This window comes from Mustela lutreola, chromosome X (genome assembly GCF_030435805.1).
Source record: "Mustela lutreola isolate mMusLut2 chromosome X, mMusLut2.pri, whole genome shotgun sequence".
NCBI lineage: Eukaryota > Metazoa > Chordata > Mammalia > Carnivora > Mustelidae > Mustela > Mustela lutreola.
In genome coordinates, this window is record NC_081308.1 from 9491489 (window position 1) to 9736906 (window position 245418).

A 245418-nucleotide genomic window follows, 5' to 3' on the forward strand; every position below is an offset into this window, starting at 1 on the left:
TCTGCAGGTTTGCCTCCATGAGAGGAAGATGTCTTTTACTAGGATTTGACCTAGAAATTCTGCAGAATCCAGGGGCCATTGATGGGTTCCTAAACAAGGGACCAAGTGTCAAGAGATTGTAGGTATATGGATAATTTTGGTGTTCCTCACCACAGCGGGAACCATGGGTTCTTTACAGGTGTGCAATTAGGAAATAATGGTCTTACCTAAAAATGTTGACCTTGGAATATTGCTAGGATTCAGGCAGAGTTAATATGTCCCATAATGATGGAAATCAACAAGGTTATTTACAGGTATCCTTTGACACCTACTTCATAATATGCATTCCAGGTTCCTGTCAAGACCTCACAGTGACCCTAACAAGGATCATTAGTGGGAACATTGCTGATGTCCAGGGAAGTGATGAAAGTGGGCCTAAACCACAGCATAGACCAGCTGACCTTTAGAAAGGTAGGTAAGTTGGGATGGCTGGGTGGCTCAGTCGGTTAAGTGTCCGCCTTCGGCTCATGTCATGATCCTGGGGTCCTGGAATTGAGTACCACATCAGGCTCTTTGCTCACCAGAGAGCCTGCTTCTCCCTTTGCCTGCTGCTTCCCCTGCTTGTTCTATTGTGAGCTTGTGCTCTCTGATTGATAAATAAATAAATAAAATCTTAAAATAAAAGAAATGTAGGTAAGTGATGATTCATTAATATTTATGGTATTTTGGTTGCATGCAATTCTGGTATGAAAATGTAGAGTCCTTACATTCTAGAAACTATGAGTTTTCACTTCTTTAAAAAAAAAGTTTATTCATTTTGAGAGAGACAGAGAGCGAGCGAGTGTGCACAAGCAGGGGGCGAGGTAGTGGGAGAGGAAGAAACAGACTCCCTGCTGAGCTGGAAGCCCAACACAGGGCTCCATCCCAGGACCTGGAGATCATGACCTGAGCCAAAGGCAGATGCTTAACCATCTGAGCCACCCAGTGCCCCAAGTTTTCACTTTTGATATTTGAGAGAAAATGTCTATTTAACCCTGAGAGTGAGGTAACAATCATGGTGTTCCACAACACAGGTAACTGTGGGAATCCTGCAGGTATAAAGTCACCAGATGGTGGTCTTAATCTGACAATGGTTATTAATCTGGGAGGACTGTAAGTGTCTAGAGATAGTTGACGTGTCCCATAATGGCAGAAGTGGTCAAGGTTATTTGCAGGTGTCCTGGTAGAAGTAGTTGTGTCGTTAAACACATTAACAGAACATTGCTCTTAACCAGGTGAGTGAGGTTGTGGGTGAGCACAGGACAGACCACCTGACCTCCGAATATCAAGGTAAGCGGGGACCTGTTCATAACCCTTGTGTTACCATGTTTTTTGCAAGTATCTCTTTAAGGTCTTTGCTAGTGTACAACTATTATGTGACATTAACTCAGGAGAGACCTTTATTTCAGGCATCTAGACAATTAGTGATGTTGTAGAAACACTTACATTAAGTTCTCTTTCAGCATGTACACTATTAAGAAATTTGTTCATAACAATACTAGTAAGCATGAGATTTTACAGCATTCTCTTTAGAACTAATGTGTACTTAACATTTGTAAGGAGATAGGCAGGCTTTCCGTAATTTATCATATTCTCCATCAAACCTTAATAACCATGGACTTCTGCAGGCATCTCTCCACAAGTGGAGGATGTTTTTTTCTAAAGTTTAACCTTGGACTTCTGCAGGTATCCAGGTAACCTTGATGGGTCCCAAAATCATACAAATGACCAAGGGAATTTGTAGGCGTAGAGGTAGAATGATTCATGCACCAAACACGTTTTTCACAATGTGTTTTTCAGATTCATATCAAGACCCCCTGGTGAGCTTATCAGTGATAAGTTCACAGGGGATATTGCTGTTATCAAGGTGAGTGATTATGTGAGCCTAAACCACAGCATAGATGATCTGATCTTCACATGTGTAGGTAAGAAGTAATGTTGGTACCTCTAATACTTCTTGTTAACATAATTCTTACAAGTATTCAATTAATAACGGATAGATTCCAAACCAATGCTTGTAATTACAGGTTTTTACATTTTATATTTAAGAGAAAATTATATTCAACTCTGTGAGCATTGAGGGATTTTGTGGATCCAGGTAAATGTCATGGGGTCTGCCTCCAATTAGTAAATATGGGATTTTTACAGTTTTTATGTTATGAAATGATGGTGTTATTGGACAGTGGTGTTGACCCTGAATTAATCCAAGTATCCAGGTAGACTTGATGTGCTCTGAAGAACATCCATGGTTATTTGCAGATGTTCTGGTTAAAAAAGAAAACTTATATCCCTTAATAAATACTTTATAAAGTGTTTTTCAGGTTCTTATCCAGATACCATGATGAAGTCTTAAGTCAGTAACAGCGGGATATCTCTGGTATGCAGGTAAGGGATGATATACACATCACAGACCATCTGATCTTTATATATCTGGCTGAACAATGTTGGATTGCCCAGACCTGCTTTAATTATGTGAGCTCTTAGCAAGGATTCAGGTAAGCGAGCAATGATGTTTTGCCAATGCTAAAAACCAAATTATCCTGCTGTCATATTGTATAGAAAAAGTATGTGTAATCATGTGAATAATGAGTAATTTGCATTTTTCCAGGTCACTACCCTGAAATTCTGCCTCACAATTATAACCATGGTATTTTATAGATAAGTAATCAGGAGATGATGGTGTCTCAGTATAGCTAGACCTTGAATATTGCAAAAATCCAGCTAGGTTGATGAATCCTGCCCATGATGGAAATGAAGGTGGTTATTTACAGACGTCCGTATGAAAGGTGTGTGTCCTCAGGCAAACATTTGTCACAATGTACTTTTCAAGTTCCAGTCAAGAGTTCATAGTGAACCTGATCCTCATCATTAACAGAGACTCTGCATGTATCTCAGTAAGTACTGATATGGGCCTTCAGCCCCTTGAAGATCAGGTGATCTTCAGATATTGAGGTCAGTGAGGATGATGTCCCTAACATTTGTGCTACCCTTTCTTTATTTTTTTTTGGGGGGGGGTAGGTATTCAGGTAAGAAATGATATTGTACCAGCTGATGCTAGTAAGCATTAGCTTTTAGTATTTTAGAGTTTAGATGTAATGTATGTTTATATATATAGAAGGGACTGAGGGATAAAGAGGTATTCAGGTTATCCTACTAGACTGCCTACTACTACTGCCAAACACTACTGACCAGGAGATTTCTACAAGCACTTGGTAAAAATATGATAGCATCTCTAACAATGTCAGCTTTGAAGTTCTGCCAAGATGGAGGTAGTGTTGAAACTTCCTTGATAATGAAGGTAGCCAAGATTATTTGTAGGAGTCATGGTAGATCAAGTCGTATTTTTTTTCTTGGTGGGGGGCAGCGTGAAGCCCAACACGGGGCTCGAACTCACCACCTTGAGATCAAGTCCTAAGCTGGGGTCAAGAGTCAGATGTTTGACGGGCTGACCCACCCAGTCACCCCAAACAAGTTTGTGTTTATGTGTGTGTTTTAAGATATTTATCTTGAGAGAGAGAGAGAGAGAGAGAGAGAAGGAGTGGAAGGGCAAAGGGAGAGAAAGAAACTCAAGCAGATTCCACACCGAGTGCAGAGCCTGATATGGGGCCGGATCCCACAACCCAGAGATCGTGACCTGAGCGAAATCAGGAGTCAGACACCCAACCGACTGAGCCACCAAGGCGCCCCACTAGTTGTGTTCTTAAACATAACCACTGCATGTGTTTTTCAGGTTCGAGTTAAGGAATCACAGTGAATCTATCAATGGTCATTATTCAGCAGCACTAGTAACCAGGTAAGTGATAAAGTGGTTCTTACTACAGTGCAGACTGTGCGATCTTCAGTATCTAGCTAAGGAATGTGTCCTTAACACATGTGTTGTGTTTTTTGCAGGTATCCTATTAAGGTCTTTGCTGATAGAGGTAGGATGTGACGGGACATACACTCATTAGAGACTTTTGGTTATTTTCAGACATCTAGGTAATTAACGTTCCCAAGACTCTTCTAAAACCTTGTTTGGGGGCATCTTTACAGTTAGGAGTTTTATTTGCCCTGAACAATACTAGCAAGCATGAGTCTTAACTATCTTCTTGTTTAGAGATAATGTGTTTTTTATACAGAGTGGTGACAGATAGGCAAGTAACCACGGAATTTTTGCAGCTATAGCTTCAAGAAAGGAAGGTATCTCATATGAGGGTTTAACCTCAGAGTTCTTCAGTAATTCAGGTGACCTTGATGAGTTATAAAATGATACAACGGGCCAAGGGAATTCTGTGTGTGTCTAGGTAGAATAAGATGTATACTGAACACTTTCCTCAGCTTGTTTTTCAGGTTCCTATTAATACAATGACTGTGAGTAGTGAAGGAGACACGTAGCACATAGTGAGGTAAGAGATGTGGGACAAAACCACAAACAGACCATCTGATCTTCACACACTTAGGTAAGTGATGGTGGGGTCCTTAACACTTTTCATTACCATGATTTTGTTGCAGGTATTCAGGTAAGAAATGATAGAGTCCTTACCAATTCTAATAACCATGAGTTTATACTTTGCACATTATAGAGAAAATCTGTGTTTAATCGTGTACATATTGAGGCGTTGATCTCATCTGGACCCACAGGGTTTTTCCAGGTATCCAGTCAAGTCATGTTAGTCTCTGCTGACAGTGCTGTTGACCTTGAATTGGTGCGAATATGCTGGTGGAGCTGATGTGTTCCATAATAATGGACATGAACAAGGATGGGTGCAGGTGTCTTGGTAGAGCTAATTGTATCTTAAACTCATTTGTATGTGTTTCTTCAGGTTCCCGTTAAGAAAACAAGGTGAGCTTAAAATGGTTTTTTAACACAGCCTTGCTGGCAACCAGGTAAGTGTTAAAGTGAATCCTACTACAATAAAGACCATCTGAACTTGAGTATCTAGGTAAGTGAGGATGATGTCCTTAACGTTTGTGTTAATGTGTATTATTTTTAAAATTTTTATGGGTATCAGGTTAAGATTTTTACTAATATGTAGGTATGAGATGATGTGATATTGACTAATTAAAGACCTTCTATTTCTTTAGATTATTTGGTTTAGAAAGAGATTATGAATGGGGGGGAGGGGTAGAGGGAGAGGGAGAATCTCAAACACAGGGCCTGAGGGGTTCAGAGCCAGACTCGGTGCTCAATCCCATGACCCCAAGATCATGACCTGAGCTGAAATCAACTGACATTTAACCAACTGAGCCACCAAGGTGACCCAGACCTTTATTTCTTTATTATTTATTGGAAGATTTTTAAAAATATACTTTATTTATTTGAGAGAGAGAGGATGTGTGCATGAGCAGGGGGGAGGGGCAGAGGGAGGGGGAGAAAAAGATTCCTTGCTGAGCAGGGAACTGACATGGAACTTGATCCCAGGACCCCAGGATCATGACCCAAGCCAAAGGCAGCTGCTTAAAACTGAGCTACCTAGGTGGCCCCTTTTTAAAAGATTTTATTTTTAAGTAATCTCTGCACCCAACATGGGGTTCAAACTTACAACCCCGAGATCGAGAGTCATGCTCCACCAACTGAGTGAGCTAGGCACCTCTAAAGACTTTTCCATATTCAGATATCTACAAATTTATCATTTCAAGTCTCTTGAATTTACTTTGCTTTTGGTATGTATTTCTTTCAGAGTTTAATTTGTCCCTTATAATATTGATAGGAATAAGATTTTTTTTGGTATTCTTGTTTAGAGATAATGTATACCTAACATAGTGGTGATAGACGGATTTGCAGATATCCAGGAAATTGATCATATTGTCCTTCACTACTTCATTGACTATGAAATTATCACAGGTATACCATGAAAAGAGGAAGGTGTCTCTTCAAGGGACCAAGGGAATTTACAGGTATAGCGGTAGAATAAGATAGGCACCAAAAATATTTTCTATAGTGTTTTTTTTTTTTTTTCAGTCTCCTATCAGTACATCACAGTGAGCCCATCAATGGCAGTTACCATAGGACATTGCTGATGTCACAGTAAGTGATGATGTGGGCCTAAGTCACAGTACAGACCATCTGATCTTCAGATAGCTTGGTAAGTCATGATGGTATCCCTAACTCTTGCTACTTGCTATTACCATGACTTCTTTGCAAGTATTCAGGTAAGAAATGGTGGATTCCTAACTAATTCTTGAAACCATGAGTTTTCAGCTTTTAGAAAAAACTCTTGTTTAACTCTGAGTGATGAGGGATTATACATATCAGGTTTTGGTCATTATATCTCAACCACAGTACTTACCATGGAAATTTTGTAGGTGTCCTATAAAAGCTGTATTACCTGACAATGCTCTTGACCTTGGAGAGCTACAGATATTCAGGCAGGGTTGATGCTTTCGTAATGATGGGAATGACCAAGCTTATTCATAAGTGTTGTGTTAGAGTGAGCTGTGTCCTTTTTACACATATATCATAATGTGTTTTTTAGGTTCCTGTCAAGATATGATGATGAACCTAACACTAGTCATTCTCTGTGGACATTTCTGTTGCCCACGTAAGGGATGATGTTCACCTTCACCATTTCAAATCATCTGATCTTCACGTACCTAGGTAAGTGTTATTGATCGACTAAACTTGTTTGCCATGTTTTTTTCAGATGATCAGGTAAGAAATGATAGTGATTTTACCAGTTGTAGAAACCATGCTATTGTGTTTCTATTTCAGAGAAAATGTATGTTTAGTCATGTGAGTATTGGGCAAATTAGGCCATGAATACCCATAATCACGGAGTGGTGTGATACGGTCATAATGTTGGTGTTTTCACAGGTGAGCAGGGAAGAGATGATAGCATATCTGTTTGGCATGGACCTTGAAGTGTTGCAACAATCCAGAAAGATCTGACGGGTCCTGCAGTAATGGCAATGAACACTGCAAATAGTATTTCTAGTCGCAAAGGAAGGTCTCTAGACATGGTTTTCACAGAGTGTTGTTTAAATTACCATCGAGAGGTCATGGTAAATTTCAAAGTGATCATTGCTGGGACTTTGCTTATGTTCAGGTAAGTGATGATATGGGCCTTCTGCTCCCTACAAATTGATTTTCAGATATTTAGGTAAGTGTAGGTGGTGTTTCTAACTGTTCTGTCACAATGTTTCCATTGCAGGTTTCCAGTTAAGAAATGATACTGTCCCAACCAATGCTAGTAAGTATATGCCTTTTTTTTTTTTTAACTTAGATACAGTGTGTATTTAATGTTAGTAGTGATAAAGGTCTATGCAGGTCTAGGTAACTTCTACTGCTGTCACACATCAAACATTGGCCATGACACTTCTACAAGTTAGTGCATCTAACAATGGTGTTAACCTTAAAGTTATGCCAAAATACATGTCCTTTTATGCTTCCCCTAATGATGGAAGTGACCAAGATTATTTGCAAGTGTACTATTTCTGCGGCTAGACAAGTTGTATCCTGTAACAAATTTGCCGAGAGTGTTTCTCAAGGTTCTGTGCAGTCATGACATCACAGTGAAGCAGATAGTGGTTGTCAGGGGGAGCTTGCTGGTAACCAGACACGTGATGAAGTGGGTCTTCTCTCAGTATGGAAATCTGATTTTCAGCTATCCGGGTGGGTGAGAATGGTGTCTCTAACAGTGTACCATACTTTTTTGGGTAAGTTTCCTGTTAAGCTCTTCGCTAGTTTACAGATACGAGATGATATGACATTAACTCATTAGATACATTCACTTTTTATCTTAGAAAAAAGTTTGTCTGGCCCTCTGAGTGTCTAAGGATAGCACATATCCAGCTGTTTATCACACTGTTTTCCATCATAGTACTACACATGGGTTTTCTGTCGGTGTCCAGTGAAGTAAGGCTGATTTTATCTGACATCAGTGTTGATCTTTGTTTACTGAAAATACCCAGGTAGAGCTGGTGTGTCCCATAATGATGGAGCGAGCAGCTTATTTGCAGATACCTTGCTAGAAAAAAGTTGTTTCCTTTAACATAGATCTCATCATGTCTGGACAGCAGCCTGAAAAAGACATCACTGTGCACCTAGCACTGATGGCAATGGCAGACATTGCTGGTAAGTTTCCCGGTAAGTGAGGCTGTGGCCCTAAATCACAGCACAGGCCATCTGATCTCCAGATAGGTAAGTGATGACGGTGTCCCTAAGAGTTGTTACCATGATTTCTTTGCAGATGTTCAGGTAGGAATTGATAGTCCTTACTAATTATAGAAACCATGAGTTTTACTTTTTACATTTTAGGAAAGATTTTTGTTTAACCTTGTGAGTGATGAGGGATTGCCATATCGAGGTAATTAACATTGTGTCCTCAACCACAGCAACAACCAACAATTTTGGAGGTGTCCCATGGAGAAATATTGTCTTATCTGGTGATGATTTTGACCTTGGAAATACTATAAGTGTTTAGGTATAGTTGATATGTCTCAGAATGATAAAGTGACCAAGGTTATTTACAGGTGTCCTGATAGAACAAGTTGTGTCCCTTTACACGTAGATCATGTGTTTTTCAGGTTCCTGTCAAAAGACTTCAGTGAATCTGATGATGGTCAGTAAAGGGGGTACGTTTCTGGTATCCAGATATCTGATGAGGTGTACTTTCACTACATCAGACCCTCTGATCTTCATGAGTCTTTTTCCATTAAATTTTGTTGATTACTTGAATTTGTTTTACCATGTGGGTTTTTTTTTTTAAGGCATTCAGGCAGAAATGATAGCATTTTTACCAATTCTAGCAAACCTATTATCCAAGTTTTTTGTGTTTTAGAGGAAATTTGCATAAAACCATGTAAATATTCAGCAATTCATGGGTATTCATGGAATAAATGGTTGCAGATCTCACAAGTTACCATGGTGTTTTTGTAGGTAATCAAAACATGCTGGCAATGGCATAGACCATGGAGTACTGAAAGATCCCATATAGAGTTGATGGATCCTACAATGATGTAAGTGCACAAGATTATTTCCATGACCTGGTAGAGAGGGTATCCTATAGACCCATTTGTCATTGTATGTTATTCAAATTCCTGTCAAGAAATCCTGGTGAACCCCATAATGATCAATAATAGGACTTTGCTTTCATCCAGGTAAGTGATGATGTGGGCCTCAAGCTCCCTAGAAACAATCTAACCATCTGATAGGTGGGTAAGTGTGGATGGATTTCCCAGCTTCTTTATGACTATGTTTTTGTTTTTGTTTTTATAGGTATTCAGGTAAGAAATTATAGAGTAGGCTAGTAACCATGCTAGTAATTATTTAAAGTTTAGATGGTGACTGAGGGATATGCAGGTGTCCAGGTAAGTTATCCTCCTGTTCCACACCACAGTGTTGAGAGAGAAATTTTTTACAGGGACTCAGGAGATGATGCCTTCTCTAACAATGGAGTTGACCTTGAAGTTCTAGTTATGCCAAGAACCAAGTAGTGTTGATAGGTTTTCTAATGATGGAAATAACCAGTGTTAATTATATGTATTCTTTTTTCCCCCAGGTGAAAAACTTTTTCTTTTTTTTAGGTGTATAAACTATTAACAGATAGGCCTACAGATTTATTTCTTCCACAGTGTGGCCATGGCAGCCTGTGGTGTTGGTGCACTGGCCTTGGACGCGAAGTCCCCAGAAGTGACACAGCCCTCGGGGGGCCTGAATCTTCTTCAGTCACTCCAGGTCTTCACAAAGTTTGTTGTCCAGACCATTGGCCAGGACCTGGTTATATTTTCCATCCTTCATGTCCTTTCATCTGTCTGAAGCCAGCCTGGGGTCTTACATTGGCATAGATGCTGCGTAACGGTGATCGCACATTCCTCCTCATCCTCGGGGAGCTCTCCTGTCCTCTTGGGGAGATCGATGTCTGCTTTCCTCAACACCATGTGAGCATATCTTCACCCCACACCCTTAATTGCAGTGATGGCAAAGGCTCTTTTCTGTCTCCCATCGATATCGATGTTGAATACTCACAGAATGTTCTGGAACTTCTCAGGGATCACTAGAGATGTAGCAGCAGCCCCGGTGGGGGCATGTAGGCCTCCTGTGGAAGAGCAAAACAACTTTTGTCTTAAACGTACTTGTCAATTTTGTTTTTTCAGGTTATGGTAGTTAGTCCTGTTACAGTCCCATTAATGGGACCCTGCTCGTAACCTGGTATGTGATATTGTGGATGTTACACCATACTTGAGATCACCTATTCTTCAGATGTCTTAGGTAAGTGAGGATGGTGTCCTGAAAACAGTTAGCATGTTTTTTCTGTACGTATCATGCTAAAGCTTCTGCTGTTGTACAGGTATGAGATGACAGTGCATTAACCCATTAGACCTTCGTATTTTTCAGATACATATGTAATTAATGATGACTTAAGTAGTCTTATATTACCCGTATTTCTGGCTTGTATGTAGTAAGATTAATTTGTCCCTAACAATATGAATAAGCACAATATTTTACTGTATTCCTGTTCAGAGGTTGTGTTTTGTACACATCTACTGATAGACTATCTGGATACCTGCCTATCCTTTTATCATATTGTCCATCTTCACAATATTAAACATGGAATTTTTACACGTATCTCTTTAAGAGGGGAAGGTCTCTCTTAACCAGGGTTTAGTCTTGGACTGCTAAAAGTATTCACATGGTGGTGATGAGCCTCAAAGAGATGTCCTTGACCAATGGAAACTGCAGTAGACCAGACCAGGTAGAACAAAGCATGTACTGAACACATTTTCCACACTGTGTTTTTCAGGCTTATGTGAAGACCTCATGATTAATAGGCTTCCCTCTCACATTTAATGAGGCATATAGGGATATTGAGGAAAGGGCTAATGTGGGCCTAAAGCACAGCGCACTCTTTCTGATCCTACTATGTAGGTAAGTGATTGTGTCCCTGACACTTCCTGTTACTATGATTTTGTTGCTGGTATTCAGGTAAGAAATGGTAGAGTCCTTACCAACTCTAGTGGCCTTGACTTTATACTTTTTATATTTTAGAGATAACATGTTTAACTCTGTGAGTGCTGACATTTGATTGTATCTATGATTGTTAAGAAGTTCCCGTGCCAGCAGTAACCACAGTATTTTTGCAGGAGTCCAGTTAAAACATTGTAGTCTCTTCTGACAAAGGTGTTGACCTGAATTAATACAAGTATCAAAGTAGAGTTAACATGCTCCATGATAATGCAAATGAAAAGGATTATTAGCAGGAGTTCTGGTAGAACAAGTTGTGTAAACACATTTTTCCTGTGTGTTTCTTCAGGCTCTTGTCAAGAAAACCCAGTGAACCTAACAATATTCATTAATGGAACCTTGCTCTTAACCTGGTAAGTGATGACGTGGGTTCTACCACTATCCAGACCCTCTGCTCTCCAAAAGGAAAGTAGGAGAGGGTGGTGTCGCTAACGTTGGTGTTACTGAGTTTGTTTGCAGATATCCTGTTATGGTCTCTGTTAGTATACAGGTATGAGATGATATGACATCTTATTAGAGACATTCTTATTTCCAGGCATCTATATAATTAATGTTTGAGACTCTTACATTTATGTTATTTTGGGACGTATTCTGTTAAGAAATTAATGTGCCCCTAGTAACACTAGTAAGAATGTGATTTTCTGTATTCTTGTTTAGAGATACTATGTTTTTAACAGTTGGAGTGACAGAAGGATCCAGGTATTCTGTCCCATAATCTATCATAGCATTATTGACACTGGAATTTTTGTAGGTATCCATCAAGAGAGAAAGGTATGTCCTCAGATTTACCTGAGAGTTCCTTCCACAAGTAACCAAGAGAAATTGCAGGTGTAGCGGAAGAAGGATTTATTCTCCACGATATGGTTTTCAGGCTCATGTCAGAACATGATAAGCCCATTATTGGTATATAACATGGGACATTGCTGGTGTCAAGGTCAGTGATGAAGTGGACCTAAACCACAGCACAGGCCATCTGACTTTCATATACCGAGAAGTAAGTAATATTCACTTGCCTAAACTTTTGGTTGCCATATTTTTCTCACTTGCCGTTCGTTTGTTTAGGTATTTAAGTTTAGAGATGATAGTATCCTTGTCAATACCAGTAACCATGTACCTTTCTTTATTTCAGAGAAAATATGTTTAGCCCTGGAAGTTTTGAGTGATTTATGGGTATCCATATAATGGTTACAAACTTCTGTGTCACGGTAGCAACGGTGTGTTACTTGACAGCAGTTAGGAGGTGACGGTATTTTTAACAGTGGTGCAGAACTTGGATCATGGCAGAACTTCAGGTATATACTGCAGGTATCCCGGCAGAGAGGAGGGTATTTGCAGGTGTCCTGGTGGGAAATATGTGTTTGTAGACACACTTGTCACAATGTGGTTTTCAGGTTCCTGTCAACAGATCATGATGACCTTCATAATGATTTTTATCAGCGACAGTGCTCGTGTTGCGGTAAGTGACGATATGCCCCAAGCATCCCCACAGACCTTCTGATCTGGAGATTTCCAGGTAAGTTTGATAGCATCACTAACATTAGTGTACCCGTGGTTTCGTTTTGGGTTTTTTTGAGTAGGTATTCAGGTAAAAAATCATCTCAAACAATGCTAGTAAGCATTAGCTCTTACAGGATTAAAGTTCCGTCGGTGGAGCACGTGACTCTTGATCTCGGGTTGTAAGTTCAAGCCCTGCACTGGCTTAGAGCTTCCTTTAAAAAAAGATTATTTAACACCCCCACTGAGTTTATATATATAATGTGTGTCTAACATCAGTAGTGACTGAGACCCGAGTGCAGGTTACTCATCTAGGTTCCACACCACAGTTATTACCATAAGATTTTTCCAGGTGGCCAGTCAAGAGGTGATGATGTCTCCCATATCCATGTTGACCTTGAAGTTCTGCCATGATCCAGGTGACGTTGATGGTTCCCATAGTGAAAGAATGGACCAAAATTACCTATAGATACCCTGCCAGGATGAGTTGTTGCCTTATACACATTCGCCCTCCCTCTTTTTTAGGATCCTGTCGAGCAGTCACTCCAAACAGAAGAATGGTTATTAGCAAAATCTTGTCAGGAACCAGTTAAGTGCTAAAGAGAGTTTTACCTATGGGTAAGAGCATCTCATCCTCAGATGATCAAGGCAAGTGAGAATGATGTCTCTCACATTTGTATTACCATCTTTCTGCAGATAAACTATTAAGGTTCTCCTAGTAACCAGGTCTCAGATGCTATGACATTAACTCCAGGAGACATTACTTTCAGAAATCTGTGTGATGAATGATATTGTTCAGGCCCTAACAGTAACCTGGTGAGAGGCCTGTATGCAGTTAAGCAATTAAGTTGTCCCTAACAATTAGTATGCCTGAGAATGTATGGCTGTTATTTATGACGGTTTCGGACTGATCGGGGAACTTTCACATTCCCAGGTCCTTTATCGTATTGTCTATCACTGTGTTACCAACCACAGGATTTCTGCAGGCACTCCTTCAGGAGAGGAAGATTGCTCTTCCTTGGGGCTGATCTTGGAGTTTCGCAAGTATATTCAGGCCTCATTGATGGGTCCTGAGGTAACACAAAGGGCCAGGAGAGTTCGCAGCTGTCTGTAAGAATGAACTCGTACCAAACGCATTTGCCACAGTGTGTTTTTCAGCTTCCTGTCAAGACATCACGATGAACCCAGCCATAGACATTAGTGGGGAGCTTTATGGCAGGACACAGATAGGAGAGGCTGGGGTCCTAAAGCACAGGACAGGTCATCTCATCTCCACATAGCTAGGTAAGTGATGATACAATTTCTTGTCACCATTCTGTTTTTGCAGGTGTTGAAGTAAGAGATGATGTCGCCCTTACCAGTAATAAAAACAGTGAATTTTCACTTTTATATTTAGAGATAATGTAGAACCCTGTTAGCATTAAGGGATTACACTCGTACAGGTGATCGTCATGGAGCTCACACCTGGGTGTAACCACAGAATCTGGCAGGTATCCAGTCAAGAATGATGGCATCTCCTGACAATGGTGTTGCCCTGAGTAATGGAAGTTGCTAGGTAGAGTTGATGTGTTCCATGGTAATGGGAGTGGAAAGGTTATGTTTAGGTTTCCCCGTGGAATAATTTGCATCTCACATCGTTGCTTGTGCGTTTTCAGGTTCTTGTCAGGAGAACACAGTGAACCTCACCGTGGTTGGTAACAGATCCTTACTAGTAACCAGGTAAGTGCTACCGTGGGTCTTACCATACAGACTGATCTAATCTTCAATGTCTAGGTAAATGAGAATGGCATCCCTAACACTTGTGTTACTGTGTTTATTCGCAGATATCCTCTTAAGATCTTTCCTAGTACACAGGTATACGATAATGCGACGTTAGCTTACTAGAGACATTCTAATTTTTAGATCCCTATGCATTAATATGTTGATGATTCTAATATTGACATTGTTTGGGCATGTATTCTGTTAAGAAATTAATGTATTTCTCTAATACTGGTAAGAATGAGAGTTGTGTCCTTGTTTGCAGCTACTGTGTTTTCAAAACCAGTGGTGATGGAAGGATGTGCCGATACCCAGTAATGTATCCTGTTGTCCATCACAGCATTATTGACCCTGGCTTTTTTGTAGGGATCCCTTCCAAGAGGAACCAGTCTCTTTCTAGCTTCAATCTTGGAGCTCTGCAAGTACCCAGGTAGTGTGGATGGATCCCAAAACAATACAAATGGCCAGGGAATTTGTGGGTGTATGGTTTAAATGAGATGTACACAGGAAAATTTTGCGTAGTGTGTTTTCTCGATACATTTCAGGATGTCATGGTGAGTCTTTCCATGGTAGTTGATGGAGGACATTGGTGGTGCGAAGTAAGTGATGATGTGGGCCTGCGCCCCAGCATGGACCATCAGATTTTCACACACACGGGTAAGTGATTGTGTGTCCTCACACTTCCTGTTACCATGATTTTTTTGGCACGTGTTTAGTAAAGAAATGATGGTTTTCCCAACTCTAGAAAACATGAGCTTTCACTTTTTTATTCCAGGGAAGTCTATGTTGAACACTGTGAATGTTGAGGGATTGCATATATGTAAGTATTTCTGCTCTATTTCCCTCCATAGTACTATCTATATGATATCGAGAAGTGTCCAAACACTGGTGGTTTTCTGACATTGGTGCTAATTTTTAATGTCAAATACCCAGCTAGAGTTACTTTGTTCCATAATGATGAAGTGAACAATGTTATTTGCAGGTATTATGGCAGAAAAAGTTGCTTCCATTAACACAAATTTCATGATGTGTTTTCCAGGTTCCAGTCAGGACCTCACAGTGAACTTAGCATTGGTCATTCATGGGGGCAGGGACTTTGCTGGTGTGCAGGTAAGGGAGGCTGTGGCCCTACACCACGGCACAAGCCATCTGATCTCCAAATAGGTAAGTGATTATGGTGTCTCTAAGAGTCATCATGATTTCTTTGTAAGTATTCAGATTGGAATTGATAGTCCTTACCAATTCTGGAAATGTTGAGGTTTTTACTTTTTGTATTTTAGAAAAGGTGTTTGTTTAACCCTGTGAGTGTTGGGGGATTGCCATATCCATATCATGATGTTCCCAACCTTGGCAGTAACCATGGGAATTTTGCAGGTGTCCTCTAAAGAAATGTCTTACCTAACCACAATGGCCTTGACCTTGGAGTACTGCAAGCATTGAGGTACAGTTGACGTTCTCCTAATAGTGGAAGTGACCAAAGTTATTTGCAGGTGTTCTGGTTACAGCAAGTCATATCCCTTTACACATATATCATCATATTATTTTGTCAGGTTTCTTCTAGATCATGAAACACTTAACAGTGGTCATTAATGGGGGACATTTCTTATATCCAGGTAAGTGGTGGTGTGTATCTTTACCACATCAGACCCTCTGATCTATGTGTGTGTGTGTGTGTGTGTGTGTGTGTGTGTATAAGTAATGTGTAAGATGTCGATTGCCTTAGCTTTTTTTTACCATGAGATTCTTTTAAGGTGTGCTGGTGAGAAATGATAATGTTTTACCCATTCTAACAATCATGCTATCCTACTGGTAGCTATTTTAGAGAAAATGTCTGTTTAACCATGTGAGTGTTGATCAGTTTGCAGGTGTTCCTGTAATGATCATGGAGCCGTCCATCACACTAGAAACTATGGTATTTTTGCTGATAACCATTCAAGAGACGGTGGTGTTTCTAACAGTGGTGTAGGTGGTGGAGCACTGCAAAATCCAGGTAGAGCTTATGGGTCCTGCAATGATGGAACTGAACAAGGTTATTTGCAGGGTCCTGAAAGGAAAAGTGTGTCCGTAATCACCTTTGTCATAATGTGATTTTCAGGTTGCTGTCAAGAAATCATGGTAAGCCTCACCATGACTGTTAACAGAACTTTGGTTGCATCCAGGTAAGTGATGATATGAGCCTAAAGCATCTTACAAACAATCTGATCTTCAAATACTTAGATTAGTGTGGATGGTCTTAACATTTGCGATAGCATGTTTTTCTGCATGTGTCCAGTTAAGAAATGAAACTGTTCCAACTGATATTAGTTGTAACCATTAGCCCTTAGTATTATAAAGTTTCTATTCAATGGGCATTTAAACTTAGTAGTGATGGAGGCAGATACAGGTGTCTAGGGAAGGTACCCTACTGTTCCACCCCACATTATTGTCCATGAGATCCCTACAGATAGATACTCAAGAAGGTGATGTCTCTCGTAATGGTGTTAATCTTGAAGTTCTGCCAATATCCAGGTAGTGATGATGGTTTCCAATAATGGCAGTAACCAAAATTATTTGTAAGTATCTTTTTCCCCCCCAGGTAAAGTAAGTTGTATCCTTCAACACACTTGTTGTATTTTTTAAGGTTCCAGCCATTATGACATCACAGTGAAACAAATGATGGTCCTTGACGGGACCTTGCCAGTAACCAGTTATGTGATAGACTGGTTTTACCAAAACATAGATCCAGCTGATCTTTGGGTATTTAGGTGAGTGAGGATGGTGTCCCTAACACAGTGTTACTGTGCTTTTTGCTGGGATCCCATTAAGTTCTTTGCTAGTATAAAAATATGAGATGACGCGACAATAAATCATTAGAGATTTCTTATCTTCAGATACATAAGCAATTAATGTTTTCTAGACCTTTATAATTAATCTTCTTGGCATACAAACTGTTCAGAAATCAATTTGTCCCTAACAATACTAGCCTGAGCTTTTACTGTCTCCTTGTTCAGAGATAACATGTGTTTATACGCCCATACCAATCGACCTATATAGTCCGTTATCCAGGTAATTTATCATATGTTCCATATTTGTGATAATGACTGTGGTATCTTTGCAGGTATCCCCTCAAGAGATGAAGGTAAATCTAACTACAATTTAACCTTTTGAGTTCTACATATTGCCCAGTAATGTGGAAAGGGGCCACAAAATAATGCACTGACCAAGAGAGCTTGCAGTTACCCAGGTCGAATAAAATGTGTGTGGAGCAAGTTTTCTATGCTGTGTTTTCAGGTTCATGTTAAGACATCAGTCACCGTACAGGAAGCGCACAGCAGGTACGGAGGTAAGTGAGGATGACCCACAGTGCAGAACATCTGCTCCTGTATGTAATGTAGGTAAGGGATGGTGTCTAATACCTCTCGTTACTATGATTCCATTGCAGGTATCCAGGTAAGAAATGATAGTCCTTACCAAATCTAGTGACCATGACTTTACACTTTTTACATTTTAGAGATAACATGTTTAACCCTGTGAGTGTTGAGAGTTGACCGTATCCGTAATTGTCAAGTTCCCACTCCAGTCGTGACTACAGTGTTTATGCAGGAATCCAGTTAAGACACGATGGCTTTCTTCTGACCAAGGTGTTGACCTGAATTAATGCAAGTGTCAGGGTAGAATCAGTGTGTTATGTGTTCCGTAATAATGGAAGTGAAAAGGATTATTATCAGGTGTTCTGGTAGAAGAAGTCGTGTCCTTAAACACACTTTTCCTATGTGTTTCTTCAGTTTCCTTTCAAGAAAACATAGTCAGCCTAACAATGATTGTTAACAGAACCTTGCCCTTGACCAGGTACATGATAAAAGTGAATCTGGTCCCACTGCAAACCATCTGATCTTCAGCATGAAGCAGGTGAGGATGATGTCTGTAATACTTGTGTTACCTGTTTGTTTGCATGTATCTTGTTCTGCTCTTTGCTGGAATATCTATGTGACATTAACCTACTAGACACATTTTTACTTTCAGATAGCTATGTAATTAATGTTCAAGACTCATATTTATCTTATTTTGGCACGTATACAATGAAGACATTAGTTTGACCCTAATAATACTAATAAAAATTAGATTTTTCATAATCTTCTTTAGAGATAGTATCTAATCCAAAGAATTTGTTTTATACCATCATCGTGTTCTTGACCTTGGGAATTTTTTCAGGTATCCTTTCAAAAGAAGTAGATGTCCCTTCCCAGGATTTGACCTTGGAGTTCTGCAAGTCAAAGTATCCAGGTAGTCCCCATGGGTCCTGAAATGATGCACGTGACCAGGGGAATTTGCAAGGGTGGAAGTAGAATCATTCCTGTACCAAAAACATGTTCCATGGTGTGTATTTTCAGGTTAATATCAAGACCTCACAGTGGAGTTTATCAGGGATAGTGTGGGACACTGCTGGTATGGGGGTAAGTGATCCTGTGGGTCGAAACCACAGCATATGCCATCTGGCCTTTGGGTACCTAAGTAAGTGATGAGTGTCCTTACATTCCTTGTTACCATGAATTTTTTTTTTTTTTTTTGAAGGTGTGAGGTAAGGAATGATGGAGTCCTCACCAGCTCCAGAGACCATATTTCTCCACTTTTCTGTATTTCTGGAAATGTTCATTTTTAACCCTATGAGTGTTGGACTGCTATACACAGGTCTTTATCATGATACTATTCTCCATCATGATACTACTTTATCATGATACTATTCTCAGATCATGATAGTATTCTCCATAGGATACTTACAGGTGACCAATCATAGAATGACCGTTTTATCTGTATTAACTTTGGATTATTTTAAGTATCCCATAGAGCTGATGTGTCTCGTAATGATGAAGTGAATGTTATTTGTAGGTTTCCTGATAGGAAAAAGTCATGTCCTTTAAACACACATTCACAGTGTCTTTCCAGTTAAGAAGTCATGGTGAACCTGACACTGCTCATCCCTGGGAATGTTCCTGGTGTGCAGGTAAGTGATGATGTGGGCCTTGCCCAGACCTTCTGCTCTCCATATAGCTGGCTAGGTGATTACATTTGTAATCAGTTGTTACCATTTTTCTTTGCAGGTATTCAGCTAGGAAATGATAGTCCTTATCAGTTCTAGAAACCATGTACTTTTTTTTCTTTCTACATTTTAGAGAAACTTTTTTTTAAAAGATTTTATTTATTTATTTGACAGAGAGAGAAAGAGAGAGATCACAAGCAGGCAGAGAGGCAGGCAGAGGGAGAGGAGGAAGCAGACTCCCCGCTGAGCAGAGAGCCCAATATGGGCCTCGATCCCAGGACCCCAAGAGCATGACCTGAGCCGAAGGCAGAGGCTTAACCCACTGAGCCACTCAGGCGCCCCTAGAGAAACTTTTATGTTAACCTGGTGAGTAATGAGAGATTGCCGCATTCAGGTAATTACCGTAATCTTCCTAACCCTAGCAGTAGCCATGGAAATTCTGCAGGTGTTTCCTAATGAAATGTCATATATGATAACAGTCTTGACCTTGGAGTACTGTAGATATTCAGATGGAATTGATGTTCTCATAAGGTAATTAATTTGAGGTGTCTTGCTACAGGTTCTATTTTTTTACACATATATTGTGTGCTTTTCAGATTCCTGTCAAGAGATCAAGGGGAAATTAATGGTTAACGGGGGACATTGCTGGTATCCAGGTGAGCGATGTTGTTTATCTTCACCATATGAGACCAACTGACATTCACATACCTAGTTACGTGATAATGAAGGACTAAACTTGTTCTACTATGTGATTTAGTTCAGCTTTTCAGGTAAGTAATGATAGTGTTTTTGTCAATTCTAGAAGTCATGTTATCCTACTGTTTTATATTTTTGAGAAAATTTCTTTTTATTTTTATTAATTTTAATTTATTTTTAACCAGGAGACACTTGTGGGTCTGCACATAATGACGATGGAATTGTACAACTGCTGATTGTACAACTGCACAACAGTAACCAGGGTCCCTGGTGTTTCTGACAATGGCATGGACTTTGGAGCACTGCGGGAATCCAGGTGGAGTTAGATGTTGGGTTCTGCAGCGATGGTAGTGAGGAAGGCTACTCGCAGGCACCTGGCAGCAAAGGTGTCCCGGTAGATACCTTTTCTACAAGTGTTTGTCATGGTAAAGTGAAGTCATGGTAAATATCCTAATGATCAATAATAAGACTTTGCTTGTGTCTCGGTAAGTAATGACGTGGGCCTCTGGCACCCTAAATGCAGTCTGGTCTTCAGTTATGTAGGGAAGGATGGACAGTGTGCCTAACTTTTCTGTTTTTATGCAGGGATTCAGTGAAGAAATGCTGTTGTCCCAAGGATAGCCCTAATGTTTTTGAGAGTTCACCTATCACGTGTGCTTAACCTGAGTGATGACCAAAGGACATGAAGGTGTGCACTAAGTCATCCTCCTGTTCCACACCGTGCTTTTGACCAGGAGACTTCTACAGGTGCTTGAAGATGGTCCATCTCTAACACTGATGTTGATGTTGAAGTTCTGAAAGAACCGGGTAGTGTTGGTGATTCACTTAATGATGTGACTATAACATGATTGGCTGGTACCTTTTTTTGTTTCGTTTTTGATTCAAGTTGAACAAACTGTCATTTAGCCCCTAAACACTTGTTTTTGAAAGGTTCCAGTTGTGCGTTGGACCTCGATAGTAAGCAGGTATGTAAGTACAGATCATTTGATCTTCACCCATCTAGGGAAATGAGGATGGGGTCTCTCAACACAGTGTTACCATGTTTTTTGCAGGCATCCTGTTAAGGCCTTTGCCTCTAGTGTATGGGTAGGAGAAGTTGTGTCAGTCCCTCATTAGAGACATTCTCAATCTTAGGATCTACAAAATGAATGTTTCTGAGACACATTCACCTAGTTTTTGTCATCATATAGTTAAGAAATTAACTTGTCCCTAGTAATACTAGTAAGAGTGAGATTTGTCTATTCTTCATTAAATAACACATATTAATACTAATGAAAGATGGTTATGCAGATTTTCATGTAACTTATTATATCGTCCTTTACAGTGTTACTGACAAAGGGGTTGTTGCAGGCACCCTTCCAAGAGAGGAAGGTGTCTCCTCTTACGGTTTGACCTTGGCGTTCTGCAAGCAAGTATCCAGGTACTGTGGATGGATCCCAAAATGATACAAGTGACAAGGGACTTTGAAGGTGTGGAAGTGAAATAAGACATTTATTACGGTATGTTTTTCAAGTTCACATCAACACATTAATGGTAAACCTATCAATGGTAGTTAACATTGGACATTGTTGTATGGAGGTGGGTGATGCTTGGACATACAGATATTTAATATCTGTGTTTAATAGTCAGATATTAATTGATATTAAATCATATTTAATAATCAGATGTTTACATAGGTGATGTGTTTCTCACGTTTCTTATTATCATGACTCTTTTGCACGTAGTCAGGTAAGAAATCATAGAAACCTTATAAATTCTAACGACCATATTATCCTACTGTTTTACATGTTAGAGAAAATTATGTTTGACCATGTGATTGTTGAGCAATTTACAGATATCCACATAATTACGACTGAGCTGTGAGTTACAGGAATAACCTTGGTATTTTTCAGGAGAGCAGTCAAGAGATGATGACGTCTCTAACAATGGCACCGATCTTAGGGTACTTCAAGGTTCCAGGGAGAGCTGATGAGTTCTGCGGTTATGGCAGTGAACAAGGTTTTTTTGGGGGTCCAGCTGTAGAAAGTGTGACTGTAGATGTATTTGCCACAAAGTGTTTTCCAGGTTCCTGTCAAGAGATCACAGTGAACCTCCTAATGATCATTAAAGGGACATTGCTTGAATCAGGTAAGCGCTGCTCTGTGCCCCAAGCTCCCTACAGATCACCTGATCTTCAGATCTTAGAGTCAGTGGGGTTCTTAACATTTGTGTTACCATGGTGGGTTTGTTTTTTTTTTCTTTTGCGATTATGTTTTCCCAACATAATAAGTCTTGCCCAACATAACCAATAAGTCTTTATTATTTTAGAGTTTAGATATACTGTATATTTAACCCTAGTAGCAACTGAGGGATAGGTGGGTGTCCCAGTAACTTACTCCTCTGTTCCACACCATGGTACTTACAATGAGATTTCTCTAGGTAGTCAGGAAAGAGACGACGGTTTCTCTAACTCTGGTGTTTACCTTTAACCTCTGTGAGGATCCCAGGAGTCTTGGTGGTTCCTGCAGCGATGGAGGTGATCAAGATTATTTGCAGGATTTTTTTTTTAATTTTTGTATATAAAACATGTTTTGTCCTTCAACACACTTGTCCATCATGTCCTCAGGTTCCAGCAGTCATGAGATCACAGTGAACCTGACAATGGTCCTTAACAGGACCTTACCAGTAACCAAGTAAGTGAAAAAGTGGGTCTTAGCTCAATACAACCATCTGATCTTCAGATATCTGAGTGATTGAGTGTGGTTTCCGAAACACCATGTCACCTAGTGGTTTCGCAATTGTCCCCATGAAGGCCTTTCCTGGTACTCCGGTATGAGAACATGCGGCATTACCGCCTTAGAGAGCTGCTTGATTTTCATATGTGAATGTGGCTTTCAACACTATGGTACCTGTGATTTTGACATCTTTGCAGCTCAGAAATTGACCCAACTAGTGCTAGTAAGTATGAGACTTTACTGGTTTCTCGTTCCGAGATTGTATGTTTCCTACAGCCCGGGGGGGTGGAAGGCAGAGACCTGCTCATTCCTCATACTATCCCTCACCACGTGACTGCCCGGGGCAGTTTTGCAGGTAGCCCTTCAGGAGAGGAAGGTATCTCTCGTTAGGATAAAACGTCAGTGTCCTGCAGGTATCCAGGTAACACTGATGAACTGCAGATGATACAGTTGACTGAGGAATTTGCTGGTGTCCCACTAGAATGAGCCGTGGACCAAGCACATTTTCCACTATTTTTTCCCAGGTTCATGTGAAGACCTCACTATGAGCCTGTCGCTGGTAGTTAATGTCGTGCTCATGTCAGATGCTGGAGTACATGATGACGTGGGTCTACACCATGGCACAGGTCACATGATCTTCATACACAGAGGTGAGTGATTACAGTGGCTCTCACACCTGGGTTAGCATACATTTTTGCAGATATCCCTCTCGGGCCTTGACAGTACACCGTATGTGCGTGCTGTAGTGTGAACTCATTATAGACGTCCTTGCTCCAGACTCCTACTTCCCCCATTTGGGGCAAGTACAAGTTCCATTAATTGGACCCTCCTAGTACTAGCCAAGTAGGAGTTTTTATTGTTCTCTTGTACGGTGATAAAGTGTATTTCTCACTCACAGTGGCAGACAAATGGTAAACATCCAGGTTCTTTATTATATTGTTGTAACTGCATTATTACTGTGGGATATTTGCAGGTGTGCCTCCAAGAGAGGAAGGTAAACCTTACTGGAGTTTAACCTCAGTGTTTTGGGAGTGTCCAGGTAATGTTCATGGGTTCCCAAATGGTACAGGTGACAAGGGGATTTGCAAGTGCACAGGGAGAAGAACGAGATGTGTACCAAACACATAAACCACCACACATTTTCCAGCACATGGGGAGAGATCCCCTGAGCCTAGCCATAGCCATGAATGGGGCTGGGGGACATTGCTCGTATCGAGGTAAGTGATACACTAGACTGAAACCACAAATGATTAGGTAAGTTGGTAACATGTGCTAACACTTCTTATTATCCTGATTTTGTTGCAGGGATTCAGGTAAGAAATAAAAACCCTTACCAATTCTAGAGACTATACATTTTTACTTTTTACGTTTTAGATAAAATTTATGTTTAATACCATATATGTTAAGAGATCATAGGTATGTAGGTATTTGTCATGGTTTTCCCTGCCACAGTACTACCCATATGATTTTTTACAGGTGTGCAGTCAAGAAATGATGGTTTTCGGACATTGGTGTTGACCTGGGAGTACTGTAAGTATCCAGAGTTGGTATGTGTCATAATGATGAAGTGACCCAGGTTATTTGCAGGTGTCCTGGTAGAAAAAGTTGTGTCCTTAAACTTATGTTTTATAACATTTTTTTCAGATTCCTGTCAAGAGATCATAGTGAACCAGCAAGCTGTGGGCCTACACCACGAGAAAGGCCATCCAATCTCCAGAGAATTTGGTAAGAATTGGCAGTGGCCCGAACATTGATACCATGATTTCTTCAGGGGCATTCAGGTAAGAAATGGTATAGATCCCTTGCCCATATAGAAACCATGTATTTTCATTTTCTATGTTTTAAAGACAATTTTTGTTTATCTCTTGAGTGTTAGAGTAGTATCATAGCTAGGCAATTAAGATGATGTTTCCTACCACAGTAGTGACCATGGGAATTTTGTCAGTGTCCTGTTAGGAAATGTCTCACCTGACTGTGATCTTGACCTTGGAGTATACAAAGATTCTGGTATAGTTAATGTTTTTCAATGATGAAAATGATAAAGACTTTTAGGAGATGTCCTGGTAGAACAAGTTGTATTCTTTTATACATATATCATGTGTTTTTCAGGTTCATGTGCTAAGCTCATGATGAACCTAATGGTTATTAACAGGTGACAGTTCTGGTATCCAGGTAAGAGATGGTACACACCTTCATCACATCACAGACCAGCCAGTCGTCACATACTGACATAAGTGATGTTCATTCTTGTTTGACCATGGGCTTTTCTTTTTCTTTTTGCTAGATTTTCAGGTAAGAAATGATCATGTTTGACCAGTTGTAGAAACCATGTTATCCTACTGCTTTATATTTTAGAAAAAAAAAGTTGTTTAACCATGTGAGTATTGAGCAGTTTGCAAATATCTATGTAATTACTGTTAGTAGTGTGGTTTGGGTTTATTTTTGTTGTTTTTGTGTGTGTGTGTGTGTGTTTGCTTTCTTACAGGTGAACATTCAAGAGGTGATGGCATTTCTGACAGCGAGGTAGGCCTGTCTGTGATTCTAGGTAGATTTAATGAGTCATGGGATGCCTGGATGGTTGAGTCATTTAAGCGTCTACTTTTGCCTTCAGGTCATGATCCCAGGGTCCTGGGATCGAGCCCCACATCGGCTCCTTGCTCAATGGGGAGCCTGCTTCTCCTTCTGCCTGCCACTCCCTCTGCTTGTGCTCGTGCACGTGCTCTCTCTCTGACAAATAAATAAAATCTTAAAAAAAAAAAAATTCAGAGAGTCCTGCAGTGATGCTAGTGACAAGGTTATTATCAGGGTCCAGGTAATAAAGGTGTGTCATAGCACATCTACCGAAATGTGTTCTTCAGGTTACTGGTAAGATACCATGGTAATCCTCATAATGATCGTTAAAGGGATTTTGTTTGAATCCAGGTAAGTGATGATGATAGCCTTTTCCATGCTCTAGACCATCTAATATTTGGATAGCTGAGTAAGTATGGATGGTATTCCTAACCTTGTATTGCTGGGTTTTTTTGCAGGTATTCAGGTAAGAAATGCTATTGTCAATCGATGCTAGTAAGCATTAGCCCTTATTGTAAAGTTTAGATATAATGTTTGTATAACATCAGTGATAATCAGAGATTACATAAGTGTCCAGGTAAGTTAGCATTTTGCTCATATCCTCATTCTTGAGCTGGCTTCTTACAGTTATCTTGTCAAGACAGTGTTGTGTCTCTAACTGGGGGGTTGACCTTGTACTTCCGCAAGTTTCTAGGTAGATTTGATAGACCTCATGAATTTGATGGGATTTTTCAGATGTTCAGATAATACATGTATTCCTAACGCAGTTTTTACCATGAAATTTTATAGAAATACACTCAAAAGATGATGGAAGGCCTTCAAGAAAATATACCAGGAAAATCCCAGATTAAATACTATGGTCGTGATGAGCACCGGGTGATGTATGAAATTATTGAATTGCCATATTGTATACCTGAAACTAGTATAACACTGTATGTTTACTGGAATTAAAATTTTAAAATATTATAAGGGGATTCAAAAACAATCCTAGGGAAAAATGACCTACTCAAGTCATATAATAATATTTTTAGTTTCTAATAGTTGCCTGTGGAAAAAAAGTCTTGCTCGAAATTCATAAAATGAGAAAAATGTACTCGATGTGAATGAATAAATTGAACTTGTGCTAGTAAGGAAATAAAATGGAATGAATGAATACTATTGTTATTTGAACCATCATCTCTTGATTTGTGTTTTTGCAGGTACCCACTCAGGAGGATAAAAGTGTCTTTATTCAAGGTCTTCTCGCTGGATTTTTGCAGGTATCTGGATACATTTTATGGTTCCTTTTAGGTGTGCAGTGTTCATTCGATTTTCAGGTGTCCAGCTTTGGGCACTATCATTAAACACTGTTCTCCAGTTAAGAGATTGTTAAGAACCTCTGTGTGGTATTGAAGGCAAAATTTTGTTTGCACTAAGTACAAGATAATGGTGTTTATACCAGAGTTAGAGCTCATGAGACTTTGCACATATCCAGGTAGACTGTGTTGGTTTTCTGAAGCCAACCTAGTGACCATGTTTATTTGCAAGTATTTGTAAGTTGTAGGCAGTGATCAGGGAAATTTTGCAGATATCCTGTCACACTATGATGGTATCTGTAACTAAGGTGTTTTTCTTGGAAATCTGTAGATGTCCAGGTAAGAGTTGTTGGTGTCCCTAATCAGGAGAATAACTGTGGGATTTTGCAGTTACCTAAACAAGGGATGACGTGTCCCTACCACAATCTTGATCCTGCACCTTGCTAGATACTCAGATCGGAGATGGTATTTGTCTGAATATATTTGTGACCGAGGGGCTTTTACCCATACGCAGGCAGATGATGACTATGTCTGTAACTATAGGGCTGACTTTGGAGTTTTACATGTATCTAGGTAAGAGCTAATCTATCCCTTACCCTGCTAGTGGCCTTGGAATATTTTAGTCTAGACAAAGAGTGGTGTGTCCTTAACCATATTAATTACCATGAGATTCTGCAGGTATCCAGGTAAGATGTCATATATCTACAACATAATATTTCTCTTCAGGTGTTTTAGATATTCTGAGAAGAGATGATGGTGTCCCTAACAACACTAATGACCGTAGTAGGATTCTGCACATATCCAGTGAAGAGACGATGGCATCTCTATCAACATTGTTGTCTATGGAAATGAAAGAAATAGAATGTTTCTTTTTGATTACCTATATAATTTGTTAAAAGAATTTTAATGTTCAATGACTATTAAATATTATTCATGATCATATTTTCTTATATCCATTTAATTTATCCCTAATGACATTTGCACCAGGAATCTTGTGCCCACATTTATGAAATGTGTTAATATCCTGGAGCCATCAATAACGACAGACTTCATATGAAATGTGGTTATTCCTAAAGAAAACTGGCCTAAAAACCCAATTCTTAATTAAAGGGTTGGGGGAACCAAGGAAGAAGAATACGGGTGTACATACTGAGGGCAAAAAACATCTGTACTCTCCCCCTCCTGATATGATTAGGCAGTAGATAATATGTTAGGAAAATACATGAAACATGATAGAGATTAATGGGGAACTTGAATATCTCTTATCTAAATATTCAATTATTAATTTATTTAGCTTATATCTTTGACACATAGGAAATGAGAGCTGGATAAGAATTTAATGATCAGGGGCGCCTGGGTGGCTCAGTGGGTTAAAGCCTCTGCCTTCGGCTCAGGTCATGATCCCAGGGTCCTGGAATCGAGCCCCACATCGGGCTCTCTGCTCAGCAGGAAGCCTGCTTCCTCCTCTCTCTCTGCCTGCCTCTCTGCCTACTTGTGATCTCTGTCTGTCAAATAAAATCTTAAAAAAAAAAAAAAAGAATTTAATGATCATTTAGCCCAACGCCACCATGAGTGAGAGAGCCCTGAGTACAGAGAGGTTCATCAAGGTCACACAGCTGTCTAGTTGTGATGTGCCCTTTCCAGTATCCTGTTTTCTCTATTTGAAAACCCGAGATCAATTAAAAATCAGTAGGGCATGGGGTGCCTGGATGGCTCAGTGGGTTAAGCCTCTGCCTTTGGCTCAGGTCATGATCCCAGGGTCCTGGGATCAAGCCCCACATTGGGCTCTCTGCTCAGCGGGGAGCCTGCTTCCCCCTCTCTCTCTGCCTGCCTCTCTGCCTACTTGTGATCTTTGTCTGTCAGATAAATAAAAATCTTTAAAAAAAAAAAATCAGTAATGCAAGTGCTTGTTCAAATCAATATAGCTCAGGAAATGCACTTCCAATTGGCCAGATTATTCAACATACACTTAGATTTTTTTGTTCATATATTCAGTATAAAACTCTCTTTGGCCCCGGGTCTCTGTCCCAAATCCCTAGCCACAAATGCCTCCTATGAAGGGAAGCAACCAAGTCTGAATTTCAGGTCAGCCAAGTGCGATCCCCGTGAACTTCTGTCCTCTGATATCCTCGTTCTGGGGCCCATTTACAACCACTGTTCTCTGCATTTCAACACCATCGGACATAATGTCAGAGCAAGACCCAGTAGGTATAATTCCATAGGAAAAGAGAAGTAAAGGGTTTAATCTGCAACAGTAGATGATGAAAGTGATGGAGAAAGAAAATTAAATGAGGATGAACAAACTTGACAAGATGCCTTCACCCCGGGCCATGTCTATAGCAGGCACTCAGTATTTTTTTAAGTAAATGAATGCTTCTGGAGAGTCTGGATGATTGTGGATCAGCCCATCCAACCAACACTTTTTCTTCTAGTTCCTGAAGGCAAGAATGTGAGTGTGACTGAGGTTCTGCCATCCAATGCAGTGGTCCACTTAACGGTGACTGGAAGTAAGCAAGCAGGTAGACGGGCAAGGAGTGGACCGCCATTTTACTGGCCTGGATTGCGGCGGGCCCCCGTGGTTCAGGACAGATGTGTTTCAGGAGCTTGGAATTCATAAAACAGGTAAGCCAAAAAAAGCTGGAGATCCAGCTCAGGATCCAATGTGCTGTTTAAGGAAACATTCTTCCGTCTTCCCATTTTTTTTTTTCTTTTAGTTGAAAATTTTACAGACCGTATTGTCACAGATAAGAGGTTGAAGAAGGAAAAACTCAACCATTATACCGCCATTAAAACACATACAGAACCAAGGAAAATTATGTGTTTATCAGTCAACATCCATATTAGTACATCTAACATAGTTACCATACGGTTGATATAATTTGGGGAAGATTTCTTTCTCTTAAAATTGTAAATATATATGCACATATTTTAGTATCTAGAAAATTTAAAAAATGACCAGGCAAAATTAAGTACGTAAATCCATGCACATAGAAGTCCTTCATTCAACACCAGTGGTAGGGGCACTTCCCCGGCCCGGGATCAACAGCGAAGAAGCCAGACAACATCCATGCCCTAAGGAAGATTCCATTTCCTGGTATGTGACAATTCCAGTGATTCATACATCTGGAGGCCCTGTTAGTTCAGCATTTCGTTGTCCCAGCATAATTATTAATAGCTCTTGCGCTCAAGGGTGGCTCAGTTTGGACAATACATTAAATGGACACCCTGGATATAATAATATACAAGTGAACACGAACTTTAATCAGAGTAGTAGGTGCTAGAAAAACAAGGTAAGGTGATACTATTTGGGGAACGGGTGTTTTTGAGTGGTCAGGGCAGTCCTCTCTGAAGAGAGCTAAAAAGAAAGAACCAGTTGGGAAGATGGGAGGGGTGTGGGCCTCCAGGAGTAGCAAATGCCAGCAGACGTGTGGAGCGGACGGAAAGAGGCAATGTGGATGGGGGGCTGTGCGTGAGAGGGGGAGCAGCCCAAGGGTGTGCACGGGCTAGACTGTGCAAGGCCTTGTACAGCGTGGGGAGGGGCTTGGCTTGTATTTGAAATGCAGTGGGTGCTCTTTGGAAGAAAACAAAGTGACCCGATTTGTGTGTCTTTGCCCAATTTATGCAATTCCACAGGACCGCAAACTGGTATCTGGTGAAGGACTCTCCAATTTGCAGTCCATTGGCTCCCACTTATTACCGGCACCGGAATGAAAGATCGATGGTCGGACTGCACGGAATGTGTCCACAACTCTCTCCCCGCAAAGTATTAAAGGATAAAATACATCCAAGTGTTTACTTTTAGCACGTGAGAACAGAATTGTAAACAAATACCAATTTTTACAAGTTTATTCAAGTACCCCTCTCATCATGCATGCCATCTGTTAAGGATCTCACAGTTTGAAAGTAGTCGGACATGTCTCCAGCCCCCAGGGAGTGGCCACCTAGGACACACTTACTCCTGTGGTTGGAACTGATTTGGACAGGGAGGGAGGGGCAAGATGCCACAATCTGGTAGAGGTCCTTGTTAGGTGTTCCAGCAGCTTCCACATTCCTCCTGAGGCATTTTAGCATGATCCAGCTCAGAGGCGTGTATCCATCCTGCTGTGCTCAGTGTCCCAAGGCCCAGTACCTGGCCACACAGATGGCAGATGGCATGCAACACGAGTGCGCCAGGCTGCAGAAGCTGAAGCAGGGGCCAGGTTCTAGGTCATTCTGCCACCCAAACCAGGTTAACTCGGAAGAAGGGATACATCTTCAGCTTTGCTTTGCCTTTGGGTTCCATGAATCCCAAGCCCCTTAGATACTTGGAATCTCTGCCACCGTCCATGGCAATAAAACGGATGCCCACTCCCTGCCTTTCCGCCTCTGACTGGGAAGAGGGCCATGCCCTGAGGGGATGTCACCAAGACTTCCTGAGCCTTGTAGCCCCGTGTTTGGGACATCCCTGGGTCCCTTATGGCCTCCGACCGTGTTCCTTACGGTTTGAATCTTTTAGCAGACTCACTGTCACCAGCTGACTCCTGATTTGCACCCTGGGTTGGAAACTGTTGATTTGTTTCAGCAACATCCGAGCTATAAAACAAAGAGAAGCATGTCCATTATTCACTCACATAAATAATTAGTTGCTCAAGATTGCTCTGGAGAGCAGGACTGTAGTCAGCGTGCCAGAGAGGAAGATATCATTATCTCAAGCACCTCCTTGCCTGGCGCCAGGAGTCCTGTTAGGACCCCCATCTCTGTCACCCCTTGATACTTCTAGCCTTTACGGTCTCCCTCAGGACTAGTTAAGACAGATGCTAGCGTGTCGGTGAGGTTTTGAAAATAACACTTTTCGTAGCAGTGGTTTGACTTAATAGTGTTTTCCATCTCAAAAAATGTTTTACAAACATTAATTACACTTTAGCTCCCTGGTGGGCTTGGGCCTAGAGAATGCTTATGGAGAGAGTTACTGCTATTCCCTCAAGCCACAGAGAGTCCTCAAGGACACAGAAGGCCTGGGGGCTTCCACGTAACAGCCCTTTGCCTGAAAGAGGATTTAATACCCCTTTAGAACTTTTGTGAAGCTCCAAAAAGGAAGTGTTTCTTGTGATGCTTCATCAAATGAAACCCCTTGAAGTGCTCTTTTAAATGATGTCCAGCCAGTATAAAACACCTGTCAAAAAGTATTTTTTGTTACTTGTTATGGGAAAGTATCTATTTATTGAGTTAGTGCAGTAGGAAAATAGAGTAAACCGCCAAGCCTCAATCAATTCTTTAAAACAATAGTTATTTCTCAGTAAGAAGAGGAAGGAAAGAAAGAAAGAAAGAAAAAAAAAAAAAGCCCAAGCAGGTGTGAGTAAGAAGGAAGGATATGATAGAATAAGAGATCCTCAAAAGCATGCCTTCCGTTTCCTCATTCTGGCACAGAAATCCAAACAGAAAAGCTTTAAGAAACACCTGGAAAAACAGTATGTCCACATTCATAATGCAGAAACACAGGCAGAATGCAATGGTAAGATTCATTCATGGCCATTTTAATCTAAGTTACGCTCTGCCAGGTGTGGTTTTGTCCCATCGCCCACCCCCCTGGGACCTTTGACAGCGTCTAGAGGACACTTGTGGTTGTCCTCACTTGAGGGGCAAATGGAGGGACACTGACAGCTAGACAATGGCAGTCTGGGCTGTTGCCTGAAACATCCTACAATGCACCTGACGGCTCCCATCACCAACAAAGGCCCAGCCCCAAATACCAATAGTGCTCAGGTTGAGGAACTCTGCTCTGCATCGTTACCTTGTCAGAAAGGTAACTCCAAATCCCCCCCCAGCCAGTTGGAGGTAGTGATTGACCTCAATGCCCCCGACTCCAGGCTGGCTCTCCGTGGCGGTCCTTCCCACTGCTTGCTCCCTGATCCCTTCATCAGGCCTGGGAACCCATCGGTGCAGAGTCTAAATTTACACGTGTTCTAGCTGCTGCACTGTTGATTTTCTCGGAAGGTAACCGTTGTGCTTTTACTCTGAAGTGATCCAGGGTCCTTTTAGTTAGGAGGGCCTATGCACATTTCTACTCAAAGGTATCAGCCAGTTTATTTCACTTAAGCAGAAACAAGGTCAAAGGCCAGGTCAAAGAAAGACCCTTCTGGAAGAAACCTCTACAGCATATTGTGCTATCTTTTCCATGCTGAAAGGAAGAGGAGGCTTTGTCTTCTTCTACATCTTTGTCCAAGAATTATCTGTTGAACTACTTTGACTATTTGCCTATTTGCTTGACTATGTTGACTGTTCTGCTGAAACAGCTGGGTGTCAGAGTTTCTAGAAAATGCAGGTGAGGGGAGGAGGAGGACGCAAGGGGGAAAGATGAGACCTAGAACTTCAACTGCAATGAGCATCACACCCTCCCTTTCCTGTTTCCAAGTTTTCTATGAAGCGAAGACTTTGAGAGCTGCTAACGTCAACCAAAATCATGTTCAAGTGAAGAGAGCTGTGGGAACCATGCCTGTTTATATTTCTCATTCCACTGAAGTCAAGATTCAGTACGCCATGTACAATACAAACACTTGTTGTAGGCTTAAATTCCTCTCTCCAAGCTCAGTTAAGTGGGGGGATAGGTCATAAAAGCAGCTCTCTGAGACTCGAAGTAGAGGAGAGGTCTCCAGGGATTGGGGGAGGGGATGTGGGTGTTTTAGCGCTTCATGGTTTGCGTCTCTGGGGTGATGGAAAGGGTTTAGAAACTGCTGACAGGGATGGTTGTGCAACTTCATGAAGGTAGTTGGTGTTCCTGAATTTACACTGAAAAATGGTTAAAATTGCAGATTTTCCGTCCTACGTGTTTTCCCACAGTTAAAACACAACTCTCTGAAGTAGGTGAGCCTGGTTGTAGAGGAGATCCATGCCAAAGATCTTGACAGTAAGCCGAAGAAACAGTCACTGAGAAACAAAATGTCTTGACTTCCTACTTGTCCTTGGGCGCCGGATAGCATCTCAGTCTGGAGCCACCAAGAAGCAAAGAGCAAGACGAAATGAGGAGTGAATGTGCGTGTGCAGGAGCCAACCTGGGGGGGAGTCCCTGTGCAGGACAAAGGGGAGGAATCAGAAGCAGGCAGGGGCCCCCCACAGCAATGTGGGTCTGGTGCACAGAAGAGGAGGAGGGGGATGGAGGAGGAAGAGCTTCAGGGGGCATTGCGGTGCGGGCAGGCATGTTTCCGGATTAATAGGCCATCTTCAAGTCCAAGTGTCCTCTCACAGGCGTCCCCCATCCTCCAGCCATGGGCCCAGAAGAGTTTCTTGGCTGTGCTTCATTGCTGGCGGCCTGCAGCCTAAGAGGAGCATGGCCTCAGTGCACGCGGATGGCGGACCCAGAGGGTAGCAGCCAGTGTTGCGAAACAGGTTCCTCGCAATGGGTTGTCCAGAAGGAGCTCTGGCGAGTGCACCTCTGTGGCCACCCCCACTCACCACACTGAAAGCTCACCACCGCTCTCTTCCAGGCAATTTTATTAGCCCCAGTTCACAAAAGGGGTGAAGCACGTGGCTCTTAAGTAGTCAAGTCCACTTCCAAAGCCAGGTTCGAAAGACCCCGAAAGCAGTGTTTTGTCCCCTATTGCGTGGCAGATGAAATTAGTGTTCAGCAAGTTCTTAGTCTCCCATTCCTTCTCGTCTTCACGGGAAGAACTACGCTCAGCCCCACTGATGCGAACTTGGCGGTGGGTCTCATTTTGGCCATGGAATGTCAACGGGGGGGGGGGGGGGGGACACTGGGCCAGTTCCGAACCTCAGCTCTGAGAGGCATCATGTGTTTGCACTCACTTCTTCCAGGACAAGGCCATGTCATGAGAAGGTCCTAGGACAAGGGAACACCATGAGAAGGTCATAGGCCAAGAATAAGAGCAGCCCAGTCAGCCCTAGCCTGAAGCCGACCCACAGACGCAGGAGTGAGAAAATCTTACAGGGCATTGAGATTTGTTGCCTTTACAGAAGAAATAATTGATACTTCCCGGGAGAGATGGCAAAGGCTTCATGGAGGAAGGAACATTTAAGCAAGTTATTCTTTATAATTATACTTTTGAAAATAGAAACATTTCCTCTCTTTGTTGTGAAAAATCTGGAAAATAAGGAAAGCATTAAATGTAAAGTCAAAGACATCTTCATCCTTTCTTACTGGAATCCTTCTCCATGTATACTCTGCTTTTATGCACTCTGAGGCTTTGCCTTCCTTGCCTCCTATCTTATCAGCAATCTGCATTGTTACATTTGATCAAATATTCTTTGAAACCATAACATATCATGATTGTATAATATTCATTTTGATGATAACTTGAGCTTCAAGGGCAAGCTCAAGCACACCAGAAGGACATTCTTTTGTTTATTTGTTTTAAATTATTTATTGAGTCCTTACTCTGCGTCAGACCCTGCTCCAGGCACTAGAAAAGCAATTGTTAAAAGTAGACAAAATCCCAGTGTCCATCAACAGGTAATTGATAAGTTGTGGGATATCCATTCAATGGAATAGTGCTTAGCAATTAAGAAGAACTAACTACTGATACATAGTACAACATAGCTGAAGCTCAAAAACATTTCACTAAGTGAAAGAAGCCAGACAGCAAAGGCTCTATGTTATGATTACATTTTTATAAAACTCTAGATAATTCAAATGAATATTTAGAGACAGCAGACCAGAAGTTGCAGGGGAAGGAAGTGCAGGAGGGAAGAAAGGAATTATAAGGGGCATGAGAAACCTCCAGGAGGTGATGGATCTGTTCATTACCTTGATTACAGTGATGTGTTCATGAATGCACACATATGTCAAAACTTCCAATATGTGCATGTCAATTATGCCTCAATAAATCTGCTTTAAAAAAAAAAAAAAAAGCCATAGGAGTAGGGTGGGGGCTGACAGAGTGGAGGATGAGCATCTAAGCAGAAAGAAAGGCACATACCAAGACAGGCATTTTATTTAATAAGCACGAAAGGCTTATCCACTGGGCATTGTTCCAAAAGTTTAACGTATTCACTCATTTTATCTTCACAGCCTCCTTGGGAGGTAAGCCCTATTAATGCCATCTCCATCTTGCAGATCAAGAAATTAAGCCACAAAGATATTAAGTAACTTGCTCGGAGTAACTGTCATCGCTGGGCTTTGAACCCACAAGCCTAGCTCCAGAGTTCATGATTTTAAATACAATGACATGCTGTGTCCTACATATCAGGAACACGTTTGGTGGCATTTGTAGGTATATCTGAAAAGCCACGTGACTAGCCAGAAGCGAAGGGGGGAGAGAGGAAGGAGTCGATTGTGGAATGTAGGTTGGGGTAAGTTCATTTAAGTATGAAAACTCCTGTCATACAATGGGAAAATATGTTAGAAGCCTCCTGAATGATATCTTTATTTTGCATGGACTGATAGTCATTCATCATCAAATGCTAATTGTATCCTCAATGGAACTCATCGGATAATAACCCTTCTGCCGCTCTCTGAAGGACTTGGTCCCAAAAGCACAAACTGAGCTGCTAGTGTATTATGCTCTCCAAGTTGCTTAAGAATCAGGTGACACGACTCACAAAAAGAGACACAGTCCCCGTCAGAGGGTCCAAGGACTTTTCTCTATACCCTCTTGGGGAGATCCAAATAGGAGGGAGGCTGCAGCCCTAAGCCTTCCCATCAGCAATTACAGAACTACCGTTGCTTTTCTGTCTGGCAGATCTCTCTCTCAGATCACACCTTTTCACAGATCACTTACAGAATCTCCATTGCTCACTTGAAACCATGTGAAGGACATGCCTGAAAACGGCTCTTTAAAGGCTATTATTACCCCAAAACTAAGGTTCTTCAAGTTTATGCCAACCGCAGAATACACCTTCAGCAGCAGATGTGTTAGGGACATGAGCCTTAACTTAATGCTTTGTGTCTTCTAGAATCCAGGAGCTCGTTGCTGCTCATCTTTTTTTTTTTTTTTTTTTTTTTTTTTTTTTTTTTTTTAGATTTTATTTATTTGATAGAGAGAAATCACAAGTAGACTTGGAGAGGCAGACAGAGAGAGAGAGGGGAAGCAGGCCCCCTGCTGAGCAGAGAGCCCGATGCGGGACTCGACCCCAGGACCCTGAGATCATGACCTGAGCCGAAGGCAGCGGCTTAACCCACTGAGCCACCCAGGTGCCCCGTTGCTGCTCATCTTGACCAGCCCTGGTTCACTTCATCCAGAATCCCAGCCTTCAAACTGAAGACTCCTCCTAAGCCTTTTCCTCTCTTCATTTCCTGCCAAAACCTATCTGGAGAAGACTGAAGAGGTAAACGTGTCCTTAGTGTGACTGTCCTGGGGTCAGAAGCCTATCCGTGACAGGGGTCAGGAAATTGGAGCTCGCCGCGTTAGTGGCCTCTGGCTGCCAAAACAGAGTGCCTTAGATTGGCTGGCTTGAACAATCAAAATAGATGCTCTCACTGTTCTGGAAGCTGGAAGTCCTAGATCAGGAGTCTGGTACTCATGTTCCTCCTGGCTTGTTGACGGCCTCCTCCCCTTTGTGTCCTCAGATGGCCTTTCTTTGACGCCTACACATGGATGGCGACCTTCCTCTTCTTAAAAGGCCACCAAGCCCATTGCAGTAGGACTCTACCTTATGACCTCATTTAACCTGAATTACCTCCTGAAAGCCCATTCTCCAAAAACAGGCATCCTGGGGATCAGGGCCTCACATGTGAATTTGAGGGGGACACAGCCCATAGCACGCCCATCCCCCAGATTCTGTGCTGTGTCCCTTTTATAGTGACCCCAGCCTCCTTGCCTCTCCTTGAATGAAAGCCACCCTCCCGCAGCGAATGCATTTGAGATTGCAAACTTGAAAGCCGTAGGCTAGACTCAGCTTTCACAAATATCTTGTTTAGCCTGCAGTTGGGGAACAAATTTAAATGCGTTGTCAACAGTTAAAACTCGGAACACAGCAAATCATCACTCACTTTCTAGCTTTTCTCGAAGGACATCTGTAGTGGAGTATGTTTTAGTCTTTGTATTGGCCTCGAGAGCTCAACATCAGGCTTGAGTCCTAAAGGCTAAAAGAGCAGGGCAGGACCTCACAGAATCTGTATTTGGCATGGAATAGCTTCTGGACTGTTTCATCTCTTCCGTCCCTAATTAAGGTTTTTCCCCCTGTTCACCCAGTTATTTATCTTGTATTGCACCTTGTGCGTATTTATAACCCATTTCAAATTTAGAGGGAGATAAAACCAGGTATGTAAAATAGATACATAGAGATCACCCCTTAATATGCGCTTGCTGTGAGAATAAATGAATGAATGAGAATGTGCCTGCACTTGCATCCATGCGAAGTGTCAAAATGTTCAACTAACTGTTTATTGGACCTGAAAATGTAGCATTTGAAAGGCATCTTACCATTTAACAAAATCTTAAAAAGGACTAATGTAAGGGGGAATGTATCACTCATAAACTGATGAATCTGTATGGCACTTCATCGTTTATAAAGTACTTTCCTATATGTTATTTCACGCTGGCTCATATCTGTTAACCCTTGCCGGGAGGAGAGCTCCATGCTTACAGCCCGGCCGTGAAGCCCAACAGCAGCTCAGATCAAGCACCTGTATCTGTTTATCCCTATTTTGACATGGGCCCAAAGCCATGGGCTCGTGAGCAGTGCAGAAAGAAGTCGGGACTCGGATAAAGACAGATCTTGAAGTGTTTGTCCAAGGCTGGGTCCTTGCATTCATAACACACTATGTATTCAGGATTCAACACACATCATTCAGGATGTTTTCACATTAACCATCTCACTAGAGGCTTACAGGCTAGTATTATTGCTGTGTAACAAATGTGGAAATTAAAAGAGAATGATGAATGATGTACCAAGTTCTCCTTGCTATTTGGGGAAAGAAGTGGACCTCAAACCCTGGAGACCTGACCCCAAACCAAGGTTCACTGGAGCAACCTGGCCCAAGGGGTAGTCAGGCCACAGTAGTGCTGTGGGATGCCAATAGGAATTATGCAGAACAAAGTTATGAAAAAAAAGAAAATGAAAAGCTCCATGATGAAATAGATTGGGGAAGCTTTTTGCAGGACTTCTTAGAGACTTGAACATACTACCACCTACTGCCAAGTTACAAGGGAGAAGCTGGATGTAGCATTTTCCCAAATCAGGAGGCCACGCATGCCATTCTTTAGGGGTGTTTCGCATAACTAGTGTTCTTTCAGAGAAACATTTTCCTATATCAGTCATGGGTTATGTCGAATTCCTGAGTGACATCACAGCCTTGTGAATTGTTCATTCTCAAGGCCAAGTGTTGTGGGATCTAGGGACATAGAATTAGAACGGAAGTTCATTTGAAATATGGGAAGTTTCCTGTGTTCATAGTCACTAGCACTGTCTAGGACAGGATCATATGTCCCCACCCCATTAATAGCAGGTTTGGCCATAAAGTTTGCTTTGGCCAGTGGAACACAAGTGGACCCAACTCGTGTGACTTCCGGGCAGACGTTTCAGAGTCAGCATGTGGTTTTCCATGCCCATTTCCCTCCACCATGATGACCGGCCATCAGTCTAGGGCTTGGAATGAGGACAACCAGAGGGGTTGGCTGCCCGCCCCCCTGTTCCCAATGAGGAGAAAGCATCCTTTGCTCTTACAAGCTTCTGAGATTTGAAGGAATTTGTTTCTGTAGCATAACCTATCCTATCCTGTCCATTACAGTTTCCAAAACATTTATCATCACATGATTAAGTGCTGGTTTGGTAGTTCTTCTACAAACACTAATTCATACATAATATTCGAACAGTTGTTAGGAGTCAGCAGGAAGTTCAATGGTCCTAAATTTAGGAGATCTGTTTCTTACTTGTTTGCCCTCGATAATATTACTAACTCCCCTGAAGTTCTACTTTTAAAAATGCCTATGCAGGGGTGCCTGGGTGGCTCAGCTGCTTAAGTGTCTGACTTCAGCTCTGGTCACAATCTCAGGGTCATGGGAGCAAGCCCCGCGTTGCTGGGCTCCCCACTCAAAGGGCAGTTTGTTTCTCCCACTCCCTGTGCCCCTCTACTCACTTGTGCTCACTTGCTCTCTCTCTCAGATAAATAAAATCTTTTTTAAAGATTTTTTAAATGCCAAACAGCTTACTTCACACAGTTGATGAAGCAATCATATATGGAAGTATTTTAGTACTAAACAAATGTAAGACCTACAAATCAGTGTGCTGCCCTCGGCTGGATTTCAGATCTCCTGCCTCCTCAATGAAATGGCAGTGGAGGGACCTCCAAGTGGGGAAGCAGGAGCTCAAATGCTCTAGACCCATGTCTATGGTTCCTTTTCACTGTATTTCATACATTTTATAGCAAGAGACTTCTAAATTAATGAACATGAGAGCTTCTCCATGTCCTATTAGGATGCTTTGGGCTCTAAGTAAAAGAAAGCCAACCTCACACAAAATTGAACAAGAAGGGAATCTTTCATCTGACAAAACACCATGTCCAGAAATTGGGCAGTGGACAAGTACTCAACGGCTCAATAATGTTAGGCCCTGACTCTCTCTGATTTCCCTTTCCACCGTCCTCAGCATCATCCTCAAGCTGACATTTCCTTGTGGTCACCAGATGTCTGCTGGAATAAATCACATCTAGCATCTTTGGTCAGATCACACCAGAGAGAGAGAAGAGATACAAACACTTGACTCACACAACCGTTGTTAAGTCCTCCTTCAGTTTACTGAAAACCAGTGCCAAGTGCTCGTTGGACTCATGGTGGGGGAACCAGCTCAGGAGCTCAAGTGAGGACGTCAGAACAAAATCAAGGTCTATTAGAAAGGAGGAAAGGAGAAGCAGACAAGAGCTAATACACTGTAAGGCAGCTCGACAGGAGAAAATCCAGCAGCTCATGCAGTTCCCCAGACCTGTGAACTGTTTCACGTTCAGATTTGCAAACCTGATAATTGGGCATAAGCAAAATCTCTTAACACTTAGCTCCGCCATCTGTTGCTGACATAACAATTTTACATAATATGAAAAATGCCAGATGGAAGCTATGCATTAACCATGTCCAAGATGTTTTATGTGCACAACATACACAGAATAGAAGAAGTAGCTTTGTTCCATGCACTGGTGAGCTGGTAGGCTCTCCAGTTGGAATTCCAGCCATCGATGGAGGACAACCTCAGAGCTTCCTCATCACCTGTGTTCCCTTGGTGTCTGGAAAGCCACTTGCGCTGGCGGCCCCAGAATATCAATCCAGGACAGACTTAGAAGCTCCAATTTGTTTGGAGCTGGGCACCGGGAAGGGGAAGGCACACGTATTTGAAATTATGTTTCCAGAGCAAATACAGTTTTTAGCTCAGAATTCATATTGTGATAAATAAAACTAGTGAAGTCTTCTAAAGATGTTTTTATTTTTACTCTATATTGTATCCCAAATCAATCTTATACACATCGTGTGCCGCCACCATATGTGCGTGCAGCCATGTTAAGACTATAGTTTTGAAAATGGCGTCCGCCATATGCAGTGTCATCCAGCAGCTTGCCTTTTCATTCATTGCTTTATGAGTCTTACCCTTGTTGCTCTAGCTCCCTCTTTTGAACGGCTCTATAATATTCCAAATATAGTACCATCTATTTACCTATTCTTCTGTGGATGAGTGTTCACTCTTCCCATTTGTCACTGTCACAAATGATGCTGTAAAGGCCAGTCTGCTGTGTGACTCCCTGTGCACAGGTCGGAGTCGTCCAGGTTACAGAGCCACAAAGATAGAGTGAGGAATCTCATTCCATCATGGTTTATCAAGTCACACCTCTCCCCGCAATGTAGGAAAGAAGTTCCTTTTTCTTCATTTTCCCAATCTGTTGGCCGTTGAGATGGCCTTTTCCCAATAACTAGAGAACTAGAGCCACTTTTTACTTATTCGACATTCAGGTAACCTCTTTTCTGAATTTACTTCTTGATATATTTTGCCCCTTTGGGGGTCTTTGTCTTTTTCTTGCTGCATTGTAAAAATTTCTCCACATATTTTAGATACTAACATTTATTGGTTATATGCATTGAGATATCTTCTAACACTTGTCTTTTAAATGTTGTTTAAGGTGTTTTTGTTGCATTTAGGTTTATAAATTTAGTGTAGCTATATTTGTCTACCTTTTCCTTAATTAAGGGGTTTTATTTTCTTGAGTTTGTCTATGGACCCTTCCAAAGATTCCAGATTATAAAGACATTTCCTTTAATTTTTTCCTAAAATTTTTCACGGTTTCTTTTGACATTTCGATAGTCTGTCTGGAATTTATTTTTGTGAGGTGTAAGATAGTGACTTAATTTTCTTTCCAGGAGGATAACTAATTTTTCCAGACTCATTTGGTAACAAGTTCATACTTTCCACACTAATTTGTCAGGTCTTCTCTGTCTTGCATTGCATCTCTATATATACCTGGGTCTATTTTGTTCAACTTAAGTAGTGTACTGTCTACATTACTGTATTTCTTTAATAAATCTTGATATATGGCAGAGCAAGCTCTCTGGCTGCATTTTAGCTATTGTGATGGTTAATTTGGGGGGTCAACTTGATGGGGCCATGGGGTGCCCAGATCAAACATTTCTGGGTGGGTGTCATCTAATCCACTGAGGGCCTAAATAGAACAAAAGGCAGAAGAAGGGAGGATTTGTTTCCTTCCTGCCTGCATGTTTGAGCTGGAACAGCCATCCATCTTCTCCAGGCTTTGCACTGGGATTTAGGCCATCAGCTCCCTGGCTCTCAGCACTGGAATGACACCACCAGCTGTCCCAGGTTTCCAGCTTGTAGACAGCAGACTGTAGGACTTCTCAGCCTCCACAGTCATGTGAGCCAATTTTCAATTCCTCATAATAAATCTGCTTTTGTAGCTCATGGATCCCACTTCTCTGGAGAATTCTGACTAGCTAAGTGATCTCTTTTCTCTCCTATACAAAGGTTAGGGTCAGCTTGTCAAATTACATGGAAAACCCTGTTGAGACTTCTTTTAACCCCATTGCATTTATAGATTAATTTGGAGACAAGTGTCATGTTCTTTCTTTTTTAAAAACATTTTATTTATTTATTTATTAGAGCACGAGAGGGGGTAGGGTCCGAGGGAGAGGGTGAAGCAGACTCCCTACTGAGTGGGGAGCTCATCTTGGGGCTCAGTCCCAGGACCCTGGGATTATGACCTGAGCCAAAAGCAGACGCTTAAGCCAATGAGCCACATAGGCACCCACAAGTGCTATGTTCTTCTTGATCTTTACTTCTGGGAACCTGTGATCTCTACATATATCTGGATCATCTTTCACATCCTACAGTGCTGTTTTGTAATTTTCTCCATACAAAAATTTTCACATCTTGTGCAAATTGATTCTTAGGTACTTTGTACTTTTGGTTGCTATGATAAACAAGAACTTGATTCTAAAACATTTACCATCGGTCATCACTGTAAGTAGAAATGCTACAAATGTTAGTGTGTTGATATTGAGAAACATCATCGAAAAGATGTGACTATGGATGGATCCAGGAGCTGGACCCAGACATTCGTAGGCTCCTTGTCCCCTCCCCTGTCCTGGGAATGTGGGTTCCATTTGCCTTTCATGCTCCCACAGTCTGCTCTGAGGACATGGACTTGAGACCGTGATGTGATAGTGAGAACACCTGCATAGTATAAGTGACTAAACCTAGTTAAGGCCTCTTTATAAACTTTTAAGAGTTGGTTGGTGGGTGGGGAGTGCATGGGTGGTTCAGTGGGTTAAATCTCTGCCTTCGGCTCAGGTCATGATCTCAGGGTCCTGGGATCGAGCCCCTCATCGGGCTTTCTGCTCAGCAGGGAGCCTGCTTTCCCCTCTCTCTCTGCCTGCTTCTCTGCCTACTTGTGATCTCTCTCTCTGTCAAATGAACAAATAAGAGTTGGTGGGTGGGTGCGGGGGTCCATTTGTCTCGCTGCCACCTGAGACACGCCTCCTATATAAGTTCCTTCTGCTTATTAAAACTGCCACCTACCAACAGAGTGGCCTGCCTCATTTGTTTCTCCCTGCCCTACACTGGGGGGAGGCTGGGTTCAGTTCACAACCAGGAAGCTCTGGAGAGCGTTATGAACCAACACATTGGCCAGTCTTACCAGTCTAAAAGTTTGTTATAGATTCTCTTGAATTTTCTATGGTGTTGATCATACTGTTTACAAATAAAGACTGTTTTATCTTCTTTTTAAAAAATTCTTAAACCTCTTCTTGTTTTGAATTATTTAGAAACTCCAATATAAAATTGGCCCAGGAGCTAATTCTTTCGATCCTGATGGGAATGATTTCAGTTTCCATTGAAGTCTGATTATCTGCTACAATGGTTGGTAACCAATATCCTTGTCAGCAAAAGAAATTCCTTTCCACTATTGGTCTGCTAGAAGCTTTTGTCCCAATGACTTCTGCTGAATTCTTTTATTAATTGGAAAAATGCTTCTTACACTCTAATCTTTAAATATGATATATAACATTGATAAAATTCTAAAACTTAAAATATTTATTCAGTGTTAAGAGCAACCCCACTAGAAATATTATATGGTTGTGTATATAATCTTTTTGACATGAGTAAATTTTGTATTTTTATGTAGCTAAATGAAATTATTTTAGTCCTCTTTAAATTTTTTTATTAAGTTCTTTATCTTTTTTTTTTTTTTAAGATTTATTTATTTATTTATTTGACAGACAGAAATCACAAGTAGGCGGAGAGGCAGGCATTTCAAGTCTATAATAATCTTATCCCTTCCAGCTTCCCTCTCTGACTTACGCTTACAAGGTCCTTCCCCACTCCAATATTACACTATCAATACTTCTCCACTATTTTTTGCAATTCTTAAAAGTATTTGCATTTTGTTCTCTGTATGGTGTGAAATCAAAATTTAACCCTTGCCCTACAGATAGCCAATTCTTGTTAACTCTTGGGCGAATAGTATCTTGACCACTAGTTTACGAAGCTTTCTTTATTACATATTATCTTCTCAAATAGATTAGAATTGTTGCTCTATAATCACTTTGTTTCCATTGATGAATATATGCATCTTCATGCTAGTGTCACCATGTTCCCATTTCTGTCATTTTTTAAATGTGTCTTTATGTGTGTGTGCATGTGTGTGTGTGTGTGTATACACACACAGAAAAGTAGAACAATGCAATAACACATCTCTTTCTAAAGGAAGTATTGAACCAATTTAATTTTTTTAAAATTTACAGTATGGTTTTGTATCTAGCAAAGAAGCTCATTTAATTACTTTTGCAGTTGTGTTAAATCAGTATGCTAATTTGGGGTGCCTGAATGTCTTAATTAGTTAGGTATGCTCTGATCCCAGCATCCTAGGATCAAACACCACATCAGGCTCCTTGCTCAGCAGGGAGTCTGCTTCTCCCTCTCCTTCTGTCCCTACCCTGCTTGTGCACTCTCTTGCTCTCGCTCTCTCTCCCTCCCCATGAATAAATAAAATCTTTAAAAAAAAAAAATTCAAATGCTAATTTGGAAAACACATACTTCTATACTATTTGGTCTTCTCATCCTGTTACATGGGTTATATATTCATTTATTCAAATTTTCTTTGAACCTCTCAGTATATCTTGTAACTCTCCTTACATAGATTCGCCTTTTTAAAGTTGACAATTAGTAGTTGGTTTTCTTTTTAAGATTTTATTTTTTTATTTATTTGACACAGAAAGAGAGAGAGAGATCACAAGTAGGCAGAGAGGCAGGCAGAGAGAGACGGGGAAGCAGGCTCTCCGCTGAGCAGAGAGCCCGATGCGGGGCTTGATCCCAGGACCCTTGATACCAGGACCCTGAGATCAGGACCTAAGCTGAATGCAGAGGCTTAACCCACTGAGCCACTGAGGCACCCCACATAGATTCACTTTTTAATTTAACGTTATATCTGGATATTTTGAGGTAGAGTGTTGTTCCCCCAATATAACATATATTTTTGACTAGTTACTTTGGGGAGAGTAGGAAAACTGGTTACATTTTTACACTTCTCCTTAACCAGGCATTTTGCTAAACTTCCATAAAGATAACCACTTTTTAATTATGTTTGGGTTTCTCAATAGGCAATTAACTCCAAATAATACATTTTGTTTTCTCACTTTCTTTTCTTTCTATTAATTTTTTTTTAAAGGAATCTCCACACCCAATGTGGGGCTCTAACTCACAACCCCTAGATCAAGAGTTGCACACTCCACTGACAGAGCCAGCCAGGCACCCCTTGTTTTCTTGTTTTTAATAACGATGTTCCTATAGCTGTTCTAGAATTGTATTAACTAACAATGGTGTAGAGATCCTTGTTTTCTTATTCTTTTTTTTTTTTTATTTTTAAAAAGATTTTCATTTATTTATTTGATTGAGAGAGAGAGAGAGCACAGCAGAAGAGGGAAAAGCAGGCTCCCTACCAAACAGGGAGCCCGACATGGGGCTTGATCCCAGGACCCTGGGATCATGATCTGAGCTGAAGGCAGTTGCTTAACTGACTGAGCCACCAGCCACCCCAAGATCCTTGTCTTCTTTCTGATTTTAATGGCATCTTGCTTCCTGTTTTGGTTCTTTGTCAAAAAACGCATAGTCCTGATGAAATGACTTCATTTGTGTTTAGTCTGGATTCTCTGGGCTGCTGGTAAGCAACTTGTGAAGAGAGCATTCTGTGCGAACACTTCTGATCCTCTGTTCACTAAGTAGAGATTATTTAGAAAAGGCAATATTTGGGATCCCTGTAGGGTCAGTCTCTGATAACAGGACTATTGATTTTTCTCAAACACTGTCTATCCTCTTCAGAAGCTTCCAGATTTTGGCCTCACTTCTATCTTCCGCCTATGAATTATCTCCACTCTCCACTTCACCTCCTTTGCCTGACAGTGAGCTGAAGATAAGTCATATTGTCCCCAAATATAACCATCTGGGGGTACTGAAGCAGGGATAATTGTGGTCAGCTCTGGGAAGCTAAGCATGCATGTCAGGGGACTGGCTGCTCACAGATTTGTAAACAGCTGCTGGGTGGTGAGCTGACAGAGGGCAAAATGTGCACATGGAAGCAAATGAAGAGCTTCAAGTGATCAAATGTCGGTGTAGACAGCTGGTTGATGAGGCTAGCTGACACCACCTGCTGGAGCACAGCTGTCAGGGAAGGCAAGCGCCAAGTGGCATGGCCACAGGCAGTGCGAGCCCAACAGGTGATAGCCAGAAGAGAGAAGAGCCCGCAAGCTCTGAGACACAACTGGGTCATGGCCTGCGACGGGTAATCATATTTTGTGTCCAAAATGAAAGCCAGCAACTAGCCCTCTCTATTTCTACTACAAAACACTCTTCCCACATTTCTTAATTAAGATTTAGGGTCTCAAGGCAGCCTCTTGAGCCACACCAGACATAATTAAGCCCATAGCCAACTGGCCTGAGTTCTGAAAGTACAAAGAGTCAAAGGGTTCTATATATCCTGACTACATGGTGGGCTTCAATCAAGACAGGCTGTCGGGTAAAGCACAAGGAGTTATGCCAGAGACACAGAGGACAGAGGTCAGGTTCAGGGGCAAGTATGGACCCAACACCAAACCAGTGTCTTGAGGAAGACACTGCCCAGGGCCCAGTACTTGTGAACACCAAAGTGGCAATCACATGGCAAGTCCAGAAGTCGCAGTGCAAGGGATTGGGTGGGAAAAATCACCCAGGATTAGTGTCAGGCTGCTTTTTGGAGGCCAGAAGTCCCATCACCATGAACAAATCTTTGTGCTGTTAATGTGCTCATTACTAAACCCCCACATCTGATGAATAACCTGGGAGAAGGTAAACTGAGGCCTTTCCAGGGAGTAATGTGGTGACCAAGATTAAACCTTTGAAATGTACATCCCCTTTGATCTTGCAACTCCATATCTATGGACTTATCTTAAGGAAATGATCAAGGGCCTACATCAGAGTGTAAGTGCAGAGATGTTTGATGCTGTGTAACAGCAAGATAAGAGATCACTGAAGCAGACACATGTATGTTCTGTGCCACACTCCTCAGACCCTTGCTCTTAGCTCACCTGCAGTGGACAGTTCCAGGCACTGTCCCAGCCTCTGACCCCAGACTTGCATTGGTGGCTCAAGACTTTACTGCTTCAGGACTTTCTTGGATGCCATAAGAAGGTCAGTCTACCAGACGTAGAGCTGAGGGATCGTTAATATTTCCAAGAAACCACCCTCTACCAATGGAAGAAAGAGTATGAGTGCCTCAACTTCTTCCTCCAGCGAAACCATTTGGGGAACTATTCTACATGATTCCTAAGAAGGACCCCATTGGGTTGAGCTTCAGTTGCTCAAAGTGATCAACAGCTCACTAACACACATTTTTAGCTTTGCTCCTTTCCCTAATTTACTCTCTGTCCCCCTTCTCTTCTGTTTCCTGGGATCATCTCTCAAATAAATTACCTGAACCCAAATCCTTGTTTCAGAACAAGGGAACTTAAATCAGTAGTCAATCTAGGGGCACCGGGGTGGCTCAGTTGGTTAAGCATCTGCCTTCGGCTCAGGTCATGATCTCCTGGTCCTGGGATTGAACCCCGCATCCAGGTTCGTGCTCAGTAGGGTGTCTGCATCTCTCTATTTCTTTCCCTCTGCCCCATCCCCACTGTTGGTTGTCTCTCTCTCTCAAATAATATATTTTTTAAAGTCAACCTAAACATCAAAAATAGGGGATAGATTAACTATGATGCATTCACACCATGGAATATTATGAAACCATTAAAATTACCTTGGACCCAAGGAACAAGAAAGCATATGACCATACAAAGACTTGTACATGCATGCTTTTATATTTTAGATTTGTTATATCCCCATACTGGCACAATCCAAATGCCCATTAGCATGTGTGTGAATAAACAAATTATGGTATATCCATATAATGGAATACTGTTCAGCAATAGTATTGCTAGATTAAGTATTAATTTAACTATTTATACACACCAGAACATGAACCTCAAAACAAGTATGCTGGGTGAAAGAAAGCAGACAAAAGAGTACACACTGTGGGGTTTATTTATAGAAAATGCAAACTAATCTATAATAACAAATTATAATAACAGAAAATAGACCAATAGTTGTCTGGGAGCAGGGAGAGGATATAGAAAGGGGGAAATGGGACTACAAAGAGGCACGATGACATTTGGGGGGCTTATTATCTTGATTGCTGTAATGGCTTCATGGGTGTATATGTATGCTAAAATCTACCAGAATGTATGCTTTAAATATGTGTGGTTTATTGCATGTCAATTATATCTCAATAGAGCTGTTAAAGATGAAAAATAATCTCTGATAGAAATAGTGACATGGAAATGATTCGTGTTCAATTGTTAGGTTAAAAAAAAGTCCAGCTTTATTATTTTTTAAAGAGTTTATTTTATTTATTTGAGAGAGAGAGTGAGCAAGAGAGAGAGAGAGAGAGAGAATGAGTGGGGGAAGGGAGAGGGAGAAACGGGCTTCCCGCTGAGTAGGAGCCCAATGCGGGACTCAATACCAGGACCCTGGGATCATGACATGAGCTGAAGGCAGACATTTAACTGACTGAGCCATCCAGGCACCCCAAAGGCTAGTTTTAAATCAGTATGTACAATATCAGCCTAGATACTCATACAGATTCATGATTAATGATCGAAATGACCAAGTCTAGAATGTTGTTAGTGTTCATCCCAGAGTCTGAGGATTACATTGACTTTCATTTTTTTCTTTTTTTTTTGAGAGAGAGAGACAGACAGACAGGGAGTGAGAGACACATGCACACACAGGGGCGGGGCAGAAAGAGAGAATCATAAGCCATCTTCATGCCCAGGGTGGAGCCAGATGTGGGGCTCAAACTCAACCCTGAGATCTTGACTTGAGCCAAAATCAAGAGTTAGATGCTTAACCAACTTAGCCACCCAGGCGTCCCCTCTTCCAATTTTTTATAACAAATATATATTACTTCTGTAATACAAAAGACCCGTAGATAAAACACAACACAAGGTATTCTATGTTACATGCCAGTAGAATGGTAAAGGCCATTGATTTCCAAATTTAGTTTTTGTTTTTAGTTTGGAGCCTCGAGGGCTTCATGAAGGTGTCTCAGGGATTAGCCCAGGAGGAAAAGAGGATATATAAATCAGAGTCTTCACTTTTTCTCTAAGTAGAGTAACTGTTTTCATTTCAGAAATAAATAGGAGGGCCTAAAAAGGGCCAATTACTGAAGCCTGGGACAGTTGTGGAATGCTTTATGGTAAAGACAGAAGTTAGTGGGAAAGATGGGCCTTGACTAAGCAAAGAGAAGAAAGTGGGTCTTCTAGAAAAGTCTGGCTAAAGACACTCATGGAACCCATTACTCACTGTAGCATACTTCTTTTCTTCCCTACTCCCATCACTATTCAATTCTTCACTCAAGTCAGAGCTAACCACGGCAAGATTCCCAGCCTGACTCTAGGCCTACACAAAATCACTCAGGTTGGGAATCCAAAGAACTCAATAGCAATGCTATTGCAAAGGGAGGGCGTAGAGGTTGCTAACAAGTGGCGGGACTTTATCTCCATCAGATCCCCTCCCTCATTTTTTATGTGACCAATAATATTAATTTTTTTGCTACCCTAGCTTTGAGGTCCTGCTAACCCTCCAAACAGGTCACTGTTCTTACATTCCTCCTAAGAGCTGCCACAAAGACCTTTTACTTGCTCTCTTTTCTCCAAGGATCCTTCCTGGCCCTTGAGCCCTACTGCAACAAACTCCTATAACCTTTTTGGAATCAGCCCAGTGGGGTCTTGGGAGGGCATGTGGCCTGAGCTACTTGTGAGACAAATGGGAGGCAAGGAACTGCCTTTGCTGAGACTCAACCCAACGACAGTAAACCAGCATGTGCTCCACGAGGAGCAAAAGGAGGGAGAAAACGATATATTGGGGCTTACTGTTTCCTTGATCCTCATAATCCTAGCTCAGTACTGGTTAAAGTGCTCTGAAATCTGAATGAAGTGCTTTCTTGTTAGGTCGATGTTTTGAAGGCACTCGAAAGTACACAATAGTCCAAGTCTTGCCAAGGAAGGAAAAGCCGTTGATTTGTCTCCTGATATGTGTCCACCAAGGCCACCTACAGGGTTTTCTTAAATGACAGCAGGGAAGCAGTAAATCAGGTACAATGGACTCCTAGCCATGGACAATTTGCCTCCAGAAATTGATGTACTTCAAGTAAAATGGTCATGGACAATTGGACTTTAGAATGACTTAAAATGGCATTTTCGTCTACTTGAACCTGGGTTCCAATTAAAAGAGGGACGTATTAGTGTAATCTAGTCCTCCACTGGCCGGCATACCCTGGAAGATGCTAAAAGAAGCCCAGCCCTGGACTCAGGAATGAGTTTCGATTTACTTGCAGAAAATACACAGTTCCTTTTCATCTCACTAGAGAGAGGCACTCCTGTCAAAATCACAGTTTTAAATGGAGCGTGTACAACCAAGAGAAAGTGTCAGCTGAATGCACTTGATATTTCTCAGTTTAAAAGAGAGTGAATAGTTAAATTTAGCTTTTATCCCCCAAAATGCTCCATTCCTGTGAAATTCCTGTGCAAGGAATTTCAACAACTTTGAGTGTTTGCATTCGTGGCTGCTTAATTCCTAAGTGATCGCTTCCCAACCTTTTGTGTCCAAGCATAAATGGAAAATGAGCACATACTTAGAGCACCCGGGGTAAAGTGATGGGGCTGCTCACGGGAGACCGGCCCAGTCACCCCAGAATGTCAGGAGGTCCCTATCTCTGCACACATGCAACTTACTGGGGACCAGATGAATGAATCAGGATGCTCCAGATTAGGATATAGGATTGATCAATTTCCAGCTGCCTTGCCCACCCCGCCACCCCGCCCCCAGTATTAGAGCAGGAGTTTTTTGGACTCACCTGAGGAATTGCGAAATGCTGAAGCTCGAGCCCCACCCCCAGAGGTCCTAATTTAATTGGTCTGGGGTGTGGCCCTGGTGCCAGAGATCTAAAATTCCTCAGGGGATACTGATGCAGAACCACAGTTGAGAAATGCTGTTTCTTTCTTTCTTTCCTTTTTTTTGCAAATAAAGTTTTATTGGCATGTAGCTACCCTCATTTACATATCACCTGTGGCTGCTTTCCTGCTACAATGGCAGCGTGGAGTGCTTGTGGAAGGCCCTTAAACAACCGTTTGCAAGGGCCAAACCTATTTACCATCAGGTCCTTCTACAGAAAACATTTGCTGAGCCTGCTCTGGAGAAAAACTTAAGGACAACTTTCAGTATCGTGTGAAAAAAAAATCTTAGAAGGATTTTATTTTTTTGCTTAAGGTAGTGACAGAATTCCCTTAAGGAATTCTGACAGAGACAAAATATTCTGAGTACATGAATATTAAGGCGCTGGGAAAGTACATGAACCCTCAGAGCGTGTGTCCCCACCTGCAGCCGCAAAGGAAGTGCTCAGGAGGAAGGCGAGGCGAGGTGGGCTTCTGTGGAGAAAGCCTGCAGCGGCTCTTAGGAAAAAACCATCAGGAAAGGAACCGGCTCCGAGGGAGGAAAGAGCCAGGGAGCTTCAGGTAAGCGTTTTAAGAGTTTCTGGGGTGTGTGTGTGTGCGCCCGCGCAGAGCTGTCCCCTATGGTGAGTTGACACTGCCGAGGTGGAAGATTCTGGTGATTTTGAGAAATGTGGCTGTGTGCTCTGAATCATACTCCCCTTGGTCTAAGATACTTCTGTAAGGGTATATACATTTTCCATGCTCATTAATTGATTTTATTTATTTGTTTGAGAGAGAGAGAGAGAGAGAGAGAGAAAGCAAGGGTTGTGCGGGGTAGAGGCAGAGGGACACGGAGAGAATCCCAAGCTGACTCCACTTTGAACGCAGGGCCAGACGCTGAGCTCAGGAGCTGAGCGGAAATCCAGAGTCAAATCCAGACACTCAACCCACTGACTCCCCACCCCGCACCCCCCACACCCCTCCCTCCAAACTTTGTTAGACTTGAGTGTGGGCTTTGCAACGGGACTCCGTAGTGTGACCCCAGTGGAAGCCGGGGCTATCTGAATACGAGATGAATGTTGCCTTTAAACCTCCAGTCCTCAAAAGCATCGTAGCCATTGGTGTACACCTTCTAGAGAGTTAGCGCAGCCAAGTCACAAAGGAGGAAGACGGCGATCTAAAAGCTTAGGACCAACCCGTGACATTACCGGGTCCAGTTTTCCCAACTCTGGGCTCTAGGGCACTCTGATAGGACAGGTATAAAGGAGCGTCTGCTGTGCTCCTGGTCGCTGGACTCCAAGGCCACAACGTCTGTTGAGGTGTATTGGCCACATCTTCATTGTGAGGGACGGAGCACCAGCTCTCGAAGTGACTGTCCAAGCCAACATTACTGGTGTAGTTTTTGGATAGAGGTGAGGTTTTGGTGGGGATCCAGACCGGATGGCCAGGAAAGAATTCTTGAGACGTCTTTAGTGCACAGCGGAGGTTTTGTGAAAGCAGGTGTACAGGATCCGTGGGCAGAAAGGGCTGCCGTCTGCACCCAGGGACTGTCGTGGCAACTGATTATAGACCCCGGGGGAGGGGGAAGTAAAGATAAGTGAAGTTTCCAAAAGGATTTTCATATGCTAAAGAAGACTCCCAAGATACCGGAGGCCTTGCTATTGTCACGTTAAGGTGGTTTTTCCCCTGTTGCCAGGCATTAATATTAAGACAGGAGCTTTCTGGAAGACTCTGGCACGGCCTGCCTCCAGTATTTGTCAGTGGGCTGGGAGTTAAAGGGACCTTTAGTTTTATCGCCACCGCCTTCTGCCTTGGTTTCCCACATCATTATCACCAAAGTAACAGCCTTGGAGAATCCCAGAAGCTCCTCACCCAGAGGAGCTTTTAAAAGGTGAAAGGGAGAATTGGAATCAGTACAAGTGCTTGCCTTCCCCCGCCCCCCACCCCGGGCATTCTAGAATGATCAGCAAACACTGGTCAAACGGCAGAAATAATACAATTTAGTAGTCAGTGTGATGTCCTTTATTCAAGGGGTAACAACGCTTTGATTAGAGGGATGGAGCTTCAGCCTTAAAAGACGCAGCATGAAACAGGGCCCGGCTGGCTAAGAAACAGATTTGTTGGGCTGGCAGGTCCTGTTTGCTAGGCTAAGGTAGGCCAGCTGTGGCGCTAGGGAATCGTGACTGGTGGAGGTTAACGTTTCCCTGACAAGGTATTTCTGGTTGTTGTTTTTTGGGTTTTTGTTGTTGCTATTATTGTTGTTAAAGATTTTATTTATCCTCTTATTTGAGAGAGAGCATGAGCAGGGAGAGGGAGAAGCAGACTCCTTGCTGGGCAAGGAGCCCAACGCAGGGCTCCATCCCAGGATCCTGGGATCATGACCCGAGCCGAAGGCAGACACTTAACAGCTTGAGCCCCCGCAGGAGCCCCAGTATTTCCCATTAGAACAGGCTGACTTACATTTGGATTTGTGATGGGGGCCAGGCCACTGGAGTGGCCTCCATTTTGTGGGTCCTCATATCCAAATTAACTTAATCACAATCCACTCTTTCCGGTTTGTCAGTTCTCCCAATAGGAGAGGAATGGCTTAGGAGCCTGGATTCCCCAAGATGCTGAATAATCTGGTGAACATGGGGGCGGGGGACCTAGGACCACGGTGACTCATGGGACTATCGGCCTTAGAGCAAGGGATCAACCCAGAGGTCACAGGCAGTAGTATCATATCCCTATAGATTGAACCGTGAAAGTGTCGAGCTCGAAAGAGTATTGCAGTAAAATGTAACAGGACACGTGCGCACACATAGGGTATATTTTAAGAGTAGACTCCTCCAGTTTCAACTATTTTACCATTTCTGTCTGTGCCGACTTTATCTCTCTATACATGCTTATATTGTTTCATAAATATTGGAAGACTTCATTATCCAAGGATAATTGGTATCTGAAAAAAGGGACATTTAAAACAAATCCACCCAGAATGGGAACCAAATGTCACAATAAATATTTAAAAAAAGATTAGACCAAGATTTCATTCTGAAATTTGTTTTACATACCAGGAAAATAATTTTATGCCCTCTCGTATATTAAAACTTCAAGCTCTAAATGCCATAGATTCTTAAAATTAACAGCAGTGATACCTGTTGATTTTCCTTTTGGCATAATTGTTCTGGAAGAATGGTATGAGAGTCTGTGTGGCTCTCTTCACAGTTAACTTTCAGGCAAAGTCATAAGGAAGGTCATTTTTACAAAAACACATGAGGGTTTCATCAATTCCCCCCCTCCCCCAAAGACCTCTCTAAAGCCTTTGATATTCAGATCTTTTTTTCACAGCCCAGGACACCCGGCTCAGGGATCCCAGACAGACCAGGGTCAGCCACACACCACTGACAAAATCCTAAAACAGTGAAAGAAGCCGTGGTGACACAAGAAAGAAACTTATTTTGGTGAGGCCAACACCAGGAAGACCATGAGCTAGCATCTCAAAGACTGTCTCCGAAGTGCCAGAAGGACAGCTAGGTTTATAGGAGGAAAATGTGGGGTAAGGTTGGCGGGTACATGCAGGTGGGCAGTGCAGGGCAACTAGATGACAATCTTGGGGTCGGTCACGGATAGGGGTTTGCTGGCTCAGGGTGGTCCTTATTGCCTGAGGAATAGTTTCAGTTCCCATCAGGGGATGCTTTGATCAAACGGTCTTACGCCTGAGCCAAGAGACAAGCTGGAAAGAAGAACCTAACTAGAAAGTTTGAGGTCAAAGTGGAGGCAGCTAAAGTCCTCTTTCGTACCCATCTGGATTCTTGGCAGAGACCCTGTCCCCCACACCGCGCAATAAAAGACAGATTAGCAAGAGAAAAACAAGTTTAATAACATGGATGTAGAAGCTGCTTTTAGGCAACAGTCTTGAGCAATGGAAACTTGAGCAAGGCAAAAAGGCCCACAGTGACCACTGAGCCGATGCAAACAGGCTCATTAAGTGACCCACCTCAGAATAACCATCGGCCCTAACTGACCAATGACAGCCAGGCACAGTTCCTAAGATTACCAAAAAAACGGAAAATCCCATACATTCCCATTGTAAGGGCCTATTTAGCCAGAGCGGCTCCACCTCGGTTGAACAGCCATTTTGTTGTTTATGCAGTAAAACTGAAACTGACCCTGCCCCCCCCCACAAGGGGAAACTTACTTAAAAGCAAGTCCCGGAAACCAGTAAAATATGGTAACCAGTCCCTGATAAGAGCCCAAATACAAGGGCAGGTCAGGTCAGGTGGAGATAACAGCCCGAATGCAGGGCTGAGTCCGGTCAGGTGGAGACACCCCATCAGTAGAGCGTACATACTGTCTCCCTAGCTACCAAGCAGTGTGGGCCCCACCTTTTGGGTGCCTTTTGGGCACCAGTTCTGACCAAGGAGATAGGCTAGTTCAAGTAGCTACTATGGGGTGAATTGTAATTCAATTGGCCACCCGTGTGTGACCTAGCATGACTGTGCAGCTTTCTCTGTGTGTTGCAACCTCATTGGCCACCTGTGCATGGCCAGGCCCAACCATATGGCCTTTGCTGTATAAAAGTTAGTCTGTGAGGCTGGGGGTGGTTGCCCTCCCTGTAGGAGGCGGCCCCAACCGGTCGGTTTGATTCTCGATGCTTGGTGCGAAATTAAGCTTTGCTTGACTTTGGCTTTGTATCAGTCTCGCTCCTTGAATCACGGTCTCATTCCCATTCCCTCGCTCCGCCCTGTAACTGTAGCCCCTCACTGCTGCCTGGTGGTAGACTGTCTCCCTTGCTGTCCTGCCTCCGTTCCTGTGTATTCATCAGTAAACTTCTGTCACCTTTGTTCTGTCTTGGGTGAATTCTTTCACTGCCCACGCCGCCAGCCCCCACCTGATCAGGACGCTCCACCATGAATACCTCATGTGGGGAGACAGCCAGGAAAATGGAGCAAACCTTCCTTAAATAGTCCAGGCCACCCTCTTAAATACCACCTTCAGCTAAAGACAAAAAAAGATGGAGGTTGGGGAGGCCAGTTGTGGCGGTTCCTCAGGAAAAGCACAGTAAACAAGGGTAAGGTCACCTTTTCCTTTGAAAAGAGTTTCTCTTCCTGATACAGAGAGGGAGACACCCTTTCAAATAGCGATTTGCCTTATAAATGTAAATTTCCTTCACAAAAGAGGAGGTTTTGTTTTTAGGGCTCCTCCTCTGTCTGCTTTTTCTCAAAAATAATTAGCTCAAAATACTCCTTGTGCCAAAGGGGCATAGTTGAAGGTGGCATATTCTTTTATCCTTCACTTGGCTGTGAGGACGGGGTTGCTGTTATTGGCCGAGGACCAAACACAAGACATCTCTTCTGAATGACTCTTATCCTGGACAGTGCATTTGCACGCATCCAGAGTATTCCGTAGTATCCTTAATAATTTTCTCTTCTTCCAATGTTAACTCTACCAGATTTTGTTTTGGCTTTGCCAAGGAATTTGTAACAGAACTAAGGTGAGTATGCTCCTTTGTGAGTCAGAAACTACACCCGGTTGATTTGTTGCACAAAGAAAACTTTATTTTCAGCCGATAAGGAGATCACAGGGAATGGCTTCCAAAGCCACAATTCCTTGGGCAAGGGTGGATGGGTTCTTTTTCTCATCATCAGGACGTAGGGGTGGGCATAAGGCCATGCGTGTGCCTTAAGGAAGCATGCCTATACACACTTCGACACTCTGAACCATTCTCCCACATCGTCAGCTTTGTGAACTTCTCTGTGTTAGCAAGCTTTGTGGGTTCAGTTTTAAAACGACTTGCCTCGAATCATTAGTTTCTATACCATCCATGTTCAATGAGTTTACTCATCAGGCCCCTTCCCTAGATAAAAAACTGTTTAATGAAGAGAATGTGCCTCATTTATCTTCTACTGCCAGTGACTGCCATAAAGCAGCATTAGTTACCATTAGCTAAATTTAATGGCTTTTTATTTGAGATCTTCATTATCAAATATGAGTAGTAGAGAAAACTGACACAGTAGGCGGGGATACACTGTATTGTCGAATCGAAAGCGATGCTTGATTGGGGGACAAACTTTGAGTAGCTAGCTAATTCCTTTGTATAGATTTTTTTTTAAATTTTATTTATTTATTTGACAGAGAGAGATCACAAGCAGGCAGAGAGGCAGGCTGAGAGTGAGAAGGAAGCAGGCTCCCCACCGAGCAGAGAGCCCGATGCGGGGCTCGATCCCAGGACCCTGAGATCATGACCTGAGCCGAAGGCAGAGGCTTTAACCCACTGAGCCACCCAGGTGCCCCTCCTTTGTATAGTTAACGTTATGTTGACGTTATGTTGACTTTTACTTCCCTGCCCAAGCTGCATTTGGCTATTTGGAACAGAAGCATCACTGAAATGGTTTAATTTGCAGCCTTTTTCATGGAGGGGCTGTGACTTACTCATATTCTATGTGCAGTAGCTGCTATGAAGTATGTTCTCAGTTAACAGTAGTTGGGGGACGCCTGGGTGGCTCAGTTGGTTAAGCAGCTGCCTTCGGCTCAGGTCATGATCCCAGCGTCCTGGGATCGAGTCCCATATCGGGCTCCTTGCTCCGCAGGGAGCCTGCTTCTCCCTCTGACTCTGCCTTCCACTCTGCCTGTGCTCGCTCTCGCTCGCTCTCTGACAAATAAATAAAATCTTAAAAAAAAACAAACAAAAAAAACCAGTAGATGGATTGGATGTCTTTTCACTTAGTATCTTCTGCCTCCAATGTTTCCAGGCCAACCAGAACCACATAATAAGCAGCATGTAGCACAGTTAGATCATTGGCAACATTCGAAATCCAGTCCAGAAGTGAATTTGGGCACCTACCAAGTGTTTCATACATGTCCTCTGAATAATGGATCTTCAGTTAGATGGAGAAGACTGTTCTATGTACAACCCTGCCTGGAAGTTTTGCGTGAGCAGAATAGTAATTCCTAGTTCTTCCTTTCTCTCCCTCCGTCTCCTCTTTTCCTCCCTCTCTCCCTCTCTTAGCACAACATCCTGAAGGCAGCTGCTTAGAAGGGCCAAATTTGTCAATATTGATGATGATATGACAATAGAGATTCAAGGTGGCCCCAAAGAAAGTGTGCTTGCCACCCTGGGGATTGTGTGCACTTGGCTTTCAGTGGGAGAGTCCCTGTCCACCCTCCATTCCCCTGCTCTACCCCCACCATAACAGACTTTTTTTTTTTTGTAATTGAAGTGTAATTGACTAGTGTTACATTGGCTTCAGGTATACCACCTATGGATCTGCCTGGTCGATAGTCCCCACAGGTGTAGCTCCCACCTGTCACCATGCAATGCCATCAACTCTATTTCCTGACCTGTACTCTTCTTCCCCATGAGTTACTCATTCCACAGCTGGAAGGCGGGAGATAGTTGCCTGTGCTTATTCATTCCTCCAGGCTTCAAGAGAGTCTCTAACCATTGGGCTTACTGGCCGACTCTTGTCCTTTCACGAAGCAGCCATAATTGCAAAGTTCTCAAAAAGGAAAGTCTCTTGGTCTCATTTCAAAGGCCTTAGTCGAGGTGAGGAAGATGGGAGGTAATGGTCCGTTCCCATCCCCCTTGAATTGAAATACACAACTCTAAAAAAGCACATTAACCCTTTACTTAAAAAGAAAACCAAACCGTCACAAAAGGCAGGACTAATTCACATGTAGTTTATGCTACTGAGGGAGCTGTATCCTTTTACTGTTTTGTTCTGGGAGCTTTTCAATCAGTTAGCATTGGCAAGGCTTCTGAACAAAGACAGTAATTACCAAATAAAAATTGCCTTCAGTGCATTGTCTAACTGTGTTCACAGTTTGGCATGAACGGATTTATGATCCTTTTATTCCAACAGGAACTACCAGTTCTCCCTTCACTTCAAATAGCCTATTCATCTCAGTATAAAAACAACTAAAATATACCAGCAGAATATGCTGCCTTTGCAACCCGAGGCACAGACGGCGGGAGTCAGCTTCTTCCAACAGGCACAAATTTCACAAGCTTGGAAACACTACAAAACAAAGACTCTAAAAAAACTGTTGAATACTTAAAAAAAAAAAAAAAGAAAGAAAGAAAGAAACAAAAAACAGCAATTATTTGGTTCCAGTTCTTTTTACTATTCTCTATATTTTGTCCAAAATTAAGTTAATTCCATTTTGTATAAAGTGATCAAACATGCAGATTTCACTATGCTTACATAATGATCTGTGGCTGCTACTCAGATACATAGATCAGTACTTACTGTTTTTCGGGGGTAAGTGGCACAGAGAGAGAGAGATACACATACAGATCTAGAGATAGATCATAAAGAATCACTGCATCAGAAACAACGTGATTGGTCACGTCGTCAAGCAATTTACTTGACTTCCAACACCCAGTTAATAGTGCATTATCTTGCTCTATCCTGTGTCCCATGTTGAGGTCAATGTGTATATATCTCTAAACCATGTATTAGAATCTACGAATAACATTCATAAAGGAAGTCTCTGTAGACAAGTGAGACCTTCACATAGAACTTTGGGATGCAATATAATACAGGGCATATTAAAATGTTCACACTATCTACTTATATAACGGTTACAAGATCTGCTCCAGCCACAGTTTACTCATTGGTCAGTATCCCATTCTGTCCTCCTAGCAGTATGAACTTAGAAATTGATCCCTTTGGCTTTGGTTATCAGCATTTCTCCACTGGCTGTATACCAAATGTACCACATTGGTTTGTCCCCCCAGTGGACACTGGGCATGGTAACTATTTGGCTGACACCACTGTAGTATAACAGAGTGAGGTCCTGGAAAGGGTACCCGCCCCCCCAAAAAAGTTGGGAGGCTTGTTTCGACAACTCAACCTATTACCATCTATATCTGACATCATGTAATGCTCTTCACCTCTATGAACTTCAGATGCTATTGTTAAAAGATAGAGGAGGGAATTGGTCCAGATCATTCCTTTGGTCCCGAAGTGTATTCCACAGAGAAATGATCTGATGAGATAATACCACTGCATCTTTTTGTTACTACGCCCTTCTGGAAGAATCAGGCCTCTGAGAATCCTTGTAATAAATGAATCTGTTTAACCTTTGACCTCAGCATTATATGAACTTAAATAACCACAAAATCCCTTCTTTTCTTAGTGCAACACTCATAACATCCCTACTCTGACACTTGGGGAAGCACTACACTAGCTCCCTTCCAGATCAAACATGCTATGATCTAATCCCACGCTCAACCTCCACTTTTTGGATCCCTGGACCTCCACTTTTTGGAGGCAATGGGCCTCCATTATGGCCAACTGCTAGAGGGTCTGAGATTTTTGGTTTGGGGGCTTTTCTGTGTGTGTGGCTATACTCCTACTTTTCCTATTGTATTTTTGTTCAAGTATAATTAACATACAGGGTAATATTAGTTTCAGGTCTGCATTATAATTCAACATTTCTATACCTTTCTCAGTGCTCACCAAGTTAAGAGTACTCTTAATCACCTATGTCTATTGCCACATTCCACCCCCACCCCCCCGCCCCCGACCCTCGTCACGTCCCCTCTGGCAACCACCAGTTTGTTCTCTGTAGTTAAGAGTCTGGTCTTTTATTTGTTGCTTTTTAAATTTGTTTCTTAAACCCCACATATGAATGAAATCATATGCTATTTGTCTTTCTCTGACTTATTTTACTTAGCATTATATCCTCTAGGTCTATCCATGTCGCAAATTGGCAATTCTTTTTTTTTTTTTAATGGCTGATTAATATTCGTGTGTGTGTGTGTGTGTGTGTGTGTGAGAGAGAGAGACATCTTTATCCACTCATTCATGGATGGACACTGGCTGCTTCCATATCTTGACCATTGGAAATAATGCTGCAGTAAACATAAAGGTGCATATATCTTTTCAAATTACTGTTTTTGTTTTCTTGGTAAACACCCAGTAGGTCAATGACTGAATCATATGGTAACTCTATTTTCAGTTTTTTGCAGAACCCCCATATGGTTTTCCACAGTGGCTATACCAATTTGCATTCCCACCAACAATGCACAAGGGTTCCTTCTTCTCCACATCCTCACCAATCGTTGTTATTTCTTGTCTTTTTTATTTTAGCCATACTGTCAGCTGTGAGGTGATATCTCGTGACTTTAATTTGCATTTCTCTGATGAGTGTTGTTGAGCATCTTTTCATGTGTCTGTTGGCCTTCTGAATGTATTTGGGAAAATGTCTCTTCAGGCCTTATGCCCATTTTTAATTGGATTATTTAGTTCTCTAGGTGTTGAGTTGTCTAAATTCTTCATATATTTTGGGTATTAACCCCTCATTGGATATATCACTTACAAATATCTTCTCCCATTCAGGAGGTTGACTTTTCATTTTTTTGACAGTTTCCTTCACTGTGCAGTAGCTTTTTATTTTGGTGTAGTCCCAACTATTTAATTTTGCTTTAGTTCCCCTTGCCAGACAGACAAATCTAGAAAAATGTTGCTACAGCTGATGTCTGCAAAATTACTGCCTGTGCTCTCTTCTAGGAATTTTATGGTTTCAGTTCTCATATTTAAGTCTTTAATCATTTTGAGTTTACTTTTGCATATGGTGTAAGAAAGTGGTTTGGTTTCATTCTTCTGCATGTGACTATCCAGTTTTCCCAAAACCATGTGTTGAAGAGACCATCTTTTCCCCATTGTATATTCTTGTCGCCTTTGCCATGGATTAATTGACCATATAATCATGGGTTTATTTCTGGGCTCTGCTTTCTTCCATTGATCTATGTCTCTGATGTTGTGCTAGTACCATTCTGTTTTGATTACTACAGCTTCGTAGTATATCTTAAAATCTGGGATTGTGATATCTCCAGCTTTGTTCTTCCTTTTGAGGATTGCTTTGGCTATTTGGGGTGTTGTGTTTTCATACAAATTTTAGGCTGTGAAAATTGCTGTTAGTATTTTGATAGGGATTGCATTGAATCCATAGATTGCTTTGGGTGGTATGGGCAGTTGAATAATATTGGTTCTCCCATCCCATGAGAATGGAATATCTTTACATGTGTTTGTGTTTCTTTCATCAGTGTTTTATAGTTTCCAGAATATGGATTGTTCACCCCTTTGGTTAAGTTTATTCCTAGGTATTTTATTTCTGGTGCAACTGTAAATGGGATTGTTTTCTGAATTTTTGTTTGTGCTATTGAGAGTCTGAGAAGTCTTAAAAACCTAGTGCAATTTTTTCTCTCCTCCAACGTTCATAGGGACAGAAAAGGCCTTTCCCTCCATATTCTCCATCCTCTAAGCACATGCAAACGGTCTGTAATCACTAGGGATAGACGAGGGCCCTTAGTTATGTGAATCTAAGTTCTGCAGGTGTATCCTGGATTGTGGTTCTTTGATAGATGTCGATAAAGGGTCGGCCCTGAGTAATCTGCATATATATATATGAAATAATATTTTGCTTTCTCTATCTCCTATCTTTTGAATCAGTGCAAATTACACCTTTATTTTTAAAAAAAAAAGATTTATTTATTTCAGAGAGAGAATGTGTGTATGAGGGAGTTGGGGGGGCGGGGCAGGGCAGAGGGAAAGGAGAAGCAGACTCCCCACTGAGCTGGAACTCTGTCTCCCAACCAAGAAACATAGGCTTAACTGACGGAGCCACCCAGGTGCCCCCAATTTACACCTTTAAAAAATCTACACAGATAGGAGCACCTGAGTGGCTCTGTCAGTTAAGCATCTGACTCTAGTTTCAGCCCAGGTCGTGATCTCAGAATCCTGGGGTTGAGCCCATGTTGGGTTCTGTGCTCAGCGGAGAGTCTGTTTGAAGATTCTCTCCCCCTGTCTTTCCCCCCATTCACAAACATGTGCACCCTTTCTCAATCTATCTAAAAAAAATAACATCCTTAAAAAGAGTCTCCACAGATGATCATTATTGCCACTCTTAACTTCCCAGCATCTCACTGATCTTGTCATGACTTGGCCTGCACATCTGTTTTAAATCCCAGCTGTTCCCATTTCTGCTCACTCCCACTTCCCTCATTCTGGATGCACCCAGAGAACAAATCTCAGCTACCACCCATATAATAGCAATTTGCATGTAATAGCAATCGCATTTTGAAAAGTCTACTTTCTCCCTCAGCTTTCTTTTCTTCATCTCATTTACCAAATTTTTTTCTAGAATTCGGCGATACTAACTTTTAAGGCTTTGGATGCTTTTGTCTGGACTCTCTCCAAGATCTGTATTGCTCCTTTGAACCAAAAGTTCCTGATTTGGCCCATTAACATATGACACTCATTTAAAATTTCAGAATACATTTACTTCTCTCTCAAAAAAAAAAAAAATTTGAATACAGCGCTTCTGTGGAGATATGAGTAATAATATATTGGGAGCCAGAATCTTTTTTTTTTTTTTTAACTATAGATTACTGTGCTCCATACAGCGTGTATGGGAAACATTAAATGTTATCGTATTGATTTTCACTGAAATGGCTTTTTTCCAACAGTCCAGGCCCATCTTAATTGTTACCTCTTTGGGAAGCCTTTCCTGATCAGTTCAATTCAACCACCATCCCTCAGTTTTTAAGTCCCCTTGGGATCTGGGCCATATTGCATTGCCCTGCTAGCCATATATGGTAATACCCCCTTGAGGAGCTTTTAGACTGTGAAGCTCCTTACTCTTGTTTTTGTCTTCCAACCTCAGTACTGGGAATGAATCCATTTCAGTTAGAATCAACACTTGGGACAAATCTTTACCATATGTCTCCGTATACATTCCCCATCAAGCAGCAGCCAAGATGGAAGTCCCTTCAGGTTTGAGGACAGAGCACTTGTAACATGCCTGTCACCACCGCACAAAGTGGCATATAATAGCTGTTTTTTTAGTTGAAATATTTTTTGTCCAGTGAGACTCAAAGCATCCTGAAAGTGGGTGTTACATCTTAGAAAATTTTGCATTTCTTATAGAACTGTACCTAGTAAATATTCTTCAACAGTTGTACCATCGGAATAAAAAACAATAAAGTACGTTGATGACTAAACACCTAAACCCTTATTTTACAGATGAGGAAAGTAAAACCCAAAGAAGTGACATGATTCACCTAGATAAAAAGAGGTGTCAGACCGGACCTTAAACTACCCTCTACCCTGGGCTCTTTTTGCTTATTCTGTGTGTCCTTTGTGAATTAAAGGGGGTTCATTGATTGGCTTCCTAGCTCTGTCTCCAGAAACTCTTAAGTAAAATTCCACCACTGAACTCTTAAAAGGCATGTCTTCTGAAGGGTGGGATTTACCATCAGGAAATCAGGGAAATGCCATGGCAAAGACTGACTTTGATTTACTCTACTAGGCATGACTTTAATGACTAACCACTTGTGCACATACCCGGGCCCCAGCAACATGGGGTGGATTTGAATAGATTAGGTAATCACATATGAAAATAGAAGCACAAACTAGGCCAGGTTAAGAAAACTGGCCTCATATCAGTCAAAACTGCCATATCTAGAAGGATGAAAGTAGAAAGAAGATCCACTTTCGTTAAATTCAGTTGGGAACACTGTCCAATTTTAATTTAGCAAAATTTCATCAGAAGGGTTCTCCTGCAAATTGAATCCCATCTTACTGTTATTATTTGGATCTTGAGTGTGAAGAGTTTGGAATCTTAGTGTTCTTGCTGCCACTGCTGTGTCTGTTATTGTTGGATGCTGGGACTCATCTCCAGCCATGCTCTTACCCAGCAAAGTAGCCTCCATCTCATTCCTTGATGATGAGTCAGATCATCTAGTTAGTCTCCAAAAGTAACACTCAGGGAGAAAGAGGCAACCAAGGCGGCCACATCCAGTCCTTGTGAGCTCAGGACCTGAGTTTAAATTTGAGGGGTGCCTGGGTGGCTCAGTCAGTTGAGTGTCTCCCTTTGGCTCGGATCATGATCCCAGGATTCTGGGATCAAGCCCAGCATCAGGCTCCCTGCTCAGTGGGGAGTCTCCTTCTCCTGCTCCCTCTGCCTGCTGCTCCTCCTGCTTATGCTTTCTCTCTCTCTCTCTCTGTCAAATTAATAAAGACATAATAAAATATTTAAAAAATAAAATTAAAAGGTTATTTGATACATGTTTAAAGAAATTCCAGGAACAAACACACATAGCAAGGGTCTTCAACTGGTAGAATTTATTCTTTAGAAGTTACTTCCAAAGCCATGCTCACCCTCTTCACTTGCCCAGATACTAAAAACCCAAAACAAAGCTTCTTATGAGTTTTGTGTCTGGTAGGATCAGAGTCATGGGAATTGTTCAAAGTGTGGCTCTTTTGGCATTATGTGCCTGAAAAATTCTTCAAGTCCAACTGCAAATGAGTCAGCAGAGTTTTCTGGAACAGCCAAGGAGAAGATGCTTTCTTTAGGAGACTATTTATTTGGTTGCTACATAATACCGTAGATTAACTAGGAGTAAGAATGAGTGAAACTGTTTGGAAAAAATGATAGCAGCTTGAGAGCTTCACTCACCCCTGACCTAATGGAGGAAGAAACATTATAGTTCCATGCAACTCATTATTCTGAGGAGGAGTAAGAGTGACATCAACCAAAATGTCATTACAAAATCTTTGATCATATTGGCCCAGGTATCAAGCTTATAAGGTCAAGATTTTAGAAAAAAGTGAATTGGTTCAAAATTTAAATAAGGCCTTGATATTTAGAGACATATGTTAAGAAATGCATCAAGAGCGAAATCTCGCCAAAATAATATGGCTCAGACCCATCTTTCCTCATTTTCTAAACATCTCCATATCTGCCAAAATGACCAGGGTGGAGAGTGATGGCTTCAATATGTTTAAGATTCAGGCTGAGTTTGTAGTGATTGTCTCTGAAATCTACCTCTTATCGGATGATGTCCTTGAATGTTTGCTTCTTAGGCTATTTCTTCTGTCTTCTTGGACATCAGTTGCTCCAACTCTAGGAGACCACTCCCGTAAGTATATGCCCACCTTGATGTATTCATCCCCAGTTCAAAACACTTACCAACTCGTGGCCAACTTTATTCTATTCATACCCTTTTCCCTGAACTCTTTGGAAGTACTTTCCAGACCTTATATTGTTTTATCCATAAATAGTTAAGCATTCATTTGTTAAAAAAAAAAAAAAGATAATTTCAGAAAACATAACCCTAGTACCATCATCCCCTCCAAAAATATTAGCATTTTTTACAGTTTTACTTTTTGCTGACAACTAGCAACTATATTAAAAGATGACCAGAGACAAAAAAAAGGAAAGATCACCTGGTTCTTTTCTTTGAACATTTGCTTGCAAAGCATCACATGTCCGCCCAAAAGGGTCTGTTCCTCTATATTCTACCACTAGGAGCAGCATGACATTCGGAGATGAGAGAAAAGAACCGAAATATCATTTCTCTATAATACTGTCATCTGGAAACACTGATCTCAGTAGGTGGGTTGTTAGGGTATTGTTCCTTTTGCTTTTAAGAGGCAATATACTGATGAGTTTTTTTAATGAGGGCTTACAACAAAAGAACCCTCCCTTTAACATTGGCTCTACAGATTAAAGAAAATGAAACGTGGGTGAGACTGGCTTTGAAGAAATTTCATGGCAGGCAGAGAAGGCGGGCAGACCTGTGAAAACCTTCACAGAGCCACACGTTCCTCCCAAGCCCAGCTGGGACTACTATTTAAAAAAAAAAAGCAATCAGTCTTAACACATCTTGCATTTGTTTTATGCATATCAATTCTGTTTGCTTCTTAAAGAGTATGATTAAGCTGTATGAAGACTCAAGGCTAAGAAAATCCTTAGTCTTAAGAAAAGAACTGAAGAGGGAGGAAGACACCTCAGGCCCCAAGACACCGACCAAAATTAGATAGAACTCATCTGGCAGAACAGACAATCCTGTCTCCTCATGTCAGCCCCTAAATTCTGGCTGGCCCCCAGAATATAGCCATGGTAAAGGTAAAAAGGTTGGTTTTGGGGATGAGCCTTCACCCAAACCAAGTCGTTCTGGAATAAGGATGGTCTAACAGCTGAAATCCCATACTGTTATGTCTCCTTTTTAAGGATCAGGGGCTCATCAGAGTCACTTGTCTGACTGGGAGGGGTATAATTAGTGTATGGTCCATTTGGGGTCAGGTGGTTCTTTGCTATTGGGGGTGTTGGGTGGCTGTGCACTGTGGGAGGTCCCGCAGCATCCCTGGCATGCAGTGCTACCTACTAGATGCAGGTAGCACTGCCCTCCCTTGACGACCAAGATGTCTCCAGACAGTTCTCAGTGTCCCCTGGGGGCTAAAATCAACCCTAGTTGAGAACCACTGCAATAGAAGTAATATTTTATCAACTATATGAAACATAAAATTTGCTAAGTGATATGAAATAAACTATTTGAGATGTCAAGTCTTAAACCACTACCGGCCACCTGGGTGGCTCAGTCAGCTGGGCGTCTGACTTTGGGTTGGGTCGTGATCCCAGGATTCTGGGATTAAGTCCCACATTGGGCTTCCTGCTCAGGGGGGAGTCTGCTTCTGCCTCTGCCTCTCACCCCTGCTCTAATGTCTCCTCTCTCTCTCTCTCTCTCGCTCACACATACACACTCTCTCTCCCTCTCAAATAAATAAAATCTTTAAAAAAAAAGGAAATCACTACCATCCTTTTAAAAAAGTGTTAATAATAGACACAAAATAATAAAAGCTACTATTGCCTTGAAATAGTCCCTCAAGAAAGGGAAGCACTTGTGTCAATTCTGCCCTTTCACCTGTGAAGATGACTGTGATAGGAGGTGTGGTAAAAGACATTGTTCAGAAACCTGTTCCAGGTTTGCTGGTGAGAGTAGTCCCTGGCTTGGGGCCACAGCTGCCATGCAGAGTCTCTCTGCTGACACTCCCTCCCAACTGCTCCTGAAAATCCCCACATTGTTTGAAGTTGAGTATTATAATTACAGAGACAGGCTCTGAGAGCCAAAAAAAATAGAGCTACTTGACCAGAGCGGCAGGATAGAGAATAGACCGTTGGGACTGGTAGAGTTTAATTTTTGTGGTTTTAAAGTACTCATAAATGTGGTAGGGGAGGCTTTTGAAGATGATCCTCGACTCATCAGACACCCTGTCATTTTTTCACCCACCACCATTATAGAGAATCCAACCAAAGTTCAGGAGGACTGTAGAAGTGATTCTTTATGAGCCTGGGTTAGTGTGTGAAAGTTACAAAGAGTGAAGTCATGTATGTGTGTGCATAGATGTGTGTAGTCTAGGTTAGTCTCTGTAAATGCCCGAGAGGATGAAGTGATGGGGGTAGTTGAAAACAAACACTGAGCGCACGCTGGGGCCAAGACACTGATCAGAGACAAATGACCTGCAATACTGAGAAGGAGCCATCTGTCATGGCTGGAGGCTCAAGCAGAGAAGAGATAAGTGGGGAGGCCCCAGGAGCAGATGGGGAGGCCGAACCCCCACCCAGAGCAGAGGGTCCAACAGCTGGGACTCATTAATCCAGACAGCTGACTGTTACGTCATGTGTCAGATTACACCCAAGTGAAGGGCTGAACGTTCCAAGCAAGTTCGGGCCCAACTGAACTTCACAGACTGTCCACCTTGGAATTTGGTAAGGAATAACAACACTGTTCTGGCCTACCTTGTTGTTCTCTATGGAAAGAGCAGGAAGAAGGCATATAGGTCCTTCCTGCCTCTTTGAGGTTTTAAAGAAGCTGCTTGAGGGGCGCCTGGGTGGCTCAGTTAAGCACCCAGCATTTGATTTTGGCTCAGGTCATGATCTCAGGGTGGTGAGATTGAGCCCCACATAGGGCTCTGCATGGGGTGTGGAGCCTGCTTAAAATTCTCTCACCCTCTGCCCCTCCCCACTAAAAAAAAAAAAGCCGCTTGACTTTTCTTTGTTCTCTGTTTGCTTTCTAAATTACATTACAGAAGTGCCTTCTTAGCGCAGTAGGCAGCGCGTCAGTCTCATAAATTACATTACAGGGGGAAAGATAAGGAATTTTGGTATGAAATTCAACCCAACAAAGTGACCCTGTAGTCTGAGATGTGGAAAGAAAAACATTCTGAGGATGAACCTGACCCCCTCATACTTCTTAGTGATTCCACAAGCACCACAGACAGCCTATCGAAAGCTAAACTTGACACCTTCTCCCCTCTCTGGCATTCCCTCCAAGTCTAAAACCAAGCTCTCGGAGCTCAGCTCTACATCATTTATTAGAGTCTGTCTCTTTAGCATCTCTTGAAACCATCTTGACTTCTCCATGCCCGTTGCAGTTGCCTTAATTCCAACTTCCAGGAAGTCCTGCCTGGACTGTTAGAACTGCTCCGTTGGGGAGGAGGAACTTCCTCTGCCCTTCAAGGTTCTTCCACGTGGACTAAGAATTGAATTGACATGAGATAGATGAACAGGAGAAAATCACATTTAATTTCATACACATAGGGAAACCACACAGACCCGGAAATTTGGAAGACTGGCACAAGTTGGTAAATATGTCATCCTGAGCTAAGGAAAAGGGGCTGGAGGTCTGGGACACCAAAGAGTGCAATTCACAGGAAGATGAAAAAGAGTAAATGTTTGGTAAATAAATGTTTGCTGAGCCACTCAGAAACAATGTGGTGGAGGACTTTGATCAAACAGGCCTTAATAGTTTTCCCCGTCTATTGTACCTAGTTCTTATCATAATTTTTTTAAAAGATTTTATTAATTTGACAGAGAGATCACAAGTAGCAGAGAGACAGACAGAGAGAGAGGGGGAAGCAGACTCCCTGCTGAGCAGAGGCCACCCCCCCCCCCCCGATTTAGGGTTCGATCCCAGGACCCTGGTACCATGACCTGAGCCAAAGGCAGAGGCTTAACCTACTGAGCCACCCAGGTGCTCCTATCATAATGTTTTTAAGCTGCTCGCTCTCTTCCTGGAACAGGTCCTCAGTCTAACTTGTTTTAGGCAGTTGAGGGGGAGGTAAAGAGCTTTTCCGTAATCTGCTGGGTTTTGATTGCATTTTAATTCAAAATAGTCCTCCTGCCAAAGTGGCCCATCTTTGAGCGGCCTGCCCTTGGCCCCAAGTTTCTTCTAGTTGACCTCTTCACTCCACTGCATTCTTCCTATGGCTTTCAGAATATTCTTTTTTAAAACTCAGATCTGTTCTTACTATCTTCTTGCTTCTAACTCTTAAATGGCTGCCCATTCTCAAAGGTTTTTAAACCTTTTTTTTTTTTGGTTCCCAACAGACACAGAAATTTCCTGAGAGCAACAGAATTCTGTCAGAGTCAGATTTTAACCAACTTCTCTTCTTTTCTTTTTCTAGAGAAATCAAGCTCAGCAGCGTGAGTCCCTACACCTCATTACAAGGTATGGTGCAGATGACATAGACGAGGCAATGTGTATAGTTGCCTTCGTGCAGGGTATAATATGTCAGCTTCTTCTCACAAAAGGATGTGTGTTGGAACCAATGTTAGGTTCTTTGTTTTGATAAATGCACCATGGTTATAGATGTTAGTGTTAGGGGAAGCTGGGTAAAGGAGTATGCATGGGAACTGTGTGCTGTCTTTGCAACTCTTCCGTAAATCTGGAAGCATTTTAAGATGTTACGCATGTTCTTGATGCCTCCTCTGTGTGAATGGTGGAAATACGGTACTCCACATTCAGTGACATCCACTAGGTGGTTCGAAACCCGACAGCCGTGGGGTACCTCCATCATGGCAACTGGTAACTGTTACAAACATTTATCAGCACACCAAACCAGTTGTTGCCCACTGCTTGATAAATAGATACTGATAAACAGAGGTTGCCAAAAGCACGAGGGAGAAGAGACAATGGCAGTCGTGAACGCGCCGACCCCCCCCCCCCCCTCTCTGCGAGAGCCGTGGGCCTCCTGCTTATGGGGGTTTCAGAGTCACTGGGCAGCCAGGTCACAGGCATATGGCCAAGATCCCTGTGCTGCACCTGGGTCCCAGAAAGGCAGGGTGTGGACCACCCCCCACCATTTGAGATCCTGAAGAATTTGCACAGTAGGGATGGTGCTTGAGAGAGTAAGCCAAACAAGAAGATTGCGATGATTTTAGCCATTGTGAGTAAATAGAGAAACTTTCAAAATACTTAAAATTTGGGGCGCCTGGGTCGTTCCGTTGGTTAAGCAACTGCCTTTGGCTCAGTTCATGATCCCGGAATCCTGGGATCAAGTCCTGCATCGGGCTCCCAGCTCCATGGGGAGTCTGCTTCTCCCTCTGACCTCCTCCCCTCTCATGCTCTCTCTTGCTCTCTCTTTTTCAAATAAATAAATAAAATTTTAAAAAAGAAAATTCTTAAAATTTGGCATCAGGGAGCAGGGCTCACCAGTTCTCCATAGCAATTACCAACGTAACATTTTCCAGCTTGATTTTCTGTCCATGAAACGCCCATTAAACGATACTTTTCTGTGCCAGCATCACTAGAAAGATTAAGTGTGAGAGAAATGGAACACTTACAGGGGACAGACATCCAACAGAGTGAGATGTTGGAAGATTCCCTATCCAGATCTTCCATGGCAGAGACGATCAGCATTGAGGGTACGTTTTGGTAACTTTTACGGCACAAACACTATTCCAAAATGTCAATAGTTCTGAGGCAGAAAAACATCTGAGGCAGATGAGACATGAGGATTTTATCCTTGGGGGATAGAAGGCAGGACTCAGAGGTGGGGTTAAGTATGAAAATAAGCATATAAGGCAAAAATGGCTCATAACTAAAATGACTCTCTAAAATCCCTTATATCTGTGGTTTCATAGAAAGGATACACCCTGAGGGGAAATTTAGAATATTTTCTTGTGTGTTTTTGCTTTCCTACCACCCGGGGTGATGGGGGGCCGGAGAGGGTAACGTCGCCTTAAGACATTAATGAGTCACAGCTGGGGACTTGAGGCATCCTTCATTACTCGTAAAGCCCAAGAAAGGATCCTTCCGGGTCCAGCGGGATTTCTGCATGTCCTACTAGATATTTATGTGAGCAAAACCCACTCTACATTATCTGAGGGTGCATATCACATTACTTTATAAATAAACAAAGAGGTTTTTTTTAGCACAGTTTTAATAAACACTGAATTTCTCTGGAAGTAAATTACTATGTAAATCAGAAGGCCATGTTTTATTTTGTGGAGAACTTTCACACAAATTGTTCTGTTCCAGAAAGTCATGGCACCACCAGTCTTCAACTCGGCGAGATTAGATCTATTGACATTTGTAGCCGTTGCATTCTTGGGGACCCTACAGATAGGCACAAGCATGCGATGACTTTATTTTACCTTCTAGTGCAACTTTATATGAATCAAAATGCATATTATTTTATTATAGATAGTCTTATTTCTCCCTGATATATTACCGTCATAACATTACATTGATATTTTTAGATTATTTGCATAGATAGGTTTTATTATCCACGAATTTCCTTTTGGGATAGCAAAGGAGCTGTTGTGACTTACCAAAAAGGTACATTGGTCTGATAAAGTTGAGAGTCAGTTGCCTTAAAGTTCTTTAAATCACTGGAAACTGGGCAGCTTGAAACCAAGTCAAGAACAAAACTTGTTATTTTTTTTTTCATTTTGCATTCACACCGTGGCCTCCTTTCCCAGGGATACTGGAGATCTTGGCTTTGTTTTATTTAAGGTGAAGTTTTTCTGCCTCAGAACTATTGACATTTTGGACCAGATACTTCTTTGTTTGGGGGGGGGGGGTGTCCCATGAACCATAAGATCTTTAGTGGCATCCCTGGCCTCTACCTGCCAGACGCCAGGGGCAATTCCCCACCCCACCCCCGCCACCACCACCAAGTTTTGACAACCAGAAATGTCTCCAGACACTGTCAAATGCCCTCCAGGAGGCAAAATCATCCCTGGTTGAGAATGTCTGACTGTAGGCTACTCCACTCTTCGAGTTCTCTTTAGAGTGGGGGGCATCTTGGTCATGTTCCTCAAAGGATGATCTGAAGTTTGTGTCCAAACAAGGAGGAGCCATCACGGTACTGACAAAAAGCGCAAGTCAGAATCAGGTGGGGACAGCAATCACCATTATCACACGCCTGCCCACCTGTAAGGGCGCAGATACAGAGCTACAAGGATCGTGGCTTAGTCCCACTTGGGCCTGTTCGTAGCCATTCAGCTCTGGCAATTTAACTACACGGAACTCTGATTCCTCATCGACAGACTGAGAGTGAAAACCATCCACATCTCAGGGTTGTTGCAAGCATTAAATGAGATCGTGTAAGTGAGGGGCTCACAACAGTGCTTGTCTTATTTATCTTTGTAGTGCCTTGTTATCTTAACCCAGGCGAAGCTCAAAGCTCGAAGCTGCTCATTCTGAAGGCACAAGGTCAGAGCCCCTAGGAACATGGACTGATAAGCCAGCCTTAGCTTCAAAGGGCAAATGATTTGAGCTGTTCCAGTTGCTGGGCTGCAGGTCTGCTCAGCTGCCAGCCCCCTCGTGGGAAGACTCCTTTTCTCCTTCTCGCTACTTTTCTTCCAAGGGACCCACTGTAGCCCCAGGAAGCAGAGATGAGAAAGAAACAGTCACCAGAGCTTCTGGGACGGTTATAACGACAGCAGCTAGGAACCCAGCTCTTCTCGGTGACATCATCTGCCCTTGGACCCAGTGAAGTTCATAGGAAAGGCAATAAGCAAGGCCTTAGCTGTCCCATTCCCTCCCATTTGCATGTGCAGTACTTACCATTATGAGGCTTAGAAAGCTTAAGTCGCTCAGCTGATGTCACACAGCTGCAAAGGGAGGAAGCAAGGATTTGAACCCAGTGACTAGAATACATGCTTCAAAAAGTCTGAAGGAGAAACCTCGTGTCGAAGCAGTGATGGCATACCATGGCTTTAGGCCGGTGACCCTAGACACATGGGGCTATCTAAATGCAAATGTATATTAATTAAATTAAAATTAAAAGTCCATTCTTTGGGCACCATAGTCCCATCTGAGTACACAATAGCCACATGGGGCTAGGGACTGCTATACTGGACAGCACAGATTCAGAACATTGCCATCATCACAGAAAGTTCTGTTGGACAGCACTCTGCATTTTTTTAAAAAGATAGATTGATTGACTTGAGAGTGAGAGGAAGAGAGAGAGAGAGAATCTCAAGCAGACTCCTTGCTGAGCAAGGGTCTTGACCCGGGGCTCTATGTCACAACCCATGAGATTGTGACCTGAGCAAAACCAAAAGTCAGACATTTAACTGACTGAACCACTCACGTGCCCCAGCACTGTGCATTTTAAATAGCCACAGAAACTTAACTCCGTTTTCCTGTCATTTTTACTAGGACTCTGTTAAATTAAAATGAAAATATACTTTAGAAATTTCTGGGAGAAATGGGTGTTGATTTTTTTGTGTGTCATTTTGAGGACATTGATAAGTGGAACATTCGCTCTACCTGTATTAACTCCTTGCTAAATTAGTAACCGAGTCACAAAAAAGAAACTCCCTCTTCTAATACCCTTTCTTAGTTCTCAGTGTTTTCAGAGAGAGATTATTTTTTAAATCCCCTACTCAGAACTATGCCACCTTTTTCAAATATGGACTTTACTGTATTTTTTAATGACTTCAAGATCCAGAAGGGAATTATTCATAAACAGCCATACATCATTTTCCTCTGATTATTTCCAGGAAGACCCAAGGAAAGCAAGATGTACTAGATCTTTCTGAGCTGGAGAGTTTGTATTCACAAACTCAATGTGGACTGAGAAAAATTATAGATGTTTCCCAAGGAGAACACTTCACTTCTAGAAGTACCCAAATAAGACAAGTTGGATCCATTCCCTTCATGGCATGGGAGGCCCTCAGAACATACTAGAAGAATTGTGGAATCATAAAGAGTCAGAGCCAGAGCAAATCTGCGAAAACATTTTGTCACATCTGTGGATAGAAACTGAGATTGGGAGTGAAGGTGCGCCGCCAGTTAGCAGAACCGGGACTAGGGATCACTGGTGCTTTCCTTTTGGAAAATCAGGCCAGAACAGCGAATGCCCTTTGGCTGTAGTACTGAGAACAAACCAGCGTATTCGGACAGTCTGTTATAACCCAGATGGGGTTCAACCACCTCATGTAACTTCCAAAGATGGTGATTGTCAATCTCCTGACACAACATAAAGCTACAAACAGCCCTTTCCATTCATCGGGTCCCAGTGTCTTTGAAAACATAGAGATTAGACACTTTTGTCCTTCAAGATTTTCAGCCGCTTTCTTCAAAGGAGGCAGAAGTTCAAAGGAAAGAAGCAATGTGGAGGCCCATTGTTTAGGCCCAAGCTGGCTGAGTTTCCAAGGCCTCGAGGGAGTTGGGGGTTGAGGTCCCTGTCACCTTGATTAGGCTGTCAAACAGCCTTTCCTAAAGTAACCCTTGCAAAGGTCTCCTTCTTTGTCTTTGTCTCCACCTTTGTCCCTGTCGTCAGAGCCTTTTATCTCTTCTCGGTGCCTTGCTCTGTCTCCTCTCCACTGCAGGAATCCTCAGCTCTTTATGAGGAAAACCCCAGGACTTCAATATTTGCCCAAATCAGTGTCTGTCCCTAAAGCATAATATTTTAATTCCTTCAGTTTTGCGATCAGGCCGCACGTGCCTACATTATAGGATTGTCACAGGATTAAATACAATCCTTTATTAAGTGAGTTGGAGATGCTGGGTTTATTAATTTCCTAAGGGACTTTCTGTCACTAGAAAAACATGCTAGCCACGTGGTGCTCCTCCCCCAAATAGAAAATTTCTTCAGCAAAACCCTAGACTCAGCAGGTAAGATGCAGAGTCTTAGGCTACATCCACCAATACTGGGAGACTGGAGAAGTCTCTCTTGTGTCCTTTTTCTTGTACGAAGCCTTATGTTGCAGTTGGACAGGTGGATGGGAGTGAGAAAGCTCCCAGACCCTGAAACACAATGACTGGACCCAAATAATGACACTGTGAGGGCCTGTGTTAGCGACCTGTTGCCTTGTTAACAAGTTATCCAAAAGCGTCATGGCTCAAGACAATGACCACTTACTAGCTCACACTTTCTGGAGGTCAGGAATCCGGGGGGATTCCTCCTCAGGGTCTCTCACGGAATTGCAGTCAAGATGTTGGCTGGGACTATGGTCATTCGAAGGCTCGGCAAGGACTGGTAGGTCCGCTTCCAAGATGGTGCACGGGCATGGCTGCCGGCGGGAAGCCTCAGTTCCTGGCCACTGGACCCTCTGTAGCGCTGCCTGAGTGTTCTGATCACAGGAAAGCTAAGCCATGAGAGTCTCAGAAGTCACACAAGGTCACTTCTGCCATATTCTGTGATTTACCAGTGAATCCTTAAGTCTAGCCCTCACTAAGGGTGGGGGAAGGGGGGATTAGTCTCCACCTTTTGAAGCAGAGAAACGTCAAAGATCTGTGGCCTTTTTAAAAGCTGCCACAGGGCCCCTGCCTAAGTGGCTCACCTCTTGGCCTCCTGGCAGCCCCGCATATCTGCTTTGTAACTGCCAGATCCTCCTGGTTGTAAATGCACAGGGGCTGAGTAAAGGGCTCTGCAAAGTTGGGTAGAAAAGAACTTCAAATGGTATAATAAGCTTTGCATGGCCTTTTCATTCTCTTTTGGTTATAGGTTTTTCCTGGAATGCACAGAGCCACGAACTCTGCATATTAAAATTCCCTTTATGGGCCATTACTAATCTAAAATTTACGGTGACTGAGACCAGTTGGATTATAAAATAACTTTGTCCATAAGAATAAGTAGTGTGTAAATGAGGTCTGAGAAGCTGTGTTTACATACTTTAATGAGGTCATTGCTGCTTTTAGGCACTTTATGGCCGAACTTTCTATTTAATTGAATTGTAGAGGCCAGATTTAAGCTGACATATAAGAAATGTTCATTTAAAAATGTAATCTTCTTGTACCCTGGAGCCGAGGGAAAGATCATGTAGCCTCCAGTGTGTGCCACGTAGACAACCATATTTTGAGCCAAGTGGATCGGCTGTTCTTTAAAGGCTATTCCTCTTTATGTTCGTTTTCAGTGAAAAAGTGAAAAATTGGAAGCGTGCGGAAAAATTGCAGGAAATGCATAGTAAAGACTTGTATATCCTCCACTTACATTTGATCATATTGACATTTGCCCATATTTACTGCTTTTTTTCCTTCTCTCTCTCTCGAAACATAGAGATTCTTGTATACGCGTATATGCGCACACATGAATTGTGCAAAAATATTGCCTTTTTGTTGCTGACCCATTTGAAAGTAAGTTGCAGATATCATGACACTTCACTCCTAAATACATCTCCCAAGAAATTTCCCCAGTGGATATGTCAAAAAGTCACATAAGTCAGCTTGAAAGTGCTGCTTCTGACAAAATCAGGAAAAAATCTGAAGATCAAAATAACTGAAAATAAAAGACTATAATCTGTTAAACAAAATAAGAAGCCATGAGCCCATATGGATACAGATAAGTAAATGAAAAAGTGGAGGGAGAAAAGCTTATCTGAATAATAGGAGGCCAACTTTATCATCAAAAAAATAATAGATTTTGCAAGAACCAACGAGTACTAAAATCAGTAGGAGGAACGTTAAGGATTGTATTGGTCTCCTACTGCTGTAAGAAATGACCACAAATTCTGTGACTTAAAACAACGCAAATATATTATTTTACAATTCTGTAGGTAAGAAGTCCAACACTGATCTGCCTGGGTCAGCAGGGCGGTATTCCTTTCTGGAGGCACTAGAGAAGCCCTTAACTTACTTCCAGCTTCTAGCTGTATTAATTATGACTTTTTAAAAAATTAACATATAATGCCTTTTTGTTTTCTGTATTTCTTTTTTTTTTTTTAAAGATTTTATTTATTTATTTGACAGGCAGAGATCACAAGTAGAGAGGCAGGCAGAGAGAGAGAGGAGGAAGCAGGCTCCCCGCTGAGCAGAGAGCTCGATGCAGGGCTCGATCCCAGGACCCTGAGATCATGACCTGAGCCGAAGGCAGAGGCTTAACCCACTGAGCCACCCAGGCGCCCCTTGTTTTCAGTATTTCTGATGCTTTGATGTCATGGGGGCTTGCTGAACCGTGGAGGGCCTACCCCTCCCAGGCACAGCCAGTTCCTAGAGATAGAAAACCAGCCTTCAAATGGGCCTTCCAGATGCAATCTAGAGCCCTTACCTCCAACCCCCTCCTTTATTAAGCTGTTAGGTTTTGCCGGCGTAAGTAAGAAAAAGGCTACGAGGCAAATGAATCCGAGAGATGAACTTTATTGCAAGCACCCTCGGGCGAGGTTCTGGGACTCACAGTGCGGGGTGGGGGGGCAGCAGTAGTGAGTCGGGGAAGTCGCGCTGGGAGTGAGTTGGGGAGGTCCTTTTATCGGATTGAGGTAGGGCATAGCCTTGCGTCCATATAAGGCAAGGTATGTGGTGATTGGGGGATAGAGGGCAGGGAGAGTGTATCGGACCAAGGTAAGGCATGGGCTCAAGTCCATATATGGCGGAGTATGTGGTGATCGGAGGGTATGGGGCGGGGAAAGTCCGTGATGGACAGTTCCCCATTGGGAAGTTCCTGGGTGGAGAGTTTCAGTTTCCTGGTGGTGACATGGAGGCTGCAGTGAGGGTGGTGGGAAAGTCCACGATCTTGGAGAGGGTTGGTGGGAAGATGCGCCATTTTGGAGTCCTGGTTTCCCAGCCGGACCATCGTAAGCTTTACAGCCTCAGCCACTCTTCCCCTGTCCTAATCATGTCAGGGCTCTCCAGAGTCAGCAAAGCCCCAGGATGTCAGAGCATCAGAAACCTGGAATTAATGTGCATGCACCACACACACACATACACACACCTACCTGGTCTTCCAAGCAGGCTCACTCACGTGGCTGGTGCCCCGAGGCCTCTGTTTTTTCCATAGGTCTTAAAAATCTGCCATTTCTCAACGAGACTTAAATGCGAACAGCTAAAATGTTAACACCTTGAGTGAAGGGGCACACTGAGGTGTCAGCAACCGATGCCACACCCTGCCCTCAAAGCAGGTTTTGATAGCTTCGAGAGATGACGAGGCCCTTGGCCTTGAAGGGGAGGAAAGGTTTGAAGAAAACAGAAGAGGGAGATTGATGTCTCCTTCACTGTTTTGCCCAGGGCTCCATCTGTCATCCACTGAATGTACTAGAACATAACAAATTGCTTATTTTAAAATTAAAATTATATAGTCTTTCTTCCTATTAATCTAGATTGTCAAGATGTCTCTGTATTAGCATCATGCTTCGTGGTGAAGCATTCACTCATTCCATCAAGTAGTGACTGAGCTTGCGTAGCATGCTGTATACTGTGGTGGGCATTGGGGAATAAAACAGTGGAGAGACAAATATGGCCCTGTCTTTCGTGAAGCTCACCTTACGCTGTAGTGGAGAAGCCAGGAAATCAAGTAACATACAAATAAGTGTAAGACTGTAGCCCTGACAGATGAGGACGGGGGATGGCGGTTGGGGGAGGAATTATGACAGGGTTCTCTGAGGGAAGTTAGCAGAGTGACTATTAGATGGTGGCCTCCAGAACCGCATATCCATTACTTTGTTGAAGCCACCAAGGATGACAGCATTATAGGCTAGAGAGGAAGCCTGTAGGCAAGGTGCAAAAATGTGCCATGAACCATGGAGGTCAGTAGTGGAGACTGAAGATGGTTCAGGGGCAGTAATGAGCTGGCAAGAAGGTTCACCTTGATTTTCAAGAGAATATGGAGGGGAATGGCTGGGAAAAGATAATAAAGAAAAAGGAGGAAGGGTGATTTTTGAAAAAAAAACAAATGCAAATTTTGTAATTGTCTAAAAATGCCCGTGGCCTCCCCCTCCCTCACTGGAGAGTTGACAATGTCAAATTGATTTGTGGAAGGATTCAGGGTTTTGCAACATGGCTTTCAGAAGCCCTTTGTTAATGATTCCACCCATCCTGGCCCGCCCTTCCTACGACTTTATGCTTTGCCTCTCCTCCCAATTAAGTGTTTCTGAAAGAGATGTTTTCCAAGGCAGTGACACTCATAATTCTAGCACCTTCTAATGCACAATTTGTTCACCATTTCAGTGTACTTCTTTCAGCAACAGATTTGCTTTCAGAATAGCAGCCTGAAGAAACAGCCAGCACAATATAAGGTTCATCAGAGAGCATGTTTCTCAACAGCCCACTCGTACTTCATGAATCATAGAGCAATTGTTATAACTAATTTGCTCAGGAAGTTTCATGTTATTTTCAATCCAATTATTTTGTTGATAAAAGTAAGATGGTGAATGGTTTCTTTCCTCTAAACTCGGCAAAAAGAATAAAAAAAACCAACACACCAAAGTGCATACTAATGTCAAAGAACAAAAATTCAGCTAAGTAAATTTAAAGATCTAATTGGCTTTATCAGTGATTCATGAATGGGGCTGCATCCTACCTACCAAATGCAGGGGTGCTCTTAGGAGTTGTACAAAATGGAGGGCTTTTATAAGCAGAAATGAGGCGGAACAAGGAAATTATCAGCCAGCCAACAAAAAAAGATTGTTTCGAGCAGGGTCACCTTCCCCTCGGGGGAAGGGTAGGGGAGTTCTTATCAAGCAGATGACCTCACTAGCACTCATCTGGAAATTCCAGACCCAGCACTGAAATCGTACTTTCAGAGGCTGAAACTACAGTTAGGTTAGGTGTTAACTCCTGGGGGTGGGGCTTAACATAAGCTTATTAAAATAGGGAAATTGGCGGTATATTACAGACCCTTGGTGAAAATGATCACTTCAGAAACTAAATTAGCTACTCTACCTGGTGAGAGAAAAAGCTTGAATTTAAGGGCCTGTAGCAATAATTTGGCTAGACTAAACGCCCCCACCCCCCGGCCGCCTCCAGTGACTCTGCTCTCCTTACCTAACTGGATACATGTAAGTCAACACATGTACGCAAAGGTAGCTAGAACTTTAAAGGAGGCAAGTAACTTTATGCCTTACAGGAAACTCTTACCTTACCTTTTTCAGGTTTTTTAAAATATCTGTGAGAATGGCTGTTCTATAAAACAAAGATAGTAGTTGATGAGTAGTTTAAATTGCAGAAAAAGAGAATTGAATTTTTAAAGGGAACATTGGGAAATTAAAGCCTATCCTGTTATCTAGCCTTTGGAGACAAAAAATTAATGGGTAGAACCTTGCATCATTCTTATTAGATCCCATGAGTTACAAATATATCATTAGTACAGATTGATATGAAAGAATAGCTATGTTTACAGATATGTAGGAAGAGCTGGTCTTGTGAAACCACAGATTGAAACACTCACAGATTATTCCCAGAAGCCTGTTAAAATAAGTTAAAGGATCAATGACACAGGGTGAGAGGGTTCAGAGGTATGGCTTGTACATGACGGAGTAAACAATCAAATTTTTAGAAAGCAGACAGAGCGTCCTGTAGGATTGCGGAGAGAGTTCTTACTCAGCTCTTGCATCCATGTTGGAGATAATCTGGAAGTGTTGAGTCAAGAATTTCCTATTGGGAAGGGAAGAGATGACCACTGATATGTTCTTTGTGACTCAAGAACCCAAAGGTTCTTGGGGTGCCTGGGTGGTTCAGTTGGTTGAGCATATGACTCTGGATTTCAGCTCAGGTCACGGTCTCAGAGTCCTGGGATTGAGCCCCATGTCGGGTTCCACGCTCAGTGCAGAGGTCTGCTTGAGGATTTCTCTCCTTCTCTCTCTCTCTCTCTCCCTCTCAAACAAATAAATCATTAAAACACACACACACACACACACAAAGATTCTTGTGCCCAAGATCTTTTTTCAGCATTCAAGAGTACCTAAATAAACACCCTATGATATGAGTTTTAAAAAAAATAAAAATAAATAAGGCCATAGAAAGAAGGAAACCGCTTTCTGGCAGTGTCTGAAGCCTGCAAACTTAATACCCAGACCCCATTCCAAGAACAGAGTTCAAAGACCGCAGTTACCACAGGCCTGGATGACTTCGTATGCATGTCTGCAAAGAATTACCATATGGCTCTCAAGGAGTGCTTGCACAGATGTATGCAACAGCCCTGGGCTCTGAGCGTTGCTGGAAATGAGTCAGGGGTCAGGCAGTGGGGGCCAGGCGGCCTCCAGTCTTATTGGAGTGCTGTGAGTTATGTATTAGTTGGCTGGGTGAGGAGACTGCGCTGGCCTTGTGCATTCTTATATATTTCACCCAGTCCAGACACAGCCACTGCCTGACCAAAACACTAGCAAGACTCACCGGAGAAAAGATGGAGACCTATTTAAATGTTCAACCACAGAAGGAGAAGCTTGAACTAAACCTCGAAACCAAGAAGAGAATTGTAAAACAATTTTCCACCAGAGGACTTTTAGACACCAAGAAAGTCTGTGTCCTCCAAAATGTATTTAAGAAACTATATGAGTTATGTTAAATTGATTTTCACCATTTACATAGTGTCTATTAAAAAAAAAAAAAAGACCAAAAACTGCTGGTTACGAGAACAAACTGCTGGTTACCGGAACAAACGGCTCGTTACAGGGGGTAGAAGGTGGGGGAGTGGAAGGGAATTGGTGCTGTTGGTGAAGGGGATTAAGAATATGCTTACGGTTGCGGGATGCCTGGGTGGCTCAGTTGGTTAAGAATATGCTTACGGTGAGCACGGAGTCACGTACAAAACTGTTGCATCACTATATTGTACGCTGAAACGTAACGCTGCATGTTGACTATACTGGAATAAAAATGAATGAATGAATGAATGAGAAAGTAAGAAGGAAGGAAGGAAAGAGGGAGAGAGGGAGAGAAAGATAGACAATCTTTAAAAGACCTGCCTAAATGCCTTTCCAGAGTGGAAAGAACGAAAGTCCTACGTCTTGAATATATCAAGTGCCATTTCTAGCACCCTTAGCTGTATGACTATGTCCATTATGATTAGGTCAGTTGATTCAAGATAGCCCCTGGAGTTTGTCTGCAGATGGTCTGGAGATGGTCAGTGCAGCCTGGTGTGGTGGCTTAACAAAGTCACTGGGCAGAGTCCTCTCTGCTTTACCACTCTCATATAAACTTGACTTTCATCCCCAGTGTCACAAGATGGCTGCTTCAGTTGCTGTCATCACACCCACATTCTCAGGGAGAAGAAGGTAAAAGGAAGAAGGCAAAAAGAGGCACAGCCCTTTACTTTTTTAAGGAGCCTCTCTGCAAGTGCCACCCAGCGATTTCAGGCCGGCCAGAATTCAGTCATTTGGCCACACCTCGCTAAGAAATAGACTCTTTTGGTTGGGATGCCAGCCTGAAAAATATCAGGACTCTGACTAAAGAAGAAGGGAAGAATGAGTATTGGGTAGGCAACAAGCAATAGGAGAGTGACATTTAGAGCTATTAACCTCTCTGAGTCTGTGGCCTCGTTTATAAAATGGGTATACAATGCCCATTTTATATGGTTGTAATGGTAACCATTGTAATGGTTGATGAGGGGAAAACACCACACAGATATCAGCTGTTTGTAGCCTCCCAAAACCTAACTCCGAATCATTGGCATCTGAGCGAACATTTGGCATTACTCCACTTTCTGGAAAAATCAAGTCCCCAGAGAGAGTGTAGAGACTGGTTTGCTTTGCTGCCTCATCCTCATCACTGGACATCTGCTCTTGTGGTTTCATCCCTTTTGTATGGAATAATTTTAGGAAATACCTCTGTCTTCATTCTGTCTTCTAGCTCTCTAGTTCCTCTAGGACAGGCCAGCCACGCTCTTCCCCTCTTCCCACTACATGGCCACCTACCTTTACAACCAGATGATCTCTCCCATTGGATGCAAATCCTTTCCATGGCGTCTGGAATATCTCAAGTCTCCATGGGATCATTACTTTCTCACCTTATGTCTTGCTGAATTACCTGGGAAACTGGACACCAGAATTTAATAAACATTTGCAGTGTGATGCATATTTCTAAGTAGGGTCCCTTACCTTGGTTCCTACTTAGTAGTGGTAGTAGCAGTGGGAAGTAGGAGTCAAGGTAACGGACCCTACTTAGAAATGTGTTAATGACAAGGAGTATGCTCTGTTCATCACCATTCTTTCTATCAGGCGCACTCATAAAGATCCACCTGCACATTTTTTAAAAGACATTCTCATTTAAATTCTTTAATGTTTTATTAGATATGCTCTTTAGGCATTCTGCGCAGTGTTAAGAATAAGTTAATATTTTACAGATGTTAAAATTTTATTTTAAGGGATAAGTGAATTGTTTCTGAATTTAAATAGCTCGATCAAGAACTTCCAGGCTATAAGTAGTAGGCAAAGACCTATAGCTACTTTCTGTTTCTGAATCCATGCACTTTTTTACTAGAACAAAAAAAAGTGAATATTAATTGCAGTGCTCTGTTTTATGATGCATTGAAAACATTCATTGTTTAAAACTTAGGGGTTATAAAATCTGCTTCGGGGGGCGCCTGGGTAGCTCAGTGGTTTAAGGCCTCTGCCTTCGGCTCAGGTCATGATCCCAGGGTCCTGGGATTGAGCCCTGCATTGGGCTCTCTGCTCTGTGGGGAGCCTGCTTCCCCCCCCCTCTCTGCCTGCCTCTCTGCCTACTTGTGATCTCTGTCTGTCAAATAAATAAATAAAATCTTTAAAAAAAAATCTTCTATCATGATAAACCATACTATTGGCACCCATGATCTCCAACTTTGAAAGAAAGGGATGGGAGTATGGGAAAATTCCACGCTGGTCGTGAACTTAAAAGACTTTGTCTCCCACTAGTCTATTTGATATAAGACAGGTCAATCAATCTTGAACTGGAATGAAAAATCTTACTTGTCTAAGAATAGGTATATCGCCCAGATCATGTTTTCTTAAAATATTATTTCCTGTAGGTTTAAGAACAGAGAGACATTTGAAATATTAAAAGATTTGGTAATTATTGGTAAAATTCTAAGCCACCATGGTTAAAATAACTGTTTCATATAAGCATGTCTTGCATATATATATATAACACATGCTTGCCAATGTGCAAGGTTAGTATATTGATGAGGAAAAGGAGAGTCTAACCGAAATACAGCCAGACATAGAGATGGGATGGTAAGGAGGAGGCAGAGAGGATTGATTGCACAGTTGCCTGCAGCTAAGTGGCATGATTAAAAAGGTCAGCACATTAGCAGGCACCTCAAGCCTTCTCATCTGTTCACCCAAAATATTGAGTGTAACCAGGGAGACCAAGGAGAAACTATAAAGCTCTTAAACAGTGAAGTGGCTTTTGTCTTCCTGAGATGAGACAGGAATATCTGTCTCCCTCCCCCATCCCTTCAGCATTGTCACCAAAGCACTAGGATTCTTAACTAGGATGGCTTATCCCTGCATGAAAAATGAGAAGTTCATTATGGAGCACAGCTAAAATGTGAAAGCTTGCTGAAGACTCGCATGCCTAGTCAGATGAATCCCCTGGTTGCAAAAATAATGAAGTCTTTAGAGCTAAAAATAGAAGAATTTACAGATAATGACTACCTAACAAGGCTAATATTATATAGAACATATATAGTGCCTTACAGATTACCTTTATTTATCCTGGTGTTTTGCAGGATAGAAGGGCTGCCTGTGAGTAGCAGTGTATGGCCAAGCAGTCCAGGCCAGACAATTCCATTGAATGTGCGAAGGGTATGGCCCTTGGCCTCCCCAGTCTGTGTGATCTCATACAGACCATAGAGACTAACAAGACAGTGCTGGATCCAAGATGTGACTTTTTTAGCTTAAGGATGGTGAAGGCTTCCCTCCCTTGCCCCAACCTCCGTAAGGTTCTGAAGGCCTCATTTTTGAAGGAACGAGCAGACTGGAACATTGATCCATCACCAGTACCCCGCCAGCCCACCCCCCCTATCTGTCATTTCTGCTGCTTGGACCACTCTGTCGTCTGCTCTTCCTTAATCAGGGGGTTTCACTCAGATAAAGTTCAAGGACATAAGTCTGGGGATCCCTAAGTTCTCAATAGGAATCATTAAATTTTGTTCATTTCCAACTTTGTCTTAAAAATACATCACAAGCGGGGCACCTGGGTGGCTCAGTGGGTTAAGCCTCTGCCTTCAGCTCAGGTCATGGTCTCGGTGTCCTGGGATTGAGCCCCGCATTGGGCTCTCTGCTCCCCGGGGAGCCTGCTTCTCCCTCTCTCTGCCTGCCGCTCTGCTTACTTGTGATCACTCGCTCTCTGTCAAATAAATAAAATCTTAAAAAAAAAAAAAAAATCACAAGCATGTTCTGGGTTATCTGGTCAACCATCTTGATATCATGTGCTGCCATTACAATTTCAAGGCCCACCTTTGCATTTCTCTTGACAATTCCTTGATGACAAGCAGTCTGCTGATGTGACATAATTTGACTTTCAATGCAGGGTTTTCCAAACCAGGGTTAGCACAGATAACTGCAGATCTCATCTTGGGATTTGAAAATCCTCAAAATTCTACCCTCATTGTTCCTCCTCTGAGCCCTTAAGTGTTTTGTCCTAGGTAGCTATTTGAGTTAATATGATCTCTGTAGAAAATTTCTAATGTCTAATTAATGTCTGTCAACTTCATCTCCCATAAGGATGCTCATTTTCTTGACTGACACTGTGTCTTCAGTGGGTTTTCTTTTCTCTTTTTTTCATTGTACTGCATTTAATCTGCTATAAATTTTGAAAGCCCATCATGGCCAGATTGGGTCATTAATGATCAGAGTTGGAGATGCCACATGTGAGAAAGAGAAGGACAGCGGAGGGCAGCGGAGGGCAGCGGAGGGGCATGCTATTCTGTCTGCTTAGGAGGAAGAGGACAGCACAAGAGGAATCAGGGATGTTCTGTCACGTTTACAATTGAAATAAAGAATGATATCAAGGGAGAAGGAGCATGGGGTTTGGATTCACCCAGACAATCACGTGACTGCAGCCAAATGCTTAGCTTTTTCAGGTCTTGAGTCCTTCATTAAAATAATGGGAATGGGGCACCTGGGTGGCTCAGTGGGCTAAGCCTCTGCCTTCGGCTCAGGTCGTGATCCCAGGGTCCTGGGATCGAGCCCCGCATCGGGCTCTCTGCTCTGCAGGGAGCCTGCTTCCTCTTCTCTCTCTGCCTGCCTCTCTGCCTGCTTGTGATCTCTGTCAGATAAATAAAGAAAAAATCTTTTAAAATAAATAAATAAAATGATGGGAATAAAAATACCTCTTCAATCAATGGCACTAGAACTAAATGTACATATTTAAAAAAATATAAGAACATTGACTCTTAAATCGCATGCAAAAAATTCAAGATGAATCATAGACCTAAATATAAGTGCTAAAAGTATAAAACCTCTTTTGCTTTAAAAATTTTTATTTATTCCTGCACACAAGTTGGGGGGGGAAGGGCAGCAGGAGAGAGAGGAGAAGCCGACCCCCCACTGAGCAGGGATTCCCAATGCAGGGCTCAATCCCAGGACCCCAAGATCATAACCCGAACTGAAGACACACACTTAACCGGCTGAGCCACCCAGGTGTCCCTAAAGTTATAAAGCTTCTAAAGTAAATACAGAAGAATATCTTCATAGCCTTAAGATGGGTAAAGATCTTATCAAGAGGGAATAAGAATTTTTAACCATAAGAGGAAAAATTGATACATTGGACTTTATCAAAAGTAAAGATTTCTGCTTTTCAAAGGACACGTGACATCTCAGTGAGGTCACGTCTCAGTAAAATTATCCCTCTAGCAGCTCTTATACCTTTAATCATGCAAAACTACAGGGTGCCTGGGTGGCTTAGTGGGTTAAACGTCTGCTTTTGGCTCAGGTCATGATCCCAGAGTCCTGGGATCGATCCCCCGCATCAGGCTTCCTGCTCTGTGGGGAGCCTGCTCCTGCCTCTCCCTCTGCCTGCTGCTCCCCCTACTTGTGCTCTCTCGCTCTCTCTCTCTCTCTCTCTCTCTCTGTCAAATAAATAGATAAAATCTTTAAAATAAAACAGAAACAAAAACTCCAAAGGTAACTTGAAAGGTATCTCCTGAGGACAAAACCGGTGATGAAGTTTTGCCTTGGAGCTTTTGGAAGGAAAACAATAGGTTGGAGCAGCAGGGTTGGGGGTGAAGGCGGTCCTTCCTGTTGTAATGGAGAACAAGTATTTACTTTCAGTTTTACAAAACCATTTTCCTGTCACATTTTCTGACCTTGCTGCTGCGTCTTTGCTAGAGCCAAGGAGGCGAATGAAGTATTTCTGAGAACAAAGCAAACCACCTGTGGGCAGCTCGGAAGCAGCCAAGTGAATACTACATGAGGCAGGGTGAAGGTTAAGCTTTTGGCAAAGTTCCCAAATGAAATTACTGAAACACACATACCTAAAAATTATCCCCATAGAACAATGCTCTCAAGGAAGTTTCAACAGTTGGAGTAGACAGTTGCGTATTAGAAATTCCATAATGCTTCCTGAAATATTGATGATTTTGTATTGATACATCTCTTTTTTTTAAGGCTCTAAATAATTAAAATGTTTCTATGTTACTTGGGAACACAGAGTGGCAATAATAATTGTTCAGTCCATGTTCTCTCTCCCGTTTGCAAACGACTGTGACCATATTAGTGAAACTGATGTAGGAATTGGTTGGGGTTCAGAGCTAATGGCCAAGAAAGAATTCTTGAGATGTCTTCGGTGCAAAAAGATGGTTTTATTAAAGCAGGGGGAGAGGACCCCTGGGCTTGGAAAGAGCTCCACAGGGGTCATGAGGAGTGGGGGCTCCCCCATTGTATACTTTCACGTTGGGAGGGAGTTAGGGAGAGCGAAAGTTTAAGGAATTTTAAGGAAGTTTTCCCGGATCTTGAGGGGGCTGGCTGGTGTTGGGAGGTCATTTATTATTGTCTGTAAAACCTGAGTCATAAGACCCTTCAGATGAGTATCGGTAGGTCATGCTTAGGAGATGATTGCCAACATAGATCTTGGAGGGTAGAGCTATAGGAAGTTTCATATGTTGAAGTAGACTTACAGGATCCTGGAGGTTTGGGATAGTGTTAAGCTAAGATTGCTTCTTGCCTTTAGCAAAGTATTAACAGGGAGGCAGCTTAGTCCCCAGAAGAAGGTCACTGCACCTGTTCCAAGGACTTGTCGGTGGGCTATAGGAAGTAAGGATGTTTAGTTTTTTCTTTTGCCTTTGTTTCCCACATCAAAACCATCTCGTGGGTTTGACTGCATGTCTGACAAAGTGACAAGGTCAATGTCAGGTTTCAGTGGGTGATCTTTCTTTTATTATTGTTTTCCATATTCCTATCCAGTAGAAAGGCATCCAAGGGCATAGTTTAGGTTGGATTCTAGCAGTAGTTGGAAAACTTTTTCTGTAAATGGCCAGACAGTAAATATTTTATTTAGGCTTTGCACACCATATAGTCTCTGTCACAACTACTCCCATTGCAGCACAAAAGCAGATACAGATAATACATAAACAAATGGGCGTATTGTGTTTCAATAAGACTTTACTTATGGGCACTGAATTGAATTTCACGTAAATTTTCATATGTCCTGGAATATCCTTTTGTTTATTTTAACTATTTTATCATGTTAAAGCCATTCTCAGCTAGAGAGCAATAGGTAAGTGACTGCCCAGATGCAGCCCAAGGAAGGTAATTTGCTGATCCCTCAGTGACTTTTACTAGGTAATTTGAATTTCCTGAGTCTTAATTTCATTATCTGTGCAACTTGGGGTGTCAGGTATACTTTACAAAGGTTTCTGAGGCTTAAGTGAATAAAATATGGAGACGTGTATGCAGCACAGCACTTTAAAATTAAATATTAATATATTTAATTTAGTATACATTTATTATATTTATATATTGGATATTATTATACGTACAATCGGCTATACTACCCTTATCATGTTATCTAAGAGAAACATAATAACAAAGACCACCAATGGAGAGCCTGGTGCAAAACTGCCTTCAATAAAATGGACCTGCTTTCTTGTCTTTATTTAATATATTTGACAGGCAGCATTGCAGGAGTTTAGAATTTCATTTTTAACAAAAGAAAGCTTGAACTTTGATTGCATGTTTCTCCTTTCCCTCTCTTAGTTGGGTGGATACTGTAAGAACTATTTAGCCAGAGGCATCCATCCATTAAACAAAACCTTGTTGATTAACCCTTAAACTGTCCCTGCTCCCCTGCCCCCAGGGGACTTACTTTAAAACAAGTCCAGGAAACCAGCCCCAGGTAACGGGTGGGTCAGGCCAGGTAAGACCTCTGATCAGTGGGGGGTTGCCTACTGTCTCCCTAGCTACCAAGGAGTATGGGCCCCGCCCTGCCAATTCTAACCAAGGTGATAGGCTAGGTCAAATGTCTACTATAGCCCAACCCCATGGCCTTTGTCCTTAAAAGCTAGTCTGTGAAACAGAGAAGGGTCGCCCTCTCTGTAAGAGGCATGTCCCTGGCAGGTCAGTTTGATTCTGGATGGTTGGCGCGAAATAAAGCTTTGCTTGACCTTCACCTTGTATCAGTCTTGCTCCTTTAATCACAGATCTATTTGGGGGGGACCTAACAGATACAATGATAAATCATTTGGAGAAGGGAGGCAAAAGGGAAGAATGAGTGGGGCACCCCTGGTGGCTCAGTCCATCAAGCAGTGGACTCTTGATCTCAGGTCTTGATCTCCATCTGGTGAGTTCAAGACCCACGGTGGGCTCCAGGCTGGGTGTAGAGCCTACTGAAAAAAAAAAAAAAAAAAAATTGAAGAATGGGTAAAAAAGGAAATTCCAGTTTGAAACCTCTTGCTCACCTGTGTAAGGCGCACTTTCCTCCCAGAGACCTTTACCTGCCTCAAGGCAAGAGGATAAGGTGATCTTAGTGCTTTTCTCCTGTCCGTGATAGGACCAGCTCCTAACGAAAATTAAACTTGAATTGCCTACCACTGTTGAGATCACTACAAATATTGCTGCTCCTTCTATGATTTCTGTTTGGGGAACATCCAAACAAGAGAATAAGCTCCTGTTTAAAACCTTTTACCTCTTAATTGTTGAAGAGCTAGTGTTCAGGTTATTGGAACGTGGACAGATGGGAAATTGACCAGCCTCTTCCTTCACTTTCTGTTCCAGAAGGTCCACACAACCTGGGGAGAAGCATGACCTCAGTCCGTAGGCTTACCTCCTTCTCCCAGGAGTACCTAGGGCCTTGAACATTGTAGGAACTCAATAATACGAAGTTTTTATTAAATTAATTAAGAATTAATTAATTAATTAAGAATTGTGTTTTTTAAAGTTTTATTTATTTAAGTAATCTCTACACCCAGCGTGGGTTTCAAACTCACAACCCCGAGATAAAGAGTTGCACACCGCCTAGGTGTCCCAAGAATTGTCTTTAATGAGGGGTGCCTGGGTGGCTCCATCATTAAGCATCTGCCTTTGGCTCAGGTCATGATCCTGGGGTCCTGGGATGGAGCCCTGCATCAGGCTCTGTGCTCAGCGGGGAGCCTGCTTTTCCCTCTCCCACTCCCCCTGTTTGTGTTCCCTCTCTCGCTTGCTCTCTCTCTCTCTGTCCAATGAATGAAGGAAATCTTTTTTAAAAAAAATTGTTTTTAGGGCGCCTGGGTGGCTCAGTGGGTTAAGCCGCTGCCTTCGGCTCAGGTCATGATCTCAGGGTCCTGGGATCGAGTCCCGCATCGGGCTCTCTGCTCAGCGGGGAGCCTGCTTCCCTCTCTCTCTCTCTGCCTGCCTCTCCGACTACTTGTGATTTCTCTCTGTCAAATAAATAAATAAAATCTTTTTAAAAAAAAATTGTTTTTAATGCAGTTATTATTCATATTGAATAAATAATACTGAATAGATAGTTTCAGAATCATGTGGATTCACAGTTGGTGTCTCTGCCCTTTTCCTGGCCTCTGCTTCTTCCTGGCTTCAGCTGTAGAAGTCATTTAAGCCAGAATCACCAGAATTGTTCTGCAATCTAAAATGAGCCTATAGGTCCTGGTCTTCCACAATCAGTGCACAGAGATGGACACGGAAGCCTCCAGCAGAAACTTCTTCGGTTTTCATTGTACTATATTGAGTAAACCACACAAATGAGATCTTGATTCCAACGATCTTTCTTATTTGTATACTATTGCTTCTAACAAGCCTTGCTGGTATTATTTTACAACTAGAAAGTAGATTAAAGCTTCTTAAATGGCATAAATTCACTCTAGCTTTACAGTTAGAATTTTTTATGCATTGGCTTTAAGGGAAGGGGTTTCCTTTCTTCTTTTTTTTTAAAAGAATTTATTGATTTGACAGTGAGAGAAGGAGAGCGAGCACAAGCAGGGGGAGCAGCAGAGGGCGAGGGGGAAGCACGTTCCCGTGTGGGACTCAATCCCAGGACCCTGAGATCACGACCTGAGCCGAAGGCAGAGGCTTAACCCTCTAAGCCCCCCAGGCGCCCCGAGTAGGGCTTTTCACAATGTGCGTTTCCACTTCAACTACCGTCATTCAAGACAAGCTCACAGCTACAAGCGCTAACTGGTTAGTACGGACTGATAATGACCATGGAAACACTTCAAGGACATATATTTGAGGTTGATGTAAGTAAAGTGGGGAAATGTTTCAGACTTGGGGCCGGCACCGGTCTGATCTTCAGCAATATAAACATTGGGCTGTTAATCGTAGTGCCTCCCAGCCTGCCCTTACACTTCCCAGGGGCGCCCCTCAGCAGGAACACAGTGAAATTCTCAAAAGCAGTTAAAATCTACTTTAATGCACCTCAACTTAAACTATATGGGAAATGGTGTAGTTTAGACCTTACTAGTTTGGGATTGCCTTTTGCGGGAGGTTGAGCTCCTCCATGGAAGCGCTGGAGAATTCCCACCCAGAGGGACAATGGTTCTTTTTTTTTTTTTTTTTAAGATTTTATTTATTTATTTGACAGAGAGAGATCACAAGTAGGCAGAGAGGCAGGCAGAGAGAGAGAGAGGAGGAAGCAGGCTCCCTGCTGAGCAGAGAGCCCGATGCGGGACTCGATCCCAGGACCCTGAGATCATGACCTGAGCCGAAGGCAGCGGCTTAACCCACTGAGCCACCCAGGCGCCCTGGGACAGTGGTTCTTGACTCCTATCTCCTATCCCCGCTTTTATGGGGAGCTCGGCTCCGTGCCGGGTGCTGGGTATTCAGTACTGACTGCAGACGCAGAGATTCCTGTATGGGTGATTGTTACATCATTCTTTATATTTTTAATTAGCATAATAGCCAAAATATTCATCAACTTATAAATAAGCAAAAGATGACACATCCAAGTAATGGAATATTATTCAGCCCCAAAAAAGGAATGAAGTACTGATACGTACCTACGATGTGAATGAGCCTTGAAAATACCACACAGAGTGAAAGAAGCTAGGCATGAAAGGTCGATTTTCTTTGCCAGTGGATAGAGTGGGATGGGTTAGGGGGAAATGGGACTGTTAATAAGTACTGGGTTGCTTTGGGGGGTGGTGAAAATATTTTAACATTGCTTGTGGCGATGGTTGCACAACTCTGTGAATTTACTAAAATATATTGAATTGTACGCATGACGTGTGAATAGTTAGGTGTGCAGATCACGTGCCACTGAAGCTGTTATTAACACACAGACTGGGAGTTGGACTTGGAGTTCAGTGTGGAAGGGCCTGAGTGCCACAGAGAGCCATCTGGACTCTACTGTCGTCCATGGGCAGCCATCAATATTTTCACATGATCAGATGTTTGTTTAAGAAAAACCACTGTAGGGCGCCTGGGTGGCTCAGTGGGGTAAGCCTCTACCTCACTCAGGTTGTGATCTCAGGGTCCTGGGATCGAGCCCCTCATCCGGCTCTCTGCTCAGCAGGGAGCCTACTTCCCCGCCGGCCCCCCCCCCCCCCGCCCCTGGCTGCCTACCTCTCTGCCTACTTGTGATCTCTCTATGTGTCAAATAAATAAATAAAATCTTAAAAAAGAAAAGAAAAGCGACTGTCTTAGCGGCATGCGTGATAGATAGAGATGAAGAAAACCTGACGTAGAGTGGTGAGACTCTCCCAGATTTGTAGAGAATTTGTAATCATGTTCCTTGTCTTTTGTTCTCATGGTCTTCTTAACCTCCGTATCAAGAAGGTAAACCCTTGTCACTTCATTAGCCAGGGAAGTATCTGCTGCAGGGTCAAGAGCAGAATTTGTTTGGACACAACTCTCCAAAGAGCCCCACCTCCTTGTCAACACTTGGCATCATCTTTATTTGATTCCAGGCATCTGTGTGGGTGTGAAGTGGTATCTCATTGTGGTTTGTTCCTGTCTTTCCCTACGGACCAGTGATGCCAAGCACTCTTTGAGTGCTTGTTGGCCATTTATCTATCCTCAACTCTCCCTCTTGCTGAATTAGCAGTTTTACAATTAGAGATTGATTCCTTTGCCTTCTTGAAATGGAAACATATCAACCTAGTGGTTCTCAAACCAGGCAGTTTTGTGCACTCCCCCACCCGCCCCCCATCTAAGAAGGGTTTCCAAGTAAGATACAGATGCCCACTTAAATTTGAATTTCGAATAACTGGCAAATACCTTTTCAGTGTACATGTGTCCTGAGGGAGAGTGAAGTATGTGACCCCAGGATATACATCTTTAGCATAATGATGATTTTGAATTAAAGGTATTTAAGGAACAGCCAGTACAGGAAGGATACACTGACCCTTCTCTGCCCCCCCCCCACCCGAAAGCAAGAAATAAATCGCAAGTAAAAGGTAGCTCCGTGTACCAGGAGGGTAGAAGCCCCCTTACCACAAGAGATAGAGACTGTGTAAACAAGCCTTGCTACTTCACTAGTTCATTACCATCAGCCTAAGCCCCTTTGTCTTGTCAGTTCTCCACGGATTATTTCTTTGTCTGAAACATACAAAAGCTGCCTGCTTTGGTCACTTCTCCGAATCTTGTATTTTTATGAGCTCTCATACAGATGAAATTACATTTGTTTTTCTCCTGTTCATCTGTCTTGTGTCACTTTAACCATTAGACCAGTCCAAGAAGCTGGAAGAGAAAAATACGAAGTTTTGCTCCCCCACAGTATTCATTGCTTGTCTAAAGCTCAAATTGAAGTGTGCATCCTATATTTTTAGTTACTAAATCTGGACCTTTATCCCAAGGAGACATTTTGCAAGGTCTAGAGACATATTTTGGTTGTCACAGCCCAGAGCGGGTCGCAGGGAGGGGAGGGCTGCCGCCAGTGAATGGAGGCCAGGTTTACTGACTAAGCATCCCACGGTGCACAGAAAAGCTTGCAGGTCAGTATCTTGGAGGCTGTTAACCCTGCCTTAACCATGTATTGAGAGCTGACTCTAAGATGAATAGTCTCCGAGAAGTAGCCCACGACCTCGTGGCCTCAGGAAGGGAGGCCCTCTGGAAAAATTAGTCAGAGGGGATATCTGGGGCGAGTAGTGGGAGATTGAACTGAACTGACTCCCTGTTGGGTGAGAACTAAGATGAGTGGTGGCTGCTCTGATGGGGATGCGGGGGAGTCCACTGCAGCCCATGGGACCGGGACAAATGGACCTCCTTGACCATCAGGGAAGCCATCAGCAAGCAGGCAGAACTCCAAGCTCATCTTGATCTGTATCTGGCAGCTGCTGCCACCAACCACAGCAGACTCAGAGCTCTGGAGCCACAGGAGACCCACAGCACAGCCTCCCAGCGTCACCTCCAGCCTGGGTGCACAGGCATAGTGAGGCCCCCACAGGGCTCTGTTGCTGTGAAATGAGCAAGCTTAATTTGAAGAACAGACAAGCTGAATGAAAGATCCCTTCCTCTTCGCAGTCAGAACTGCCGACGCTGGACATTTTGCCATTGTCTCGCAACTATCTCTTCCCTCAAACATACATTATAGCGGGCTGTGGCATTTGTCAGTTTCCCGCATGCAGGCGTCATTGCCGGCGACACTGTCATGAACGCCAGCTCCTCGTCCCTTGTAGACCAGAAGGTGATAGACTTGATTAACCCCAAGCCCCAGCACATAGGTTCCTAAAATATTCCTTCTTAAAAATGGCCTCCGCTTCACGCTTTATTTTTAGTTGCCATTCTGTATGCAGTAACCCCACAGTAAACTGGTCCCCACGAAAAATTCTGTGCAGGAAAGGAGCCCTTCAGTCATTTAGAGGGTTCCTCCTCGACTGTGGGATGTTGCCTCAAGCAGTTCTGTCAAATAATTTAATTGCTCAGAGCCATCTCCAGACTCCCAAGATGTCAAACAATAGTTTCCTTGCAACAACACAAACCAGCTCATCCATCTAGAAAGTGCTTAGGCTACAGAAACTCTTTTGAATGATGTTGGTGCTCTTCCTTTGCTTGTGTCGGTGGCTGAGTTTCATTGGGATGTTTCACAAATCTGTCCCAGAAAGTGAAGAAGGTATCTAAAATGGGAACTGTGTTTTTAAAAATAAGTATCAGGTTGCATCGCTGTTGAGGAATCGAATAATTGATGCTGTGCGTATAATTCTTTTCAGAAAATCCCTCATAATTTCTCTTTCAAGTTTGCTTTTTCTTTTTTCTTTTACTATACATTTTTGATTCCTGGCTGCCTTAGAGGTCCCATGTTTCAGTGGTAGATTTGGATGACAAGTTGAGGGTCCCAGAGGAATCTGATAAAGCAAAAGTTAAAAACGATATTGCATTACGGAGAAGAGGTAATGCACTGCTCTTGTAGAGCTGCTCTTCGGAAGCACGTGATGTGTTTGTAGAAAATGGAAATTTTGGGGGGGGCATGAAAGTCCTTCCATAAAGCAGCTGTCTCTGTCCCCACTGGCTTTCTTTTAGTGACAGCCACACCCACTTGGTGGAAAGGTGGTGCTCAGCCAGCTTGTAACCAGTTACAGAGTAAATGTGTGCCCAGTGGGTTCCTGGTCCCGCATGACCACGTATGTTGGCAGTAACTTCATATTCCAGATGAACCCTTCATATTCCACTGTTCTAGGCCTTGCCCAAAGTAGGAACACTCCTCATTTGCCTAGATGGCACCTTTCTCTTACTGCAAAGAAATGGACGATAGCAGATACATGGAGACGAGAGTTTATGGTCCCTTTATCCCCCATCCCAGTACAGGATGCCAGTGTGACGGGATCGCCCATGCTGCTCTGGCCTCTGCCTGAAGGTGGCCTTTTCCCCGGCTTGAATGGCCCTGGCCATTCTGAAGGCAGGGCTTGCAGGTCTGTGGCTCCAACCAGGCACGCTTTATCAAGGCCAGGGCTGGAGGCTCTCCTACTACTCCTGGGGTCCGCAGGTAGACAGATTATTTTGGTTAGACTGTTTGCCTGTCCAGAGACCTTGGGTCAGTGAGCACACAAATCAGTCTTAAGGCACACCAACATCCACCTTGCCAGGAAAGCAGCTCTTGACACTCTCTGCCCCAGGAATCCAGGCATGTCTGTGCTTCTCCTGGGAAGTGAGAATTTCCAGTCCCCTTCAGGGTCCTTCTAGCTGGACTAGGAATGATAGTAACGTGAGAGATTCATAGGAGAAAATCAAATTTAGTTTTGTACCTGTGGGGAATTCACACAGACATGGAAATTCCAAAAGACAGGCAAAATGAGGTCTGTATGTCATCCTGAACTAAGGAGAAGGGGTTAGGCATCTGGGACTTGAGAGGAATGGAATGTATTTCACAGGGTGATGAGAGGAACAAATGTTTGGTAATTAAATGTTTGGCCTGCCACACAGATGGCTCACTCAGATAAAATTTATCTCTGTTAATAACCCTTATTCTGGGAAAGACCCCACCCCCTTTTTGTAGATTTTTCTAGGTAGTTAAGGGAAGGGCGTGTTTCTCTTGAGCCCACAGGATCTTGATACCTTCAGCTCAAAATAGTCTACATGGTAAAGTGGCACATTTTGCAGGGACCTGTCCTGAACTCATTCACTTTGTAATTTTAAATCGAGTACCACCTCCAAGTATCAGTATTTCCAACTCCAGCCCTGAGCACAGAAGCGCGGGCTTGAGTTGGAATCTGCTTCCTCATTTTATTCCCCACCTCCCACCCACAGAGAACAAAAATAAAAGATTCTTCCATGACTGGACCTAAACTTGCCACCTTTGCATAATAAAAGAATTGGAAATTGGGGCACCTGGGTGGCTCAGTTAAGTGTCTGATGCCAGGGTCCTGGGACTGAGCCCTGCATTGGTGCCCCTGCTCAGCAAAGAGCCTGCTTCTCCCTCTCCCTCTGCTCCTGCCCTCCCGCCCCCTGCTTGCATGTTCTCTCTTTCAAATACATATATAAAATCCTTTAAAAAATTTTTTAAAAGAATCAGAAATCAAAACAATGATTGTATATTTTTAAAGCCTGGTGGAGAGAACCGGAGGTGCTGAGGGGAAGGGGCTCAGCCCCAGTGCCCAGGCCCTCCCACCCCAACTCCAGAAGAGCTACTGTCTGACAGTAAGCAGGGAAGATTGAACGTGGGAGAGGGGCAAGTCTGCGAGACGGCAACTGGGGAGACCAGTTCACTGAGACAGGCCCTAAAGTGACCCCCAGAGTGACGCCGCTGCGATCTGCAGGATGGGGCACTGGCTCTGCACTGCACCCACTAAGTCCCTGTGCATGAAGCACCTTACTCATCACAACATACTGTTGTCAGACAAGGAATATGCATGCATTTAAAGAAGGCCAGACTTCAAAGACAGCTTTGGTGATGCATTATTCTTAGAACATGATTAGAAATCGCCATCATTGCCCGATTTCCTGTTTCCTTCTAATGAGCCTCCTAAAAGACAGCACTGTCTTCCTACAACAGAATGGTAGCAGCCCACAGAGTTCCAGGAGAGACAGCACAGTCATTGTTGGGAAGGCTTAAGAAAGAAACGGAAGGAAAGGGCAGGGGATGGCCTCCCGGACTGTTTGGACAGGTGCCAGGGGTCAAGAGTCAGGTAGAACAAAGTTTTCCAGTTGGAGGACTTTCTGTTGGGCTTGAGAGCCACCACACAATGGCGGACAACATAGCATGCACTGGGGTCAGTGTCCTGTGCTTTTCGGAATGTGGGACGGAAGACAGCAGCCAAGCATTTATTTGCCTGTGATAACCATCATTGCTCAAGTGTCGTAACATTACATAACCCAAATAAATTAGAATTTAGTACATACCCAGTAGGGACACAGACCTAGAACTGTGCACAGTCGAAATAGAAAAAGGCAAGATACTGTGAGCCAAAAGTACTGTTCTAGCCAAGGAGACAATACTAAAAGAAGTAAGCGCACACAGGAAAAATACGTATAAACATGGGTGTAATCATGTGCTCTTGGCAGGTCCTTGAGATTCAACTTGCAAGGAGCCACTTCTTAAAGAAGAAACTGGGGCATTCTTGGTTCTCTTTTACCTTGACAGTATAACGGGATAGCTTAAGAAGAAAATTTCGATAATCCTAGAAATTTGCTGCCAATCACATGCTGGCTACTTCTCTCTCTTGCCTGTTTCCTGATTCGCACATCCAGATTTGTTCTTTCTCCTAAAGATGCATTAGATATCACGCATGCATTTCAAATATGCTGAGAATGGAAGCTTCCAAATGCAAGGATGGTTTCATTTTCTCTTGCTGTAATGCTTCCTCCTGGAAGGGCTTAGTTCTGTGTTTAGTAAGTGATCAGTGACCATCAATTACAGGCCAGTCCCTTTCAACGAAATCCACTCTAGATGCTCATACTCCTTCACTTACACTATTGCATTTTTTTTTTAAGATTTTATTTATTTATTTGACAGAGAGAGATCACAAGTAGGCAGAGAGGCAGGCAGAGAGAGAGAGAGGAGGAAGCAGGCTCCCTGCCGAGCAGAGAGCCCGATGAGGGACTCGATCCCGGGACGCGAGATCATAACCTGAGCCGAAGGCAGCGGCTTAACCCACTGAGCCACCCAGGTACCCCTATTGCATTATTTTTAAAAAAGATAATGAGGACCCTGAGGCCCTCAAATCCTGTCCACTGGGATGGGGTCTAGCAGCATCAGTGTGGTTCCTTCTGTCTTGAATATAGCACTTGGTGGAGGGCCCTGGGTAGCTGACAGAACCTGTTAAGTGTCTGTGAGTTGGGAGAGCAGGGTCTTCAAAAATCATCAGGGGCGGGGGCGGGGGGGGGGCGGATGGGAGGAGGAAAAAATCATCCGAGCAAATTTCTTTGCAATTGTTTCCAAAACAATGCCACACAAGCTCTGGTAAGACGCTTTGCCTAACCAACTCGAGATCAACCTGATGTAGGAAAGATGTCACGGTTCAAAGCCAATGGCTAAGAAAGAATTCTTGAGATGTCTTTGGTTTTTTTTATTAAAGCACAGGGACAGGACCCGTGGGCAGAAAGAGTTGCATCAGGGTCATGAACAGTGGCCCATTATATACTTTCAGGTTGGGAGGGGTTAGGGAGAGCGTGTAAGTCTCTAAGGAATTTGGGAGCAAGGTGTCCAGGACCTTGAGGGGGCTGGCTGGTGTTGGGAAAGGGTCATTTATTACTGTCTAATAAAACCTGAGTCACGAGACCCTTCAGATGTATGTCGGTGGGCCATATGCTTGGGGGATGATGGCCAACATGTATCTTGGGGGACAGAGATAAAGGAAGTTTCCAAAGGATTTTTTATACATTAAAATAGATTTATGGGGGGGGGGGGAGTAGACTTCCAGGATCCTGGGGGTTGGGCTAAGGTTGCCTTTTTCCCTTAGCAAACTATTAACATCCAAGCCGCTGAGTCCCTAGAGGAAGGTCACTCTGCCTGTTTCAAGGACTTGTCAGTGGGCTGTAGGTAGTAAGGACATTTAATATTTTTTCTTGTACCTTTGTTTCCCACATCAAACCAACCCCCGTTCCCTCTTGCACACACAGGTGTGTTCACCCTTGAACATTTTCAACCTCGCCCGTTAGGCTGAATGCTTACCTCAAGTCACTCGTATTTTTTCTGAAATCTGTTTATGCCAGCTGTGCTTGGGTTTTTTTCCAGCTTTATTGGGGTATGATTGACCAGTAATGTGATTTTCTTTCCCGAAGGCGAGCAATGGTGATTGAGCGTGCTCGTATATTGTGAAGCCACCGAACACAGCCATCATCTCACTTTCTGACCATTTTGTGCGTACGGGGAGGACACTTAAGGTCCACTTACTCTCTTAGCGGATTTCAAGTAAGCAGTTCTGCCAGTGCTTTTATGGATAGTGGTGAGTGTGATTGTTTTTACACCACACAGAAGAAGACCCCAGTGGACAAAATGTTCACAGCTTCCGAAGAGCCTGTGGTCCAACCACTGGATCACCCTCCTGTGGATTCTGACTGAGGGCAGGTAAAGACAGAATCCATACGTGGGACTCCCCCGAAGCCCTGTGGGGCTCCCCCCACTTCTCTGGGCAACTCAGAACCACCAGGAGGGAGCCTGTTACATACCCTGAAACCAGAAGTTGAAAATCAGATTCGGAGCCTCAAATTTCTAAACTGCATGAAATAATATGACTCTGTTGGAACTTCAAACAACAACAACTTTAAAAAAAAAAAAGGTACTTCTCTTTGGCTTACAAATTAGAGAAGAACATTTGTGTTTATTAAAATGACTCAGGCTAATTAATTTGTAGCTATCACTTGGAAACACTCAAAGAGGAAAGGTCTGTGTTTATATTTAAAATTTCAAAACAGCACAAGAATTAGGGTGCCAATTCAGAGCTCCGGCAAGTCAGTATTAGTGACTATTTCAGCAGAATTGCATGATGTTTCTTTGAGAAATTGGCACAGCATTATGGTTTTCATTCAGTATTAAATGTAAAAATTGTATATTGAAGCGATAAATAGAAAATGATTCCCGGGCGCCTGGGTGGCTCAGTGGGTTAAGCTGCTGCCTTCGGCTCAGGTCGTGATCCAGGGTCCTGGGATCAAGCCCCGCATTGGGCTCTCTGCTCAGCAGGGAGTCCGCTTCCTCCTCTCTCTCTGCCTGCCTCTCTGCCTACTTGTGATCTCTCAGAAAAGAAAATCATTCCCATGTATGTGAAATAAAATTAGCATGATGTGGCAATCTGGGGCTGTTTATTGTGGAAAAAGAAGAACCTGTCTTGGTGAAGGGGAGCAAATTTTGGCATCCCACGAGAAGACTTTTTGGCATATTTATTGTTTTAAACTGGCTGTTTTTAAGAAACTAGGGACACTGGAGAAGCTCTGAAAAGAAGGTACCCTTTTGTAAGGGACATTTACATGTATAGGGGAAATCTCCATTTGTAAGGGTGTCTCCCTCCTAGGAGGAGGACAACTTAAGTCTCTAGAAGGTCTGATCAAAGGAGAAGGTAAGGACTGAGATCTGCATAACAACCTTACCTTTGTCTGCTGACAGCTGATTATCTGCCCCGACTCCCCATCTCCAACATCTTTTTTTTTTTTTTTTTTAAGATTTTATTTATTTGACAGACAGAGATCACTAGCAGGCAGAGAGGCAGGCAGAGTGAGAGGAGGAAGCAGACTCCCCGCTGAGCAGAGAGCCTGATGCGATGCATGCGGGGGTTCGATCCTACGACCCTGGGATCATGACCTGAGCCGAAGGCAGAGGCTTAACCCATTGAGCCACCCAGGCGCCTTTCCAACATCTTTTTTGCCTTTGCCTGGAAGTGGTATTATTATGGGATATGTATTTATATTTAATAAATATAATGTATAGGTATTATAGATTGTGTATTAGTTAAATAGTTATTATATGTTGAGCAGCTTTTCAAATGCTCATGACGCTTTTGGATATCCTGTTTTGTAAAGTACCTGTTCAGATCTTTTGTCCATTTTTACTTTTTTATTTTTTAAAATTCATTTTATGTCATCTCCTCACCCAATGTGGGACTTGAACTCATGACCCTGAGAGCAAGAGACACATGCTCTTCTGACTGAGCCAGCCGGGAGCCATAGATCTTTTGTCCATTTTTACACTGGGGTTTTAGGGCACCTGGATGGCTCAGTTGGTTAAATGTCCGCCTTCAGCTCAGGTCATGATCCCAGGGTCCTGGGATGGAGCCCCGCCTGCTTCTCCTTCTCCCTCTGCCTGTCACTCCCCCTGCTTGTGGTCTCTCTCTCCTCCTCTCTCTGTCAAATAAATAAAATTCTTTAAAAAAATAAACAAACTGGGGGCTTTGTCCCTTTTTATTGATTGGAAAAATTCTACATGTAATCTGGTTACAAAACCTTTCTTGGATATGTGTATTGCCAATATCTTCTTGTCCTGAATTATCTTTTGTACCTGGTAAGGAAAGTCCAGGCTTTCATTTGGGCAAGAATTGTTCATGAGGATAGAATAAATTCTGTAGGTTTTGTTTTCTTTACTACCTGACTGCCCTAACATACCTATATAGGCCATAAGTAAAATGAAAGTCTGATGTGTGATAAGACATGGAGTTTTAGTGCTATGCATTTACATGGTGTTGAACTTGGCATTTGTTGAATAAACTAATAATTGGGAAGAAAGGTGCTTTGTTTATTTATTTATTTAGAAGATTTTATTTATTTGTCACACAGAGAAAGGAGGAGAGAACAAGCACAAGCCGGGGAGTGGAGGCAGAGGGAGAAGCAGGCTCCCCACTGAGCAGGAAGCCTGATGTGGGGCTGAAACCTAGGACCCTGGGATCAGGGCCTAAGCCAAAGGCAGACGCTTAAACAACTTGGGCTTTTTTAAAATGGAGTTTAAGCCTCCTGGGTGAAAAGTACCAGCAGAGCAGACACATTCTTGAAATTATTTTTCAATTAAATCATTCATTGTTCTATAATAAATAAAGGACTGCTAAATTCAGGGTACATTTGTTAAACTCTATAGGGAGTATAGAGAACCATAAAAATGATGTTTTTCTTTGAATAGCAGCTCACAGTTCGTAGCATACCCTCAGAAATTGTATTTTAATTTGCAGATTAGTTTCTCAAATTCTGCATTGCTTATTCATTAATTCAAAAAAAAAAATCCATCATGTGCCTGCTGTGTGCCAGAAAAAAGCCTTCCAGAACAAGATGGACAATAAATAATAAATACATAAATGCCAGAATTGCACTAAAACCATAGTCTCTCCTGCCTTTAATAGCATTAACCACCTGCCTTCTGTGAACTTTGGGCAAACTTCTTTGTTTGTTTTAATTTTACTTATTTTGTGGGGTGCTTGGGTGGCTCAGTTGGTTAAGCATCTGCCTTTGGCTCAGGTCATGATCCAAAGGTCCCGGGATAGAGGCCCGCATGGGGCTCCTTGCTCAGCAGGGAACCCGCTTCTTCCTCTCCCTATGCCTGCCTCTCTGCCTATTTGTGATCTCTCTCTCTGTGTGTCAAATAAATAAACAAAAATCTTTTTAAAAAAAATCAAAATGGTCTAGAAAGTATCTGTTGAGTCTTGAGCCCGATTGATCTGCCCTAACCTTCATCCCAATGTCTTACTCCTTTGATCAGTTTCATGGGTGTCCTTCCAGTGTTTCCTAATAGAAATATGCACAGATGCAAATATTTGTTCTTATTTCTTTCTCACTCTTCCGTAAGACTTGACGTGTTTTATATCAGTACATAAATGGGTGAAGGCGGATCTTGAATATTGGTGGCTGTGTTGTCTCCTCTCCCCAGGAGGCTACGATTGTTCGCTCAAAGCCCACCAGGGCCAAACTCAAATTTGTATACAAGCAGTTGCTTCAAAAATAACCCCTCAAAGCATATTTTTAGCCATTTAGAGCGTACCTGCTTTACATACGGGGTGAAGCTGTAACCAGCACTTGCTAGCCGCATGTAAGACAAACCCCGGGGATACCTAAGCCCCCAAGATGCTGCTGCCCATTGGAGGTCTCTGAACCAGAGACTCCCCACCTTGCTGCTGTTCACCGTCACCTAGACACATGAGCCCTTTCTCCCAATTCCTTTCCTTCTCCCTGGCCACTCCTTTGCCCTTGCTTCCTTCTGGGCAGTGACTCCATGCTGCTGCTTCCAGCAGCTCTCAGGGACTTCCCCCCTCCTACAACTTGTCCAAGTGCTGAAACAAAACTCGTCAAGTACAGTTGACTGTCATTCCATGGTCATGTCTTGTCCTCGATCAGCCCTGAAGTCTTCCATCTCATCCGCATTTTCACCTTACTTTTGTCCCCTAACTTTGTATATTCTGGGCCAAGCCCCCTCCTTCTTTTACATAGCCCCAGGGTACCTCCATCCATGGTACTCCAGATGTGTCCAAGTGTGTTTCACCTGGCTTTTTTGAAAGCACTTGGCTTTTTCCACGCTTTTGCTGTTACAATAACGCTGCAGTGCATAACCTTGTATATTCATCATTTTGTTTGGGTACACGAAGATCTATGGGGTACGTTCCCAGAAGTTGGTTTGCTGGATCAAAGGCTCAACACACCTGTATTTTTGAAAAATGTTGCCAAATTGCTCCTCTTGGCAACACACGTGAGAGGGTCTATCTCCCCCCAGTCTCACCATTTACCAGTCTGGCAGGTGAAAGTAAACAAATGTCTTATCTTGCGCTTCTCACTTTGTAAATATCGTTAACATAATGTCTGTTAACATGTCTACCTCTTTCCCTGGATTGTGAGTGGCTTGGAATCTAGGACCATTTCTTACTCACCGTTGCGTCTTGCTGCTTAGCCAGCAAAATTTTACAAAATCGCTTCCTCCACCTCCCCACAAAAGAACCATATTTACAGAGTTGAATTTATCACCACTTCAGCCTAGAGAGACACCCCCTCAGACCTTTCCATTGTGGTATGTGCTGCCTGACTTTCATGTTCTTGGCAGTATTCTCTGGAGGCCTAGGCCTGCTTGGCCCACCCACAGTGGCAGGCCAGAATTCCCCGAAAATGTATACACCATTGGCCACCCAGCAGCCCTCAAACAGTGCCAGCAGAGATATGGTGTTTAAATATCTCTGAATATTTAAAGCTAATCCTTTTTGGGCATCCCTCTGAGGCACGTGGTGGTCTACACTGAGGAATCCTCATGGGAGGACGCTCTTGTTGCCCACAGTGGCAAGTGGCTTGATCATGGACTCCTTATTGGTTTAGCTGCCTTTCCTTCCTTTCCGCGCTCACTTCTCCACTCCCTTATTCGAGGTCCCTTGAACCACTTCTCAAATATACAACTTACATTTTCTCGGGGTCTTTTCATGGGGGAAGAGAAATAAAGGCAGTAACCTTCCTTTCCAAATGCAGAAACCAAGGTGCTGAGAAAGTAAGTGAAACACTCATGGTACAGCTAACAAAGGATGAATCTGCATCATCTGGCTACTTGAATAGGGGGATTAAAAAAAAATTTTTTTTTAAATTGTACTTACCGAGAGAGAGAGCACGAGCAGGGGGAGGGAGAGAGAGAGGAGCAGAGGGAGAAGCAGGAACCCTGCCACCACCACCCCGAACAGGGAGCCCAAGGCAGAACTCGATCCCAGGACCCTGAGATCATGACCTGAGCCAAAGGCAGATGCTCAACCAACTGAGCCACCCAGGCACCCCTACAAACAGGCTTTTTAAAATGGAGTTTGTCTTCATAAGAAATTAAAACAACCATCAAGACGTGGGAGAATAGTACAAGAAAACAAAAAACAAAAAAGAGAGATGGTACAAGGTGATACAAAATGAATGGTAAATAAATGAAACGATTCTCATCTACAGTTCTTCTCTGTGCTGGGCATTGTTTCGAGTGCTGTTTGTGTATTCATTCATTTAACACAAGATCCTGTAAGGCAGGTGCATGATTATCTCCATCCCCTGTTGGCAAAGAAAATAAGACACAAAGAGTTTAAGTCACTTGCTGAAAGTCACACTTGCCTGGATCTGATCCCTGGATTTGTGCTCATCACCTTCAAACTACACTGCCTCTGGGGAAGTGCCAGAAAAAATTCCAGAAGTGACAGATTACTGTTGGCTTTCAGCAGCAGGGGTCTTGAAAGGAGAACATAGGCTTAGGCCTAATTAGAGACTAATTCTTCTTAGGGCCATCAAAGAACTCATTTATGTCAGCTAGAATATTTTCAGGGGCAGAAACAAAATACCCAAGTAAAAGTGACTTAACCAACAGAGGATTACTAATAAATCTCACAAAACAAGAGATCTGGAAACAAGAGTTTCTATTCTTGGTCAATTCAGAAATTAAGTAACAGGAAAGGAGCAAGTGACTCATATATTCATTTTTTATTTTTCACTCAACTTCATCTTCTTCATGGTTCTTTGGTACTACATCAGGATCTTTCCAAGGTTGCCTCAGTTCGGAGTAACAAGTATTATCAGAAAGGAAAGGCGGAAATAATGTCCCAGAATCCCCCAGAAGACATCCCCTTTGTTCCCCTTGGTCAGAATTGGGTCATGTGATCTACACACAGGGGAAGCTGGGAAAGTCAGTCTCTGGCCTCCTCTGTCTCCAACATGGAAGGCAGGTTTTCCTGGGGGTGAGGGGTTTAAAAATGGACAGAGACTGGCAGAGAAGGCAACTAATCATTATATCAATCAGTTAAATTCACGTAGAAGCCTTCTTTACTGGCTGTGCTAAAATTTGGAGAAACCAGAAATGCAGCTATTTTTGCAAAGACAGTCAAGGGAAAACAATTTTAGATGATGCTCAGAGTCAGGACCAGAGATGGTACCATTTGATGATGTCTTATTTCAAGGCAGGACTTCAGATCAGAAATTAAGACCTGAAACAGTCCTGTTCTGAATGGGAAGGCACCGCATTGACCATTTTTAGGAGGCCTCAGAGACTGGCTACAGACCAGAGCTAGAACTGGAATTGCTGGAGTTGGTCAATCAGTGGATATTTGGTGAGTGTTTACTCTGCTTGGAGCAGCGTATTAAGCACTGAGGGAGGAAGGATACAGAGATAATCAGACATGCATCCTGACCTCAAGAAAGATAAAAATCTAATCATGGTCAACATGAACTGAACACTGTCTGCAAAGCCCATTTAAAGCAATTTACATTGTTCTATACACTGAAGTGTATATTGAATACTCGCAGTAACCCTACCAGATAGTTTATGTTCATTAGCCCCACTTATCAATATGAAAAATGAGACCAGGAAGGAAATGGAGGCATGGAAAGTTTAAGCAGTTTCAAGATATTCAATATTTCTTGAATGATTTTATGAAATAAAAATCCAGTTAAGAATTGACAGTAGGGGTGCCTGGGTGGCTCAGTCAGTTAGGAGTCTGCCTTTTGCTCAGGTTGTGATCCTAGGTTGCTGGGAATCAGCCCCACATTGGGCTCCCCGCACAGATTGCTTCTCCCTCTGCCCCTACCCTGACTTGTACATGCACACGCGTGCATGTGCTCGTACGCTCTCTCTCTCTTTCTCATAAATAACTAGGTAAAACAACTGACAACAGTTGGGGCATCTGGGTGGCTCAGTCAGCTAAGCCTCCAACTCTTGATTTTGGCTCAGGTTGTGATTTTAGGGTCCTAGGATCAAAAGAGCCCCATGTCTGGCTCCATGCTCAGTGGGGAGTCTGCTTGAGGAGTCTTTCTCTCCCTCTCCTTCTGCCCCTCCCCCTGGCCTCTCACGCTCTGTCTCTAAAGTAAATAAATACATTTTTAAAAAAAAGAATTGATGACAGTGGCTGTAAACTCTCTCAAAAAAGGCTGGATATAATAAATATTGTATGGCACAATAAAGACTGGGGTACACATTGAAACTGACTTTTTTATTCAAGTGTAATTAACATAAAGTGTTACATTTGTTTCAGATGTCCAATACAATGAATCAGCAGTTCTGTACATTACTGCATGCTCTTCATATGTGCACTCTTAATCCCCTTCACGTATTTCACCCATCCCCCCCACCTACCCTACCTCTAGTAATCATCAGTTCTCTATAGTTAAGAGTCTGTTTCTTGGTCTATCACGTCTTTTCCTCATCTTTTCTTAAATTCCCCATATGAGTGAGATCATGTGGTATTTGCTTTTCTCTGATTTATTTCACTTAACATTATGCCTTCAAGATCCATCCATGTTGTTACAAATGGCAAGATTTCAGTCTATTTTATGGCTGAGTAATATTCCATTGTATATATATACACCACATCTTCTTTATCCACTCATCCATCAGTGGACTCTTGGACTGCTTCCATACTTTGACTATCAAATAATGCTACAGTAAACAGTAGGATGCATATATCTTTTCAGATTAGTGTTTTCATATGCTTTCGGTAAATACCCAGTACTGGAATTACTGGATCCTAAGGTAATTCTGTTTTTAATTTTTTGAGGACCCTCCATGCTGTTTTCCACAGTGCCTACGCCAATTTGCATTCCCACAAACAATGCATGAGGGTTCCTTTTTCTCCACATCCCCACCAACACTTGAATTTTTTGTGTTTTTTATTTTAACCATTCTGCTGGATGTGAGGTGAGAGCTCACCATGATTATGATCTGCATTTCCCTGATGATTAGTGACATTGAGCATCTTTTCAGGTGCCTGTCAGCCATCTAGATGTCTTCTTTGGAGAAGTTTCTATTCATGACCTCTGCCCATTTTTTCAGTTGGATTATTTGGCTTTTTGGTGTTGAGTTATATATATATTCTTTATATATTTTGGATATTAACTTACTATTGGATATGTCATTTGCAAATATCTTCTTCCATTCAGTAGTTGACTTATTATTTTGTTGATGGTTTCCTTCACTGTGCAAATCCTTTTTCTTTTAATGTAGTCCCAATAGTTTAATTTTGCTCTTGTTTCCCTTGCCAGAGGAGATATTGCTAGAAAATGTTTATATGGCTGTTGTCAAAGAGATTATTACTGCCTGTGTTCTAGGGATTTTATGGTTTCAGGTCACATTTAGGTCTTTAATCCATTCTGAGTTTATTTTTGTGTATGGTGTAAGAAAGTGGTCCAGTTTCATTCTTTCATATGCAGCTGTCCAGTTTTCCCAACACCATTTGTTGACGAGACTGTCTTGGTATATTTCATTGTATATTCTTGCCTCATTTGTCATAGATTAATTGGCCATATAAGCATGGGTTTATTTTGGGGCTGTCTATTCTGTTCCACTGATCTACGTGTCTATTTTTCTGCCAATATCATACTGTTTTGATTACTACAATTTTGTAGTATATTTTGAAATCTGGGATCATGATACTTCCAGTTCTTCTTTTTAAGATTGTTTTGGCTACTTAGGGTCTTTTGTGGTTTCATAAAAGTTTCAGGATTATTTGTCCTAGTTCTGTGAAAAATCCTGTTGGTATTTTACTAGTGATTGCATTAAATCTTAGATTATGGGGTGCCAGGGTGGCTCAGTTGTTAGGCATCTGCCTTTGGCTCAGGTCATGATCCCAGGGTCCTAGGATCAAGCATCCCTGCTTGGCAGGGAGCCTGCTTCTCCCTCTCCCACTCCCCCTGCTTATATTCCCTCTCTTGCTATCTCTCTCTCTCTGTGTCAAATAAAATAAATAAATAAATAATCTGTAGATTGTTTTGGGTAGTATGGACATTTTAATACATTTGTTCTATAGTTTTCAGAGTGCATATCTTTTTCCTCCTTGGTTAAGTTTATTCCTAGGTATTTTATTCTTTTTGGTGCAACTGTAAGTGGGAATGTTTTCTTGATTTCTCTGTCTCTACTTCATTATTAGCGTATAGAAATGCAACAGACTTCTGCGTATTAATTTTGTATCCTGCAACTTTGCTGAGTTCATTTATCAGTTCTAATAATTTTTTGGTGGTGTCTGTTTGATTTTCTATATATAGTATCATGTCATCTGCAAATAGTGAAAGTTTTACTTCTTCCTTATCAATCTGGCTGCTTTTTGTTTCTTTTTTCTTGCCTGATTGCTGTGGCTAGGACTTCTAGTACTCTGTTGAATAAAAGTGGTGAGAGTGGACATCCTTATCTTATTCCTGACTTTAGAGGGAAAGCTCTTGGTTTTCACATTGAGTATGATGTTAGCCCTGTGTTTTTAATATATGGCCTTTATTACATGAGGTATATTCCTTTTAAAAATATATATTTTATTTATTTATTTGAGAGAGAGGAAGAGAGCACAAGCAGGGGGTGGGGAGTCAGAGGGAGCAAGAGAAGCAGGCTCCCTGTTGAGCAGGGAGCCCCATGCAGGGCTTAATCCCAGGACCCTGAGATCATGACCTGAGCTGAAGGCAGATGCTTAACTGACTGAGCCACCTAGGTGCCTCAAGGTATGTTTCTTCTGATCCCACTTTTTCTTCATTTTGTTGATATGGTTAATGACATTGATTGATTTGTGAATATGGAACCATCCTTGCATTCCCAAAATAAATCCCATCTGATTGTGGTGAGTGATCTTTTTAATGTATTATTGGAGTGGGTTTGCAAAATATTTTCTTGAGAATTGAGAATTGTGAATCTGCCTTCATCAGAGATACTGGCCTGCAGTTGTTTTTTTGTGGTATCTTTATCTGGTTTTAGTATTAGGGTAATGCTAGCCTTGTTGAATGAATTTGGAAGCTTTCCTTCTTCTTCTACATTTTGGAATAGTTTGAGGAGAATAAATATTAACTCTTTAAATGTTTCCTAGAATTCACCTATAAAAGCTATCTGGTCCTGGACTTTTGTTTCTTAGGAGTTTTTTGATCAATGATATATCAAATTGACTTTTAAAAAACAGTCAGGCTTAGCTCAGGATAGACAGGTAGAGAAGTGAACAACCAGTGTGATGCAACAGATAGGATTTTCCCAATTTCCATGACCATTATGGGAGCCCCCAGCACAGGGTCTAGTTCATTGGTAAGAAGGAGCCTGTAAGGTCATTGTCTGCCAAGGGGGAAGTTTCACCTGATTCAGGGAGCCAGGACTGTAGCCAGGAGGCCAGAGACCTTCAAAACATTCAAGAGTCTAGTAAAGCCTGCTGTCCAGGCTCAAAGGACAATTCCCAGAATCCTGTGTCAACAGAACTTGAAGACCCAAAGTAGCTTCTAGAGATGCTGAGTGGCCTCAGCCTGCAGATTTACAGCCACAGATGAGTTCAGAATGGAAACATCGCATGGGCTCTCCCAGCAGCATTGAATCATTTCCTTCAAATTTAGGGTGACCAGTTCATCTGGGCTTGCCTGGATCTCTCCCTGTATCAGCAGTTAAAGTTCCACACCCTGGGAAACTTCTCAGTCCTGGGAAGACTGGACTTGTTGGTCATCCTACAAATCTAGTTTGGCCTGATAACCCAATGGATGACTATCAGAGAAGGAAAAGTCAGAGAGATTAGAGAGAGAGAATTTTGCCCCTCTCTCAATAATAAAGTCTCATAACAGAACCCACTGAAGGCAGAATAAAAGAGTTTTCTATAAACACTGGATTTCCTTGGAATCAGGAGATTCTCTGCTTACGGATGTTCTAGCACCCAAGCTGTTCAAAATGGTAGCCACTAGCTACATATGACTACTGAGCACTTGAAATGTGCAATTTTGAATTGAGACATGCTCAGAAAAAATGATGTGTAAAACAATTGCTAGATTTGAAGACTCACCAGAAAAAAAATAATAAAATGTGAAGTCTCTCATTAAATCTTATTATGCTTTATAATGATTACTTGTTGAAATGATAATATTCTGGATATATTGGATTAAGTTGAATGTAGTGTCAAAATCAACTTTACCAGGCTTTTTTTTAACTTCTTTTAATGTGGCTATTAAATTTTTTAATTACATGTATGGCTTACATTACATTTCTGTTGGACAGTGCTCTTCTAAAACGATTGTTCGGCAAGAATGTCTCTATTGAGAAAGATTCTTTTTGTGTGCTATTGTTTATAAAACGAAGTTAAAACATTAATTAGTTAAAATTGTGCAAATCATGCAAAAGCCTTCGGGGAGGTTGGTAATGGGAACTGCATTGCCTTGTAGGCGTTGCCGTGGAGCTGTTTCAGGCAGAAATGCTGCCCAGAACACACTCATGCTTTCTTGTGACCGGTGACTCCAGGCCAAGCTACAGTGCATATAAAAATAACACCAATGAGTTCATTGTTCTGAACTTATGGCCAAATGGACTGCTGGCTCTTCCCATATAGTCTGAATCTTTTATGACCAAGGGATACAAAACACATTTTTTAAAGCAGTAACGAATGCAATCCAAATCTTTTTTTTTTTTTTAACTTGAGTATTGAGCAATTTTTGGCTCTCTAAAGATGGTAACGATGAGGGTGCCTTATATTTGTATAAATTTTTCTATTTGCAAAGTTCTTTACAGCTTTCCTTTTATTTCCATTTGAATGTGACTATATATTCCCATGAGGCAATCTGAGCTGTTGTTTTATGCACATTTTACGGTTGGGAACCATCACAAGTCTTCTTAACTCTGTTGGGCGTTCTGTTGGCTACACCCAGTGCTGTGATGGAGTCTGCCCACTCACGGAAGCCGGTTAGGCACGTCTCTGCACAACCAGGGTTCCCATCACGTTGGCAGCTTCAGTGCAGCCTCAGTGTGAACATGGATATCACAGTACTGGGCAGATGCTACCGACCCGATTCGTTTATTTTGTTGTTTGGTTATGTTCTGGACTGCCAGTCATTAAACATTTACGAGCACACTGCTAGGTGTTCCCCCAAGGTCAAGAGCACTTTAGGATGAGAAAACCAGCTTTAGAAAACTTGAATAGGACCCCAGTGCTCTGAGTTCCAGCACAGAATTCTATAGAGATTAGATTCTTTTAAGGTGAAAAGAGTCCTGCTTACCCAGAGGAGGCAAAGCCACACTCAGGTAGACCCGAGCCTGTGCTTCACATGAAAAGAGGGAAGTCTCCCTCCCAGCTCCCCCACAGTTGTTGGCTCCTCGGTCTTGCTGTTGTTTGTCTCTCCCTCCCAACCCTTCTTTCTGTCCTTCTTTTCTGTTGATCTCTCTCTGCCTTTGCATGTGTGTCTTGTAAGGGAGAAAGAACACATTTCTGGGTTCTTAGCTAAGACCCTTGCAGTAAAAAACAGATGAACAAGAGAAAAACAAACAAGTTTATTAACACATATACCTTATCTATATGTGGAAGAAACCTAGAAAGATGAGGAACTCCCCAGCGTGGCTCAGAATTCAGAATTAAATATCATCTTAATAGAAAAAGGGGAAGAGGAAGAGAGGCCACTTTGGGGAGAAAAAGTGATCTGGGGGAAAGATGAACAGGCCCTTAGAATAAAAAGCGGGAGAGAGGGCCATTTGTAACAAAACTTGAAGTTTCCTCTCCCATGACAAGAGTCAGTCTTCTTGGGTTGATGAAACTCCCTGGATGGGAATTTATGACAGTTGAACTCCCTTTGGACAATGTATTTTTAGGCAGACAGGAGGCATTCAGAGAAAACTTCCCCCTGCATTTGCTGTTGTTGGGGTACCTAGAGCTCAAAATCATCAGTATCCCAAAAATCACGAGTTTGGGGACACCACGTCTGGACTTCCTGCGGTCATATGTGGGGGTGACCCATTCTAGTACCCTTCAGTCTCTGTCATCCACACACAAATACCCCATTTTTACTGCCTAGGTCACTATGGGATAGAAGCTAGAAATTCAAGAACCAAATGACAGCCCTGCCATTCCTTCATCCAAAAAAAGTTGGCACAAAACGTTTCATTGCCTTCAGTGGGAAAAAAAAAATCGGGTACTAAATTCCTTGGTGAGGGGAGAAAACTTTGAAACTGGTTAAGAAATGAGACACTGGATGTAAAGAACTGTATATACCTAAATTGAAAACATTTCAGTCATCTGTGGTTGTCTCATACCACATCAAGCCTAGTTTTTTTCCCCCGTTACTTCATTATTTCCAAACAAGAGAGCCAGATTAGATAATCACATACAAATTTCAGATTGCGCTTGCTTAACTAAAGTTTGCTCTTGCCACTCACTGGAAACAAGCTGCTAGGAGACGAGTTATTCTAAATGCACACCTCTGGGCTGTCATTTGGCTTTAATTCATCTCCTCATCCCCCACGCATCAGTGAACTAAGAAAAATGCTTTGGGAATGCTTCTAACTCTAAACTTCAGTTAATTCTCAAGTTTGCATATTAGCCCGAAATCAGTCAGTGCCAAAAATAAAAATAAAAATAAAAAAGGCCAAGAACCAGAGGTCTCAAACTGTATGCCATTGATCCATAAACAGATGGCCAGATGTTGTCTTATCACAGTGCCTCTCTACGTATGTTGCTAAGGAAAAGCTGACATTGAAAAATTAGGAAGCTTTTGGGCACCTGGGTGGCTCAGTGGGTTAAGCCGCTGCCTTCGGCTCAGGTCATGATCTCGGGGTCCTGGGATCGAGTCCCGCATCGGGTTCTCTGCTCAGTGGGGAGCCTGCTTCCTCCTCTCTCTCTCTCTGCCTGCCTCTCTGCCTACTTGTGATCTCTCTCTGTCAAATAAATAAATAAAATTTAAAAAAAAAAAAAAGAAAGAAAGAAAAATTAGGAAGCTTTTGATAAAAGTACAGATTTGGGGCTTTTCTTTAGGGGTCAGAAGCTGTCATAATGGACAGGCGCTCCCTCGAAGTAAGGGTAGGTAGAGCTTTACTCCTTTCTGTTACTCGTTTGCCTTGGAGGCCCATTTAGGTTTGCAACCCTGCAATAGAACCCCCCCCCCCCCAAAAAAGCATCTTACACCCTAAACTGATAAGAAGTAAAGGCCTAAATCACGTCATGTCCCTTTTTGGATTTTCTTTCTTTTTTTCTATCTTTCTTTCTTTTTTTTTTTTTTTTTTTTTAAGATTTTTTTATTTCTTTATTTGACACAGAGAGAGAGATCACAAGTAGGCAGAGAGGCAGGCAGAGAGAGAGGGGGAAGCAGGCTCCCTGCTGAGCAGAGAGCCCGATGCGGGGCTCGATCCCAGGACCCTGGGATCATGACCTTAGCCGAAGGCAGAGGCCTAACCCACTGAGCCACCCAGGCACCCCGTTTTTGGATTTTCAAGACCCCCTATGTTCAGGTTTGCAGCTGGCCTCTCTAACCCAGCGACGATTACGGTTAGGGATCCACTGCAAGACAAAAGCTTTCTTGTGACAGTGGTGACATCTAACATGAACTGATGGGAAGCTGTGTATTGTCTTTATTTTTCCCATTTAGCAAGGACATTCATGCACGTAGCTGCAGAAATATGATGCATTCGACTCTCTGGTATTGCCCCCGACCCTGCTGGCCATGTTTGGTACCATATGGCCCCGACACATTACCTTTTAAAAGTCCCCCAAATCCTGCAGTCCAAGCATATCTCACCCTGGAGGTTTCTGACAAGGACCTGGACAGAAATAAGACACTCAGAACAGTGTCATCATTTAGGAAGTACTAGATAACTGATTGCTATTAAATCAGTTAAAACAGATAACTAAATACTGTTCCCAGTCCTTAAGGAGTTTATAAGTAGGGAACAGGGGTCACAAAAGTACAAATGGGGGCGCCTGGGTGGCTCAGTGGGTTAAAGCCTCTGCCTTCGGCTCAGGTCATGATCTCAGGGTCCTGGGATCAAGCCCCACATCGGGCTCTCTGCTCAGCTGGGAGTCTGCTTCCTCCTGTCTCTCAGCCTACCTCTCTGCCTACTTGTGATCTCTGTCTATCAAACAAATAAATAAAATCTTTAAACAAAAAAAAAAAAAGAAAGAAAGAAAAAAAGTACGATGGCGATACTGTGGCTAGAAATGGCCTCTGCATGCTGGTCAACGGTAGCTTCTTCGTGGCAGGAAGAGGAAAGTAGTTTTAAGCATATGGTGGTCTAATATTGCATTTTAAATGGCTTGTCACACTGATCTGTGATGAATTCAGCACACACACACACACACACACACACTGCCATTGCTCAAAGCATTTAATAAAGTCTATTATAAACAGAACCATGAGTTGGGAGCAGTACTTGGGTGGAAAAGGGAGCAGGACCACCCAGTGCCAAAAAGAGTGGCCATGAGAGTGGGTGAATAACAGAGATGGGCCTTGGATTAGGCAGAACCAGGAGGATTAAACAGAGGGACCCTGGGCTTTCAAAATTATGTGTGAATTTTCACTTTAGTCTTCAACGCAAGGTGGAAGTGTGTAGAGAGCTTCCCAGTGCTGACACTTGGGTTGTTTATATCAGTACCATTACTGCACAGCTGATGTCACCATGTGCAGAAAAACTTTAATCTTTCTACCTCCCTGCACTGAAGGACAACCCCCTACCTTCTTCAGTGCTTTGAAAGCACTGTCAACATAATAGTAACCTTTGTTACAAATTTTTCTTAAATAATGTATTTGTATATGTGTATGTCTCTGTCTGTATTGATATGTATATGTGTATATAGTCTATATTTTTTTCTTCTCCTGGATAAGGATAAAAATTTCTCAAGACATCCCTATCAAAATACCAAGAGCATTTTTCACAGAACTAGAACAGATAACCCTATAATCTGTATGGAACCACAGAAGACCCCAAGTAGCTAAAGCAGTCCTGAGAAAGAAGAATGAAGCTGGAGGTATCGCAATCCCAGAGTTCAGCACACACTACAGAGCTATAGGAATCAAAACACTGTGGCACTGGCACAGAAACAGACACATCCATCCACAGAACGTAATAGGGAACCCAGAAATAAACCCATGCTTCCACGGTCAATTAATCTACAACAAAGGAGGAAAGGATGTCCAATGGGAAAAAGATAGTCTCTTCAACAAATGGTGTTGGGAAAACAGGACCACTTTCTAACACCATACACAAAATAAACTCAAAATGGATGGAAGATCTAAACAGGAGAGCTGAAACCATAAAATTCCTAGGAGAGAGCGCAGGTGACAGTTTGTGTGACTTTGGTAATAGCACCATTTTTCTACATGTGTCTCTTCTGGCAAGGGAAATAAAAACAAAAATAAACTATTGGGACCACACACACACACACACACACAACTTTTACACAGAGAAGGAAACCATCAACAAAACAAAAAGTCAACCTATTGAATAGGAGAAAATATTTGCAATAATGAAGACCTTATACAAATTCAACACACACACACACACACAAAACCAATCCAATTACAAAATGGGCAGAGGACCTGAATAGACATTTTCCCAAAAGAAGACATCCAGATGGCCAACAGGTATGTGAAAAGATGCTCAACATCACTCATCATCAGGGAAATGCAAATCAAAACCACAATGAGATTATCAGACCAGTTAGAATGGCTAAAATAAAAATGACAAGAAATAATAGTGTTGGCAGGGGTGTGGGGACAACGGAACCCTCGTGCACTGCTGGTGGGAGTGTAAATTGGTACAGACACTGAAAAACCGTATAGTGGTTCTTCAAAAAATTGAAAATAGAAATACCATATGATCCAGTAATTCCGCCACTGGGTATTTACCCAAAGAAAACAAAAATACCAAATTGAAAAGATATGTGCACCCCTACATTTACTGTAGCATATGTACAGCAGCCAGAGTATGGAAGCAATGTTAGGTGTCCATCAATAGATGAATGGATAAGGAAAATGTAACAGGTACATACACATGCCACACAATGGAATATTATATAGCCATTAAAACGGAGATCATGCCATTGGCATCAAAATGGGTGGACCTAGAGGGTATTATGCTACATGAAATAAGTCAAACAGAGAAAGACAAATACCATGTGATTTCACTCATAAGTGGAATCTTAAAAAAAGAAAAATTGGATAAAAAAACCAAAAGCAGAATCAAACCTATAAATACAGAGAATAAACCAACTGCTGCCAGAGGAGAGAGAGGTGGGGAGTTGGGCAAGATGAGTGAAGGGAAGAGGGGGCCACAGGACTCCAGTTATGGAATGAGTAAGCATAGGGAACACAGTCAGTGATATTGCAGTAGTGATATAATGGAACGGACGGTAGCTACACTTGTGGTGAACACAGCATGCCCTGTAAACCTGTCAAGTCACTAAGTTGTACACCTGAAACTAATGTAACGTTGTGTCCACTCTACTCAGAATTCATGCGCTCAATGATGGCAAAAGAAAAAAAAAAATTCTCAAGGCAGAGACAGTAGCATCATTGATTTGTCACTCCAAAGTCTCAGAAGACATTCAGTCAGTGTTTGTTGAATGACTTATATAGTCAACTTGACTCAGCTCATCTTCGTTTCACTCTGCTGCCTCTCAAGGAGTGGAAACTCTAGCCTTTGAAGGACCAAGGGCTTCTCTAGTTGGTCGTGGACAGGGCCACAGAACTCAGGCAAAAACTACTTCAGGCAGTTCCCTAAGGCCCTGGGTTGTTGGGTCAGTCCCATTTGGTAACAATGCCATAGAATAGCTCCAGGAGTCATGGGCCTCTCTTTTAGAGTCTTCAGCTTGGATGACTCCCCACTCAGATGGTTTCCTTGGCTTTTCCTCTGTTTAATTTTAGTTCGTCTGTTGCTCTAGCTTCACCTTTATCCCTTCTTTCCCCTAAGAACTTTGTTGAACCTTCTTCTGTTCTTTTTTTTTTTTTTTTTTTTTAAAGATTTTATTTATTTGTCAGAGAGAGCGAGCGAGAGCGAGCACAGGCAGACAGAGTGGAAGGCAGAGTCAGAGGGAGAAGCAGGCTCCCTGCAGAGCAAGGAGCCCGATGTGGGACTCGATCCCAGGATGCTGGGATCATGACCTGAGCCGAAGGCAGCTGCTTAACCAACTGAGCCACCCAGGCGTCCCTCTTCTGTTCTTTTTGTCCCCATTGTATCTCCACTCTTATTTAGTGTCTTTGCACATAGTTCCTGGTCCAGTGATGAAACCCATCTCCAAATCAACATTCATTCATTCACTAGTTTATGTATCAAGTATTCAGCACCCACGATGTGCTGGTGAAAAGAGCGAAAAGCGGACGTGGTCCCTACTTTCATGGAATTCACAATCTCATGAGGGATTCAAGCTTAATCAAATAAATGTGCAAATAAGCATATATGGTTGCAAACCTCAGAAAGCCTATAACCAAGGCAGCTGACCTAGACCAGAGGTTGGGCAGGGCTTGCGTGAGGAAATGCCCTGAGTGCCGAGCCATGAAGGGTAATGAGGCCCTGGGGGAAGAGAAATGGCAGAGGATTCCAGATAAAAGGAAGACTGTGTTCTTAAGGTCCTGCAACAGGCAGGAGGAAAGCATGACCAAGGAATAGACCAGTCAGTGTGGTAAGAACCCAGACAGCGGGCCACTGAGGAAATAAGGGCCAGACACCACTGGGTCTCATCATCATGGTAAGAATGAACACAAATGAGAAATCTCAAATGTGCCCCAAAAGGGAGTACAATTGTCACACACACATTATTACTGAACAGCACCACTTACTTCCAAAGGAAAAGCTACTAGACAATAGAAATGCATTTTATGGTTGTTGTTGTTTTTCCCTATGTAGTGATGACAGATTTGCCTTTCTCCTTGGGTGAAGAGAAGTTCTAGAAAATTATTGTCGAACTCGCTCTGAAGGTATTCTGGTTCGTTCTAGTGTGTTTGAAACGCTCAGTGGAAAAAAGTTTAAAACCCACTCACCACCCCCTGTAAGTCAAATTGAGCTGAGCAGACTATAAAATTACAGGCTCTGGGGAAACAGAGACTCCGTTCTAATTGCCCATTGATCAAAGAAGAGAAAGAGAATAAAAAGAAGTGCGTTGTTAGCATCTCTGCTGAAATCGTTTCTCTTCCTGATTGGAAGGTAATTGTAACAAGATGAGGCATGAGCATGTCATATATGTAGCATGACTGTGGTGTGGTTTCGTGAAAATTCTAGCTGGAAGATGAACAGAGCCACATCCCTCGTGAGTGGCTCTGGCCTGGTGATGATCAGGCTTTGAGAGGCAGCCCTTCCACTTATAAAGACATGTGGGGAGGAAATTCCGGCTGAAACATCGATCACGTTAAAGAATATTTGAATTTCAGAGCCTCTGCTGGTCTCTGTACTGCTGGGAGTTCACATCTGGTGTTAGAGGCCATTTTATTTATGGCAGCATCTAGCTGTGCCAAGCATGCCCCTAGATCTTGCAAGTGGGGAACAAAGCTGTTCTGATTGATAAAGTCCCAGGGCAGGGAAAATCCTTGTGGGTTGTATTGCCTTTAGGAAAATGTTTTCTTCCTAAAAGTGTATCGGAAGTATATTGTCTACAATAAATTTGGTTCTTCCTTGGGACATATGTTTTGTTCAAGAACTGTTTTTGCCCAATTCTAGCAGAGAGTGGCCATCCATTCCAGATGGTTCTACTAAGGCCCTATACCCTTCTGCTGTTGTTACTTAAACTGAGAAGATCCAGCTTGAGGAAACCATTGTAGATTAGAGTATTTTATCTGTGGTTGCCCAGGTGTGAAGTGGTGGTGGATCATAAGATTAAATGGAAGCATACGGATTGGGGAAGAGATTTCGTTGGAAGTAGGGCTGACTGAGACTCACACAATAAATGATTAAGGCTCTGAGGATGGAAGGAGAAGGCAGTTCTCATCTAAAGGTTCAACTGGAGAAGGATTTGTTTCCAAATTCACATAGTCATTGGCAGTGTTCTGCTCCCTGTGGGTTGCTGGACTGAGGGCCTCCACTGCCTGTGGGCTGTTAGCCGGAGGCTGCCCTCGGCTCCTCACTGTGTGGTCCTCTCCAAATGACAGCACACATGTTGGCAGCTTGCTTCTTCAAAGCCAGCTAGGGAGAGTCTCCTAGCAAGACAATTAAAATCCTGTCACCTTTGCCATCTTCTGTTGCTTAAGAACAAGCCACGTGTACTTACACCCGAGGGAGGAGGATTATGGAACAGAAGGAATTCCAGGAGCTGGGGGTCAAGAGGCCCTACCCTAGAATCGGTCTGGCTCAGGCAGAAAAGTTGGAGAAGCAAAACGTTAAGCTTTCAATATCTTAGCTGTAATCATTTATCAGTCAAGAAACGGATTCGGTGCTGGTTATATGTGCAGAGTACAATATGGCAGAAGTAGAGACTTTCCCTTCATGGGTCAAGACACAACCTGTTTGAAAGGGAACAGGTAACACTACGCCAACTTGAATAATAATAATTGTGTTGTTTCTGAATCCTTCTGTTGAAAATGTAAGAGCAACTGGAAGAGAAGGGCCTTAGCACTGCAAACATGAGGGAGGGACAGAAGCTGTAGGAAGCGTCTGGAATTGGTCGGGAAAATTAATGAGAAAACAAAGAGGAGAGAGAGGCTCCGACTCGTCTCCCCTCTGAAAATACAAGCGTCCTGTTCCATCTCTAACTCATCGATGCAGTTCATTCCCTCGCCCAGATTTTGTCAGACTTCCAAGTTCTGAGAGAGTATTGTTTGTCCGTGAGGTGATCCTGCGTAGTAGCTGCTTCTGTGGACCCTGCCGCCCACTGCTTGGCTCTGGTCTCCCGCACCCGTCCCTTATCAACAGGGCAAGTAGTCACACCCTGTGAATGCTTGGACTATAAAATAGGATCATAAGAACACCTACTGCCCAGAGCTGATGAACACGCTGCATCATGGAACAAGCCGCAACATGGAACGTGCTTCGCCCAAACACAGCAAATGCTTCCTAAAGGGAAGTTACTGCTGCTGTTCTTTGAACCAGCGTTGCTTGGGTGTCTGTCATGGGTATGATTAGACCATCTCTTTCACCAACCAGCTTATCCTAGGACTACTTGCAGACTTCATCATGGGCTCCCATATTTGACGATGACCATTGCGATGGCCTTGGTAATGAAATACTTGGCCTATCTCAAGCATTTTCTTTTCTCAAGGGGGGAAAAAAAAAGCCCTGACTCAGTGGATCATAAAGGTCTATATTGATCTAAAATGACTGTAATTCATTGCAACAGCACTTAATGGATGTGGTTCATCCAGTTAATTCCGCCTCCCTCTTACCCTCAAGGAGAAAAGCTCTCCAGTCCTTTGTTGGTCATGGAGAGGTAATTAGCGTCTCCAGAAGGTCTGACCTGTAATGTAAAATCTCTCTCACCCATCGTGGTAGCTCCCCTTTCTGCCTTCTGACTGTGAAATTCAACCACATGTTTATCCTTCATTTTGTCTCTCCCTTAGAAGGTCAAACTAGACTCATGGTCATCATTCCAGTATTTAAAATCCTTTCGTTACAGTAACCCTAGGCCCTAGAGAAGGCCTTACAGTCTGAGGTTTGTTACTCGGTTTGGACGTGAACTTCTGACGTAGCACCTTCCTGCTCAAGGTGGTAGCTCACTGCCACACTCCGAGCTACATTTTTGTCTTTGCTTTACCAAATCTGTTGCCTACTGGTATTCTGCAAAGCTGAGTGGAAAGCAGCGCTTCTCAGACTTTAATAATCCCCTGGGAATCTTGCTGAAGTTCAGATTCTGATTCCGTGGGTCTGGGGTAGGACCCAAGATTCTGCATTTCTGACAAGCTTCCAGGTAGGGATGCTGCAGGTCAAAGGAACACAACTTTGAGTATAAAGGATTTAAAGGACAGGTGCCAAAACCAGTTGCAAACCCCAACTGAAATGAGCCTCTTGGGAGATTCCAAACCACTCTCAACTGTGCAGTCTGCACTTAAGGCTGAAATTCAATCCTGGCTGCCCAGTGAGTACCACCTGTCATAACGTTGCCTAAACAGAGGTGTCCTGTGGCTGATGGCACCTAAGAAGGAACGTCGGCATTATTTATAATCTGTCTTTTTTTTTTTTTTAAAGATTTTATTTATTTATTTGATAGAAATCACAAGTAGGCCGAGAGGCAGGCAGAGAGAGAGGGGGGAAGCAGGCTCCCTGCTGAGCAGAGAGCCCGATGTGGGGCTTGATCCCAGGACCCTGAGATCATGACCTGAGCCGAAGGCAGAGGCTTAAACCACTGAGCCACCCAGGCGCCCCCCTATAATCTGTCTTTTAAAAACAAAAGCCGTCCTTGAGCCAAAGGGATGTCACTTCATATTTCTGGTTGTAAAAATTGGATTTGGGTAGGGGGAGGAAGGAGAAATATCATTAATCTTCTATTTATGCTCAGAAAAGAATATGCATCCTATCCCCCAGCTCTGATCTTGAGGCCATTTCCTGAGGGCATGTGTTTTTTTCACCTTCTGCCAAGAGCAACAGATGACCACAGATGGGCCCAGAGATGGGTTTGAATGAGCTGTGATCTTTCAGAGCCCATATTAAGTGGTTGCAAAAAATGCCCTATGAAATCTATGGGTTGAGCAATTTTTTTTTAAGATTTTATTTATTTATTTGATAGCGATCACAAGTAGGCAGAGAGGCAGGCAGAGAGCGAGGAGGAAGGAGGCTCCCTGCTGAGCAGAGAGCCTGATGTGGGGCTCGATCCCAGGATCCTGAGATCATGACCTGAGCCGAAGGCAGAGATTTTAACCCACTGAGCCACCCAGGCGCCCCTGGGTTGAGCAATTTTAAAGCCAATTCCCGAAAATGGGAGAGAGAATGACTGACATATCCCCATCTCTACATGATTTGAGAAGAAAGGAGAATCCAGCATGCCCTTTAGAATTATGTATCACAAGCTTAGGTCGGTGTCCAAATCACTGGGAACTTTAAAAACACTGATGCTGGAGTCTTACCTGCGCAGTCTGATGTAATGGCCTAGGGTGCGCCCAGGTGGTTCTGATGGGCAGCCAAGGCTGCCAATCACTGTTCTAGACCAGTGAGTCTCAAAATCGAGCATCCAGATTACCTGGAAGGCTCTTTAAAACAGATTCCTAGATCCTAGGCCCAGAGTTCCTGATTTAGTAGGCTTGGGATAAACCTGAGAATACGAATTTCTAATAAGTTAAGCAGGTGCTGCTGCTGTTGGTGGTCTTAAACATTAGAACACTCTTCTGGCCCCGGGGTGGGTCAGTTCTGACCTTGAGATCAAATCCTGCCCTCCCGCTCTTTTTCTGCACATACTTTTACTGGAACACACCCTCTACCATTTGTTTACATAATGCCTAGTTGAGTCTTCACAGCAAAGACCCTTTGGCCAGTAAGTCCTAAAACATTTACTGTCTGGTCTTTTACAGAAAAAGTTTGCCAACCCCTGCTCTGGGTGCAAGGGGTTTTCAACAGGGGAAGTTCATTATCTATCTTCACATTTTTACTCTGTAGAGAGCTGGGTTACGAGAAGTGTTGTTAGCCACAGGAAGACAGAACAGAAGGGGAAAGGGGCCCCAGGGAAAGGGATCACGAAGGTGTGTCAAAATTTACCAGACTACAGTATCACCCCCTCTCTCTTTAAACGAACTCATGATGAAAATATATTTGTTATTCGTTTAGCCCAGTGGTTCTCAAAGTGTGGGCCCTGCCCCGTGGCATCACCATCACACGGAACTTGTTGAAAATGCAAATTTTCAGGCCCCACGTGAGATCAACAGTTCCAGAAACGCTGGGGGTAGAGCCCGGCAATCTGTTGGAGCCAAGTGACTTTGATACATGCTCAAGTTTGAGAACCACTAACACAGGGCTCCCTCGAGATGACAAAGCAGATGCGCTTTATTTAACCCGCAATCACAAGATGAAAACAGTGTTGCCTTGTTCTCTTGAGTTAATTCATCACTAAGTTTCTGAACCTATCAATTTCCATGAAAATCTAAACAAGTGGTATGACTTCTTAAAGAAATACTCAGGTTAATCCAAACAACCAGAAGTCAAAGGCAGGCACCAGTTAGAGCAGGGTCTCAAAGGTTAGGATAACACCACCAAAAGGAGGGTTTGTGAGGACCCAGATGGCCGGGCTCCTCCCGGACTTCCTGATTCAGGGGCTTTCGGGCGGACCCTGGTGATTTGCATTTTTAACAAGTTCCCAGGGGCTGCTGATGCTCCCGGTCCAAGGACCACGCTCTGAAAACTGCTGAGTTGAAGTATTACCTTCAGTATTATGTAGAAAATGGACTTTCTTACAAGCTCTGAGCGTCCAAGAAGAGCATGAAGGGGTATGTGGTGGGTCTAAGGAAAACTCGGCGTTTTTCCTAAACCTTTGTCCAAGCATGAGAGCAGAAAAGAAAGGCTGAGGTGGTGCTCTGGGATTTGAATCACGGGGAAACCCCAGTTGCAAAATCCTGCGTTTCTTCGGACAGGTAGCAGATTGGAAGTCGGAGCTAGCAGCAGGGGGCAAATTATTTTCTTCTCTGGGAAGCTGTAATTAGTGCAGACTTGACATTGCTTGGAAGCTCCAGCTGGCTTGAGTAGCTGTTTTCCATATTAGAACTGTTTTTGAAGCAGGAGAAGTTGAAAGGAGCGCCTACACCATCACGGCGATGGGAAATCAAAGACATTCTGAAAGTACAAAGCTAAAAGTTCACAGGCTGATAGCAGATGAGTCCCAAGCGTGCGGTCTCTCATTGGCCCATGTGCTTTCTGCTGTCTTAATTGCTCCCCACCTTTCGAACCTGCCGCACTGGTATCGTACTGGGCGGCTGGCAAGCTTTCTGTCTCTGCGTCCCTTGGCTTGGCTTTCCTTTCTGTTCCCTCCATTCCCAGGCATGCTTTTGGTGGCCACAAGCTTTCCCAGTTTGTCTTTGCAGTAACCTTGACCAATAAGAACTTCTCTTCCCCAGTCATTGAAATCCGAGTCCGGGGATTGGCTCTGGTGGGATTGGCTTTGGTCTATGCTTTTCCCCCGGATCATTCAGCCCTATGGATGGACACTTCTGGGATTGTCCCTGGTTGCTCTGGATGGTGTCACCCTTACCCTCGGCCTTAACCCAGACCCCTTGGCCTGGGAGTGGCAAAGGTATGGTCTCTAGAAGACAACCAGGGGAAGGGGTGCTAAGAGGTACCCCCACAGTGGTCCACTTCAGCCTCTCTTCTTTGGGGGAATGGGACACAGCTGCTTTCTTGAGACTCAGGAGCAAAGTGTCTTATGTTAGCCTTCATTTTTAGAATCCTCAGGTCGTGCAGAGGGTTTTGAATGGCAAGAGAGTGAGGAAGAGCTTGAACACTTCTATTCCTAGTAGAGAGCTGATACCAAGATTTTGGAGCCACATAATGGTGTAACAGTAATATATTTTGATGGAGGGGTCCCTGGGTGGCTCAGTGGGTTAAGCCTCTGCCTTCACTCAGGTCCTGGGATCAAGCCCCACGTCGGGCTCTCTGCTCAGCAGGGAGCCTGCTTCCCCCTTCTCTCTATGCCTGTCTCTCTGCCTATCTATAATCTCTGTTTGTCAAATAAATAAATAAAATATTTTTTAAAAATATATATTTTGATGGAATCGATTGAATTTGTTTTATAAGGAAACTTGAGAAGCAGGGACACCATTGAAGTGACTGTTGATATAGGGCAGAAGTAGGGTGACATGAAAAGGGGGCTCGGAAGCGGATGGGAGGAAACGTACTTGGTAGGCAATGTCTTAACCCTAGGAAGCTGAAAGACATGTTAGGGACAGACATAAACTGCATGCATTCACTACCTTGGGCTGGAGTTAATAGGCTGCAGGTTTAGATCTTTCTGGCTTAGCCAGGAGAGCCACTACTGAACCAGGTTCTGCTCTGCAGTCGGCCATGGGCACTGGTACTCCCTGACACCCCAAACTCCCACGCCTCTTCCTACTTCTTGGCCTAGGCTCAACCTAGATCACTAATTTGTGCTTCTGTTACATTTCTCCCCTTCAGAGATGTTTATCTTATTTTTAACATGGCTTTACATTTTGTTTTGTTTTGTTTTTTTAAGATTTTATTTATTTGAAAGAGAAAGAGCATGAGTGTGGTGAGGGGCAGAGGCAGAGGGAGAAGCAGACTCCCCGCTGAGCAGGAAGCATGATAACAGGGTTTGATACCCAGACTCCAGGATCATGACCTGTGCTGGAGGCAGACGCTTAACCAACTGAGCCACCCAGGTGCTGCTGGCTTTATGTTTTTTTGGTATTAGTTTTATCTTTAACTTGATGTGAAATTTGGAACTGAGTCTTCAAACTGTAAACCGAAAGTCTGCTGATTCATTCCAGTTCTGGCTGCCCACTGTTGTCCTGTCCTTTCAAAAGTGAAGTGAAAAGCAATAATAATAATAATAATAATAATTAGAAATAATTGACTTTATAAAAAATAAAGTTGTACAACTTATTTTACACTTGTAGGTTTTAAAAATACTGTGATTAGAGCCAGAGCCGTAACAGGTGATAGTAAAGTAATTTTCCAAGTGTGCTCTGTGAATTATGAATAACTGTGCGGAGTGTAGCAAGGAGGACATGGAGAATTTGACTGCAAATATGAAGAGCTTACGCTTTTCATTAGTAGAGGAACAAAGCCCACGTAGGGTGTCCTGATACCACCACTGAATTTGTCACTTTTATCATCATTCAGTAGTGGGCCTCACTTGGTGATTTTCACAAGTCAGTTAGAAGGGATGGGGTCCCAGATCTTCCAGTTGTGCACAACTGTTGTCCGGTCATCTCCCCATTAGTGCCTTTGGCTTTCGCTGTCTGGTTCCACAAGATGCCTGCGTGGGTGAGCCTAAATGGAAGAAAAAACTGGATAGGTTATATCGGGGGTGTATTTTTGCAAATGTGGTATTTCAGCAGCCTGGAGAATTACCAAGGCAAAAGAGATGATTCTGCAGGCAAATTTAATTACTTTTAAAGAACAAGCAATTCCAAATTCCAAGTCTCAGGTGAGGTTCTTATTGACTCTCTCGGGTGTTTAAACAGGTTACTTTCCCTTAGAAATCTTGGCTTAGGGGAAAGAAATAGAGCTGATTTAGAGTTTCTCTGAGTGTTTTTTAAATTATAGAGGCACTAGAGGCTTACGAAAATTATTCAAAACAGTGGTTTAGAAATTATAAAATGCAAGCCTTCAGCTTGAGGAATTCATCCCTCATCTCACTTTTCAGGGTAGCTTGTTAACAGAGCTTTCAGTCCATTTTCTGTGACTACATCTATATCTATAATTATATCTACAGCTGTGGCAGTACTTCTCAACCGGATGTGATTGTGCCCGCCCCCCACCCCTCACAGACACTCGAGAATGTCTGGAGACAGTTTTGGTTGTCACAGGAGGGACGGCAGTACTGGCATCTAGCGGGTGGAGGCCAGGCATGCTGTTGAACATCCACAATGCACAGGGCACCCCCACCACGACAAATCATATGGCACAAAATGTCAGGAGTGTTGCTGTTGATAAACCCTAATCTACAGGTTTTCTTCATATAGGAAAACTTGAGAGGAAGTTGGTGGTGGAGGAGGAGGGCCCTAGGTTCGTCTTGCCCCGTGAATGCAACTAGATTAACTATCAAGTTATTGTAAATGCCCCACGAAGCGACCTGGAGACTGACAGAACAAATTCCACAAATAAAGGGAGAGAAGAGGCCACACTGAAGAAGGTAGGCAGGGCAGCCGTGTGGTTTGGGGAGAAATGCATCATAGGTGCTATAGAGGGGAGGGAGCCTTGGTCACAGAGAAGGGTGAGAGAGAGAGGGGGGAGCACAGAGGGGAACACACAAGGAGAACTTTTTCCCAAAGCCACTGGCCTGGAAAACAAGAGGTCCAACTTTCCTGAGTTCTTACAACCAGTAGGGCTTAAAGCCTAGAGTTTTAAAGACCACCAGGCTTGTGTGTGATAGAGCCCAGAGGGCACAGTACTGCTCCTGGGGAAAAGGCAGACAAACAACCCAGGGCAGACAGCATGCCAACAACGATCTGAAGACCTCCTGGGACACACAGTGGGGGAGATTATTGGCTGTTCTCGGAGCACAACCCTGAGAGGCAGGGTTCGCAGAGATGGCTCTCTAGGGACAAAGGAGCTGGCTGGGGCCATTTCCCTCCCCGGACCCTCAGTGTAAACACAGAGCCGCCGGTGGGAAGCAGGGCGGTGCAGCTACTGGCTCCCTGCTTACTTACACCAAGTCCCACACCCCTGCACTCTGGCAGGATTACTCTTCTTAGTCAACTTGTCTCGGTCCCAGCATGGTGGGCCCCTCCCCCAAGAAAACCAGCACAAACCCTTACCCGCACCATGTCTCCAAACCAGAGAGTCCTGCAGGGTCTCAGTTCTGGTGGAGTTGGTGTCAGGTCTCATTTGACAAGCAGACTAAAGCACATCTAGTTAAAACTCACCACATTCAAGCCAGGGACCAAAAATTGCCCACAGCAGGCAAGGAGACCCTCTGTAGACGACTGTCTTAAGAATGGAGCAGCCAAAATACAATAGCACACAATGGAGACACGTTCTGAAGTGCCAGGACCTGGGCACTACATGACCTCCTGTTCATAACACCATTACTTGGAGGAGCAGGAGCCATAACTGGCTTTCCTAACACAAAGAAAAAGGCAGAGACTTAAACAAAATCCCAAGATGGAGGATTTTATCTCAAATGAAAGAACAAAACAAGGCCATGGCCAGAGAGCTAAGTGAAACAGATACGAGTAACATGCCTGATGGAGAATTTAGAGCAACAATCATAAGGATACTCACTGGGCTTGAGAAAAGAATAGAAGACCTCAGTGAAACCCTTACAGAGGTAAAAGAGTTAAACAATTAATCAGAGATAAAGTGTTGGGGCGCCTGGGTGGCTCAGTGACCTCTGCCTTCAGCTCAGGTCATGATCCCAGGGTCCTGGGATCGGGCCCCGCATAGGGCTCTCTGCTCGGCGGGGAGCCTGCTTCCTCCTCTCTCTCTCTGTCTGCCTCTCTGCCTACTTGTGATCTGTCAAATAATTTTTTTAAAAATCTTAAAAAAAAAAAAAAAAGAATGCAATGAATGAGTTTGGAAACAAGCTTGATGCCATGAACAGCAGGCTGGCAGAAGCAGAGGAATTATTGACCTAGAAAACAAAAATAATAGAAAATACTAAAGGCGAACAAAAGAGAGAAAGAAGAATTACGCAGCACGAGAATAGATGTAGTAAACTCAGTGACTCCATCAGACATAATAACATTCATCTTACAGGAGTCCCAGTGGAAGAAGAGAGGGAAAAGGGGGCAGAAATATATTTCAAGAAATAATAGTAGAAAATTTCCCTAATCTGGAGAAAGGAAACAAACCTCTAGATCCAGGAGGCAAAGAGAACCCCCATCAAAATCAACAAAAGCAGGCTAACACTGAGACCTGTTGTAATTAAATTTGCTAAAGATAGTGATTTTAAAAAAATCTTAAAAGGAGCAGGACAAAAGAAGTCCTTAATTTACAAGGGAAGAAATGTAAGGCTACCTAGAGATTTCTCAACAAAAACTTGGCAACCCAGAAGGGAGTGGCATGATCTATTCAAAGTGCTGAATGGGAAAACCTGCAGCCAAGAATGCTCTATCCAGCAAGGCTGTCATTCAGAATAGAAGGAGAGCTAAGGAGTTTCCCAGACAAACAGAAGCTGAAAGTGTTCATGACCACCAAACTGTCTTGGCAAGAAATATATTTTTTAAGATTTTATTTATTTATTTGAGTGAGAGAGAATGCACAGTGGGGGAACGGGCAGAGGGAGAAGGAGAAGCAGACTACCAACTGAGCAGGGATCCTGATGCAAGGCTCAATCCAAGAACCCCGAGATCATGACCTGAGCTGAAGGCAGATGCTTAACCAACTGAGCCACCTGGGTGCCCCAGCCTTGCAAGAAATATTAAAGGAGACTCTTTGTTGGGAAAGGAAAGACCAAAAGTGACCAAGACAAGAAAACATCAGAGAAAATCTCCAGAAACAATGACAAAACAAGTAATAAAATGGCAATAAATACATATCTATCAGTAATTACTTTGAATGGACTTACTGGAATGGACTAAATGCTCCAATCAAAGACCTGGGGTTTCAGAATGTATTTAAAAAAAAAAAAAAAAAAAAAAAGAACTGTCTGTACGCTGCCTACAAGAGACTCATTTTAGACCTCAAGACACCTGCAGATTGAATGTGATGGGGTGGGGGAACATTTACCACACAAATGGATATCAAAAGAAAGACAGAATAGCATACTTACATCAAACAAACTAGTGTTTAAAACAAAGACTGTAACAAGAGACAAAGGGCCTTCTATAATCATAAAGGAGACAATCCAACAAAAAGATACAACAATTGTAAAGATTTATGTATCTGTCTAACAGAGGAGCACCCAAATATATAAAACAATAACAAACAGAGAGGAATTCATTGATAACACAAAAACAGTAGGGGACTTTAACATCCCACTTATATCAATGGACAGACCACCTAAACAGAAAATCAACAAGGAAACAGTGGCTTCGAATGATGCACCAGACCATATGACCATGACAGCTGTATTCGGAACGTTTCATCCTAAAACAGCAGAACACACATTCTTTTCAAGTGTGCATGGAACATTCTCCAGAACAGATCACATACTAGGTCACAAATCAGTCCTCAGCAAATACAGGAAGGTTGAAAATCATACCACGTACCTTTTCTGACCACAATGGCGTGAAACTAGAAGTCAAACACGAGAAAAAATTTGGAAAAGATCACAAATCCGTGCAAGTTAAACAGCGCGCCAGTAAATAAGCAGTGGGCTAGCCATACAGGAAACTTCAAGTAGAAATGATGGTTTTAGAAAATAACAGTTCTGAGAGTTACAGCACCATTATCTCTTAGAAGTTCATATGAGGAATCTACCCACTAATGATTTAGAATTGTTTTCTTTTTCTTTTAAAAGTCTTTAAATCATGTTTAGAGCACACATTAAAATATATTTATTCCCATTTCCACTTACATGTTCCAGCAGAGAAGTTCACCTTAGAGATTTAGCCAGGTTGTCCCTAGGCCGGGGAGAATCAGGACAGCAGACCTTGGGTTTGGGGGCCCACAGCTGCTTGGAGGAGTAGCACACAGATGCCCCTTCCTGGCTGGTAGTAAGCAGGATGTGAGGCACAGTCAGCTCCTCTCTCTCTCCCCACCTCCCCTCCTTCCTTGCAGAGAATAATACCTTAAAAAACTTAAACTTCTGAGGAGACTACTTACAGACAAGAATATGCAAAATGAGGACATTTCGGCATGCACCATTCTATATGGTAGAGAGCCCAAGGAGCGAGATGGAGAAGAATCAAGTTTAAAGTCATTCAGAGGTGTTTTGAAAATCTTGTTATATAAGTAGTATGTTTCATAATACACTTCTGTTTCAGAATATGTTTAATCATTTATTAGCATTTTGTCACCAATAGACATTTATTAAGCACTTAACATGGATCTAGCATTTGCCAGACACGATGCCTATTTATTCCAGACAAGTAAACATGAAAATCCTTCCTGCGACCTTTATCAAATGCCATGATTTGTCACTCCACATGAAATCTCTAAATATTCTTTATCCTGCGCTTAATTTAAGTCTCTGTCCTTGAAAACAGGTGTGTGTTTGGAGAAACAAAATCCAGAGCTTTGAGTCAGGCACACCAGCTTGAATTCCAAATCCCCCCATTAGCTTGCACTGGGACGTGGCTGTAATATCCTGGGACAAAGACATTTAACTTTTACCCCAAGATAACAGTTGCTTTTGATAACTTTCTCCCCGCTCTTTCTTCCTTCACTCAGCTTCTAAGGAAGTCAAAGGGAAAACAAATAGGGCTAACATCGACTTGCTATCATTCCTACTGGGTCACCCTGGTCTCAGGCACAGTCTTCTCATTGGTCTCCCTACTTCCGCCCTGGTGCCCCTGCAACCTCGTCTCCACTGAGCAAGCAGAGCGATTTTCTGAGGAAGAAAGAAAGACCATGTGCTACCTCTGCTTGAAAGGCACCAGTGCCTCACCATTTTGCTTGGAGTCAATGCTCCACTTCGGCTGCCCCTTCCTCTGGGCCTTTGCACCTGCCGTTCCTTCTACCTAAAGGGCTTTCCCTCCCTAGGCAGTCAAGCCTCACTCTCTCAGCTCCAATATCACTTCATCCAAGTGGACTTCACCAAACAGCTTCTCCGAGCAACCCCTCCCCAGCGCTCCCGACGCTCCTTTCCCTAAAAGTGTTTCTCCAAATCACTTATCCCTCATCCAATACATGTTGTGTATTTGTTTATTGGTTATTGTCTGTCTGCCCCACTTGAATGAAAGTTCCATGAGGACAAGCATTTGTGTCTATTTTACTCATGGCTGTATCTGCTGTGCCCCGAACCATGCCTGGTACAAATATTTGCTAATAAAAAATGAAAACCATACCTCTATAGTAAAGGCTTCTCCTTTTCTCTGCCATTGAAAGGAGTACAGGTAGACTGAATCATGAGGAATGCTAAACAGATCAGGAGACATCCAGATTTCTTTAATTTCAAATTAAAAGTATCTAGTTAGGATTCTTTGATTAAGTTGCTAATCACAGAATATTTTTGATACTAATTCACTCCATGCAGCATGGGTAAAAATCAGCCAGATGTCTTAAATATGTGCAACTAACAGTGGATATATCTAAATAAACATTATATTTGTAAACCCCAAGTTTTCCTTCCAATCAGTCTACCCTCCATAAGCACTGGGCAGTATCTTTTTTTTTTTTTTTAATTATTTATTTGACAGAGACAGACAGACTGTAAGTAGGCAGAGAGGCAGGCGGGGTAGGGGGGAAGCAGGCTCCCCGCTGAGCAGAGAGCCCAATGGAGGGCTCCATCTCAGGACTCTGGCTTCCTGACCTGAGCCCAAGGCAGAGGCTCAACCCACTGAGCCACCCAGGCACCCCGAACTCTGGGCAGTATCTTCCTAACCTACTGGAGGGAAGTCCACATATCACTTAATCTCTTGCCTTTTCTTTTCCTTTCTGCCAGCCGAACTCACTAGCAACAAGTCTCCTATTTCCATAGGTGATGATATGTGTGAGGGTTGTAAATAAACATATGGGCCTGCATTGTCTAGAAGAAACATAATGTGAGCTACATTTTCAATTTTCTAGTGGCTCAATTTAAAAAGTAAATGGGAACAGTTAAAAATTAGGTAATTTTAATAATATATTTCGTTTAGCCCAGTATATCCAAAATATTATTTCAACAAAACTCAATGTTTAAAAGATGAATGAGATATTTGACATCCTTTGTTTGTAGTAAGTCTTCAAAATCCAGTGTGTATTTGCCACTTAAACAGAGCACCTCAATTTGCACACATTTCAAATACTCAGGAGCCACCTAGGGCTAACGGCTACTTTTACGGACAATGTTTGTATCACTCCGAAATTCATATGTTGAAATCCTCCCCCTCAATGGGATGGTATTAGGAGGTGGTGTCTTTGGGAGATAACTAGGATTACTTAAGGTCACGAGGGCAGAACCCTCAGGAATGGTACCAGTGAGTTTCAAAAGAAGTGGGGCGCCTGGGTGGCTCAGTTGGTGAAGTGTCTGCCTCGGGCTCAAGTCATGATCCCAGGGTCCTGAGATCGAATCCCTTATCAGGCTTCCTGCTGAGTGGGGAGACTGCTTCTCTCTTTCCATCTGCCCCTGCTCATGTGCTCGCTCGCTCTGCTCTGTCTCTCAAATAAATAAATCTTTTTTTTTTTTTATTTTTTTTTTTTTATAGATTTTATTTATTTACTTGAGAGAGAGACAGTGAGAGAGAGCATGAACGAGGAGAAGGTCAGAGAGAGAAGCAGACTCCCCATGGAGCTGGGAGCCCGATGCGGGACTCGATCCCGGGACTCCAGGATCATGACCTGAGCCGAAGGCAGTCGTCCAACCAACTGAGCCACCCAGGCGTCCCTCAAATAAATAAATCTTAAAAAAAAAAAAAAAAAATTACAAAAAAGCTTACTGCTCTCTGCTTTCTGCTCTCTACCATGAAGGACACAAGAAGATAGCCCAGGCTGTGAACCAGGAAACCAGCCGTCATCAGACACCAAATCTGCCAGCGCCTTGATCTTGGACTTCCCAGCCTCCAGCACTGTGAGAAATGCATGTTTATTGTTTAAGCCTCTCAGCCTATGGTATTTTATTACAGCAGCCTGAACTAAGACAGCCACCATCTGGGACAGTATACATAGACTCTCTTTAAATGTCTCAGTGGCCCATGTTAATAATGTTACTCTTTACTTCCTCAATCAACCGAAACAGATTTTTGAGTGTCTACCATATATCAGGAGCTTTTCTAGACCCCAGGACCCTGCAGTGAAATAAAACTAACTTTCCATCCTGCCGGGCACTGACACTCTAGTCTTGAACACAGTAAGTGGTAACAGGTTTATAGCAAAGGAGATAATGGTTAGTGCCATGGAGAGCGGGGATAGGGACAGCCTGGGGTGGGGTAGGGTTGCAGTTTTAAAGAGATCATTCTAGAAGGTTTCACTGAGCCGGTGGCACCTGAGGGGGGTGAGGGAGAAAGGCATGGGGGCATCCAGGGAAAGGGGGCTCCGGATACAGGGAAGAGCAGGGATATTCTTGGAGCACCCGGGGATCTGCAGGAAGGCCACTGTAGCTGGCGTGGGGCGAGGTCAGGATGGGGAAGCGAGCAGCCTCACAGCTTGGTAGGACTTTGCCCACACAACCCCCCAACCTCAAGTGAGAATAGAGGGCTTGTTAGGTTTTTGTTTGTTTGTTTTTTTTGTTTGTTTTTTTAAGATTTTATATATTTGTTTGTTCAGAGAACACACCACCCGGAGAGAGGTAAAGTGGGGAGGGAAAGAGCGAAGCTCAAGTAAACTTCATGCTGAGCTCAGAGCCCGTGCAAGGCTCGATCTCACCACCCTAAGATGAGGGGCTGAGCCAAAATCAAGAGTCGGTTGCTTAACCAACTGAGCCACCCAGGCGTCCCCTTGCAAGTGTTTTGAATGGAAGATTAATAAGACTTGCATTTTACCAGCACATTCTGACGGAGCCCAAGCATCCGCAGTGAATCCTGGTGCGCTCTCTCTTTCCCTCTGTTGACTTCTGCCCTAGGCGGGCAGCCCTCGAATGCACTGCTGAAATATGAAATGTGTTTGATGTCTTCAAAGACGGTCTTTACCCTAGCACATGCTCTGCAGCTCTTTCTCTGCCCAGTTGGCCACACAGAAGGGCAGAGGGACTATATATTCAGCTTTCAGGAAAGCCACCATGTGGGATGAGAAAGATCCGTTTCTGGGCCATGTCTTCCATAAAGCAGACACCCTGTGGAAATGAACACCTCTCTTCCTGCGACACATTCCATTTATTTAGATTAAAACATCTCCTGGCTGACAGGAAGACCTCCTCCTTCAGAGGTCTACCTGTGACACATGGAAACCAGGAGACCCTCTCGACCCCCGCTGCTCAAACCGTGGTCTAGGACCAGCAGCGCCAACACCAACTGCAGAATCTCCCGCCCCGACCTAGACGTGCTGGGTCAAAATCTCATTTTAACAAGACCTCCAGGCCATTCATATGTACAGTAACATTTACCAAGCGCTGCTCTAGACCTTTCAATTCTGAATCCTCTCTGAATTTCTCCATAATAATAATATCTTAATGACTTAAAATAGCAATAACCATTTATTACTTTCCATTATTATGAAGATTATCGAGACTTCATTAGGGGATTCCTCTGCTTCTCATGGCCTTGCCTGGGGCTGTGGTTCATCTGGAAGCTTGACTGGGCTGGGACGGCCATGATGGCTTGTGCGTACGGCTCCCAGCGGCATGGGGGTCAGTCTGCACCATGTTCTGTCAGCTGAGGATACAGCCATCTGGGGGTCTGGGCTGGGACACCCAAGATGGCTCCCTTCCATGTTCAAGAGAGTGTGCTGGCTGCCAAGGGAAGCTCCCCTGGGGTGTCCCCTGCAGAGCCCCAGTCTGTGTGGACTCTCCATGGGGCTTGTCTTCCTCAAAGCACAGCAGCTTGATTCCAAAAGGGAGCTTTCCAAGGACAAACCTCTTAAGGCCCAGCTCTGGAAGTCACGCAGTAAGACTTTGCTGCTTTCTGTTGGTCAAAGCAAGCAACAAGACCAAACCAGATTCAGGGGGTGGAGGGGGGGATGCCACTGCTTGATGGGTGGAGTGGCAAAGAATTTGCAGCCATCTTTAATCCATCCCCAAAGCATAACTGCCATTTAGTGAGCAATCGTCATATAAGCACTGTTATCCAATATTATCTGATTCATCGATCTTGTAATGCACCTTTTTTTTGACATTTTATAGATCCACGGGAAGTTGTTAAGATAGTGTAAAAAGGTCCTGTGCACCCTTACCTGGTTTTCTCCAGTGGGAAGACCGCACATAATTTTAGGACAATATCAAAGCCAAGAAACTGACATTGGCACAGTGTGTGTGTGTGTGTGTGTGTGTGCACGCACGTGCACACCCGTGAGGTTCTGTGGCCTCTTAAAAGTGCACAAGTGACAGTTGTTGGATGGATGCCATGTACTAGTGCCACATTTCGTTAGGTTTTTTTTTTAAGATTTTATTTATTTATTTGACAGAGAGAGCACAAGCAGGGGGTGGGGCAGAGGGAGAGGAAGAAGCAGGCCCCCGTGGAGCAGGGAGCCCAATGCAGGGCCCAATCCCAGGACCTAGGGATTATGATCTGAGCTGAAAGCAGACACTTAACTGATTGAGCCCCCCAGGGACCCCACATTTCATCAGTTTTAAAAGTCATGTGCTTTCACATTTTACTGGGTCTTCCAATCGAACACATCTGACAATTAGAAGCACCCTTTTTCATTTCCTAGTACTATATACAATAATGGTGTGTTATACAATATCTACATAGAATGCCTTAGGTTCCATAAAATCTTATATCGGCCCACCTTCCAGACAAAGAAATGGAGGCAAAGAGAGGTTAAGAAGTCTGCCCAAGGTCACACCGCTAGTAGGGCTGCGGATGGGAACATAGGGACAGAATTCCAACCCAGGCCCTCCAGCCCTAGAGACAACAATATGGGCACCTAGACTCTGTTGGAAGGGAGTTACAACATGATTACACCCAGCATCTTCTGTATTTAGCATAGCATTGGGGAGGGTTAGTGAGAAGTATGTGAAGAGACAAACCCCTGCTCTTTGGATCCAGATCCCGCCTGCTGGCCCTGCGCTCTGCGCCTCAGTGCAGAAGGATCCCTGCACGCTGTGGGTGCGCCTTTCCTGACTGCGAAACTATCTGAATTTGAAAGGTCAGAGGAGCAACAAATGCATGAGCTTTTTGATATTAAGCTTGAAGCAACAGCTTGCCCTTTTTCTGTGCCTGCTCCCTGAGCAACAGCCTTTGTAACTCAAAGTTACATTCTTTGAGTTCTAGCTCAGTGACACTTTTTTCCTTTGTGGGACACATTCATTCACTTCTGCATTTAATCAGTTCTCTGGGGAGATTCGACATTGAATGGGAAAAAATGACGTGAAGAAAATGAAAAGAATGTGATTACTTTGATTTTCATAAATGTAGAAATAATGCAATTTCTAGAGACAAGCGGACCACCTATGGGTTGAAAAAAATACTTTTTTTAATTGTGAAGCTGTTTCAACCACTTCTTACAGATGACAGTCCCCCTTTTTTGCACCACTAGAATGCAAAACAAGGAGAGAAAGAGAGAGAGGAAGAAAGAAAGAATTTATTCATTGGTAGATTGGAGCTAAGTATGATGCTTACTACATAGACCACACCAAGAAAGGAGGAAATTAGTTTAACCAGATGGGATATACACAGAACTAATTACAGATCACAAGTTTAAACTTTGCTCCCCAGGCAGCTCTTTGAAATCCTAATCTCTAACTTGGGGCTAACAACCAAAAAACACAGCTGGTCATTTAAGAAAGCTGGGACTGATGCCAGTTGCCTTGTATTCTAAATTCAGTGCAAAACAACAGGCCTACCTGCTTTAAAACCTCCTCACTCTTTCATCATGCTTTCTTCCATACGGGCTGTTCTGTGGGTCAAGAAATAAAGCAAAATCCAGAATAATTTAGGTCCATTGACAAGGTAAAGGCAATTATCCAGACCAACTGGGAAATTGTCGCTTCAACTAATCATTTCTGTATAATTGGTTACATCTTGTCTAGGCTTGTGTGGGCACAAAATATACTTGAAACAAGAAAGAATGGTTTTATCGACTTTGCCAAATGAAAAGGGGCCAAATACGCAGGAATTTGCTTGGAGTCAAGGTCCAGTTTGTCAAACTTGAACTAGAGAAGGTGGCAGAGGACTTGACTTTTATAATCTAATCTTCGAAATGGCATAGCAAAAGTCAAATAGATAACGTTTTATCTAACATTTAACTGAAAGCCACATCAGCTCATTGAATTTCTGCCATAACTCCCTGAGGTAAATGCCATCATCCCCATTTTATGGATGAGAAACTCTATCTCAGAAATGTTAAGTAATTTATCCATGTCCACACACTAATAAAAGACAGGTCAGGCTCCAAACCATTCTAGCATATGTGACTCATTATATATGCATTTCTGTTTTAAGCATGTAAACATGAATTTCAAAAGCTATCAGGCCCCAGTAATTGAGGGTAAGGGGGTGTGGGTCTGTATTTCATTACGATTTCCATTTACACTTCTGGTATTTTAGGAATTAGACTTCAGTGAGATGGAAAGTCTAGTCAGGAGGTAATAGGGTCCATTTTCTGCTCCAGGGTCACAAAACTGCAGTATTTTGCAGCATTACCTAGTTAGGGTTAACCACAGAAAGGCAGTCCTCACCCATGTAGACCGGAATTTTTTTTTTTTTAATTTTAGAAAATGTATATAGTGTTCATTGTTAAGTCCCTCCCTCAGCAGGGTCTGGGGTAGTGGCATCCCATACTCCAACACATTAATATCTGTGCAGGGAAATGTATGAATATTCACCCTGAATGGGAAAAAGACTGTGAATAGCCCCCAGATGATTGAAGTCAAGTTCTAATAAATCACTGATGAAAAAAATTGGGACTTTTCAAAACACTTAGGTCATGGGACTGTGCATAAAGAGTTGTAGACCTATAGGCTAAATATTTCTTTACCATTTAGAAATCGAATTCTGAAGGATACCAGCCACTGATTCCAGAAAGTTCTCCGTTTTTCAATAACTACATAGCATATTGGATTTCCACTGTATGGGGCCCCTTTCCCAGTGTGTGCAGTTCAGCTACATGCCACCCTCCTTGAGAACATTGAGAGCTCGAGGTGGGTGGGCTGTATGAAATCTGTTTGTTATCTTTCTGGAATTGACCCCCGACAAAGCCTATTTCATATTTATACCATCTGGTGCTAGTGGTGTGTATGGCTGTGTCACTCCATACAAAAGCAGAGAACTACTCAGCTAGAGGGAACCTTCAAGTTCATCTAGTCTAATTCCCTATCATGGCAGCTATGCCCCCGATGGTCCCTACCTCCTGGTATTAACACCCTAGTATAGGTCTCTGTGACTGGCAGAATGCAAACAAAGTCATGATTCGCCACCTCAGAGATTCGGTTATGAAAGATACACAGCTCCCCTCTCCCTCCCTTCCTCTCCCTGTGCCTCCCTTCCTCATCACTAGCTCTGAGGGAAACCACGTGGCCATGCCATGAGAACATTTAAGCTGCCTTATGGAGGGTTCATGTGGTGAGGAACCCAGACCTCCTGCCAGTGGCCCCGTGAGTGCGCCATCTTGGAAGTGTATCCTCCAGCCCCAGTCGAGTCTTCAGGTGATCCCAGCCCGGATCACATATTGGCTGCAGCCTGATGAGAGACCTTGAACTGGAACCACTCAACTCAGCTGAGTCCAATTCCCGATCCACAGGAGCTCTGAGCTAAAATTCTGACAGTGTTTTGTTATGCGACAGTACGTAACTAATACACTCCTGCATTTGACAGAGGAGGAGACCGGGTCCCAGCGACATGAGGAGATGCTCCAGGACCCTGCTAGTCCCATGACCCCAAGGGCCACCCTGGCTCTTGCTGGTTCTGTGGAATGCAAGATGACTCTAATTTTTTATGATCTTAGGTGCTGTTTCCCAGAATCTTCTGTTTTCTCATAGAGAAACTAGAAGCCCCTGGAAAATCTGGCCAATAATTCAGCTGTGAAAAGGAAAGTTTGGCACAGATGTCCTGGTTCTGGAGGGAGTCTGCCCACTTGCTAAATTTCCCAAAATAACCTACTTTTGTGGGTTGGTTTTTCAGGAGATCATTTTTGTTTTTTCCTGTGAGGATGAAACTTTCTAGACTGCAGTTGTAAAGTCAGGGAAAATGAGGAAGCATCTAGCCCCTTTTCTGTCCTTGGTGTCGAAGAGTGTGTTCTTAGTAAACCGGTCACTCTCTCACAGGTTTTATGTCAGCGTTGGCCCTGGCCTAGCCTGTGAGCTGGCGTCAGTCTGCAGACCTGCAGCTGGCCCCTGGTCACGTTCCTGGGTGAGCGATTGCATTCCCTGCTCTAATGCTGAGTGTCTTCTCCCACCAGCTGCAGTTGACATACAGGGCACAATTCCTCTCTGAAGCCCCTGCCTGCCTCTCATATCTCCCTGAGCCATATGCTTGTGTGTTTTAGGTACAGATGGAGACATTAGTCACATAATTTATCATACAGGAAACGTCAGAGACTGGCTATTTTATTTCAACATGAGAATTAATTTCTACCTTTGGTTCTGGTAGGAAAAAAAAAAAATCCAGAAATGTCATTGGGAATTGTAGGTGGAATATCTTCCCCTGCTTAATTTTACTAGATTCTTTCTTTTAAGGTTAACATGCGGCATGACACATGCAAAAATTCTAGAGTAGAGCAAGACATAAGCCCCGGCTGGTAGATTTATTGCAGCAAAGGCCCCGCTTCTTCACCCCTTTACATACGCTTACTCTTCAGCCTGTGACTTGGTGGTATCTTCTTAACAGGCGGTATCTGTTCCCCATGCCCTGAACTTAGGCAGGCCTTGTAACTTGCTTTTTCTGATAGAATGTGACAGAAATGGTTGCTTGGCGGTTCCAAACCTTGGCCTCAAGAGGTCTTGGAGCTTCCTTTTCCTTTCTTAGAAGCTTGCTTCTATCATGTGACTGTGTCCAGACTAGCCAGTGATCAGCCAGCCAGCCAACTCCCAGACACATGAGAAAGCCCAGCCAAGAGCAGCAGAGCTACCAACGTGACCTGCATCTGGCCACAAGAATCACCCAGTTATCCTGTAGACTCGTGAACGATAATAAATGGTTGGTTATTAAGCCACTGAGTTTGGGGCTTATTCGTTACGCAGCATTATTTGTGGCAATAGATACCTGATATACGCAGGACAGGGGCCTTTTGGTACTGTGTGGCCTGCTTAGGCCCCAGGCCAGACGTAGATGATGAGGGGCTTCCAGCAAACGAGCTCTGCATGTCCCATCTTAGAGCTCATGAAGCTGACTGACAGCCTGAGGTCCCCATAAGAGGCAGGGCCTTAGCTATTCCCCATCAGCGTGCAGACTTCCAAGTCACTGTCCTGTCTGCAGCCCCGGGGGTTGAGTGTCCTTCTTCCAGAGTCCGGTCCCAGAGATTCAGCATCTCTAAAGTAGACCTTCTACCCTCAGCCAGAGGTCTGATGGCCTCGTATAGAAATGTTTTATAAATCCACCTACTTTCAGCTCCACCTGCCTTCTGCTCCCAGAGGGACCTGGTTCTACCAGTGGAAGAACATCTGTGGAAGGGGGAGCTCTTGTTTTGACTTGAGTTGGCTTCCAGCTGTCCCTGCAACCATCCCTGGTCAGATGAGGCAAAAGCCTTAAGACAGAGCAAACGATCAGGCTTCCCTCCTGCAAAGGAATGGGCATCTATGCAAGGCAGGGGAAGGGTGAACCTGGGCCCCAGTGTCTCAAGTTCACCAGAGTGACCCAGGGCAAAAGAGGATTGATTGAAGCAAGGTGACGGAAAACAGCCATAAGGAGATACTTAGTCTTTAAATTCAGCTTCGGCAACATTTTTAGTGACTCGCAAGAAAAAAAAAACACTAAATTGAAACTTACAAAGACCTGCTTTGATGAACTCTCTCAACCGTTTATAGTTCCTGTGTTCCTAATTGTATCCCAGTGGCCTAAAATTCACTCACACCCTAATGCTATCAGTGTGTATTTGGGTCTGAGTTTTTGCAAAAGTTGTTTTCCTGTCATCGGTCAAGGTTAGATTCCATGTGGGAGTTGTTACACGGTTAGCAGTTTTGTGAAGTATTATCTGTGCTTTTCTGAGATTTTCTTTAAAATTGTTTCCTGGGTGCTGTCCCAAAAACCAACAAAAGAAACAAAGAGCACGGAGAAAAACGGTCATGGTCACTGCAAAATACAAACAGTTCCATAACCCCCTTCCTCTCATCATACCATTCTTCCCCCACACTTGTTTTCCCACTGGATCAGTTTCCTTAAATCATCATTCTTAAGTAAATGTTATATGAGGAGAGGAATGAATACCACACTAAAATGACGAGACCATGTCTTGCAAATACCTGTCCAGGGCTAGACAGATTGTTTGGGGTCAGCCACACAATGTTATTACCAGAGATACACTCTTGTGTTCTACAGGTTTTTGTTTAGTTGTCTGGGGACTGCTGACACGAGATCCCAGCCGTGAGGACTCATGGAATTTCTCCCCCAACCATTCCCTTTAACTGCAGTCCTCTGACCTCGCCGCAGTGTTGGTTGGAAATGTGATTTTCCTGTTCCTTTTGCTTTTGCGCACTTAGCGAGTACCATCTTTCTTTCCTCGGTGATCCTGTATCTGGATCCTCCTCTAGCCTGTAACCAGAGCAGACATTTTAATTGTCCTTGGAAATCCTGACCCCGTTTCAGAATGTAGGCTCCTGCATGATTTATTTAATAAATAAATGATTTAAAAGTGGTATTTGTAAACATCGCAGAATGGTCACCACAATCAGTCAGTTAACATCCAGCACAAACATGTTGCGATGAGAACTTTTAAGATCTATTCTCTCAACACTGAAATATGCAATACTGAGACAGCTGGGTGGCTCAGTTGGTTGGGTGTCTGCCTTCAGCTCTGATCACAATCCCAGGGTCCTGGGATCGAGTCCCGTATCAGGCTCCTTGCTCAGCGGGGAGCCTGCTTCTCCCTTTGCCTGCCTCTGTCTCTCTCTCTCTCTTTTTCTGACAAATAAATAAATAAATAAAATCTTTAAAAAATATATGCAGTATAGTATTATTAACGAAAGTCACCATGAAATTACATCTGCCTGGTACAGCCCCATGACTGAATTATTTTATAACTGCGGGTTTGTAACTGTTGATCCCCTTTACCCACTTCACCTACCCCCTACCCCTCACAAAGCGTTGAAAGTGTCTATGAGCTTGGTTTTAGATTCCACATAAAAGGGAGAGCATGTGGTATTTGTCTTGCTCTTTCAGGTTTATTTCACTTGGGTGGGTCCACCCACCATTTGAAATCACAATGGCAAGATTTCATCTTTTATGGCTGTATAATATTCCATGCTATATATGTATCATATTTTCTTTATCTGTTCATCTGTCCATGAACACTTAGGGTGTAACCATGTCTTCACTACTGTACATAATGCTCCAGTGGGGGCTACATACATCTTTTCAAGTCAGTGTTTTTCTTTTCTTTGTATAAATACTCAGAAGTGGGATTGCTGGACATATGGTAATTTTATTTGTAATTTTTTGAGGAACCTCCATACTGTTTGCCACGGTGGCTGTATCTATTTACATTCCCATCAACAGGGCATGAGGGCTCCTTTTTCCTGCACGTCCTCACCAACACTTGTTGTTTCTGGTGGTTTCAATTTTAGCCATTCTGTCTCTGGGTTTGATTTGCATGTCTCCGGTGGTGAATGATGTTTCGGTATCTTTGCATGTGCCTGTTGGCCATCAGGATGTCTTTGAAAAAATGTCTGCTTAAATCCTGTGCCCATTTTTAAAATCAGACTGGATTTTCTTACTATTGAGTTAGATAACTTCGTATTTTTACTAAGGATGAATGGTGGTTTGACAGTTTACTCCCTGCTTTGATTTGTTAAGGATTTTAGATGGCTCCTTAGGTTTCCTAAGATGAAATCAATATAAAACTTAAAACTCAGGGCCTGCAAACACTCACATGGACAAAACCAGGGGAAAAATAGAAAAAAAAAAAATTATGCAGGCTCTATTCCAAAGACGAGCCAAAAATTTGGCTCTAAGCTTTCTGATAGCCCACTCAAAAAGGGAAAATATAGTTCAAGTGTGTGATTCTTGTGGTCTAAGAAACAAAGCCTGCCAGTAATTCTGAGGAAGTAAAACTTCTCCTAGAACATAGAACTGAAAGAACATTCCCATGCAGGTCTTCACATGGGACACATGGCCTCTAAAATAAACATGATTGCTGGTGTGCTAGAGGTGTTTATTAAAAGATCCCTCTGTATGAAGCTGGGAAGGGTGAATATCCGTGAACTTTCTGGCAAAAGCAGTTTTTCAAGGGAATCTTTTGCATTGTGATCTAAGTGTTCGGCTCTCCAAAAGCCTACCAAGGATGAAATGAGTGTCTGGAGATGAACAGCCAGTTCATCCTTAAAATAAACTTCCATTAATATCATTTCTCTCAACAGAGTTTTGACTTTTCCTCGTCACGCTTTCAAGCAGGGAGTATCAGTAAACTGTCCTACAAAGGCTAAGTAAAAGAAATTGAGCCTAATTTGCAATGTGAGACTTTCAGGTTTGCTAACGAAGAATATCCTGACAGTGAGAATTAGCTTTTACAGCAGATTCCTATAAGAATAGATTCTTTTAAATATAGTTTTGTCTTGTTCATCTTAAAGGATGGGAAAATCTGCGTAAGGCTTTTCCCCGACCCTGTGAGATGGTGACTGTGATGATTCATTTCCATGACTTTAGAAACAGAAGACTGTTCATGCTGATCCCTGACTCCTGAGCTGGGCCAAGCAGGAGTAAGGAAGGAAACATTAGAAAAGGGGGCTCCTGGCTAACCTGGAGGTACGTTTCATTTGGGACATGGCTCAGGTTCCACAAGGCCAGCATCAAACTTGCAACCATCTGTTTGAGGTTTTGTGGGAACCAAGAATTCCAGAGAGTTGGGAGAGCTTCCCGGGAATAGGCTCTTTATGGAATCTTTTTCCGTTCCATGATGGAAGGCTCCCTAGGGCTTCCTTTCCTCGTGAATTTAGGGCTGGGGAGGAGCTTAGTAGGCACCTATGGAGCTCAAACTTGGACATACTCTGGCCCTTTCCCACAGAAGAGATGACCGTGGAATGAGATCTTTGACCCTTTCGTATGTGCCTCCTGAGATAAAATGACCCAAAATAAACACAAGAGATCTCTCTGATGACCACATTCAATTTGCCAATTATTTCCTACCTCAGGAAACCCAAACTGCATATTACACCGGTGGTTCTAGCTGGTTAAAAGGAGATCATCCATCACCCAATTTCTCTCCATGAGAATCAATCTGTATGAGACTGAACTACCATCTAGTCAAGGAAATCTTCAAAATTAGAGGCAGGATGTGACAGCCATGGATATGTGTCTGAAATCAGTGCCGACAGGTTGCCCAAATCTAGGTAGAGTGACTTGCTGAAAATGTTCTCCTTATATGCCCAGCCCTGCACATCCGTCCTTAAAAGGAAAATCTTTGAGGTGAACTTACTAATTGTCTTGGGTCGTGTTCCCCCAAAACAAAGCCCGAGGTAGGAGTCCCTGGGCATCTACTTTATTGGGAGCTGTTTGCAGGAGAAATGTTAAGTAAGGAAAGAAATATTGGGAGGACAGCAAGGACATGGCTTTGGGAGAAGTCTAGCTTCCAGCTGCCTAATCCCACGGGGAGCTCTGGAGCATAAACAGTGAAGCCGAGTCTATGCCGTCTTGCGCCAAGGGCGCTTTGATAGCCTTCCCCAATCAGCCATTGGCTCCCAGCCCCCCTGCGTGGGGTTGGTAGCAGGTGGGCAGGGAGGGGACTCCAAGCATCTCCAGTTGCCCAAAAGCATCCTCGGGGGGAGGTGTCAGACGTGAGCCCTTAGCTGCAGTTTGGCATGAGGCAAGATACCAACAGCGGCCACTAAGCCAGTGTTTCTCGAACTTGAACGACCCTCTGGAGTGCTTGTTGAACACAGATTGCTGTGCCTCACCCCCGGAGCTTCTGATCCCGTGAGGCTGGAATGGAGCCTACAAATTCCCATTTCCCAGGGGCTGCTGCCGCTGCTGCCGCTGGTCCAGGAACGGTGCTTTGAGAACCGCTGCGCACAGCTAACATTTAAAAAAAAAAAAAAAAAAATCCATCTCCTTTGGAAAACAAAAGCTAGGCTAGGCATTTGTACATCCGTGTATTTACAAAGGTTAAATAAAGTGAGGGGTTGGCTCATCAAAAATGTGGACAGACTGATTTTATCAGGCCCCTGACTCAGCTAAAACTTCTTTCTTTCGTCCATCCCCAATCCCAACTCCCAGGAGAGAATTTCAGCAAAGAATCGAAGGACGATATCATTGCATCAGGAGACAGACAGCTCAGCAGTTCAGTGATGGGGCGGATGAAGGCTGGATGAGGAGTTCGGCCCCCCCCGCCCCCACCCCGGAAATGGCTGCGGGATCACTGGCCAGTGGTCACGACCTGCTGTGCTTTGGTTCCCTCAGATATGACAGAGAGACCTCAAAGAGACGTCCAGCCTGGAGCTCTTCTGCCAGTTACACCAGTATTTACCTTTGGGACCCCAGGCAAGCTCGCTGGGTCACAGGTCTTGCTTGCGAATCCGTGCAGTGGGTTTGGTGGCCTCGGTTATCCCTCTCACACTCCCGCTGGCCTTCTTTGAGCCTTCTCCCCAAAACACGAACGCCAGACTCTTTCTCCACAGCTGAAAATGGTCCCAAAAAAGCAGCAACCCCTGAAGACGCTTGTCTGAGTTTTCTTTTGTTAGCAAAAGCAGGACACAAAAAGAATCACTGCTCTCGTGTTGGATTGTCTCTGTCACCCAGTTCCTTGAACCTTGAGAGCTGGGATCATGGATGGCCAAACTGAAGCTAACTCGGGGTTTGGGGGGCAGGGGGGGGCTCACGGATCGCAAGGCTGAGGCTCTCTCCATAAGCACCAAGGCTTCGCCCAAACCCTCTGGGACCGCACGTGGACATCCATAACGGTTTCTTCAGAGGGCTATGGTCTGTTGCATGAAGGTGTACTTGCGGATCCCCAGTGAGTAGATTAGCAGCTCAGTGGCCCATGGCACATGAAGGGAGATACTGCTGTTTAAAAATTAATAAACTTGGCAATTCAGGAGCAGCGCCACAGTGCTCACCTTCAAGGTCCTCATGAAACAAGCCACTAGGCATCCAGCTCTCTTCGTCACACAGTGTGCCTGGAACGTTCCTCCTTCAGCCATTCAGTTGGAGCTCAGTGTGTGTGTACAGGGGGGCGGGGAGGCAGGGAGGATACAAGAGATGTCTAGTATGTGCTCTGTACAAACAGCTACGTGCGAAGTTCAACAAAGAGCAGGTTAAGGAGGGCAGGTTAGGGGGTGGGGAGCAGGTCCCGGGAGTCGGCTGCGGGACTGGACAGGGCCGGGGACAAGGTAGGGGAGAGCCTGCATTCTTAGACAGGGGTATCTGGCGGACTCTCAGGTCGAGGGAACTTTGAACAGAGCCCTGGAGGCAGTGAAGGTTGAGCATTATAGCTGACCCCAAGAGACAAGTACGTAGCCAGTGGAGTGCTAAAGAAACAGCTAGAAGCTCTGGGGGCTAGAGCAGAGGGAGCCAGGGGAAAGGGGCATGAGCACAGGACTCCGCGTGGAGAAAGCATGTGGAGAAAGCCCGGGGGGGGGGGGGGCGTGGGAGGGAGATGGGAAGATCAGTGAGGAGACCCGAAGCTGGGGCTTAACCAGTCATTAGCCCTGGAGGGGAGGTGTCCAACTCCACGGATATCCAGAGTCTGAAGGCTGAGCAAGCAGAATTTGCTAATAATTGCGACATAGGTTGTGAGAGAAAGAAAAGGATCAAGGATGAAGTCAGTGCCTTCAGCGGGAGCTACCAGGAAAATAAAACTCCATTTGCTGACATGTAAAAAGCTAAGGAGACCGAGTATGCTTGTGAAGGGTGGGCTAGAGAACAATGGTTTGATCTAGAATGTTCTAAGTTTGACATGCCTAGATGCCCATGGAGAGGTCTCATGGAGGCAGTTGGAGTCCAGAGTCCAGAAGGGAGGTCTCAGCTGGAGAGATGGTGATTAGGCGGCGTCAACTGCATTCATTCTAAATAACCATGTTTTCTAAGCTTCAGTGGTAAATGACATATTCCAGCCAAGAAGCTCTCGATGTGTAACAGTAGATTGGTCTAGCATAAGGCAGTTTGTAAACAAGTAGAATATAAAACCATCACGGTTCTAAATAACATTTGTCTTCACATGAAACCTGTGGGTTCAGTTTTGCAACCAGGACAAGCATGCTTTGACAAGTTTCTCAGGGTCAAGTTAGGCAGCTGGTCAGCTAGAGCCAGAATGACTAACACTTCTCTGTCCACACCGCCATGCCCTTGTGTAAGAAAGGATCAGAGCAATTGGGCTTCCCCCAAATCAAAAACTACTGAACATCAAAGGACATTGTAAAGAAAGCGAAAAGACAACCTACAAAACAGAAGAAAATACTTGCAGACAACCTCTCTGATAAGGGGGTAGTATCCAGAATATACAAAGAATATACAAAGAATCCTTATAATTCAACCAGAAAGGACAAGTAAATATCCCAGCTTTTAACATGGGCCAACGACTTGGGTGAAATGTTTCCTAAGAGGATGCACAAATGGCCAGCGAGCACCCGTCTTTGTCTTGGGTCATAAGGAGAATGCAAATCAAAGCCTCAGTGAGCTAGCTCTTCAAACAAATGAGAATGACTATAATCAAAAGAGTAGAAAATAACAAGTGCTGGTAAGGATGTTGAGAAACTGGAATCATCGTGCATCGTGGCGGGAATGAAACTGGAGCAGCTGCTGTGGAAAACAGAGTGGTGGCTCCTCAAAAACTTGACCGTAGAATTACCAGCTACCAGACCATAGAGTTACAAGAGTACCCAGAGTTACCAGAGCTACCAGAAAGTAGAAACAACCCAGATGTCCATCAATGGATGAGTGGATAAAGAACATGTTGTGTATACATATGATCAGTATTATTCAGCCATAAAAAGGACAAAGTGCTGACGTACGCTACAACACGGATGAACCTTAAAAACACGCCAGGTGCAAGAAGCTGGACACCGAAGACTAGCTAACGGGATTCTGTTTATATGCAATATCTAGAGTAGGTACATCCATAGAGGAAAAAAGCAGAAGGGCACTGGCCCGAGGCTGGGGGGAGAATACACTTAATATTTAAATATTTAAATATATTTTAATATAAATATAAATGGCTTAATGACTCCAGGGATCTCTTTCAGGGTGATGAAAATATTTTGGAACTAGAGGTGTCGGATGCATAACACTGTGGATGTATAAAATGCCACTGAATTGCTCACTTCGGGGTGGTTAATTTTACGGTAATGTGAACTTGATCTCAATCATTTAAAAATAAAGCCCTCAGGGGCGCCTGGGTGGCTCAGTGGGTTAAGCCGCTGCCTTCGGCTCAGGTCATGATCTCAGGGTCCTGGGATCGAGTCCCGCATCGGGCTCTCTGCTCAGCAGGGAGCCTGCTTCCTCCTCTCTCTCTCTGCCTGCCTCTCTGCCTACTTGTAATCTCTCTCTGTCAAATAAATAAATAAAATCTTTAAAAAAAAAATAAAAAAATAAAAATAAAAATAAAGCCCTCAAAATTAGGAAGGATTGTTGAAAGGAAAAGCTTTGAAAAGCAGATGTCATCGGTAGACCCCCGCCTTTGCAGCAGGAAGATAATCTTGCCTAAGTTTTCATAAAAAGCCCTGGGTATCTCTGATAGAGGCTCAAAGTCCATGCCAAGGCTGGCTTGCTGCTGGTAGAGCCAGCGCTTTCCCAGAGAGCAAGCATCAAAACTTGGTTGTTCCCTTATTGCCATCTCTGGAGTGTGGATATCCCATTGCTTACTCGGGTTGAAAGGTTTAAAAATTAACTTCTGACCAACTAAATGGAATAGCCTGATTCCTTATTTACCAAAAAGAAAATTGAAAGAGACAGAAAGGCAGGAGGGAGCACACTGTGCCTTTGAAAGCACAGACTGTTCGGGGAGGGACACGCTGCTATTTTCGGTCTTCTGTGGGTGTGAGGGTAACAGGCCTCTGGAAACAGCTGTTGAACAACAGAATGTGAGAAGTCACCCGGGACTCAGAGACCCGCCCTCCACATTGAACCAAGAGAAAGTTCACCAGAGCCAGGAGAGTTCAATGCCTTTAAAAAAAAAAAAAAAGTGGAAATGGGGATTCAGCACTGGGGTCTGACTGAGCTGCAGTGTTAAGCAGGGCTTTGCTCCCTCCGTTCAAAAGAACGACTCCAGGAAACGGAAAAGCCAAACCAGAAACAGACATAGTGTACTTTCCGGAAGAATAACTACCCTGAAAGCTGCTTCTGCGGGGTTCCGGCCTCCCTCTGGGGGGCTGACAGTCTGCCCACTTGGGGAAGGAAGCAGACTTGGGTGGAGGAACAGTTAACCCGGGTGCAGACTTTTGTTTTGGGATCCAGCATTCAATGCAAACTCTTTGATGGGACGAAGAATAGAAGATGGTTTGACGACAGAACTCACTTGTATTTTTGTTTTAATGAATCACGACATCCACCCTTCAGAGCTTGTCTCCGTGCACTGGAAATGAAAACCAACCCATTGCCACCCAGCTACAGAGAACACACTATAAATAAGGACCCAAATGGTGGTGTGTTAAAAGCTGGGTAATGAGTTGATCTGTTCCCTTTCGTTTTTCCTATGAAACCATGTGTCTCGAACATAAGGAGAGGAAGGACAGAGTCTTGTCATTTTAAGGTCTGATGACCTTATGAACGCTCCATCTGTAGCCAAACCCTAGTCACCATCTCAGTGTGAATTCATTCATTCAACAAATACATCTGTATTGCTCGCAGTGTCTCAAGCATTGTGATGGGTATGGGGGTACAGGGGGTAAGCAAAGCAGAGGTCTCTGCCTCAGGCAGTAAGTTACAAACAGAAATATGGAGAACTGTTTACCCACATAGGGGCTGAGACCGAAGAGGACATTTTCCATCACCCGAATTCAAGGCCTCCTTCCCAAATCCTTATTTTCTCTTCTGAAATTAAACTCCATCCACAATGAAATACAGTGGATCAACCACTCCTCGGAAACCTAGGCCCTCAACATCATCAGAAGAAACTAGTCCAGTGATCCATTTCCCAAGGTCATGATGATTTCAAGTTGAGTGACAACAGTGGCTCAAGCTGAGCTAGAACTCAGACCTGAGGGTTCTCCACTCCAGATCGCCTATGAACAGCTATTAAAACAACGCACATGACTCCTCCCAAATGAACGGTAACTTGCGATTAAATTTACTGAAAAAAGTAATAGCTCATTCCCCAGAAAACTGTGAAGTCTGCAGAGAACTCACCCAACTGAAAGACGCATGCTAAGTAATATAAGGAAAATGCATGCCATTTATATAATCAAACAGGACTGACAGGGCTGGTCACAAAAAACTCATTTCTTGATCAGTTTTAGCCTTCCCCAGTAACTATAGGTACCCCTTGCTTCACACTTGAGTAACAAAAAGGCTCATAGTATTCATTTTCTCAAAACAGAGGTAGTTTGCCCCAAATGTAAATCCATATCCCTACCTCTTGGGAAGCAAAATACAGTCCCCAATGTTTAGCTACCTGTTTTTCTAGTATCTGCTCTTCAGTGACCCCCATAGCTTTAAATAAGGTCCAATCCTAACCAGGATCGGCATGTTATATTTGTTTATAAAATCTACAGGCGGTGCAAAGCTGAGTGTGGGTTCAGGGACAGACTAAAAGGACCATGATCATAATCAGCCCAGGGACACCTGGGTGGGTCAGATGGTTAAGCGTCTGCCTTTGGCTCCAGTCATGATCTCCAGGTCCTGCGATCGAGCCCCAAGTCGGGCTCTCAGCTCAGTGGGGAGTCTGCTTCTTCCTCTCCCCCTGCTCATGCTCTCTCTCTGTATCTCTTTGTCTCAAATGAATAAAGTCTTTAAAAAAAAAAAAATCAGCCCAGGGGTTCCTGGGTGGCTCAGTGAGTTGGGCCTCTGCCTTCAGCTCAGGTCATGACCTCAGGGTCCTGGGATGGAGCCCCGCATTGGGCTCTCTGCTCAGCAGGGAGCCTACTTCCCTTCCTCTCTCTCTGCCTGTCTCTCTGACTACTTGTGATCTCTGTCAAATAAATGAATAAATAAATTTTAAAAAACAAAAAAGCAGCCCAGACAGGTGGGATTCAGGCACCAATAGTACCCAGATGACAGGTCCCCTCTGACTTAGTGTCTTCCAGTACAAGTAGAAATCATCAACCTTGCAGGGATTGGACTGGTAAGCTGCTGCTTGGTCACCATGCCCAGGACTTCAGGCCGAAATTTCCAGTAAATTCTATATGTAGTAACTTTACAGAAAGATCACAGCTTGGGGGATGGCAAGAGAGGGTTCTCTCCCTCTATTTAACCTCTCTCTGTTTCTTTAAACAACAACATTTTAGTAACCCCTTTTCACCTTTAGGTTCTCTGATTTTTAGTCATTTGAGGGTGTTTTCCCTCTCTTCAACACTTGGGCAATAGAAGTCCGTGTCTGGCTCCTGATAGCTGATTATTTCATGGCTATTTGGGTCGGGTAGTAGAAACATGGTTGCCTGGAGGATAAATGGTTCAAAGCCAGTTGAGGGATAATTGAATAATTTATCGCAGCAATTGGCTTTCCTAAATTTAGCTTTCAGGAGGAGGCCCTCAAAGAGGCCAGGAACACAGTTACCTGGGCTGCAGAGCCCTCACTGAAAATGATTCATGTAGAAAAAAAAGAAATGGGGGGTCAGGAGTATATGGGAAATCTCTGTCTTCCTCTTAATTTTGCTGTGAACCTGAAACTGCTCTAAAAAACAAAGTAAAGACTTCAACAATACTGTCATCGGTAGCACACAGTCCCCAGAATGGCTTTCTGGTATTCACATCCTTGTGTACTCTCCTGCTCTTAAGGGTGAGCTGGACCAAACCACTTCTGAGCGACTTCTGACAGAGAGGACACAGCAGAAATAATGAAATGTCGCTGCCAAGATCGAGTTACAAAGACTCTGGCTTCCATCTTGCTGCTTCCCTTCTCTTTCTTTCTTTCTTTTTTTTTTTTAAAGATTTTATTTATTTATCAGAGAGAGAGAAGGGGAGAGAGCGAGCACAGGCAGACAGAATGGCAGGCAGAGGCAGAGGGAGAAGCAGGCTCCCCGCTGAGCAAGGACCCCGATGTGGGACTCGATCCCAGGACGCCGGGATCATGACCTGAGCCGAAGGCAGCTGCTTAACCAACTGAGCCACCCAGGCGTCCCTCTTTCTTTCTTTCTTGATCACTGATGCAAGCCAGCTGCCATGTTGTGAGCTGCGCTAGGCCCCCACAGTAAGGAACTGAAGGAGGCCCCAGCTAAGAGCCGGTGAGGAACCAAGGCCATCAGTCCCGATTTAGGAGGAACTGAATCCTGTCACTGTCACTTGAGTGGGCTCAGAAAAGAAGAGGGAATTTAGCCATGTGAGGTTTTAACAGTGATTGATTCATAGGGCAGATTGGAAAGAACCTAAAAATGAATACATACTCTTCCTCCTTTTTTTTTTTTTTTTTTAGATTTTATTTACTTACTTAGAGCACGTGCACTCATGCGTGGGAGGCAGAGCAGAGAGAGAGGACAAGCAGACTCCACGCTAACTGAGCCCAAAGCAGAAATCAGTCTCAGGACCCTGAGATCATGACCTGAGCTGAAATCAAATCAGCCACTCAACCGACTGAGCCACCCAGGCACCCCTCCTCTTCTTTTAAGGACAGTGTAGACTAGGGGACGCCTGGGTGGCTCAGTCTTAAGAGGCTGCCTTCGGCTCAGGTCATGATCCCAGGGTCCTGGGATCGAGCCCCACATCGGGCTCTCTGCTCAGCAAAAAGCCTGCTTCCTCCTCTCCCTCTGCCTTCCACTCTGCCTACTTGTGCTATTTCTCTGTCAAATAAATAAATAAAATCTTTAAAAAAAAAAAATCAATGTAGACTATGCCAGTATGCAGGATTTTCTTCTTCCTCTTCTTCCCTCATTTCTTCTTCCTTCTTTTAATGAAATCAATCCCAAAGAATGGCCTTTCATGTGTTGCATGTGTACCATACAGCAGACAGTTTGCCTTTCTGGCAGAGTCAGCGTAGGCAAGTTTAAGGGGGGGTGGAGCAGAGATCAGATTGGGGCAGCTAGATTCATTCCCAGTTGTCGGGAACCCCATCGGAGGTGGGCTCTCCGGCCAGCTTGTTATGTGTAGCTAACTGCTCAGGACCCACAGGCAGCCTTTCCAGCTACTTCTGGGCTGGAGGCACAAGGGTGGTCAAAGACTAGAGGGCTGTGCATGTGACCTCTGTCCTGTCTCCCATAGGATGAGCCTCTTGATTAGGGTCAGGCCTCCCAGAGGTCATGGGCCACATTTGAGAGACTCAGCTTCGAGGCCTGCACATCCAGAACATTCAGAGATAAGTCAGTGTTTCAGAAACAAGAAGTACCCCTGCTGCATCAGCCAGGGTCCAGTGGAACAGTCAGGAAACACACCCAGTTCTTAAAATTTTAATGCCAGACCTACTGCTGGCAAGGACTTTCCAATAAAGCAGGAATGGCTCTGTGCTCTTCTCTCTTTACCAGCGGTATAGTCATGCTACCTGTTTATCCCAAAGGAGCAAAGTCAGGTTAACCCCATAAACAAGTCTCATTTTAACACTGTTTATGTTCATAAAGATTGCAGGACCTGTAGTAGCCCAACCCACAACTGTTTAATGACTCAACTATGAAACTGCATTCTTCTGTATATGGTCTCCTGGATCTTAAACCTTCTTATGAAATTACCCATGATTTATCAAGGACTTTACTCTTAAAATAATTCTCAATTTTCATGCCAAACTTGAGTAGATCTCTTTATCACCAGTTAACAGATGAATATAACCGAGATATATGGGTATACAAAAGATACGTAACACGCCCAGCCAATGAGTAGTAGAGCAGACAGCTGGACCTCACTGGACCCGGAAGCCTCCAAGACCACAAGTCCCCCTGCCCCCTGCCATTTTATTGGAGGGAGGGTCTACTTACTGCTCTTCTGTGGATAGGGACCATAAATCAAAGGCACTCTACCACCCAGGAGAAGAGATCACTGATCTCACAATCTCGAATAAAGGAAGGACAGAGCATGAGCTGTCTACACACATTCTCTGCGCCGCCCCCCCCCCACCCGTTACCAACCCTATGTCATGGGCTTAGAGATTGCCAATTCTCTCTTTTGGCAAAACCTGACTTAATGATGTGGTGTCTTAAAGATTGCCTGGGAGAAGGGAGAGTACGCCACAGAGCCTCCATCTCTTTCCCCAGAACTAAACCCCCTCCGATCATATCTTAGCAGGTCTGCTTTGGACCCCTCAAAATCTTCCTCTTGAAGTCCTTCGGATACAAGAAACAGATGTTCCTCAGCCCGTGAAAATCAGAGAGGTTTGCTATTGAGATGCATCCAGAGTAGGGAATGGGGGCAGAGGGCCACAGATGCCGAGACATTTCCCTGACTGTCTTGGTGCCTGCAGGTAGAGGAGAATTCTAGAACCTAGGCTGTTCTCCCAACCCCAGGGTCCTCATTCAGGTTCTCCACCATTAACCCAACACAGCTAGTCTCCACAGATCACCTCAGCTGTCTTTCTGTACCCGAAACTGGCAGAGTCTTTCTCTAGTACTGGTTCAAACTCCTGAGAGGTGAAAACTAACTGCTCCACACTAGGGCTCTGGTTGGCCTTGAAGTTGATGGATTTCTGGGCCCATCATTGAGCAGAGGATAGCTTAATGCAGCTTCCCAGATGGAGGGGAGCCACTGAAATGGGGCGGTTTTGGGGAGAAAAGGGAAGGCGGCCCTGGCAGATAACATGTCTGGGGCAGATCTGTGATGGTCCAGAACCGAGCAATCAGGAATCTTCTCTGATTCACCTTGTTTTCCCAAAAGAAGTCTGCTGCTTGGGATTTTTGCTGGGGAGAGCGTAGCCGACTGTGATAGGACTAGGGGAAGGAGAAAGTGCTAGAAGAGACCAGGCTACTCTGTAACCTCCTTAGGGCACTCCCACATGTACTAAATTCCAGCTATGGACCAGGCCCTGTGTTAGGGATTGTGAGAGCTAATGAAAGAACAACTTAGGGCACGTACCCCAGCCTCCCTCACCAGTAGGCTCTCAACAGTAGTTTAGACATTTGACAGTAGACACTGCAAGTCCTAATGTCTCACAGTTGGAGGGAACCCTAGCAAGTCATCATGTTTCCTCATATCAACAGACTTCTCCAGAGCACCCAACATTCCAAATCATCTACCACATACCAGGCACAGTAAAAGTACAACGCGAACCAAGAAAGCTATCATTCAGGTTGCCCCCTGAGAGACGGAGATAGATGCACAGTGAGTGTCAACACCGTGAGGCAAATGCCACACGTGTGGGAGACTACCAGAGCAGAGAGGAGGGGGACTTAGCCTGATGACAGGGAGAAAGAGTATCAGTGAAGACTTTATGGAGGAGGTGATTCCTATTTGGAACAGAACATTAAGAAGAAAAGGGTATCCCAGCAGGGGCAACAGCAAAAGCAAGGCACAGAGATGTTTCAAACTGTGTAACTTCATTCATTTCAGAATAAAGAGTTGGAAGGGCCATTAGACCAGGGCCGGTTTGCAGGGTGCATAGGAGGTTCTGCTTGAAAAGTAGGATTTAAGGGCATCTGGGTGGCTCAGTTGATTAAGTGTTGGCCTTCGGCTCAGGTCAGGATCCCAGGGTCCTGGGATGGAGCCCCGTGTCAGGCTCCCCTGCTTGGTGGGAAGCCTGCTTCCCTCTGCCTCTCCCCCTGCTTGTGCTCTTGCTCTCTCTCTGTCTCTGTCTGTCAAATAAATAAAATCTTGACCAAAGGGGAAAAAAAAAAAAAAAAAAAAACAAGAAAAGTGGGGTTAGACCAGCCTACGAGACACGCAAGGGAAGAGGTCCAAAAATAATGTTACATTCCAGATGTACCCAACAAAGGCTCTTGAGAAGAATGTAGAAATAATCAGCATATGATAGACGAGAAACTGAGACTCAGAGAAGTAAAGCAGTCTGATGACAATCACACTGTAGTTAGAGGCAAATTGAGGCCTGGAGCCCAGGGGTCCTGCCTTCACCGAGGGGGAGTCTTTCACCAAGCTGGGCCTCCACACTGCAGGGAAGGAAAGTTCCAGACAAACACCACCTGCATTTCCCGGGCCTCCCTCCGCCTTTCCACAGAGTGGCTCGTTCACCACGATCACGAGGAGGCCAGTGCTCGCCTGGGAATTGCTCCCGTCACTAACATGGCTTCAAAATTCTTTATAGCGGGTGGCCGCCCACACACGAAAAATTTTCCAACCTGTTTAGTAATCCCCAATAAGAACAAGCTGTTTCATTTTGAAGAATGTCACATTTTAATAATATTGTACTTCACATGTAAATATAATTACAAGTGGAGGAATAAATATAGGCAGAGTACTGTTTATCCTTTCTAGTGTATCTGATTTAGAATCTGGAAGGCGGCCATTTTTATATAACCCCAATTTGTCGTTGGTTCGTACAATGGATCCCCAACTAATTGCCTTCTAAAAGCCACGAGGAAAGTAGGCATCCTATTCCCTGGCAGACAAAAAAGGTCAGATTGCTAGCTGACTTCCAGTATCTGCTCCTTCTTTCTTCCACAGTGACAGAATGCCCAGTCTGTTTGATTCACAGCCACTGGGAATAAAGGCTAAAAATCCAGATTTCTTTAGAGCTAGGCATGGCCAAGTAGCTAAACTCTGGCCAGTAGAATGAGAGAAGAAAGGATGTGCCTTCAAAGAGAAAGGCCGTGCCCCATGCTTTCCCTCTTTCATGTAGGCACAGGTAACCAGTCAAAGGAGCAGGGCCCCTGCCACACAGGGAGAAGGGGACCGGACCCCCTGAGTGTAGCGCTCCCGTACTGGGAAAGGAGTAAAGCCCAGCCATTCACTGCTGGACATTCCTGTTAGAAGTTACTCCATCACTGTCCTGTCCACCGCAGATGCCCCTTTAAAAGAATTCACCAAAGACTTGATGGCAGTATGCCTGTTAAAAAGGAAAGTCTTATGTGATTTTTTTAAAAGTAGAGGCGTAACGTTCATAGGACTGTGCAAAATGTTAAGTGTAACGTAGCTGGGTGAAATGTTCCGTATATGTGTACTTACGAAACTGTTGTTCAAGATAGAAAGGAGGGGCGGGCCAACTTCAGGCAAACTAAACCCGGCCCGCAACCTGTTTTTGCAAATAAAGTCTTGGTGGATCCCAGATGTGGCGGTTTGTTGACCTGTTGTCTTTTGTCTGCATTTCCACTGGGACAGCAGAATCGAATAGTCTGACACAGAGACAGGCCTGTAAAACCCCAAATATTTACTATCTGGCCCTTTATAGAAAAAGTTTGCAGACCCCCGTTATAGAACATTTCTGGAGCATTCCAGAAGGCTCCCTCGTGCTCTAAACATAAATTTCTCCCATCAAATCTTGGAATCGGTAAACAAGAGTGATTACAGGAAGAGGAATATGTGAGGAAGAAGCCTTCCCTACACAGGCTAGAAACCTCTGTTGGTTTTCTCATCCTCGTTGGAACAATGAGCGTCTAACAGTTTTAGCTTGTCAACAAGTAGCCTGCCAATGCATTGCGGAGCTTCTATTTTTAAAATTATCTCACAAGAGTGACTAAGAATTACATCTAAATGAACAGGAGCAAGGAGGGAATCAGACTTCCTAGACGGGCGCACTCCGTCATTTGGACCAAGGTTCTCTGGTCAGATATGACTATGGCTCAGGTCCTACTTTGCTTTGTTCCGGTTTTCGAACTTTCAGAACCTGGAAGAAAAATGAGAAGGGTGCTGAGATTGTATGCTTTTGCTTTGGCCCTGGTTCCTATATTTTTCCTGTTCATTTGACTTTACAGTGTCCACTGCATAATTTTTTGGTGCTTTTTGCACACTGGTTGCCTTCAGTCTGCTGGTTGAAGTTATATGGACGTGCTCCAAGGGGTCTGCCCTCTGGATCATGACAAGAGCCAAGTAAATCAACCCTACAGCTCCCTTGCACCTGTCCTTCTGTCCAGGCGACAACACACACGTCCACAGTAAATCACGGTTGCTTAGCAGTAACATGACCCAGACTAATGAGAAGCTTGGCCCGTTCCAGAAAACTCCAGGAATGTTGAACGTTGGGATGGCAGGATGGCTCCCTTGAATAGATGGCAAAGAACAGGAGAACAGGTGCCCTCTGTTCCCCCAGAAACATCTCAGAACAGGTGCTTCGAATTCCAGGGCACTTTATCCTGTGGTCTACCCCACATACCCAAATACAGACAACCAAAGGGCCACTGTAATAATAAAGAGAACATCCTAGACGCACATACCCCAGAGCACAGGCAGAACCGAGACCACATCCAACTCGCAAAGAGATTCTGCTCCAAAACTTTGTGCTAATGTTTGAAGATCTCCGAAAGCATGCTTACGTTGGAACAATGATTTAGTGGGCGGCAGACTCTCAGCCTGTCTCCAAAGTCTGTTAATTCTAGTCCCAAGCTAAATTACTTCAGCTAAAATAAAATACTTATTTTCTCAGTGTTTCGGAAACTTTAGGAAACGGATCTTCTTGGCTAGTCTGGGAAGCAAATGGCCGTATGCCATGGCTTGAGGGATCAGACAGAGGGCAGCAGGCTTGTCCTAGCCGCACTCTCCGTCCTGGGGGAGAAGGCAGGGATGAATGTGAGGGTATGAGAGTGACTGGTCATGGAGCTGAGGGGGGTAAGGAAGGCAAAGCTGGGGTCTAACCCATACTTCTAGGACACTCTGGCCTGACTTCTTAACTACCAGCATCTCAGCTTTACCTGATGGCTTGCTTTGGTGGTTGGTGGTCCAAAGCAGGCTAGAAGGGCCAGAAAAGTACCCCCATTCCAGAAGCACCCTCAGCAATGACCAACCGCTCTCAGCCTTTACATGGGAGAAGTCTGAGGACCATATTCTGTGCTGGCACCCTGCATTCCCCAGTGAGACGGAGCTCACCCTCTAAGAACCCTGCTTGGTAAAGTTACTTTTACTGACTTCCTTCCGTTACCATCTCACTTCCCCACCTTTAAGCTAGTGCTTCCTGGGGCCACTCCCCAAATAAATGACTTGTGCTCAGATCCCTGTCTTAGGGTCTGCTCTGAGGGAGACCCAAGTCAAGATGGGGAGGACTGTGAAAATACAAGTCCCAAGAGGTGTGGGCAGATGCTCAATTCCTCCATCAGCCACTGGTCTCTAGTTTTCACATGGGAACCCACATGCCAGCCTACCTTAGCGGGGCTGGTGTCCACCCTTTGGTGCCTGGGCTGTACACTGCATGTGTGCATCCCCTCCAAATTCATATGTGGAAATCCTACCCTGCAAGGTGATGGTATTAGGACATGGCACCTTTGGGAGGGGCTTCAGTCATGAGGATGGAGCCTTCCGATGGGATTAGTTCCTTATAAAGGCACCCAGAGAGCTCCCTCATTCCTTCTGCCATAGGAGGGCACAGTGATAAGTTGGCTGTCTATGAACCAGGAAGCAGACCCTCACCACACACCAAATCTGCCAGTGTCTTGATCTTGGACTTCCTAGACTCCAGAACTGTGAGAAATGCATGTGCTGTTGGAGCTCTCCAGTCTGTGGTGTTTTTGTTACAGCAGCCCGCTCCGACTAAGACAGCCACATAGGAGAGCACTAAACTATAGTACCTAAAGCAAGAAGACATTTAAAAAAAACACTTGGCTAGATGTTGCGTATAATGTAGGGGACCACGTAGGGCCCATGCCTGCTGCTTTTCTGGCAGTTGTACAACACGGTGAAATTGCAGATTGAGTAGAATAAGTTAACTGGAACTGCCCAGTGACTTTTACGTGATTAGGGAGGGTGTTTTAAATTTAAATTCAATTAATTAACATATAATGTATTAATTAGTTTCAGAGGTAGAAGTCAGTGATTCATCAGTCTTATCTAACACCCAGTGCTCATTATACCACACATCCTCCTTAATGTCCATCACCCCGTTACCCCATCCCCCCATCTCGCTCCCCTCCAGCAGCCTTGTTTGTTTCCCGTGATTGAGTCTCTTATGGTTTGTCTCCCTCTCTGATTTTGTCTTGTTTTATTTTTTCCACTCTTCCCATATGATACCCTGTTTTGTTTCTTAAATTCCACATGTGAGTGAGATATATGATAATTATCTTTCCCTGATGGACTTATTTCAACTTGTGTAGTACCATCTACTTCCAGCCATATCATTGCAAATGGCAAGATTTTGGTTTTTTGATGGCTGAGTAGTATTCTCTTGTGTATATATATACCACATCTTCTTTATCCATTCATCTGTCAATGGACATCTGGGCTCTTTCCATCAGGGCTTTTTCCATAGTTGGGCTATTATGGACATTGCTGCTATAAACATTGGGGTGCACATGCCCCTTCGGATCCCTACCTTTGTATCTTTGAAGTAATTACCCAGTAGTGCGATTCCTGGGTCATAGGGTAGCTCTATTTTCAACTTTTTGAGGAACCTCCATACTCTTTTCCAGAGTGGCTGCACCAGCTTGCATACCCACCAACAGTGTAGGAGGGTTCCCCTTTCTCTACATCCTCGCCAACATCTGTCATTTCCTGACTTGTTAATTTTAGCCATTCTGCTGGTGTGAGGTGGTGTCTCATTGTGGTTTTGATTTGTATTTCCCTGGTACCTAGTGATGTTGAGCACTTTTTCATGTGTCTGTTGGCCATTGGTATGTCTTCTTTCAAGAAATGTTTGTTCATGTCTTAACAACAGCATCTTTTTTTTTTTTTTTAAGATTTTACTTATTAGTTAGAGAGTGAAAGCAAGAGAGATCACAGAGGGAGAGGGGAAAAGCAGACTCATTGCTAAGTGAAGCTCATTCCCAGGACTCTGAGATCATGACCTGAGATGAAGTCAGACACTTAACTGACTGAGCCACCCAGGTGCCCAAGCAGCATCTTTTAAATGCCAGAAATATTTTCCTCCTTTCCCTTTTTAAATAATGGAATTTTCATGCCTTTTGTTTTCCCTTTCTTTTGGACATTTGCAAGATGAAAGGGAGCAATAATGTTTGTCCTGGACACTTTTTATCTCTCCTTTTCATTTGAATGACATCCTAGCTAGATAAAGTATTCTTGGCTACAAATTTTTCTCATTTAGCACCCTGATTATATCATTCCAGTCCTTTCTGGCCTGCCAGATCTCTGGGTATATTTTGGTCTGTTTGTTAGAAGAAACTATATCCTGAAATAGTAAAGAATGAAAAACTTGTATATATACAAAAATAAAATACAACGAAAGGATAGAATGTAACTGTAAAAATGGAAATTCAAAAAGATTTTGATAAAATAAATTTTAATCAAAAAGATTTTGATAAAAAAGAATTGATAAAATAAGAAATTGGTTGAAAAAGGAAAAACAAAAAAGATTAAAATTGAAAGACTAAAGAATCATGGGGAAGAAGCCATGGAAGCCGCATTCCCCTAGTGCTCAAGTTCTGCAGTTCTCAGTGATGGGTAAACTTGATCTTGGCTGGATGTTCTTGCTGATCTTCTAGGGGAGGGGCCCTTTGCTTTGATTCTCAAGTGTATTTGCTCCCGGTGGAATTATACTGCCCTTGCGTGGGAGCCAGGCTAAGTTACCTCCTCTGTTTTGCCCTATGTGGCTTTTGTTCCCTGAGGGCTTTCTTCACATCTTTAGAGGGTGAGAATGAAAATGGCGGCCTCCCAGTCTCCAGCCCCCGAGCTGAGTGCTGGGGGCCCCCACTCCTCAGCGTGGCCTCAGAGAAAGGCAGCCCATCACTCCTGTCTCCCAGGTCTCCGTCTGTACTCCGTGCTCATCCGGCCTGTGACTCACTCACGCTGTTCCTCCTGGGCGATGGAGGGGGGCGTCCCCGGTTCTGCCGCTTGCTGGGCCCCAGCCTGGAGTGCAGTCAACCTGACGGAGCCACGGTTCACAGTTCATGACCACCCCAAGCTGAGAGCCCACTCCTGCAGCCGCCTTCCCCGTTCCGCTGCCTGGGAGTTCTGCCTCACTCGGGCATCCCCAGTCTTCCTGTGACCCCAGAGATCCGGGGACCACACTGTCCCACCTAGGACTCTTCCCCACCTCGCCAGCTGAGCGCCTTTCAGGCAGGGATGTCCCTCACTGGAGCCGACTTCTCAAGTTCAGATTTTGTGTTCTGCTGCTAAATCGCTTTCCAGCAGCCGGCTGATGGGGACTCCCTGCTGCCCGCAGTTTATTTTCCCGTATGTCACCTCAGATTCACTTCTCCACACCTGCCACCTTGCAGAAAGTGGTCACTTTTCTATTTGTAGGGTTGCCGCTCTTCTTTTCTTAGATCTCTCGTTGAGTTCACAGGCATTCAGAAGGATTTGGTAGCTGTCTAGCTGAATTCCTGGCTCCAGACGAAACTCGGGTCTCCTACTCCTCTGCCATCTTGGACTACTGAGCTGGTTAGGAAGTTTTAATACCACTTTTTGCTTTCATCTCTCCATGTGTGTCTATCGGTCCATGTTTCAGATGAGGAAACCATATTATTCTTGCTTCAACCAAAGTCCGGTTTCCTCCCGTGGTCCTTGCTCAGGCATTAGGGCTTTGGTAGCTGCCACCATGACAAGTATTTGTATGCGCCTCCCCCTTTTCCACGTCCCCTCCCTCGGGTGTAAAGCACCCCAACTCCTGTGTCCATCTGCGTCACAGCCGTTTCCCCATCCCACTCCTAGCTCTGCCATCACTTAGTTTTACAACCAAGAATCAGAGAGCATTTTCTGTCATTACGAGGGCATCAGGGAAAGAGCCAAGCTCACCTGCCCTGCACGATTCTCAGTCTGTCACAATGTTAACACCGGGCTGGGTGTGTACTGTCAGCCCTCCCTGAACACTAGAAAAATAACAGTGTTGAAATAGCTTCAACTGGGATTCTATATCACACTGTTTCCCCGGAGTTTAATAAAGCTGTAAGGATTAAAGTCGCACCTTTACCCCACATACCCCTGAATATGCAACAGGCGAGCAGCGTAACTGCTAGTTACATATGTGTGTTCTGATAACCACTGGAACGGCCAAATCCAAATCAAGGCTCTCCTGTTCCTGTGTGACCTTGGGCAAATTAGTTACACACACTGTGCCTCAGTGTCCCCATCTGTAAATCCAGGGTAATAATAGTACCTTCCTCATAAGGTGGTGGCAGACAGAAGGAAGTATAGAGTGCTGAGCACAGAGCTTGGCACAGGGTAAGCCCTTAATAAAGGTTAAGGGTTGTTACTACAAGCCAACATTTCAGCCTCACTTGTCTGTCTTCAAGACAGAGACCATTTTTAACATTTCCATTCTGTTTAGGAAACTCTCTCTTTCCTACTGGCAAAAGTTAGTCTTTCTCCACCATGGCAACCCTCAGGACACAGTAATTTCCAGAAAAATTCAGAATGGAGAAGCCACATTCTACACCACTTGAAAAACTGTTTGAGGTCCCTGCCACTGAAGTAGAGACTCCCTCAGTTTCTTCTGCAGACTTCCAGTTTCTTCTGAGTAGCTTCTCCTTGGTAGACAGACATTTATGTATATGCTTGTGTGGATGCACACACGTGCTCACACACCCTTCCCGAGGATAAGCAGTAATTCTCAAGAACTGGAGAGTCTTAATCTGCTAAGGGCAGTTGAATCTGCCTTGATTCTTCCATTCACAATAAAAATGGGACTTACAAAAGGCTACTTCTCTTTTCTCACTTTCATGCTTCTAGACCATTACCAAGGACATCTTAGTACCTAGGAAACAGAATCTATAATAGCACCACTTCAAACAGCAGAGCCATTTACCCTTAATTTTTACATTTAGCTATAAAAGATTTGACTCAAGACTTGAATTAGGTGCTTTTCTTTTTCCTAAAAACAATTTTCAATGGAAGTATAGTTGACATATAAATGGATCTTTTCATTTATCTTGGACAAGAACAAATCCTTAGGCTGGGGTCCCACCCCCTTCTTATTTGTGTAAAAAAAAAAAAAGAAAAGAAAACGTAGAGATTTGTTTTCCCTTTGCCCCAAGAGCAAGGGGTATTTCTCTAATTATATTCTTTCAACTCTTTTTAAATGGGCACCTATCATCTGTAGGTGCTAGACACTGAATAAAAATCAAAAAGAAGCATAAATCTGGTCTTTCCTGGAAACGGATTATGATGTAGCCAGAAACAAAAATGTCAGAGAGGAACAGAGGGAGAAAAGGAGTGGTGCCTTGATCACCGTTTTGTATCGCTTAATGAGTAATTGGTCCTTGGTACCAAAGTTAAAAATACGTTTCTAGAAGAAGTTGAAGAGGTTTGGTGTAAGCAAATCAGAGCCCAGCATTCCTCCTATCTCCGGTTTCCAGAAACGACCTACTGTGTTACAAGATTGTCCTTTGCATAGCACTTCTGCTTGTACATTATAAGCTCTCCAGTACACGCATGCCTCCTAGATAGTCCAAGCTGCCCCATGATTCCTACAAAGACCCAGATCGCCTTGTCAATTGCCATCCAACATCTGAACAAGTTTAGGGCAAGAGATTTTAGGAAGGCGTCGTGTTTTTAGGAAGGACTGGCATTTTTAGGAAGATATTTTTAAGTAGAAGATTCAATAGATGATGATTCTCACTTGGGACATCACCGCTGTTCTGGGGTGTGTGTGTTTGGTTAGCTGATGATGTCAGTGTAAGAAAGAGAACAGCAGGCAGTCCAACAGGAAAGAACGCTGACAGAAGACATTCCTCACATGTTCTCTCTCCAAATGAAACAAAGTGGTCTAAGTGAATGGTGGTCAATACACACCCTGCTCTGATTGGCAGCTTTCACCATTAAACCTGTAAGTTGAAAGGCACGCAATCCGAAATTCACACACCCCTCAACCTTGAGGGTATGAATCACTAAAGCAATTCTCACGTTTCTCCATACAGAAAGGCAGGAGACTTTCCAAAAAAGGTTGTGGTTTTTCTGTTTCCTTGGTTCCCTGACACATAGCCCAGCCATGAGCACATGTGGCGAAAGGCAGGAAACTTTTGCCTTATTTGGGAATCCCATCTCCCTTTTGGTAGGGGGAGTGGCACAGATTGAGAAGTCCGGATCAAAATGGCACTAGCTCCACAAAATAAAGAGAATCAGATAAAGGAAGTGAGCATGTTCCCTAGAATAAATACAGAAAACTGATCCAAAGAATAAATATTTCCAAACCCAATTTTTTGGGAGCCGTCTCCTAGGAAAATACTTAGAATCTTCCATTTTCCATAATGATTTCTTCCATTTTCCTTCTAGCCAGATGCTGACACTCTGCATTTCCCAGCTGTTGCGGGGACAGCTATTCTCTTGGGGGACACTATATGAGTGACGTTCAGCCCCAATTCTCTAAACAGATGCTTCTCAAGTGTCCCTCATTCTGACCCCGATACCAGCTGTGGGACTGACAGTCATGGTGGCACATAGACAGAACAGTGTCCGCCTAACAGGAGATTAGAGAATGAGAGGTGGAGGCCAAGGGAACAAATGCTCTGGATTTTAGAGCTTTCCGTGTGCTTTCCCCGGAGGGTGCTGTAACTGGGGGAGGTCTCAACACAGATCTCAACCAGACACGTAGGGAAGCAGGACCTCCAGCTCACTCTGGAGCCCTAGAAGCTATCTTCCTCTGTTCAGGTGCTCCCGGAGCAAGGCTGCCGCTAGCAACCACTCCTTCTTTATTCATTGTTTCTCCAAGTATGAGATCACCCAGGGGAGAGGAAAAAGGACAGTGGGCAAAGAGGGGGGCCAGGCAATGAAACAGCAATGGGTGTGTCAACTCCGACTGGAATGTGTGCCCATTGTCAACCCGGAGTAACCCGAGAAAAACAAACAGGAGTCCAGAATTTCTTCTCCTGGGGCCGTGTCAATTGCATAGCAGGGCAAGGGTGCCCTCTGCTGTCACCTGCGATTGGTGTCATTCGCATTGCAGAGGCAAGGGTGCCCTCTGCTGTCAACCTGCAATCGGTGTCGGTCGCATAACCGAGACAAGGGTGCCCTCTGCTGTCCCCTACGATTTGTTGTTCATTTCAGATTTTAAGCTCCATCTAAAATTTCATTTAAGAAATGTTTCATGTATGGAATAGGGAAACCAACTTGGGATCTCAGCTGTTGGAACCAGGCTGTGCTCTGTGTCAGGGGGAGAGAGATTTGAAGCGCCTGAAGCTGCTCTGGCAGCCAAGAAAATTCCATCTTGGCTTGGGGGGCGGCTGGGGGCTTTACAGGTCCAGAACAGTTTGCCAGGAAATAATAGCATTTCTTGGGAGGGGGGCCCCTTCTGGGGCGGCAACCCGCTGTGATCAGAATCTCCATTTATTTTTCTGTGCTTTCCCAGTAAACCAATTTGGGCCTTTTTTTTTTTTTTTTTTTTTTTTAAGATCCGCCCATTTATTTCTCTACGAAAGAAAAAATACATCTAGTGCTCAGAAAAGGAGATGAAACTCAGTGGCTTTGCTCACCAGTATTGCATAAAGATGAGAATCTAAAATACCCAACTCTGTTGAAAGATCTATTGTATAACTCAATGTATTTTCCTAGGAGTATTAACTGAAATATAAAATAATTGTCTCGGACATTCATTCACCTTGGAATTGATCCAAACGCAATCTCAGAGAGAAACTTAATCATGGTTGTGATTAATATTTTGCATTTGGAAATGACTGCAAATCAAAGACCATAAACACCGTTAACGGTACTGCTTCAGTATTTGCTCTTTTCCTGGTTTTTACGTTCAAAGTTCGGGGTCGGGATGGTGGTGTGTCCGTATTGTAGAAGCCTTCGAGAAATTGGGTAGCACTGTACAAGTTTCTTTTACTTGTTCAAGAAAATAGAATTATTTGAGGTCCCATAGATGGTCTTGTAATAGGAGGGAGAAAGGTGCATAACGGAGAAGCAGGGGGCCGGGAAGGGTGGAGAGCTGTCTGTAGCAGTCTGTCTGTAGCAAGCAGTCTGTCACTACCATCCTCGGTAGTGTCTGCCACAAATGTCACACCGTGTATTTTCTAAGATGCCTTGCTACGTAGCCTCTATGTCAGCTGCATTTATCCCCCTGGCAAAGGGTCACGGTTGGAGTATCTACATACCTAGAGATTTCTGAACATCTCTGATTTCAAACATAAGTATCACGTGAATAATTCTGGACCCAAGAGTGGAATCCAGCTGGCAAAAGGAGAATTTATTGGCTCATGTTAATTAACATTAAGGCCCAAGGTGGGGCTGGATCTCAGAGAGGGCAGGAACTCAGAATCTGAATTGCATCAAAGTTTTCTCCATCTTTCACTGATACTGAGTTCATGCTCTTTTTACTTGCGATTGGCTTTTTCCATGAAACAGAAAGCACCATTACTGGCTATTCTCGGGTTCACGTTTCCCCTGCTCCACTTTCCAAGGAAAAGAGGATGCCTTCTCTTAAGTTCTGTTTGGAAAATCCCAAGGGACATTCCAGTTTGCCCTTCCGTGGGTCATGAGTTCGTGTATGCATGTGGCCAAGGTGGGTTGGGGTTTTAAAATGGACAGTAAGAATGGAGTGAGACTGGGTAGACAAGGTAACAGACATAACAGATGTCTGTCTACTAAGAAGATTGTGGGGGTAGTGGAGAGTCTTTAATTGAACTTTTCTTGTGTAACCGGCACTGCGCCAAGCATTTTCATTTTTCACACATAATTTTCTTTAATTGCCCCCAAAACCCTATGACACAGCTGTTATTATTAGATTCTGGGATTGAGATTAGGAGAGATTTAGCTGTTTGTCCAAATTTGCACAGCTAGTAAATTGTAGAACTAAATCCAGAGCATTTTGATCCCAGAGCCCAAAGTAGTAACCAGTATTCTACATTTCCTCTGTTTGTCACATGATATGTGTTGGTTTCTGCTTCAGAAAAATTACTTCCTGGAGTTCTAGTCAGAATTACATGCGATCTATTTACACTCAGATTATGAATAGAAAAACACTTTTTTTGAATCAAGAACAAATAAACTATGATCCATCCTTTCTTCAGTCTAAGGACGGAATTTGGTACAGTTTTGTTTCCTTTTTAACATCTCGTCTAATTCCTTGGACATAGTAGGTGCGAAGTAAAAGTGATTTAGAGAATATAAAGAAAGGCTTTCTAACCACAACTCAAAATGCAGATGTAGTAAGAGAAAAGATTGATAAATTCGATGACATAAAAATAATTATTTTTTTCACAGAAAAAAAAAAGGTTAAGCAAAGTCAAAGGACAAATGGCAAGCTGGGAAAAACTATTTGTAACATATTTCACAGATAAGGAGCTAACATCCTAATTTGCAAAGAACCTTTTAGTAATTGAGTTTGGAGAGGGCAATAATCCTATTGAGGGAAAATGTGCAAAACACATAAACAGACAGGTCACTAAAAGAAATATAAAAGTGGCTCTTAAACTTATGAAAAGATGCTCAGCTTCACTCATAATTTAAAAACACACACTGAAACCCACAGAAACACCGTTCTCACCCATCAGAGTGACAACAATTCAAACGGCTTGACAACACATTCTGTTGGTAAATCGTGGGGCCCTCTCATTGCTGGAGGGAACGCAAAATTGTACAACCTCTATGAAGGGGAATTTGGCAATATCTTACAAAATTGCAGATGCGTCTAGCCTTTAACTCATCAGTGCTACTTGTAGGAGTTTACCCTGACATAAATCTCTAGCAATGTGAAAATACATATGCAAGGGGTGCCTGGGTGGCTCAGTGGGTTAAGCCTCTGCCTTCGGCTCAGGTCAGGATCACAGGGTCCTGGGATTGAGCCCCGCATTGGGCTCTCTGCTTAGCAGGGGGCCTGCTTCCCCCCCCCACCATCCGCCTCCCGCCTGCCTCTCTGCCTACTTGTGATCTCTCTCTGCCAAATAAATAAATAAAATCTTTAAAAAAAAATACATATGCAAAAGGTTAGGCATTGTAATTGTAACCTTATCTGTCTGAGCAGAGGAGATTGACTAAAAAATCTACAGTAAATCCATACAATGGAATACTATGCAAATAAATCGAAATCACCAGTAAGGAGCAGATGGACATCAATCATATGCCTCTAGATGTGTTACTCTGAGAAGGACATGGCATCAGCTATATAATATTCTGGCCCCAAATGCGTAACATCTTCAGATTTGCATACTTTTGATTACAAGACCTTCCCTTCCCTGTGGATCCCAAAGCAGTTTTGGGAGGGCTTAAGGAAGGGCATCTTGTTTATACTCATGTAGAAAAGACAACCTATTTTTTCTGGTCTTCCCCCATTGCAATAAAAGTCAATTCCAAACTTCTAGTTCGTCAGACCAAAAGTTTTTATTCCTCCAGATCCAATACCCCCTTCTTGATAAACTGTAAGAAAAAGATGGAGTGACTTTTTTTTCATTGGTATTTGGTTCAAATACTATATCTGAGCCCTCTGCTCAGATCTCAGGTTTGGGACAAAGAGGAAGAAGGTCTGAAGATGAGTAGATGACACCCATCCCTACCCAAACATTGGGACTTTCAGCATAATATAGCTGGTACCCTAGCCCATTGCAATATTTTAATAAATTGAGTATTAGTTTAAGGAAATCCATCGCTCATTTCTGGATCGTGGCTGTAGAGCCAGAAGCTCATTAAGTGAGGCACAGGACTTCAAAGAGGAGGTAGCACAGTGATAGAGACCACACTTCCTCTTATCTTCCATTGGTCAGCACTCAATCCCATGGCCAAACCTAACTGCAAAGCAAGCTGGGAAATGTAGTCTAGCTGTGTGTCCAGGAGGGCAAGGGAAATGGTTTGGTGGACAACTTGCCAGTCTCTGTCACCTTGGTGATAGATTATGAATGATGTTTTCTCTTTCACATATTATTTTAGATTATGATGATGTGATTTCTTTCTATTAAATGGTTGACCTACGTGAAACTCCTGATTGTGCAGAAGACCCATTAAGTACATGATGGATGCCAACCTCACATAACTTTGGCCTCAAGTCCCTCCCAGTCATTTCTCGGAAATGGTCCTGATGATGGCAGTTGAGAGACTCAGGAATAAAAGCCAGTGCCTCCACAAGAAATAAAATTAAGTGTTGCTTAAGCAGTCTCAAGAGCTAGCTGTTAACCGCTGCACACCAGCCCTTCCCATTTCTTCATACTTTTCCATAAAGCCCCAGATTTCAGCTCTTACTTATTTTTTTACCCTTCTCACTCTATGATGTAATTTGTAAATTTAACTTATATGGTGGCTCAAAGTGAGCATATTAAGAAGAAGGGACACCGAGGTTGGAAAACATAAATGTTTTTTAAAAACTAAGAAAATAGGAGTTCCCGGGTGGCTCAATCAGGTAAGCATCTGCCTTTGGCTCGGGTCATGATCCCAGGGTCCCTTCTCTACAGGGTGATACGACTTTGCCATTTGCTGTTTTCTCCCTTTTGATCTTCCACTATATGGTCTTTTTCAAATTCCATTCAGCAGGTTCTTGACTCTGCTGGGAAGTTTTAAATCAGAGCCTGATTTGATTGGTCCAGTGGCTGGGGTCTTAGGCTTTGCAATTGTTCAAAAGCTCCCAGGGTGATTCTCAGGGTGTACAGCTGAGCTGAGAACCACTGATTTCCTTTCTACATTGCTTTTAATTGACAAATTTTGGATACTTGACCATACTTCTGATGAAATTAACTCATATGAAATTGAAAGTCAGTTCATTTAAAATGTGTGAAGAGGGGCACCTGGGTCGCTCAGTCATTCAAGCCTCCAACTCTTGGTTTTGGCTCAGGTCATGATCTCAGGGTCATGAGATTGAATCCTCCATTGGTCTCCACGCTCAGTGTGGAGTCTGCTTGAGATCCTCTCTCTCCCTCTCCCCCTGCCTCTCCCCCTGCTTGCATTCACATGTTCTCTCTCTCTCTCTAAAATAAATAAAGAAAATCTTAAAATGTGTGAATAAAAACACACCTACCCAGGCATCATTGAAATTGTGGACTGTGTTGCCAGTGATCTCTGGGCAGCCAAAGTCATGATCACAGAGTTCCTGCGCTAAAGTTCATCTGATTTCTTCTCACAGGGAGCGCCAAAGGCCAAGATATTTCTGAATTATCCTCTTTCCTCAGTTATGCCCTTGAACAGTTTTGTAGAAAGGACAAAGCCGGGATGCAGTTTATCACCAATTTAAAGACTTGACGATCTGATCTTGATCAGGTGATCAGGTGATTTGGAGACCCTCCTGGCCCTGTCAGTGCCAAGTTAGCTGGCCCTTTACAAATATAAACAGAACGAGCAGTCAGCCTGAGCTGGAAGGATTATTCCACCACTGTTTGTGAAGACTGTTTTGTAACGAGAGCGCAGACTTCGTGGGTTACACCAGAACTTTCTGTCAAGTCCAGTGGGACAACATTCAGGTAAACCAAGGTTTCTCCACGTTGGCACTGTTGACATTTGGGGCTGGATCAGTCCTTGTGGCGGAGCTGTTCTGTGCACTGTGGGCTGGTTAGCAGCATTTCTAGCCTCTGCCATTAGACGCCAGTGACACCCCTAAGCCCTGGTTGTAACAATCAAAAACGTCTCCTGAAGTTGCCAAGTATACGCGTTGGGTCCAGATCGGTCCTGGTTGAGAACCACTGGTATAAACTCACTCTTAGTTTGCCAACTTAAAAAAAAAAAAAAAGCAAAAACAAAAACAAAACACAAATAGCCCTGTTGTTTTGAAATGACTCCTCTGAGTAATAATGTGAGAAGGGCTTCCTTCCAAAATCCTCCAACTGTCTTCCTCTAGTCTTTTATGTTCCCATCAGGCACAGGCACACCAACAGTAAAAAATGAGCATTGCTCTGGGGCGGTGATCCTCAATCAAGGGCAGTATGGCTCCCTGGGGGACATTTGGCTCCGTTTGGAGACATTTTTGGTTGTCAGTACTGGGGAAGAGTGGGGTGCGACTGGTATCTGGTGGCTGAGGCCAGGAACGCTGCCAAACGTTCTACAGTGCACGGGACGGTTCCCACAGTAATTATTGGGACCAACATAGCAATCGTGCTGAGCTGAGAAACCTTGATTAAAAGCAATGATATCCACAAAGTCCAAAGAAAAGACCCATTTGGGGGATGCCTTTAATAATACAGATCAGTGGTTCTCAACTTGTTGGGGGGGGTGACTTTGCCCTCAGACATCTGGTAGTGTGTGGTGGAGACCCCAGAAGCCACCTAACGTCCGGTAATGCACCAGACAGCTCCCAGCAACAAACAATGATCCATCCCCAAATGCTAGAAGTGTCAAAGTAGGGAGACCCTGCCCTAGGATCATGTCTCTTAAGGCTGTCAGGCCTAGTGGATTTGTTTCACCCCCTTCTGGTTTCGTGGTTTTGCTCCCCAAGTTTTCCTCTGCCATTATATTGCCAATCCAGTTTTGGATGGCTAGACCCAATTTCCCTTTGGCATAGCAATAGGGCAGCTGAGAAGGAGGGAGGCTTGGCACAGCACACAGCGCCTAGAACAGATCGACACTGGGGAGCAGGCCAGTTAACATCAGAGGTTTAGCCAGGGTTGGGGGAGGCAAGCCACAATCACAATTCAAGTTGACAAGCCGGTACAAATGGCCCTGCAAAAGACACTCTGTCCTGCCAGGTGCGGGGACAGAGTGGCTGGGAATCTGGGGCAGTGGAGACTCTTTCTGTAAAATTGGGCTGTGTCCGGGAAGTCAGGCACTAGGTAAGGCAGTCCCAGCCAGCAAGCTGAGTTTTGGGGTCGGGGCCAGATCCTGGACAGGGGCACCTTGCCAGACTGAGCCAGGACCCCGGGGAGAAGAGGGAACCTGGATGATTTGCAAGCCAGCTGAAGGAGGATTTGAGAAAAGGACTAACGTACAACTGTGAAGCAGGGCAGTTGCCTGCAGGTAGATTGGTCTGGAGAACTGGGGATCATGTTGAAGCAAAAGTTGCTCAGTGAACAGAGCAGAAGCCAATAGTTTGAGAGCAGAAGTGTCTTCAGTCATTTGTATTTATGTTTTAGATAACATTGGCTTTATTTTAAAATTACAGATATGAATAATGTTTGTGACATTTCTTGCTTTTGTCTAATTACAAAGTCAGTCCATGCTTGCTGTAGAAAATTTGAAAAATACAGAAATACACAAAATATTTCATCTGTAATTCCATATCCCGACAATAATCTCTCTCGAGATGTTGGCGTGCTTTTCCTGACCACTCTTTTGTTTTAATGGCATCTTTTGTCCTCGTGTCATTAACTGATACTCCCCTTATAACTTGACATGTAATGATAATGTAGTCAAATAGCATCCTTCCGCAATTTTTCTGTAGCTAGGTCCTTGTCTCATTTGAAGCCCTAAGAAAATGTGATATTTTTTTTGTTTTCCTTCAGATGGACGCTGGGTTTATTGAGATTACCTACCCCAGAAGTGGGGAATGGGGAAACCCACCTTTTCCTGGTCATCACTCCTTTCCTTTCATAGGTCATACTTTTCTTCCTCCTTAATAAATGTTCTGCAATAGAGTAAGTTTGGTGATAGTGACAAAACAAATGAAAAATACCTACAAATCTGGAGCTGGAATCTCAGGAGAGATTTTAGGGATCATGGCTTTGCATAATACAAACCTTACCTTGTACCTGTAAACGGAGCACTTTCTTCTTATTCATGAAATGGGACAGTGACTCTCCTGAGGCTTACCATTCTGGCAGGCCTGCCCAGGCCAAAAATTTCAGAGGGGTCCAACCCCCGCCCCCCTCCCCCGGCAGTTCTAAGCCTTCAGCTCCTGTCCCTGCCCTTGACTTTTTTGGCCTCCAGGAGATGCAGAGTCCGTGTAATGTAAGCCAGGCAAGGTCATCAATCCCCACTAAAACTGAGATGTGGGCCGGGGGGTAGAGGGGTTGCAGAGGGAACGGGAAGGCAGGAAGCCCTGGGCGGGTGGGAACACTGAAAATGGGTATTTTAAAAGCCTCATCTGAGCAGCCCACTAGGCACATCTGATGCCAACAGAATACAATGGCACATAATGACCTTTTCAGTACAGCCAGTCATTTCTAACCTCTGGATGCTTGATGCCACCAGATTTTAGGAGAACAAACTCACGTGATGTTTAGAACCAACAGCAAAAGGTGGCTGCTAAAGGAAAAAGATGTATCTGTTTGTTCGACGCCTCACTATAAGCAAAGCAAAATGTTGTTGATAAGGCAACAGCATATCTTTAAAAAAAAAAGGGGGGGCTGTTGCAAAATATAAAATATTTGAATACATTCCACATGTGCAGATTCCTGGTGATACCATGCAAATAGCTGACTTTATTTTGTGGATCGTACCCAAGGATTTGTCTTCAACGTCTTTGATTCATTGTATTGTACATGTTTTTGTTTGTTGATTCTTCTCCTCCTTTGGCATCCTGTTTTTTCTTTTTTCACTAAACGTCTTCCTTCATTAAGAGGGGTATCTTTTATGCAAAGACTCGGCTGCATATTTTTTTGTGTGTGGTTTTTTTTTTTTTTTAAAGATTTTATTTGACAGAGAGACAGGCAGAGAGAGAGGAGGAAGCAGGCTTCCCACCAAGCAGAGAGCCCCATGCGGGACTCAATCCCAGGACCCTGGGATCATGACCTGAGCCAAAGACAGAGGCTTTAACCCACTGAGCCACCTCGGCGCCCCTCGGCTGCATATTTGTAACTGAGCTTTGTATGGCGTGCTGAAAGCCTTCTGCACTAGCAGCAGTGGATCTTTCTTCAAAATAAACATTGCCAGCAGGTGTAAAACATACATATGCTTCCTATCCACATTTGCTGATGAGACTGCCAAGTAAACACGTGTGTAAGCATGGAACTGAGGATGGCAAACTGGAGTGTGCATCTGTCGAGAGAAGAGACCTCACTCCTGTCTTCTCCTTGGGAAGGCTAATGTCCAAGGAGGCCCTTCTTCCAGCCACTGACAAGTCAAGTTCTGTGTCTCTACAAGGATCTGAAAGCAGCTTGTTTTCCATGCATTCCCATCAAGGGGACTGGATTGCCTTCCCCCTTTTTTTAAGATTTTAGTTTTAAGTCCTCTCTATACCCAACGCAGGGCTCAAACTCACAATCCTGAGATCAAGGGTCTCACGTTCCACCCACCAAACCAGCCAGGCACCCCTGGATGGCCACATTTGAATGATGAAATTGAATGCATTCAATTATATCAGGTTTATTATCATCCCAGCGTAGACACTGTAATTGACTGGACATTGACAGGTCAGGAGAGTGGCTCCTTTCACATGAATTTAAGTCCTAGAGACAAAAGATAGCTTATTATTTGTCTTTTTGTGGTTAATGTTCCTATTGAATACACTACTGTGTCTTTGAAAGCCACCTCAAATTCTTTGTCAAATGAGGCACCATACCAAAACAAAACAAAAAGGATAAGAGAGAATACCTACCTTCAGGGGCTGTTAACCCAGTGAAGTGAACTGCGATATTCAGAAATATCCAAAACACAGTAAGGCCAAAGGAAAGAGGGTGTGTATTTAGAAAGAAATCAGAAAACAGTTCCTGGATGATATGGTGTTTGAGACAGACTCTCACCAGTGTTGTAAGACCTTTCTAGGCTCAGGCTGGAGCCACTCCTGCCCAGGATGCCACAATAGCAAACTGAAATTTAGATGGCTTTTGTGTACCCTGTCAATGTTCCTTGCCTAGGAATGCAGTATGTGCAGTCGGCCAGTCCCCAAGCACCAAGCCTGCTCAGGGCCTTGCCACCCCAAACAAGGCTGACTACGTAACCCCAGCCACACAGACGTTTCCTACTTGGCTCTTCCTCATTCTTTATTCTTTATCCTGCAACAGCTTCCTATCTTCTGCCCCATTTTGCAGTTCTCAGATGGAGACAGTCCCCCTCATGAAGTGTTAAATCAGGTTTGTTTGTATCACCAAAATTGTCGTCTTTTTCTAGTTGAGGTGTAATTGACATATAACATTATATTAGTTTCAAGTGTAGAATGTAAGGATTAGGTAGGTATTTGTATACATTGACAAATGATCGCCGCAGTAAGGGTAGTTTTCGTCTGTCACCACCTGGGGTTACAAATTTTTTTTTCTTGGGATGAGGACTTTTAAGATTCATTCTCTTGTCAATGTTCAAATAGGCAATACAATATTATTAACTGTAGTCACCACAGTGTACATTACATCCCCATGACTTATTTATTTTTTAACTGGAAGTTTATATCTCTCGATTCCCTTCACCCATTTTCCCCACCCAAACCCTCTTCCCCCAGCAACCACCATTCTGTTTTCTGTATCTATCTGGTTTTTTGTTTTGTTTTTTTGGGGGGAGGGGGTTGAAGATTTTTGTTTGAGAGAGAGAGAGCACGAGCCTGGGAGAGAGGCAGAGGGAGAGGAAGAGGCAGGCTCCCAGCTGAGCAGGGAGCCTGATGCGGGGCTCCATCCCAGGACCCTGGGATCATGACCTGAGCTGAAGGCAGAGGCCTTAACCAACTGAACCATCCAGGCGCCCCTGTATCTATGAGTTTTGTTCTGTTTGTTCATTTATTTTCCTTTTTAGATTCCACATATGAGATCATACAGTATTTGTCTTTCTGTGTCTGGTTTATTTCACTTAGCATAAAATCCCTCAAGGTCTTTCCATATTTTCACAAATGGCAAGATTTCTTTTTTTTTTTTTTTTATGGCTGAGTATGATTCCTGTGTGTGTGTGTGTGTGTGTGTGTCTGTGTGTGTATCTCACATCTTCTTTATCCATCCATCCATTCATGGGTGCTTAGGTGGTGTCCATTTTGTGGCTATTGTGAATAAGCTGAGACACCCAGGTGCCTCTTTGTTTTTAATTTTTTGAGGAACCGCCATACTGTTCCCCACAGTGGCTGCACCAATTTGCGTGCCCACCAACTGTGCACGGGGGTTCCCTTTTCTCCACGTCCTCACCAACACTTGATATGTCTTGTCCGTTCACTAGTGTCCGTTCTAATTGGTGTGAGGCAGTATCTCCTTGCACGTCTGATCTGCATGTCCCTGATGATGACTGATGTTAAAGCATCTTCTCAGGTGTCTGTTGGCCCTCTGTATATCTTCTTTGGGAAAGTGTCTATTCAGATCCCCTCTGCCCACTTTTAAATCACATTGCTTGCTTGTTTTTATTGAGTGGTATGCGTTCTTTATATTTGGATTTTAACCTCTTAGTGAGTATATGATTTGCAGGTATTTTCTCCAGTTCGATAGTATGCATTTTCGTTTTGTGGACAGTTTCCTTTGCTGTGAAGAAACAAGTCCACTTGTGTATTTTTGCTGTTGTTGTCTTCTTTTTTTAAAAAAAATTTTTTTTTAAGATTTTATCTATTTGTTTGACAGACAGAGATCACAAGTAGGCAGAGAGGCAGGCAGAGAGAGAGGAGGAAGCAGGCTCCTCGCCGAGCAGAGAGCCCAATTTGGGGCTCAATCCCAGCACCCTGGGATCGTGACCTGAGCCACCCAGGCGCCTCTGTTGTTATCTTTAAATTGTCTTCCTTAATCATGTTTTTTTTTTTTTTTAAGATTTTATTTATTTATTTGACAGACAGAGATCACAAGCAGGCAGAGAGGCAGGCAGAGAGAGGAGGAAGCAGGTTCCCCACTGAGCAGAGAGCCCGATTCGGGGCTCAATTCCAGGACCCTGGGATCGTGACCTGAGCCAAAGGCAGAGGCTTTAACCCACCGAGCCACCCAGGTGCCCCCTTAATTGTATTTCTACCACCAGATGGGAGGACCCAGAAAGGTAGAAGCGAGGCGAGGAGACTCATGAGAAGCAGTGGGAAAATGTGGACCGTGTTGGAGGAACAAAGCGGACTCTGATATGGTCCACTGCTAAGTCATTAGAGAGAATAACAGAGACTGTAGGTGTGAAGAGCCCTGGGGCTCAGCCTGAAGTGTTTGAAGGCACTTGGGGAGATAAGGCACTGAGGACTTTGGAAGAGCAGGGAATGTGGGTTTCTATCTACAGGGCTCTTTAACCCTGTCCCTCTCGATGGCTTCTGCTAATGTCAGTGGAAAGCACTGCTCAGAGTAGACACACAGCACTGTAGAGACAATAACAAAAAATTCAGAGAATCAGGCCGTGGCAGATTTGCTAACGACTAATTCCTGAGGACCTATGACCATGGTAGGGTTAAGGAGGTTTAGAAAGTAAACCTGAAGCCCTCTTGACCTCTGAAGAACTGGTAGAGAAAGCAAGAGATGGCAGAAAAAAGTGTATCGTATGTAAATGGATAGCATCAGATGGACAGACAGCACAGAAGTAGGGAAAATTAACCAGTGATGTGGGAGTCTATAAAATACAGAAGCTAAGTCCAACAGAATTGAAAAAAAGTGCATCAGAATAGAGGAGTATAAAAACAGGGACGTCATTTGTAAAAGTACCATGGACAAAATTGACCTTTGCTGAACTGCTGAATTCACACAAAATATGTATTTTTCTGTAAACCATGTGTGTAGAATTGCATTGTTCAATAGCTGTGGCTTACTTGCATTTAGGTTTAAATTAATTAAATTGGAAGCATGCTTCCTCAGTCACGCTAGCCACATTGCCATGTTCAATAGCCACGTGCACCCCATGGCTACCATATTGGCATAGTGACAGCACAGACACAGAACATTGGTCATCATCTTAGAAGGTTCTATTAGCACTGTTAGAGTTGAGTTTCTTAAGTTTGGGGGTTGGTGAAGAGGGTCATAAACTCTTGGAGACACTAACAAAAGTTGTGGACCCTGTCCTCATAAAATGTGCAAACACATAGACATGTATTCTTTTGTATATGACTTTGGGTTTTTTTATGCACCCTGAAACTTATTTATAGACCATTTAGGGGTTTATGGGCTCCAAGTTCAGAGAACCCAGAAGGCTTTTAAATATTTTGGTTTTTGGGTTATAATCTTTCTCTTCGCACTGAATCTTGTCATATTCCTGGAGGTCTCTAACATTCAAATGAATGTTGCCTAGAAAATCTTGCCTTTCGTTCCCTTATTGTCTATATCAACTATGTCCTTCTATTCCATATTGGCCACATGGTCTCTTTCTAGAGCTGGTCTTTGGAAGAACGCTTGCTGTTACCTCTGAAATCACAAACTCAAATATCTGATGCTCTAACTCCAAACTACTTCCTTCCATCTCTCTCTCTCTCTCTCTCTGTCTCTCACCCACTTAATCCCAGTACTTTGCCTTTCCTGCTTCCTCAAGACACTAGCCCATCAGCCCCTACACTTCCTCCCTACCAATCACCCCCTTCTTTTATTCGCTCCCTTCCCTATCCCGCTCTGATGACTTGGACCAACATTTCAACTACTCTCCTGCCAAGGTCTTCATTCCTCTTGCTTGTTAATCTGCTCTCAGCTCCGCCTGCCAAAACCCCATCCTCAGTGGGCCCAACCATCTGTCTTTTCCCCAGCTGCCCCCAAATTGCTAGTAACATTAGAGAAGAAGCAGAGAATTTCCAAGATTTGCACTACAGTACATTTATGGCATCCAAAATCAACTGGGCCGTCAATGTTGCTGCAATTCTTTTTTTTTTTTTTTTTAAGATTTTATTTATTTATTTGCGAGAGCGAGTGAGAGAGAGAGAGAGCATTAACGGGGAGGACCAGAGGGAAAGGGAGAAGCAGACTTCCTGCTGAGCAGAGAGCCCGATGCGGGACTCGATCCCACGACCTGGATCATGACCTGAGCCAAAGGCAGAGGCTTAACCCACTGAGCCACCTAGGTGCCCCTGTTGCTGCAACTCTATCCTGTTTCCCTTGTCAGGTCTTTCTCCCTTTTTCCACTTAAGACATTCTCTCATCTGCATGTTTACATGATGACATAGTATATAACAATAAAAAACTGGAAATAAGCCGTGTGTGTTGTATAGGGATGAACAAAATAAACTGTGATACGGCTACAAAACAGAACACTAGGTACCTATTAATAAAATGAGGGAAGTCTTCAGGACATATTGTTTTAAGTAAAATAAAGTGAAGACGAGTAGTATTTGCCATTCCCTTCGTCCCGATGGGTACATTGTATGCAGTAACAAGTAAACGATGATATCTCCGCAGCTTCACATAATAACGTAATACATATTTATGTCGTGCTCATGGCCCAGCTCAGCGGGGAGTAGGGTGACTCAGAGATCTAGATCTTAAACATGGGCGTCTTAAACATGCTGCTTTCCAAGCCATAACCAGAAAGCGCATAAACAAGGCTCAGGGAGTTGTGCAGGCGGGTCCAGAGGTGACGTAATCCCTTCTGTCCGTCTTCCATTGGCCAGAACCTCGTCACGTGGCCTCAACCTGTCAGCAAAGGAGGCTGGGAGATAGTCGGCCCGAGTTCCTCAGAAGAGGAGAAAAAGGGGAATTCGGAGAGCAGCCGCCATGGTCTCTGCCACCGTTACAGTTAAGTAAGAAAGAAGACAGAAGGGAGTGTTTATTAAAATTCACGTGTATTTGCATGGAAAATGCTTCCGACAGCAAGATTATAAACACGATTACTCCCGTGGGGGAGGGGAGAAGAGGCAGATGGGGCCGGGAGTAGAAGTAAGACTCCTCAGTGTGCGCGTACATCACGGAGCCAGGGGTCGGTGTTGAATATTCAGCAGAAAACAACTTTAAAATTTTAAAACAAACTGGCCAGTGAGTAGAAGGCTGTCCCCTCTCCTCAAACCTGCCACCCAGGTGGCTCTCCTCCTCGTCCTCAGAGAAAACGAAAGCCGTTGGGACAAGTTCTGCTCATCGCTCTGACCTTAGAGCAGATTTTGGTTCTGTCCCCGGAGAAGCCCTGACTCACCAGCTGCGGGGTACGCGGCCCTCCCGGGGGAGCGGGGTGTCCCTTGGCGCACTCGCAGGCTCCGCGATCACCGTGCTGTGAGCACGTGGTCCCCATTGTTCGTTTACATCTGTCTCCCCTGCTACCCCGCAAGCTCCTGGAGGCCGGCAATCTTGCATCCTCTACAGCCCCAGGCCCCATCGCTGCTGGCCACGAAGTCGGCAGCCGGTCAAAATGTTTTCAAATGAATGAGTGAACTAACCCAGCAAAAGGTCAGAGCGGGTTAACTTCTGTGACGCCCCTGCAGTGTTTCAATGCTGAAGAAGGAGCCTAGTTTGTGGCCAGATGAGATACTGGTCCTATGGATAACTTCTTTCTAAGTAAATGCTGGTGGTTTTTTAGAGAGTCAACGTCCTGGGTTTTGAAGGGATCCTGATTATCACAGATCACAAAATGACAGCTGTACTCTCTTGTTCTTGTGTCCTCAGTGGGGCGCCTGGGTGGCAGTGTTGGTTAATCATCCGACTCTTGGTCTGCTCTGCTCAGACGGTGATCTCGGCGTGGTGCGATTGAGCCCCAGCCCGGACTAGCCTCTGCACTCAGCGTGCAGTCTGGTTAAGACTCTCTATTCCTCTCCCTCTGCCTGCTCCCTTACTGTCTCTCTCTCCTCAGGAAATAATAATGAAGCCTCTGATTTTCAGTTTGTTTTGAAAATACGTCCTAACTCTCAGTTCTTACTCACTCTCTTCTGCAATTCTTTAGAAGCTTAAAAGCAGAGAGGGGCCAGTTTACCTCTAGAAATGAGGCAGACAGAACCAGGAAGGAAGGCAAATTCAGGGTTAAGCTCTTCCTTCAGCCTACTTTTTCCCAACAGAGCCAGCTTGGCTGGGACCCCGGGTCTTCCCAGCCTGTTAGCAGCATGCATTCCCCATTCTGGCGCATTCTCACCCACCCCCGGCTGCCAGACTGCTTTCTGATACCAGCAGAAGCTCCTCATTACGGGAAGAAAGCTTCCCGTCTGACTCAGTGCACTGCTGAGACATCAGGTCCCAGCCTTCTGTGAGCAGTAACGTCTGGCCAGTGCAGAAGGCAGGAGGATGAGGCCAGGCTTTGGAGTAAGCAGAGCTGGCTTTGAATCCTGCTCCATCTCCCCGCCGGCGCAGAAATCTCTGACACATGATTACATTCTCTGAGCTTCGCATCCTCAGCTAGGAAAAGAGGATGACCGGGAGCGCCTGACTGGCTTAGTTGGTCAAGCATGTGACTCTCGATCTCCGGGTTGTGAGTTCGAGTCCCACACTGGGCGCAGAGTTTACTTAACTAAAATAAATATAAAATAAAAGGAGGATGATCATTTTAATAGGAGTGTTGTAAAATTTAAATACAGTAATTGAAGTGTCTCATATGAGTTCTGTTTATATAATAGATGCTCAGTAAACAGGAGCTATTATTCCTAGCTGCATCATTATTAATGGTTCTATCTTACTGCAGTCCCTACAAGAAGAATCTTAACGCTCCAGGAATAGGTCACAGGGACCTGCGAAGTGTAAGTAACCACCATCCTCTATCCTCTGGCTACCGCCCGTAGCAACTGAGTAAGGATGGCTAGAGGAACTATTTCTGTCTTCCAAATGAGAAAACACAGCTCAGGGAAATCGGGTCCCTTGCCTAAGGTTACACGGCTCATAAATTCAGAGCTAGGACCCAGTTCAGACTCTTCCTGCCACACCAGAATAACCAATCAAGCCTTACCTTATTTCCAGTTGAGGAGAGCACCAGCAATTTCGGGAGCAGATCTGAATCAGTGAATAAGCCCATGGGCATTGGGGGAGTAGGGGGAGGAAGAGTTTATCGGGGTGGCCCTGGGGGATTACAGAGCCGGAGTAGGAGAGCTCCACCATGACTTAGCCTAGGGGTTTTCGCACTGGCGCTGCTGGCATTTGGGGACAGATCTTGCTTTGTTGACAACCACTGACTGCCCTAGTCTTTCTTCGGACAGACGAGGCAGCGGGAATCGGTGTGGCTCACGAGGGGTCCTGTGGGTCTCAGCAGACTTGAGATCATTTTCTTCCTTAATGATGTTTCTCCAAGGCCACTGCCTTGAATGGCAGCCGATTTCTGCAGTGTTTCAGGACCAATTGGGTTCCCTTTATTCCTGATTCTGCTTTTCCCAACGTCCTTCTGCCTTTGTTTCTTCCCCAAAGTCCTTCTGCCAGACTGATAGCACTTGACATTTTGAGAATCGAGCGAGCTTATAAATGCGCAGACATCCAGCAATGGAGCAAAGCAAATGGCCTTGATTTGTCTGTTGTTGAGCTGTGGAGGACTGATTTGTGAGCCCGTCCAGGAAAGAGACTTAAAAACTCCTCCCCCTGGAAGACTAGAGACATTTTGGTAGAGAATAGTAGTTCTCCAGGTGTGATCTGTAGAACAGCAGCATCAACTTCACCTAGAAGCTTGTCAGAAATGCTAATTCTCGGGCCCCACTCTGGTCCTACAGCATCATCAGAAACTCTGGGGGTGGGGCTCGGTCACCGGTGTTTAAACAAGCTCTCCAAGTGATGCTCATGCATATCAGAGTTTAAGAATCACTAATCTAGAACTACAGGCCCGAGGCCTATTTTTTGTCAATAAAGTTTTATTGGCACACAGCCATACTACCCATTCCCTTACATATTGCCTATGGCTACTTTCAGGCCCCGGTTGGCAGAGCTGAGTCATTAAGTGAGTGACTGTATGGCCTTCAAAGCCTAAAATGTTTACTCTCTAAAACTTCGTAGAAAGTGTGATGACCTCTTATCTAGAATGATGGAAAAATAAATTGCAAGGCTTTTGATTATTATGGAAATAAATCCTGAAATGTATTAGTTCTTAGTTTCCAAACTCCTCCCCTTCTGCCCACCCCCAACACACGTTAGCTAACACATATGTTAGCTAAGAGTATAGCAGGTGATATGCACTATACATTATGAGGTTACTAGTGTTAACTCTTGAATTCCAGTAGCCTGGGTCTTCATTTTGACCCCATTGTTAACTAGCTTCATGACCTTGGGTGAGTTACTCGAGACCCCTGGCCTTCAGTTTCCTTTGCTGCAGAATGGTTATAGCCGTAGAACCTACCTCATAGGATTACTGGCTGAGTTCAGTGAGGTGGTACGTGTACTGAGCACCGAGGACTAAGCTCTTCAACCAGTGGCTGGCACATGGCCCCCGGTCTGTGTTAACAATGCCACTTCTGGGGGCAGAATCGCTGTGCAGTGAATGTTAGCGGCTGTGATTACTTAAGACACTTACATCAAGGTACTCCAAGGATATTTCAAAAAGAGAGTCGGCTTCTCCTCAGAACTCTGCTTTCTCCTTCATCATTCAACAATTGGGGAGGATCTGAAGGTCCAAGGTGTCTTAAAAAATTAAAGAGACATCAGAAATGTGTTATCCGTCCAGCTCCCCCGCCCCACTCCATGAAGCTAGTCCTCGTCCTAGTCCTAGTCCTCCTCCACCTCCCCAAACCTCTGCGGGGGAAGAGGAGGATGGGAAGGGAAGGTCTGCAGGAAGTCCCGGTGTCTAACCCAGCCCTCTCTGACTTGACTTTAAACCACTTGACCTCTTCGATGGGGCTGAAGCACCATGTGGGTGTCATTCGTAGGTTCCAAGGTCATTAGGGTCCCTAATGTGGGGTAGAGAATACTCTACTGGCTGAAGCTGAGAGTTAGGCTCATTCTCACGGCCCCCTTCACCTTAAGACCTACTTCAAGGGCATGTGACCAGTGCAGTCCCACAGGGCCCACATTCGAAGGGGCCCCACACTCGGCTTCATGTTCAGTGGTTGCCATCCTGACGTTCTTGATTTGTGAGCAGAGGGCCTCCCACTTCTATTTTACACTGAACCCCGCAAACAATGTAGCCAGTCTGGCCTTCATCCTTTGTAGAAACCTGATTCTAACCTAAGCCCCCTGCCCAAGCCTTGCTATCTATTAAGGTCTCTGTAGAGCATGAGCTCTGATTTTTTAAACATTTTTTCTAAAGATGTTATTTATTTATTGACAGAGAAAGACACACAGAGAGGGAACACAAGCAGGGGGAGTGGGAGAGGAAGAAGCGGGCTTCCTGCCTGAGCAGAGCAGGGAGCCCGATGCAGGGCTCAGTCACAGGACCCTGGAATCATGACCTGAGCTGAAGGCAGATGTTTGGTGACTGAGCCACCCACGAGCCCCAAAATCCGATTTTTAAAATAAATAACAAAAAACAACAACAACAAAGATGATTTAATTTTTAAGAAGTGCAAAATAACGATGTCTCAGACTGGCCAGCAGATGTCGCCCTTGGTACATGGCAAAAGAGGGTTTTTTAAGAGGCAGGCTCATGATCAAAGATTTTTGAGCCTTTGGGGAAGGAAGCAAGGCCTCAAAGGAGCTTATTTAAGAAGTTTTATTGTAACATCTTCCTCTTTTCTGATGAGGATACCACCACAAAGACAGGAAATTCACCATCCACCAAATCCAAATGGAGAATTACAAAGAAGATTGTAACAAAGTAACTCAGTTAAATAAAAAACAAATAACATAACCCAAAGTAACTTCTTCAGAGAGGTTGATGTATTTTCAACACTATTTTGTCCTTTCAAACTTGGTTAATAGAGGGCATATGTGATACTAGGATTTACAGTAAGAAATATGTATTTGGTCTACATCCCCATTTTTGAACAGAGCTCCTAAAACCCTTGGAATTTCCTAAGTGACAAGAGTGTAAAGGTGTGTTTTGTTATGTTAATGAGATGGCTTTGGGGAAGCACCTGAAGGTGGGGGCTGGTTGCCAAGAGAACTGACCTTGTGATTAGAGGATTGGAACTTTGGGTCCCACCCCTCCTTCCCCCAACTCTGGGGCGAGGAGAGAAGCTGGAGGTTAAATCCATCACCCAGGGTCGATGATATAATTAATAGTGTCGGTGTAATGGAGCCTCCATAGATACCTGAAAGGTCCGCGCTGGTGAACCCGTGGAGAGGCCAGGGAGACACGTGTCCCTGGCGCCCTGGGGGCTGCTTGCCCTGCCCCATACCCTGCCCTCTGCCTCCCTTCCAGCTGGCTGTTCCTGCATTATATCCTTTTATAGTCAACCAGTGATCTACAAACTAAAGTGTTTCTCTGAGTTTTGGGAGCCAATCTAGCAAATTAATTGAACCCACGGAGGGGGTCTTTGGAACCTCTGATGTGTAGGCGGTCAGCTAGCTGGTCTGAAACTCAGGTAACAACCTGGGCTTTCAGTGGGCGTCTGAAGTGTTGGGGGGGGGCAGTCTTGCAGGACTGAGCCCTTGACCTGTGGAATATGACCCTATCTCAGGGTAGATAAGTGTCAGAGTTGAGATGAATTGTAGGATACCCAGCTGGTGTCTGAGGAATTGCTTCTTGAATGAGCGGAGAACCCCACTCCCCACAATGAAATTGGGCCTTGGAATAACAAAAGAGCGTAGTAAAGACATTTTCCTAATGTGTTCCCTGTTGCCTTCAAGGGTTGGATTTGCTGCCCCAAAAATGTGTCAGAGGCTAAAGTTGAGCAAAGAATCCATGGTTTTCATTCCAGGGCTCACAGCAAAAATGGCAGAAGGAATCTTGGATGGATTTCCTAATTTGCTGGAAGGTTCCAGATAAACATATATCCCCTGTTCTTGAGGTACGTCATCCCCATGTAAATAAAGAGTGATGGAGTGAAATGATTCAGTTGCTAGAAAACCTGTCAGTGGCTAAGACCATGCTCCATTCTTAGCTAATGGAATCGGTCTGCTCAGTATTAAAACATCACTAACACTAAGGTAAAAATTCATCACAGAAGGACATTCAAATAGTTCTCACAGTCTCTCAGGCAAGTTATTTTATGTGGTGAAAGATTAAAAAGCATTTTTTTCAACTTTCACTGGAATTCATTAGTGTGTGTAACACGGCAAGACCCACAAAATTGTGGTCCATAAAGCAAATATCTGCAAACAGTAGCACGCAACAAAAGGAAAATAGTGCCTGGGTTTCGTTAAAGAAAGTGGTCTTGGTTAGTCCATCAGGATCCAGCAGTCTCTACGCCAAACACCCTCCAAGTTTCTGGACCCGGACCAGTTATCCAGGTTGTGCGTGCCAGGAATATGTAATTCATCATATGTTGTTTTGGCAAAGTGGAACAAGCTAATTATGAAGCAGGAGCAGGAGGTTCTTGTCTCACAGAATTGAAGGATACATCTCATGGACAAAGGAGGGTGAGCAGAGCGATAGAATTTTATTAAGCAAGGATACAGGAAAAAAAAGGAGTCCTGACGGGGTTGCCAGTGAGGGCCCCCACCGACAAGTCTTTTATTTAGAACTCACCAGGGAATTCGTGACCTTGACATTCCTGTGACGTCTTGGTTTGAGTAAGGACCAGTGAGAATATCTTCAGTGGCTCACTTCTCTGGGGTTAGGGTTATTCTTTGTCCATCACAATGTGATGGCCATAAGAAGACCCACCTCTGACACCCAGGGCAGGGTGGTCTGGTGTGTTCCCTTATCTCTGGTTTCATTATGTCTCAGCCCTTCTGGGATTTCTGCGAGCCTGATGATGTAAGCCCCTACCTGTCTCTCCCTGCCTAGCCCCGCCTGTCCCTTACTCAATGAGACCCTTCGGATGTATATTGGTGGGTCATGTACTTGGGGGGATGATTGCCAACATGTATTGGGGCAGGGGGCAGATAAAGGACATTTCCAAGGGAATTTTTATATGTTAGAGTAGACTTACAGGGTCCCGGTGGTCAGGCTAAGATTGCCTTTTGTCCTTAGCAATGCGTCAACATTGAGACAGCTGAGTCCCTAGAGGAATGTCACTCTGCCTGTTTCAAGGACTTGTCAGTGGGCTGTTAGGTAGTAAGGAAATTTAATTTTTCTTTTTTTGCTGTAGGTGATTCCACTACCCACAGTGGGACAGGTTGGTGCAATCACAAAATTCTAGACTCCAGCTACGTCTTATCCCTCAGGGCTGATGAAAACCTTCCTCGTGACTACAAGATGTTTACTAGGCTTCTCAGTCCCCACACCTTGTTACTTTTAGCAGATGGCTCACTTTTCCCACATCTCTAGGAACAGGTTGGCAAACTCCAAACTCCACAGGCCAAACCCAGTTTACCGCATTTTTTTTAATAGAGTTTTATTGAGACATAGCCACACCCATTTCTTCACATACTGTCTGTGGCCGGTTTTGCTCTACAGTGGTAAGGCTGAGTGGTTGGGACAGAGACGGTGTGGCTGGTAAAGCCTAAAATATTTACTCTCTGGTCCTGTATTAGAAAAACTTCCTGACTCTTGTTCCAGAATAATAAGGCCATGGGGTATTTCTTCTTGTCTGCTGCCTTCCAACCGATGAATTAATTAGCATTGGATCCTGTTCTTACTTCTTCCCATCAGTCCCCAAGGATGAGACATCTCTTCCCAAGGCCAACCCCTCAATCTCTGGCTTCTGACTCTAACCCCTTTCTTCTCTGGAAAGGTCATCAATCACCCATTCACTTTTCTCTGTCTTGACATTCTAGACTCACTTCATCTCCATGGTATTACTCTCACACGCATTCCCTTCTATCTGATTCTCTGCATGCTTCCTTTACAACCTCCTAAATGCACTCTAAATCTCAGTTATCCATGGCCCACTGCCCTGCTCACTACATACATTTACAGCATATTTTTATCTACTCTTAGGACCTCCACTGTAGCCTATGAACTCTGCGTCTCCAGCCTTAATTAACTCTTTCAGATGCTTAGAAAGCTTCATGTGGATTTTCTTTGGCCAGCTCAAGCTTAACATGACCAAAAGCAGACTCCTCAACTTCCCACTAGTACCACTCTTTCCAGTCTCCATCTTTACATCACCCACCAGGCCCTGAGGTGGCCATTTGACGGTCATCCCTGACCTTCTTCTCATTGTCACGTGACACAACCCACAGACTTCATTCCTAACTTAGTTTCCTGCTTCATATGTATTATGTGAGCCCGTGGTTTTTAGGGTTGCCCCAGCCAATCCCCAGGGCACCCATACACCATTCGGTATTATCCCATTTAACAGGCAAGACTCAAAGCAGTGGAGTAATTTTCTCAAAGTCACGTAGCAAATACATGATAAAAGCGAAGCCAGTATTGGATCCCAAGACTGCTGTGACCTCAAACCCTGTGCTCTCCCGCTCCACCACTGGCTGTTCTCTTAATAGGAGTGATGTGGTAGCCACCGGGTTATCTACCCAATAACCAACCCTTCCATTCCCCATTCTGTTATCAGCCATGCAGTGGGGGGGGGGGGGGGGGGATTGACTCCTCTCTCGCAATCCCAAGTATGGCTGTAATTGTTATCCATTTGTTTGTATTGAGGTGAAATTCACATAACATGCAGTTAACTATTTTAAAGTGTACAATTGGGCAGCATTGAGTAGCTTCACGATGTGGTGCCATCATCACTTCTAGTTAGTTCCAAAACATTTTCATCACCTCCAAAGGACACCGCATATGCAGGATGCATTTATTCCTCATTGCTCCCAGCCTGAATTGTTGTAACCTCATCAGGATCACCTTCCTTGGGATTCAGCCTCAGCCAAGCTGAGCGTGGATGTCCCGTGGCTAAAGAGATGGGTCCTGGGATGGGCATGGTGGCAGGCCAGAGCCAGGGCCCTGGGCCAAAAACATGAAGAGAATGTATAAGTAGCCAAGTTTTATTAACTTCAGGCAGCAAAAATGTCTTTTCACAGAAATAAGGGTGCTGCCCTGACCTCCAGCCTCCCATAGGATGTCAGCCTCAAACCGAATTTGGTGCAGTGAGGTCAAAGCAGTTCTGCTGGGGGCTTCCAGAAAAGTGGTTCCTCCAGAAAGTATTTTAATCTGTCTACACTGCCATGAACAGCCCCACGAGCAATGAGATTGCCTTGGTGGTTGAAGTTCATTAGCTGTTCTCCCGCCTTCACTCCACAGATCCGAGACCCGTTTGAAACGAGTTGGTAAATAATCAGCTTTTAACAGAGCCGGGATGGAGTGTGAGGTGTATGAAAACTCCGATATGCATCACATAAAGCCAAGGCTCGGCTAAAATAGATCCTTTCATATTTGTCTTACACGTTTTTCTGCTTTTTCTAATCTTTCTCCAGTGGATCTGCATTGTTCTTCTAGTTAGAAAAAAAAAGAGGCCGTGTGAGACCTAGGTTCGTGTCCGCCCATCAGTCCTTCACTTTGTGGGCCTTCTGCTCCTTAGGGGTCAAGGGAGAGGTCTGGGCTATGCAATGAATGGCTAAATGGATTCCAATCCCGACAACCCAAAATTTGAGGACTCTTATGAAATCCGAGCAAGACTGACGGAGGGGACCACTAACAAAACAGTAATAATGGAGCCATAGAACTTTGCCTCGGCTTGCAAGCTACGTATTATTTTCTCTGTTTTCACGGATGAGTCCGACAAGTTAAACAATTTCCTAGAGTCATTCCGGTTATGAGCCGCAGACCTAAGCTTGGGGCCTGGATCTGTAGGAGTCGAGAGAACATGTTTGTATTTCCAGTGCGTTTGCGCGTAGGTGGAGGTGGGCCACGGGCTCTGGATGATGCTTTTCCAGAGCGAGGAGGAGAGCAGCTGCTAGCGAGCGGGGCCGGACAGCAGGTGCCCCCGGGGGGCCTCCCAGTCTGCTTATCGCCCAGGAGCTCCGGCCACGCTCTCCGCCTTCCTCTGCGCACCGAAGGCTGTTCCCCGTGATCCCTCATGTGTCTGGGCCCCCGCGCTGTTTTTCTGGTGGCATGAGGACGTTTGCTGTGCGGACAAGCCAAAGTGTCGGAAAGACCACGTTCTGGAAGCCCCAAGCAGCCAGATGACAAACGGGTGGACAGGAACGGCAGCTCCCTTGCCATCCTGGCGAGGCGAACTTGCCAGATTGCGCCTCCCCCCCTTTGGAGACCCCGCTGCCCACGGCGGTGAGCTCAAGGCCAGGCTTTATTGTCTCCCTCCTCTCCCCGGCGGCTCAAGTCCTGCTCCCCCATCGCGAGCTCTCCTGGGACCACCTCCCAGGCAGTCCGCTTGCCTTCACGCCCTTGCCTCAGGACACCCCCCAGGTGACACCGGGACACCGTGAGGGGGAGGGGTGGCACTCAGAAGACCCTTTATTTTATACGGAACTGAAAACCGGACGTCGCTCGTTCTAGTTTGTGAGCGGGTTTGATTTCTTATCCACAGACCAGAAATCCCTGCAGGTGAATTTGGGCAGGGGAGCCCGAGAGGCCGCGTCGTCCATCGGAACACGCATGGACCAGGGACCGGCTCTGGAGCTTTACTCCAGACCGCGTAGGCCCTGGCCACTGGGAACTGCCCGGAGAGCGTCCGTCGGTGCTGCTTTGTGGGCCCAAGGGCCAATGGCCATGCAGGGGTGGAGCCACGGAGAAGAGGGGACGTGCTCCAGTGTCGTACGCCCTCGGCCGCGGCCGCTGCGCAAGGCCGCGTAGCTTTCCTGCGTCCAGATCGCCGCGCTCCGTCTCCGTTTGCGGCTCTTCCGCCCACCGCCTGCCTCTCCTGCGCGTTGCTCCCGGACCCATGAGCGTGTGCCTCCGCGCCCCCGGAACCCTTGCCGCCTCGTAGGGATTTGGAAAGGGGATTCTTTCTGCTGTTCTGCGGCATATCCCCAGAGAACGCCTGGGAATTGCGCCCTCGAGGAATAGAGCAACCCAGAAAAAGACAGAGTCCCAGCCCTCTTGCTCGATTTGCACGGGCCGCCGTCAGGTGTCAGTACGTGCGCGTGTGCACACGTGCAAGCGAAGAGCCACTGAGGAGTCGAGCCTGATGAGCAAGGTAAGGGGGCGGGTGGAGGCGGCTGCCAATCAAGTCCATTGTGTTCACGTGGATGGTAGGGAGTATGGCCCTACATATTGCTTATTTCCCATAATCGCTTGCTTTGAATTTGGGTCAAATTCGAGTGTGAAAGGGAGACGGAAGGTGGATTGGACAGCCCTGCCTTTAATCCCACTAACTGTGCTCTCCTGTATTAATACTTCTGTACTGCTTTAAGCCTGGAATTTTCTCTCAGGGCTGTCCCAGCAGCTCTGGCTCATCTCCATTCAGAGTAATGGGGTTGTTGCTTTCCACGGAGAGCTCCCTCTACTGAGCTCACATGTCGCTTCTACGTAGACTCCTCAGGTCTCAAAGTTTCCAGGACTTTTCGGTGTTTATCTTTTTGGTCACTGTCTCACCTCATGTATCAAATCAGTCACTAACGGGGGCATTTGTCCTTTATGGCACCTTTCTAAATCGTTTTTCCTTTTCCCATTCTGCTGCCTTTGTCGGGGGCAGGTCTTCGTTAACAAGAGGACTTATTACCTAGGCTTATTACCTCGATTCTTACCCTAGCATCCTAATGGATTCCCTTAGTGGAGTTCGAGCACTTCCTCAAGGGCAGGGGCTTATTAATCTTCAAAAATGCTAATAATGACATGGCACAGCGGCAAGGGCAAGACTCTAAAACCTAAGTCGGCTCCCGTCATTCGTCTGCTCAAAACCTTCCAGGGCCTCCCCGTTCGGTTCCTAGTATGAAAATCTTTTTTATATGCAGTGTTTTAACTGATATGCAATTGACATAAAACACTATTAGTTTCAGGGGCACCTGGGTGGCTCAGTGGGTTGAAGCCTCTGCCTTCGACTAGAGTCATGGTCTCAGGCCCCGCATGGGGCTCTCCGCTCCTCGGGGAGCCTGCTTCCTCCTCTCTCTCTCTGCCTGCCTCTCTGCCTACTTGTGATCTCTCTGTCAAATAAGTAAATAAAATCTTAAAAAAAAAAAACACTATTAGTTTCAGCTGCACAATATGAGGATTCGACATATGGATATATTGGGAAATGATCACAAGTCTGTTAACATCTGTCAGCACAGAGTTAACAATTTTTTTTCTTGTGACGAGAACTTTTAAGGTTTACTCTCTTTGCACCTTTAATATATGCCAAACATTATTATGTCACCATCTGTACATTATATGGAAGTTTGTACCTTTGACCCCCTTCACCTATTTGGCCCACCACCACCCGCCTCCCCAACCTTGCCTTTGGCAACCACCAATCTGTTCTCTGTGTTTGAGTTCAGGTTTTGCTTTTGGGGTTTTTTTGAGATTCCACATATAAATAAGATCACACAGTATGTGTCTTTCGTACAGCCCTCAAGGTCCATCCATGTCACAAACAGCAAGATTTCCTTCTTTTTGTTTTTTAAAGATTTCATGTATTATTTGAGAGAGAGCATGAGAGAGAGCACGAGTTGGGAGTGGAGGCGCAGAGGGAGAGAGAGAAGGAGACCCCCCGCTGAGAAAGGAGCCCAGATGGGGCTCAGTCCCAGGACCCTGAGATCATGACCTGAGCCAAAGGCAGGCACTTAACTGAGCCACCCAGGTGCCCCAAGATTTCCCTTATTTATTTATTTATTTATTTTTTAAATGTTCTCTTTTAAGATTTTATTTATTTATTTGACAGAGATCACAAGTAGGTAGAGAGGCAAGGGAGTGGGGAGCAGTCTTCCCACTGAGCAGAGAGCCCCATACGGGGCTCCATCCCAGGACCCTGAGATCACGACCTGAGCCGAAGGTAGAGGCTTAACCCACTGAGCGGTCCAGGCGCGCCAAGACTTCCTTTTTTTAAATGGCTGAATAATAATCACATTGCATTATACAGCTGACCCTTGAATGAGGCCAAGGTTAAAGGTGTTGACCCCCTGTGCAGGCAAAAATCCACATAAATTTTTTTACTTCCCCAAAACTTAACTACTAATTGGAAGCCTTACCAATAGCATGAAGAGTCAATTAACATGTATTTTGTATATTATGTATATTATATACTGTGTTCTTATAATAAGCAAAAGGAAATGCTGAGAAAATCATAAGGAAGAGAAAATACATTTATAGTACTGAACTATGTTTATCGAAAAAAATCCACATATAAGTGGACCCATGGAGTTCAAACCCATGGAGTTCAAGGGTCAACCGACGGGGCCCCTGGGTGGCTAAGTCACTTAAGTGTCTGCCTTTCGCTGGGGTTATGATTCCAGGGTCCGGGCATCTAGCCCCGAATCAGGCTCCCAGCCTAGAGGACGCCTGCTTCTCCCTCTTCCTCTGCTGCTCCCCCTGCTTGTTCTCTCTTTGTCAAATAAATAAAATCTTTTTTTTTTTTTTTTAAGGGTCAGCTGTATGTACCACATTTTATTCATCCATCCATCCATCATTGGACACATAGGTTGCTACTGTGATGGCTTGACTATTGTCAGTGATGCCGCAGTGAACTTGGGGGCGCATACGTGTTTTCAGGCCAGCATTTTCATTTCCTTTGGATAAATACCCAGAAGTGGGATTGCTGGATCATATAGGATTTCTGTTTTTAATTTTTTGAGGCACCTCCCTTTTGTTTTCCTTCTTGGGGGCACCAGTTCACATTCCCATCAGCAGTGCACAGGGTTCTCTCTTCTCCACATTCTCACCAACACCTGTTGTTTTCTTATTTTTTTGGTGCCATTCTGACAGGTGTGAGGGGATAGCTCATTGTGGTTTGAAGTGCATTTCCCTGACGATGAGTGATGTTGCGAGTCTTTCCATATACCCATTGGCTATGTGTATGGTTTTTTGTTGTTTTTTTTTTTAAATGTCTGTCCATTTGCTATTGAGGTGTATGAGTTTTTTATGTATTTTGGATATTAACCCCTGATCAACTAGATGATTAGCCATTATTTTCTCCCTTTCAGTAAGTTGCCTTTCCATTTTGTTGAGGGTTTGCTTTTTGCTGTGTGAAAGCCTTTTAGTTTGATGCAGTCCCATTTATTTATTTTTGGTTTTGTTGCCTTTCCTTCTGGGGTAAAATTGTTAAAAAAAAATAATAATAATAATGTTTCCAAGGCTGATATCAAGGTGTTTACCACCTAAGTTTTTTTCTAGGACTTTTGTGGTTTCAGGTCTTATGCTTAAGTCAAAAGATCCCAAATAAACAAAACAATCTTGAGAAAGACGAACAGAGCTGGAAGCATTATACTTCCTGATTTTAAACTATATTACAAAGTTATAGGAATTAAAACAGTACGGTATTGGAATAGAAACACACACATAGATCAATAGAGCTGAGTAAGAGAGCCCAAAACTCCATCTTGAGTTAGTTTTTGTGTATGGTTAAAATAGTGGCCAAGTTTCATTCTTTTGCATGAGGCCGTGCAGTTCTTCCAGCAATGTTATGAATTCCCATTATATATTCTTGGCACCAAACATTTATGTGGTTAGAAATTAATAGACCACATTTGTGTGGGTTCATTTTTGGGCTCTCTTACTTGATTTGCAGACGTTGAACCATACTTCATCCCTGGAATAAATCCCATTTGATCACAGTGTATAATCCTTTTAATACATTTTTGAATTTGGTTTGCTTATATTTTGTTGAGGATTTTTGTGTCTGTGTTCATCAGGGATATTGGCCTGTAATTTTCTTGTGGTGTCCTTGTCTGGGTTTGATAGGGTAATTCCAGGCTCATAAAATGCGTTTGGAAGTATTCCCTCCTCTGTTTTTTGGAAAAGTTTGAGAAGGATTGATGTTAATTCTTCTTCTAAATGTTTGGTAGTATTCACCAATGAAGCTACCTGTCCTGGATTTTTGTTTGTTGGGAGGTTTTTTTGTTTTGTTTTGTTTTAAAGATTTTATTTATTTACTTGACAGTCAGAGATCACAAGTAGGCAGAGAGGCAGGCAGAGAGAGAGGAGGAAGCAGGCTCCCTGCTGAGCAGAGAGCCCAATGTGGGGCTCGATCCCAGGACTCTGGGATCATGACCTGAGCTGAAGGTAGTAGAGGCTTCAAGCCACTGAGCTACCCAGGCACCCCAGGGGAGGTTTTTGATTATGGATTCAATCTGACTAGTAATTGGTCTCTTCATATTTTCTATTTCTGCATGATTCAATCTTGGTAGACTATGTTTCTTGGAATTGGTTCATTTCTTCTAGGTTCTCCAATTTTTTGGTGTATAATTGTTCATAATAGTCTCATATGATTTTGTATTTCTATGGTATCTGTTTTAATGTCTTATCTTTCATTTTTTATTTTATTTGGGTCCTCTTTTTTCTCTTGCTGAGTCCAACTAAACATTATCAATTTTATCTTTTCAAAAAACCAGCTCTTGATTTCAAAAATACCAGCTTCTTAGTTTGAACTTCTCTGTTGCCTTTTTAGTCTCTATTTCATTTATTTTCACTCTGATCTTTGTGATTTCCTTCCTTCTACTAATTCTGGGCCTCATTTGTTCGTTTTCTAGTTCCTTGACATGTAAAGTTGTGTATTTGAGATCTTTCTTCTTTCTTTTTTTTTTTAAACAATTTGTTTATTCTTTAAGTAAACTCTGTGCCCAATATGGGGCCCAAACTCACAACCCCAAGATCGAGAGTCACATTCTCTACCAACTGAGCCAGCCAGGTGCCCCTTCCTTATTTCTTGAGGTGGGCATTTATTGCTATGAACTTTCCCCTTAGAACCGCTTTTACTGCATCCAGTAAGTTTTGATATGCTGCATTTCCATTTTCACATAAGGTATTTTATTTCTCTTTTGATTCCTTCTTTAATCTATTGATTGTTTAAGAATGTCGTTCAATCTCCATATGTCTGTGAATTTTCCAGGCTTCTTTTTGTAATTGATTTTAGACCACTGTGGTCAGAAAAGGTACTTGGTATGATTTCAGTCTTCCTAAATTGATACTGGAAAATGATCCATGTGCACTTGAGAAGAATGTGTATTCTGTTACTTTTGGATGGAGTATTCTAAATGTGCCTGTTTTTCCCTCCCAGGGTCCTTTTTTTTTTAACATTTTAAAAATTTAAATTCAATTAATTAACATATAACATATTATTAGTTTCAGAGGTAGAGTTCAGTGATTCATCAGTCTTAAATAATTCCCGGTGCTCATTACATCACATGCCTTCCTTCATGTCTATCATCCATTATCCCCTTCCTCGCCCCCCTCAGCAACCCTCAGTTTGTTTCCTATGATTAAGAGTCTCTTATGTCTAAATACACCTGTTAAGTTCATCTTGTCTAATGTGTCGTTCAAGGTCAGTATTCCCTTATTGGCCTCTCTGAATGATCTCTCCTTTGACATAAGTGGATATTAAAAGACCCTATCATTTTTGCTGTCTATTTCTCCTTTAGGTCTATTAAATTTTGCTTTATATATTTAAGTGTTTTTATGTGGAGTGCATAAATATTTACAAATGTTATATCCTCTTGTTGGATCGACCCCTTTATTGTTATATAATGACCTTCTTTGTCTCTGTTTTACAGCCCTAAACTCTATTTTGTCCGACAGAAATACAGCTACCCCAGCTTTCTCTTGGTTTCCATTTACACAGAATATTTTCCATCCCTTCACTTTTAGTCAGTCTTCACGACAGCCTACACCGCCCTCTGTATGGCACCTCTCTGAGCTCGTCATCTGCAGTGCCCGCAGCTCAGTCTTCTCCAGCGCACCAACTTTGCTGTTGCACACACATTCCCGCCATAGAACCTTTGTTCTAGTTGTTTCCTCTGGTTGGAATAGTCCTGTGGTAACCATCCTCCAAGATGGGACCCAGTGAGTCTCACCCGCTGGTATTCAAGCTGAACAGAGCCAACCAGTGTAACCAGTAGGACACCAGCAATGATGGCTTGCGACTTCTGAGGCTAGGTCATAAAAAGCATTATGATTTCTGTCTTGCTCTTTCTTGGATCACTGGCTCTTGGGGAAAGCCAACCACCCTGTCATGAGGATACTCACACAACCCCATGGAGAGGCCCATGCGGAGAGGAGCAAAGACCACCCACTGACAGACACGTTAGCCAGCCGGCCATGCGGGGGAGCCCCCTTAACAGTAGATGCTCCTTCTCTAGTCACGGCTTCCTATGACTGCAGCCCTAGCCAACATCTTGACTACAGTCTTGGGAGACTTTCTGAGTCAGTTAAGCTGCTTCTGAATTCCTGACCCACAGGAATTATGAGAAAACAGATGCTTATTCTTGTTTAAAGCTTCTAAGCTCTGGGGTGATTTGTTTACCAGGGGTAGTTTATACAACCATGCCCCCCCCCCCAATGCTGACTTGGTTAATGCCTTCTCCTTCAAATCCTTTCTCAAATCACACTTATCCAATGATGTGTACCCTCAGCATTCTATTTATTTCTTTATTTGAGAGAGAGTACAAGCAGGTAGAGGGGCAGACCCTCCGCTGGGCAGAGAGCCTGATGCAGGGCTCGATCCCAGGACCCTGGGATCCTGACCTGAGCTGAAGGTAGTAGCTTAACCAACGGAACCACCCAGGTGCCCATACCCTCAGCATTCTATTCAGTATTTTAATCTGTGCCCACTCTCTTGCCCTGCCTGCCAAGCCATGATTCCTTTTTACCCTGCTCTAATTTTCTTTTTCCCATAGTATTTACCACCTTCCAAAATAATATGTAATTTACATACGTATTGTGTTTTTTCTTATTTGTCTAGTCCCTCGCATATAATAGAACTCACCTGGAAGCAGGGCTCTTTCTGTGATCTAACCATTGATGGAGCCCAAGCACCTAGTAGAGTGTCTGGCACATACTAAGTGCTTGAGAAATGCTTGATATCACTCTGATCAAAAAAATCTTCAGTGCTTTCCAGGGCCTGTAGAATAAAGGCAAGGGTACGTAATTCTCAAGATCCTTACCAACAGGCCTTCTCCTTCTTCTGACCTATCTCTTGCCTCTTGTTTCCTTCCTATACATACCCTCCCTTTCTGCCAAGTTCACCTGCACACCATCTCTGCCCTGGCAGCTATCACTCAGAATACTTCCACGGCCTTCTTGGCGCAGGAGAATCTGACCTGCCCATTCTGCTCTTGCCTTGTCCCTGCTGATTTCCGTATCTCCTTCAGCAAGAGGAGACTCTGTTCTTCGTGAACCCTCACAGTACCTGGAGACCCCTCATTTACACTTGGCTTATATTGCCTCTGGGATTAATGATGTGTGCGTGGACTATACGTACATTGACAGCAGCAAAGAATCATTCACCAATCTAATTCAACTCACACCATCCATGGGGCACTTGTTAAGAATTGGAATGTAGGGGCGCCTGGGTGGCTCAGTAGGTTAAGCCTCTGCCTTCGGCTCAGGTCATGATCTCAGGGTCCTGGGATCAAGCCCTGCATCCGGCTCTCTGCTCAGCAGGGAGCCTGCTTCCCCCTCTCTCTCTGCCTGCCTCTCTGCCTAGTTGTGATCTCTGTCAAATAAATAAAATCTTTTAAAAAAAATTGGGGGGCGCCTGGGTGGCTCAGTGGGTTAATTAAGCCTCTGCCTTCGGCTCAAGTCATGATCCCGGGGTCTTGGGATTGAGCCCCACATCGTGCTCTCTGCTCAGCAGGGAGCCCGCTTCCTCCTATCTCTCTGCCTGCCTCTCTGCCTACTTGTGATCTCTGTCAAATAAATAAAATCTTTAAAAAAAAAAAAAAAGGAATGCAAAAGAAAAAAAATGGGGATACACAAAGTAGGAAAAGGCCCCTATCCTCAGTGTTTTGTGTAGAAGAGAAATGTAGCCACAATGAAAGCAGCAGAGAAGATGAGCCCGTGAAGGGCATGAGAACGAGAAGCTGAAGGGGGAGACAGGCAGCCGGAGGCGGGTGGCGAACCCCAGAGAGCAGACGAGGCCAGGAAGCAGTCCTCAACTGTCAGCAGTGCCACAGGCAGGTCAGGGCAAAGGACAGCTGAAAAGTAGCCACTGGGTGGCAGTGAGGAGGTCACCACCCTTCTTGTGGAAGGTTCCATCCAAAGGCTCCCTGGTCCCATTTCCAGGGCACACAAAAGGTCTGCATTCCCAGACTTCAGCACAGTTCTGTTGAGGCCTTGTGACTGGTGGCTGACCGCTGGGATGTGGGAGGGCGTGATGTATGCCCAGTCGGGAAACTTTTTTTTTTTTTAAGATTTTATTTATCTGTCAGCACACACAAGCAGGGAGAGGGGCAGAGGGAGAAAGAAGCAGGCTCCCTGCTGAACAGGGAGCCCGATGCGGGGCTCGATCCTAGGACCCTGGAATCATGACCTGAGCTGAAGGCAGACACTTAGACTGAGCCCCCCAGGCGCCCCTAGTTGGGAAACTTTCTACATAATCCTTTACTGCCTGGCAGGTTTTTTGGCGGGCGGAAAGCAAAGCATCCAGCGTGGAACTTAAAGGGAAGAAGGAAGGGACAAAGCAAGGGGGGACAATCTGGACAATCCTCAGCCAAGACGTGTCATTTGTCAACATTTCTGGTCGCAGTGGGAATGGATGAGCGCTTTTTTGGTTTTGAGGGAGTGAAATGGAGGTTCTGGCTGAGCCTTGAGCATCGTATCCATCTATAAAGAGCTTCCTTATTATTTTTTTTTTAATATTTTATTTATTTATTTGTCAGAGAGAGAGAGAGAGAGTACACAAGCAGGCAGAGTGGCAGGCAGAGGCACAGAGAGAAGCAGGCTCCCCACTGAGCAAGGAGCCGGATGCGAGGCTCGATCCCAGGACCCTAGGATCATGACCTGAGCCACTCAGGCATCCCACGAGCTTCTTTATTCTTGTTCACAGATGCCTAGCATTCCACTGTGTGAATATACAGTACTTTATTAATCACTAGTTAACTAATCACCAATCAGCTAGTTAACTAATCACTAATCAACATTTAGACTGTTTTAAATCTTTAGCTACTGAAGGGCTGCGGGATGAAACACCCCAAAATGGGCCATTTTGGCATAAAGATTAGTTCAAGTTAAAAGTAATAAAAAGCCAGCAGGGCAGGAAAGGTGCTCCGCTGCCCTGAGACTGCTTACATTCACATTGGAAAGGAGAGCCTGCCCACAGGAGGGGAAGTTGGAACGGAGGCCCCTTTAGGAAGGAACTCATCTGCATGATAGACCATCTTGTTTTTCCAAACATCTCCTTTTACCTCTTGCTTAGGAGTTTTCTCCCCTTTGTGGCAGCAGGCCCCTTCTTTTTTCTTCGAAGCTTCTCGGTGCCTCACTGTCTTTGGAATTCCATGTCTGTGTGGCTTCTTCGTTTGTACATATGTTAAATTTTATTTTCTCCCGTGAATCTGCCCCGTGTCAGTTTGATTCTAAGTCCAGCTAGAAGAACCATAGGGCAGAGGAAGATTTTCCTCCTCAATACTATTCTAAACATATAGTACATTTTATGTATATATTCTATATGTATTCTAGTATTCTATAATATATCACTTTAAATTTACCAATTTCACATGACTGTATCAAGTTCACGGACTTCAGATTTTGCTGTATTCGCACAGATAAAATATGGATGGATTTTAAGTGAAAAACGCAATACCGTTGATTTCGTCCAGTGAGGTCACCTGGATTGAAAGCGAAGAACCTGAAAACAAGCCCATGAGAAAGATGGAGAATGACCACAAAAAAGAACAAAAAAGATAAAAATTATGTTTATTAAGAAATTTGACTGTGCGTCAAAACAGAGAAATAGCCTTCCTTACGCAGTTGTCAATAGTGGAGTCTGGTGGGGGATGGGGTAGCTGGGGGATGGGCATGGGGGGGCGGGATGGAGTGAGCTCTGGTGTGATACACAACTGATGAATCACTGAAGTCTAGCTCTGAAACAAACAACTAATAAACTGTATGTTAACTGAATTTAAATTTTAAAAAAATAGAATCCGTGTCCCAAAATAAAGCAGTTTCCCTGACACTGTCCGAGCTTCTAGAATTTGGATCACATGCTACCTACTGCAGCTTGCCTGGGTGGGCCCTGACAAGAGAAAGAAGCTAGTTGTGTTCTTTCATCAAATGATTTTCACACCAAGGCCGGTCTGTTACTTAGCAAACATAGAACCAGTCAGCCTCTAGAGCCTCAGCTTATCAAAACCCTATTTCTATGAGTTTAAAGACTGGTCCAGATTTTTTCAAGTTCTGAAAGCGGTGCCTCCAAGGAGGGCTGGAGCAGTCCCATGAGAACCATTTACTTAAGTCACTAGAAGACTTTAAATTTCTAAGTCTTGCCAGTGTCTGTTTCAATTCATGCAGGACCTACCTAATATTTGAGGCCTGGCGAAGATTGCCTGGAGAATGGTTTCCTAGGGGGTGGGAATTGGGCCGCTGCGGTAGGGATTGTGATTCTTCATTTCTTTTACCATTGCATGGTTTCATTTTAGAAAACTAGATTTTGTAACCCCGGGCCCATCTGTCAGCCACATGAGGGTCAAACCCAGATCCGTATGAATTAGAATGATTTTGCATCTAGCTCAGGAAATTAGGCAATTAAAAGAAAGGCAAACCTCAGGAAAAATTTTTCTTCTTACAGATGCCTCTTCATTGTAGTGTCTGATAAGTGAGCCTCAGATCCGAGTCTGGGGGCCCTGGTGTGATCTTGGCTCTCACCAGCATGCTGCTTCCTGTGGGAAATGCAGAGAGTTCCAGAACCTCCTGGTTCAAAATAATCTCACGTGTGTTAAAGAACCAAAGCTTTGATTGCTAGCTGCTCACAAGGAGACCACCACGTACATGAGAACCGCTGGGGTCCGGCTTTTCAGATACAGAATTCTAATTCTTCAGAGGATGTTCGCATTCATTTTTTTTCCTTAGTTTTGTGAAGTTCCTATGATACGTGATCTGAAAGTTGTTTCTTTGAGCTTTCAGGAGCAGCTACTGTCCTGGCCTCGTTAAGGTGATGCCATTCTCGGGACATGGAACGCGTGTCCCCTTGTTCAATCACGTGGACATTTGGGGAGATGAGCTGATTGAGTTCAACTCAGTGACTTCTTGCTATTACAGCCCTGGAAACACAAAGCATGGATTCCATGCCTTCCATATCCTGACCTTGATCCTGGACCCAAATTCAGGAGCATGACTAGTTCAGGACCCCCAGATGACCTGTTTACTCAGAGAACCTTCCAGGTCAGGAAAAGAAACTGATGGCCATCTGGTCCTTTGAAACATTCACAGAAAGACAGAGTGACACACTTCAGTTCTTTTTGTTGTTGATAACGATGATCTATATTGTATCACATTCCATAGAACCACTCCTGACTGAGCTCCTGTTCTAGAAGCTGAAACCTTGGGGAAAGAAACCTGAAATATGCTTGTGTTATAAACAAAGGAGACCCCAAAAGTCTTTATGTCCCACCCCAGGGCCAGACACATGAAAGAGGGCCTTCCTGGGCCAGTGGGACCCCTGATATGCCTAGTCACAATTGCAGACCAAAAAATGCCATTACACGGATGCCTGGGTGGCTCTGTTGGTGAGGCATCTGCCTTGGGCTCAGGTCATGATCCCAGAGTCCTGGGATCGATCCCTGCATCAGGCTCCCGGCTCGGTGGGGAGTCTTACTTCTCCCTCTACCTGCTGCTCATGCTCTTTCACGTGTGCTCTCTCAGAAATAAAATCTTTCTTTTTTTTTTTTTTTTTTTTTTTTTTTTTTAGGTTTTTTTTTTTTTTTTAAGATTTTATTTATTTATTTGACACAGAGAGAGAGAGAGAGAGAGATACCACAAGTAAGCAGAGCAGCAGGCGGGGGTAGGGGGGAGCAGGCTCCCCGCTGAGCAGAGAGCCCGATGTGGGGCTTGATCCCAGGACCCTGAGACCATGACCTGAGCCGAAGGCAGAGGCTCAACCCACTGAGCCACCCAGGTGTCCCTCTTTTTTTTTTTTTTTAATGCCATTACATTCTGGCCCCAAAATGCAGTTACAATCCTCCACGGACATGTAAATAGTGAATGAGCAAATACTCAGCCTACCACTGCAGAAAATTTCTGGTCCGTTTTCAATGGCATTTATCTATTGTGCCATCACCTACAGCTTCATTCAAAGGCAGACGTGTTGACTGGTACTGGTACTGTCACAGAATTTTAAATGCTTGTTAAATATTGCTAAAACAGAGGCACCTGGGTGTCTTAGTGGCTTAAGCCTATGCCTTTGACTCAAGTCATGATCTCAGGGTCCTGGGATCGAGCCCCTCATCGGGCTCTCTGCTCAGCAGGGAGCCTGCTTCCCCCTCTCTCTCTGCCTGCCTCTCTGCCTACTTGTGATCTCTGTCAAATAAAAAAATCTTTAAAAAAATATATTGCTAAAACAGTATGAGCATGTGACAGTGAATCACAGCTGTTAAACCAGCCCTACTTCCTCCCCATCTCTTAATCAAGTTTCTGTTCCGTGAGCGTAGCCAGGAAGCTCAAATACGTCTGTCCTGTGCTTTCTTCCTCCCACTGTGATCAGGAGCACTCCTGACCACGTGATGGCGTGAGATGTCAAGCCATGAACCTCTGCTGCTTTTTCTGCTTTCTCCGGGGCCTACCCTTGCTCTCCTCTAGGCAGGTAGCCTCGGTTCCTTCATGGGAGTGATGACGCGGGCAACGAAGGGCGGAGAAGGGCCCCTGTTGCCCCACGCTCAAGCCTGGAGAAGACGCCCTGGGATGTGGGGCAGGAGGAGGGCCCGAAGGCGGCTGAGAATCGGTGCGATGCCGGTGAGTCCCTCACGAGGCCTGGGCCCTCCAGCAGGCCGAGTCAGGGCAGACCGGAGGGCGTCACATGGGGCCAGCCCGGTTCAGAGATCCAGATGCAAAGGTGCCCTGTCCGGGGTTCAAACTGTAGGGGGCGGGAAGGCCCCGGGGTTCCCTGTTTCAGCTTGCTGAGGAAGGGGAAGACACATCCATTTGTGGGGTCTACAGGAAGGGTAAGGCAGCCTCCTAGAGTTTCTCAGAGCCCTGAGCTGGCCGAGAATCACAGAATGTTCCTCCAAGCCAGGGAGGCATATAGTCATGGTACCATAAGCCAGTGAACCTCTCAAGTCTTTTTTTTTTTTTTTTTTTTTTTTTTTAAGATTTTATTTATTTATCTGAGTGAGAGAGAGTGAGAGAGATCACGAACAAGGGGAAAGGGTAGAGGGAGAAGCAGACTCTCCATTGAGCCAGGAGCCCAGTGTGGGACTCAATCCCAGGATCCTGGGGTCATGACCTGAGCTGAATTCAGGCAGATGCTTAAATGACTGAGCCACCCAGGCACCCTGAACCTCAAGAAGTCTTAAAGTTGGAAACATAGGGAGACAGTGGTGACAGGAATGCCCAGGCACCAAAGAGCGGAGGAGAATGAGAGCGCTCGGTGGGCACCAGGCCAGAGAGCCCCATTGGTGGGGGTGGGGTCATCTCCCTCTGCAGAAGGAGCCCGAGATAGCAGGCCGACCTTCCATCCTCCAGGAGAAAGGACCCAAAGGACATTAGATTCTGTTACTTTGACATTTTATTCAGGGGCTAAGATTCCCAGCAGAAATCTACAAATACGGGCACGCTTTGTTCTATTGTGCTTTCCTATCCTGTGCCTCAGATACTGAGGTTTTATTTTTGCAAAACAAGGGCTGTGGCAAGCCTGTGTTGAGCAATTCTGTGGGTGCCCTTTTTTCCAACAGCGTCTGCTCGCTTCCTGTCTCTCTGTCTCATTTTGGCGATTCTCACAATATTTCAAACTTTTTCTTTATTATTCTCTGTGTTATGGTGATCTGTGATGTGATTATGCCTTGCTGAAAGTTCGGATGATGGTTAGCATTTTTTTTTTTTTTTTTAACCAGAAAGTATTATTTGATTAAGGTACATACATTGGGTTGGTTGTTTTTTTGTTTTTTTGTTTTTTGTTTTTAAGGCATAACGCTAGTGCACACTTCATTGACTATGGTACGGTGTAAACAGAACTTTCTATGCAGTGGGAAGCAAAACACTCACTTGATTGGCTTCATTATGATATTCGCCTTGTTGCTGTGGTCTGGAATCACTCCTGCAGTATCTCCGAGGTGTGCCTGTCCCTGGTTTCCCAGCAGAGTGAGCTGTGTTCTCTTCAGCAGGGCCATGAAGTCAGTTCTGAGGATGAACGAGCCACAGCAAGCAGAAGAGGAAGGAAAAACACAGAGGATGTGCAGAAGGAAGAAAGGGACACTGAGGGTGCAGTACACTGCTTGGTGGGTCCCAGACACGGGAGCAAAAAGGCGGTAGAAGAACAGGAAAGGGAGGAAGCAGGGGGTCAAGGGTACGTGAACCTGCGGGACCTGATTATTTTGACCTCAGCTTTCATTTCCGCCATGGAAGAGCTAGGTGATGTAGGGGAGGGAGTACTTAGTGGAGGAGGTACTAGGATGTGTGGTTACCTTCTTTTAGCCTGTGAGAGTCCGGGAGGGGCTGGCCATCTTGAGGGCAGGCCTACGTGAGAGCTCATGTTCAAGTGCACGAACTGGTACTTTGCACTTAGCTCAGGCCCAGAACTCCGCTTACCCATAGTCAGCTCTCAGTAGATGTTGTAAACTCCCAAACCAACCAATATACTTCACTCTGGTCATTCTTGTCTAAATTGAGAATTAATTTACCACAGCTTCCTGAGTTTAAGGAGAGTAATTCTCAAAAGCATCCCTGGGGGAAAAAGAAAGGCGTCATCTCATATTTGAGTTTATATAAAGTCTTTCATATCACAGCGTCCTCCCTGAATTATTTTAAAAATGAAGTATTTTGAGTGAAAGGCAAATTAGCCCAATATTTTTAGGGGATCGCAGTCAAACAATGACCCTCTCAGACACAAAGGGGTGAAGTGAAGTGAAAGTTTCTGAAGTGAAGGTGAGAGCAGAAAGGAAAGAAAAAGCTCTCTGGGGGGAGAGGGGTCCCCAATGGGTTGCCACTGGGGGGTTTTAGGTCAGTCTTTTATTGAAAACTTGACCAGGGAGCTTGTGGCCTTGAGATTCTTGGGCCGTCTTGGTCTGAGCAGGGACAACAGAAAACACCCTTAATGACTGACTTCTATGAGGTTTGGACCATTTCTGCAATCACACTGTAGCCGCCAGAGACCAATACTCCCTCACATCCAGGACCAGGTGGCCTGGTCTCCTGCCTCATCTCTTGTTCACTCTTTCAGAGCCTAGTCATGGGCCCCCTGTCCCTCCCTGCCTGTACCTTAACCCTCTCCTTACTCAGAATGACTTACCCAGTATTATTCTTGGAGACCTAGAAAAGTTAGTGAAAGAGGTCCCTAGTGAGACGGAGTAAAACAGCTGCTGATGCAGGCCGTGATTCCTGTGCATATGGTACTATCTATCATGTTTTGACTGTTCATGGGGCCAAGCACTGGCCAGGCCCGTATATCTGCTCATATCTTCTCATTAATCCTCCCAAAACACCTCTGAGGTTGGTGCTAATACCCCCATTTTGCAAAGGAGAAAACCGAGGCACAGAAAAGCTAATAAGTACCTTGCCCTGGTCATAGACCGCGGAGCCGGAGAGCCAGGGAAGGGCCACAAGCAGGCTGACTGACGCCTGCGCTCCGGCCCCTGCACCAGCTACCTCTCACAGCCTTGGTCAGTGCGTGTGAGTGTTTAAAAGCAATCTAGGAGGGGCGCCTGAATGGCTCAGTTGGTTAAGCGTCTGACTCTTGATTTCGGCTCAGGTCATGATCTCGAGGTCTTGGGATTGAGTCCCATGCCGGGGCCCCACACTCAGCGGGGAGTCTGCTTCTCCCTCTCCCTCCCCCAGCTTGTGCTCTCTCTCTCAAATCAATAAATAAAATCTTTAAAAAAAAAAATAGTAAAGGGCCACCTGGGTGGCTCAGTGGGTTAAGCCTCTGCCTTCAGCTCAGGTCATGATCCCTGGGTCCTGGGATCGAGTTCCGCATCGGGCTCTCTGCTCAGTGGGGAGCCTGCTTCCTCTTCTCTCTCTCTCTGCCTGTCTCTCTGCCTACTTGTGATCTGTCAAATAAATAAAATCTTAAAAAAAAAAAAACAAAGGAAGTGAATAGAAATCTGGAAGATTCCTTTAGCCGACTCAAAAGTGCCTCCCAGAATGACAAAGACCTCAGCGTTAGAAGATGCATGTGGAGAATCTGAAGAAAATATCTTCTGTAAAATGTGAACAGGACAGCATTCTAAAGTCATGTTTTACATTACATGCGTATTTAATAGGGTTAGTGGTTCTCAACTGGAAGTACTCTTGCCCCCCACGGGACATTTTGGCCCTGTCCGAAAACATTTTTCACGCTCAGAAGTTGGGAGGGGGTCACTGCTGAAATCCAGTGGGTTCTATTTCTGCGTCCCTAGGCTCCTAACACTCAGCCTTGAGAATGAACAATTCATGGGGCTGTGACGTCACTTGGGGTCAGACATAACCCATGACTAATGTAGGAAAATGTCTCTCCAAGCATGTCTGAAGATCACTAATTGAGCGAGACACCCCTAGAGCATGGCTTGCACCGTCCAATGATTTGGGAAAATGCTACGTACCAGCTTCTCTCTCTTAACTTAGCAGTAGACGGGAGTATGTTCAAGTCTCTTGAGAAGTCCTGGGAGATGCTGTGCTTTGTTTAATCCAGAACTTTCCAAATTTAGTTGATCATGGACGCTTTTACCAAGATTTCTGATGAGGAGAGGGCAGGATGCTTCCGCTGTCACCATGCTTGACTGTTGATGTGTTGAAATACATTTCGTTATGAATTACTCTCATCTTACTCCTTATATTACTACTAGAGCAGCATGCCATCTGTTGACGGTAAGAAAAAGATACGTGATTGCACTGTCCTGAGTTTCACAGAAGTACAAGAAAGTGGCTATAAACCATGTGTCCTAAGAGAGGTGACGGGTCTAGTCAGGTGTCGAACCACTGTGCAGCAGTGTGACTCTGCATAACGGGAGAGTGATGGCCTAGGCTGCCCACCAGCAGAGATGTGCCTGGAATGAGTGAACAGAAAGTTCTAGAAGCAGAAATTGTACCATCATTGTTTCCAAAGCATTTACCCTTTTGGTTCACGTTCACCAGTCTCTGAAGGGCAATGGAGTGATGGTGTGAGACGTGTTTCTCCTGAACTCTCCTTTCCCTTAAACTGCCTAGACACAACCCCATAGCACGAAGTTTAAGTGGTCCCCCTGGAGACCTTGGGATATTTCGGAAGGAGAATTGGCCAAGGAGCTAGGAAACATCAGACCAAAAACATCAGCCTTATTCTTAAGGATTAAGACCTTTTACGTTTCTTGAAACATACTCATCTCCTCCACCAGACTTTGTTGAAACAAAATGCGACTCTTTCAAAGAATCAGATCAACCCCAGAAGAATTCAGGTTTTCCACAAAAGGGAGAAGCATTTTCAAAAGTGAGAAGTTAAAGGGGCTTGGGGGGCCTGGCTCCTGCCCTCCTCGTGAGGCTGCTGGATGTCCTTGAGACTGTCAGCTCACTTTTCTGTTTTCCCTCTCTGTATTTGTGGGAAGAAAATGTGTTTTCTGCTTTTCTCAGGGTTGCTCTGACGGTAAAATAATGCCTAATAATACATCTTTTCCATCCTGAAATGAATGTGAATATTTCTGGAGATTTCTGTGTTGGGCCTCCAACTAATTCAGATTCCTCAGTTTGGTCACTGCCAAGTAATCTCGGTGACTTGCTGATGACACCAAAGCGGTATGGCTTCCTCCCTCTGGACGAGGCCAGTAGAGAAACCAGATAGTTCTGGAATTTACATCCAGATGTGTTCATCACGCTTTCCAGTTTATACTTAACTGCAATGGTATTTCTCCATTTCCCAAATGAACCTGGAAATAGAAATGTTTTCCACGTACAGCATTGTATACTTGGCCACAGCAAACATGACCCTCGACCGGCAGAGGTTTCTTTCCCAGATGAACTGGAGCTGTTACCTCTGAGCAATTTTTTTTTCCTTTCTTTGTTTCTTTCCCTTGTCCAAAGACTTCCTGGCAAGGACCACAAGGGACACCTGTAGTTGACATGAACCTGGTTGGACACATTGGGCTTACTGGGCTTTTACGACAAGAGCGACTGCCCACACTGGGGCGCCACTGGGCAGCTCATGAACAGGCTTTCCAGAAGGCCTTACTTGAGAATTTGGGCTTGTGTTAGGTGACTTGGAGAGTTGCAAAAGGTGGGGTCTTGCTTTCGAAGAGTTGCTGTGAAGAAGTGAGGACAGTTCTGTGATTAGGTATCTTAGATCTGATCTTATGTATAAAGCAGAAGGATTAAATCGAAGCCCAAGCTATAATTGGTAGAAGCAATAGTCACTCATATTGGCTGGGAGAGGGACATGTGTGGTCATTTTGGGGACCTTACAAGGGTCAGGTTTTGTCTTCTGTACCCACACGTGACTATGGGTCTTATTTTTCCTGTGGCTCCACCCTGGTCACAGAGTGGGTGGCCCCCGTGTGATGTTGCTGCTCCAGAACATGTTCATGTTGAACAGGACCGTGCCGAGACCCAGCTGTGCGTACCAGGCCGTTCCAGCAACATCGAAGTCTCACTGACAGCGTCAGGCTCTCAGGGGTACTTTTCTTTTTCCTAATTCTTTGTCGTGAAATCGAGGGCGAGTACAAATCCCTACACACAACAGAAGCAGGGCTTAGTGAATTTTTAGAAGAGAAACACCTTTGTAACCACCGTGCTCCAAGAGACGGAGTCCTGCCAGCCATCCCGGAAGGCCCGCGGCTCCCTGGTCTCAGTCACAGCCCCCAAAGGAGCCATCGGACTTTCGCAGCAATCACCTCCTGGTGTGTCTTTACCATTCTGTTACACAGTATCTCTCCCTAGATATTGTTGGTTGGTCTTATTTTATTTTTAAAAACTTGATATATCTTTTGGCTCTTTTTTTGGAAAAAAAAAATTTTTTTTTAAGTAGGCTCTGTGCCCAACATGGGGCTTGAACTCATGACCCCAAGATCAAGAGTCACATGTTCTATGGACTAAGCCAGCCGGGGGCCCCAAAAATCTTAGTTGAATCTTTTTGAATCCATGGGTTTCCTCTCTGTCCCTTTGTTGTCTTATGATTTGTCTGTTGAAATATCAAGGCCATTCAACCTGTAACATTTCCCACTGTCTGGATTCTGCTATTTTCTATTTTAGGGCAGTCTGACCCTGATCTCTGTCTTCTTTATTTCCCTCCACTGTCATCTGGATCCAGAGGTCTGAATAGACTCAAGTTCAGTGTCTTTGGCAAGTGCACAGGCAATGTGGTGTTCTTTCCTCGGGAGGCGTGTTTCATCTCATTGTCCCTTGAGTTATTTTTATAAGAAAAATGTATGCTGTCTGTCTTCAGGTGGGAGATACTGACTTAAACAGCCATTCCCCCACCCCCAAGGAGGCCAGCTGGAAACCCAGAGAATGTTGCCAAGGAAGGCTCCGTGGAGCACAGAGGGTCAGAAGCAGATCCTGGGATTGTACTAAATGTCTCCTTCCCTTACATTTCTGTGAATAATTGAATAATTTCCCTTTCTCGCCAGTTGTACATGTAATGGGGAAATGCCTGTCATTCAGAAAACCTTAAAATAGAGCGTGGCAACATCTGGCATAGGTCACACTTCCTTATGATATGATGACAAACGTCTGGCTGTTACAAGGCAAGACGTAGGCATGGGAGCCAGTGAACTAGAACGTAGGATCCTGTGCCCACGACACATAAAGTACTTGATCGTTTCAGAGATAGTACCTGCTAGAAGCAGCTACTCCCCTTAGGGCTCAGTGGAAGAGATTGGGATTATCCGAACAGGGAAGATTGTAGGAATGTCCCCGTGGGGCTGTCACCCAGCTCTCCGGGCAGGGTTCCTGTCTGATCTCAGAGCTCCGATGGGGCTGAGCAGGTATGACAGCCTTCTGTGTCACAGTGTGACATCAGGTCTTCTGATGGAGGGAAAAAAACAGCTTGAACTGGACCCAGCTGCTAGGGCCAAGGGGAGGGACCATTCCTGGGGGAGACGCTCACAGAAACCACAATAAACAAGGAGCAGCCTTCCCCCTCCTCCGGTGTCCCTCCCGTGCCCCCCCCCCCCGAAAAGTCTAGCAGGGAGCAACCGGCAAAGCGGAAATGTGGGGGTGTGAAATTGGGTCAGAGACAATAGCTTCACAATCGGCACACTTCCCTTCGTTCTTCTATGCTAGATGTCTCTGATTGCCCTTGTTCGCGGTTAAAAGGGTCAACTTCGTCTTCTGAAGCTTATTTATGAATCCAAAGTCGTTCTCCCACAAGGGGCTGTGGGCTGTGATGCATGTTTTGGGTACACCCAGCTCTTAAAGAGCACTCCTGGTTTCAGTGTGTCTGGTAACCTGTAGCCAGGGCTTGGGATTTCCCAGTACCTGGCTGGTGAGCATGCCGCTCTTCCTCTGGAAAAAAGTTGTTACACACGCCAGTCTCATGTAAAATTCTTGAGCCTGTGGTCTGTGGGCCATCCCACCATGGATTGGATCCCGAGGCCTTTAGTGCCCATCCTCAGATCTCTAATAGCTGAGGAGCCCTGGCCATGTCTTTGGTGGGGCCTTGAACTTTCCCAGAAGAGACAAGTTCTCGTCTGCCCCTTTCCTTTCTGTGTTGAAGACTGAAAAGAGGCTTCTGCTTTGAACAATGAGCTTGGATCCCAAACAGGCGGTCATGGAATCCCGGGCACTTTGTGGGGCACCCCGTTATTGAGCAGAGTGTCTGGAGTAATTCGTTTGGGGTAAGTTGGTAAGTACCGACGTACCTAGTGCTCTCATCCAACACAGACCGCCTGTTGATTCATTCACGAATTTAGTACATCTTTATTGGACACTTAGGTGCTAAGCACTATTTTAAACCTTGATGGTACAGCAGTGACAGATGACATCCTGCCTTCTTGGGGTTTGCCCTCTAGCGGAAGAAATTTACAACAGACAAGTAACTGCATAAACAGAAAGCAGACATGGGGTAGCAAGTGACATGGGGTCTGTTTCAGAGAGGAGACATCTAGGCAGACATCTGAGCCTTGCTAGTGGTGTCAAGAGGCAGTTCTCCCGCATTTCTGCCCATTGGAGCAAAGGCATGGACATGTTCTGGGTTATCTATCTTCCTAAGATGTCAGGAGACCACCCAGCTTTGGAATCCAGAGATAGTGTGTCGCTCTGGGGCAAAGGGCAGACTTCCTTCTGGATCAGGATAATGAAGACAATGGGTCCCTCCAGGGCAAAGGTGGGCAGGTTTGTTTGCTGCCCCCTTGGCCCATTAGGGGGTTCCAAACCATGGCGCCGCTCAGCGTGCACAGCGGGCACCCAGGGCCCACCTCCACATCAGCCCGTGGGACTTGGGGACTCGTGCTGCCTGTTGTGTTCGGCTCTGTCCCAGGAGGCTCTGCAGTGTGTCTTCCTGCATGGAGCTGGGCACATCTCAGACAGTGCAGTCTCAGCCACTTTGGACAATTGGCTGGGTCTCCGAGACAGAAGCAGGAGGCCTTGGGTTATCAGGAGCACCAACAAAACCGTTATTGCAGTAACGGCTCAAGCTTGTCTTCCTGATGAGATTAAAATCAAGAATGTTTTGAAACAGGACGGGCTTAGTCAAAGAAAAATTCTTCCGGCTATTGCTAAACATTTGAGATCAGGAAGAAAAGATAAACTTCAGGCATCCTCTGCACATCTGCAGGACTGAATCAAGGACTTGCAGAGAAGTCCCACTGGAGGCTTGAAAATTCTTTGCTTATCTAACACTTTCTTTGGCGGTGAAGGGGGTTCTGGCGGCATTGGGTACTAGCAGCAAGCCAGGCAGACCTTTTAAGAAATCTCTTTATTTTTCCGTGCTGGACAATTATACAGAATAAAAGGAAATCAGTTTGGCAGCCAAGCCCCTTAACAAATCACAGCAAGGTCAGGAAGAACAAAATCGTTTCCAGAGATCGAATTTAGTCTCCAAGCAACAGTTTTTAGCGACAGTGGACCGATGTAGCGGGATTTGACCATCGGAATTTACCCCAAGTCTTTCTAAATTTGTAAGGGGTCACCTGGATGGCTCAGTCGGTTGAGTACTCAACTCTTGGCTTCGGCTCAGGTCCTGATCTCAGGGTCCTGGGATCGAGCCCCAGCCCCACAGTCAGGCTGTGCCCTGCCTGCTTGAGCATTCTCTCTCTCTCTCTCTCTCTCTGCCCCTCCCCTTGCTCACACATGCACTCTTTCTCTCAAATAAATCTTTTATTAGATGATAGATAGATTGATTCATAACAGGTTCACCTGTATCTACCTGACAAACCTTAGATATATTATGACTGTATAGATCCTGTGCTCTCTCTCCAGGAATGCCCAGCATTTCCCTGTAGCTTTAAACTCACACATCCAGCCCTGGTAATGATGGATACACATCATGACACCCTTGTCCAAACCCACAGAATGTGGCACGCCAACAGCGATCCCTCCTGTCAACTGTGGAGTCCGGTGATGATGTCAGTGCAGGCTCGTTGACTCTAACAAGTGTGCTGTACGCTGGGGTGGCAGACTGGGGGGGGAGGCTGTGCGTGGGGATAGGGCAGGGGGGTATACAGGAAACCTCTGTACCCTCCCCTCGGTTTGGCCATGAACCTAAAATCTCTCCGAAAAATGTGATGTCTTCAAAATGAAGCTCCAGCCCCACAGGCAGAAGGGCTAGAGTAAGTGGGCAGTTATCTGTGCAACTCTGAATGTAAGACTCAAAGAGAACCCAGATCAGCTTGCAACTGCCAGAATGACTTTGATTTTCCAGGCTCCATCTCATTGCTCCAGCAAGCTGGTAACAACAATTAGGGGAGTACCGGGTACTGGAAATTCACAAACATTAAGCAGCAACAGAGACGTTTCTCCCGCCACCTCATTCCCCAGAAGACCCCAGGTCACTTAGTGTTTACTGTGTCCATTTCACAAACTAAAGGTGGTGATCAGAGAACAAAAGGTGTACAACTAAGAAGGCTGGGGTGAGCCACAAAAAGCCACTGAGCCCCAAAAGAAAGTTGCCATGAAGCTGCTGATGGTCAAGTGTGGCAATGAACTTTTAGCAGCTTTACTGACATACACTTTCATATCATAAAATGATCCCACTGGAAATGAACGGTACAATGCTTTTTCATAAATCTGCTGAGTTGTGCCACCATCCCCACAATCCAGACGAAGAACATTTCTGTCATCCCCAAAATTACTCAAATGCAGTGTCTCCCACCCCCACCCCCAGCCTCTGGCAACCACTGATCTACTCTCTGACTCTCTAGGTTGGCCTTTTCTGGACAGTTCGCATAAACGGAATTGTGCAGTATGTGGTCTCTGTGTCTGGCTGCGTCTAGCATAGTGATGTTAAGGTTCACCCATGGCAATGCAACATTTTGCTACAAGGAATTTGATATCTAATTAATAGGGGTCTCTCTTTTTTTTTTTAAGGTATTTTATTTATTTATTTGACAGAGAGCACAAGAAGGGGGAGAAACAGAGGGAGAGGGAGGATGTGGGGCTTGATCCCAAGACCCTGGGATCATGACTTGAGCAGAAGGCAGATGCTTAACTGATTGAGCCACCCAGGTGCCCCAATCACTAAGTTTTGTAATAAAATTAAGCCACAGGCCACACACCTAAGGAGAGTTTGGGTTATTTCCCTAACCTTTTGCTTTTTTATTTTTTCTTTATATTTATTAGGATCACATTCCATAACAGCTCAAAAACCATGGAGAACTTGTCACGACCTAAAGTTTAAGGATTTTATTACAGACTTGGCATGATCATCTAAGAGGGCCACTGAGTGACTGACACAGACACATTTTCATCCCAGGGGAGACTACGGTAAGAATGGGTGTCAAGGCATCATCAACTAGGAACCACTATTCTCTGATTTCTTTTTAGTTGGGATTGAATTCCTACTTAAGGATAAATAGTAGTGTGAAGCATACTGGATTTCAGAATCATTGACATGGACAAATAATGCTTTCCCCTTACACACACACACGCGCGCATGCCTGGCTCTGGGACTGTTTCACTTTTCCATAGTTGTGGCCACCCCAGCCTCCTCTCTTGGGTCCGCCGCCATGCTACATTCTTCTCTTGGCAACCTGGTTAAGCTGGGAGCTAGGTGTCTACTTTAGGGTAGCCTAACTTATTTTAAGTATATACAGTTTTAAAATTTTATTTTAAAGATTGTATTTATTTGAGAGAGAGAGAGCACAAGCAGCAGAGGGAGAGGGAGAAGCAGGCTCCCCACTGAGCAGGGAGCCTGATGTGGGGCTCGATCCCAGGACCCCAGGATCATGACCTGAGCTGAAGGCAGCCACTTAACCGACTGAGCCACCCAGGTGCCCAGTTTATTTTACTTTTTAAAGAACTTTTTTTAAGAATTAAAATCCTTCTTATATGGCTATACCTTTTATACACCAGTGAATTATACATCTGAGTAATTAGTGTATCCAGACCCAGCTTTTTTGCAGCTTCTCATTACTGGGATAAACAAAATGTTCGGAAGGTGTGCGTCAACAATCATGGGCACTGGCGAAGCCTGTGATTGTCTGAGAGGGAAACTGCTGAAGAACCTACTTAAAACATTTTGGTTACCCTTGTGTTATCCCACGGGTAGGGCCACCCACCAACCAGTCTATGTAAATCGTGATCAAGAAAATGGTAGGTCCTCCGAGCTACCCATTGACATGAGTTCGCTTAGAGACAGTAGAGACGGCCAGCATGCAACGGTGACAGGAGGTATGATTTACACCCCAGTGGGGACAGGTTTTTGCAATTGAATTTGGGAGCCACCAAGAGGCTCAGAGAGGTGACATAACTCGCCCAAGGTCATACAAGTGCTTGGGATTTGAACCCACGGAAGGCAGCGACATAGGTCGTGTGCTCTAAGACTACTGTGCTGTTTCTGCCTAGCTGAAGGGGTGAGGGTTGAGGCCAGAGGGACAGAAGCCACCAAGAGGAACCTGCAGAGGACCAAGGCTCAGAGTGGCAATTTTGAGGATTCCTGGGGGTCTAGAGGATAAAGGGCCCCTGGCGAGAGCCAGAGGAAAATGCCACAACACACAGTGCGGAAATGGACCGATTTCTCTGGGGAGTCCCTCCAGGGTTCAAAAGGGGAATAGCCTTCAATGAGATGAAATTCTTGGGTGAGAGGTTCTAAAACAAGCTTCCAGCAAAACGTGACCCTCGGGGGCCTCAAAGTTCTAATGCCCCAGACCATGTACCAACAACCAAGCCCTCGAGCTTGCCATCAGAGCTTGCTCTGATGATTTCCGGGCAAGGAAATGGAAAGAGACATAGAGAGGGATGTCGACAGATTCATGTCTGGGAGAAAATGAGGGAGCTTGCCTCTGGATTTTGTGGCCATTTGTGCAAGCACACAGGGTCAGCACATAATGAATTTTATTGAGCAGTTACTGTGTGCAAAGCACTATTTTTCAAAGCTGTGCGTACAATCTATATAGATACATCACAGAGTTCACGGTGGCTGTCCCTGGGGCATGGAATTTGGAGCAAAAGAGTTCATCTGACTTTCTGCTTTCACCAGTTCTGTGTGGTCCAAATTATTATAATGTTCAAATTTTGCATACTGAGGGGCAGAATATAGCATCTCCCCTCCTCCAAATATACCAAGCTGCACCTTCTTCTATGCCTCGGAACAGATGCCTCTGTCCACGGTGTTCTTGCGCACTTGGCAAATTCCCGCTGTGCTTTCAGGTCCAACTCCCATGCCACCTCCTCCAGGAAGCCCCCTTGGTGAAGTCCTGGGCTGAATCTGGGCTCTTCGCTGTGCCATCACGTTCTCCCATCCACTCTCTCCTGAGAGTTCTTACCGTAGCCTGTTACGATATCTGGGTCCTTCCTGCTCTTCCTGCTACTGGCCGGTGAGCAACTGGAAGACGGGAAGTTTGTTTCCTTCTCTTCCGTCTTTCCAGCTCCCAGTTTGGGGCCTGGCATTTAGTAATCACTAGCCCATGTTTTTTTAAAATCAGTTGTGTATTGATAGATACACTACCTGTGTTTTCATGTGCTTTGGGGCCAGTTTTTAGTTGCTACCATCAGATTTGGGGGTTTGGGGGCCCCCGCAGTGACCCCGATGAAGACTGTACAGCCTGGTCACCATGCTTGACTACAGCTCTTATTCTGCGGTTTGCTCACCAAGTCACCAGTTTCGGGTCCTGTGTTGATTTCCAGCCCCCACACAGCCCCGGCTCAGGTTAAACTGGAAGTAGCTGTTGTCCGGCTCACGATTTGTTCAGGCTCTTGCCTTGTCGTAGACCTACATTCCTCATCTGTAAGTCATTTAAATTCACCTGGCATTTTGTTGAAAGAAGGGAGCAGTGGCGTGTCAAGGCAGAAGGCCCTGCCCTCTGCTGGAGAGGTCTGTCCCAGCAAATCCTGCCCGAGGGACTCGCTCTCAGCCTCTTGAGTTAAGCCCTGGGGTAGAGTGCGGGCAGGCCCTGTCTTCTGGCTCTCTCTGCAAGAAGCCGGTTAGGAAGAAAGAAAGCACGTTTATTTGCAAAGGAGGAGCCCATTGGAACGCTGACAGGGACTGACAAGCTGGAGTGCAGACGTGCTTATTTTGAGTGATACAAATCCTCAGGGACCACGGCCGCAGAAACAGAAAGTAGCTGAGAAACACCTAGGGAGCGGGCCTCGCGTTAAGCAGGTCTGCAAGCCAAATCAGACTTCATTATCCTCATGAAAGAAATTGTCAAAGGCTGCGCCGTCCAGTACAGTAGCCACTGCCCGCATGTGCTGATTTAAATTTAAATTAGTTACAATGAAATGAAATAAAATATTCGGTTCCCGGGTTGCACTAGCCTTGCTTCCTGTGCTCAGTGGCCGTCCGTGGCTAGCAGCGACCCTCTGGGACAGGCCGTGTGCATCCTTGCTGAGTTCCAGTGCCCAGTGTGCGTCTAAGGGTGCCGCAAAGCGGTGTGCTGTTCTCACCACGAAATGTGCCCTAGAGCCTTCTTTCTGGTCGTTTTCCAAAACTTCTGAGGGTGCCTTGCTTATTAAGGCCAGATCTCTGAATGAGCTGCAGGGGAACCAGGAACCACAAAGCAAGCAAACCCTGTCAAGGGCAAGCTCTTCACATTCAAGTTCCATGATTTCCAGCTGACTCCTCTCTGCCCTTGGCACCCACTCACAGGGCCTAAGCAGCCCCCAGCCAGCCTCGCACGTGCTCTTTCCACCAGGACACATTGCACACAAATGAAACCAGATTTCCCGAGTGAAGGAAAACTGAACACTGCGGGAAGGGATTTTAACGGCTTCCTCCCCAGATGTGAGACTGAGGCCGTTCCTCTGGGAGCTGTCTCAGATGGTGTGGTTTCCAGCGTTTTGAAAGAGGCTTTGAATACCTCTGGATATTTTACAGGCTGAGAAAATTTTACAGTATATTATAAGGGATCTAACCAGCAAGGGGAAGAAAATAAGTCCAGATTCAAAGCAGAAATTCATAGAATGCCATTCTCTTTATTTTTAAAGAAAATGAATGTACTGTATAAAGTACATACTACCAAAGTCAGGAAATAGGAGTAAGAAGGCATAGAAGAAAATACAGTTTATACAGTGGGGGGGGGGGGGGGGGTGCACGCATGCATATGCCAAAATGGAAAGTTTTTGTTTCTGAGTTCCCTGTTAATACCAGGAAGATACTAGGGACACTGATGAATCAGACATGAGTGAGAATAAGAATCTAAAATAAACAAATAAATAAATAAACTCATCAGATGTTGCAAATTTATCAGTCATTTACAAGCAATTCAACTGCTACATATACACTTAACACATTGTGTCAAGTGTACTGATTATAAGTAAGTTCAAATGTATCAACTGGAGCACATTTAAACAGATAAGGTTAATTTTAAAAATAAGTGAAGAAATTAGGCAAAAGAAAACAGAGTGAAAGGCTCAGCATCCGTGCTGTGGCCACAAATTTGGTTCTGGGCTTTCACACGGCCAAGCCAAAGAGAACAGTGTACACGTGAGCAATATGGAAATGTGCATCTCTGAGAGTTTCACACTTGATCTTCGCCAAAAGTCCGAGAAGTGATGTCTCTGAGAGTTTCAAAAACCAATTCTTAAACAAGGACTTGAGATCAAAATGTTTTTGTCCAGGGAAACTGCTTTCCGATGTATTGTTTCATCCAAGGATAAATTGTAGAGCTGTGATTCTTGGTGTAAGTGGGAAAATGAGGAGTCCTATTTGAATCAACGTGGAGATTTTTAAAAATGACATCTAACATCTAATGTTCCCCAGTTGCCATCTTCCCTCGGATTTTGATGAGAATTCAGAAGGTTTGTCCCCAAATTTATCAAGAGTGAGCCTGGAGGCACTCCCTCACGTGTGTTAGGGTGGGAAGTACGTGGAGGAGGCCGTGGTGAGAGGGTAACCAGGTGTAGGCATAAAGACCACCTAGAGAGCTTTCACCATGATCTGCCTAGACCTCCCTAGACCTAAGAATCAGGGAGTCTTGGCTGGAGTCATGTGCATGTATTCTTTACTCCCTTACCACATGCTTCTGGTGCCAAGTCCTTTGAGAAGGGCTAACTAGATTGATGGAGAGAACACGTACTGTTTGGGGTGGACTTTCCTGAATATTTTTTAAGAAAATTTTACAAAGGGGGTGAATTCCGCAGTCTATTCCTGGGTGAGCACAGCTGGAACACCCTCCTCTGTCATTCAGGTCGATCAGTTCTATGATGAATTTATCAGGTAATCTCACCCCACCGTGGCACAGGCGACCGTTGATTAAAGCGGGGGAAACTGACAAGGAGACAGTCTTCCTCCTCTGCCTACTGACTGGTCTCTGGACACAGACAACACATTCTATTGGTCTGAGTCTGGACTTTGTTTCCTTAAATGCTTGGCTTTATGAGGTGCCCCGTGGTTTGAGAATGTGCTGCTGTACGTATACGCCCAACAATGCTGTTGATAGAAAAATATCCTGTTGCTGTTGTATACTTTTTGCTTAAAATATTCTGATGAGACAAACCATAAGAGATTCTTAATCTCTCAAAACAAACTGAGGGTTGCTGGAGGTTGGGGGGTTGGGAGAGGGTGGCTGGGTGATATATATCTCGTTAAACAATATAGACAAACTACCCAGCCAGCCCAGGTAATTGGGCATGCCTCAGGATTGCTGAACCAACCCCAACCCCAAATCATAAAATATAATTTCTAAAATACCAAAAAAATAAAAAAGAAGAAGAAGAAGAAGAAGAAAAAGAAGAGGAAGAAAAGGAAAGGGTTGGGGGGAGAAAAGGCAGAGCCCCAGTTTGTTGTGAAAGCAATACATAGGCTTGGACTACTCCTGACAGATGCATGAAAAAGCTCCAGAAACTTCATCTATTTTTAAGTCTAGCCTAGCCCCCAAGTGTTCCAAACACACTTTCATTGGGGTTTTTCTTCCCTTGTCTACCAGTTTTTAACGATTATTCCTAGGGCACCTGGTAGCTGTCAGTTAAGTGTCTGACTCTTGATTTTGGCTCAGCTTATGATCTCAGGGTCATGAGATCGAGCCCCACGTCAGGCTCAGTGCTCTGCGCAGAGTCTGCTGGAGATTCTCTCCCTCTGCCTCTGCCCCTCATCGCCGCCTGCCCCCCACTGAACGTGAGCATGAGTGCGTGTTTGCTGTCTTTCTCTCAAAAAAATTAAATAAAGAAGTAAAAGGTTATTCTTGGAAATGAGAGTGCGACATAACAGAAAAATAAGTACACAAGGGAATTCTGCTGACTTTAGGGGATTGGTTGAAGGAAAGCAGATCAAGAACTGGTTTTTCTCCACCAAAAATGAGTGGCCTCCAACTTGTAACAGCTTTTAGAAAATTCAAAGATACCCCATGGGACCTATTCACTCAACCACCTCCCAGTAAAAATAACTCTGATTTCTAGTGCAACATAGTTTTCACGTAAGAAAAAAAGATGATTTTCAATTTGATTTGACTTTCCGTTTTAGCTGCATAGCTAAGAAATTACTTGGGATTAAGCTGATGTGTTTTCTCTTCCTCTAGGGCTTTGTGAGGAAACATGAGAACTACATCTTTTGCTGGGAAGTTACTTCTGTTAATGTTTGGGATAACTCAAGCTTATTGACCGAGGAGGTAGGAAGAGGTGGACTTTATTCTTTCATTCAAAAGGCACAGCTGGGATACTGGTGCTACTTGCAATAGAAATTCCTTTCATTCTATCACATTCAATTTCCTATTCCCCTTCCAAAGACAATAACCTGGATTTGAGGACAGAGAGAGTATCTGTGCCTCTACAATGCATGAGAGGTCACTTGAAATTCCTTATTTTTTTTTTAAAGATTTTATTTATTTATTTGACAGAGAGAAATCACAAGTAGATGGAGAGGCAGGCAGAGAGAGAGAGAGGGAAGCAGGCTCTCTGCTGAGCAGAGAGCCCGATGCGGGACTCGATCCCAGGACTCTGAGATCATGACCTGAGCCGAAGGCAGCGGCTTAACCCACTGAGCCACCCAGGCGCCCCTGAAATTCCTTATTTTTACTACCTTGAAGAGGTGTGGGAGGAAAAAAGAGTATGAATATTATAACTGTGTTGGCATGCTTGTCTTTCATTTTATTTCATACTTTTGAAGAAGATCTTTAAAAAGACCTATGTTCTGGCCTCCTGATTTATAGTGTTCAAGGAACTGTGACTTGGGCACAAAAGTCCAACAAATATCCTCAAGAGGATTTAACAGTGTACCTCAGGGCTAAGATGTCTAATCGTTTCGTAAGTATTTTCATTGTAAAGGGAAGTAGATACAGGAAATCCCATAAAGTGAACACTTAGTGAAGGATTCAAACTCGTAACCATCACCAGGTCAAGGTACCCATTTCTGGCCCTTCCCTGCCTCTCGCTGTAAGTAACCATCCCTCCGTCCTATTGGCCGGCATTTGGTCTGCTTTGTTGAATATGGTAATCACCAACTACCTGTGCCAGTTAAACACCAGAAATATGAGGCAAAGGAATTTTATTTTCATTTTAAATAACCATTTGCCTTTGAGCACTTGAAATAGCTAGTGTAACTGAACTGAATTTTTTTTATTTTAATTTAAGTTTTAATGGCCCTGTGGGGCGAGGAGCTACCATGTCGGACAGCACAGATGGCGAGAAAGAATGAGATGAACCAGTCTACAAGGCTGGCAAAATAAAACTTAAGTACAAATCAATTCGTCCCAAGGAACTCCCAGGTGACCCTGAGCTTGGATAAACTCTGCAAGAATTGTTCCCTTGAGGGGGCTGGCCTCCACCCCCATGCATTTTGACTAAATTGGCCCAGTAGGAGCCTGGGATCATGAATATTGTTAACAGTCACCACCCCGTGATTCCATTATGCAGTCCAGCTTAGGTGTATAAATGTGTGATCCATTCATTCTTTCAACACATATGTACGGAGGTCTTGTGAGCCGGCAGATGCTCTGCTGGCCTCTTCGGACTTTATCCCAGAGATTCCATTTCCGTAGCTCAGGGCAGTGGGTCCAGGAATCTATTGACAGCTCAAATTTGCAGAAGACGATGGAAAACCATTTCAAGTTCCCAGGATAGTAGTAACAGGATTTAGGCTATGTCTTCAGACAGATTCTGCCTGAGTGTGATATTGTGGTTTATAATAAATCTGTATTTGGTCTATGGCCTCTTTTCCTGGCACAGAGCTCCTAAAACCCTTAGGATTGCCTATGCCAGGGAGCAGGAAAGGTGCATTTTGTTACGTTAATGGAGTACTGTTAGAAAGCACGGAAGGAGGGGGGCCAGTCGCCAATGATTCATCAATGGCCAATGATGTACTTAATCATGCCTAGGTAATGAAGCCTCCATAAAAACCCCAAAGGACTGGGGACGCCCCATGCTGAATGCGCAGATGTGCAGATGAGCTGAGTGTGTGCCCGGAGAAAACTGGGAAGCTCCGCGCACTCGCCCCATGTGTCTCTCCCGTCCGGCCCATGCCCGAGTCATGAAAGGTAAGAGTTTACTGTTGGAATCTAGAGATGGATCCAACTGCTGGATGCATAAGGAAATGCAGGCTACTAAGAAAAGGGCAAATATTTTGATCCCCGGGTTGCTTATCAGTAATAGTTAAAATGAAATTTAAAGACCGCTGACTCAGGCTTCCATGCTAGACTGAACTGAGATTTCGGTGAAAGTGAGTCTGAGCTTTGTTTGGCCACGAGCCTCGAAGGAGCCCAGAAAGGGGAAAATTCTGCAGGAACAGCACAAAGTCCCTCTGAGACCCGCGGTCACCAAAGGTGGTCAACGGGTTGGAAGGGCAAAGCTAAGGAACTGTCAGACCCAAGGGTAGAGTGTGAAGTTGTTTTTAGTCTGTGGATGGGTATCCTCACCTTGTGGATCCGTTTCTGAAGCGGCCTTTGCTGACCTGGATGATGAAAGCCGCTAGTTAGGAGTGGCTTGGGTTTTGCACGCTGCAGGGTGGAAGGGTATGTTAGGGTTTGTACAGAACCCACAGCTCCCCACGGAACTGTCAGAGATGGCTTTGTGAGAGCCAGACACAGAGGCGGTCCTTCCTGAAGGAGCAGCCGGCCTCGCGGACTGGATAAAAGCCACTGTAGGATCTCGTAACCCTGAAGAGGGGGACTGCCAATCTCCCTTTATGCATACCAAGTGGAATGCTTCAGTTAAAGCAGCTCAGAAGTTTCTCTGCAAGCCATGTGGGACCAGCTTTATGATGAAACAGAGTAGGAGGGAAACAGACCGAGGAGAGCCTGGGGACTGCCCCTGCCCCCAGCAGGATGACAGTCTCAAGGTGGCTGTTGAGAAATGGACGCAGATGGGGTTAAAACAAGTTTCAGTAGGGTAAAGGCACTCCCGTTGCTCCCCAACATTAAATAGCCCCAAGTGTGTCTGCTCTATTTGCCCCAATATGAAGGCACTAAAGTCCAAAGTTACATCAGAACCCCTCAATCATCACTGTTGTGCTACATTCCACTTTTTCACTTTGAAAGAGGCAGGTAATGATAAAACAAGTCATTTGTTTTATCATTAACCTCCAATTGCTAAGGTAATTGCCTTGCACATTGTAACCATTGGGGGGAGCTTTAAAAAAATCCTCCCATTCTGATTTGATTGGGCTGGTGTGGCCTGGGCATCAGAATTCATGACCTCTCCCCAGGGGGTTCTGGTAAGAGGCCATGGGAGAGCAGCTTCTCAAACTTGAATTGTGCTTGCGAATCACCTGGCGCTTTGGTGAAATGCAGATCGATTTAGTAAATCTCACTGGGCTTCTGAGATTCTGCATTTTTTTAAGGATCTTTATTTACTGAGTGAGAGAGAGAGAGAGCAAGAAAGAGCACATGAGTGCGGGGGCCGGGGGGGGGGGCAAGGGAGAAGCAGGCTCCCCACTGAGCAGGGAGCCCGACACAGGGCTGGATCCCAGGACCCTGGGAACATGACTTGAGCCCAAGGCAGACACTTAACCGACTGAGCCACCCAGGCGCCCCCAAGATTCTGCATTTAAAAAAAAATATTGTCCAGTGGGGGTGTAAATTGGGACAGCAACTTAGAACAATCCAGCACTATCAACCCAGAATTCCCCAACTAGAGGGATTCTCCTCACGTTAGAGTTTGCGCAACAGCCTAAACCCCCGACAGCGGGGGACCATGCAGATAAATGATAGGGTGTCCAGGGAAGGCCTTAGGAGACTCTAGTTCAAAGCACAGTGAGGCCATCCACGGCTGCTAACCGGGAATAGTCTGTACATTACACTGTTGGTGGAAACAATGGCAGAAATGATGCAGATGTTTAAAAACCTAGTCTGTAGTCACAGAAACATCTAGGGAAGGATGTGTAAGAAGCCAGGAACAGGGGTTGCCTTCAGAGAGAAGTGGGAGTTGGAGGTCAACCAAAAAACCCAGACTTGACAGACTTCATTAGAAAGGACTCTTGCGGGAAAGGTTCCCCCTAAGGCCAGCCTGCCCTATGGAGGGCGGTCTGCAGGCTCGGGCTGAGGGTAAGCCAGAGTTCGAGATCTGGAGGAAGGCAAGGAGCTTAGACTTCTGTTAACCAGCATTTTGTTCCGATGGGTTGGTGGGGGCCGAACTATTCAGCTAATCATTTTTAAGGCAAAAAATGACAAATAGAGTTTGTGTCTGGCTTTGGGGTCAAGAAAGGGTTTCTCCACAAGTTTCTCAAAGTTCTTGTGGAGAAGGGTGGTTCTTAGCCATAAGCTGCTTCCTGGAACACAAGAGCCTGGGGAGACTGCTTTCTGCTGTCTTCCAGGAGCATGGGGCTCAGGTACAGTTCAGTATTGTTGTTGGAGAGAAGGAACGGGATATATTTTTCATGGCAAATCCTTTTGTCCTTTTGAATAATACCCCAAAATAAACTTAAATAGAAGGTTTTAAGGGGCTCCTAGGTGGCTCAGTCAGTTAAGCATCCAACTCTTGGTTTGGGCTCAGGTCAAGATCTCAGGGTCCTGGAATCAAGGCCCATGTTGGGCTCTGCGCTCAGAGGGGAGTCTGAGATTCCCTCTCTCTCCTCCCCTCCTGTTTGTGTGCCTCCTCTTTCTCTCTCTCAAAATCTTCATGTAAAATTTTTTTAAAAAATTTTTTAAGATTTTTTATTTATCTGACAGAGATCACAAGTAGGCAGAGAGGCAGGCAGAGAGAGAGGAGGAAGCAGGCTCCCTGCTGAGGAGAGAGTCTGATGTGGGGCTCGATCCCAGGACCCTGGGATCATGACCTGATCTGAGGGCAGAGGCTTAACCCACTGAGCCACCCAGGCGCCCTAAAATTTAAAAATTTTTAAACAGAGGACCATGAATACCAGAAACTCTTTTTCTTCCTATAGTTTAGTTCTTCCAAAATGGTTCTGGCTGGAGAAGGACGTCTTGGGCTGTGTTGACAGAAACTTGGGTGGGAGTCCTGTGAGGCCGGAAATGTTCCCAGGGCTTTGATGGCTCGGTTCTGAGTTCAACTCGTGCCCACACGCCGGGTGCTGCGTGGCTCCAGCCGGCCACACTGCAGAACCCGCCCCTGCATCGACGGCTTTCACGTCCAGGCAGGCCCTGTGTCCGGTTCCCACTGAAGTGCTGCTCTCCAGCCTGTGCTTCTACAAACTTGAACAGATCACGAAATGGGACGTGGACTGTGGCCCGAGTACATGCGAGAAGGAGGGGGGGCGGGGGGCATTCATATTCGGCTCAAGGGATCGCTTGCGGCGCTGTGGCTTGTCTCCACCGCTGGGGCCTGCTCTTTCTTGCCTAGACCCTTATGGCTCCAGCCAGGACCTTCTGCTCTGTCCTCCCTGGGCCATGGCCTTGGCTGTCCGCGCCCCGGGGTGTGGGCCCGAGCGGGGCTCCCGGAGCACAGGGCGCACTCCCTGGATCTCCGTCTTCTGAGCACCGGCGGCCCGATGGCAGTGCCCACGTTCCCCTGTTCATTTCTCGTCATGGCTAACAGGGTTCTTTTATGGAGGAGAAAATGACCACAGAAGAGTGAGTCCACATTAAATCCTCTCTCAGGAGGCAACTCTCTGTAGCTCCCGAAACAGCTGGCTGCAGGAAGGGGCGGGGGGCGAGGACAAGGCTGTTGCGGGGCAGCTGGGGACCTGACTCGCGACTCCACCTCGGACGGACGCGGTGGATCCCCGGACAGAAGGGCCTGAGAGAAGCCCCCGCGGCGTTCTCGGCCGGCCGCCCGCATGTCCCCTGCCCAGTGGAAATGTCCCCGCCAACCCTCGGAGAACTAGGGCCTAGTGCCTAGTGCCCTGAAATGCATCTCTGCGCTGGGACCGAGGCCCGCCCTCCTTTGTGCTGCCCCTGCCTGCCAAGTACCCAAATTGAGGGGAAACTGAGGCCGCCTGTGTTGGGAGACACCACTTTCCTCTAATGGTGGACTTAGGCTCCAACACTTCCCAGCACCTTTGCCAAACTAGTCTGCCCAGTAGCAAAGATCCTTCCGCCATGCCTTCCCGCTCTCCTTTCCTGGGGTCAGACGTGCAGCGAGGTCTGAAGCTACAGCCTTCCCCCCAGCATCTACCCCATTTCTCCTGCGGGATTTCCCCTGGGCAGATCTGGCACATCTAACCTCCTCTTCGTCAGTGGTCTGTGGAGGACCTACGCTAACCCGGGGTCCTATCGAGATTCGTGCTTCTTCTGTTGGCTAGCCTGATTGTTGACCTTGGGCATGCTTGTCTCATGGCCCTGCCCCACTGGACCTCTCCTGCCGGTCTTATCAGGAAGGTCACTTTGTCCTATTCAGGTGCTCTGTCTTTCCTGATTACAAGTCTTGCTTCTTCTCTGATGTCTGTGGAGTACATAGTCTTTGATGATGGTGTTTTTAAGATTTAGATTCTGATGTCTCTAATTGTAACAGCACAGATTTAAGAAATTCCAGCAAATTGCACTTCTTCTTTGCTAGTCTGGAATTCCCTGTGGACCTGGGTGTGTCTTTGGTCTTGAACTGCAGAATTTAGGGTCATTCTGGGCTTTGTCCCTCTCAGTTGCACTGAAGTTGAGGGGTAAAGACACAGGGCTGTTGGGACAGAAGAGCAACTTCTACATTAAAAATGACCTCAAAAGTTTCCCCAGGCACAGAAGTCACTGACTCCATGATAATTCAGGCATCTCTCATTCAGATAGACCCACGAACTCTCACTAAATCTCTTAGCACTCCTTGTGGGGGCTACACAAACACGGGTCCTATCATTTCAGTTCACGACAAGTTATTTTGTTGAAATGGAATTTTGCCACATCAGATACTGAATAATAGTAGTGGAAAACAGTTGGAGCTCAACCCTGCTGTTTATTTTGAAAATGAATCCTCTCTACATAGGAAATGGTGACAGTATTATCTCCAGTGAGGGATATTGAGGGACTAGAGGATGGGGCCACAGGGCCACGTGGCCACGCGGAGGCTGACTTCTCGACGCTCACAAATGTTTCCAATTACTTTGCACTGAGGAAGTATTACACTTTTTCTAAGTTTTAAAACAACAAAAAATGAACTCTGAAATAGCCACTAAACCATGAAAATGGGATACTCCCTGGACTGTGTAGACATTTAGCATTTAATCAACGAGGTAATACTATGCTTGGCCTGGTGCCATCAATGCTAGATGGTGACCGATCCTAACGGCCTGTCTCCTCCACTGCCATTCTTTCTGTGATGTAGAATCTGATTTTCATCTTGCCTTCACTCATTTGCTGCTGGGAGGAGGGAGTCATTGGAAGCATGCCCCCCACCCCCAGCTTGGTTACCAGTGATGGTCAGCTTTCAGTTAGTGTTGTGTTGTGTTGTGTTGTGTTCAATAGTTGGGAGAAACTGGGAGGGGGCAGCAGGAGAGGGACAAGCAGACTCCCTGCTGGGCTTGATCCCAGGACCCCGAGATCATGACCTGAGCCCAAATCAAGGGTGCGATGGTTAACAGACTGAGCCACCCAGGCACCCCAAAGATAGTCTTTTAAGTGCCCATATATATGTGTAGGCACAGAAGTAGCTCAAAGAGAAAGTAACTCTGTAACATGACTCTGTTCTACTTAAAAATATAAGGGGGAAAAAAATGTAAGGGATGGGGCGCCTGGGTGGCTCAGTGGGTTAAAGCCTCTGCCTTCGGCTTAGGTCATGATCTCAGGGTCCTGGGATCGAGCCCCGCATCGGGCTCTCTGCTCAGTGGGGAGCCTGCTTCCTCCTCCCTCTCTCTCTGCCTGCCTCTCTGCCTACCTGTGATCTCTGTCTGTCAAGTAAAATAAATAAAATCTTAAAAAAAAAAAAATGTGGGGCACCTGGGTGGCTCAGTGGGTTAAAGCCTCTGCTTTCGGCTCAGGTCGTGATCCCAGGGTCCTGGGATCGAGCCCCGCATCAGGCTGTCTGCTCAGCAGGGAGCCTGCTTCCCCCTCTCTCTATCTGCCTGCCTCTCTGCCTACTTGTGATCTCTGTCAAATAAATAAATAAAATCTTTAAAAAAAATAAAAAAAATAAAAAAAAAAAATGTAAGGGATATTTTACCTTTCTAAAGCTGATGGCTTTTTTAAAGGGGGGGGGGGGAGGCAGCTAACAAAGGTACAACATTGCTAATCCAACATATGGAAAATATTAGTGACTAAGAAGTGAAAGAGTCCTGAATTACATCCAGGAGATCTCCCTGGTTATAATTATGAACCCTTAGGAAATCACTGATGTATAAATGCAGCAAGATGAGGCCCTCTGCTCTTGGCCAGAGGCGAGCAGAGACTTTTTTTTTTTTTTTAATTCTGAAGCCAGTGATTTATATTTATAACACTTCCAAGCTGAAACTAGCATTCTCATTACATTTATTCATGAAAATGATAAATGGCCCATTTCCTGATGAATGAGCAGATTTCCTACCATTCATTGGAAAATATAGTACAAAAGGGGGAAAATGTCACTTAGCAAGGTATCTATATTCCTTTTCTTTCTGGACCACTGAAAATGACATGAAAAATGAGTGGCTTGTGATTGTTTAAATTAGACCTCCTGGGGCACCTAGGTGGTTCAGTGGGGTAAACACCTTGCCTTTGGCTCAGGTTGTGATCCCAGGGTCCTGGGATCGAGCCCCGCATCAGGCTCTGTGCTTGGCAGGGAGCCTGTTTCCTCCTCTCTCTCTGCCTGTCTCTTTGCCTACTTGTGATCTGTCAAATAAATACATAAAATCTTAAAAAAGAAGTTTTTTTTTTTAATAAATTAGACCTTATCTCAGGGCTCCCAAACATAGGTGCTGAGATTAAGCAGAGCACAGAGGCACTAAGTTACTTTTGAACTTTCTGAACTGAGGCAGGGAGCAAGTCCTGTGAGCACAGCATGGAGACGGACTGGAACAGGAACCTAGTAGCCCTTTGACCCGAGGAAGCAGGGCGGAGGGGGTCGCCAGTCCAGGGCAGTGGAATATGAACTGCGGCGGGCAGACGCGAGGGTTTAGCAGAGTTAAAAGCAGCAGCCGTCTGAGTTGAAGCTGAATTTGCTATGGGTCCTGGTAAAATGAATCACTTTCCAAACCTGCCATTCCTCATTGTTTTTCGGAGCTGCTCTTACATTTCAGCCTCCACACTGCCCTGTCTCACGTTCATTCTTGCCCACAATTCTCCGTCTCGCATTCTCTTCTCACAGTTCATCCTCTCCCACAGTGCCCTGCGCTCCCGGGATGCCCAGGCTCTCCTACAGTTTGCCTTTCCAGTTCTAGTCTCTGTTCTCGTTTTCTCCCACAATTCTCATCAGCTCCCTCAATTCTTACCCCCCCCCCCCCGCCAGGAATTTTTTCACTCTAAGTTTCTATTCTATCAGTTCTTCCCACGGGTCTCCCTGCCACTCCCACAGGTTTCAGTATTGTAATTTCCATCTGCCTCATCTACAGTCTGACATTTTTTGCTAAAATAATTGTATATATTCTCTTTAGCAGTTCTTTCATAATTGGGTGCTCCCGTAATTATATGCATCTTTTATACTAGTAATCTCCCTCGCACTTCTCCATTGCCTGTCAATTTTATTTTGGTTCTCATAATTCTCCACTCTTAAATCTCTCTCATACACACACCTACCCCCAGTCTCTCATAATCCACCCTCATCTCCCATAATACCCCTCGTCTCCCACAATCCCCCACTCTGCTACAATCCCCCTTGTCTCCCACAATTCCCCTGCTCTATCACAATCTCCCTCATCTCCCACAATCCTCTGCTCCCACAATTCCCCCACTCCCACAATCTCTCACTCTCCCAGAATCCCCCCACAACCCCCCTCATCTCCCACAATCCCCCTCATCTCCCATAATCCTCTCCCTCAATCCCCTCTCCCATAATCCTCTAGCTCACCCACAATCCCCTTCATCTCTCATAATCCCCCTCTTGTCCCACAATCCCTCTGCTTTCCCACAATCCCTCTTGTCTCCATAATCCCACTTACTCCCATAATACCCCTCGCCTCCCACAATACCCCTCGCCTCCCACAATACCCCATCGGCCCACAATACCCCATCTTCCCACAATACCCTTGCTCTCCCACAATCCTCCTCGTCTCCCACAATTTCCCCATCTCCCACAGTCCCCCCATCCTCCCACAATACCCTTGCTCTCCCACAATCCCCCCTCCTCTCCCACAATCCCCCCATCCTCCCACAATCCCTCTCCTCTCCCACAATCCCCCTCCTCTCCCACAATCCTATCCTCCTGTCCCGTAATCCCATAATCCACCTGCTCTCCCACAATCCAGCTCCCCTCTCCCATAAACCCATAATTCCCTGCTTTCCCACCATCCCCCTTGTCTCCCACAATCCCCCTTCCTCTCCCACAATCCCCCTCCTCTCCCACAATTCTATCCTCCTGTCCCATAATCCCATAATCCATCTGCTCTCCCACAATCCAGCTCCCCTCTCCCATAAACCCATAATCGCCTACTCTCCCACCATCCCCCTTGTCTCCCACAATCCCCCTCCTCTCCCACAATCCTATTCTCCTGTCCCATAATCCCATAATCCACCTGCTCTCCCACAATCCAGCTCCCCTCTCCCATAAACCCATAATTCCCTGCTCTCCCACCATCCCCCTTGTCTCCCACAATCCCCCTTCCTCTCCCACAATCCCCCTCCTCTCCCACAATCCTATCCTCCTGTCCCATAATCCCACAATCCCCCTCCTCTCCCACAATCCCCCCATCCTCCTACAATCCCTCTCCTCTCCCACAATCCCCCTCCTCTCCCACAATCCTATCCTCCTGTCCCGTAATCCCATAATCCACCTGCTCTCCCACAATCCAGCTCCCCTCTCCCATAAACCCATAATACCCTGCTCTCCCACCATCCCCCTTGTCTCCCACAATCCCCCCCCCACAGTCCCCCTCATCCCTCACCGTCCCCTCCCCTCTCCTCTCCCACCATCTCCCTCCTTATCTCCCACAGTCCCCCTGGCTTTCCGTAATTTGAGTGGATTTGGTTGCCAGAGATACTTCGTTTTGTTCAAATTTAAGATATTTCTCAGACATAAGTGGAAATAAATTGTGATTTGAAAGGAAAAAAAACCCACAAATTTGTTTGGACTTCCCAATTGATGAAAGTAATGAAGACGAGAGCAGCAGCACCCAGGAATGTTGTAATTATCAAACTAGTGTCCCACAAATAAGGAGAACCAATGTTTTAAAAGTATTTTTTCTTTCAAATATTTATGCTCTATTATCAGTTAACTGTGATTAGACGTTAAGATTAATTAAGGGAAATTCTTCAAAAAAGGTAAAATCATGACTCTGATAATAATGTAAGATGAGGGGCGCCTGGGTGGCTCAGTGGGTTAAAGCCTCTGCCTTCCGCTCAGGTCATGATTCCCAGGGTCCTGGGATCGAGCCCCGCATCGGGCTCTCTGCTCAGCAAGGAGCCTGCTTCCCCTTCTCTCTCTGCCTGCCTCTGCCTACTTGTGATCTCTGCCTGTCAAATAAAATCTTTAAAAAAATAAAAAGTAGTTTTTAAAAAAAATGTAAGATGAACACATGATTAAAGATTTGATTTAACTCATCCCTGTGGGAACTAGTAAGATGGTACAACTAATTCTAAGGAGAAACCAAGAACAGACACAGAGATCAGGAAAGTTGAAATGAACTTGTAAGTGGAGACGAACTGGCCTCTTCCACCGTAGGGGAAGGGAGTCACTTGACCCTCCAGGGCACAGGATGTACACATCTATAGATATAAATGATTCTGCATCCTTACCAGTCATCTACAACGTGCAGTGAAAGAGCTCAAAGACTGTCATGAGCTGGAGGCAGAAAACCAGGAAGGAAACAGCATGGTGCTTGCCATTGAAAGACAAACGTTTCTTGACACCATCGTACGAAAAACGCGATTTTGACTGAGTTCTCTCACTGGCATGGTTGTGAGTGTGGGAGATCTTATGTAGCTGAAGGATAAAACCTTAGTGGGTTTCTTTGGGAACACAGGAGACTTTTAACAAACTTTTGCTGTTGGAAAACATTGGTAGAATTCTTGCAATCAGCACTGGCTTCCCAGTTGTCACGCTGCATAAAATGAGGTCTCCCAAAATGCATACCTCTTTGATATGCTAACCGATACTATAACAGAGAGATTAATTCCTGTTTGACCCCAGACTCCAGCACCAGTGTTGGCTTTTCTTTTTTTTTTTTTTCAAGATTTTATTTCTTTGACAGAAAGAGAGAGAACACAAGTAGGCAGAGAGGCAGGCAGAGGGAGAGGGGGAAGCAGGCTCCCTGCTAAGCGGAAAGCCCGATACGGGACTCGATCCCAGGACTCCAAGATCATGACCTGAGCTGAAGGTAGAGGCTTAACCCACTGAGACACCCAGGTGCCCCACCAGTGTTGGATTTGAAGACGGACCATAGTGTGGTGGTTTGGAAGGAGCTGGCTGCCAGCCCAGCTGTGGGCTTTGGACGCATCTCCTAAAAAGCCATTCTGACCTTGATGACATCTAACACTTCATGGGTTCTTCCCTTGTACTGGGCACCGTTGGAAGGCCCGGGTTTGTGCTAACACTCAACTTCACGATGACCCTGGGAAGTATCTTCTTCTTATTTCACAGCTGAGGAAATGAAGAAGCAAATTTAACTGCTGTCCCCCCCACCTCAAAACCCCCAACAGCTCCCCACTCCCCCGGGTGATACAGCCAGTAAGAGGCGGGCTTTAAACTCGGTTCTTTAACCCAGGTCGTTCACAAGGTCCTATCTAGCTCTGAGTTTTACATCATAAAGTCAAAATAATAAAGGTAGACGATACCAGATAAAATGGGATCAAGTTCATTAGAAGTTTGTTTTCCGGGGCGCCTGGGTGGCTCAGTGGGTTAAGCCTCTGCCTTCGGCTCAGGTCATGATCCCAGGGGCCTGGGATCAAGTCCCGCATTGGGCTCTCTGCTCAGCAGGGAGCTTGCTTCCCTCTCTCTCTCTCTGCCTGCCTCTCAGTGTACTTGTGATTTCTCTCTGTCAAATAAATAAATAAAATCTTAAAAAAAAAAAAAAAAAGAAATTTATTTTCCAAAACTTATCTTTACAAGAAGATAAGGGGGAAGCATCAGGCAGAGGGAGAGGGAGAGGCAGGCTCCCTACTGAGTAGGGAGCCAGACCCATGGCTCAACCGCAGGACCCTGGGATCATGACCTGAGCCAAAGGCAGATGCCTAACTGACTGAGCCCCGCAGGTGCCCCTCATATCCGTACCTTTATGACTAAGAATAGGAACTGGAATTCTCAGTTGGCCTGGAATCAATTTGAGCTGGACAGAAGGGGAACGGCACCTAAAAGGAATCTTTGCATAAACCATGGGTGGTGGGCTTTGACCCACTTCATTCAGAAGTGGCATCTTAGATCTGTTGTACCGACACTGAAGTCAGAACACGAACCTTCAAAACTGCTCATATCCCCAAAGGATTCCCATTAGTCCTTTGAGACTGGTGAGGAGACCCCGTCATTGAAAGAGAAGATTCAGCTTCACCAAGTATTAGCAGTTTCAGATCGATCATTTGATTTCTGAGTCTTAGAAGTCCGGCTCGATTTGATGTCACAAGTACACACGTGCAACTATCCTGGTACAGGAAAAGAGAGGATGCTACGTCCCAGGTGAGGCCAGAGTGAGGCTGCACTTCGGCAGTATTGCTGATGTTTGGGTGACACCTGTCAGCAGGCTCGGCTCAGGGCTCTGGTTCAACTCGTGAATCGGGAGGAAAATATTCTTAGCTTCGCTCCTGGACTGGAAGCAGAACTCAGCAATACACTTCAACTCCTGTAAAGGCGTTTTTCCTCCTCTGAGGAGGAGGAGATCTCCTGCCGCTTTACGGCTGAAGCTTGTGCTTGTACTTTTGTGCATTTCCTCATGTTGCATGATCCTTTATTTCTCAGGACTTAGTAATGCGAAGCTTTAGACGGCTATTGTGCATGAGCTCCAATGACACATTCAAAAGGCACACATACTATAATGACACCCCTCACCATTTATCCAAAAGACACAGAATGTTTTGCTATTTAAAAAAATTTTTAGGGTGCCTGGGTGGCTGGCCCAGTGGGTTAAGCATCTACCTTCGGCTCAGGTTGTGATCCTGGAGTTCTGGGATTGAGTTCGGCATTGGACTCTCTGCTCAGTCTGCTTCTCCCTGTGACCCTTCCCCATCTCGTGCTCACTAGCTCGCTCCCTCTCTCAAATAAATAAATAAGTAAATAAATAAAATCTTTAAGAACTATTTTTAAATGTTGCTTTAAAAAATATGTTTTAGGGGCACCTAGGTGGCTCAGTCATTGAGCATCCGCTTTCGGCTCAAGTCATGACCCCGGGGTCCTGGGATCGTGTCCCTCATTGGCTCCAGGGAGCCTGCTTCTCCCTCTCCTGCTCTCCCTGCTTGTGTTCTGTCTCTTGCTGTCGATCTCTCTCTCTGGCAAAGGAATAAATAAAATCTTCAAAAATAAAAATGTTTTAGAAAGTAGGTGCAGTTTAAAAATCTCCAACAAAATTGGAGAGTCTAGTGAAGTCAGTGGTCCATGTTTAACTCTATATACCATTTATTTAAACCACACCTACTTTTTTCTTTTAAGATTTTTAAAATTTATTTGAGCAAGAGAAGGAGAGCACAAGTGGGAGAGGGAGAAGCAGTCTCCCCACTCCTCACTGAGCAGGATCTCAGGGATCATTAAGCTGAGCCTAACACAGACACTTAACTGACTGAGCCCCCCAGGTGTCCTGTGTCTGCTGTGTTCTATAGATAGGTGCGGGGGAAGCGCTTTGAACAAAAGAGCAAATAGGGGCGCCTGAGTGGCTCAGTGGGTTAAGCCGCTGCCTTCGGCTCAGGTCATGATCTCAGGGTCCTGGGATCGAGCCCTGCATCGGGCTCTCTGCTCCGCAGGGAGCCTGCTTCTCTCTCTCTCTCTCTCTCTCTCTCTCTCTCTGCCTGCTTCTCTGCCTACTTGTGATCTCTGTCTGTCAAATAAATAAATAAAATCTTTAAAAAAAAAAAAAGAGCAAATAACATCAACTTTTTTTTTAAGATTTTATTTATTTATTTGACAGACAGAGATCACAAGTAGGCAGAGAGGCAGGCAGAGAGAGAGGAGGAAGCAGGCTCCCTGCTGAGCAGAGAGCCTGATGTGGGGCTCTATCCCAGGACCCTGGGATCATGACCTGAGCTGAAGGCAGAGGCTTAACCCACTGAGCCACCCAGGTACCCTAACATCAACTTTTTTTTTTTTTTAAGATTCTTATTTATTTATTTATTTGACAGAGATCACAAGTAGGCAGAGAGGCAGGCACAGAGAGAGAGAGGGAAGCAGGCTCCCCACTGAGCAGAGAGCTTGATGGGCTCCATCCAAGGACCCTGGGATCATGACCTGAGCCAAAGGCAGAGGCTTAACCCACTGAGCCACCCAGGCACCCCTAACATCAACTTTTTAAGAATAAGCTTCAAACACAAACATTTCCATCAGACCCATGTTATATTATTAAATCCTAAATATTAAGTCCTGAACATATTAAGTCCTGAGCAATCATCTACAATGTTTTAGTAATTAACTTGACTTAATAGAGCCTGATAGCAAAAAGCAGACATAGAGTATCTTATTTAACATGGGGGAAGATGATTTAACATCAATAAAATTTTAATACATATTTTTCTATTTAGCAGAGATACCTCTGAAATATATTCTAAGTATCATATTGTGTTTCTGCCCTAAGCGTCCAGGTATAAATTCTTGTCTGTATCATCCAAGCAGTATCAGGAGTTTGGCAAAAGAAGGAAATACTAGAATTTACACACATCATCAATATGTCATTTAGGGAATTTATAGTGCACTTTGTTATAGTGAGAACAAATTTTAAAAGATACATTTTCTTCATTTTCACACCATACAAATATAGCACACCCAAAACGCCATGTTTGTAAGTTCCTTAAAGTGAAATGTGTGGGGCCAAGCAATGAATTTAGGATTAGATTTATGGGTTTTATCCCCTTGGTTATAGTCAGACGAGAATAAATAAGGATTGTACCAAAATGGCTGCTTACCATCTAAGGAACACCAAAGTACCTCACTGGTTTTGAAATCGACCACGGGAACCTCGGAGCTCATATATACTGTAGAATTTATGTTAAATGGACCTGTTTCTACTAGAATGCACATAGGTGTCTTTTGGGGATTTTCCCAGAGGCCAGGGGGTGAATGCAGGTAGGTTATCAGGAAGATGATCCCAGGAAATATTAGCAAGGGAATGGGGAAGTGAGAGAGGGAGGAGAAGGAAGCCAGTAAAGAATAAATAATCAGGCCAGTTTCCATTCTGGGCGTCTGGAGCTGTATCCCCCTGGGGAGCCCTGGGAGACCAAACAAGAGATCAGGTGCCCGGTGTTGAGTCACCAGATCCCTGTCCGTCACTGGGTGAGCTGTCCTCAATGATTCTAAAACCCTCTGACAAAGAGTGCCAAGTATTCAAGGTCAACAGCCTTGACAATCAGTGGAGAGCACTGGAAAACTGGGGCGGGGGAGGGGGATGTCTTGATGGCATCCACTAGAAAACATTTGGAAAGTTCAACTGATGAAAATCAGCTTGGGTGATGGGAAGGATGCCGATCAGGTGCCTTCATTCTTGCTCCATCTTTATGTCTTAGTCCCGTTACCATCTTAAGGCCAATCTCAGGCTGGAACTTTCTATACCTGTTTTCTCACCCATAAAAGAGAGGCCTGGACCACGTGATCTCGAGCATTTCATCCATCTTAAGGTTCTCTGTTTGATGAAAATGGAACTCTTCTTTGCTTGAAAGGGTCAGTGCGGGCTGGCCAGACTGAGCAAAAGGTAGGAGGTAGAATGTAATAGTGTTTGAGTCAGGACTCCTCTGATTAGGTCCACATAGGGTGCAGGAGATAAACACTGACTATCTCAAGTTCAAAGGAAGTATATTAGAAGAATCCAGGGACTCCTAGAGATGGAGAGCGGCATATAGATACAGTCCTTAAAGGAACAGAAGAGTCGTCAAACTAGAAATAGAGCTAGAGAGATAGTGATATGATATAGACAGAGGTAGAGAAACAGATAGATATATAGGTGAGATAGTCATAGTTATAGAAATAGAGATGTAAATATATAGCGGTATTGTGATCTATAGATACAGAGATCTAATTATACATATAGTGATAGAGGTCTAGTAATGGAGTTCCAGACGTGTATATACGGTATTACATCATTGAGGATATATAGCGAGAAATAATTAGACATACACAGAGAGTGATAGACATGTAGTTAGAGATGTATGGATACAGGCAGACATGAATATAGTTACAGTTGTAGAGATAAAGATCCTGTGATACTGGGTTATATATATGTAGCTAGATACACAGATTGTGTATACGTACAGGTACAGATGTGGATACAGATACAGATGCAGGTAAACATTGATACGGGACCACCTAGTCCTTGAGCATCTGCTCTCTTTCCGCTCCATAGCCTTGTAGCTCCTGCTCCTGCTCCCCGATCAGCCCCCTGCCCTAACTTCAGCTTCAACATGGCTTGACTTGTCCCACTGCCACTCTCCAGCCCTCACTGCTCACTGACTAATGACCTCAGTGTCCCTAATCCACAGTCCTGGAGAGGAAAAGCATGGCTTTTATATCCACCCCTGTCCAGTCAGCTATGGCCAAGGAGTGGTGAGTCACAGGGCACAAACTTGACTACTAAGACTACTACATTATTAGGATTGTAGGATCTAGTTTTAAAACTGGGGGAGGGTGGGGCCCCTGAGTGGCTCAGTCAGCCACTCACGTGACTCTGGATTTCGGCTCAGGTCATGATCTCCAGGTTGTGGGATCGAGCCACATGTTGGGCCGCCACACTCAGTGGGGAGTCTGCTTGAAATCTCCCTCTGCTTCGGCCCCTTCTCCTGCTGGCTTGTTTCTAAAATGAAATGAATATTTTTTTAAAGATTTTATTTATTTTGTTTTAGCTATTGTTACTATTTCATCACATTTGAAACCTGTGCCCATCTGATTTTATTTGAAATATTTTATTCTACAAGAATTTTTATATCTTTTTTTAATAAATTAATCTCATTTTCTTCTTTTTTTAAAGATTTTATTTATTTATTGGACAGAGACACAGCAAGAGAGGGAACACAAGCAGGGGCAGTGGGAGAGGAGAAGCAGGCTTCCCGCCAAGCAGGGAGCCCGATGTGGGGCTCGATCCTAGGACCCTGGGATTGTGCTCTGAGCTGAAGGCAGACACTTAATGACTGAGCCACCCAGGCACCCCTAAATAAACTCTTTTAAGATAAAAGTTGGGGAGTGAATCATAAGATGTCCAAGCACCCGAAAATATGCCTACTTATTACTCCTGAGAGTGCTGGAGGTGTAGCCCTGTACTATAAGAGGGGCGCCTGGGTGGCTTAGTGGTTGAGCCTCTGCCTTCGGCTCTGGTGATGGTCTCAGGGTGCTGGGATTGGGTCCTGCATCAGGCTCTCTGCTCCCCTCCCCACTGCCTGACTCTTTGCCTACTTGTGATCTCTCTTTCTCTCTGTCCAAAAAAATCTTAAAAAAAAAAAAAGAAAAAGAGTATGAGGACACCTGAGCAACCAATGATTAAATTTTCATTCCAGTATAGCTAACATACTGTGTGATACTAGTTTCAGTGTACAGTATAGTGATTCAGCACTCCTATACATTACTCAGTGCTCCAAGCCAAGACAATTTTCAAGATTTCCTATTTTGTCAAAATCTTGCCATCTCAAAATTGTCCTAGAAAACAGTTCATGAAAGTAGGGGATAATCCAGGAGCAGCATTTATACATACAGAACCCAAAGAATTTATCTTCTTCCTTCCTTGTTTCCACAGCTCCCCGAAGTACTTCTGTTAACACACCAGTAATTCCAATATATTTACATGTCTGTCACCCAGGGCAAGGGATTATCTCTTATCCATCTTTACATCCCCCAAAATCACAAATGTAGTTCCAGTTTTCCAGTAGTAGCAGCTTTGAGTCAGCATCTGTACTTTTAAGGCCCACATCAATGGAGGTGCTCGACTTTCATTGTGTCAGATTTCCATAGGACAGAAGAGACAGATAAGCCTGGCAGGGGTACCCCAAAATTGGGGGGTTTCTAACCCCCAAGAAAGACAAAAAGAAAAGCCCTCGATGACTGAGTGCCTTAAAAGTTGCAAACATGAATTTAGTCAAAGTCAAGGGTGCTAACATTTCACACAGTGAAATTTCATTCGCAGGCAAGAGATTTTTCTATATAGTCGTGACATTTAAAGGGTCATATATCATAGGTTCTGTCAACTAAAAATCAACAAAAGCCATGCTGATCCTCACCAACCTATAAAATATTTATTGTTTCTGGTGGTGAACTGACCTTACCGCGGTGAAGAATGAAGTCTGAATTCTGACTCCCAAATCTATGTTCTTCCCTATGTGGATACATGACCATAGATGAGACATAACTGCTCTAAACTTCACGTGCCTCAAAATCTGTAAAATGGCATGGTAACTTCTACCTTGTTGTCCAGAGTAAATACTTACCCTGATATAATAATAATCACCCCACAAATAGCAATTTCTCTTCAATTATCAAATGGGAGATGCTACGAGCTGGCAAAATTTGAAGGAAAATGAATCCCAGTGTTACTTTTTTCTCTTTTTATCCCACTTTCATTTTTTTTCTGCTCCGCAAGAGGTGTGGTCCATTGTGTGGAAGTCCAGGCGTTCTAAGGACTTTGTGTTAGCTGGCCAGCCCCGGTCTCCAGGGAAAAATAAGCTATCCAGTGGACACATTTCTGCCAAGTGGCCCCCATAGGGCCTGGCACTTTGTAGCTTCCAGATAAATGTCTGAGCAAGAATGGAGGGAGAGGACAAAGAAGGAAGGAAGTCAAAAAGTGGTAAAACGGAAGGAAACACTGACAGTGGTTGGGGTTTTTCTTCTGCCGTGGGGCTCCAAGGACTAGATCCTTGACGGGCACAGGATGAAAAAAATGCAGTGTATACCTGAAGACACACCTTCCCATACAGAATATAGTTGTGTCTGCATTGAGAATCTTACATGTCTTCATTGACTTGTTTCATGGAATAAGAAATGGAAAGAAAAACAGACTGGGAAAACCCATCCATTTCTTGAACATGTCACTACAATTAACATAGACGATGATGAATTAAGAGGTGCCATCTTCCTCTTCAGCAGGAATGGTGATCAAGAAAACGTGAAGTTCAGGGGCACCTGGGTGGCTCAGTGGGTTAAAGCCTCCGCCTTCGGCTCCGGTCATGATCCCAGGGTCCTGGGATTGAGCCCCGCATCGGGCTCTCTGCTCAGCAGGGAGCCTGCTTCCTCCTCTCTCTGACTGCCTCTCTGCCTACTTGTGATCTCTGTCATTAAATAAATAAAATCTTTAAAAAAAAAAAAAGAAGAAAATGTGAAGTTCAGGTCACTTGGGTGGCTCAGTGGGTTAAGCCTCTGCCTTCAGCTCAGGTTGTGATCTCAGGGTCCTGGGATCGAGCCCCACATCAGGGTCTCTCCTCAGCAGGGAGCCTGCTCCCCCCCACCGCCTACTCATGATCTCTGTCAAATAAATAAAAATCTAAAAAGAAAAGAAGAAAATGTGAAGTGTCTCAGGTTCCTGGGGTCAAGCCCTGTGATGGGGTGGCCTCCGCACTCAGTGGGGAGTCTGCCTGAAGATTCTGTCCCTCTGCCCCTCGCCCCATTCACACATGCTTGTGCTCTCTCTCTTAAGGAAAAAAAAAAAAAGAAAGAAAGAAAAACATGAAGTTTGAGGGGAGGGCCATGTGATGGAAACAGAGACATGAACTCATCCTATGTGGGGCTTTGGGCAAGGCTCTTCACACATTGGAGCTGTTTTTCCATTTGTAAAACGTTGGAGCCTGTCCAAACCAATGGTTCTCAATCTTGGTTCACCATTAGAGCCACCCTCAAAGTTTCTCTGCATCCCTAAGCTCAAGCCATTGTTCATACATTAGAAATTCTGGAGGTGGGGTTGGGGCGCCAGCAGTTTCAAAGCTTCCCGGATGATGTCAGTGTGCAGCTGAACTTGACAACTACTCGTCCAGGTGATCTCTAGGCTGTCATTACCGTAAAAGGTTCTCAGACAACCAGCACAGGCATCACTTGGGTTGTTTTTAGTAATCAAGACACA

At 44.2% G+C, this 245418-nt stretch overlaps 4 long non-coding RNA genes across 8 annotated transcripts; all 4 read left to right on the forward strand.

Annotated features, from left to right (window-relative positions):
• The first annotated feature begins 6478 nt into the window (after positions 1 to 6478).
• Positions 6479 to 7180, forward strand: LOC131820896 (uncharacterized). The gene is made up of 3 exons (XR_009349823.1): positions 6479 to 6595; positions 6812 to 7043; positions 7149 to 7180. It is a non-coding gene; the product is annotated as an uncharacterized LOC131820896 (long non-coding RNA).
• Positions 7181 to 12294: 5114 nt separating this feature from the next.
• On the forward strand, positions 12295 to 24163 carry LOC131821964 (uncharacterized). 5 transcript variants are annotated; one of them, XR_009350032.1, is made up of 13 exons: positions 12295 to 13738; positions 14110 to 14642; positions 14758 to 14869; positions 14988 to 15032; positions 15252 to 15825; positions 16071 to 16202; positions 16308 to 18100; positions 18404 to 18475; positions 18583 to 19193; positions 19404 to 19595; positions 19826 to 19999; positions 20111 to 22440; positions 22531 to 24163. It is a non-coding gene; the product is annotated as an uncharacterized LOC131821964 (long non-coding RNA). The 5 variants fall into 5 exon arrangements; XR_009350030.1 differs by having other exon boundaries at positions 20111 to 21424; positions 21818 to 24163; XR_009350031.1 differs by having other exon boundaries at positions 16308 to 17534; positions 17977 to 18100; positions 20111 to 24163.
• Positions 24164 to 24289: 126 nt separating this feature from the next.
• On the forward strand, positions 24290 to 27447 carry LOC131822079 (uncharacterized). The gene is made up of 3 exons (XR_009350086.1): positions 24290 to 26091; positions 26410 to 26469; positions 27232 to 27447. It is a non-coding gene; the product is annotated as an uncharacterized LOC131822079 (long non-coding RNA).
• Positions 27448 to 51453: 24006 nt separating this feature from the next.
• Positions 51454 to 184282, forward strand: LOC131820898 (uncharacterized). The gene is made up of 4 exons (XR_009349824.1): positions 51454 to 52004; positions 70658 to 70701; positions 135640 to 135739; positions 183133 to 184282. It is a non-coding gene; the product is annotated as an uncharacterized LOC131820898 (long non-coding RNA).
• Positions 184283 to 245418: the final 61136 nt, after the last annotated feature.